Raw genomic sequence first — 213,207 nt, 5'->3', positions numbered from 1 at the left:
CTGGCTTGCGTAACGACCCGGTGATTTCCAAGCCGCGCGCGGCGCCTTCCCATTAATTTCTGCATTTTTTTCACACGGCCGTGTCGCGCCCGGCCGCTGCGTTAAACCAGACATCGGAGATACCAAGGTACGTTTTTTCGGAAATCTCGTGGCGCGCTGACGAAATTGAACCCACGCGGACTCGTTATATATTCATGAAAAGTGACTCGTGCATTACGCTATACGTTTTCAATCTAAATCGCCCTTATTTCGTGATTTTTTGATCGTTTCGCGGTGATTCAGAAGGCAGAAGATTTATCCTCGGCTCGTACAGTCACGTTTCGCTAATAGAACCGCGCTCCCGATGTTGCGTTAAAAAGAGGCAGTCTACGATGAGAATTTGTAATGCTTCGCGTACTACGCTACGAGAAATCTCTTATTTTTTTTTTCTTTTTTTTCTTCTTTTTACCTGCAGCTTTCATTATCAAGTCGTTTGTAGAAAACAATTATCGTACGCAGTACCCGGTGCGTTCGCGATGCGGCGGCGCACACAAATTACGTTCCTAATTTGTACGCGTTGTTAATTAGCCATTGACCTTTGTTATCTCGCCCGGGGCTAGCCGTTTTCCGGGCCGAAGTTTAATTGGCTTTGCATATAACTCCTTTCATTACAAACTGCGGCTGCCTGATTCGCGCGATACTGCTAACTGGCTGGGATTGCCGGTACTTCACTGTTACTGCAAGCGCACGCCAATCTCGGCGCGTATCCCGCGATTTACGCGCCTCCGTTTCCACTGCACCTGATACCCGCACGCTATGATTAAGTGTCATTTTTCCTCTGTTTCTCTCTCTCTCGCTCTCTGTATTTCTCTCTCGGCAGGATGACAGCGCGTCGCGTCACTGAAACAATCCGACGAGAGCGATGTGAATAGCAGGATGAGGCATTTCGTACGACCCAGTTAGCCATGTCAGACAATTTAAGACGCGTGAACGAACCGCAGACGAGTATCTCGCAACCCGTTTATCTAATGTAACGTCACTGCCATGGGAATCCGCAAAATCATTTGCCCGTCGAATGACTCGGCTCGGCTCGACTTGGCTCGAGCCGCATCTCGCAGAAGACAAGAGCCGTTGCGAAATCCACGCAACTATAAATCGCGAAACGATGATCGCACGTAGGCCCGCGCCGTGCATACGAATTTATGTAACCTCCCCCGGCGCGAACAATTTGAAATGACTAATTATAGTAATGAGGGGAAAGGGAAAGGCAATATGTAGTAACGTGTGTGTTGCCCGGCGTACAACGGGTTTCGGTAACCCGCGGGACCTGCGCTGAATAGCGGCAGCATCATTCTTGCAAAGGTGTTTCCTTTAATTCGCGCATAAAATATACATAATGGCATCCCACGTAGGAGTCTCAAACCATTGTTATAAAAATATAAGTATATGTATGTATATATATATATAATTATGTCATGCATTGCTTGCTTAACTATATGACGATAATACGCTCCTCGGAGAAAAAAAAAAATCGGACCCCTGTAGATTCATTACTTTTGGACCGCGTGGCAATTAATTAGGCTCTATTTTGTCGAAATGCTAATTGCGCTTCTATGAAGAACATAACGTAACATTAAAAGTTCTCGGTTGTAAAGTATTTAAAAATTATTTAAAATATTCTCGTGAAAAGTACACTTGTTACTTGTTTTATGTTTAATTTACTAATAACGCTATCCTACAAACAGAAACTTGCAGATTCGATTTTTTTATACTAATATAAAATGTGCCGCGTAGAACGTCGTTGAATTCGAGCCCTGTATATTTCGTGGTTACATCGTGTTTGATAAATACATTAATTGACTGCTAAAGGTGTTATTATATGACACTTCATAAGGCAAGAATGCCTTGAAACACAAAGCCGTGCATCTCGTTGCATTTTCACGTATTTGATTATATTTTAATCGGTACATTCTTATTTCTATGAAAATCTAAGTGTCGATACATGACGCCCGATTCACTTCTTTTGACGAATAAGATTGCGAGTGGTACAATTTACATTTTTATTAAAGCTGAATAAATAAATATGCTGCGTTTTAATAATTACAAGCTGTATATATTCCAACAACGTCTTTGTGCTTTTACATAGAAAATAATCGATAATATCGGTTACAATAATTTTAATATCTATTATATTGACAATCAGTATATCAATTATGTCAATAATGATAATTAATTTACGTGATTATATTTAATTAGACGATGGTGAATACATTCAGCTTAAGGTCTTAGTAATATTTACTCATAATTTCGTCATAAGGTTTCCGCGCTTTAACATAAAAAAAAATATCTTTTTATAATGTGTTAGTACTTATTAAATTTTAACGTATTTCATTATAATATCTGCATGCAGTATAAATAATAGTGCAATATATGTAAATGTACTTATGTATATGTATTATATAAATACTTTTTATTAGTAAAGCTAATTGAAATTAAGACGTATGAATATTAATACAAACTGCATTGATTACACGCGTGGAAACCTTAGAAAGGATGAGTAAACGGTTATGCGAAATAATCGAATTTCTTATGTATAAAAGTGAATGCAATACGAATAATCGATATCACTTAGATTACGCAAATAAAGAGGCTCGTATTTACACGTGTTGTCCGGCATTAACAATGGTGGGAGTCATCGTTAGACACCGATGAAAGTTTAGATGCTTTATATTTATTCCAGTCGCGGCGGCAAATACTCACGATCTGGTTTCGCAGGCCCTTGCGGGGGGAATGGCGAACCCGTGTCGGGTTTTCCGGGGATGCCATTTGGACCAGAAGGTCCACTCGGAAACGATGGGCCGCTCGGTCTACCGCTAGGATATCCGTTTATTCCGTTAGGTCCTTGTGGACGACCCGGGCCGCTTGGTCCTTGAGGACCAGATGGCCTTTCAGATTGACCTGTATATACAGAAGTTGTTGAATCTTCACCAGGAAGTTCAGGTCTTTTCATCGTTGGTATATAATTATCTTGAAAACCTGGTTGAAATCCGGACGGTCCTGACGATGGACTTAAATACCCGGGGCTTGGTCGGCCAGATGGAAATTGCGGTCCCGGTCCAGATGGAACTCCTGGTCGTCCAGGAAAACTGCTTGGGCCAGATGGTCCTTGAGAGCCGCTCGGATAACTTGGTCCCGATGGACCTTGAGAACCTGATGTACCCTGAGGACCTCCCGGATATCCATTTGATCCTGACGGACCTTGTGGTCCTCCTGGATATCCATTTGGTCCCGGCGGACCTTGTGGGCCCCCTGGATATCCAGTTGGTCCCGACGGACCTTGAGGTCCTTCTCCAGGATAACTCGGACCGCTAGGACGTTGTGAACCTCCTGGGTAACTTGAGCCGCTTGTTCCGCCAGGGCCACCTGGATAAGTACCAGCAGATCCCGAAGGTCCGGAAGGCCCTGAAGGTCTTGAAGGTCCCGAAGGTCCTTGAGATGATGCTCCCATTATAGTATAATCATAAATATTTTCATTTAAATAAAACAGGCTTGGTGCAGAGCTGCAATCGAATTGATTCCACCATACACAAACGAAAAATTGCTGATGGAAAATTGTTCCGTTCGGACAAAGAAAATCGAAAGTTCTATTATTGGCACATATGTGAAAAACTTGGCACTGAGCATCGACGTCGGCATAATAACCAGGAAATTGTTGCGCGTCGCAACGAAAACTGGTTTCTGGAATTTCACTATATATAGGATAATCGCGACCAGGCTCGCCAGGAATAGCTGAATAATCGCCTTCGTTATATGTTCCGTCATCTTCATGCGTGTATTCCCCAGGTCCGCCAGGACTTATCGCATGTCCAGTACCTCCTGGCCCTTGCGGTCCTGGTTCGCTTGGAAATCCTGGCCCTTGCGGGCCTGGCCCTCCTGGAAATCCTCCTGGTCCTTGCGGTCCTGGTCCGCTCGGAAATCCTGGCCCTTGCGGGCCTGGGCCACTTGGAATTGTTTCTGGTCCTCGAGGACCACTCGGATATCCTGGCCTTTGTGTTTCTGGTCCGCTTGGATAGCCTCCAGGTTTTTGTGTTTCTGGTCTAGTGCTAGGATAGCCGTTGGTAGATGTTCCACCTTGCTGACCTCCAGGAGCTCCGGGATATCCGCCAGGAGCTGAACCACCACCAGGTTTTTGAGTGCCTCCAGGATATCCACCTCCTGGTCTACTACTAGGATATCCACTTCCTGGACCGCTAGGCTTCTGTGTTTCACCGGGGTAACCGCCAGGAGCTTGTCCGCTAGGATATCTTCCATTTGATTCTTGTCCACTCGGTCGGCCGCTAGGATATCCTTCTGGTTTTCCTTGCTCGGGTCCGCTCGGATATCCGGGCCTTTGTGTACCTGGAAACCCGTTAGACGTTTGTCCACCAGGTCTGCTGCTGGGATATCCACCATTTGGCCCGGTTGGAAACTCTCCTGGGCGGCCGCTTGGTCCGCTTTGTCCATTTTTTCCTGGCCTTCCTGCTGGTTCACCGCCTGGAAACGGAACTGACGGCCGTTCTCTAGGATATCCATTAGAAGGTCCTTGGCTCGATGGAAAATTAGGCTGCGTTTCACCTGGAAAGCCGCCCGGGCGTCCTGGAAAACCTGACGGACCTGTTGGGTAACCATTCGGTCTTCCGGGTTGTCCACCCGGAGTTCCAGAACCTTGAGGACCTCCAGGGGCTGGATATCCACCAGTAGTACCTGGAAATCCTCCCGGTTTTGCACCTCCATTTGAAGTACCCGGAGTAAGTTGATTTGTCGGCCGAGGATAACTATATCCTTCCTCGTCAGCCTACAACATTAATTATTATATATAAAAAATTTTATAAGATAATAAAATCGTAATTAAATTGTAAGAAAATGAATTATAAGTTATTTTTTACATTATTTTATTTTTTATTTGTTGTATTATATATTTAAATTATAGTATAAATTTTTCGAAATGAATTAACGATTTTATTATCTATAACTTTAACGATAAAGTCAATTAATATTTTAATTTTTATTAACAGCTCAAATTATATTCACTTATGCACAGTTTGATTTAAATTTTATTTAAAGCGTTTAGTATTTATCTTAGCACCGGTACCGTTGAGATCGCGATACCCTTGAACGATTAATTATATCAGATTTATGGATTCTGACATCGTTAAAATCGTGCCCGTGGAAAACTTCGAGGGAGCGTCTTCGTATCCGCGATCATTGTAAAGTTACAACAGTCGTAGTCACGACCGATTAATATGAGAGCTTGTAAAGCAGTTGCACAACCAAAACACCGTTTCACAAGGTGGGAAAGACGGAGAGATGTATCGATCGTGAAAAAAAATTTAAATGGCTGCACCGCGTTGATTTATGCCGACTTTAACGCGCCGCTTTTTCAATAAAGATTAAAGAAAGTGGAAACAACTGCAGTTTACCAAAATTAATTGTAAAGCGTATAAGAAAATTACTCACCAAAGCCGTACGAGTGACAGCCAGCAGGACTGAAACAAACACAAGACTATATTATTTCTCATCGCGCGCCCTGACAAATTACGCGATCTTTATTCGACGCAACAACTGTCGCGGGCTCGTTATAAATTCATCACAAAAAGAGTTTTCATTATGACATCAATTATCCCGAGTGTTAACAACTTTGCGTCGTCGGCGTCGTTTCCAGTAACAGCCGCAATTCGTCGCGATGACGAGAGGTTGCGTGCGAGTCTCACAGAAGAGAAATGCGTCTTGAAAAATCTCTGACATAACTTCCCGTCTAATTAATTAAGCATTGTCGAGCGCGCTTAGGCACGGTGACGCTGCGGCTTCTTCGCACGCCTGGCCGCAGGTAAATCGCATAAAAAAAGAAAAAAAAATAAGGAAAAAAATGAAGAGGGATAAACGCAAAAGAAAGAAGAGAGAAAGAGAAGCCGGTGGTATGAACGAGCCGCAAGGAGTGCGTGTACCGTGTTACACGAAACTTAGCAAGACTCCCGTGCGCGTTTTCGCAATGACACCACCGTGCTGGCCCGCGGATCACGCAAGCTACTTGTTAGGCAGACACAGAACTCCGGTTCTTGAGCATGCGAGAAGATCCAGATGGTGATTTCTCTCAGGCTTCGTAGCGATGTCAAATAATAGTTATCTATTTCTATTATACGCGAAAAAAAATACGTGCAATTAAAAAGCGTAATTTAACAAAGTTGGCTAGTAAAATTTCACAGTAAAAGAAATAAAATAATTTTTGCTGAATATTTTTCTTTCATGTTCTTCATTTGTCGTTTATTTCGACATCTTGCATAATTGGGCTATTTTAAGCAATAATATCGCAGTGCTGTTACTCGTACAGCTTCCTGTTGTCGGTTGATAGCCTCGGTTTTGGTTACCTCGAAACAATGGGGCGGAGATCAAGATGCGGCCGAGCCTCGCGTGATCTACGAAGATAATCCGAGCACGATACTCGATGCATCGTTCGAGAGGATCTTTGAACGTTACGTGGGTTACATTAGTGTTGCACGATCGTCAGAGTATTGACGTAACTCGCCCAAAGCCGTGGCGGAAACGCCTAGCTCGTCTGCGGGCCTATTTCCTTGGACCACAAACTTTTCTTATCTGATGCTTTCACGCGATTTTAATAATTCTTCTTTAATCTTTACGGGTTATAATTCAATTATAATAAAATCGCGATATTTCGTAATTTGACCTTAAAATTAGAAAAGTTTAGCTTTGTTTCGAAATAACTTTTTTTTTTTCTTTTTTTCCTTAGCTCATCCAAGCGTTTACGTTCTCATAGATTCGCGATCTCGAGCGGCGCTCGTTTTTAAGATTAGCGGGCGGCAAAGTTGCGTTAACACGGTACGCTGCATACACTTGACCTTTATTTTAAGTGCGGATGATCGTAAGCGTAAAGGGTGACCCCGTAAAAGTGCGTTGGAACAATACCAGCTCACGGAGCGCTGGCTTATCTCTAATTTCTTTTAATTAGAGGATGTTACGAAAAAATGCCGCAGACCTTGCGTGAAGGTTCCATCGAAATTCAAAACTTGCTTAGAGTAATATCGCAACCGTATTGCGGAAGACTTGTTACGAGGTCTAATTTAATAAAGCGTCGTTTGATAAAAAATATCGTTTTTAAAAAGCGCACTTTCTTATATAAAAAAAAAATTAGCAATAACAGAAATTTGTTCTTGCGTATTCGGCACCGATTTTAATTACGACAATTACAACTCGCCTCCAATTTGTTTTTACGGCACAAAATAGCGCGTGCAAGGAGGAAATTTACTGAAAGTTAAATGTTATCCCTCGCTCACGTTAAAAACGGCCCCTTATTATTATTATGCAAAGCTGCCTGAAAAGGATACTTATTAGAAAATTTTCATTCTGTCACGTTCTGCGACGAACGCTCATGAAGTTTCCCTTTCTTTTTATGTACTTAGTTTTGCAGTCATGATTTGCAATCGTCACACGGGCGAGAATCAAGCATTGTCAAAGAATGCCGTGCCGATTGCGTGGCTCGTAATGGCGCGGGTGACAACTTATACGGCATGATAATTCGACGAACGGGGAGGCAAAGTTGGCGTGGAATTGCTTAACAATTGCTCGGGAGACTTTTCATCTCCTTCGATTATCGAGACGAAGGTTATACTTGGTGCTGGGACACGTCAATTGCGAACTTTCTTTTCTCCGTCCACGACACGGCAATCTTTGCTAATCTTTCCGTTTTCTCCGATGGAAAACCGACGGATATCGCCGCGCGGTTTCTTGCGCCGCTTTTTTTTTTTTTTTTTTTTTGTTAGGTCTCTCCATGTGCTTATTTGACGGCATGCAGACGTAACAGTCTGATTATTGCATTAGGTGATTATGTGAGGTAAATTTATGCTACGAGTTGAATACTTCAATATCACGTTTGTCTTACCGATCCATAGTAAGTGTAGCCGCATCTTCGCTGGCGCGAACACCCTCAAGAAGTGGGTGAGTCTGGAAAGATAACACAGTCATCGACGATCTTTTTCGTATATAGCTGGCACTTAAAGATGTTTTGAAAAAGCATTAAAGTGACTAAAGTTTAAAATTTCATTAAGTAAATTCGTTGATTACATTTATAAATTAAGTGAAATCTATTTTTATTTTTTACCGACGATTTTTAAAACTCTAAATGTATATAGAAATGTAGTGTTACAAGATTGTATTAATAACATAAAAAAAATTCTTTGTTTGATATTTTTTTTTTTAAATATTAATACTCGGTCAAACACTCGCGCGTGCTCCGCTTGTTCATCTCGGGGTACAAGGGGTCATTCTAGTAAACTTTAATTTGAAAGAAAATGAAATTCCGGGACACGCTCGAACGGAAATCACTGACCGTGCCGCTTTAATACACTGCGTGAGTTCGATTCCTGATCGTTGCGCGCGGAAGTTCGGGACCTTCGTCGAATCGTTCGTGCGTATTATTGGTGCCACGTTGGAATACGCGCACAGATGCGTTGAATAGAATAAAAAAAAGAAAAAAAAATGTAATAACGAGGCCCAGGGTGAACACTGGTCGGAACGAGAGAAAAGATTCGTGCGGACGCGAGGGCCCGAATTCGCTGCGAAGCAAAGACCGCGATCGTGAGTGCCATTAGGGGATGAAGTGTCGTGAACTCACCCGACCGATCCGTACGTACAAAACACACCGCAGTGCTGAGGTAAGTCGGGACAGTGACTGATGGTGGAAGTAACTTCATCGGCATATATATCCTTAAGTAACACCCCGAGTGCTGATACGCCCCCACCAGGGATGAGCCGCGGCGCTCATCCTTCGACCTCCTCCAGATCGAGCCCCCTTTTTTCCTCTGCTCCCCGGGATGCGGAGGTGGGGAAATACGCGAAACCGCGAGCAACGATGGATTGGATCCTTTCGCGTTCGCGGCTTCTGAAAATCGCAAAAGAGATGAGGACACTATCTCGATGTCGCTTTTTGTTCGCCGCACTTCGTAAGATACGTGTAGCTCATTTATCACGATCATAGTACAATTTATTGAGGATAATATCTGCTGAAATATTAATTATAACACCAGTTACATAAATTCGAGATGCTAAAAAATAATTATAAATATTTTCTCTTACGTTCGGTAATAATATACCTTGGTAAAATAATTTTTTTTATCATTTAATATATATTTTTTATATAACATTTTCTAAATTGTTCTCGTGCGTGGAACAGGAACCGCGTCTGAAAGTAAGAGTATCGGGCGGAAGATGGAGAAGGCCTGGGGACCTCTTCGACCCCGGGTGATTACCTAAATTAAATATCGACAGGTTGAGCCCAAAATAGCGGGAACGAATCTAGCACGGGTCCATTACTATCCATAAGCGGCGAGCTATCCACGGAACGACCTCACGACGTAAGTGACCCGCTGCGGGGCTCAAGGAGGCCTTCTTCATAAGGGGGGAGGAGGTCTTGACGAGGGATCTCGCGGAGATGAGCAGCTCGTGGGAGGCCGGGGTTAGTGAAAGTGAAATACTGCAAGTAGAGTAACGTCTACCGGAGTGCCGCGTATTTCGCGCCGCTCTGGTCGACGGTGAAGATCTCGAAGCGGGGAGATCGCGAGATTGTCTCTGCATCTTGATCCATCTGCGTTTAGGTAAAGAAGAGATTCGCGCGCTGCGGCAGTGATTATCTAGCTGCTCGTTAAAATACGCTCGGCACCAACATGTTACATCTTTTATTTTTTCATTAACAAAGATGAACGAGCGGGACAAGCAGGAGAAATCGTTAACGAAAGTATATCTCTTATTATTTTTCACGAATATTTTTGTACGTTATATTTTGCAAATTTTTAGTGAATTTATTTAATGGACTTTTCTTTATTATAATATACAAAATTAATCCGCAGTTTAAATGCTTTATTTTACTTTATTGTTTTTTGTAATTGATTGCGCAATTACTCTTGTAAAGGTACGGTATTGTTGCTTCTAACTCTGAACTTTTGTCTAAGATCGAAGAGAAGTGATTCCTAATAAATAATGCATGATATCGGAAGGCCGAGGAAAATAGCATCCTTCGACACGTACCGGAGGAGCGCAGAAACGCTTTTGAAACCCGAGGTCTTTCACTTCGTTTTCCTAACCGAGCTATTAAAGTTATCTAGAATGATTAAAAGCTCAGCAGGGTAATGTTAATTTTTTCGTTTGCAGTATATTATATTGCATATAAAATTGTATACAAAAATTACTGCAAAATGACGCAGCGATCCGTCGTCAAAGTGTTGCGTTCGCAATCGCTCGTTCTTTGATGGCATTCTTTGCTCATTCCGTTTCGGGTCCGCGTCATCGCACAATCATCGTCGGACGTAGTAACGACGTGACATGACGTGTCTTCGCACGTTCTCCTCGCTGCTTTCACCGTAAAGTGCGAGTTATTACATCGCGTGGGCGATATAAAGGCAATCGGCGCGTAACTCGATGGGACAAAAGCGGGCGCCGATATCGGCTTTTTGCCTGGCACGGTTGTGCCGCGTAATTTCCATACACGCGTCTCCTCTGCTCAATAGGAGCCTGAGCTCCCTTCACATGATGCCATTCGCGACCACGTGCACACGCCGGCACTAAGTCAGCGGCAATTAGAGCCGGTCGTAACAAGTCCCGGGGCGAGTATACCATCGATACAACTATTTGCCTAGTTACCGCGCCGATGGACAAACGAGATTTCAGTTTGCAAAACCTCGAGGGTACTAGACTCCTGAGCCCTAAGGCGACTGCGTCCTCGCTCTTTCAATGGAAAGGGATGCCGCACCGCCCTTGGCTGTGTCACGCGAAAATCAGTTAATTGCGTATCTCTCTCTGGCCGTTCTTAGCGTTAAAAAGTTCATCGATTAATTAATTTTATTATTACATTCACATGTATTCAATAATAATTCCATTTTTTTACTTATTATGCGATAATTATCGCCCGATAATTATTCGAGATAATGGAAATCTGTCAAGCGGGAGATCCGAAGGGTGTTTAAGGGAAATCAATATAAAAAAAGAGGCATTATACATTTTCATAAGGCGACAGGATGAGACTTGCCGATATCCATCAATGATCACGGCGTCTAGCGTAGAAAGGTTCCCGACTATAATCGTATTAGCGTTTCTGCTGAAATCCATCAGCGATTTAATACGATTGCGATAATCGTTTACGCATTGCAAAATCACCCGTTCCCGTAGAACTAATCGTTAATGAAGTCTAACGATCGGCTGTATTAGAATTCATCCGTTTTATGAACACTTGGAGGATTCTTTATAAAATCCGCGGCAATTAGAATAAACATGGAGGAAACATTGTAGAAGGAAAAAAGAAACTGATTGTGATTATAATAGCAATGTCCAATGCATTCGTCACACGCACCGGTATGACGAATAAGTTCTCACATCGCGATAAATGTATGAATACATGAAAATTAATCGGGATATATAATTTTTTTTTTTTTTTTTTTTTAATTATTTGCACGAACAAAGGACATAGTAATGATGTCGCGATATGTTTACGATCTGCGACATTTTACCTTTAAATAAGAAATTAATAAAAATAATAAAGTAACGAAATAATGAAATAACAAAAAAATTAAATAATTGAACAAAGAATTGAAATTATTTTTAAGTGATACCGTATGTGCCCGGGTAAAGAAGCTTATAAGTACGATTAGCACAATTTCCATATAACGCTTTTCCAAGGCGGAGTAATGCTTCCGCGATAATTACATCAAATTTGTTCTCACGAGCGCGAGACTTCATTCGTTCCCTCGTAAAACATGCCCGGAATCCACTTATATATTGTACTACATATAACATCGACAATTGTCTCACGATCCGCTGAAATCTGCCAAGTGAGAAGAAACGGTTAAGTCACTTTGTCCCGTCCGTAAAATAATTTCTGGTAATAAGAAAAAAGTAAAATAAAATAAAGAAAAGAAAAAAAGGAAGGTAATGGTTCTCCGTTACACAATCCCGAAGTGTACTGCAACAAATCGATCACATTGATGCTCGAAAGAATTATGATTGCAGCACGGTCGTGAGAAAAGTTCGATATGGCGAGTGCATAATTTAAATATATATCCACGTTGCGAATATACTTTAAAAAAAAAAAAAAAAAATTGGGGCGGACAGGACGAGAAGATTTGAATTATTAGCAATTCGTACAACAATCGCGTTACATCAGTGACAGATTATTCGAAAAGAAAGACAAGTCGTCCTTGCCATCTCTCGCGCGCTCCATTCTTTTTACAATTTCTTAATGTGCCGATCATCACGGCAGATTATGCTCATCAGATTATTATCTGAGACAGTAATTAGCTGTTGATTGAACTCCGTAATAATTTAACTTCTGCGAGAAGGGAAGATTCAGGTAATTGAAGTGCGTGATAATTGATAAACTTACGGGGATGCTTTCCGAAACATAAGGACTTAGAAAAGTGAGAAAATAAGAATTTTCTTTTTCATTTTTTAAATGTTTTCCTATAAAATAGAAATAGTGGAGAGACAATTGTTTGGAAGCGTTGTGCAGGCTTTGCTGCGTTATTATTTTAAATCAACTTTCTCTCGTCACTTTATCATCATTCATAAACAGTTACGAGAAAAGAGCAAACATATTCTAAACGCATGTCTTACTACGTTGGTTAATTATTACACGAGAAGCCATTAATAAAAAAAGCAGCATTTCTATAGTAATAATGAAGACCACTTCAATGAAGCCCCCAGCCATTGTTAGCTTATTTTACATTTCACAACTTTAGAAGTTGATATTGCCTCACACAGTTTGCGCAAATAAGAATCATCTTTAGCGGCTGTACGTTAAAAAAGTCAGCCGACATTACGAGTTCTCCTCGCAATGCAAATATCCTCCGCGCGTCTCGCTATTTTCTAATGAGATATTTTTCAAACTACTTTCCTCGCGAACGAGGGACGAGCGCCATTCCCCGCGAGAAGTTTTGCCCAAGGTCGCTAAAATCTGTCTCTGATCGATGGTCCCTCAGCTCGCGCGTACGACGAGCAGATCTTAGGCATCGGTACCTCGTGCAATCGGCGTGTCACAACTGACACACGTCCGTTTCACGTCTACATCTGGCCCGAGAGCCGCGAATAGGAGCACTCGGATCGCACGATCCGTGAGAATAAATATTAAGGCAAGGAGACCGCGCGCCCATCCTCGTGGATCACGATCGACCTTCACGCGAACGATCGTGACGGCGGAATCGGTACGCGATGTAGTGGACAGATATAATAAGACCTGTTCCTCTTCGCTGCACTTCTGAATTGGTGCACCCTAGGGCGATAAGTCAGAGTGAAAGAAAGCGTATTTGTTTCATCGTGGCTTATCGCACCGATTCAAAAGTGCAGCGAACGGATTTGTAGATCCAGAGAATCTAGGCGCCTCGCGGATCTCTCAGTTTTGCCCCTTTTTTTTTCCTGAGAAAACCGGGAAATATCAAGGAAAGAACCACGTCTGAGTTTGCGCCATCGCTTATTCATCGCACGTTTATCGACGACGAGGGCCCTTCCTTCGTCCATAAATCGTGATATTATAAACCGAAGTTGTCTTGAATGTAGCTCGGCTGTAAAAGTACGAGAGGATTAGATAAATTGCCCGCGTTGGAGAAATCCATTTAGCTGAACAAGGAGAAATCTAAGACGGGGAGCTCGGAGCTCAATATTAATTTTCCCAACTCATCGGGTTTTACGAAATTTTCCTGTTGCCTGCTGTGTTGAGCTTGCAAATTTTGTTTTTGCACGTGTATCTTGTACTCTGAATGATAGATTAAATTTTTTTTAAGAGTGATTATCTCTTTTCTAATAACAATTTATTTGCCTAAAATAATTTTTTAAAAAACTTATACATGTCAAACGTTTCAATCAATTAATAATTATTGATATTATATAAATTAATAATAAAATTCAATGAGAATTAATAATCAAATTAATTAATAATAAAAAAAATTCTTGAAAGTAGCTCAAAATTAGAATTACACGTTACCTTACTTCCTTTAATAATTGTTTTCGTTTAGTTGCTCGCATATCATACGGGCAGGTAAAACGTCGGTTGACGCTGCCAAGACAATTGTCTGCCAAACTCGGTGTCGTTTTTGTAATTTAGTCGCGAGGAATTATCGTAATGAGTCTTCGTGTTTGGTACGGATTTATCGGAAAACTTAGAACGCGCAGGTGTTTCAGAAGGAAATTGTTTAGGAAAACCCGAGCTTCTGTCTCGATCATAACGAATTTGAACGTTGCCTTTGTTCCATCCTCGTTGTTCATTCTGCCAATTCCAAGATCTGATCTCGTTGAATTTACGTTGGTAATTCCAGGACAGCTTCTGTTCCCCAGCTACCTTAATCCGTCTTTAATATAAAAGAATGAATAACGGTTAGTCGAGTGGTTCCAACGGCACAAAGTATAAAGTTTATCAAAGTAGATAGGCTTCTGTTCTGCAGTTACTTTAATCCGTCTTCATTGTAAAAGAATGAATAACAGCGCAGTAATTCTAATAGTCGATGAAGTTTAGAAAAATCGACGAATACTAGCGGAGTGCGAGAAAAAAATTTTTATTTCTACGCGCAAGGCAAATTGTACGTTACGTAGGTACAGAGAAATAAAATTGCTCAATGCAGATATAAAATTTACATCAGCGGTGGATCAGCGCGGTGTTAACGTATTGAATGTTACATCCGTCATTAGGCTTCGCCGCTCGATTGCGGCAAAAGCGAGGGAGTCTGATTGCCCTACTGCGCGAATGGAAAGTAGCTTGCCCATTATAATTAACGGGACGCGTGTCTTATTTACCGCTTTATTTTATTATGAGATAATTAAGCGAGAGCATTAAAAGAAACGGCGTTACTGCAACGGTCTTTCTTGAACCGCGGGAGATAAGGAGATGACGTTTATGCAATCGCATGCGAATGCTGCACGGCGGCATGGACGCACGGCACACGTATTTTGAACAATTCGTTACGTAATGCGTACTCACCTATCAGCTTCCTCCATTGCTTTTGCAACCGCCTCGTTAATGGAGTAGAAACTTGCCGCACGGGAGCAATCCACGGTGTGCCACCACGTGCAGACCAGTCGCTCCTGATTAAATAACGTGCCGTTCGGACAAAGAAACGAGTCCTTACGGCCACCACGCTGGCAGACGTGGTACGCTTGGCAGCCGGCTTCAGGGTCGGCGTAGTACCCTGGATACCTCCATTCGCACGCGAATCGCGTCCACGGGACTTGATGAAAATTCGGGTAATCTCTTCCAGCCAAGCCAGGAATCCCGCCTTCATCGGACCATTGGTCGTGTGAGTCCCGATAATACCATCGATCGTAGGAGAGCTGCTTGTCGGGACGCGTGTATGAATACCCTCTGTGCGCCTATAAATATAAACTAAGATTAATTAGAAAGTTTGAATCGGGTTAGATTGAGCCAAGATAATATCTATAATTAATTAATATATATGCTGGTTATAATTGTAATTAATAGTAGCTCTCATTCCTCGAAAAGCTATTTTTTTTTTATCTTTACACAGAAAAGTAATACGTACCACGCAGCCCGCAAGGGTGATCATCACGACGAGCCCTAACTTGAGCACCATGATCGAGTTCAATTTAGTGGTACCGGCAAAATCACGGGTCGCATTGGATCATGAATTGCGAATTCGAGTTTTATATAGTTCCCGAAACGAGTCCCAAAGTACACGCGCGGAATTATTCTACATTCAAGAACACGGCGCATCCTTCGATCGAAGATACGCGGGCGAAGGTGATCCGTATTTCGGCTTAATTAGAAGTCTATACAAAACAAGGACTTACCTTCTTTTCCCAGGGTATGCTAATTAAGCGACCAGCCATACAATTCCCGATTAGCGGCCGTTCGAAGCGATAGGAATAAAAGATAGTTCCAGCATATCAATCACTCGCGATGATTAATTTCGGCATCGCGTCGCTGCGGTCTGCGTTGTCGGTGCAACGTCTTAATAGCCTCGCCTTACACAGCTTCTTCCCTGTAATAATAAAATACATTAGAAAAAGAACTTCCATATACAAAGCGTTTCCTCCTTTCAGTCGCGACGAAATTGAAATCTCGCGCGTTTACTCAGTGTCCACTTGACGCATGGACCTTGGTGACTCGCAAACATGGCGAACGTCCTTCCCAGCTGCTCCACAGCTGTTCCTCGTTAGCCTTACGCGCGTCCGCGTGGTCTCCACGATGAGAATTTATCACGTTTAATAATTTCCTTTATTTTGCCGTGATGTAGAGATCGTTTGTTAACGGAATCATTGGCGAATTAACGTACATATATAAATAATTACTTTTGCGCACTTGGAAATCTATAATGCAGCGATAAAGTGCTTATGCGAAACACAAGTGTACCACACGTGGATCCGGTAACCTTTTTATTTATTACGGTTATGGAGCATTTTGCAGTTTAATACAGAAATTGATTGTAACACTGGCGCCTTTGTTTAGAATAACTAATTTACTTTTACTACGTCTGTTTCAGCCAATATTGCATGCTGATACAGTTTTCAAATAACTTAATGAAAATGCAAAACTTCGAGGCAGACGAGGGATTTTTCGACTTGTGTGTAAATATTCCGGACGGTGGAATGGACGAATTAAATAATATTTTGTCAAAGTTGTATGAAAGTAAGTTAATTATATAGAAATAAAAGATAATGGTAAATTTATTATTCTATAAATTTGTTTGATTTTTAGTGGGATATAGAACAGTGGCCTTAAATCAAACTCTACATGAAAGTGCTATGGATACTGAAAAGAAAAAGAAACAAAAAAATCAAACAATTAATATAGTACCAGATCCTGTAGACATTTCAAGATTGAATGAGAAGTGGAAAGGAAAGCTGTGTGTACTTAACAGAATAACATTTATCTGCTCAAGTTCTACAAAGGCCCACACATTGGTACAGTTTTGTATTAAATAATTATATTATTTAAAGCATTTACTTTGAAAGCAATGCAACTCAAACTTTGAATATTTATTATTACAGACTCAATGTGCAAATTTCAAAAAGTATGATATATTTGCTCTTGTTCCAACTAAGCAAGACATATTGGAGGTATATAAAAATACATATTTACTTTAAATCGCAATTATAATCTTAAATATTTTTTATGTATATGTTCTTGTCACATTACTCTTGTTTATTTTTTTTCAGTTTGCTTGTTCACAAATAAAAGCAGATCTCATCACGATAAAGCCAGAGATTTTTGGGATAAGAATAAATCGAAAAGTATATCGGCAAGCAATAGCAAGGGATTTGTATTTTGAAATACAGTATGCAGATCTTTTGAGACAAGATACGCGTGTAGCGGCACTTCATCATTCCTATCAGCTACAAATGTGTCGCATAAGCATGGTAAGTATATAGCATGTGTGTATATTTTAATAGTCAATTTTAAGTATCCTCATTTTATTAATATTTTATTAATTAAGATCGTTTATTTGCAGAATATGATTGTATCCAGTGGTGCAAATAACAAGAATTTAATCAGAAGTCCTTACGATATTATAAATCTGTATCCTTTAATATTACTTTCATAATTAATAATTAATTGTTATTGAATTACTTATCACATTGAATCACCTTATCACAATACATAGTGGATCTGTACTAGGTTTGCGACGAGATAGAGCGAGAGCAGTTATATTGAATGAATGTCAGCTTTGCCTTTTAAAAGCGAGTAAGTTATAATTATTTTACTAAATATTTTATAAAAGACTTAAAATTAGATTATTATTTTATTAATTTTGTTTTTTTAGGAAAACGAATAGCTGGTAAAGCAATATTTACAGTATGCCTTGCGAATGAACCAAAGATAGATAATGAAGAAACGGAAGCAACGCCAAAAAAAAGGTCTTTAAAATTAACATATTAGTTTTGAATCAAAATTTAACTGGAAGAGCCATCTGTTAGCTTACTCTGCACTTTTCTTACGATGTGCATGCAAGACCATGCTATTTATAGCAGTAAGACACATTAAATAATATAATCCAGAAACAGTATTATTTTATGCATTATAAATTACTTGCATATTTAAAATATTTTAAAATGAAAACAGTACTTAATTTTTATAAATGCGTTTTTCGCAATAAGAAATTAAATAACAACAGCTGATACAGCGGCTATGTTCATCTCGGTTAGATAAACGACTATCACTATGAATTAACGAAATATATATATATATATATATATATTTAATTTTTTTAATTAACGTTACCGTAACTTTATTACTTTTAATGTGATGCATTTTGGTTGCGATATACTTTATTACAACGGCATTATGGCTTTAGTCAAGTAAATAATTACATTTATACGAAGTTAAATACAATAAAACGTCAGCGCGAAGTTAATTTAATGAAGCGACAGAATTTGACGTATGAATGCGAAGGATGTAACCAATTGCATCCAAGATTTAAATTACTTACGATGTTAAATAACTTGAATAGTTAGGATACCGATAACACGGAAATTACAAATTCTGTCATCTTGTAGAAGCTGTTGATGTCAATTCAGAGACGCTGGAGGATTCAGATTTGATTCAAGGATTAACTAGATCATGCGTCCGACTGCTGCACGATCGAAACGATCGTCTGAAGATCATCTGAAATCATTCCCGATATTAAGCCCGTCAACAACGCCGTCCGTTTATCATCATCAGCAACAGCAGCAGCAAATTCTATTTGCCCCCGTTAGTAACTCAATGGTGACTCTTCAGCCGTGTGGAACAGCGCTTCGCCCTTCCTGCATTTATCCGAACATTCAGTCTCCCGTTGTTTCATCGAGCTCTGCCCATTTACATATCCAAGGTTTAAAAAATAGACTTTAATTTAAATTAATGTAGTAAACTAAACTCTTTTTTTTATTCATTTTTTCTTTTTAATTTTGTTTTGTAAAACAAAGTAATTAAAATATTTTATGTGAACGCAGGAAAGAATAATCAATGGCACGTTAAAACCAAGTCCCACGGCCAGCAGTGCTATCAGCAGCAGCAGCAGCTACCGTACAATACAAAACCTATGGTACTTTTTGATCAGTCACCCGTCAACATTGCGACAATCCCTCCGTCAACCGCATCTTTCATAGTATCTTCATCCACGTTTCATGCTGGACCATTGCACAACAAACCTTACAGTAATAATTCCGGAATGACTCATGTGTTACCGCAGCCTTTCAACTTCAAATCACCAGACGTGCAGACTCTCTGTCTCATCCAGGATCGACAAAACGTTCAGCCGCAGCAACACCATCAGCCATTACAGAGCTCCTACTATAATATCTCAACTACAAATACATGCAGTCTGCAAACTGTCAACGCTAACTCGTCCTTTCCGCGCGCCAGTTTCAATTATACGACACTGCCTAGCTTCAGCAGCAATCAATTTCCACTAATAGTGCCGTCTTCTCCATTTTTTTCGAACTCACCTGTTGGTTTAATCCTCGCACCATCGCGAGGAGAAAAATCTTCATCTCCGGCAGATTCCACATCGTTTAAACAAACAGACAAGATGCCGAACGTCCACGATTTCCAAGTTACTCCAGTCAGTCACAGCGAGAACGGTTGGCCTCCTCAGATCGAGTTTTCCAAAAACGAAGAGCGTTCTGCTGCAAGTAATAATAAAAATTTCGAGCCTACCGAGTGCGCTTTACAAAAATCTCAATCTGTCATTGCGAAGACGGACGAGGAGCATTATTCCGACGAATCTTCAAACAGTTTTGATTTTACGATTGAGGCCGAAAAGATGGTCTCTGCCTTATGCAACACCACGTCTTCAAACGATTTAGGGAAGGAGGAATCTAAGCCTAACAGCAAGACTGATACTGTAACGTTTAACAGAGCGAGTGATAACAAATCGAACTGGTTTGCCGATTTTTGCTTGGAGTACGAAAATAGTACTTCGATAGGTGTGCAAACAGATAATCCGTGCGTCGATAGATCGCAATATCCGGAATTGATTCGCAAGACAGCTTACTGGGGCTGCACGCAAGCTGAAAATATTCTCGACTCCGTTGATTCGCAAATTGACTCTAAACGGAAGTGGCTAACGTGCCTGTCGGCCGCCACCAAGACAGCGATTACCAAGTCTTCGACTTGCATTCCAGTTTTCGCAGGCGATCAAGTCTTTGCTAACGATCTCATAAATGCACTTTTGCGCATTAGCAACGGTTGGCTTAGTCTCGATAATTACTTAAACAAACAACACTTTCCTAATTTGCTGGACAGATTAGATCCCGAGTTAATCGTGCACTTTCAAACGTGGGAGGAGAGTACATGCGAGTTACTAAAGCAAATAGTGCAAACGTTTCAGAAGTTTGGAGGAAACAAAGAGGTAACGGATCACAAACGCAACGTGACGTCGTCGTTCCCAGGTGATGTGTCGCTTTATACAACTTATGATCTTTTTGCCCCTTTGTCACATCTTTCTTCCCAAGGAAGTACGATCGGAACGTCTTTATCAACGGAGAAAGCACGTAGCGTGACGTCGCTGGTAACGAGCAGTCTGCACAATTTCAACCACCAACAGGAACAGCGAATACATGCGAAGGAAAGCAAATTACGAAGCAAGTGGACAATTACAGACAACTTGTCTGTAATTAACAGCACGAAATCTGTGCCGAACGTTTCAATGTGCCAAGCCGACGGTCTGAATTATAAATTTCGTACCAAAGAATCATCTAAGAAGTCGGATCTCGCTCAAAAATCGTTGAATGCTGAGTTCTGTCAGTTGAGAGATAAAGTGATGGAAAGTACCGCAGACACAGCGAAGGCTCCGATAAATTACAGTGGATACACGCGAAACTGTCTGTCTTTTACGTGTCCTCTGCCTAATCGTTCGGATTCTTCCTACCTTGCATCTAATCCGGTAATCTCAACGTACGGTGCTCAACTTTACGTCGGCAAATCGGATCAACTAGAACTTCCGGCCGTACCTCGGAACAAAATAACTCTGCTCAGTCAGATTGAGCCGCGAATATTCGACAAAGAATCCGAGGAAATGGCGGCTAACCTGTCGGCCTGGTTTGCCAGCATGCGAAATGCGCAGCCTTCTGCACGCACGTTGACTTCAGAAGAGTCGGAAATGAACGAGAACGCGGCACAGCGACTGCTCGTCCAGGAAGCACCTAAGTACTCGATGAGCGTGGCCAAACAACCGTACACCGACACGAATAGACAATTTCAGGCATTGCAGAATTTGCCGAACATTCAAAGCACACCTTGGGCCGCTGGCAGCTTTTTTGGCAGTCGCGTTTACGTGCATCAAACACCTGAAGAGTACGACAGCTCCGAAGACGTGCGAGTGTACATGAAACCAGGCAGCTATAATGTACCGAAAAAGAGACATCAGAGAAGACTTAATCGTCGGTCGACGTCTCGCAGCGTTCATGCAAACGGTCGTCACAACGTGTGCAGTAATAATGGAAAAAATGTTTCAATCCCAGCGTCGTCAACGCCTCTTTCTAACGTAAACGGGCCAGTTTTATCTGCCAACGTTAGGAACAGCACGCTGATAAAGACCTCGTTCCCGCCGATATCGCAGCTACCAGCGCCCTTGTTTAATCTTGAGAACTCACCTAGGATTCTAAAGCGCACGGAATCCCTGTCTCAAAACGCGCATCAAGACGTCACCTGGAAAGCAGCGTGTGCTTCGGCCGAAATATTGCTCGAGGCGCTTAACGTAAAAAATTGCAGCAGCACGCTTAAAAGCGTCGAGCGGAACTACAGTGAAAAAGAAAATAAAGATGAAGAAAATATGAAGCTCTTAACAATTACGTCACAACGAAGCGATGCGAGATCGATGAAGAACAATGACGTTGATCGCGGATTTTTCTGTGAAGCCTCGGAGAATGATTTGACGTCCACTTGCAGGTTGTCGCTTAATACAAGCGTAGCGTCTCAATTGCGCGAGGATGAAAATGGTATGATAAGTATGAGACGTATATTTCACCATATTTTTTTTTAGATAAGAAACTGATTAACTTTATTAAAACAGCAATAAAAAAAAGATTAGATTGAAATAAACTTCTGCGCGGCTGTCACGCAGATTTATTAAAAAAAAATCATTAAACTTTTATCTTGCAATCTTTTTGCAGGTGGTACCTAGTAATAAACAAAACAAACCTTTTCTAAAAAGCATATTCAACAGCTCTCGATGTCAAGACCAACGTGAGAACGGATTCCTGGCTGATAAGGACTCTCAATAACGCGAGTGTCGCCGGCAAGCAGAGGCGACGCCAGGACGACGTCGGCCAACAAAGCTTGGAATCTTCGAACAACCTCGACATTGTAAAATCGAATCAACGTGCTTTATCGCCAGCTGCGAAGATTAGTGCGACAATCGTCGATAGCGAATATCCGGCGATTTTTTCTCACGAGCGTGTATCTGATTCTTTTGCAAAAAGAAACGACGAAACGAGAGAATCGGAAAGTCACGTAGCAAAAGCCACGTATTCCGAAACAGTACGAAAATCCATGAAAATGAACAACTCACATCTAGAGAAGAAGGAGTCGCTTAAATCAGGCGCGACCAATTCTTCGACGAACGTGATGGCAATTTCTAGCCACAAACACCAAAGAAAAGACCCCGAGCAATCCTACCAGCTTTTGCACAAATCGCGAAAATCAATCGACAAGAAAACAGCGAAAAATAGCGATAGCAATGAGTTTCAGTTGGAGGGACAATGGTGTGCAAAAGTCGACGTTAAATCGAACGAGGCGGCATCGAAGTCGCCAAGTTCCACAAAAACGAGTCACGATAAAAAAAAGGATCTGGAACCCTTGGAAGACAAGTGCACTAGCAAATCGAGCGAGAGTGGGTGGTCGGTGTGGTGCAGCTCCAAGAAGAAGCAGAATCTCAGCCCTTTGGCGTTCGATAAGTTGGAGATGATTCACCGAACGATCTGGCAAATGGACGAGGGGAACATTTTAAAATATTTGTTCTCGTGCGATAAGGTTGGTTAAGCTTCATCCGTATTAATTAATTTAAAAAGTAGAAAAAAAAGAGAGTGAAAAGAAAATATAAATTGGAAATGTAGAGTACATAAAAAGTAACTCTTTTTATTTTTCAGATGGAAGATTATTGCAAGGTTGTTAAAAGACCGATGTTTTTCGAGATCGTCGAGTACAAGTTAAAAAATCAAATTTACCATAAGGTCGAACACGCCGTAAAAGACTTCCGTCGTATTATTAACAACGCGAGATTATATTATCAGGTTTGCAACAAATTATATTTTTTATTTATTAATATTTTCTTAATTTTTTAATTACTTAAAAAGATTTTATTTAAAAAATTCCTTATGATTCAAACAAAATCGCGTGATAGAAATAAAAAACGATAAATATTCTCTCGCAGCACGATGAGGAACAAACGAGGAAGATTGAGACGCTCGCAAAGAAACTGGAAGACTTGCTCGAGGAACATTTCAGCAATTTGGATTTTGACAGTATTATCGGTAGTCCGAGAGAGGACTCATCCCAGGTGCGATTTAAAACATCCGGACAAAAATCGATCGCAGGTCGCTGCGACGGCGTAAAAAAAAATGTTGCTTCACCGATCATCACAGAGACTTCTTCACTCTACTGATTTCTCATTAACACAAAAACTTTAAATTAATTTATCGGAACGAAATTAACGTTCTTTACAGAGTATTGTATTAATAGCTTCTCGTAGTCACGAGTTATTTTGCATAACGATGTTGTAGATATTTCTTTCTGTTTTTGGAGATCGGTATCAGCTCGTAAAGCACCAGTCGAACTTTACCGTGTCAAAAGAATGAGATTTCGGTAATTTTATCAATTATAAAAAGCACACGCGTGTTTTGCCAACAAAAATCTCAATTTCCCAACGAATATTTCAATATTAAAATAAAAAGAAAAAAAGGGTAAAGCTGTATGAAATGCGAGTGATAGATAATGTCAAACGTTAGATAATGTCAAACTTTTTATACGAAAAAAAAGTAGTACGCGATAGCAAAGTATCGATAATATAATATGTAATTTTCGTGTTCGTTGTTATGACTATTGCTTGTGAAACACTTCAATCTTTTTATTTCGACGCTCCGTTGAGGTGTCGTTAGATTAAAACGATGTGAATCATGAAATATATTATGCTGATCAGTAATAAATATTAGCAGTTTGTTTTTTAGCCGCATATTATGATTACTAAAGTATGTTATACGAAAATATGTATATGCGTGCATGTGGAGATGAATCTGTGGATGTGCCTAGCGGAAGAAGCTCTTTACCAGCTGTTGGAGGCGAGTTAGCCGGCACGAATTATAGGAATATCAAACGTCGCGCCAGTCAGCCGGAGCTGCCGGAGATAGCGATAATCGTTTCGAGCGGGGTTAGCATCTAGCTTAGGTGGACGATATTTCTCACAACGGCTCCCTTCCCCGCGGGAGAGATGCGAGCGTCCGCGGTGCGCGGCCGCGCCGTGAAGCAGAGCGTGAAGTGAATTATATTCCGCGAGCGTGCGTGGCGCCAGGAGAGAAGGAGGCACGCGAGAGCGGCGGTGACGAACGCGGAGGCCCCCGGGGACGAGCCGTCGGCCGCCGCCAAGATGGACTGGGACCTGCTGACGATGCTGAGCCTGCATTTGACCGCGACCGAGCACCGCTACTACGGTGACATATTCATCTACTGCTGCGAGAACGCGGACAGCGACAGCGTGTCCGTGATCAAAGTTGCTGATCTGTTGCGTTCAGCCAACCTTCCGCGCGACGTCACGATCAAGGTGAGCCTCCGGCGAGCCGAGACCGACGGGTTTCCCACCCGCCAGCGTCTCCGCCGTATTAAAATCCGTCCCGAGCTTCTCGCAGCGAGATCATATACAACACGACAAAATGCTGGAATCCGTTTTTGAGGTTACATCGTAACACTGATTAATTTATCGACGGAACTAAGTCATTTCTTTCTAGCTTTTGTAACAATCGATAGCCTTGTTTTTTTAATGTTCTTTGTTAATGTTAAATATTTTTTTTTTATTAGATCCTGGACCTCTGCATGGGAACTAAAAACAATACGCATTTGGATAAAAAGCAATTCTACGCTGTGCTGAAGCTCATTGCAGTTCACCAGGCTGGCTTGGAGATCTCTAAAGATATGATAACTGCGTCTCTAGACGTGATCACCCTACCGAGATTTACGTGGCCAACATCTGGCGACGAGGAAGGCAGAAAAAGTCCGGACATAACTAGGGGAGCTAAGAGTAGACATCATGCTCCTGAGAGTACTACGGAAAGCGAAAGCGAGGCGGAATCTCCACGTGAAACTTGTGGTAGCACCGAGTCTCCCACACCGACGAACAGTGTGACTCAGGAGAGAAATGACGGTATACTGGGTGGAGAAACAATTCTAGACTCTGTTTCCGGTGGCTGGCAAGGCCTGTTGGTTTCCGAGGAGCAGAGACAGTTACTGGGCACCGAGGAAGAAAGCTCAGAGCGTCACAGTAGCGACGACGGTGACGGGGATGGTGATGGTTTGGGCTTCCCACCGGAAGAAGTGTGGACTATTAGCGACGAGCAGCGTGACTATTACGCTGCGCAGTTTGCGCAACTACAACCCGATCCGGACGGTCTCTTGGCCGGGCCCATGGCCAGAACATTTTTCGAAAAATCGCGACTTCCTGTTTCCGAGCTACGGCGAATTTGGCAACTCGCGGACGTAACGAGGGACGGGGCGCTAAGCTTACCAGAGTTTTATGTGGCTATGCACCTTGTCGTGCTAAGGAGAAACCATGTGCCTGTGCCCGACATTTTACCGTCGTCCCTAGCGATTCCGTTAATCATGCAAATAGCTGCGACGTCAAATACTGGATCGCGCAAGTCAACGCCGGCGACAACTGCTCAAAAATCATCGCCGAATTCTGCGACCGTTCGCGAGAAGAACAAGGAATGGACAAAATTTGTGGACTCGCCGACTGGGGCGAGTAGCTCTTCGGTTACCAGCCCGGGGCTGCAGCTAGTTAATTTCGATTTCCAAAAGTCAGCCGTTGAACGCGATCCGAAGATCCTGCATCCTGTGCCGTTGCGCCTTACACCCGAGGCTGCGATCCTCGCTTCAGGTGCCAACGGCAGCAGCAGCAGCTGCACAACTCTAGGCGAGGACGATTTGCAACATTCTACGGCGTCATTAGTGCAACGACCTCTTACAAAAAAATCTTCCGCGGCCCCCGAAGACGCCGTTATTGTAACGCCTAAGAAGGAACCACCACCTCCACCACCTCCCAGACCGTACAGAACACATGCACGCAGTTCTAGTCTCGATCTTAATAAATTAGGTTTATGTCACTACCGATATTTTAATACAATATTACATTTATGAAAGCGAAATTTTATATTACTAACTTGCATATTTTTGTAGGTAAAAATGGTCAAAGTTTTCTTGGTGCACCGCCACTTGTACCACCTAGAATCTCGCCAGGAATTGTAAGTTTTTTTTGTATATAATAAAACTTTCTAGTTTGTTTCTGGTAAAAAATGTTTTAGTTCATAAAGCTTGTGAAAATTATTACAATAAAATTTTCTAACTTTAAGACTACAATTCGCTCGCGAAACGGTATGCTGCCATCGCAATTTTTATTTATTTATTAATTTTTTTAACAAGGATTATAATGATTTAATTTTATGCTGCAGACTTCACCTCGCAAATTGGTTGGCCAAAAAAGTGAGGGCGAAGGGCAAAGAACGTTAAGCGAGAGTCAAGCTTTTATCGCTGACTTCTCTCACTTTTCTCCTAAGAACGAGTTGCCTGATAACACGATACCATCCATAGAAAATGTAGCGCCACAATCTCAGCAATTCAGTGGCGTCTGTGGAGCGTTTCACATTTATAGGAAACCGAGTCCAAGTAAGATACTATTTTATAATTTAATTTCTCAATTATTATTTATGCAATTATAATTCAAATAAATTAATACTTATTTCCGACAGAGCGAGACAGCGAAGAGGAGGGTAAGAATGAAACAGAAGACGAAAAAAAATTAACCCTACAAGAACTGAGAGAAAAGAATGCCGAGCTACGTTTAGTTTGCGAAGAACTGACACGTGAATTGGCTAGCGCGCTCCAAGAACGTATAAATCTGCGCGCGAAGTTGTTGCTCTTGACTTGATGTGATTACTATTCGCTATCATTCATTCGTTCGAAGTTACGAGGTATTATGTATCCTCGAATCATTGTAAACACATGTATTTAATACGTTAATGCTAGTCTAGGATTCCTCCTTTTCCCAATGAGAAGTATTCATCCACATTCATAACGATCAACGTAGACCGACAGACGCGGCAGGGGACATAATTTATAAAAAAAAAAAAAAAAATTATTACATAGATATTTTATACTTGAAAGAAGAGTGTCTATGATAAAAATATGAATCGTGTACATATAAAGCTGATTATACGAACTTTATATTGATATATAACAAATGTTTGCAAATTTGCTTTTGTCAAGTTTATGAGCCATTGTTCACATTTGTATATAAAAATGTTGAAAAATTCACTCAAGTTTAAAGTCTACGTTATCGAATTCCCCTGTGATTTATTGACTTGTACGTTACGTTTTGTATAAAAAGTTCTCTTTCCATTGCTTCAAATTTATATACGAATATTTTCATAAGCACGTCGCGTATACGAGTACACATCTGTCACGTTGTTATTCCATTTCAGATATTTGAAGCTTCGATTGTGATGTTTATTCGCAAAACTTTGTTAACTTTATGAGAATTATATAAGATATTTTATATTCTTTTGTTTATCAATGAATCTCCCGAAGAGCTTCGTTTACTATAAACCGAACCGTAATAATTGATTTAAGTTGTAAAAGACGAGTATTACTCGCAACAAAACTGTATTTTCGTATAAAACCTACCTACGAGGCAACATCAGTGGAGAATTGGGAATAATCAGGATTGTTATGACGTTACATTATATTGCGTGATAACAAGTGTACCTATGAAATACCTGTTACATTTTGATGAAAGATATACGAAAAGAGCGGAATCTGCAGGAACAGAATATTTCGAAAATAAATATAGATGTATAATGCTGATAATCAATGCACGTTGAATATGTCGATTTTGGTGTATCAATTCTTTAAAACGATTATATTGATTCATATTGTAGATCTTAAGAAATAGAAGCTGTGTAGTTGGCGCGAGGTATTTGAGGCCTGAGAAGAATATAGATTATTGAAGCCACATGCAAAAGGAATCGAATTAAGTAATCGATTTTCTTTCCAGCCAAGTTCACATATTTTTAATAGTAATAATTAATTAATAAATATAAGATTGCTTTAATAGAAAAAAAAATAATTCTAAATAAAACTTAAACTTCTTTTTTCATTAAAATTAATTCTTTGTGGATCAGAGCTCTATATAAGTCTCAGCGCTTTATTTATAAATTGCCATTTCTATCCAATTAAATATACATTGATTCATAATTAACGTTGTAAAATCTTTATCATATTTTCAAACTTTTACTCTTTTCCTACAGATAGCAGATGAATAAATTTGTCAAACGACCGTTGTTATGAATAACTCTGTGCCATAACGTGAACTTTTAAATATACATATATATATATATATATATATATATATATATATATATATATATATATATATATATATATATATGTTTAATATCGTCTATAGTGACAGTATTGTCAAATATCATGAGACTACTTAGACGTAAAAGCTTGGAAAATCAACGAGTTGTGTGACAAATGTGACAAAGATTTTTTGTAATTAAATAGAAATTGTGTAAAAATTATATAAAATTAATACTTACATCAGAATTATCTTTAATTTATTATCTGCAGTCCTATAAAGAAATATAATGATGTAAAATGAATTTACGATAATATCTGTCGATTATGAATAAAGGATTGCTTTAGTTTCATAACAATTTTTATTGGTGTCGTTGTGTGAATGGAAGAATAATGTTGATCACACAGAAGAGAAGAGATTACAAATACCTGCAACACATTCTTTAAAAATTATTAAATGAACGAAAGTTGAATATTATAGCAGTTATAATTCTATACAAGTATAATAAAATCTCCACATGCGTGATGATGATTCCTTATGACAAAGTTCGATGAGTAGATTTACGCTCAATTTGGTACGACATAATTGAACTGTAATTTCTATTGTCATACACTTCTGATTTTTATCATAATGCGTACCTCGTGATTACACAAGCTCTATCGTGTAACACCTAAGTTAGAACATTTTACTGTTTTATATCCGTTTAATTGGCAAATTGACTTTAACAAGACAAGTATGTAGATATTTAGATACTGGAATCAGTTTTTTATTTTAATCAGCGCGACAAGAGACGCTTTTTCTACAATTCTATTAACTGTGCAAGAAAGAACGTATGCTAATTGTCTCTTGATCTCATACTCTGGATAACTGCTAAAAATTAATAATGATGCCAATTAATACAGTGGTTTCTTACAGCTTTTTTTTTTTTTTTTTTAACAATGATATGCTCCGTACGACTTTACAGTACGGCGACAACGGAGCTAGGAGGACACTCGCGAGCAATCGGCTTCCAAAGACTACTCTTAGTTGTCCTTGCTTTGCATGAATTTGATCAAATCGATAACTCGGCTAGAGTAACCGAACTCGTTGTCATACCACGAGATTAGTTTTACGAAGTTATCGTTCAGAGGAATGCCAGCCTTGGCATCAAAGATACTGGAGTGGTTGTCGCCGATGAAGTCGGACGAGACAACATCGTCGTCGGTGTACCCTAAGATACCCTTCAAAGGACCATCGGCAGCCTCCTTCACTTTGGCTTTAATAGCATCGTAGGAAGCAGGCTTGGCGAGTCGTACCGTCAAGTCGACCACAGACACGTTGTGAACGGGTACGCGGAACGCCATGCCAGTCAACTTTCCGTTGAGGGCGGGAATGACTTTGCCAACTGCCTTGGCGGCTCCAGTTGCAGCGGGAATAATGTTCTGTGCTGCACCACGGCCGTCGCGCCAAAGCTGTTATCGAAAAAGCATAAATTTATGTTAAATAAAAAGTACACGGTAAATAGTCATGTATCATACGTACCTTGCCGGAAGGTCCGTCAACGGTCTTCTGAGTGGCCGTGATTGCGTGCACGGTCGTCATGAGGCCCTCGACGATCTCAAAATTGTCGTGGACCACTTTGGCGAGCGGCGCCAGGCAGTTAGTGGTGCACGAGGCGTTGGAAACGATCTTGAAGCTTGGATCGTAAGCATCCAAGTTTACACCGACAACGAACATCGGCGCGTCAGCTGACGGAGCGGAAATGATGACTTTCTTGGCGCCGCCTTCCAAGTGAGACTGCAAGCATAAAAATCACAGTGTAAGTGGAGGTGTTTAGTGAGAATTAAGTATGAAACTTGTTAAAATTTCGCATACGGATGCTTTCTCGATGGTCGTGAACACGCCGGTCGACTCGACGACGTACTCAGCACCAGCTTTCGCCCATGGAATCGCCTTCGGTTCACGCTCGCTGAAGACGGCGATCTTGTTGCCGTTCACGACAAGAAAATTGCCCTCTGCCTTGATTTCTCCCTTGAATTTACCGTGGGTGGAGTCATACTTGAACATGTAAACCATGTAATCGAGAGCAATGAAGGGGTCGTTGATGGCGACAACCTGGTGGACAGAAAACTTGAGTTAGTAAAGCTAGCGAGATTAAAATAATAGGCTAATTTTTTTTAACATACCTGGCCACCACGCTCCAGGGAAGCTCTCAGCACAAGACGACCGATACGGCCAAATCCGTTGATTCCGATCTTGCTCATCCTGTCGTTTTAATCACAGCTGGAAAATCAAGTAAGTTTATTATAAAATGCTGTGCTACTATTTTTTCAACGGGGTTAATGAAATAGACGTGATTACGTGAAACAGGTGCGAGAAAACGAGTTTCATAATAATAATTTTCACACAACGCTAATAAATTATAGATAAAATAAAATAATTTCAACAGAAAATATCGAAAATAGTTTTATAATAGAAAAATTTTTCTCGTAAATTTATTGTCAAAATTACGACGCTTATAAGTGCAACGAAGTTATCGGATAAAAGATACTTCGCTTATATAATTCTGAACACGATTTAAAGTACGTTATTTAGTTTTGGATTTATCTTTGGAGGCTGCGGTGGCGACAATCTTGGCTGTACGCCTCGGCGGCCCGGCACGCGATTAGACCACCGATGGAATTTTATAGGTCAGGCAAGGTTAAAAGGAGGTGTGTCAAGTTCTTTCTGGCGTTCGAGAAGATGATCATGACCTCGTGGGATTATCGAATCGGCGGCTCGATAAAGCTGACGTCAATCAGAAAATAACTCGCGTAAGCGGAGGCTTGAAATCACGAAGCGAACTATGCACCAATACAGTTCTGTCGGTATTGAAAACGGACGTTACTCGCGAAACACATATGTAATTGAAATTAATGACGTAAATTAACGAGCCCAAGAATTAATTGCCAAATTAGTTCGAACAAGCTCGATTGGGTTCCACCGAAAAATAATAACTTTCTAAAATCAATGTCTAGATGATAACCACAAAATCGGGCCAAGATACGAGTAGCCCTTAAGATATCCCGTACGATTCGTCTGGTTTTATCATTATTAATACGCTAATACAGCCGTCGAGCGGCAATATCGACCGCGCGAGGACCGTTAACGATCGCCATTCACGTCACAGGACTTGCATCTAACTATGCAGCGAAGGTCGAGCGGCTAGGCCGGCTGTTAAATCACTTTTTATATATTGCGTGCTTCTTAACGTTTCTCAGGAGCACGGCTAACTCGTCCAGCGGCTATCGCAACGGGAGATGCTGGTCCAAACGACGTCACAAGAATGGCCGGCACACGTCGCGGGATGGCAGCGTGATTCAGGGTTACGTGCCACACGTACGTACGCCCGGTGAGGAAAACGACAATCGAACGGACGATCAGCGACGAGCGGTGATAAGGGACTCGCTCGGGAGCGAGAAGAGACAGAAAATGGAAGGATAGCAATCAAGACAGGAAGTCACTTACCGCGCACCGAATAAACCAGCTCCGTCCACTGAGGATACTAGCGAAGTAGTGTCGTTTGAAGGGCACGCATGCAATGATATAAAAAGATGCTTCGTGCAATTCGTGCCTCGTCGCCGACATTCGGTATATTACGTGGCGTGATTATCGATCGCCGCCATCGTTGACCAGCGCGAAATTTCAAACTGAATGTGAATTTGCCTTGGCAAGTTTTAATTTAGTACAAGAGATTTTCCAAAGAATTGTAGAAAAATTTTCTACATTTAGGGAAGCATTATATTTCTAAGATATTATTTCACACATCAGAATTTAAAATATTTGTGGATTTAATAAATTTGAGCTAAAACGAATAACTTTAATTAATTGCAAAAACATTTTTCTTAAATATAAAATATATAAAATTGTGCAAACAATTTTCATTTTTATATAAAACGATAAAAACACTCAAGCGTGTTATCAATAATATTAATGATAAAACGATATCAATGATAAAACAATAAAAAAACGCTGTTGACGATATCATCTTTGTCATTTCTATTGTACTATTGAATGACTAATTGAAATTATATATAAGAAATTAGATATTAACGTCGAGTAGACTCGACAGTTTAATAAACAGCCAATAACGTCATTAGTGAAACTAATTATTCAATGTACATTGACAGATGATGTGATAACGTATTATTTTTATCTCGTCTTGTATTTTAACCAGTCCTGAAAGAAAGTAATATTTTTTAAATGCGATAATATTTTTATGATTACAATTATATTATACATTTTTATATTTCTCTCTTTTCCAAACCAATCCAGAATCCGCCAATGGGTGTCAGTGAAAATTCTTTTTTAGTGTATACAACCGGCTCGATAGTTTTCTCTATAGTCTTCAAAGTAAACTTTTGCAAAAGATGAGCTAATAGAATCTTGGCTTCCATCAGCACGAATCGGTTGCCGATGCATTTTCTAGGCCCGTGGCCAAACGGTAAATAGGTACAGGGCACAATCTTGTCCTTGTTCTCGTCGCTGAATCTTTCCGGGTCAAACTTCTCTGGATTTGGAAAATATTTCGGATCGTGTTGTAAGGAATAAACGGGCAAGGCTAGTATATGGTTGGGCTCGACGATGACACTTTTGCTACCCGGTTGGGCCGGCGGTAGTTCGTATTTCTTAACGCAAAGTCTGTCGAGCATGATTACTGGTGGATACTTTCTAAGAGTTTCGGATATCACCATGTCCATATAAATCATTTTTGACAGCGCCTCGTAAGAGATCTCACCGTTTCCTTCGGCGAGATGCTGTTCTACTTCCTTGCGCAGACGATCTTGTATATCTTGATTGACTGCCAATTCGTGAGCGGCAAAGCACATCAGGGTCGACGACGTATCGAATCCGGCGAAGAAGAAGGAGAACGCCTGCGAAACGATGTCGTCCAGTGTCATTTTATGCGAAGTGGTACCGTTCTCTTTGTCTTGAGCTTGCATCAATAAGTGTATCATGTCTGGTCTGACGATATTCTTCTCCTGCCGCGTTTTAATAGTCTCCTGCACGACGTTCTTGAAGAACTTTGCCGTGCCTGGTGGGAAGAAAGATAAATTCAATAATTTCGCGACCCGTGGATATTGGAACAGTACGAATTTAATCGTCGCGAACAGCCCGCTGCTAAATTTGCTAGCCTTTACTCCTCTTACATAAAACTCGTTGTCGCGATGTTTCATGGAATTGATACTTATGCCAAAGGCCGTTGTAGCGATTACGTCGTTGGTGTACCGCCTGAAAACCTCCTTCGTATCCATCTCGTGACAAAGCTCCGGATGCTCAACCAGATAGTTGATGAAGTTATGTGAGCATTTCGATACCAATTCAAACATGAATTTCATCTTGCTTGCGGTGAAAGTAGGGCTCAGAGTGTTTCTCATCTCTTTCCAACGATCACCGCGCAAGGAGAAGACGTTCTTACCGAACAACGGTTCTACAGTTTCGTCAACGAAGGCACGGTGATCTGGGAAGTACTCGAAGTCCTTCACCATGATGTCTTTGATCAGTTCCGGATCGCGTAGAAAAATGGAAGGAACGCCAAAGTCCAGGGTACCGACGTATCTTGCATTTGGAAATTTATAGTATTGGTAATCACTAAAATCGGTGAAAGAGATGTAGCCCAAGCTCAGTTTCCAATTGATCAGGAAAGACTCCAGTGAATTTGGCAGATAAGGCAAACCCTTTTTTTTCCAGTAGGTGTACAAATTGTAACAGCTACGAAGAAACGCGAGAACACCGAGGATGATGACAGTCGTTAATAGTAATACGAATGTCGCAGCCATTGTGATGTAATTGAACAACAAACTGCGAGATACTGCGCCGTGTATGCCGTGGAACGGTATAAATGTAGAGTCGTTCTAAGCTACATATATACTACATATATACATATATAACTACATATATACACGTGATATCATATCAGCGTTGTAAAGTGTGAGATAAAACGATCAATTTAATTTCGCGTTTGCTGTTGCGTTGTATTGCCGACTTTCAGCTCCTTTCTGTTGACTAATAAAAATAGTTACTAGACGTTTAGTCAATGTATATTTTAAATTAGTACAGTAAGTCTATATTAAATTAAAGTATTAATATATTGAAATATATTGAGATTAAAAAATAATTTTTTTAAAGTTTTATGTTGTACGGTCAAGAATTATAAATAGAATTAATGAACAAGTAAATATATAAAACAGAATGCAAGAGCGAAGTCAACCCTTTACGTACTTACTTAAATAGCTTGTTCTTAATCGTCGTTATGTGCAGGAACTTGCGCAGGAATATTATTGGAATCGGTTATACATGTATTGAAGTAAATCGCTTATGCGATAAGCATAACCATATTCATTGTCGTACCTGGAAAGATAAAAGATTTCAAGATAGAGTTTATGACTGCACGATTAAAGAAATTACATCTTTGACTCGTTTGATTATATATGGTAATAATTATAGGTATAAGCAACATGTTTTAAATTGTTTTTTTTTTTTTATAAATCAAGTTTCATGATAGGTATATTACCAAGCGACGATCTTGTTGAAAGTGCTAATCTGCGGAATGCCTGCTTTAGCGTCGAACACGCAAGAATAAGTCGTATGGTTAAAATCCGACGATACGCAATCGTCTTCCATGTATCCCAGAACATCTTTTAACTGTCCTTCGGCTGCTTCTCTCATTCTCTCTTTCACTTCATCGTACGTCGTCGGCTTATTGACCCTAAAACACCGTTTAAAAAATCAGAAATGCTTTCAGCGACATAAATGAGAATCGCACTTATTGTTAATATAATCAAATACAATAATTTAATTTTATATAAGTTGACAAGCGCGAAGGCACATTCTTCCTATTCTTCCAAATCCATTTATTTCTACAATTGCCATAATTTTATTCTGACTTTAGTCTTACTTAACAATTATCTATACAATCAATTTAAAAGTTAAAAAAGAGATAAAAAATTAGTAAATTTCTAATGAAATTTTATCAAATAATAATTGGCATAAAATTTGCCGCAAAACTTTATGTAATTCTTACCAGAGTGTTGCCGCTTTTTTGCGATGCCAATTAATTTTTTCGTTTAACTTACTTTATACCGCAAGAATAAATGTCAATTCAATCGTAATTTGTGACGCCTAATTCTTATAAATTCTATTATTTATTGTATAAAAAAACTTTCTGCTTATTACTATTGTATGTACATTTAATTCAGTAAACTTTGAATTACTATTAATAAATGCTAAATGAATTTTCGAATAATTGCGCAAGATCTTCTTCAGATTGTTCACGTGGAGCCAGTTTTGTGATACGATGCTTAAAAAAAAAAAGAAGAAATTTTTAACATACACTTTAAAAAAAATATATGTTAATTATTATTCTACATTTTATATTAGTTACATTATTCACCTTTTTATTTGAAAAGAAATAAATAGAGTGTTACAAACCTGAGGTAAAGTGCCTTGGACTAACGTAGGAATGTCTTCTTTCTTAAAACCGAGTTCTGTCAAGCCGTTTTCGACTCTCATAACACACATGTATTCTTTCACAGTATCAGCCAAAATTTTACCCGCGTCAGCTTTCTTGGCATTTTTGACATCCGCACCTAGAAGTTCTGCAGCTTCCAAGTGTCTCTCTGGACAGGCGCTTCCGGTAAAGGAAAACACAGCCGGCGCAGATATCACCACGGATAAACCGTGAGGAACTATAGGATGATCTTTGCTGTATCCCTTAAATAAAACAACGATTCCATAAAAACATCAAAGGGTTTCAAATAATTAATTTAATAAACAGCAAGAAGTAGTTAATGTAATTAAAAAAAATTAATAAAAAAAAAATATATAAACAGTTTGTAATTACTTTCGGTTGGAAACTTCGAACGTTCCCGCTGATAGGATACGAAAGTCCATGACAAAGATGCACACCAGCATTTCCGAAACCAACGCCTGCCATTGTGCTTGCTAAATGCATATGACTCCTCGCTTCTAGATCGTCTTGATTATAAACTGCTCGTTTGAAGTATCTAGAAAACATCAATTATTAATTTCAAGCACTATTTATTCATAATTTTCACAAAATAAATTTTAGAGAAAAAGTACATAAAATATATTTTTTTTTAATCGCGAGAATTGTACGCGAATATATATTGGAGAGACTTTTTATGTAAGAAACTGATTAATTAATTACTTGCGCATGACTTGAAGAGCATATCGTGCCCACACGTCGCTGATAGGGTTGCTGCCTTGGTAAGCCGGTCTCAGAATTGGATTCGGCGGGCATGGGGTTCTCTCCGTGTAAGGTATCGCCGTGAAAGATTCAAGAGCGTGGCAGAGCACGTCGAAACCGGAGTAGGCGCATACTCTCTCCGGTAAAGTTAGAGTATGCTCAGGGTCGATGATTCCCAACGTCGGACGTAAAGACCTACGAGAAATTAGAAGAATTAACGATACTATTTTTTTATCGAATAATATGTATAGCGTTACCTGTTTGCAATCCCGGTTTTAGCTTTAAGCGGCCGATAATCGAAGATGGACACTCCGGTTGTCTCGGAACCGGTACCGGAGGTTGTCGGTACGGCAACGAGCGGTTTTAAAGGCACCCGAATCGGTTTGCCTTTCCCGATTGGCGCGTTTACGTAATCCAAAAAGTCGGCGCCCGGATCGCAACTGTACAGATTTGCCGCTTTGCAGGTATCCATTACGGAACCACCGCCAACCTGTAAGAAGATCGCAGTTGTATTAACATTCTCTTTTTTTTTAATAACACTTATCTCATTTGTTGTTCACATACCGCTATAAAAGCGTCGAAATTTCCACGCTTGGCGAACTCGATCGAATCTTGCAAGCTTTGCTCAGTTGGCTCTACGCGTACTTTATCATATATTTCGAAATGAATCCCGTATTTGGACAGACTGTTAACGGCAGTTTTTACCGGGGCCAGATTCACCAAATTCGGATCTGTCATTAGACATGTTTTCTTCGCTCCCAAATTTTGTATGTCCATTCCCAACTCTCTCGTTACTCCTATTCCATATCGCACCGTAGAACAAGCCATCTAAAATTAACGTAACATAAATTCAACAGATTGTTACTATTATTGATTATTATTTCTTGCGATAGGAGATTTACATTCGGTATATTACCCGGCAAACATAGAATATTGCGGCACTATTTCGATCATAGGGCTGCAATGTCGTTGTAATTTTGTAATGTTTGCCGAGTGCAATGTAACATACCTCGAAAGCATAATCCTTGTCAGTTGTGACGTTTACTGCGGTGCTCCAAGCTTTCCCATGATCTCGTATGCTGCTTGCTCCCGGATTTCCATGTGCTGGACACCTGCATCTAAAAATTCATACAATTGAAATTTAAATATAAAGTTTATATGTGCATACAACACGCGGAATTAAAATAACTTTAAAATTTGTCTGCTTCAATCACTAACGTATTGTTTCTTTTTTTAAAGAAAAGTTTTACTTACGACTGGGACGAGATGACTTGCAAGAGATCAACAACTCGACGTCTGGGCAGCATTTTAAATGCCTTTAGCGACAATCGTGCGAAGAAAGTAGTAAAGTAGTGTTAGTTGGAGAAAATTTTGGTAGATCTCTCGATTAAAATGTGACGGAGTTACGTTCTTGACAAACTCTCGTGCTTCACTCCCAACTGATACCGCAACGACAACCAGTTCGTACTCCCTCTTTTTTACCACACATGTTTACCAGTTAGACTTTTGATGAGATGATTATATCATCCATGTGTTTGTGCACATACGTGAACAGGACTGTACCAATTGACTTTCCTAAGCTATGTCCAATGCTGCCTGTTGCTGCAAAAAAATAAATAAATATGTTTAAGCATTTATGTAATGTTCCAAGAAATCAATTTTAAGAACACCGTGCAAGACTTTTAGAATTTATTTAATTAAGTTTTTAAACCCGTTACAATTGTCTTATAATTTCTACAATCTTATAACAACAATTTAATATTTCTATTATTTTTAATATAGCGTAATGCAAAAAGTTGTTTGTTATACGATTTGTTACGCGATTTGATCTGATTTTAATCGACTTTATTTATTCCGTATACGTTTATTGCATCGGGTCTTGTTATGATAGAAGTTATATATTCAATCGAGTTGGCTCAGATTTACGTCACTTATCTTTATAAGCGTACTAACTGTTGCACATAATTTATTTCCACACTGAACCACGATTAGATATTAATCACTTGTAAAAATATAACAAACAAAGTATTATTTTCTTCAAGTCGCAGTGATCTTTTCCAATATTTCCTCTTGCGTTTCGTAAATGCTTCTCTCGTGGCACAATTGACAAGATCTCTATTTCAACTTATAATTCTAATTAAAGTTTTATTAAAACAATATTTATTATTTACAGCATATATATTTATGTATATATAATAGCATAATAGGGTCTACGCAGCGACACAACGTAATATTAACTTCGATGTAATTAAATTTTCGAATCTAACTGAAAGATGGCATTAATTAAAAATGATTATATATGTATCATTCGATTAAATATGTTTCCAAATAGAGTACTGTTTTCTGCTTGTATTACGCTTCCAAACACGCTGCCTAAAAATAAAGCTGTTACATAAGCTTCGGGCTTATAAATAATAAGTACTTTGTAATAATTTTCTGTGGTCTCTACTTTCTGTAAAAAATAACATAACTCTTCATTATTCCTTACAAAAACAGATATATGATTATATGTGGTTGTAACACAGTACTGCGATTTGTATATTTAATATATCGTAAGTATTCGTTATTTTACTTCTGTCAGGCGTCTTCGGGTTAATAGTAACAATAAACGCTTCTTCATCACGTGTTTTATGCAAACTTTGAGAACACGACAAAGCCTAGAAAAAAACATTTTTAATCAATCGTATCTGTTTGTAGAATGTTAATTTAAATATTATATTTTTTTAATAAAAATAATGTATATACAACGACTTGTCAAAAAAATTATGTATATCGCATTAGATTATATGTATGGATAAATTAACTGAAAGAGCTTAATTATCCTTAGCGGCTTCGTCGTTCACCCAATAACAGTCTAAAAAACTCTTTTTAATCCGCTAGAACGGAACAAGATGATCTTCGACAGCCCACTGTTCACGATCAATCGCATGGGCCAATCATCTCTTAATTGGTTATTTAATTAATCGTGAAACGATTCGGTTTATACACTCTCCGGTACGATTTTATCGTAATGGAAGGTGCTGCTCGAGTAGAAGCTGCCACGTTTCGGCATGTGAGGCGTGGCTATTTCCTCTTGTAGAGGTTTATATACTAAGCCGCAGTTCTTATTGTCCACCAGACCGGGACGAAGGATTAAAGGTGGCCTGATTACAGGACCCCGTCCGCGTTTATTCGCTAAACAGCAGGCGATACGCGCCACTAACAGGAAGACTACCAGCACGGACAAAACGGTGCCGGAAACCAGCCAGATTTTGAAGCCGGGTCTCAGATTGTACCAAGTGTGATATTCTGTTGTAATTGCGAAGTCTTCGTCGTACTCTTGATCTTCCATGAGTCTCGGCTCATCAATGTGTTGCATGCCGTGATCGACATTTAGTTTCTGTGAAAAGCATCCGACGTTAATTAAAACTTATTTAAAAAACCATTATTTATTACCGCCTTACCTCATCGTTATCAAGTTCGTTTTTCAACAGAGGATCAGCATCGTCTACTATATCAAGATCTAAAAGAATGTCTTTGTGATGCGAGCCTTTGCCAGGGAATTCTCTGGATGGCGGACCGTCGTTGAGTCCATCGCAAACTACCTTCGCCAAGTCCGTCCACTGGCCGACGTCCATCAAGTCCGTGTTATCGATATCTTCGATATCGTCAAACTTATCACTAGCAAGTCTATAAAAATTTCAAATATTTAAGAGATAGAATTTCTATGTAACATGTTTAGCTCGATTACTTACTCATGTACTTCCGTTGGTGCAACGCCATGATCGGTGAGCCATTGCACAGCTTCAGTGAATTCAGAGTCACAATTCAGAGGGTTGTGCGACATGTCTAGACTGACGAGATTTGGCGTGGCCTTCAGTTCCTCGACTGTAATCCGCCGTAGAAGATTACTATGAACCGACAAGTATCTAAACAAAAAATGTAACATATATTAATCGGTGAATTCGTTGATTATCGCAATATTTTGACGCTAGCTGTCAACGTTTCACTTTTAACACGTAACTTTGTGCATTAACAAAATCAGTTACCTTTAAAAAAAATTAATTAATTATTTATTAAGTAAATTAATCTTTGCAGATTTCTTACCCAAGACTTTTCAACGGGACTCTTGCTTCGCTCCAAACGCGCTCAAGGTTGCATTGACTTACATCCAGCTTGCGAAGCCCAGGAGTGCTTAAGAACGGCGTAACTTGCAATGTTCTCAACGGGTTACGAGCGAGATTGATTTTACTCAAAGAAACGGCACCGCGGAACATGTTCGGTGAGATAGAAGTAAAAATATTGTTGGATAAATCCAATTCTCGAAGAGATGAAAGATTATCTAGAAGTCCATCGGGCAAGCTAGTCAGACGGTTCTTTGCGAGCTTAAGCCGAGTCAACGCCGGCATTTCGTCGAACGTGCCGGGCTTGATGCTTTCCAGACCACAATTCGCGCACTCGAATCGGATGGTGCTGTCAAACAACGACGATTACAGAACATAATTTAATTTACTTGAACGACGAAAGCAAGAAGCAAAGTTAATCTATTTACCTGAATGTATTATGTTCCAGATCGTATGTTTTGAAAACCGGTAAAACTTGCAAAGCAGGATTGTCGTTCATTAGCAAAACCTGCAATCTTGGATTAGATTTGAAATGATGCTCGGTCAACGAAGACAACTTATTATCACTGATATCCAGGTACTGTAACTGATCGAGTTTACTAAAAGCGTGCTGGTGGATTCTCTTCATGTTGTTCGATTTGACGTATAACTGATCCAACAACGGAACGCCCTCAAGATCTTCTTTGCCGAGCGCTCTGATCTTGTTTCTGGAGGCGTTAAGCATCGTCAATTTCGAGGAACTTATGGTGGCTAATGTCGACAGGTTGTTTCCTAAAAAATGTATAGTAATCTTTCTTGTATCAAATCAAGAAACATATAATTATGCAATAATATCGCGGTAATATTCTATGTTTGCTGAGAATTAATTTCTAAACCGTAAAAATCGAATTTTCTAACCTAATTTTTAATTTATTTATTGGTGTGTTACTCTTACTATTTCTACTTTATTCTAGTTAGTATTAATCTTACCTGGAACACGAAGAATTTGCACGTATTTGTCGACAAACAAGTCAATTGGGATTTCGTTCAGCATATTGTCCGAGAGATCCACCTCCATAAGCTGGTCCAGCGAGTCGAAGATCGTGCTGTCGATCTCTCTCAGCCGGTTTCCGCGCAAATTGATAAAGTTGAGGCTGTGCATTTTGGAAAAGGCGGTGCGCTTCAGCCGCGATATCCCATTGTTTGAGAAGTCAAAATCAGTGATTGACGGCGCGTGCAGCAAGTAATGCTTTGTCGGCCTCGAGTCGTGCATGTGCTTAAGCGGATTACCAGCGATTGTCAACAGGCTGAGCTGCGTGTTGTTCTGGAAGGTGTTCGGGTGGATGTCCTGCAGACCGTTGCGTGTCAAGTTCACGGCAAACAGGTACGTGATACCATTGAAGGCTGTGCGATCCAGTTCGACTATGCGCGTGTCGACGATAGTGATGGATTCTAATTGCTGAAGACCGCGTGCCCGCAGGGCGTTCGGTCCTAATTGTATCTCGCCAGCATTTTCAATACGTAAGTGAGCGATACTGGACCCAAAGGACTGCTCGTTCGTCAATTTGGTGCACCTGTGAATAATATATTAAAAAAAAAAACTAACAATAATGAATGGTGAAAATTAATATAAAAAAGTAATTACGTTTTAAGACATAATTATTACAATTTACATATTTTTAAATTATTTTGTTTAAAAGCATATATCTTCGAAATTTACGCGTACAGCTCTACAATAAAAATTATTTGTTTTTTTCATTAATATTTTGAAAGTATGTTACATTATTACGTTCTAAGCAAGATGGGACCATTCGCGAGCTCTTTATCTATTTTTTAAAATCAATATCACGATATTATTCAGTTATATAATGATCTGATTAGAAACATACGTTGCAGTTGTTGCAGCCGCGTATTGCCCAGCGCATTTGCAATAATCAGGGCACTCTGTCATAACTTCTTCATCATCATCAACATCTGGCAACAAATCCTCATCCTCATATTCTTCATCACTGAAGTCGTCCTCGTCCTCGTTCTCGTTCTCGTTGTCATTTTCTTCGTCGCCGAGATTATCGTCGTCGTATGAGCCGAGTTTCTTCAACTTCTCATATTCGCTCAGAAGTGAATTTGACTTGAGAACTTTGTTCGGCTTCGAAGTCGTCTTTATTTGATTCATACCTCTCTGTGCCTCGGCTTTGAAAGTCTTCGCTACCTCTTCCTGAACCTGATTAATTTTTTTTTTAAGTAATTAGACGAAAATAAAAATTTTAATTATTTTTTTTTTACATATATATCGATGCAAGTAATAGAAAATGATTATCCGTAAATATTGAGGAGATATCATTATGCAGCTTTATAAATAAATAAATGCAATATAATTGTAAAAAAATTTGTACTTACCTTGGCATCGTCTTTGTCTAAAGTGTCTTTATCCAAAGTCTGGATTTCTTGCATCAGTATGTCCTTCATATTCGTGAAGGGTCTGGCATAATCTATGAAGTTGCCTTTCGAGGTCGTACTGGTTTCGACAATCGTTGCATTTTCAACTTCCGTGGTACGAGAAGTTGTTGGCGTAGGCACTGCGTCGATTGTAATGCCAGTAATTGCCAAGAAGATGGTCAGCAGCCAAGCTGCTGGAATCTCCATGTTGCGGCTTATTCTAAAAATAATAATTAGTCGTTAATAAATCGAAAAAGATACTTTACATGCGATGTTTTTCGTGTTACAGAAAGATTTTTGCGCTTTAAAATTAAAACTTATGAGAACTGTTAATTAATTTCTTTTGTTCCTTAAAAAATAAAGTGAATAAAGTTCTTCCTTAGCACGGTCTTTAAAATTTTTTGAATTATTCCAATGAAAGTGCATCTGAGATGCTCTCTGTAACATGAGACTTTTTCACGTCCGTTCTCAAATAACGTCTGCTGACCAATTTACTCCACAAAGCAAATATTGTTCTGTTGAACTTTTTAAAACGTATTTGCTATTAAAGTGGATAATTTAATAAATATATTTTCATATAAAAAATTATACGTATTTGCATTTTAATTCGTTAAATATTAAAAATGGAATTTTAATTTATTAAACATTAATAAAATATGATTTTTATCTCCACTGTTTTCTACGTTAATTATTTGATTTTTTATGCACGTCGGTTCGTAATACCGTCAACTGTCTCGTCATTAAGATTCGTTACAAATCTTTATCGAAGTTCTCAAGAGATCGGAATGTTCGTTAAGACGTTACGTTCGTGTTGGTGCAATCAAGTGCAAGAACGGAAACTCCTGCGGTCTGCAAAGAAACAAGAGCAAACTTCTTCCGGAGTACCTTCAACCGTTGCGCTAAGGTTTCTTCCATCCAACCGGATGTATTATTTTAAAACATCTTCGTAGACGCAAAAACCGAAACCTAACTGCGTTACTTTTTATTGACGCAAATGCCAATTTTTGTTTTACACATTGCGACTCGTTTTAAAACTTTTTCGATCTTCGGGACTTCATCGAATTTCCAAAGGTGTACTTTTATCTCGATGATGCTTAAGAACCTCGAAAAAAATCGTGTAACGAGCTGTTACGAATTATCGAAAGGCAATTTAAAGTCTTATTCCGCTAGCGAGGAAAATTAATTTTTAGAACAAAGAACGAGTAATGCGAGATGCAGTTGTAAATTGAAAATTTCTTACAAATAAACACGTACTAACAGCTAGGCAGTCACAAAAGCCAAGGAACGACTCAAACGAGGGTTTCAACAAATTAGGTTGCACTCGGTGCAACGTTGTTCACGTTACTGTGCTACGTTAGTGCCCCACCTAGAGAGGCTGACGTTAGATAACCGTGACGGTCCGCAGACTGGAGTGACTTCTGGTGCACATGTGACCGGTACGGACCTTTCGACAAATGGGGATGAAACAAAGGCACTGACTGCAGTTTAAATGCCAGAAACTAGAGACGTTAAAAGGTGAAAAGCACTTTTCGCGAAAAAATTATTAACGTACAGCATACGCATCGCGTATTGTTACGTAAAGTGGTAATCAGAAGCATAAGGAAGTTTTTTTTTTGTGTGTAAAACGTCATCAAACAAGAAGATATTGTGTCATTTTTTTTTTTTTTGTAACATGTTTTTACGATCTCGCTGTCTCGTGCTATTGAGTATTAATTAGGTGGATATAATCGTAAATAATTATTAACGGAATTATTAATAGAATTAATTTACGGGATTATTTCATCACGGCGATTCTTATAATGTTTGTACATAACGATGCTCAAATGTTACACAAACAACCAGGAAACCCGTTTGCACCGGTTGTGAACGTATTTGGCCGTAAACGTGGGACGAACAACTTCGTAACCGATGTGAAGGGAGATTATTGTCTCGAGAGTCGATTAGCTAGAATAAAATGTTATCGCGTACAATCGAAACGAGGAGACAATTGAGGAACTTTGAGTTTTCCTTTTTTAATAGCCCACGACAAGATTTCTAATCATAAAATATAAGTTTTTTTTTTTTTTCAGGCGCTGAAGCTCGAACGTCGTTACTTCTTTGTGTGGCGATTGCATAGCGACCGCTTACACTGTGTTATATTAAGCGTCCATCAGTGTACACATTTATCAGTCACGTATTCTTTATCGAGGGTTGTGTGACACGGGCTTAAGTACGAAGATCGATTTTTCGAGCGTTTTTATCAATCGTGATTTTAAACACTACTCTCTCGCCATGCGCGTTTTAAAATCAATTCTAAAATCGTTCACATATATTGAACGATTTTATTTGCGCTGCATTTCGTTCCCGAGCTAATCCACCTCGGCAGAAACGAATCGCGCGTTCGTTCTCAGAGCGAGATTTACGCGAATTATTTTGCGAAAATCGTGTGTCATTCTCGCGGTCTCTCGTGTAAACAATTTCCTGGCGCGGGCTTCGGCCGCGAGAAGCGAAAACAAAGAGCGCGGGGTATAGTTATCAACGACGCCTACCTCCGACGTAAAAAGCGCATCGGTATGCAGTAAAAATGCCGCGACGACTTGCAAATATTGAAATCGGCCAATTATTTTTGTACGTCAGAACGTAGGCTAATCCCGAGAAGCTCTCAACTGTTAAATAACGCTGGAATCTCAATCGAGGCAACAAACGAGATATTATTTTTATCTCAGCAGGAAGCGGATAATTAATATTATTAAGATTGTTAGTTAATTATATTTCCGGAAGAATCTGCAATCAACATGATCCCTTTGAAAACAGTCACGCGAAATGTTTTTCGCCATTTGATCCCGATGAAGTTATCTTGTCTGACGCCTTATTTATTTCGCGACAACATAAGCTACAACTAATCACGATAACTTATTAATACGCCTCGTAGAATTTTTTTTTTTTTTTTTTTTTTAAATTTTTAAATATCAAATTACGATTGAGTGGAGGACAGAACTGAAGTTTATCTTTGGAATGTCGTTCCAATTCGCCATCAGTCGCTCAAGTCGGTTCATCGCTTCTCGATAAATCAAGTGAATTAGGTTTGGGCTCTGACGTCCACCAACGGAGCGATTTCTCATCGTTTTGCTTACTTCGTGATGCGTTCCATTGAGACCGACTGAAAGGAGACTTTCAGAAAACGGTTCCAAGTCCCCATGGAAATTTTCGTTCCTTTCACTGTCACATAGGGGTTTCTTTGTTGGACTAAGGAAGCGTCTTGAAAGGATCGACGCGATCGTGGAATGTATCTGGAGGAAGGCCGAAATACGAGGTGAACAAATATACGCGTTTACGCGTGAATTTAAGAGACGGGAGCCAAATATAGGCCCCGCGAGTCTCCATCTGGAGTCTTTGTTCGATCTTTTAAAGATAACTCGCTTTGGGATTTCAGTCAGGTAGAATTGCCCTCTTCGTAACGGAGCAGGTGGCCGGCTGAGCCGGCTCCTCCCTGCAGTCCCAAATTGCCGTCGGATACGGGGAAGCGAGGAGCCAACCTGATTCGAAAGAGATCCGACTAATCTTGATATTTTCGAGTAACGCAGCGGGTCACCTCACTAGACCGATCTTGTAGACGTAATGTCAATGGGATCTACATGGTAAATTATGAGGGAGCATTCTCAAAACAAGAAGATGTTAAACTTTGATGAAAAAGGGATAAATAGCCCGTTCTAAAAGTGGCTGTTAACTGTAGGATAACAATACTTCATTTGACGAGTTCGAAGACACATCTACGGATTTAGTTTTTCAAACGACTTGCTTAAAAATTTTCATCTCTGAAAATATATATCGGCGCATGTCCGTGAGCGTTCCGCAGTCGAATATTTTTTTTTTTTTTTTTTTTTTTTTACCCTAATGTTCACGCCTTTAATCCAATACATTCCGTCGAACGTGCGTGAGCATGTACGATTGCGGCACGATGCAAACACGCGTCCTCGAGGAAACATACCTTGCTTTCCAAATGAGATTTACACTGTTCGTTCTGTCGTTCGTCTTGTCGTGGTGAACGCAGACCGCTCGGAATCTAACACGAGAACGAGAACTCTAATGCTATTCACAATTTCACGCGCTAATTAAATGATAAAATACTTCTCCTTCGCTCCGTTTGCAATTTCGATCATATATGCTTTCAAACAAATTTGTAGCGATCAATGATGTAACAGCAATTAGTTCCCGATTGCGGCCCGCATAGCTAAACGATTTTTTATTGACGGAGGAATTTGATTTCACGCCAGAAACTCTATACACTGATAAAATTCCAGCGTCGCAAGCGCCCATAGCCAGCGGTCGTGATAATTATTGCTGATTATTACGTACGGTTTCCATCATCAAACGTTCACGGATAAAATTGCTTTACTCGTTAGAGGAGATTGCCGAGCGAGTACTTTCCTTTCGCTCGCGACGTTTAAAACAATTTAATTTCACGTACCGAACGTTTCACTTAAATAAATCTTATTCTCCGACTTTTACCCGAGGCTCTTTGGTTCTTAAGAAAAGAGTTTGGCACTTCCCTTTTATCGCGAAAGATATTGTGTTTTATCTCACTACGTTATCGGTATATTTATCTCCCGTACTCTGCGCTCGACGAGTATATTTGTTTTGTCTCCGGCCGCGCCGCCCGTAATTTAGCGTACGGTTAACAAACGCGCCTGCAAGCGGCGAGGCGGTTGCGTATTTTAGACTTTTTTAAATTTCTCTTGAACTCCCCTGAACTCTCTCTAGAAAGCGACGTCGCGCACAAATCGCGCAAAGCTAACACCGTGTTCTTCTTTGTTTTTCTACGATTGTTCACGAGTTTCCGAGAATTTTGCGTGCAAGCAGTCGCCGCGAGAGGATCGTCTTCGTTCGATCCAGCTTGGATGAAACGATTCTAGGTACGCACAGCGACCAAGTTCGTCGAGGGTTCGAATCCGTGTCGTTCGATCGGCGTCGTTCGTTTCGCCCTGCGCGCATCTGGAGCTCGCTCGCTCGTATTGGGCTACGTAGAATCCACCACGGGAATCTTAATTCCTAGAAATCATCAGCCGTGACGATATCTCATCAGCGCCGAGGAAGTTCGCGGTAATGCTTTCCTTCGGCAGCCGTCCGCTCGCCGGAGGTCAATCCACATCGTTGACCCTAGAGATCCTCGTGATTCGGCAGAAAGGAGAAACGATCGACGATACCGCTGCACGTCGAAACCTCAATATGCCCGGCCGATACGCGGACGATTGTTCGCTTGTGAATAACGCTCGTCGACCAAGGCTGGGGGAACGCGCACGCATTTTATGCGATTGAAATGCGAAGACACCCACGTATGCCGCGCGGAACTCGAATGTTACTCGAAACGGCGCGATTTCATAAAGTATATCTAAAACTGCGCGCGTCTTTTTATTAAGCGAATCCTCGTCTGGCCGATTTGTATTGCGCTTCGATAAGAATCGAACGCGTTTATTTTTGTCACATTTTATAGTTGTATAATTTTAGGATGCAGTAACTCCCCGTCTGGTTATCTGCAGTTCGATCTGGTTATCTGTACTTACGTACTTTTCCAATTAGTACACCTTGATAACGAAATCCTATTATTTCCTATTATTTCTTCACTTACTAATATCGCCCCGAGTCACAAAATTTTTTTTTTTTTATCGAACAAAAGCGGCGCCTTCATGATTCCAGCATTATATATTATTTCGTGCTGCGTTTTGTTAGGAAAGAACTATTACGGATGTTTTTCTGCCGTAACGCGACGTTGCTCTCTTCACGGATCATTAGAGAACATAAAGAAGCTGGGTTTCGTGCCTTCAAAATATCGTCATTATCCTTATGCAGCCCGACTGCGTCACGATCACGTGCCATTGAGAAAATTGTCCTGATTCAATGGCGAACGGTTCATGGTGAATCGAAGGCACGTTCGTTGCCTTTTTAAGTTGCACCGTACGTGAACCGAGCCGAGATATCTTCCGGGAATATCGTCTAAGACCTTTGACATTAACTTCCGAGGACACCTCAACCACAGTGCGGTTGGATCGCGTCATTATTTTAATTAAAAAAAAATTATATTTAATATACCTATTTCAATACATTATAATATAAATAAAATAATATTAATATATATCCTTGCGTTTAGCGATTATAATAGCTATTCACATTATCGATAATAAGTAAACGAATGATGAGTTTATTATTTAATAAATCATGGATTAATTTTTAATATAACTTGATTAATATGTAAAAAATAGATATCGACGCGACATTAAGAAATCCGGAAACACATTTGCCCGTGTCGCGCCGTGTCACTTAATGAGTCGTTTCGTAACATCTTTAATTACATAAATTCGCGCTTCCTTCGAAATCGTCCGGTTCGAAGAACGTAACTACTCCACGCGCCGCGGAATTGCGCGATCGAAGGAAAGAAAAAAAAAAATAATAAAAAGCTGCACTTGAGTCATTCTTATTTCCGATTCCATCCTTCGGACGCGCGCCAACGTGACCTGGAAACTATACCGCCGGTCGAATGCAAATTCCGGTCGCGAAGATATCGCGTCGCCAGTACGCGCCGCGGAATTTCCCTGGTTGCCGCCTGCGTCGCGCATATTGCGTGTATATCATAGAAATTCGCATGTCACTCGGCTCGCACGTCTCGCTGCTCAGTTGTTGACTGCCAACGGAATGTCGCGTGTTACTATACGGCCTGACCTCACGCGTATTTTTAGGCGTTATGCACGATCGAGGGGCCCACGTCAATCGGCGAGCGGGATACAATTTCGGCCGACCGTTCAATGACTTTCACAAAAAAAAAAAAAAAAAAAAAAAAAAAACTTTCCACGGGTCTCGCGGCAGAGAGATGCGGTGGGAAAATCAATTCTTTGAAAATTGCGCCATTAGCTTAGCCATGTGATTGTTCGCGCGAACGAAACGCGCGTTAAAAGCGTCAAGTGGCTTTTTATCGCTCCGCTGCGTTATCTACCTAGATACGGAATATATTTTATTGCGAAAGAATTGTTAAACAAAGTATAATTTGCACATTATATTGCGCTTATTATTTTGTTTGGCTATTTATATACATATTAAATTGATGTGCAGTATATATATATACTCATCATTCGTTTATTTATCATCGATAATGTGAATAGCTATTATAATCGCCAAACGCAAAGAGATAAGAACGCGTCACTCTCTCCGTACGAGGAAACTTTTTAAAGTTTCACCAGCTAGTTTCGCCAATCTAGGTTTCAATCTTTTATCATGCTCGTCGTATTTTAATGTTTATAAATTTTTAAGCATTCTGAATACAAGAATCGCGATAGTCAGTCGTCGGATTTTTGTGCACCAAGAAACCATTCCGGAGAAAAACGCGGCGGATGACTTCAGGAATTCTTTGAACACGTATTTCATTCTATTGACGCACGCGTTAACGGCATGCAAGGAGACTTTAACGAACAAACAGCGATCGAGGGATCTATCTGAAGCGCTAACGATTGCGAATGAAGACGAAAAGGAAGGCACGAGTTTGCACCGAGTGGAAGCTTTGACGTTCCTAATAAGGAGAGAAGACCAGAGGAGTTTCCCGCAACGAAATGGACCACCGTCAACCAACAATTACTCCGCCAAACGTTTCCGGTGAGGAAATTGATGAGCGTCGATCACGCAGCGCAATTATATGACTCGCGACGATAAGATAACGTTCTCTGCACTCAGCAATCGCCGTCCAGAAACCTTCGGCGGAGTCGGAGCCATCTTGGGTGACCGATCGCGTTGCCGATCGCGTTGCTGATCAAGGCGCCGAGACCAGAAGGCGTGTCGCGTTATCGATGGTGAGCACTCACCTAGTCCACGGGGCTATTGCCGATGTCCCGAAGGAAACGCGATCCCCTGGCACGATCACGCGGCGCAGTACGCGCTAGCAGAACACAATCACGCTCGTTTATTGCGCGGAATTTCAGAACTAAGTTCGAGCTGAGCGAGTCAGCCGAGGCGTACCCCGCGTACCTTTGCTCGGGAGTTGGAGTAGAGCGTGGGGCCCCAGGGTCGAACACGCCGATTGGTCGGCTGGTCCCCGATCCGACGGAGGGTCGGCAGGTAAAAAATTACGCGCTGGCTGGCAGGTGAGCACCGGTACGCCACCTGGGACCAAGAGAGCTCGAGGCGAGCAAGCCGGGACCGCTGGCCGATCGTTGGAGAACGCGTTGCGGCTGTCGATCGACTGCGTGGGTGTCGACGTGAGAGACCAAAAGCCGAAAGGAAGTGCGTGGACGACGGAAATGAGCGTAAATGAACGGCGAACAGGTCGCGCGAGAATCTGTTTGCGGCACCGAACGACGCACGGCGACTGGTGTTTTAATTGGCAGATTTCGGAGGCAGCGAGATAGATAATTGGAGATATATATATAAATATATATATATACATATACGAGATGTATTTCGAAATTCTGGGGCGCGTTTTCTGGGAGATGTGAAATGAAATCGACAGGAAGAACATTAGTTGCGTGATTGAAGAAAATACGAAAATTAAATCACTCTGTTATTACAAGGCATTGATCGATTAGAAAATGTGGGTCAATGAACTTATTTTGAAATAAATGTCTCGTGAACGACGATTACGGGCATGATCGTGCATGGAAAAAAAAAAAAGTAGAATAATGCATCTTATATGGTTACAGAGTATAAAATTGGCGCAGATAACGCGATATTTTTAATACGTTGTAAAGATAAGATAGAGACAATAGAAGTTGCGACGTGCGCTTTATGCTGCTTATAATGCCCAATGAAAATCAAAGTGTAAGAAATACCGATAATTGCGTATTAAAAACGATAATAAAAATGTTATTCTCAAATAAAAAAAATTCACGTGCTTTCTTTTTTATTTATTAATTAAAGAAGCACACCGTATAATTGTGCGAAAAATATTGATTGCCATTTTTGCTCATTTACAAAACTTATAATTATTTGTAATTAAAAATTTATATATAAACCTAAGAATAAATAAATATTTAATATTTTATAAAATTATCTACTGAGAACGAACATCGCTATACGAAAAATTATTTGTTGATCTGCCATCTGTCGGCAGCTAATACAGTACACCGAAGTTATCTTAGAGAATCAAGAATAATCCAAGTTGAAAGCGTAGGCAAATATTCCGAAAGGTACAATATTGACATTAAACTAGGAAGCTCACGTTGCATCACGCAATTAGAATAAAGTTCTTCAAATAATTTATGAACGGCGTTTTTCTCTTTTTTTTTTTTTTCTTTTTTCGGAAGGCAAGACTCACCGAGGAAGATTCCCAAATCGAACATGCTGTTTGGGCGCAGCTAGCTTTATTTACGGTAACGTAAACTTAAAATAGGCCAGATAAGATAATAACTTCACAGTCATCGCAAATAAACTGATGCGCCGTTCAACAATATTAGTCAATGTGAAATTGTCGGAAAATTTTTTTAAAGGATTTTTATAAACGTTTTAAATAAGATAAAAGAAGATAACAGACGTGAATTTTCAAATATTGAAGAAATGATGGAAAATGATATAAAAATAGTGGAGTTACACGAGCGAGGTAGTTATTTATATTTTTATGTATTTTTAAATACATATCTGGTGTATAACATTTTTTTTTTTTTTTTAATTTTATATAAATTTTTTGAATTGATTTGAATAATTTATAAAAATTAATAAGTGGCGTGATTTATTAAGAAACATTGAAATAATTTTGTATAATGTTTTAACAGTGAAACATTTCAATAAAAATATTTTTATCATAAATTTTACTTAAATATTAAACATTTATCCGTCGACACGACAGACATCTGTAAACTTATTTCTTCAGAGAATGCTGTCCTCTACTGAACGCGAACAGAATTTGAAACAACAACTAAAAGCAGTCTTCAATATAACTTCACGACTATCATGCCTTGATAAAGCAGAGAAATGAACTAATTACTCCTTCCTATTTTCCGCTATTTTGTATACTCGCAGTAAAATAATCTTACGAATGCTTTACTGTCAGATAAAAAAGATGAAAAATGAATAATTACGAAGAGAAATTGAGAAACAAAATTTTTTCTTTAAGTGTAACGTTTAAAAACGTTACTTCCCAAAGAGTTTTCTTTGAAACTCTAATGTAAGTGTAGATTCTGTCTTGCATCAGCAACCAAAAAATGGTTTTATCTAGTTCAAACACGCTATCGCGAATCAACGGCTCTTATCAGATAAAAGATGTTATATTTGTGCATACCACTTTAGTCGACGATGATGTTCTTCGAGGTATATATAAAATGCCAAAAATTTATATATTCGTATAATTCAAATAACTTTTTTTTCAGAACTAGATTACAAAAACCAAAATAATTTCGATATTATTTATTTTTGATTGTAAAAAGCCCATAGTGTACTATTCAAAATCTTTAAAATAGTATAGTAAAAATTCAGAGGCATTTTTATTAATCTTTTAAAATTAGAAAATTATTTAAATGTTAATTAAATAGAATTGTTAAGTTTGTGCCTTTTCTTTATCTAATAAATTTGCTACTTTACTTCATTAATTAAACAGTTAAGATAAAAGAAAAAAAAGAATGTAAAGTAATTTTTGCACGCAACATTTAATGTTTGATAAAATACTGAAAATTGCAATGCATTATTGATTTCCCCTAGTCTTATGTCTGGTATGTGGAGAAAATTGCAAATTGATAGAGTTAAAAGCGGAGGAGTTATAAATTTTGCAAATTTGCTCGGAGAATTTCCACAGGCTCGAACATATATTCCTACGTATTTGCCGCAAAGAACATGATACGGAGATGTCTACATGAGCATGGTTTTGGATTCACAGTGCGTAAATTTCTTTCCACATGAGAGTCTACGCACGATATCTGCCATTAGCTTTTTCCTTCTGGCTCAAAACCACCAGCCACGCAGCGCTATGTACTCGCTCTCGTATTACGCAAATATTTAATGACCCCTTTTCTTAGCAAAAAAAAAAAAGAAAAAAAGGAGAAGCCAGCAATCGCATCCGGGGGGAGACTAAACTGTATTGTATCAGGAAAGTGCGACGAGGGCATCAGCGGTGACGTCGGAATAACGATCGATGACAGCATTTATTTATGATTCTGAGAAAATCGTTCTCTCCCGTACTTCCCCCTGTACCCGTGGAATAGTCCCGCGAGTTTGAAGTTCCAATATCACTGTTCCGAGAACCCCGACATCATTCCGACCTTGTCTCAAACCCTGCCATCCACGAAACGTCGTAAATCAAGAGCTCTGTTTTTATCATTTTTTTTTTTTTTTATATAATTAGAATTTTAAATAGAATTATTTGTCACCATAATTTGTTCTTTAGATGTTTTCCGCTATAAACTTGTGTTATTTTTGATCGCCGTATGAACTCTTAGCTTCGTTAAAATTTTACGACTATACATCGTCACGTTTCTAGCGTACATCATATCTCCTCGTTAGCCAATCAAAATGCGGCGCGTCGACCAGAACGACGGGATATATCACATACGCGAAGAGAAACTTGTCAATGAATCAGAGTGAAAGTGGTAATTTAATTATCACGAGGCCATATTCGTCAATATTGTCATCTCGATGATGGATGCGGCAGCGAGAACTTCGGTTTAATCTGTATTTTAAGAGCCGAACAGAGCGCATTTAAATCCCTATAAAGATCGTCGAGATATTCTTTTTTTTCGAATTTACGCGAATATGTGGCGAAAGTACGCGCTCGAGTGGCCGATTGCATAATTAACGTTGTGCAAGTGCGGTATATTTTACGTTAAGACATCCTTAGCGTTTTTCCCGATCGTAAATTTCACGACGTACCTACACTGAGAGAAAAATCTAGATACTTTCGGCTTCGACTATAAATTTATGACATTTATAATCACAAATATAGTCGATTAAAATGTTTTAATATGTAAATAATAAAATATTCTGATTACAGGATAAATTTATAGTTGGGACCAAAGATATATTTTTCACGTTGCAGTTTATGCGGAGTTTTTTTTCTCTCTCTCTTTTTTTTTTCCTTCTCTCGTTTTCTATCTTCCGTTTACTTTCACGGTTGCATTTCAGAGCGGCGCATTCTGGCCGGATCGCCACGAGACCAACACGATAAGGTCAGCGCGCAACGTATGCGGTAGAAAATCGCCGCGGTAACGATAATTCACGCTGCACACGTCTAAATTGCAAAACCATAGGTGGCGGAGAAGAGATAAGAGCGGATTACCGCCGGCTGCTGAGCGCACCGCGTGGACCGTTGATCGCGTGAGGTAGAGTCGACTGGAACCGTCTCGGTTTATAAACTCTGACAAATAACGATATGCCGCGCGTGCACGAGAGCACGTTTGTTAAGAGATTTGCCTGCCGCGTTTGGCGCCGATCGCCGAATTGGTTTGTTAAAACGTAGTGAAACGAAATATAGTACATGCATAATAGAAAACGCTGAAAGACGCTGAAAAGAAGACGTAATTTTTTTTTAACCAAGCCATAATTTTATGATACTTTAAACGATAAATATGGTTGAGTCAATTATAAATATTAATTATCAGTTATTAATACAACCGAGTTAATTATATTTATCGTTGGAAGTATCATAAAGTTATGATTGGGTTCGAAAGTAATTATTCTTTTTTTCGCGATGGGGGAGGGAATGCACCGCGTCCGCGACGCGACAGACGGCAATGTCATTGTCGGCTGACGATTTGCCGCGACCGTCGAAACTCGCCGTGTCCGGGAAGTCGGTTCATTAACGCATAACGTTCTCGTGTAAACGCCGCTCGTGCGTCGTAGGTGTGTCGTAATATCTTCGCGCAGTACCGCCACTTTATCGGTTCATTTGACGGCCCGCTCGGCGACGCGTACCTTGAGAGAAAAGTATAGTCACTTTTGGACTCTAACAATTTTTTCAATCCAACCACATTAAATATAATTGACTCGATTATATTATCGCTAGAAATGTCGCACAATCCCAATTGAATCCGAAAGTAGCTATAATTTTTTTTTTCTTTTTTTTTTCCAAGGTAGAAGTGGTTGATGCATCGTGGTTTCAGATTAAATGAACGCCGCATACGTTCTTCCCATTTCGAGAAACCGCATATGTGATGGACAAATCGCGGACGAGGTCGCTCTGACGTTGCAATTATGAGATATAAAGCTGAGTACTATTAAACTACTAAAAAAAAAGGATAATCTTAATGCACGTTGGCATACTCGACTTTTTACTGACCAATTAGGTTTTATTATGACACGCGCGGATATACATATAGCAAACGTCGTTGGCTTTGTGGAATTGTTTTCTCTTTGTTCTTACGTAAATTATTTCGCATTCGTTTTTTTTTCTTTTTTTTTGCGTTGCATTATTATACGACTTTGCAGATCTTTATTGCGATTTTTTTATTATTCTCGATCTAAAGAATTTACTGGTTAAATACATAACAATTATTCACCACGTTCAGAGCTTCGCTACCGTACGTGCGCTGAGAAGAAAAATACAAGAAATTGTTAGAATTATTGCTACTTTATGAACGCTCGCTAATTTATTAGAAGTTATTATCGCGATGACTTGTTAGGTCGAGTCGTCACGCATCGCTACACGTGACAACTGTAATAGTGGATTAATTGCAGATGTTTGACGATTAATCCCGTACGGAATTATTAAGTCGCAAGACTCGTTTCCAAGGTTCTTGATAGAATAACGCGGTATGCGGGGCATCTGGGCACCACCCGTGCCTTAAAAAAACGTTTAGAAGTCATCTACGAAACCTGTATAAACGTTCGAACGATTCGCGAATGACTTTTGGTGCTTTTTTACGGAAGAACCTTACGCTCTCTTCGTCACCGAGCTCGGTCGCGTGCGCGGGACAGCGAGAATCGAGAGCACACCATCCGAAGATTCCACTTCGGACCGTGACGCGCTACTTTCTCGCTGGCAAGTGATCGGAAATCCCTGAGGTGCGAATGACTCACGTATGAAATGTTGGCCAGGTGAGGCGTTAATGCGGTCAGCGCACATGACGTTGCGCCGAATGTGCGATCCAGTTGAAAAACCACGACGAACTCGACGGATCGGGATTAACCGAGCGCTGTTGTGCAGATTCGCGTGTCATTACGAAATGAATAATGACCGCTACTCTTCATCATTCACTCGAAAGAAGCTACTGATCCGAAACACTTTATATCGTAACACTGTTCCGCGTTCGTTTCGCAGCGAGTAGTCCGATCGCGGTGGTTTCTCCTTTTCGAATTTATCGCAGGTCCGTTTCCTTTTTCTTGGGATCGATTTACGGGGGGTCCTAACAAAAAAAATGACGCACGAAAGCATCGATCCAGACGTAACAATAATGAGAATTACAGGTGTGGGTATCGATGTCTGTCGCGTTGCGTTACAAGGGATATGGATAACGGAACTAATACCGCGAGCATATACGTGTATCGAGAGATCCGCAAATGTCATCGGCACATATGCGGCTTCCGCAAATTGCATTGATAATTAATGCATCAGGCGTTTTCGCTTTGAAATCGATGTGGCGGTGCGGGATGATCGGCCGCTCTCTGCCAGAGCGAAATGATTATTTATCGATATCCGAACGTGGATTCGCTCGATTCGATTGGTTGCCGTCGTCACCTCGCATTGCGACCTCCGGCTCATTTTTTTTTCTGCAACGCTCGCTGATACCGACCTCACTAACATTGATTAATCGGCGATCGCGACCAAACATAGTTCTTAGCCAATTGAAGGCCACTATCATTAAAAACAGGTGATTGTCTCAATCGTCGTCGGAGATTACCGGAGAATTTGGTCGAGATAAATCAAATTCGACACGATTAATAATTATTGAATAGCTTTAAAGCAAGCCGGACCACAGAAGAAGTTATAAAAGTATTATCAGCTCGTTTACAATTTTGTTTTAAATAAATATTTCGAATAATCACGGCACAGTAATTTATAAACTTTATTTTTCAGTTTCTATTGCGTTAATTACCAGCGAAGGTTTATCGCAAATAACGATAATTAGCGACACAAATATCAAAATCTGTTTCGCCTCTTTAAGCTTAAAGATTCTGCACGGTTGGATACATTTTAAATTATCCGGAGACCAAGCGTCAGATTAATTCAAGTTTATAAAGCGGAGACTTCCGGCGTGCTTTCGCGGCAAAAAAAAAAAAAAATTCTAACGATATCATCATCGTAATTACGTGATCACCTATTACACAATCTTATTGCAATTTGTTTCTTGAACAATTAAAGTAAACCTTTGTTTATGCAAGGTGTACACGTTCGCACATGCACGTTCTATTACCTTTTTTGCATATTCTTAAATCAATACAACTTCTTTTAGCGCTCGCAACAGTAAGAAACCTGTCAACGGAATGCAAATTTTTTTACAGATATCGATACATGATAAATTTCTCGCGTGTACAAAGCTGCACAACACTATCTTCTACTTGTTGTTTTTCTTTTTCTGTTAAATAAAAAAATAAAAAAAAAACAGTTGAAGTGTCCTATTACTCGCGGATACGCATGTTCTTCCCGACAGCGATTTTTGCGGATTTGAAATCGTTTTCTGATGTCATTAGTGCTCTTTCAGAACTTCTTCTGCCGTCCGATAACATCGCGGCGGATATCGTTATCGCACTTCGCGTATGTACATTGCAAATTGGATACGGCAAACCTGTACCGCAGTGAAAGCGTTGAAAATGGTTGCTATCTAAGCATTTATCGAAGACCGCAGTGCCAGTGGTAAATTTGTCAAGTCACTCTTACATAATATCCTTGCCATAAATTTCATATTTAAATTGAACGAATTCTCCCTCGTGAATATGGGATCGTGTGTAAATAATTAACAGCCTTAATTAAATATTTAAGGCAACGCGCACATTAATAAAACTGTATAGTAGATATTATGTTTTTTTTTTAAATTAAAATTTTTGATTTAAATCGCGCGACGTAGAAAAATAATCGTCAGAAAAAAAAATAACAGCGAGAAACGAGTGAAGATGTAACGAGACTAAGCAAGATTTCGTCTGCACCGGCAACGATATCTTCAAGGCTAACCGGAAATTTGGAAGATGCGGCCCGGTCTCGGGAATTAGCACTGACCTAGGGAAGGCCTCGAGGTCGCCGATGGCACACATTCCAAGTGCGTCTATATTAAGTTAACTGCTTCATAGCTGTCGATTGGACCGCCGCTCGGTTGCCGCCAATATATAGGTGGATGGGCACGCACCGAGCTGAACACAGCAGGGCATAGGCAATGCCAATTGCACGCATCCGCAAATTTGCCACCAACTGGCACGCTTATGTTATAGAGTTACTACGGTTCTATCTAAGTGGCTCATGTCTTTCCCTCAAGGATAAAGGTGCTTCCACACCGCGATCGGCCCGACTTGAAACTGTCCGACGCACAGCTTGCGTGCAGTTGGCCACCCTCCATATCGCGAATTAAATAATGAAGATTATCATTGGCCGCGTTCGGCAAAAGTGCTACTTTTGTTGAACGCATTCAGCCATTCATTCAGCTTCGCACACGTATGCTTTTTTATTCTCCCGTACTATTAATTCTTTTTTTAGTTCCTACACCCGTTCCATCCTTGTGCCTAAGCACATCTGAATTTCGCTTAACTCAGTGATAAAAAAAAAGAAAAAAAAAATAGTGGTTTCCACCCGCGTTAATCGAACGACAATATTTATTACTTGATTTACAATATTGGCTGGTCAACTTCACACAGCTGCAAAGCCCGCTCGCATGAGTTCGTTAATTGAGAGAAGCAAGAGACTAGTTCGAGAAATATAATCGCTATAAAACACAGCACGTCGACTGTGGTCACGCGCTTTCGACTTCTAAGCAAAGACTTTGCTGGAAAGGGAACGGGATTGAGCAGAAATTTGCGGAAGACGTCGCTGTGACTATTTACTAGCGTGAATTGACTATTAGTCGTGCCACTCATGGCGCTATTGACTGCAACAAGAAAAAAAAGGAAAGGAAAGAATAAAAGATGCAGTCGCACGATTAGCGACTAACGCACCTGCGTAGCTCGTTATCGGGCGCGCGAAGTTGTTGGCACGGACGATTGTACGCGGTAACCCTCGGTGATCCGTGACTAATGAGAATACAGCTATTATAAATCCCATCTATGCGTAAGAGAACGTTGTACGACAGATTGAGTCGTAACCTGACTCATTACGTTCCCCGAGTCCGTGGCTGTTTCCATATTTTACAAATATATTTTATTTTATATTAAAAAAAAAAAATATATATATATATATATATATATATATATACTAGATAACTAGATAACCGAATATTTTCTTTGTGGAAATCTCAGACGATCTATGGCTCACGGTTCTAATCGGCGCGCGGCGGTCCACAATGATTACGCTTATGTCGGCGACAACGTTCGCCGACCTATCATTTTAGCGGACTTGATCTAGTCTTCTTCGTTCTCTACATCCACGCCACGCTCGCCGAGTCTTTTTCTAGGTCAGAAAATATACGGCTACGCGACTGATTCATTGTAATACGTGTGACCGAGGGGTCCCACGTATCCACCTGTATCGCCTGAGAGACTTCAATCGGGGTCATTTTAAGGCGGCGCTCGGTAGATTCTTCGCGCTCTGTAACGTCCTCCGCCGCATTCGTTAAAAATACATTTATAAAATATATCTATTAGATAAAAATTCTGAGAATCGCCGACAGATATTAATGGCGTATCGAAAAAGGATTTCTAAAGAATTGATATTTTCTTTGACGACGCATGCTGCTTTAGATTTTTATTAAAAATAATTTTATGTAATACTTTAATAAATATATTTTTAGTTAATCTTTTTCATTCTTAAATTTTATTTTCAAAATTAATTTTCCCACATTTATACCTTATTTTCCTTTCTTTTCCTTTTTTTTTTTTAAATCCAATTATAGCATTTATATAATTAACACAGAATTACTTTTTTGTGGATGTAATTATAAATTTCCCGAGTATGGAAATCGAAGTCCAGCGGCACTGACCGTATCGTTACCGTTTTGCATTACGCGCTTATTAACATACATATTTTTCTCTATCAAAATGCAACGCCTACTTCCTACCGCTTGCACAACGTGAATCAGTGTCTTTATCTTCTCTAAGGACACTTCTTGATAGCCGGCGGAATCACCGGTTGCAACAGGGTCCTTACCGCAGGGTGAAAGATCCGTAATCCCGCGCAACCACGAGTCTTTGATTGCCGGACGAACGTACCGATGTCTTAAGTTTGAATTCTTCTATCGTGGGGTCAACGCATTTAAGTTTGCTGGGGAACGTAAATCGGTAAAGTGCCTCGTTTTTATGACTAATGAACGAGAGGAAAAAATGGGTAATTTAACAAAAAAAAAAATTAAAAAACCGTACTAACCATATTGAGCAGATTACGAAGTTTAAAGCGATTCCACGCAAATCTCTTTTGTATTTTTTAATGACCGAGGATTGAGTACACGGGAAAATTTTTTTTTCCTTTAAATTACTATAGTGTTGCAACAGTTATGGACCATCTGCAAGCCCTTTTATGGAAAAAAAAATTTAATAAGAAGAGGTTGAGATGCAACGGACGGTAGATCCTTCGTACCGCATCGATGCGCTTACGAGACAACGTCACGTTATGCTCCTGGAGATTATCTAAACGTTCCTTAAACGTTAACCTTACAGATAATTCAACCCCGATTCATTTCCGGAACTGCTATCGCAAATTCCTAAAGCGAGCCGGCTTTCCCGTAACGGGCGTCTCCTCGGATTGAAAGAAAAGATACCGAACGTACAATTTTCTACTTAAGAGGAATTTCACCTTTGATAAGGTACACCGGTTCTAGCGCGACTTATCACAATTTCGAGAATCCAGCTATCACAATATTACGCGAAGCGCAATTAGTATTTTTTAAGTATCACGTAGCAAATAATTGATGCAATATCAGCCTAGTATTATTGATTAATAACTCCAATTTAATTTCTTAAATCCCACAAATAAATTTCAAAATTATACATTTCGTTATAATAAATTACCTGTTCGCGAATTGCCTGCGAAAAGGTTCGCAGTAACATCTTGTCTTATTCAATTTATGTGTTCAATAAAATCATCTATGAATAAAGGCTGTTTCTGCAATTTTATGATTTACTCTCTTTCGATGTAAAGATTTCATGCCGCGAATGTGATGTAACAAGTAGTTGGCAATGAAGAAGCAATTAAATCTTCGCAGCCACCGTACGCGAATTGGTTGATCAAATTCAAGATAGTGAATAACACACTTTTCTTTTTTTTTTTCCTTTTTTTTTCTTCAAGACTAGAATATCGCAGGAAGCTGAGATCGAGCTCGATTGATATTTTTTATTACATCGCGGCAATTAGTTTGTTTTCATGTAATTCCGTGGGAATTTCTAGTAAGTGTTGAGTCTTCGAGAGGCAAGCGCGTGTTTGAGCAAAATCTGCATGCGATAGAATTTCTAATATACATATCGGAATAATTAAACTCGGTATGTGTCGATAAATATTACGTCGAATTACGAGTTAACGGGGGATCAATGTTCCGCGACACGCGTCGCTAATCGCATCTGCGATAATTCCGATCTGGAGATATATCCGCGTAAAATTGGAGATTTTATGAATATCATTATCGCAAACTCGGATTAATTAAATTCCTCTAAATATGTATCTCATTTATTCCTACTTTCCGTACAAGATACTGCGCGATATTTTACGCACGAGGTTACGCTGTGATTACATAACTGTACTTAATTTATAATTTGTAGAAGTATCAATTAACACTAAAATTGAGCTATAAAAATATACGTGCTGTGCGATGTCTCGAAATTTTGCGGCAGATATTTTAATTGTATTTAAATAAGTGTTGTAGTATTTAAATTGTAGCATTTAATTCGGGAAAAATATTAAATCGTCTTAGTTTGCAGCACTAGCTACCAGTTTCAATCGAGCATCAATTATGACTCTGGGCAGCGCTAAACTAATTGTCAAAAGTCTCATAAGCCTCGTACTCTCATCGTACTCGATACAGATCTCACTAAATTCCGCCTGGACTGGGTGAATGGCGTTCATCTACTCCGAAAACACCGGTTCCTCGCTCGGATCACCTGGCACCACCACACTCGCACCTGATTGAGTCGCGGGAGATGCGTTCGTCGGTTAGGTGGCACGGCGATTCCGCTTGCTCGCCAAGAGGAAAGCGTCGGTCCGGCGTGGCGCGGCGCGGAGAGGTCGCTCCTACCACGTCGTCTCGAGCGCTACCAGGCGTGCACCAGGAGCCAGGACGGTGGTGGGGTCATTGTCGCCGGTATCAGGAGGGAAGCGAGGCGGAGGAGCGCGAGTCGGTAGGCTTGGCCGTCGCGAGAGAGTGGAGTTGCGGCCTGTTAGAGTCCACAGTTCCAACTCGGCCTCGGGCTGCGGTAGATCGTATCTTTTGCGACACCGATCCCGCCGCGGAGCAACAGTCATTCAATCCTTGATCTATCGGGCCGATCGCAGGCCGCGCGCGAGTGACCAAACGACCTTCGATCAGTGCGAGAAGTCAGGTGACGCCGCCACCCCTGCGCAAGGGTGGGTTGCCGCGATCGCAGGAGAACGGGACACCGAGGTACTGTTAAGTACTGAGAGGTACTGAGAGGTAAGATATTTTTTTATTTTTTTTTCTCGTGAATTTAAAAAAAAAAAAAAGAGAGAGGGCAAGAGTCGAAAGAGGGGGAGTTTGCACGTGTGTCGGAAGCTGTGGGCGAGAGAATCGGTGGAATGTGTGCGGATCGCGATTTTAAGCCCGATGAGATTTAATAATTTTAATTTTTTTTTTCTGCAGTTTTATCACGCAAATTACACGTGTGCGTAAACGAGTATGTGTGTATGTATTGTACATGCATGAGCGAACCTTTATGTGCGAACGGGCGATGAATTACTTTTATGACGTAAGATCATACGTGACATATGTCATGGGAATTCGGGAGCCGTAGAAATCGGCAGATGTGCCGCGAACTTGTCATTACCGCATACGCGTTTCGTAAAGCCTACTATTGAGTCTTGGTGGGTTATGCTTTTACAAAAGTCGAGCGGACTTCTTTATGGACTTATAAAATTAAATAAAAATTGAAAGAAATTTAAATCGTATCTTTATATTTAATTGATTAATTAAATGCAATTTAAATAAATTATGGAACGTACGATGGCGTACATAAAATCGTTTACTTATCTAATTCACGAAACGTTTTCACGTAATAAATTACATCTCTCTCGCAGCAAGAAAATATATTCGTTCCACACGTTCCACTTTCCATGAATCTATATATTTTCGGCGTTAGTTGGTCGAAGAATGTTTTTCTAAGATTAGAACACGAAATGCTGAAAATGAAATAACACAACCTCACGGCAGTCAAGGTCGGGTCGCGAATGGTGACGGTCTTTGTTGTCCCCGGGGGCGTAACGAGTCCTCAATTTTAAAAAACTAGAACAACAATCGTCCCAAAAAACTTTTCGCGATGCTCACTTTCGGGACCTGACGCTCAAAATTTTTTCACGTCGGGCAAATAGCAGTGTCAATCACTTTTATTTCTCCAAACTTTAATTAACGATCCTGTCGGGCAGTCGAGTCGATTAATAATATCTTCCGAGACAAAATCAATCGTCTATCAAAATTATATCTTCCGAGGCAAAATCAATCGTCTATCGGCTCGCGTGCGGTATAATTTGCAGTGTGCAAATACTTGATTGTTGCGTTTGCCACGATTCGTTGCGTCGCGATCGCCGGACATAACTTTTCGCTGATTAACAAATAAACGACTTCGAGAGCCTCACGTCGCGGCGCGTTTCATAACTCGGCGCTCTCGTTCCTTCTGTTGCCGCATCTGATTATAGTACACGGCACGTGACTCAGATAAGACACGGATCAAAATTTTTAACTACTGACGATTCGCTCGAAACGACATCGGTTTCTCGGCGGGTATTTATCATCTCGTAACTTTTCAGAAACAGGCAATTATTTAAATTTTATGGTAAGCGAATTAGAAACGATTTAATTTTATGTCAAACAAGATCGACGTGGCGAAACAGATGTTTCGTCGTGTCGCAGAGAAATTCGCGCGAAAATTCTCCCTGTCGTTAATCGGACGAGTCACCGTTTTCGACAACTTCCATAAAACTTCATACACCGGAGAAAAAAAGTTATTTTTAGTAATAAATATTATTTCGCCAACCATATATAATTTGAATTTATCATATTCATAATTAGAAATATCGCAAAGTAATAGTCGAGTCGAAAACTATCTATATTCTTTTCGCAGAGTACGCGTGCACGCAACGCGCGTGCACGCTCGAGGGCTTCAAGGAACGGAGAGCTCGTTCGCTCGCTTGAGATTAAGTACACGAGATTATACCTGCGTTCTCGACCAAAGATATCTCCGCGGTCTGTCTGTGACGATGTCTATTACGTAACGACGTTAACCGAAGGTAGGCAAATCCCTCGGCACGGGACAATACATCGGATCCGACGTGGAAGTCGGTACGTCGGCGCGCAGGAGAATATTAAAAGTCTGAAACTGAATCCCCGACGGCCTTGGAAAGAACGTAACACCGCTGACGTCCGGCGACGAGTCAAAGTTACGCCGCGAGATTGACAATCGGCTGGCGGTTCGACAATTCAATTGACCGAGATCTGCACGGACTCTGAATGCGAATCTCGATGCGCGAAACGCGAGGAGCTACTCGCCACGGCGACTTCGCGATTTCGAACCACTTTCCGCGAGCAAGGATTAATCTCGAACTTAACCGTTACCTTGTTCCAATTTTTAGAATTCGATAGAGATAAAGAACCGATTAAAAATTAATTTTTATCGATAGAAATGACCTTTACCGAATCAATCGTGCGAGCGAACTCGCTCGGACGTGTCAGCTTCACCTTCGAAAAGTCGGGCGACTTCACTTTCTCGCGCGCGTTTTTTTCCCGCTGGACCCCTAGCTCCTCGCGACACTCCGGTCCCACGAATTCGCCGACATTGAAAGTGCGAGCAATCACGACATATTACATTTTCCCCTTGGACTGGTCGTGAGCGCGGCACGTGCATGCAAATGGCAAATAGAAAACACGCGCATCCGCCAGCGACGTTCGTAGCTCCGCTTTGCTCCGGAAAACTCATCGCGATTCATCAAGCCGCTCGGCGACGTAATGAAGCTGGGTGCTCAAAATTAATTCGCCTTTGGGTTTTCCGGTTGTCAAAACGGCTCGACATGTAATACTATTCTGAGCACGCAACGGAGAGCTCGTATCCGGTCAAGTGACGAGTCTCGAGTTAAAAAAAAAAAAAAAAAAGAAGAAGAAAAGAAACCCAAGTAAATTCCGCGATTAATGTCCGCAAATAAAGATAATTGATGGCAAATATTTTCCGATACAACTTATGTTAGAACGATGAAAATTTACGCGTCTCTCTAAAGGTGGCTGAATAACAGCGTATAATCGCGGATGAAGAAGAGCAGAGACAAGAAGACGGATCCCCTCGGGATTTCTGAACTTTAATACCGTGTCGCGAGAAATTCTCGGAATTCGGAAGGGGCTCGAGGTGCCGACAGCCCGACGAGATTTAATTTTCAAGGCTTCACGAGACGTCCTCCAGGCCCGCCGCGTTCGCGACGCGCGTCTTTCATCTCGAGAGAACTGCATCGGAATCGGTTCTCCACGCTGCTCGTCCGGCGCATCTCGTTCGACTCGAATATCGCGTCGCGGTAATGAGCCCCCAGGTGTTTACGACCGCGCGACGTCACCGAACCCATCTTTACCTTCCTGGCATTCATATGCATGCGCGGTGCGTTACGCCACGTTATACGTATGTACACTTAAGACTTCGCGGGCGACGCGACGTCGGGAATGAAGTGTAGTATTTCCTTCAAGCCGTTTTGAGAAAAAAAAAAAAGTATAATTACTTTTTGACCTCAAGTATAATTTATGTTTTATTTCTACCCACAAATATGGTTCATTTAACTATTCTTTCTTTCAATATAATTATTTTTCACATATTATTTCGATCCTAACTATAATTTTCTGATTTAATTTTAATGTAACTAATTTTTTTTTTTTTTATTTTAACTTTATATAACATTTGTCGTTCAAAATGATAAAATTATGGTCGAGACCGAAAGCAACTATATTCTTTTCTCGGCGCGTTTCCACCGATTCTCCACGGCACGGCCGCTTCTAACCGCGGATAATGATGCTTCACACGTGCGCGCCACGTTCTGAAGATTCCCTCCCTATGTGTGTAATTTATGCAGATGAAATGCAATAATATTGCAGCAATAATTTCAAGACGAGTAGTTTATATCCATACGAATAGGGTCGCCAGCGACTCGACACTGTTTCATTTTGTACTTAATGCGAAGCGCTCGCGAGAAGGCAGATGAGAAATAATTATTAAAACGCGACGTAACAGTTTTATTATGTCACCACCGCGGCTTTGATTTGTAAAAAGAAAATCATCAAATACGATTGTTCTAACATCAAGAGCGTCAATATTGACGCTAATTATTCCTCCCCTCCTTCTCAATATAGGAAAGAGGTAAGAAAAAATTTATCTCGCATTGTATTAGCCGAATCTATTAGTTATAAACCGATCCGGGAAATTTTTTTATTAACTTTGTTACGAGAAGACATAAATTTTATACTTATTAATTTTAAGCTGTCGCAAACACAGATAATCGCGGAATCGTTACGCGGTGCTAATGTCGAAATAATTTTTTATAAATCGCTGACGTCATTTACGAGGCGTTTGTACGAGCCTTTGAGTGAACTCTGAGTGACGTTTGATTTTATCTTGTCGAAAAAAAAACCCATTACGTTCATTGACACGAGTAGACGAATAAGCAACGGCTTTCACTTTTTCCTGGAGTAACTTTACGAAGTCGGCACGCAGAAAAATTCTACACATCGATGTAACATTTGTGTTAAAATTATGAAAATATTACAAAATTAATTTCTAATAAATTTTCTTTTCAAGCCGTAAACATTTTTCATAAAAAAGAAAAATTAATTTTGTGTTATTCGGTGTAATTGGCTTCAATGAGTGTAATAATTTTTATCGAGTCTATTATTTTTGGCATTTTATATTTTGTCAATTGACATATTCACTCTTGCACTTCCGAGCTATATTAATCACGACATGCGGAAAATACGTTAAGTTTTGCAATAACGATTTCGAGAACAGTGAAACGGTACGAGAACTTTTCATGAGAATTAACGTCATGTTGTATTGTAAGGAAAAAAAAAAAATCGTACTGTAAAGAAAGAAAAAAATATATAAATCGCGATAATGTATCACACCGTTCGTGATTTAAAAATCATACGACGCGTTTTACTGCCTCTTCCCGATATCTTATGTACTCTTTATCGCGCGCTTATCGATGCGCGATAACGCGACGAGCGTGGAAAATCAAACAGATCGCGCTTTATCAACTCGGCCGTCACTTTTTACGAGAATTTCGAACTCCGCCGGTGCGTTCTGCTAACGTTCCCGTTACGTGACGAAATCTGCATGTGCCAAAAGGTCGTCACGAGCGAGACGAGACGATATATTTTCGTTCATTGCGCAAATTTATTTAAATATCGTGGAAAGGAAGCGAGTGCCACTTGGAACCGCAGACTTCTCGAGTGCTTCACATTCATGAAATTCCAATTAACACCTTATTAATATTTATCTTGTGTTATAACTGATAGTCCGACATTATAATTAGTTAATATAATTTTTCAATCTAATTAGTATTAGTTATATATTTATAATAATAATGATAAATAATCTATCTGTTTTAAATAAATATTTGAAAGTAACAAAAACTTGTTAAAATTGAGCACGCGCTGAGATAAATTCTATTTTACGCTAATTAGAAAACAAGTATCTTTATCGCTTTGCTGTCTCGAGATTTCATCTATCGCGGCAACAGAAAAGTTTCAAAATTGGCTATCAATATCTTGACATTGAAGCAATCGGTCGGTCTTGACCTTTAATATCGCGCACTGGAGGAACGCCGGCCGGTTCGTACTTTTGATTATTAATATAACATTTCTGTACCCTATCAATCTATTATATAAATGTATTACATAAAATATGCGACACACTAGCGATTTACAAAGTTATAAAATAAAAGATGATTAATGGTATCATATCGCAACGCGTATATGTCAACGGGTATGTAGAAATCTTTCGAATATTATATTTCGCAATCTTGTAGATTGTAGATTAACAGTGGCACTTTAAATTATAGAAAAAAAAAAAAGAAAAAAAACGCGGGCCTCATTAAGAGCCGCGTTAATTTGCAAATTTCTAAAATATCTGATCTGGGTGTATATGAGGCCTTTGAGAGGTCACGCGTGTACATACTTCCCGAGAGCAGGACGGCAGGTATAGAAATTGATGGCGTGAAACGGACGGCAAGAAATATGGGGAAGTTAGTCGGGTCGTACGAGATCTTTCCTGGGCTCGAACGTGTGGCGAAGGTCGTCACTGACGGCTGTCATTAGCAATGCTGATGTTCCAGAGACGGCATAAGTGACTGCGACCCCCGTATATTTATTCTACCTTCTATCGTCCGTTCTATCGTCCATTCTATCGTCTGTTTTGTCGTTTATTTTATTTTATTTTATTTTTTTTTTCTTACACTCTCCATACTATTGTGGTATTTCCTATTTTTCTACTTTCGAACGCGCCTTCTTAAGATTTTGATCCTCTTTTATTCCTAACTTTACATTTCTTTTAGAATAACTTTGTGTGCAACACACAATAGAACGTGAAACGTCTCGTTCTGTTCCGTTGACGTTATGTAAAAGTCGAGTTTAATGAATTTATTGAGAAATGTATACTTTAGCTTAATTATTTAATTGTACGCATCGTTCTCGCGTAAATTTTTCGATTTTATAATTCCGTTTCGTTTTTATAATTTTTATAGATCACGTAAAACGGTGCATTCTCCTCTCGAAATTTTCTCAAGCCATTAATCTTTAATAGCCAGACTGATTCGTACTTGATTATCGCTCGACGGTTTTCTGGGACGTTACTGGGGATACTATTTTATGCGATTGAACTGATTCAGTACTGCTAGCTGCTTCTATTATGTCGCTTCGATAATGCCTTCTACGGAGTGTCTGATTCTCTCATGGCCGATTGTGAAAACACAACCGTGCCTACCAATTTACTTTTCTATTTTTTATTTTATATATATTCTTTACTTAAAAAAAAAAAAAAGTGTAAATTTTACTACTGCCCGATTGTCACCGCTTTTTCGCGATGCCTATTAATTCTGTTGCTCGACTCATTTCGTTTTCTCGCAAATTCTACTTTTTCTTAAAACGCATTAAAAAACTTTATTTCATAAAACAAATCAGAAAATTTTTTTATACAACGATCAACAACCCAATCTGCTCTGCAACCTGAACTATTTGACGAAAGACCATGTTGGGAGACTATCAACCAGAAGCGAAGCTCGTTCGAGGACTGGCGTTACTCGTTAGAAAACACGTTAGAAATGTAATTTCGTTTGGAGCACGGGTTTGGAACAACGACTGCGACGGCCGCGTTTGTCGTCGCGAAATGTATGTCAGCGTGGCGATATTGTTCCTAATTGCCTCCATTGGCAGGCAATGGATATTATTTCAGGCGACTGCCACATGTGCTCTTTGTACGATGCCGATCTTGAATCGCTCGCGTGACCGTCCTCGCTCCGTTAACGACAAGAACAGTTGCTAGCCGTAATAATAATCAGTCGAAATTTACAGCAGACGGCATACAACAACGAGAAGAAAGTATAGCTACTTCAAAACGATCCTAATTCGCGCGCGTCATTATATTTCGGGACATTAATTATAATAAATTCTTTACTCACATTTGTAGTTTTCGGTTAGGTTAGGGCAGATTATTTTTCGTCTGTTTGTCCGTCCTTCCTTCCTTCCTTCCTTCCCGTCTTTCGTCGTAGTATTCCGGATTATCCTGACATCTTGTAGCACTTTACATCACTTCACACTGTGTTACACTGCTCTGCTTTTTTTTTTATAATCACTGTCACTGACACTATCACTCGAGAGACGAACGCCCGAAAGAACGACGGTGGATTATCGCGGCGATTTTGTCCGATTAAATTAAGGAACGCGACGAACGTTTATTTCGTTGTAGAAATTTGCACCCCCGATTATTCCTGGCGTTGCTTACTTCCACTGGGTCTTCCACGTCGTCCTGACTGTGATGTAGAGCAAGGTCCAAGGTTCATTTGATTCTTCTGTTAATTCTCGGCGGAATGAACGAGTTCCCCGCGCGCTTTATCTTCCTAGAGATCCTCTATAATCGCTTGCTCGAAACGGGACGAGAGCCTCGGCCGCGATGAAGAAGACTGACTAGGTGCAGATCTCTTCCTGGTCCTCCTGCACTATGACGGTAGCCGGAACTTGTCGAATACAATTTTAATGGGAGCCGGTCTCGGAAATGTCCGAGGTGAAGGCTCACGTCGGACGCTTCGCGCGCTGCGGTCGCCATGTAACCTTGTCGTTTCGATGCCCTTTTTCGAGGCACGAAATAAAGCACTCATCGATGAGTAGAATAGCACAGGCGTACCGAAAATGATCGTTCGTTTCCGAGTCGACGACGTCGACACTAATTCGGGTGCGAAAACTTCCTATCCGCGGTCAAAAATACGCGTAATTGCGGAGCGGTCAGTAATACGTCCTCGCGCCCGGGTCGCCGCAACTAGACTGAAGTAGCCCGTTAGAGATTTCGGCCCTTGGAGAGAAAGAGAGAACCGCGGGAGGAAGCGAGACAGACGATGGCACCGATCGTCTACTGACCGTTGTCCTTCTCTCACCGAATTCTCGGAAATGACGAGCTCGACGCCGAGTTGATCTGTTTACAATTTTTTTATGCACTCGGTCAGCTCGAAACATCGAGCCTCCTCGAAGATAAAAAGCAAAGCGTTTGTTCACGATTAAATTTTTTAAGACATCACACAATAACGTGGACAGCTGACGATTACTCTTCACGAGTAACACTTTTTTTTCATAGAAATTTATATTTAATATTTAAAATTTATTTATCGTCAATAAAAAAAAAACTAAAGAGAAAGAGAGATGTATTCGGTTCAAAGGAACGAAAGGTCGTCGCAATTATTTACGCAATAGATTTACGTGGTCGTTAGAGATTTCGGCCCCCTGAGGGAAAGAAAGAACCGCGTGAGAAAGTGAGACAGACGACAAAGTTGACCGTCAACTGAACATTGTCCTTCTCGCTCTGAGCTTTCTCCAAAGCATAAAAAACGTTTATTTGCGATTCCGAGATCGATCGTCTTTTTCGAGCTCCTGAAATCGTCGCCGTTATAAAACTCCTGTTCGAGCCAGCCCCCATATAATCTAACAATCCGTATATTACCTGAGGAAAAGAACGAAATTATTCAATCGAAGCCAAGCGACTAGAAACGCAGATGTAAAAGCGCCTAGTTTCAAGATCAATGAATTCAAGTCTTGTTCCAGTATCTAGTTCCTGTCACTGGTGGCCGTTGCCCCGCCGAGGTCTGAATTTTCTCGTTCTTTTGCAATCGCTTCCTGGAGACTTACGCGAACTGACAGCGATCATGTCTCGCATCTATCAGCGCAATTCGTGCAGACCGATCGATCGACGCTAATTGAACCGGCCGCGGGGAGTCTAAGAACTTATTAGTCACGCGAATCTCGTCGCTGGCGATTACTCGAGTTGATTGACCTATCCCACCTCGGTGCATGCTTCTAACGTGATCCCTAGGCGAGCTGCGGCTCCGTAATCGTTTCGCACGAATGCGCGATACCCAATGCCTCGATATTATTTACACAAAAAGGATGAGATCCGCCTGGTGCGGTTTCCATCGCTGTCGCTACGTCGATTTATTATTCTCTCCGCGCTTCTTACTTAACGACGTTTGCGAAGATCGCGCGAGACGATTTGCAAGTAAAACAAACAGTTTAAATGAGGAAGGAAGGAAGTTCTCACAGCCTGTAATTAAAATTGAGATAACTTTCTCTCGCAATTCAAACGTTCTCTCTATAATGTTACGGTGAAATGTCATGTGCAAAACACGCGACTCGAAAGAGAGAAAAATTGTTCCCGGAAGGGGACGTGGTGTGCTTCCGAATATGTAACATATTTTAGATATCTGATTGACAGTGATAAGCCGTGAAGTATGCGCAGGAAAAGAGGTGTTTTTTAATTGAGAAGGTTGATCGCATATACAAGCAAAGCAATGATTGTGTTAATTCTTAATGTCAAATTTTTTCTAATACTAGAAAAAACCATGCACGCGCTACGCACGCGCTATTTTTTAAGAGACAATTACAAACCACAAAAACAAATTATATAACTTACCAATCTGCACTTCAGCGGAGTTGTAAAATTCTGCCGGTGACTGTAACATAAAAAGGAAAATATTAATGTAGACGTGCCGATATATTTATTAATAAAATTAATAAAAAGAAAGGTAAAAAATTTTTTTTTAATAAAGATTTTATCTAAAATATTTATACTTACTTAAAAGTTGCTCCGCCGATGTATGATGCCCCCCGGGCCTGCTCCTCCTCTCAGATGGGACGTGACGAGCCATCCTTCCGCGCACTGGAAACTCGCGAACGCGACCGGGTGAAGTTACAATCGCGAAAATGACTCAACACTTTCGCGCGTTATTTTTCGGCACTCCCGTGAAAAATGATCGTCAAAAAAAGCGCCCGATAACTATCGGCACCCCCGAAACGACCGACGAACCGGCTGCGATTCGTATAATTTAATATCGGCGTGCGGCACTATTTATCACTGAACGATGCGACGCAGCGGAGTTTCTCTTGATCTGTAACAGAAAAAGGAAAAACTTATTTTGTAGATGTTATATCTAATTAAATAAAATAATTTAAAAAATGTTATCATAAATCTAAAGCGTTTTATCTCGAAAAAAATTGATACTTACCCCGGGGTTGCTCCGCTGGGGCAGGATACCCTTCCTGGGCCTCCTCCTCCTCTCAGGATGTCTGCGGGATGTCGGGGTGGTCCTTCTTCAATGATAGAGTATTATCTGAAACAGAAAAATTACAGTTAATATTCTGTTCTGTTCAAGGGATTATTCAACGCGTATTGTTTTATTTTACCGCGCGCGTGTTTTGGTTGCAGGTGACCGGACGCACATTTCAGCGCTAGCACGCTAGCGCCCATCGTTCCCTCTACTCCCCGCGCTCCCCGCGCCCACAGCCATCGAGTCCCGAACCTACGCAATACGTATGAGAAACGAGCCGGCTGACTGCCGCTAGCGAGCACCCATCCCCTTTTCCCGTGCACTTGGGTGCTCCGCCGCGCGCGCGACCGACCGACCTTTACTCTCGATCACTACGCAGCCATAAAAATACGTTCACGAAAAGATTTTTCAAGCCTCGCATTTTTACACTTCGAATGAATATCTCCCGAATCTATTGCAAACTCGTCGATTAAAACTTTCTTCCCTCGAGCCCGATTGTACTCGTTCACACTTCGTTAAAGGCAAAGAGACGCGAATTTAATGTACACGTACACGTGGTTTTAACTTACCTTATATCGAAAAGATGTAGTCGCCGGTACGCACGATTGACCCAGGATGGTAATTCACGCCAGATTATGTCCCTCTGACTCGTCGAATGTGCGTAGATCTTTAATACGTACGAAGCACATGCTGCGTACGTACGTCTCGCTCGACCGCTGGAGAAAGAAAGAGCGTTGGTGGAAGTAATGGAAAAACGTAGCCGCGTACAGCATGTACGCCGCTCACCCTTATCTTTTTATTTAATTACTAGAACATATTTTGCGCACGCTTCATGTTTTTTTCACATATTTTTCAAAAGATCCCAGTTGCAAATTAATTAATTAACTAATCAGCATCGGTTTTAACAATTAACAGCTAATTTACGCGTCCCACCAATTTTTTAAGACACATGCTTCGATGCTGACAAACGTTTCATTTACACAAGTCGCGTTATCATCTACGCCAATCGTGCGTTTCTAGCCTCTTTAAAACCAGAGGTCCATTCGGTTCAGAAAGAATAGAAGATTTACGCATTAAAATATCTTTACGCTCTTACCGAGCATCTTCGTTTCTTTTGCGATGATTATTACTTTTGCCGGTGTAAATCAATATTTAACGGCGAGATTCCATCTGTTTATCGATCAACAAAGTTGCCGATTCAATCCGGCAAGGAAATTCTTGGCAGGCGCCGTCGAGGGTCAGTCTAAATGTAGTTTAACGCGGTTAAAAAGGTTTGGAAGTGCCAGGAACATAAACGTACCTTGTATCTGCGACGCACTGTTTCTCGTCTAAAGTAATGTTTGCGTTCTCACTATTTTCTACAAACTCGCGCGTTATTCTTGGATTTATCCAGTAGATTACGTCTTTTCTTTCCATCTTTTCTTTCTTTCTTTCTTTTTTTTTTTTTTTTTATACGTCACGAACGTCCGTAAGAACTTCTTCCCATTAATGTTGGTCTTCGTTCGAGCTTGATCGGCCGATCACTGAAAAACTACAGGCAAAAAATTTCTATAATCCGTAATTTAAAGATAAATGAAGATTACATCGCGGTCTCTCGAACTGGAACGGCGGAATCTCGCACTCGGGAACGGAATGTGCCACCAGCCTCGTGATCAAAGTTCAATTTATAATCGATCGATGACGTTCGTACTTACGCATGTCGGTCGTAAGTGATAGCGGAACAATTTCATGAATTAAACCGTGGCGAGAGGAACGTACGGACTGTGAAAGAAATGCCATGGGAAAACTCGTGGGAAAGCTGTAAATAAAGTCGCAGTTGCATTGGGATACGCGAATACTTGTGACTTTACCGCGTGTTCGAGTGATGATTTATTGAATGCGACTCTCTTTCTTTTGGAAACAAAATTAAATGCGGCTAATTGATCAACTTATTGAAATACGAAACGCCTCCGTCAGTCTGAATGAAATGTGCGCGAAATATCGTTTAAATTACGTAAATTTGTTGCAGCAGAGTTCGTTAACAGCGAGTGCATAATATTGAAAACATTCATTCATGCACGCATGATTAATTGCATTTTTATTCACGAGGAAGTAAAAATTGTTTTTAAATTATTTTCTTTCACTTATTATTAATTTATTATTATACAGATTATATGCCATTTTTGTTAGATTTGTTTTAAAATAAATCAATTTTCGTGACAAACTCATCAAAAAATTAAAAAATTAATGAATGATCGAAGCCTTAATAAATGTCAAATGTAAAATACAATAATTATCATACGACAGCGTCGAGCGTATAATCATGGGCCGATGTCCTTGAGCCGCAGCTTTGATTTTGCACGCAACGAGATGATGAAGCTAAATTAAAGTATACAAGGATCGCGCGATTGGGGTCAACAGACACACGCATTAAAATGCGAGCCGCAGGAATGCGCGAAGCTTCCGCTAGCTCTGTTTAATTCTCTCCTATGCAAGAAAGGTGCCTCTCATTTGGTGATTAATTAAAAAAAAAAAAAGAATTTAAAATATTAAATCGACGGCACAATAGCTAAAAAGTATTAAAATCTGTATTGTTACTATAGTTTTCTCGCGGGTGCTAATAGTATTGTAAAAAAATTATAAAACATTTTGAAAATAAGGTGCCAACTTCACAGAATCGGTGCGTACGACCTACTAGAATGATTCGCCAAACTGTTGGGCACTCGAAGAAACCACCTGGTGAACTGGACCACGAGAACACGTTGATACCGTTAAGAACGGAATCGGCAAAAAGCGAGCCGTGACCGAAGCGGGCATGCACGTTTAATGCTTCGCTCGTTATGAATTTTTCTGCTGAATCCGCGCGACACTTAGCGCGAAACACTTGCGTTCGCAGAGTATCCTTCAAAACTGGAATCGAGCCTGATTTGTGCTAATTATAATTATAACTCGAAGACGTCTAGTCTTGTTATATGTGATCTTAATGTTGCAACTCTGACTAATTTTTTTATGAATTTATTAATGTTTTAATTCAATTATTTATAATTTGCACGCGATGTGCTATTATTTACGCGCGAACGGTCAATTAAAACGAAGAAATTGTATTTTGCGATAGCGATAAGACTCATTAATGTACGTAATCCCGCGACGTTCGACGACGTAATCGACGTCGCCTGTTTGAACCCGAGAAACCCGGCGTATCAGATCTAGCACACGAGACATTTTGCAATGGCGAGATTACGAAACCATGAAGGATGCGGACCATAAAAGAAAAGTTTAAGATTGCGGGATGGGGAGGGAGAGGATGAAATAGGCACGTGTTGTAATAACGATAATTACAATTGCCGAGTAATAATACCGCGATAATTGAGCGGCGAAGAGTCCTGGATTAGAGATCCCGCGAAATTCTCAGACTAAGCTATGTAAAAAATATGAATTTTAATAATATTAATATTTAAAGTATACATCTTTTTAAATATAATATTATAAAGTATGATTTTTTTTTTAATATAAAATGTCGAAATATAAATTTATATGTCTTGCATTCATATTTTGAAAATAATTCAGTTAAGCAACTCTGATCGGTGAGTCAGCAACGGACGGGAAAAAAAATTCTGCGAGACAAATCTTACGTAACGTGGAGAGGAACGAGAATGAAAGTGTTGCCGGAGAAAAGTCCCAGTCGTGCTGTTTAACGCCTCAGCGAGCAAATCGACACGCGGGTGCCTCGCGAGCGGATTATCGCGGTGGGCAGATAGGTAGGTAGGCTGGACGGGAATGCGAGCACGTGAAATTCCTCGCAAAATGATACTACACCGCGAGTCACCGCGAGAATCGTTACAAACAACTTTCCACGGCTCACTTTCGCAACATTCGCGCGATAAGAACGATTACACCGGTCGTTCGCGGAACAAACGCAGAAAAGTGATAGACGCGATCAAAAATCTAAAAGAAAAAGAATTTAGAATATATTATAAAAAAAATTATGTTACTTTTTTAATTAAATCATCATTAATTTATACTTGAAATTTATTTTCCATTAAACGTTTGTTGAATTATTAATCTCATACAATGCACTATTTTTTTTTCTTTTTTTTTTTAATCTTATAATTAAGTCGCGATTAATTGTAAGGTAAACTTGGTAGAAAATGTTACTTACTTGGTCCATTTGTGTTGCAGATGCCCTGAAGATCACGGTGTTGCCGAAGCTACGTCTAAATAAATTACTTGTAAGTAACCGTCTAACATATGCCATCAATCGCATGACACTTGGAAGGATAGAGTAATTTCTCACGATGATAGCACTTTATCACGGTTATTATGATTGATATCGGATTAATGCCTATTTATCGGGAATTATTAATTAAGGGACATTAAACGAAGATTCGCTGTTGCATGCGAGATAAATCGACGTGTTGTCTTCTCTGCTGATTTTGTACAATCAATATGCTTACATTCGCAATTAGCGTCATCGGTGGTCTTTCGCAAAACGCGAACGTATTGACGTAACTCGCCAACAAAAGGACGTAACTTTTTATTCGCATTACACTGCCGATTTTCATGACAAACAGCGAGCAAGCCCACCTTTTCTCAAGGAGTCAGGGTCGTTAAATTTGAGAAAAGGTTTTCACGTCACTGCTCGTACTGTGGCACATCCGCGCACGACTCTCATGCGAACGCCTCGTTCACAGAATTACCGGAAATGGTTCTTCGCGAACCACGCATACGCGCGCATATGTAGATCAGTTACACAAAGCTGAATGTGCCTTTGAAGAGATCTCGAACCCATTGGCCGTGACCTGTCTCTATCCACTCGTTTGTAAAACATTCTTCTATCGCGCGGCGTAAAATTTAAACTTCGAGGGCGCCGCGTTTAATCGAATCTTGTGCGAAATGATCGCGTTGCATCGCGTTAACGTAAAAGAGCGCTCGATTAGGGCACAGCCCGACCGGTTACGCAACGAGAAATCGGTATCGGCTTATCGGTATCTCCGGCGCGCACAATGAAATCCATTATTTGTTTTATCTCGTTGATAGCGAGAGACATTTATTTCAATCCCGCGGAGTTATTAACGCGCAAGAGACGCGCCGCGTCGAATCTGCGAGCGCAGCCCCGTCCAATTAACACGATTACGATCAGCCATGCGAGTTCAATGCACGTCGTTACGCGATCCCGGTGCGCGAACCATCCGCTTTTCTTTCTTTCTTTTTCCCCGCTGTTTATAGACGGATGTGACGTCACGCCGTTACGCCGACACGGCGGACAGTATGCAAAATAATGCAAATGACATGCCGAAACCGGCCGCCCTGCGTCTTTTCTATGTATAGAACGTCGGAGCCGTAGCGGTTTAGCGCTTCAAAGCGGTATTTGAAACGGCAAAAAAGGTTTGCCTGACTGATAAATTTCCCTCGGCCTCTTTAGAATAGCCACCTCAGTATGCGCTGAGGAACTTTGACATTCACGTTTCTTTTTTTTTTTCCATTACTTGTACAGAAATATTTCACGTATTGACCGGCGGGAAATGTTTTTTATTAGTGTACGTAATTGGAAAAAATTTTATAGGCAAGTTTCTTACATTTCTTGCTTTAATTTTGGAATGTGTTGAATTTAAAATATAATTTCATGTAAGTATTTCACTTATTAATCTGAGGAAAATATTTCTAATTGCAATCTGTAATTAAAAGAAAAGTTTATGGATGATTCTCCTAGTTTTTTTTTTTATTCTTTCGAACTGTATCAATGTATTAAATGTAGAATAGAATAAAATTCCATGTAAATGTCAAATATTAATGACGCGCGACTTATCGCGTTGACCGATCGGAATATCACGCCCTTAGTAATCACGTCGCGCCTTTTTACGAGTAAAATTTTGTTTTATCTCACTATTTCAACTGCTCGCTATCTGTAGCGCCACACCGACGATTATCGAGGCAACGATAGTACTGATAAGGATTGCCTGGATGGTTCTGGATTTATCAACGCTCTGCCATCGCTTTTTACCTTAGTCGATGTAATTCAATTGTGAGCGCATCACGTGTGATCGGAATCAACCTGGACACTTTGCAAGTGCTGTAGCGGCAGTAATTACCGTCGGGCGGGGCACGTGCGCTAATTATAGACATTGGATAATCATAGCCGTGTTAAGCCAGCCGGGACGCTTTACTTTCATTATTTTCTTTCACGGTTCGCTTGAATAGACCGTGAAAATCACCTTCTTTCGCGCAATTACAGGGTATTACAAAGTACAACGTAATAGCAATGATTAGGCTTCGCCGTTACGAAACGCCATAACCGGCAAGCGCAATCGCTGGACACACTCCGTATCGCGCTTTTTGATAATCTCTTATCTTCGGCGTCTTCGCGACGCGTGCATTCAATTTGGCTCTTAAAAATCCGCCTCTTCACCCACCGCGCTGACCTCCTTTCGACAGTCACGTCAGCTATCTCGGTGTGCAACATTCACTTCGATTACACGGTGCGCAAAATTAACACTCGATAATATTAATAATTATCGTTACAAACGCCGCACGCGACGTGCTCGACCTCGACACGACGTGCCGGATAATTCGTCGAAGTGCGCGATGCATCTCGTTGCAGTTTTCGTTATGACACACCGTATTATCAATAATGTCGACATTTAATTTTTTTTTGTTTCAGGTAAATTAGATCGAAAGATGCAGGCGACACTGTTTCTGTCGGTTCTTCTGATTCTCTCGTACTATTCGGGATGGACTCTCGGGCACTGCAGAGTGGAGAACGGCACCTCGGCGTGGTGCAATCAATTGGAGGATATCAAACAAATCGAGACACAGAGTTTGGAGTCCCTGAGCGTCCCGATCGTCCGGGACGTCTTGGTCCCGAGCCTCTTCGATAATCTGACTAGCCTCAGGCATCTCGACCTATCCGATGGCGATCTGAAAGACATCAAACCAGGAAGCTTCCAGCCTCTGAGTAATCTGAAAAGCCTTAACCTCGGCGACAACCGTATTGAGTACCTGGAATTGGCCTCCCTGGAGGGCCTGACCCATCTACGGAGCCTAAACCTGCGCAAGAATGCCATCCAGCAACTGCCGCCCGCGCTGGCGCGCCTGAAGAATCTTAAGCATTTAGATATTCATGGTAATCCGCTCGAGTGCAACTGCGCCACTCTCAAAGTTCGAGATCTTATCACGCAGCGGGGGGTAACGATATCGAAGAAAGTCGTGTGCGCGGGTCCCGGAAACATGAAGGGCACGTCGTTAATGAAGCCCGTCGCGGCGATTATTTGCACGTTCGAAGAGCAGGACCGGGAGATGCAGAACGATCAAGCGGAGGGATCCGGAGAACCGGATTTAGGTTCCGGAGACGTGCTAGACGAGCTTAGCGAGGAGGATGAGAAGGATTACATGGAGGTGAATAACAGTACACTGGAAAAGACGAAAGAACCGGAAGTCGAGACGCCGTTTCCGACCGATTCTACGACGGAGTCTTCCGTCTCGAAAAAGGTGACCACCGACGCGACGACGAGTTCTTTGCAACACAGCGCCGAAGACGAAGAGATTTTTTTCGACAACGAAGATAAAAAAGAATTGACGTCGACGACTGAGATGCCGCGAAAAAAGGATATTAAAGACGCTCTGTTTTATCCGACTGGAGGGTCCGGCGACGGGGACGAAGGTTCCGGCGAAGGATCCGGCGCTGGAGCTCACTACGACGAAGAGACAGAAAAAACAGACACCAATGAAGAATCATCGTTTTTCACGGGAACCAGTTTATGGAATATGATTTTTGATGGCTTCACGGGAACTTCCGCGACTACGTCGAAAACTAAAGATCCAGATCTCGAAGAAGAGCAATTCATAGATGTGTCGACCTCTAAGTTAACCACAGAAGAGCCAATTGTGACAGGGAAAGGCCACTCGGTCGAATCTGACATTGGCAAGATTACCACCGAAGTTACCACGAAAATCATACCGCCTGATCCGAGAATCAACGACGTCCTAGTGATGGTATCTCCTAACACGAGTGACGATTCCAAGTCTGGAAATATTATGGATCGAGATAACAACGAGCAAGCCGTGTCTTCGCCTAAGCAATCTAAAAAGGGCATGGGTTCGTACGTCGTTCTGGCTATTTTACTCGTCATTGTGGCAGCGCTCATTGGCTTTGCCGCTTACAGAGGTGAGATTTGCAGAAAGCGGAAGCGCCCCGACGTAGAGACCGGCACTGAAATGAAGGAGATACAGAAGTCTCTTTTGGAGCACGGGGAAAACTCGACTCAGCCAAAGAAGGAGGACAATAACGCGCCCTACGTAACAGAAGTCGATCCTCTGGTGAAAGCCAAACCTGCCGACGACGACGCGAATATCGACGAGGTTCACGACGACGAGAATCAACCGCAGGAGGCACCGCGTCTCAACGGCACTGTCGATCATTCGGAACCTGTGAAACCGCCCAGAAAGCAGATATCGCAAGACGAAAACGCGATTTCACAAGATGAGGTGAAGGAGGATAGGCCTCGCGTGGACATAAATTCTTTGAGGAAAAATTTCCTGGAAGACCGAACTCCGCAGCCCTCGACTTCATCGATGCCGACGATCAACGGACCGACGAATCACGCTCTGGAGTCGAACGGGCCGCCGCTTAGCCCCGGGGCGCAGAGGGTGAAGATTACCATGCAGGAGATTCCCGAAAGTGTGCCAAAGACGCCCATACTCATCACGAGAACGATGGCTGGTGAGAATCTAGTCAAGACACCGTGAAGAAGCGTTCCGAGGAGGGAACATATTCGCGATAACGAACGATTGTGTGAGCCGATCGACATGCTCGTCCGTCGAACGTAATTGACAGACAGACACTTGGTGCCGGACTAAAGAAAGAGAGGGTACTTTTTTTTTTTTTACGAACGCGACATGTCTCAGATGTGATTTACCATAGCGCTGTTGTTCCTAGGATTACACGCAAACTGACTCCTTGCGATGGATTTTCGTGATAAAGAAAGATTATCGAGTCAAAGTCCACGCGCTCACAGTGACCGCGGGACTATTGTTTTCGGCAGGAAGCTGAAAGTGTGCGAAAGGTGACTGAGGAACAAATGTAATTTTCGAGCCGCTTCGTTGAACAATCGGGCGCACGAAATGTTATATGTATATACTGAAACTGTACGCCGCACAAGACATCCTTCGGTCGCGTACTCTTTTTTTTTTTTTTTTATTCATTATTTCATTTTACTTCATTGTGTCTTATGTCAAAGGTAAAACATTAAAAATGCACATCTCATTTAATCGCTGACTTTATCGAGGAAATTTTCAACTTCTGTCACTCATGATTTAAAAGCTATTATTACTGACTCTTTTTAATTTAACAAAATGAGAATGCGCGATTCTTTGGACATCCTGTGTCCACGTTGCACGTGTAAAAGTCCGCGGATGAGATAGCGTTCGAAGTTAACACTATAGTACGCTAGTCAGTCTTCCTAACGGGTCTCTCGCGTGTCCTGCGAGCGCCAGAGCAAGGACGTCGAGAATCGCGAGGGTCCTCGGACTAATAGAGGATCGACAAATTGTGCGTCAGGCGTCGACGAACATTCCAACTCTGCCATATTTCTTTAAGTACGTACGGACCGTCGAGGATTTATGTCCCACGGCGACCTTCGGTCAAAGTGCAGATTGTTTGCCAGCGAGTGCCTCGTAGTTTTTAGCGTGATATTTTTACGTATGATACGTTCAATCTGGACGTAAGAAATTTGTAATTCAACAAGCAGTAGAATTAGCCGATCACGAGCAACGACCTTTAAACTTGCTTTCAGGGTAGAGTCCAGAGAATACGAGAATGACTAAGTTTTTATCGAGAGTTCGAATCGTATATACGTAATATTCTGCTATCATGCTATTTTTATAGTGAACGCAATTTCTGCCACTTTAAGAAGGCTGTAGAGATTTAACGGGCTGCCTGCGTCTTTGTAATTTCCTCAAAGATGTTTCAAAAAGACAACGATCTGTATTTTCACGTGCATTAATGTATTTATTTATTGCGCACGGCACAGATGAAGAGATTTTCGTGTCTATGGTATCGCGTAATTATCAGCTTAACGGACGCGTCATGCAGCGGCATGACAAAGCGCCGCGATGCGTTATCATTTCACCCGTCGATTATTACTCCTCATTCTTGTAAGCCAGAATGTGATCGGCGTTCACAATTTAATTCTAAGGTAGCCGCGCATCCTGCTAGATCGAGGCCTTCTTCCGACGCATCGTTGGATTTTAAACTTAGCGACAAAGTAAAGAGCTCAGCGAGGATTATAAGACTTTATTTATATGTTCAGCCTTTGATCAATAAAAAAGAGTGTTATTTTGTTGATATCATCGTTTACCTCAATCGTGCGTCACCGGTAATCTTTGATCCCGCCTCGTTCTTACGAACACGTCACCAGCGTTACGCGTAATACTTCTTTTTTTTTGTACATCGTTAGATAATTATTTAATTAATTGTACCCTTTTCCCGAGAAAAGTCCGACTCGCATTATGAAGAAACAACCAAAAGAAGTAGCAGTTAATAAAGAAATGTAACATATAAATTTTTAATATTGGCATTTAAATATTTTTTTAATTTCTCGCCGCAAATTCAAATTTTACAGAATTAAATAAGAATGTTTTAAAATTTTTTTAATGCTTTTTTAGAAAATAAATATAATCGGTGTTATATCACAAGTAATTGATACGTAAATAGAACTTTAGTAGTTTAAATAGTTCACTTTACAATGTAATAAATTATTATTAGATATGATTGATATATTTAGTTACATAAACTAGTATTTAGAAGTTATTTAATCATTTACTTATTTAATTATTTGTAATATATGCATATCGCTACTTACCTTTTTTCTTGACGCAGCAAGTGATAAGTTAACGTGATGGATAATCAGTTTATAATTATAATATTAATTCTTCTAGATCGATAATTACTGTAATTTGAGGTCGGCGTCTCCACCACATTCAAACAGGTAATCCAACGTTATTATAATTGGACTCTCGACGGAGGAGACAGCATTCTGAGAAGCAGCTTGTACTTTTGCTCTTCTTCAGAGTAAATCTTTTGCTATTGGCTCCATCGTCTCATTTGTCATTTCCGCAATTACTAATCTTTCATGGGCGATATGTGTACTTAGTATGGGAGAAAAAACCAGTTTGACAAGATAAATCCGCCGTAACATTATCGCGTAAACTGTGCGTTATCTTAGATACTCACCATGTTTATTTAGTCTGGTGATTTAGATTGCAACATATAGACTTTCGTATCAGCGGAATAAAAATTTAACGGTGCTCCGGACTGAGAGCGCTCAATGAAACGCCGATAATTACCTTTCATTGTTACGTGAAAATTCTAAAAGCAATTTTTCGGTCTTTAAATTTTTATTAAAGCATTAAAAAAAGATTTGTTGCATCATCTCAGCAGTTCGCAAATAAAATAGTTCAACGCCTGTGGTCCACGAATGACTCTCTGCAGCCACCCTTGGGTTCCCGTTTGAGCTCCTTGATGACGACGGACCGGCCAGAACCCGTTACCTGAAAGTCCGAATCTTCGTCGTCTGTTACGTGCTCGTTTCGGAACACCTGTCTTCTCTTTCTTCTCCTCGAGGTGGGAGTCTGCGGCCTCGGCCTGTCCTTGCTGCTGCTGGACTCAATATCCTCGTCCACGACGCTGTGCCTTCTGGCTCTACGCACCGAGGACGTTCTTAGGTTCTTGGGGTTCGCGTTTTGCACCTGATCTGTGTCGCATATATTGCCGCTGGAGTTATTTCTTTCTCTTCTGATTCGTTCATGCCGACGTTCCTCTCGTCTCATGAGGTCGTCCTCGCTTTGGGTTCGTTTCCGAGGTCTTCTCGTTCGTCTTTTCTTCGTTCGTAAATTATCTACAGAGTTTATGGAGCGCAAAGTACCATTCTCCATGGCAATTTCGTTTAAAGCATCCATAGAGTGAACCAGCCTGGGCATGTGTACCGCTTCTTCATAACTAGGAGGACCGATCAGTTCCAGAGGATTTAGTCTTATTTCTTCTGGCGTTTCGAACTCTTCCATTTCTTCCTCGAATCGCCTACAACGATAAAAAATCAATATTAATTTATTGTTAATTAAATTTGATATACCTAAAAAAATATTATTGCAATGCAATTAAGAAATTAAAAGATAACTGCATTAAAAAAAATTTTATTTATAAATTTCTGCCAAATTTTGCATTACGTCGATAAATTACTCTAGCACTACTTTCAAAAATGAATAATGTACCAACTTGTGAAATTGTGATGTGAATCTGCAGTTCCAGACAGATATCTGTCTTATCTGTTACAGGTAGATCATTTATCTTCTCTAGCATTTTTAATTATTAATTTTCTTTGCGTTAAAAAAATACAACGCAGCTCAAATGTTAAATTACATAAATTACGGTGGTAGAATTCAATTGTGACATAAAACTTATTAAACTATAAATTGGACGCGGGATCGATTTTGTTCAAGCCACGCAGAATGGAATATCTTTAAACGTGTTGCACACATATAATTCTATCTCCAATTAAAAAAAAAAATTAGTGTTAAACCAGCTGTTTATTGTTACCGCTTTTCCGCGACGTTAATTGATTTTCTCGCTTGGCTCGCTTCATGCTAAGCGAGAGAAAACGTCAGTTATTAATGTTACTGTGTGTGATTTTTTGAGAATTATACATTTTTACGAAACAGAAAAACATTCGGATCATTAAATTATTTTTGATGCTGGCTCGAAAAGAAGTTTTATAACGGCGACGATCTGGGAGCTCGAAAGAGACGGTAGATCTCGCGACTAGGAATCGCGAAAAAACGTTTCGTTTTTTTATATTCTGCAGGAAGACGCCTCGAGCTCGCTAAATGCATTTAAAAAACGTAAATGAATCAACTCAGCATTGAGCGCGGCGCTTTCAAGAACTCCGCGCGAGAAGGACAGCGTACATTTAACGACCTATTGCTGTCTCACTTTTTTACGCGGTTGTCTCCTTCTATCTAATGGTCGAAATTTCTAGCGATTACTTCAGTTTGGTTGCGGAACTTCGGTCGCGAGGACGTGTCGCTAATCGCTCCGCAATTTCGCGTAATTTCGACCGCGGATAGGATAATCCCACATACGAATTAGTGTCGACGTCGTCGACCCGGAAACGAACGATCATTTTCTATACTCCTATGTTATTCCACTTATCGCTTTGTGCTTCGTTTTGTGGCTTAAAAAAATGCTCCGGATCGACAAGGTTACGTTGGAGGTGCAGCGCGCGGAGCGTCCGACGTGAACCTCCGCCTCGGACATTTCCGAGCTCCCATCACAATTTTCTTCGGCAGGTTCCGACAATCATCATTGTACGGGAAGAGCGAGAAAAGATCCGCACCTCGTCCGTCTTCTTCGTCGCGACCGTGACTCTCATCTCGTTTCGAACTAGTGATTTTTAAGGAACTCTAGAAAGATAAAGTGCGGGCGGAACATTTCGTGTCGCGGCCCGTCTCGTTCGCCGCTTGGCTCGGATTTTCGGTCTCGTTCATTAACAGAAGAATCAAAAGGACGTTGGACTTCGCTTTACATCGCGACCAGCTTCTTGCGCCGAGATCGAGGACGACGTGGAAGACCCGGTGGAAGTAAGCAACGCCAGGAATAATCGGGGGTGCAAATTTCTACAACGAAATGAACGTTCGTCGCGTTTCTTAAGTTAATCGGACAAAATCGCCGCGATAATCCACCGTCGTTCTTTCGGGCGTTCGTCTCTCGAGTGATAGTGTCAGTGGCAGTGATTATTAAAAAAAAAAAACAGAGCAGTGTAACACAGTGTGAAGTGATGTGAAGTGCTACAAGATGTCAGGATAATCCGGAATACTACGACGAAAGACGGGAAGGAAGGAAGGAAGGAAGGAAGGAAGGAAGGAAGGAAAGACGGACGAAAAATAACCTCTCCTAACCTAACCAAAAGCTGCAAATGTAAGTGAACCGACAACACGCAAATTATTTCTCTCGTGCAGCTCATTTCGTGCTTCAAAAATTAATAAAGCGCGTTAAACGCGCGTTGTGCAATATCAAGTATATAAAAAATTAAATAATTCGAAGTTAACATTCTTACCTTCTCTGCAAAAGTCGCAATCTTTCTCTCTCCTCCGCAATTTCCAGTTGTCGTCTCTGTTCGGTCATTCTCCTCTTTATTTTTAATGTGTGCTTGATCGATACGATGCTGCCGCACAGAACGACGAGGATGAGCAAGCTGATCATCACCATTCCCCAAGTTCTGTCTTTGGCGTAGTACAGGTCTGCATTCCACACGTCGAAGCACGCGGCTTCCCACGAGTAGCCGGATACGTTTACCGGACTTTGGCATATCAAAGTCGATGCTACAGTCTTCGGAGGAGTCTCCGTTAAATATTCGAAAGTGTCGTAAAGCTGCGCGCAATCGCACCTCCATGGATTATCTTCCAAACGAATTACAGTCAGGTCTCGATTGCTTAGAAATACGTCCGGATTCATCGCCTCGGTCAAGCGGTTTCCTATAAAGTAATTAGTTAATTGTAAAAAAAACACATTGGTGACGAGTTTTATCGAGGTACAAAAAAAATGCGTAAAAAATATTATTGATAGTCAATTTCCATTAAAATTAAAATTTGTTTTTTTTTTAAAATTAATTTTTTAAATTAATTAATTAGTACGCACCCGACAAATCGATCTTCTGCAATGCCGGCAGTTTAACAAAGGTGTCGTTATATAGCTCGACGAGTCTGTTTCTCTGTACGTCAAGTACTTTTAACGTCGTTGAGTCCAAGCGACGCGGTAGCGATTGAAGATGATTGTCTCTTAAATTTAAGATTCTGATTCTCGGCATATCTTCCAAAGAGTCCGCTCTGAAACCGTTGATTACGTTGAACGACAGATCGAGCGTCGTCGCGAGAGACGACAGATCCGGGAAGCGGCGTATAGAGTTGTACGAAAGATTCAAGACTCTGAGGTCAATAGTATCTTGAAAAGCCAGCCTGTGGACCTCCTCGAAATTATTCGCGGACAGATCCAGCACCTGGAGTTTCACCAGGCCCTCGAACGTGCTGGCGTTCACTCGGTCCAGGCTGTTCGAATTCAAGTATAAATGCGTCAGCTGTTTGTTCTTAACAAAGATGCGGTCTGGCAGCATGCGAATCGTGTTGCGAGAAAGGCGGGCCTGGGTCAACGACGGGAGACCGTGAAGTCCGGGTCGGTCGAGATTACATCTCGACACGTCCAGCTTTTTTAATTTCGAATGCTGCAGAGTCGAATGTCTGCAAATAATTGACAAATATTGCGTCATAATTCTCGTGTTAAGATTCAATTAAATTTAAATTCAAAGAGAAATATTAAAACTTAATAAGAGCTGCGATATTTCATTAATTATTATATATATATATATTCATTAATATATTTATTATTTAAGATCTTCGATTACGATTAATTACGATTATAATTTTAAGCAAGTAAAATCTTGTTACCGAGTGCTGTACACTAATGTAGGATTGTTAATCAGTCGCAGTTCTTCGAGTTCTGGAAATCCATTAAAAGTCTCGGGATAGAGGTAGTTTAAAACGCAATCAGACATGTCCAGCCATCGAAGTGTCTTACTGGCAGGCGTTTGAATGTTTTTCAGAGGATTTCCCGCGAGACTTAGAGTAGACAACGTCGATAATCCGTCCAATGACTCGTTGCCAAGTTCTTTTATAACTGAAACATGCAAAGCTATAGTTAATTTGATATAATTGTCTGCGTGCGTTATTTAATTATTAAAAAAAAAAATTTATATAAATATTTCTTAACCATAAAAAATATTTTACAGTATACATTAAACAATATTAATTTAGAATATAAATCAGAAGTAAATTTTTTTTTTTTTTTTTTTAAATTAAATATTCTAATATTAATATATTTCGTGAATAAATTGGCGTTTTCGTTTAAAATCGTTCCATAAATTCTTATGAGAGATATTTTATACGTATGACTATCTAGATACACACGGCAATGGCCGGCATCCAGTGCCTGAAGCACTTCGCTGGTTAGCCCTTTCAAGTCAGGTAATAGATTCCTTGAGATGTATAGAACTACTAGGGATGGTAGCTGGCTAATGGAAGCAATATCTGCCGTATTTACGATAAGGTTGTCTGATAGATCTAGTCTGCGAAGTTTCCTCAACCCCTTTAAATTATTTGGCAGGGCAGTGAGCTGATTTTTGGCCAGATTCAAGTACTGCAATTCAGTCAGCTGATTGACTGCACTGGTAACCTCGGTTAAAAGATTGTTCGACAGGTCCAGGTGCTCAGCCTGCGAAAAAAAAATTAATTAGTAATTAATTAAATTATATAATTTTAAAAGTTAATTATATTATTGTATTTTTTCTTTAAATAATAACTGGAAGAGTATATTTATCAAAATAAAAAATGTCCCGCTGAAATAATTAAATTATTTTAATTATAACTCTTTTATTATTCACATTAAGTGTACTCTTCTTATCAACGCGTTGCAACTTTATTTTATTTTAGATGATAAGACGTAACAAGTTTATTGTCACCTCACGTTCAATTATAGTTCGCGATAAAGAAAAAAATCGGTAAGAAAGGAGGCCATTACTCATCATCCCGTTACTCACCATGTCGCTAACGTTTTCGGGAAACGCTTGCAAACCTTGCTTCGAACATTCGACGGCTTTTATTTCCGTGAAGTGACACAGACATCTCGCAGGACAGGTACTCTGGCAGGTCGCGGCTGACAGAATCGCCAGCCACGTGATAGGTAAAAGAAGGAACACAGCGCGGTGTCTGATCGATCGTGCCTCCATGTTTTATTCGCATCACAAGGCTAGGTCGAGTGATCGCGCGTACATCGCTCTGATTTAATTCGCTCCCGTTGACGAGCCGATGATCGCTGGGTCACTCATCGTCAACACCGTTCGTCAGGCACGTTAAAAAGCAGCGCGGGGACCAAATCCGAAAGCTCGCGGCTCGAGCGTACCGGTTCTCCGCGTCGTGCCGAGAGCACTGAGCTAGTAGTTATCTTTGATAAGTAACGCAAGGTATGGCGCACGATATCTCCGTGAGATAACCGTGTCGAGGTGTTGAGCGCATTATTCCGTGTAAAAGAAACGAAAAAAAAAAAAGAAAAGAAGAAACTGGACAAAATTATCTGAAGTGAAAAGTCCACCTGTAGCCACGTGAACCGTTTCATATGCGGGATACCCAGCGATCTAAGATATTATTAATTTATTAGTTTATTTTATTCGACGACTGCGAGTCAATCCCATTGAAAGTCGTCTCGTTTATCACTTCACCTGCGTTTTGTCGTTCCATTAATATTTTTAGTGACGATTTTATTTTACTTACATCGACATTAATGTGTTTCTTCTCGTTTTTTTTTTTCTTACGTTTTTACAAAATTTTTTGTGACCGCTATTCGTACGAGTTTTGATACCGTCGGTTTTTTTCAATATCAGTGTTAACGTCGCTAAGTTGTTGAGACGCGGATACTTTAACGAGCTCGGATGCAAGCTCGAGATCAAGAGAAACTGGTTTTTCGCGACGCAGACTCGGACGGAAATCTGAATGGGCACTGCCGCGGAAAATGTAAGACATTAGATAAATATCTCAAGTATCCCGAAAGCCGATATTGAGGCGGACATCTCCGTGGTCTAAGCTCCTCTTGGCTGACCCATGCGGATATTTTCCCCCGTCACCCCCTCGCGACGTCGCATTACGATCTCTTTTTATCGCTTTCTTTTTTATCCGGCGGTATATCGTATCTGCGGCTTCTTTCCTCCGCGCGGCATCTGATGCGGGAAAGTAGGTAGATTAAATAAATAATAAATAAATTTAATAGTATTAAAAATCAGCAATAAATAATAATTAATCATAAATTATCTTAGGTTCAAATAATTTAAATGGCTTTGCTGAGCAGCCAAGCTAGTTTCTTTGAAAAAAATTAAGTCATTTGTAGTTATTCGCGCGGTTTGCGGCGAGAAGCCTTCGAGAAGGGCTCCACCCCTCACCGAGAGGGATTTAAAAAAGGCCTTATCCGCGCAGGACAGACTCGTTCTCTTTTTCACACGTCCGGTCGAGCCAATGGCGAGGATAGGTCACACCCTCGGGAGGGTGCGAGAGGTTTAGCTAGCGCCGGCGCTTAGCCTTGGGTTTATCCGGTGGGGAAGAGAACGTGCTCTACCTGTTGATACTAAACCAACCCCTTCGCCGTGATTTCGCAAATCCGGAGTTTCATCGTTGCATCCCCGGGCACGCCCTTCGACTCAACAGATATCTGTGGGCTCGCGCGAGCGAGCCTTTCCTCGCGCAATTTTAGTATCTGTCAAAAATGATCGCAACATTTCGCGCCACCCGCGGAATCAGACTTGCTGCAAAATTGAAATTTGAACAAACTTAATTTTCTATAGAAATTAATTTCTTATTCGAAGATGAGTTGCACTAGTCGCTGTTTAATTATTCGACGTTTAAACAAAATTAAAAAAAAAAAAAAAAAAAAAAAAAACAATCGACGCATAACATGCAACGATAATGCGTCTAATAAAGTGCGGTCTGACGGTCGCGTAAATACGATAATTGAAAGTCGATTCCCCGCATATCGATTTCCCGCGATTATATATTTCCCAGCGAGAATGCCGGGGTCGCCTTTGACTGCGCCACGCGCACTTTAATCTATACAATTGGGTTCGCGATAGCGGTTGTGAATATTCACGCAATATCGAATTCGTGTTAGACGCGGTAACCGCTGCGAAGTGAAGATTCCAGCCGCGAGAATGGCTTCGGAATCGATCATCTCGCCGCTCGCTGATTCCGCGCCTTCGCGCATCGAGCGCCAGCAAACCAGGTAGCAGATAGCTATAATTAAAAGTCGATCAGACCAGGCTCCCGCAGATAAAAGAGCGAACGTACAGTACGCGCCAATAATCATTCGACTGACCGTAAACTCGCAATCAACCAAGTAGACGAGATAACGCTTTTTTCTGTAAATGACAAGAAAGTTCTGCATCAGCAATTGCGCGGCTGAATTAATTTTCTTTTCGCACGGAGACCGAAAGATGTATTCTCTACATTTCGCACCGGGAAAAAAATTTTAGATCAAGAGTTGCTATAATGTCGCAGAAATTGTGAACCATCTCGGAACGATAAGCTTAAATGCTGTCGCAGATGATGGCTCTAGCTATAAATGGTGCACAATTACAGCAACGTTATGGTAGTTCTTGTTGTTAGTACAAAATTCTCTCTGTGCATAATCGGACTGGGTGGTTGAAGTCGTTTACTCACCCGAGTTTTCTTTCATCCCTCTGGCTGGCAGAGCTTCTTGGCCACGGTAGCGCGTCGCGAGGCGTCTCTTCGCCGGCTCCTCCGTCACTATTGAGGGCACCTGTACCGCGCAGGATATAATACGGGCGCGCGCTATCTGGAGTATATTTTTAACGCCTTCATTTCCGGCCGCGCTGGGACACCGGAAATAGCGGGACGATACCTCGCGGTGTTTCAGGTATTGATCAGTTCGAGGAGCCACACCACCGTCGACCCACCCACCCCCGGCGGAGGGAGGCTGCACGGTTCTGCAGACTTCGACCCCCGTCACCCCCGCCGGGCTGCCGCCACCCCCGCCAGCGACGGCGTCCCGCTGGCGACGCCCCTGTCCGCCACCCCCATCCGCCGGCAGCGGCGTAACGTCGAAGACGGATCTTTAGGTATCTCCGCCGTCTGCGCTCGGATCTTCGGACTACGCTTCGCTGGCTCGGAGCGAAGGAAAAGGGTGGCTGAGTGGGCGAACCGATCGCTTCGTGGGGCGCGTTTTTAGGGATGAAGCGAGAGCGACGGAATAAACTCCGCGGCGCACACCCCCGGAGGGTGGTGGTATCGATGGCCGCGTCGATGACCGGAATATGGCTCGCTGGTAGCGAAATTGCTGCAAGCGGTGAACGGAGACGGCGGGTGAACGTACCAGAGAGATCGAGCGGATTTGGTTGAAATTTTTGAGAGAGATCGGCGAAACTGTGCGCTTCTGGCAAATTGCATTAAATGAGAGGGAATACGTAAGAAGATTTACGTGTATGTAGAAATAAAGAGTGAATAACATTTCTCGCTTATTATTCCATTCGCAGGTGGATAAGAACATGTGAAGCGCACGATTTCGCAACTCTCTGATTTTATTTTCCCTAAACTCGTTCTCGTCTCTCGGCTCTTAAGCCGGGTTATAAATAACGGCTTATCTTTTGTCGGCTTCAACACCGTCGCGATCCCGCACAAAGCCAAACTCCATCCCGCGCGGCGAGGCCCCCTTCGACACCTTTTATGCCTCGTAAGGGGTCGCGCGCGAGAAGACGACTCTTGAAACGTGCACTCGTAATTGCTTTGGCGTGTCCCTAACTCAAACCCCGCGGTTTTTCCGCGCCGGAGAGCATCTACGTGTATTTCGCGGGGAAATAAAGCCGTAGCCACAATAAACGTTCATTCCCGACGTCGGGGCGAATTAAAGTTGAATAAAGTTGAAACGAGCGACGAAGGGTTGATCGAGATCAGTTCTTGCACGATATAATATTCATACGATAATATTCCCGGAGGAGCAGATAGAGACGCTTCGGTTCGGCGCCTGTAAGCAGTCAGACCTTTATGATGCCGCGCATTTAGGCGCGATTAAATGCTTACTTGTTCAAAAGGTTTCGCCGGTTTCGCGTGCGGAGCTGGTGATTTCGAATAATTAGAGACGATGTAGCGCTGGAGCTTCTATAATAAACTCGACTACGTTGGCGCATTTTACGCTGGAAAATCGGGCAGGCATTTATCGAGTTGTCGTTTAAGCGGGTTGCCGGCTGACGGCTGCGCGGTGTGGAAGTAGCTTAAGTAGCTGGATTTCTCGCTGATATTTGAATGGATGTCGGCTATTTGTGGTTCACTGCGTCCTTAACAAGATCAGGGACATTGAGGCGCGACACCCCCTGAGGATGAGATGCACGGGCCCCGCACAACGGTGTGCCTCCGTGTGTATGTGCGCCCGCACATCTGTTGGCGCTCCCAAACCTCGGAAGAGAAGGTCCTCACCAGACCTCCGCATCCTCACTGTTCCCGTCGCATTGTCTAATCGCCTCCCGATTCTACCGTCCTGCTTTGTCCCCCCTCCCCCCGTTTCTCTTTTCTTCCTCTATCGTTCATTGTCGCACGTCTATCTTTATTCTTCTTGATATGCAGATTAATATTCTTTCTTCTGCGTCACTGGGTGACACTTACAAATTAACGTTTGTAATTTAAAGATTTATTAATTAATACTTTAAATTTGATGTTTAAAATTAAAAATTTTATTACTTAATAAAAAGAAAAATGTCTTTTTAAATTTAGAAGAAATATTTTCGCAGAAGCGGTGAATCTTCTTTTTTTCTTTCCTCTCTTCGGTGAATTGATATCTTTTCTCATTCACATTGAAGGAGCGATTCCTCGCTCTCAGACAGATTCGCATTCGAATTCACTGCTAAGTTTGTCGATAAGTACATGGATTGTGATTCACTCATCTAATACGCGGGGGTTGGTTTCCGCCAACTACGAGGATCGCGAGGGAGAGAAACTCGTGCTCGATTAAGAACAAGTGATTCGCGAAGCTGCGACAGGATTAACCGTACTCGCTCACGTTCGATCTCTCGCCCGTCGTTTATTAAATATTTTATAATGATATTTATTAAATAATTATTTTTAATTATTATTATTCTATATACAAATATTAGTAGCTTAATAAATATTATATCGATATAATATTTATTAAGTAAATTGAGTAAATCTTTGGATATCGAGCGTCGCTCTTACACCTGACGAGTATCTTATTGCCAGCGCGGCAGCGTCGAAGGTTGCTCGCGGATAGAATGTATTTCACGAGCCGTGCTCGTTATCTGAAGACGTACAGGCCAACATCCACGCCTGTAGAAAGCAGAAACACGGCGGTGCTGTACGACGGGCAACATGCCAATCTTGCACGATGCCTTTTATTGTCGCGATAAGCGGCCGCGCTGTCCTCCCCCATCTCGACCCCCAAGATCGGCGAAATGTTACGAATGTAATCTTTACTTCTGCGCCTTAATGGACATTTTCTTGCTCGGCGGTCCTCACACTCGCGGCGTTTGACAGACGGTGCTTTCTTTATGGCAGCGGCGGAAAAGGCACGCGATAAGCTTCTGTCGACGGCCCACAAGCCTGTATCACGAGAAACGATGACGATGGCGAGCAAGATAAACGCCTCTTAGCATTTTGCTCGCGATAAATTCACGGATAATTCCACCGTTTAGTCACACCAAACGATTTATTCGACCGTAACTTTCGTTAAGACAAATCTCATTGCTGTTTAATAACTTAACCCTGCCAAAAAAGATATTAATTGAATTATTATTTTCTAACAATTTTTTTTTATAATCTATTATTATTATTTTATAATAGCACTTGAAATAATTAATTTTCTTAAACGAATTAAATTAACCATTTAAATTAAATTTAAGATATATTTATCGATTCAATATTCTCGATATTCGGAGATGCCATTCGGAGATTTTGATGCGCCGCGTTTGTTACTTCTGATTATATTACGGTTGATTTCTTGATGTTGTAACAGGATGTTCGAGGAACGTGGCGCAGCGAGGCTTGAATTACGCCAAGTCCCGCCAGTTCAGGAAGACTTAAAAACTTTGATCCACCTCTACCTATAAACCCCGTTCCAGGCGGGACTTCGAGTTCTTCCTCAGATAAAGCGCGGCTTGGCCCATCGCCGGGCAAAGAATTTAACGAGATTACTAGTCAATCTTACTCAAAATAAAGTCCGCCTTTGTGTTAAGCAAAATTACTTACAAAGTGCTGAGATAACGCGGGTATATTATAAAACGCTGGCGTTAAAACAGTTTTATGACGAAACGAATCGAGAAACGGCGCGTTTTTATTTGCTATCAGAGCGTTTAACGCGGTATGAAAATCTTTAACGAACACGTCGATTAACAAAATTAATTGAAATACCGTTTGTTTCCGGACCACGGTACATTTCTGCAAATGAACGGGAATTTCTGGTCCCTCTATCGACGGCGGGCGGTTTAAGTTATGGATGCAAATTAAAACGCTCATTTATCTTATGGTAATTACACGGGCGGGATTTGCAAATCCCTCGAACTTTCTTCCAACTTTCTCTCCCCCGCCCTCGCTTTTGGCGAGCTTACACGTCGTTATAACGTATCAATGTAAATTAAGGAGTCCGTTGCATCTAGTGTTTATCGCAAAATAACGCAGCGTGAGTTCTCATTTACACAAAAAATAAGTAAAGCTACTTGCAATTTCTTTAAAAAAATGTTGCCTAAAATTTCTAATACAATTAATAGCTAAAAAGAAAAAGTTTTAAAAAAGCGAGCTACCTTCGCAACTGCATTATTTTGATTGCACTTCGATTGTTCGAAAGTTTGCATTTATAAATGCGCTATGAAACCGGAAGTCCGCAAGATGATCCCGCAGGTTTATCTTAGTTAGAATAGAAGGGATTAGGTGCCAGCTTTGCGCAGGCGGCAGTTATTTTCAATTATCCTTCCGCCCCCTTCAGTGCCGCGGCTTTTCTCACTCCCGTCGCTCCTAGCCGCTTCCCGGTCCGCTCTCGGGGGTGTGTAATGTATGCGAGATAAAGGCCGAAGAGGCGCCGTCGTAGACTAAGATATTACAGGGAAATGGTATAAGGTGCGGAACGTCGCGGGCGGAGGTGGTGGCTGGCAGGTTCCCCGACCGGTGGAGAGGGCAAAGGGGTGCCCATAACTTATCGCAGATTTAAGGCTCTTAGACTTAAGGGACTCTAATAATAATATAGCGCCATTCCGACACCGTTATAAGGAATTGCGCGTATAGCCGGAATTGTGTACTTCGCCGGAGTCCCGGAGATCGTGGGACGTGCGCGTGTGTTTCCGGACATTGTAATATCGACCGTCGCGGGAACGGATATGATTTTTGTAACCATCGCCATCGAAACGTTATTTCATTTTTTTTTTTTTTTTTATAAAGCGCGTATTATTAATTTTTACTTCTTCTATGTTAAAGCAAGTTGTTTTATATTTTAATAATTTTTTTCAACGAACCACGGAATGTGTATCTTGCGTAGTCGTTACCGGCAAATCAAGGTAGCGATAGATACCTCAAAAATTTAAGTTTTCTGATGAATCGCGTCCGAAAGTCGGCATCGCCTAGCTGCTGGTCGCGACAACGAAAGGTACCGCGACCAGACGACGTAAAAAAAGCAAAGGGGGTGCTGGTGGGCAGCGGGGGGATGAGATTTAAGATGACGCGGCGGTAAACAAAAGCCGCGATAAATTTCGTAAGTCGCCGAATTAATAAAAGATTACACCGCGGTTACTGCGGGCACCCGCGAGATAAGAAGACTCTCTTGGCGGAGCCTCGAGACCGCAGCTAAATCATCGGATATCTTGCCCTGCGATACATAAACCACCCTTCAGACTTACCGCGTATACGTTGTATACAACCCCTGCGCGTTATCTTCGCCGGGACGATGGTACCCTGGCCCCGCGTGTAGTCGATTCTCGAAAAGAAATCCGGATGTGCTTCTCGCGCGACGTTCTCGCGAGAAATTGTGACGGTGAGGTAAAAAAGTTCTAGCAATTTTAATTAATAATACAAAAATATTAAATAAATTGATAATATTACTTAAAATAAGTTATTATATAAAATTATTATTGCTATATAAATTTTTGCAAGCAACGTGAGAGATAATTATTACGGAGTAGCATAAATTGGTTGGTTTCTACGCAACGCACACGGCGGGATCTCTATATTTACTTTCTATTACGGGATAAGACGTCGCAGGAACTGATGGACAAATATATAGGTCCTTTATTAATTGGCAAGCAGGACACTTTGACAGACAGCTGGGACCGGGCGGAAGACCAAAAGCTTCGCTTTGATGTTCGAGGACCGCGGTCCATTTCATATTGCGAGGCTCAATTAATTAATTGGCGGAAGAGCCCGGGTGCGCTTACAAGTCCGACAGTTCCAAGACAATGTTAAATCTTTCCCCCGGCGAACGATCAGTGATTTTACGGCGCTCGCTCGCGGCACGACGCGCAATAAAACTTCAAATAATCCGCGAGCCACGGCACCGCGTCTCGATCTCTCGACACGATAAGATCCTAATCTTCTCCTGACCCACGCTGGAAAACGCTGGAACGCAAAACGGGGATCCAGCCGTACTCGTTTATGCGACTAACTCACGATGATAAATTATTAAGGAAATCAGGAAGAGAGAAACTCCAGACTCAGCAAAGTGAGTGATATATGTGAAGTTTGCACTTCAACGGTTATCTCTTCTCGAACCAACACCGCGGTAATTAGATACGCTAAATCCAGACATTTTCGCGATTTTGTTTTTTTTCCCCTCTGATTTTTTTCCCGACTCATCAATTTAATCTCGCGGTCCAGTTTCGTGGCGCCGACCGGCGCGATTTTGAACGATTTTTCCGATCTGCGTCCCGAAAACGTTCGCTAAGTCCGCGGAATTAAAACGATGGACGGTGAGCGAAAGGAGGAAGCCGCGAAGAAACGATGGAGAACGCGCGGGGAAACGCGTGGGAGCGGGTTGAAGGAGGAAGAAGACGAAGAAACGGGCTGAAGGCGGCCACCAGAGGCGGTGATCTATGGCGGGATTACCGGTGGCGGTATTTCTTCATAACCGTTTCTCCGGGTCGCCTCTCTCTTTTCTCTTCTTCTTCCCCGGCCGTCTTCTTTGCCCCAGCGGCGACGTTCTCTCCCGGGTTCTCACCGCGAGAAGCTCCACGGGCGCTTCTTCGGCACTGCCTATATCTCCCTACGTCGGTTACGTGCGCGCGTTCAGCTCGCGGGGGGTTGTATCTTAATAACATTCATGAGCTCAGATATACCCGCCAGATTTATTGCCCCGGCACCCGCGGATTCTGCGAAGACCTGCGAACGAACCGGGCCCTTCGTCCTTCCTCCCCTCGCGCGACTCCTTTCTTGCGGTCCTCCTCCCTCGTTTTTCTGTCCTCGAGACCACCCCCTGGCTTCGCGATCTCGTCCTTGTATGTGGACGTAATTTGACCACTGAAACTTGCGCCTCGTATGATTTAATGAGAAAAAGAATTGCGAGTCGAAAAAAAGATTTAATAAAAGATTAAAAAAGAAAACTGATAAGAATTGTGACATATGTCGGTAATTACATCTTTTCTAATGATCGGTATGAGTTAATTTTGTTTCCATAACGCTCTCAAACACTTCTGCAAATGCCCTTCCATTATAAAGCTAAATCACGTTGTAAACCTCAAGTCGCGACGAATGATTTAGCGACGGTTTTCGCGAATGAGTCCTCGATATCGGTTTTAAATGCCGGGTTTAATTGGGTCAAACGCGCCAGTGGAAGACCACGTCGTCTCCGCGTGATACGAAACCACTGTGGCTCCGCTTTTATCCGTTTATCAATTGAGTCTCCCCCATGAGATACCCCGATGCCCACCCTCCGTGCCGTGCCAGGCGCCGTCGACGGCTCCGCGTTTTGATATTTATGGCTTGCTGTATATTACACATGAATCTTCACGTTTCCGTTGAGAATTCGGCATTAAACGCGTAGTGTTAACCGTTGTCAATCCGATCGACTCGGTAATCTTTGATGAAAAAAGCAACAAAATTTAAAAAAAATCAAACAAGTGCTCGTTAGCGCTTATTACATTTTTTAAATATTTCTATAATTTTTACAATTAAATAAGAATGTTAAAGAGTGGAAAAAAATAAATTTTTAGTTTTTCAGAAAAATGGGGATAATTCTATTGTTTTGACTAAGTCGCTGTATTGAAATGTTGCTAAGAGAACGTGATGTCTGAAGTAATAAATTATTTCCGAATCGCGTAACCCGACAAAGAGAATCAGCGTTTTCTTCGTCGGGTTACATTTGCGCGTGCTTCCGTTCGACGTGTGTGTTTACGTGGATGTAGCGTAAGCTCCTCTCCTTGCTGCGCGAGGCAATACAGATTTATGTAAGTATTTAGCACGGGCTCTTTGCTTTATCGCGAGTCGTCCAGCCAAGACGTTCTCGGTCGCCAAGGTACCACCGTTTCACCCCCGGTCTGACCGTCCGAAAATTTTCAATTATTTTTTTTTCTCCTCTCTTTCTCTTTCTCTCTCTTTCGTGGTCTCATGGGACACCCGAGATACCCGACCGCTGATCATCCGGCCGTCTGGACCGTGAAAGAAGCCTAAACCGCGCCGTTCTTACGACTGCACGATAATCGGTTGCGGAAAAATAACCAACTTATTTTGAAAAAGAAAAAAAAATAGAGAATGCGTCAATAAAAAAAAAATAAAAATAAATTTCTTGACAGGCAAATTTAATTATATAAAACTATTTAATTAAAGAGTTGTAAATATTATAAACATGATTATTAAGTAAAACTTTCAAAGTATAGTGTCTCTGCGGGGTTCACGAAAATATACTCGGATATTACACGTGTAACGTTAAACCCCGGCAATAAATAAACACGGGGGTAAGAAAGATCGCTCGGAGTCGACCGCCGTGGAAATATATGTGCGCAATATCCTGATCCCTCCACAGTTAGCTCCAGCCGTGGCTTCTGTACGAAGGATACGAACGCCGGATCAAAAGGACGCGCGCGCCCGTGCACCGGCACGAAGGATTCTGTTTGGCCAGCCATGAAAAGGCTAAAAGCCATCGGTATCGTATCAAGCAACCCCTCCGCTCGCGGATTCTGATCTCCTTCAGGAAACGAAACTTAAGCCGCACGGTATTCCTCTCGATCCCCGTAAAAGAAGAACTAATCAGTGTTCTCGAATTTATCGAAAGCCTCGATACACACGTGACATTGATCCGCGTGCACTTTTTATTTCTAAATATCTTACAATAACGCGGAAAACAATTTTTAACTTAAAAAAAAAGAAAAATTTTTTTTGCCGTGCCTAAATGTTACAATTTCTATTTTTTATCAGTCTGCATTCCGCTTCTCCCCCATGGCGCGCTTTCGTAACCCCGCGCGACGCGTTCACGATGTAATACAGCAGCTCGGAGCTTTAACATCCATCCGGCGATCTATCCGCCTGCGAAGCGAGCTAATCGCCGGGGCCTCCGCGTAAGCGCTTTCTTACCCACGTGCAAATAACGGTCATGCGGATGCAGGGCACCGGTAGATCCTGTAGAAGAGCACGAGGTAAGGGAGGGCAGGGACGGATGTGAAGGAGATGTTGGTGCTCGGTCGATCTTAATGCTGTCTTAAGCCCACCGGAGCGCGACATAAATTATGTATCGTCCGGGCGTAAGATGCCGCCAAGATCCCAGGAGCACCTGGTATTCCTGGTTCGGCTCACGGTTTCTCTCCAAGACTACCCGCCGCTCGCACCCCCGTTCCCCGTTGGTTTATGTACGCGCATACCTGCCCCTGTTCCTACATCACCGGGGGTCCCTAAATTTTCTCGAAGTCTATAAGGGTTAAGGAATTAACTGCGGCTGCCGGCTGGACCGACCGCTCGGGCCTACGAGCTCCTGATACGCCGGGGTGGCTGCCTGCGGGACTTAATAACCGGGGTGAGGATCGCTCGTCGACGGGAGAGAGGGTGAAGACCGGGAGGATCTTCGGTGAAGACCATTACAAGGATTTCTTTTATTTACGGTCGCGAAAGAAGCTCCGGCGTCAAGCGAGCTAAGTGGTATGATCTCCTCTCCTCGGGCTTTATTTTTGCGATAGATCTTGGCCAATGGCCGCTAAGCGTCCACTCTCCGAGGCTTAATACCCCCCGTCCAATCGTGTAACATTCGGCAGTAGATCAATTAAGACGTCGTCGTTAGGTTGGACCGAAATCACGGCGTTACTACTACTGCGATTTCTGCTCCTCGAAGCTTTCGTGAATTAAGGTCGATATTGTGTCTATTGTCATGCAGTTCCCTTCAGTTTTCGAGCCGCGGGTAGATAGTATTTTACAAGAGCTTTTTTTGCTCTTTTTATCTCGAAGATATTTAAATTTTATTGAAAAATCTCTCTTTTTTTTCTTTTTTTTTTTGAGTTTACAAAATATATTTAAAAAGTATGAAAAATAATTAATATTAAAAATATTTTTAACTATTTTTTTAGATACTTTCTTTAATTTTCTTTCGTTAACCATAAAATACACTGCGCCGATGTAACGAGCTTGTAGATATCTTCATTTGGTCAGTAAATGTCCGAGCGAACGTCACGGCGATATTTTACCTCTCGTAAATAGAAGAAACCGGGAGAATGGTTTTTCTTTCTTCACACGCACGGCCGCGTTGCCGGGGGCGTCGATAAATTAACGGGATTAATTATCCGGCCATCGGATTACTCGCGGAGGAGAATACGGCCTACCCCCGGGTGATTTTCCCTCTACGGCTCATTACTTTCAATCGTGAGCCCTCAGCCGATCGTCCTCTTCGCTACTCGTGATTTTTAGTATAGCCGCGCAAAAGCGGGATTAAAGAACGCGAAGGGGAGAGCGAAGTTCGTTTATGTGACCTCATCAGCTACCCCCGCGAGCGAGAGGAGAGAAATAATAAGAGGAAGAAACGAGAATGGGACAAGAAGATGGAAGCCGCGTCGCCGACCGTAGCATCCCTCAAGGATTATGAGGCCAATCCTGCGGCTAATTTGCGAGCTCTCGAATTCTCAAGCCCCTCCGCTATCTCGTGACTTCATCTAGACCGTTCTCCGGTCTCCCTTCTAACTATTTTACCGCTGTTTCTTTTGCCTAATTCTCGGGAAGGAATTAATCTCTTTCTTTTATCCTCTCTTTATCTCTCTCTTTCTCTCTCGTAAATTTAGAAAATTTATCACGCGAGTTATGCACATCTGAAACGTATAAAGCAATGAGTTATCATCCCGCTTTGACGTTCGCTACGCGTGTTTTAGCGGCTACTTTTGCGAGAGAAGTTATGCGAGACATCGCTCGCGGTCGCGAATGAATGAATAATTAATGCCGCGAGCGACGTTCTTGCGCGCCACGCGCGTTCGTTACAATCCGATTCAGCGGCGGAGGGCATTTTCGGTTCTTATCAATCGCATCCAACAATCTAACCATCCCAGGCAACATTATCTACGGCGAAACGTCCGGCAGCCGCATGGAAACAGAATAGTTAGGCATATCCTAGCTGCGGCTGATAGGAGAACCGCGTGGCTCTCCCTTTCGCCGTCTCTCTCGTTGCCTCTGGCTTTCTCTCTTCTTCCTTCCTCTCTCGGTCTCTTTCTCCTTCTCTCGCCTCCGCGAGCTCTCCGTTATTATTCAGGAACTTTGCTGACAGCTCCCCGGATAGGAAGATAAGAACGTCCTCTGAATGCCAAAGCATACACAATGCGCCTTTGAAGCGACGTGTACCCACGTCTCGCGGATACTTTTCGTGTATGCGATCGCGCATGAGAATGCAAAGGGCAACGTCTAGCTGCATCTAGTTGCATCGCAACTGTGCTCCCTAGCTCCGAGTGATCCCGAATTTCCCTTCGATCGCTTGTAATTTGTCGGAAGCCACGCGTTCACTCGCGGCAACATGTATTTCCGTCTGTTTTTTATTAAATTGTGAGTCACATGTGATCACAATTTTTATTAAATTGTGATCACATTCCGAGTGGAAATTTTATCGAGCTAATCTTATTTTGCAGCAAGTAATTAGATCGCGCAGATTAAATATATTTCTTAACTAGTGAGTAGCTTGGTATTAGCTATAAATTATAAGAAAGTATTTATTATCTTTGTTTATTTTGTTCACACATTATGTCTACTGTTGTGGGTTGACCTACGCAACGTTCGCTCGACTGCCGAATTCGCAGGGTAAACCAATTCTTGCTGTCCGCTGCCCGCGCGTCCTCCACCATGCAAACTTGAAGCGCGAGGTCTGCTGGCCAGATGTCAACACACGCACGTATTCACACTACCGGGCCCGGCGACCAGCAGTCTGGGCAGTCGAGCGCGCGTTAGATAGGTCAGGATGCGCAATAAACTAGTCCGCGGTGAAAAACGTTTAGATATTTAGCTTTTCTAGCTCGTTTTGAATGTTACATTTATGGTTCAGTGTTGGACAATTTTGCGAGACAGCCATGAGATAAACTACGAATTGCCTAGCTAATTATTAGGTAACGGCGGGAATCAATTTCCACTCGGAGATAATCCAACGTTTTATCGTGACTTTTAAAAATACAAGAAACTTTCTGAGATTTTCTTTAGGACATTTTTAAAATAAATTATTTTCAATTATTATCTGCTTTAGCGAAATTAAGTTAGATTACTTGTAATTAGATGTATAGTATTGTTATTATAAATATTAATGCAAAATAAGATTTTATTCATTATTTTTAAGAAATTGTTAAATATTTTTATGTATAGTAATAATTAATATTATGATTCTATATTTATAAATTAAGACACTTCAAGAATTAGTAAAAGATATTTTGATACGATATTATAGATTAGGTTACATTACCGTGGACGCGTCCTTTATGATAGTAATTTTGTCGCAATGTTCATGATGGTAAAAAGCTAATTTTAGTAAAACCAGTCATTTTTCATAAAGATTTAGTGCAAACGGTGCGGTCTAAATTGTCTGCGCGCGACCTGACAAATTAAGATCAGATAGAGGGATGATCCCCCGGGCTGCTGACTTTCAGATTTTCAAAAGGCGTTCTTCTCTTTGCTCCTTCGCTGCCATTTCACTGTTCCCTCTTGACTCTTCATACGCTTCGGGCCAGTGGCAATTTTCTTATCTGATCGACCGATCTACTCTTTTTTTCACTTCTTTCCAATTGAAGATCCTTGGCAGTTGTACAAAGAAACTGCCAAGGAATTGGCAAAGGAAACAATGATAAAAATGTTTCGTTGTTTTTCATGTTAGTTTTCATTAATAAAATAATTTAAAAATATTTTATTAGTAATATTTTATTAGTAAATTTAAAATTTAATGAACTTTATTTAAATACTTTATTATAGATATAATTATGAAAAAAAATTCGTTGCAAATAATATATTAAAAATATACTAAAAAAAATTCTAATATTTTATTTTAATTTAATTTATAGAATTAAAGTCCGTATACTTGCACAAATTAAAATAAGTATTTTATTTTTTCTTGTTTAGTATGGGGGAAAATGCATATTACGTTTACACGGAGGTCGTTCTCTCGGGTAATGTGGGACTCGCCGAGGTGGCTATACTCACCACATTTAAATAAAAACCTTCCCCATTCATTGATAGACATAGGGTTAGGCGTCATGGCTTCTCCGTATATCCTTGCGGAAACCTTGGGGAAACCATGGCGGCCCACTCCACTCACCTTCGGCTACGTGTTTCGCCGATGACGATGACGCGGTAGAATCTGTACGACATTCGCGGATTCCGTCGGCATGCTCGAAACAAGTTCTATAAATCCCTGTCTACTCCGTTGCTGTCTCCCGGAGTCGCGCTCGGAAAGGAGAAACCCGATAACGATAACGAGAGGGATAACAGCAGGTAGATACCTATATAGCGCGGGGATAAGAAGAGGCTGCCGCGGCAAAGTCTAGATTCGATGTTTTGCGAATGAGTGCCGACCCGGATGGATCCTTGTAAGACGTTTTAATTGGACAAATCCGCCTATCCTCATTAAATCCGGGACGACCCCCGGCAGGCCCGCCAGGACGACAGGTCCTGCGCGCGTGTCGCAGATGACAGCAATATCCCCTCGGTATCGTCTTTGCGCAGCGCTACTTAAACGCGAAAGTCACCGTTCGCGAATCAGAGAACTCGTCTCGAAAATTCGCGTGCTAGTATGGATCCGAGCCCGGTGATCCTCAGCTTCTCAAGTCCGTGAAGTTATCATTATAATATAATTATATAAAATTATAAACGGAAGTTGATAGCACGAAACGCGTTACTCTTCGTCGAGAAGCGTGAAAGATAAAAGGACTAGTAACGAAAGAGATTGGATGTCTCGGGATATTTGTCACCGTGCGTCAATACGCCGCGCTTCCATCCGGCCTCATTGTCTTTCTCCGCAGCATCCGCGGTCCCGGTATCCCTGAAACTCTCTCGCGAGCGAGCGCGAACAGCGCCGTAGACAGATACGCCGCTTTTAGAGAAGGACTCATTGACTATTGTGACGTTTGAGTTAGGGTTGACTCGATGACAGCTCGGCTGTCTTATCTTAGCTACGAGATTTCGGTCGGGGCGGCCGCTTTGTGCCTTCGTAGACTTGGAGACAGTATCGTCGCTTCAATTGCACGCGCGCGAATACAGTACTACCGTCCATTTAGATATGTACTCATTGCAAACTTCGCGAGTTTCGCGAAGCCACCGTTTGCCGATTTATTGTGCTCGTCCTTCGCGAGACGAATGAGCCGTCGTTCTTACCTCTTTAACGTTATCCCTCGACTCCTCCTCTTGAGATGACGAGCTGCAAAATTCACAGCGACTCCTGAAGAAAAAAAATTCGTTGTTCGTCGTATATCCCTGGAAATTTATTAAAAAATAATAAAGTAATTAATTTCGTTAATTATAAACATAATAATAAATTAAAAAAAAAGAAAATAAACTTTAATAGAAAAGAAATTCTGAATTGATATAATGTGTATGGGTTTCTAGACGATCCACATTTATTTCTATCAGTATTGCTTTTATATCGAGGTGTTATGAGTACATAAATTAACTATTAATATTCGTCGTCCGGGAACGTCGTCGATTTTTATATTGTCGCGCGAACTCGTGCTCGGCGCAAAGGGCTTAATAACATTCCTTCGTCGTGACGTATACCTTTTATTCGACATCATCTCGTATTTACACTCACGAAGGTCCATAATAATTATATTAATTGTTAAGTGATAATTACAATGAATGTGCGGCCGAAGTAAACGTAGTGCCGCGTGTCAACGATAGTAAGGAGTAACAAGTTCGATTAACGATTTTCTTTCATCTCCGCGGCGCGAGGGAATAGCCCTCCGCCGCGCCCTCGTGCCTAGCCAAACGCTATTTAAAGTAATTAAACTAGTCGGCGTGATATGGATGCTGCTGCGGCGACTCGCCCTCAAACAGTGCCATCTTCAGCCGCTTGTTCTTAGCCCTGCGGTTCTTGAACCAGAACTGCACGTTCTTCGGCTCCAGACGCGGGAACTTCTGGCGGTAGGGCATCTTGTTCAGCTCCTCCGTGTACGACAGAATTAACTACGAACCGATCGTAAAGTTGTTTTCATCGAATTACCCGTAAAAATTAAACTACATCTCAATGGTTTTTGATTTTTTAAATATTAAAAGAAAAGAAAAAAAATATCTGCATCAGATTTCTTAATTCGTGAAGTCTCGTTGACGTAAAACGGCATGTGACTGTTTAAATGCACAATAGTATTCCGCGTAATCGCGTCTATGAGCATGCCACATGCTGCAGATTACAGAATCCGCGGAAATTTTTCGCAATACGTCAGCATTGTTATCTAAAGAAAGACAAATTAGCGCGATAACAACGCGTAATCGATTGATACTTACCGCGTGGCTTGGATGAGTGCTCCGCTTGAACCAATACTCTAATCTCGGCACTTCCGTCACGGGATCGATGAACGTCCGGTTTCTCTTCCTTCTCTCGTCGGCCAGCATGCTGGTCGGGCAGCCGGGCGGGCCGCGCGGCGGCAAATAATGCGACATGTACATTATACCGTGGCCGAACATAGAGCTGGGTACCAGGGAAAACCCCTGCGGGATGTGGCCCGCGTGTCTGGTCTCGTCGTCTTCGGAGCCGGAGGACACCCTCGCGTCCTCTTGCTTGACTGAGGAAGGGGTCGACGCCGGGGGCTGCTGCTGATCCTCCGGTCTCGTGGTCAAAGACAGCGGGCCGACAGGCGGGCTGCTTGGCGGACAGGGCGATCCCGACGTCGACTAAAAGCAACAATAAAACGTTTCACCTCTTTAAGATTTTTTTTACCTTTATGTCCAATTACTTGCTCACGCAGAATATTTCCAAACGCTAATCTTTATTTATTTTTTATTGATTTTTATTTTACTTCAATTTATTATTTTTTAAATTCTTTTTTAGGTAAAGATATTTCTTTTGACATAATTTTTAATTATTTTTAAGCTTCTTAGATCTTTAACATTGCCATTACAGTTTTAATTTTTATTCGCGAAACGTACCTGATGCCTAGTGTCCTCCTCTTCGTCCGTACAGTCCTCGCTGACAATGCTAGCGCCTCTCGGGCTGAGTCCCGGCGGGCTGCAGCCGTTCATGCTGGCTCTCTTTTGCGCCGCCCTGGCATTCTTGAACCAGTACACGACATTGTTTGCGTCCAGCGGCTTCCTACCGCGGCGCGATTCCAGGGAGTTCAACTCCGCGACGTAGTGTTGTATCTGCTCGCGCGACGGATGCTGATTCTCGGCAAACCAGCGTTGGAGCCGCGGTAGCTCGAGTTCGGAGTCGAAACTGGTCCTCATTCGAGTTTTGTGCGAATACTGAAGAAGGGCTGGATGCGGGGGACCGATCGGACCGCTAGTAGGTGCAATCGCGCCTCCGCTGTCGGGCTGTGGACTTTGCGTGTGGTGATGGTGGTTGGAAGTAGGCGGTATCGGGTTCATGCCGAGGCCTATTTGCTGCTGTTGCAACCACGTCTCAAAGTTCCTTTTCGTTTCTTCCGAGAGATCGTTCCCGCCCCGGCAAAGCGACAGCAGGGTCATCTGCAAAAGAAAATCACCGTGATCCCCTTTTAAAAATCTGCGAAAAAATTAATAAGTTACAATGACTGTAAAAAAATTAAAAAAAAATTTTTATCGCGAGATACACGACTCGCGGTTGCGTAATCGTCAGCAAGCGCGGCACACGCAGTCCTTCGCGTCATCTTGTTTTTCGCAGATTCGCTCTCTCGCGATAAGGCGAGAGAAAACACACCGCGAATCGAAATAAACCCCGTCGGGATGGATTTATTACGTGAACTCGAATTCTTTCGGGGATCGATTCGGCTGCCTGTTGACGCAGACGGGCGACATCGTTTAGCGTCGCGGCATTGAGACGACGCAGATTATGGAAAATTTCGCGTCTCAGGAAGCGGGCGCCTTATCTGCTCGATGATTTACAAGAACAAATACATCGCCGGGCCGGAGGATCAGGCGCTCGACGCCACCTTAATAACGCGGTAATCCGTCGCGTATCCCAGGCACCTTGGTAGCGCCAGATACCGAGGCGACAATCATCCGGGTCTCGCGCTAGCCGACCTCCTCGAATTCTCATCCGCCGCGGGATTTTACGACACCGCACTTAATCATTCCAGGTAGGCAGGCGAGGCGCGAAATCTTGACAGGCGTTTTCAAGATTTCAGAAATCGTTCGGTAAATAGTGGCACGCCGACGTAAACGGGGCGGCCGGCTTATCTGTCGACATCGCGCCGCGATTCGAAGAGCCTGATTTACACGTATTTATTATTTAAGCGTGATTGCTGGCGGCAATCGGCTGATCCAGTGATAAATCAATCGCGGTCACGGGACTGTGGTTAAACAGCGAGAATCGCAACAAGCTCGCGAAATTCGCGACGCGCCGCTCGGAAACTCGTTGTCGCAATTTTTTTTATATGATTCTCCTGTACGTCAATTTTATTTTGGGGATATCTATTAAAATAAAAATTGACCTACTTTTAAATTGTTTTCCTTTTTAAGTAATTGATATAGCGGTCGTAAAATATTTATTAAAATTGGCGTATTAAAAAAAAAAAATTATTATACATAAAAATGTAAACCAGATTTTCGAAATAAACGCAAAGAATTTTGCAAAAATGTATATGGTAAATAAATCAAATGCCGTTGCCGCGCTATAAATATGGTTAAGCCCTAATCCTGATATATCAGACACGTCTGTTAACATCACTGCTCTACATTTCAAGCTAAATGGGATTCAAAACAGATTTCGTTACTTTTTATTGTCTGAAATCGCGCTGACATTGATGATTTATGTTTGCCGATTAATGTGAACTTTACCCGAGCCCCTCGCGAAAAGTATTTATTACCTTTCCGAATCTTTCCGCTATTCTGAAAGAAATACGAGCGTCGCACTTTTGTACAGTCACGCGTGCCTTAATGCTCCTCGTCTGTATGACTGTGCATATTTAAAATTCTAATTGCTCTTCACTGACAATGATTTTGTTGTATCCGAATATCGCAGATTTTGCGTTTCGCCCGAGTCACAAAGACCAGAAATAACCGATGGTAATCTTTGATAAATACTTACATAAAAACCGCTAGATAAAAATAAATAAAATTTACAGATTGTAAAAAATGGTAAAATAAAAAAAAAAATTAATAAATATACCAGCCAGGGAAAAAAACAGGGAAAAAAAGAGGACTTTCGAGTTCTTTTGCAGATAAAACGAGCAGAAAAATACGATAATTCAATCTTTACAGAACGGGGTCGTAGAATGCGTAAAGAGAGAAGCGAGGGATCGCGTGGCACGTCTTCGTGCATCATTGTCAGATTAAGCCAGATCTACGCAAGAGACGTCGGTTCTCCATCACGGCGGTTCGCCATTAGCCGTCGGGCTACGAAATTCAAGCAGGAAACGTTTGCCAGGGAAAATTGGTAATCATAGACCACCGTGAGCGGCATTAAAGTTCGGGGATAGACGGGCGGCGGGATCTTCAAAGAGAGTGCACTTAGATAATGCCGGCTCGGAGGAGGCGGCGGGGCGCCCCGCCTCGTCCCTCTCAATACCGATATCGAGGGGGCTTTTGATGAAGGCTGCGAATTTGGTTGAGTAAAGGGTAATCCTATCACACGCCACGAGATCTTCCGCTATCGGAAGGGCACCCGGCTGCGTGTGCGGGCCGATCTGAAAAATCGCGCGTCCATTTCAATCTTCGAGGAACGACGCTCGTCGGGGAGAAAGAAGCTCGCGTAACTGGGATAAGCCTCGTCGCGAAAAAAAATTTGACGTTAGCTGGAATGGTCTGAGATTACTCGGCCTCGTCGTTGGGTCGCGCGGCGTTAATAAACTTTTGTTGAATCAGCGCTGCGAAGCCGTCAAATCGTCAGCGAAATGTTGACATTATGATAAAGCTCTCTTTGCGGTTAATAAAGCGTCGTCTGTTTTTTTGCTAACTTATTGATTAAAATATAGCTTAAAAAAATTTCTAGTCGTTTTTTTTAGAGAAGCAGATAAATAATAATAAATGTGAATTGCAAGGATTGATAAGAAAAATTAGCAAAAGTGGATGAACAATATAAATGCACGTAAAATACGAGAAAATAAAGTAAGAGACGTCTTAAGATTGGGGCGCGAGCTTCATTATTCGAACGTTTCGCGCGGGAGCGAAAGCCGCCGAAAGCGCGGCGACTTCTCAACCGGCGATTTGAAACCAAGAAAGCATTTATTCAAGGTGAGGATCAGCGAGCCGCGAGCAAGAATCTACCGAAGATTACCACTTGCCGTTCTTACGGGCGCCGCCGAGTACAAGGGAACCGAGCCGGAGGACTTCTTAATGAGATTAAGTGCCCCGACGACAAACACTCTCCGGCTAGATTTACATTTTATACATTTTTAAGCGGCCGCCTTACCGCGAATATTCCCTATTCTGATCTCGCCGGAGATCGAGTGGCCCTTAAATTTTCTTGGTGTACCTCGTTCTTCAAATAAACGCACCTTTACATACAGATTACGCGTTTTTCTCCCGCGAGTTTCTTCTCTTTCGATTAACGCCGATTTTCATGCAAATGTAAAATTGAAAAAATAAAAATTTCGTTTACTTAAAAACGACTTACCTCGTCCAATGGGCAGCCAGCGGAGACGAGAAGCGTATGGCTGTGCAAAAGAAGCAGCCTGAGCAGTTTGTTTCTAACTTCGGCTGCTGGACTAGGAGGCGGTGGTCTGGACCTGTACACCTGGATCTTCAGAGTCGCCACAGACGTTAACTCGGCCAGGATGTCTCCCACTGTCAACAGCGGCCCGTCGGCAACCTTTTCCATCGGTAGAGGTTTCCAGTTGCGTATGACGATGCTCCCTCTAGCACTGGGAATCAGATCGCTGGAGTATCCCAAGCGAACGAGTGCTTCGCCCACCAAATCCTATCGGCAAAAAGAAAAATATTGTTTGTCATCGCTTAAATATTTTTGTATTTAAATTAAATAAAAAAAAAAAAAATTTTAATTAAATTTTTTTTTAATTTATATACATTGATAAATATAATTGTACTAGACGTATAATAAAAAATAATTCTCACCTGAAAGGGCATAGCTATCGGAATGATAACGTAAGAGTCCGTCTCCACTTGGGGACTTCGCCATTTTTCACGGCTGTTGCTCACATGAGTTTCCACAATATTGTGAATCGTCTCCACCACACAATGCACCGGCAAATTTTTTGCTGCAACAGACAAAAGAGTTACATTAAATAATGCGCTTGCAGTTTACTCTCATTACAAATAACAGTGGATTAAAATATTAGTTAACATTAAACTATATTTTTTTTTTTCTGAAAATGAGAGATTTATTACGGCAGATTTAATTATTTTAATTCGAAAAGCAAAGACTTCGCGAAAGCCTCGTTGTCAGGCCGTCTCGCAGTTTCCGCTGAAGCACCAGTACATTCGACCGACAATAGGCACAGTCTTCGACGGTTCGGCATCCGAATTCGAGGGGCAGGATGATTCGCGGGGTGCGCATTGAAGACCGCCAGGAGAAGACAGTGGGAAAAGGCGAGGGCGATGCGAGACGCCGGCGGACGAGAGAGAAGTTTAACTCCGGCGCTAAGCATATGCAGATCCACTCGTCTATCCCGAGACAATGGGACCTGCGCGACGGCACAATAGCTGCGATCCTTGTGTAACCCTGACTTAAGTCCGGGAGTCTATCCCACTCCAGGTCATAATCCCAGACTTCTGCGAAACCGAGGAAATGGAGTGCGAGAAGGAGGAGAGAGAGACGGCGAAAGAAAGACCGGCGCGGGGGATGAAAGCGGGGGAGTTCCACAATTCCCGGCTGTACCTGCACTTATCCCCTTAAAGAGCATCGCCAAATTTTCAACGAGATTATTGAATGCGCTGTTTACCGGCGCACCTCGTGCGTTTTCGCATTGTCTGGAATGCGCTCTCGCATTTTGATCCCGCGAGAATCGGCTGATTAGCTACTAACGCGAGATAGTCACGTGCGTCGAAACGCAGCTCGGGATGCAAATATTGAAATATAACGCACGAAGTAATAAATTAATTTTTGTTTAACGGGAGAAAAGGGGATATTCCGCATTTATGTTCCGTGGTAATAAACTTATGTCAAAGATGCGCGAACGCGATGAGTGCAATATTGGATTGCGCCCGGATTGACAGATAGGTCGAATGTCTCTTGATGCAGGGCGTTAAGTCCCCGTCAAAGATGACCAACAAAGGATTTACTGCCGGCAGCACGATATTAGGTATTAATGGCCGAAACTTCCATCTAATACGCCGGGCATCATAGAGCCCGGTCCCTAGGTTGCATAAGACAGGTCGTATCTGGCGAGTCCGGAGGCTGACCGGTGTCCACCTTAATCTAGGTACGTATAGTTTTCATTAAGGCGGCCCCGTCCTTGCGTCGTCTTTGTACCGGGATCAGCTGGTTTAAGGTGGGCTTTTACGCCGCAGGACTTAATCGCGGGGACGTCGTATTACGCGCTCTGTTTATTGCCGACGTCTCGTCTCGGCGAAAATCTGCGACACGGTCAGCCGATTGCGAAAGTGTCCCTTTATGAAATTTGTTAGTCAACTTAAGATTAATTTCTCAAAAACTAATACAAAGCTAATTCACAGAATAAATTAATTATAAAAAAAGAAACAAGTTTTTTTATAACTAATTTATTCTGTGAAACAATAAAAAAAGAAACAAGTTTCTTTTTTTATTGTTTAATTAATTTTTATATATTGCGATAAAATACTGTTTATAAAAATCAATCGAGGAACGCGAAGAAACGAAAGCGATGGCAGCTACTCATCCGCGAAATCTTTAATCTCCACAACCGCAAAGACATTTCTCATTTCTGGTGCAGAACCTATCAGGCTTCCGGTTATCTTCCTGCACGACGGAAGTGTCATGCCGCTTCGTCTTTGACAGCTCTCATCGAGAGATAAGATTCATCCGAAAGGCAACTCTGGAAGAAGTGAAACCAGTTTCTCTCGATGGTCCTTTTTCATTACGGCGGCTTCGTCTCGCGTTAACGGTTTTTCGTATTGTTAAATCTGTCGCGATCTATATTTGTCGTCTATGTTTGATTTATTTTTAAATATAATATTATAAAAAATTAAAGAGTCCAGATTAATTTGTTTAAACCGGAAATAAAATTAGTTATTAATTCCATTAATTATAAAAAAAATCCATGATATTGTTATATAAAAATTAATAACCTTTTTAAACTACAAAAAAAATTTATAAGAAATTAATTGAATCAAATGTAATTGTTTTTTCTTTGCAAAATTATTTTTGTAGCCGACGCGTCGGAGCGTCAGCATTCTGGAAGTCTCAACTTCACAAATTAACAGAACGCTTCTGTGCCGAGGCGGTGGTGCAGATACAAGATAAAAAGTTAGAACATATTTTTTCGGCACCCCGCTATCGCCCATAGCCGCGATAATGGCCGCGTTCGGCACGGAAGGCGCGATTTGAAGGGGGTGCGGCCAAAGAATCACCGGCGAATATTTCTTTCCGCGTCTCTTCGCGACCCTCGCTTTCCGCGAGCGAGATGATTACCAGCCCGCTCCGAGATTACCAAGGATCTTTCTAAATCACTGACGGGAAAAGCGTGCGCCATTTAGATCCGCCGACAGTGAAGTTTCTGCTACCGTATCGGTGCGTTCAAATACGATTTAAAAGCAACGAAGAGCCGGAGAAAAAAAAAAAAAAATAAATAAATCTCGGTTTTCAAAACGGGAGTTTAACTTTTTAATTTAGAGATAAATTCCAGCATTTGACGCTCGAACTTAAGTCCGCAGTTGAAGAAGAAAAAGAAACCAACTCGAGTCGTACTCGCGCTTATCGAAGTAACAAACAAGTTAAAAAACATGAGAAACTTATTGTTTGTCTGGCATCTTTATCTGAAATGCCACGAGCAAAGAGCGCAAACTCGCGCATCCAGGAACCGTTGTCTTAAGGTTTCTTCTTCGTCTTGATGACTCGGTAATCCAAGACGACTCGGCTTAATCTCTCGAAATCGAATCAGGCTACGAAGCCACGTTCAAATCGTTTAAGCAATACTGTTTTTCCCGGCTCTCCGACGGACCGTTTCGAACGCGATTGAGGAACCCGATTTGCAGCTCGCACGTACCCGGAGAACGGAATTCGTGCCGCCGGGATATCTGCGCCAGTTGCGGAATTCGAGATCTCTGGAAGTCGGCTGCTTCCGTCCTCGGAACTTAGTCCTAAGCGCGCGCGGCAGAAGGAAAGTGTGGGTGGGTTCGGTATCTGGGGCTGATCCGGCGGATGTCGGTCTTTACAGATAAGCGACCGGCTCTTTCGAAGTCTTTATCTGCGACACCCGTCCCCTCCTGCCCTCCTCGTGCTTCTCCTGCCGCGTCGCTTTTATTTTCCTCTCGCTAACGAGCCTTTCGGTCCATCCCAGTCGTCCAGCGCTCCGCAAAAATTCTCGAATGATTCTTTGGTGCGGTTTAATTTATTATTTTTATTATTGCTCATTCTATTTAATGCGTTGATTTTGATTAATGAAACCGAGAGCTATCGGTCGGTCGTTTATAATTAATCAATTAAAAAAAATGGCTAGATTTGTCTGGCACTTTCGTCCGCGAAGAATGCTATTGTCCCTGAGCTCGCGTGCAGTTTAAGCTCTTTCGGTGTTACTAAGCTTACGTTGAAAACAACGGATAAGGCATAATGAGATAAACTTTCAGATGGTGCTTATGAGATCATCGAACACGCGACGAAACCTTCTAAATCTAAATGTTGTCCGATTCGTAGTGCACTGTCTACACTGAAAGATAATCTCGCTGTAAGTCTAGCGTACGCGCCGTGAAATAATTTTCTAATAAACAAACTAATTAAAAAGTTGGAATAAATCCGCCCTCGAGTATTCAACCACTGAAAAAGTTATCGGCACTTAATTTTTTTTTCTGGATATCGAGGGTATATACTGGTCGGAATAACAATGTCTATACTATTGCTCGAAGGATTACTTCCAAAAAAAAGTGGACGTCGGGAGTGGATTCGGGCGATCCCTTCGCCGACGAGGACGCGATCGCCGTGATCGCCGTACCGTCGTTCGCTGGAGGCAAGGGTGAAAACTTGCCCTAAGATGCTTAGAGAATAAGCTCTTATACAACGTAGAGAATAAGAGAAGGGTGTAGTTCTCCGATACTTCGCGTTCCCCGTCTCTTCACACATACGCGTGCACACGCATGATCAACCTCCACCCCTACTTCTCCCCCGCGTGCGTTTCGCGTGTGCGCGAGCACACGCACCGCCGTGTGCCCCGCGGAAGATTAAAATTACTTGGGTAAACTGCCTCGCGGGACGAAAGGGGTGGGCCCCGAAGAGGGCGAGCGTCTCGTAAATTTCTCGGCTAAGGAGCTTAATTTGGATTTTCGGTAACGAGTTATTGTGAACGCCAACTCATTGGGGGATGATTTAGGTGGCACCAAGGACAGGTTCCGGTCGTCTATTACCGGCGCGCGATAGACGGATTATTCCACGGATTCTGAAGAGTAATATCTAGAAACTTCTTATCGGCGGCGCGTAACCGCCTGTCACTCCGGTAAGTTTTCCCGAGAACGGGGCGGAAGCCGGCGGGGGAGCCGCCAGTTTCCCAAATATTAACGCCTGAATCGGGAAAGACCTATCTCTTTGTATTAGCATATTTATTGCAGTCAACTTAAGAACTCATATCACATTCCGCCGTGGAAAAGGGAAGGAATTTATACAGTTATATACACATATATTTAGTCGGGGAAACTTTAGGACTTTAAGACTCAAACCTAATTTTCCAACGTTCCAAGAAGAGCCTGTCTACGCTTAATCAAACGCGATCGCGACGTTATATTAATAAAATAAAATATTAAATCTTGTGTTTGGAAACAAAAAATTTTTTCTTTTTCTCGGAATTAAATAAACCGACAATTTAGATGCATCGATTAAAATGAGACAGATTCAGAATTAATATACAGACGTATTAGATCGCTTCAGATTAACGTGATTCCGTTGGTACGTACCAACGTTCCTGTAATATCCTAAACGCAATAATGACAGGCGCAAACGAAATAAGAACGGCGCGGCGTGCAATGACTCGTTCTGACAAGCTGATTTAGGAACAGGATGGAGTCCTGCGCGAAATCCTCAGAAGGAAGAGAGCTGATCCTTCCGGCGACCGGAGGAGTCCTGCAGAATGACGTAGTAATCCCGGGGGAGAGCCTCGGCCTTAGCCTTAGCTTAAGCCGTGAGGGTTTGCATATACGTGGCGTGGGGCCGACACTAAGACATCGGGTACATCCACGGCGGCGTGCACGCGTCCTTAAAACACGGATATGCGCGCAACGAGCCACCGGCGCCACCTAATCCACGAGGGTCCCAGGCAAAACCCGAATTCCCATTGGCTGAGGAATACTAACGGATTTGGCTATTCCAGTCGCTCTGGCCGATTTGAAATATTTAGCTAGATCGACGTGGCCGGGGACAGGTCGAGAAGTGAGATCAAACGAGCTTTGCGAGCGCGCTCACGTCAAGAGATTATCCTGCGCCGAGGAGTGACTCGCGTAACTCGCGCTTTCCGCGGCGATCTGATTGAAGTACAAACGTCAAACGACTGCTCAACGATCGTTCATTTATCAACATCAACTAATTGTAAATTTAATTAATCGAAAGCTTTTTAGCGTAGATAATAATAATGCGGCGGGTATCAGCTGCGGTTTCAATCTTCGACCGACGGCGCGCAGCGGTTAATTGAAACACGGTTCTTTTAAACAATGATGCTTTAGCGACATTGTGCTAAGATACGTAATCCTCGACAGTTTCTTCAGGGAGTGACTAAGATCGAAGTGAGGAAGCGAGTGGGAGAGGCGGAGGAAACGGCAGCCACTAGAGCAGAGGATTCGTGATAGAAGGGTGAAGCCCGGGGAAGGGTAAAAGGGGAGGGTTAAAGGGCTCCTTAGCGGAGATCTTAGGCAAATCCAGCGTGAAATCGCATCAGAACATCCCCTTGCCAAAACCACCACTTACTCCTACCATCTTCGCCGGTATCTGCGGTGTATCCGCCTAAGGAAATTCTTACTCTCGTTTCTTCGGCCGTGGTCACGAAGGTCGCGGCTAAAATTCGACGACGTCATCTCGACAAGCTTGAATCTCGTAACCCCTTCGCGGTGAAGTATTTCCGAACTCGCGTCGTGACGTTCCTTCTTGACAACCGAGCTAGCTAAACCTGCCGTTCGAAATCGATTCCGAAAATGTTTCGCGACAATTTTCGCGCCGATTCCGCTAATTTCGCCACTTTGCTTTTTAAAAAAATTTAATTTTTTTTTAGATTTACTCATTATGACGAGTTTAACGCGGACTTATCTCGATCTCCGTTTTCCCGAAGGTTGTCAGCCTCCGACGATCTGACAGTTACAAGCGGACAATTACTCAAAGCGCGCCCTTTCCCTCTTTTCTTCTCTGTCGTATCTCGTTTCTCTGTATATCTTTCTCTCTTTCTCGTTTTCTTTGTCCCTCTTGACGCGATCGCGAGACATATCCCGGGCTCCGTTCTCTTAATCAAAACACGGAGAGAGAAAAGACATTAAAAGCCGCCGTCGAGACTCGCGTATCTCGCCTCGAAATAGAGTTCTAGCCGACCAGGGAAGATAAGACTCCCCCTCGGAGCCGCTCTCTTTTCCGGCGCTCTTATAGGATCGCTCTATATGCGCGCTCTATTATTACAATACATTCAGCCGCGCCCGTGAGGACCGCGCGATTTCCACGCCCGGTGAGGAGATTATGTCAGACCCCGGCGAAACGGAAAAATGTTTCGGCCCGTGTGATAAACTGTGACAGATCGGAGCTGGGGTCGCGAGGCGCGGCGCCCTTTTGCGCAATTTCCGTGCGAGCAAACCCGTGCAACAATAACGTAACGCTTTGACGAGCGAGCGTCGTTAAATGTAATCCGAAATACCTAGCTTCTTTGTGTCATCGATTAGTTTAAATATAGAAAATGCACATTTTTTTTACCGAAATATACGCTGCTGGAAAATTTGATTCAAGTACGCGACATTCGCGGATCGTCATTCAATTCACTCTACACATCGGGGCTCCGGAAATCTCGCAAAAGTCAAGAACAAAGGAAGGGAAGTTAAAGGGATGCGAAATTTGAAAGGGCGATGTTTCACCATCTCACGATCTCGCGATTTAATGATTATACCCGTAAAAGTCTTTGGCTCGCGTTACCCGATAAAATCGCGCGAACTCGAGGCAACAAATCGCTCATGTCGTGGCACGGTGAGACGCAATCCTGGGCACTCACACGCGCGATCCCGACTTACGCTTTCTTACACGCATGACGGGGAGAACTCGAACTAGATCTCCGCTCGAATACATCCAGGTGAATACATAATGTGTAATCCCCGGTGTATGCGGACTCGCCGTCTTAGGCTAATCTTGTTAGGCCTTGTAAGCCTCCGGCTGACCCTATAGAGTAGACTTTTAATCCCTTAACACGCTACGCACACGGAGATTTTGCATAAGAAAGAAATAGGATTGTCCTGCCCTCGTCGAAGGCGACGAGGCGCGTCTTCCGCTCGGTTTTCTGCGTCTCGCGCTGCTTTCCGTTCGCTTTTCTGTCTGTCGGAGTTCAGTTGCACCAGTTTAGATTTCTAATTAGCTTCCCATCTTACAAATTTATTATTTCGCATTTTTTAAAAATATTCTTTACTTTTTATTTTTCTATTTACTGCTATCCTCAATCACATCTTTGCTTCGAGTGATATATCAGCGATTTTGGTTGGCGTTAGAAAACCACGGGACGTTCGAACAATAATCGCTCTGAAAGAGTGCTAATGCTTTTCGTTGATCCGCATCGGCTAACGTATGCAGCGATGCAGCTCCGCGAAAACGCGCGTGATGTTTCAGCAAGTGATTAATGCGTGCCCCCGCCGCTCTTCTCCTCGTTCCCTCTCCCTCGCTCTCTATATCGTGATACGCGGAATTGAAAAAGAAAGTAGCAAAAATCGGCCACGCAGCTGTTGCGAGCGGAAGACAAATGGATTCCCGGAGTACCAATCGTCGCCGCGGCGAAACTTTAAATAATAATTAATGATGATTACGGCGTAATGCGCTCTCGCCGCAAACAATGCCGATAAATAGCGGTCATTGTCAATATCATTTTAACAGTTGCGCTTCACGAAATCGCGGGCACGTGTCTTCGCGTTATGTGTCACGTCAAAAATAGAACTCGCGTAAATGCACACCGAGAAAAAAGTATAGTCACCTCTGGACCCGACCGCAATCTTGCGATATCTCTAACGATATGCAAATTAATTCAATCCCGTTTATCGTTTAAAATATCACAAAAATCACAGTCGGAAATCTAGAAGCAACTATATTTTCTTCTTAGCATTGCACGCGACGCATCATCCCGCCGAGATCGATCTCCAACGCGACGTTGATCGTTCGTGGGTATAAGAGATAATAGAGAATAAATAAGTAACGGCACCGACGTTGTCCCAAGCCGCGAGAGGCCGGACGATCCGATTAACCGGACAAGACGACAGCGTCCGAATTTCCGCGCGAGTGACTTTCCGCGAGCTTTGTAAGCGTTGCTATCTACGTAAAATTCGGCGTTTGTACGCGGCGGCGATGGTTGATAAATCTTATTAAAAATAAATGCCGAGCGGAACAAAGCCGAGAGGGAGGCTCCGCGCGGCGGCACGAAGACGCCGCTTCCGAGATACCGCCGTATATTTATATTTATAAGAGCCTTAGAACATTAAGGTACTCCGCCGGCCATTATGAATGCACAATGGAGTCCAGCGAGTCGCGGCTTCGTCCCCGCGAACCTCGCTGAGATAATTAAAAAGGGAGCCAACTCGGCGGTTTGGCTTACAAGGCCGCCTTTCGCGACTTCCTTGCTTTTCTTGCAAGCTTTGATAACGTATCGCGCGACGTCGCGTCCTTAAATTGCGAGGAGCCCTCACGTTCAACAACGAAAGAAATTCCACTCGTTCATCTCCCAACTTGCGTTTATGGGAATGATTAATTGCGCGAACTGTCCTGATTGCCGCCTCGTCATTAATTCGTGAAATTTGATTATCCACTTCGCGTTGGATTTTTATTACGGCATTGTATCGGAAATATTTAAAAATATCTCAGGGATTACGTTTAATAATTGCAACGTTGTAATTAAAATAACGTCGATGTTCACATCACCCGTTAATCGTGCAAAATTAGTAAATGTTGTTTAATTACCAGTATATACTTAATAAATTAATAAAGTAATCTCGCTAATGATATAAATACAATTAGCGCTGTACTCTTTTCGAAGCGCGATCAGTAGTCCTATTAACGGGCTAGAAAAGGCTCTAGCAGATCCTGAGAAGTCAGACGTTTCAACCTAAGCTAAACAATACACGTCACTTCAAACCTAATTAATCGCAATGTTCATTTTTATTATGATTTTATTTCGATTCAGTGACCCTCGGTGAATTAATTCTAGCCGAACCAATTTCAATTTAAATTTCGTAATCTGCAGATATGGCTTTGAACTGTTTGTCGCCGCTATCGATGCTTTAGCGATTATTACCGGTCCTCCGGGCGACGTCACCTGCCCCGGAGTCTGAAAGAGGAGAAAGATAAATCGAAGGCAGGATGCAGAGGCGTGGATTTTCGCGGAGGCTGGTGAGCGAACGCACACCGGCCCCGCGTACCTACACGTACGCCGTAACGGGAGGAAAGGGGGGGGGGTTCGCGGGGGAACACGGTGGAGAAAGGGAGACGAGGTGAGGTTGACGGGGGCTAGCGGGGTGAGAGGAAAGGTGAGGTCGATGGGATCGCCATATACCTGCACGCATCGCGATATAACACGTCGGCGTTAATGCCACCAACACACCGCCACCATCTTCGGGGATTATCCTACGGGGGATATTTTTGATCGTGCAATAATCCCTAATACGATTTACACAGCTCGTGCTCGCAGGGACGCACGCAACGGCCCGGCCGGCCGGCAACGATTCGGCCCGCTCGTACCTGATCGTTAATTCCGGCTGCGTTTTAATCATTAGAAGCGCCAGCGTTAAAAATGCGCGCGGCGACATTCGTTTGACGGACCGCGGTGATTAATTTCCGAAGAACCGAAAGAAAAGACGCCGGCCGCTTCGCACGAAACGTCGAAAGAAAGAGGAGAGAAAGCTTCGGTCCTGCTAAAAGGTACGGCCGTGCGTTCGAAATTCTTCCCATTTATGGAAAATGTTACGAAAATGTTGGCGTCAGATGAAAACGCGCGAAATCATTAATCGGGGCCGCAAAGATCAATAAACGCGGGGATATCAGTTCGGAGTTTTTGCTTCTGCGGACAAAGCGTCGAAGAAAAAAATCGAAATAGTTCCTAAGGGTAAATTAGAATTATTAATCGCGCTGTCAAATTAATGAAGCGATAGTATTTAACAAAGCTAATCCGAGAGAGACTCTATGCGGATTGCTAAATCAAATTATAGTGATCGCGTCAGCTCGACTTTAAAGCAGATAAACTTGAATTATTGCGAACTGCCGTTTGCGCTTTCAATCGCACGCGAGTTATCTGTTCCAGCTGCCGCATTCTTATGATTTACAAGATTATTCGTGCGACTCCGCGCGACGCGATAACGGCCGACAGCTGTAACGCGCGTTTCTTACCGAGAAGTTCTCGGGAACCAAGAAGTACGATTGTTTCATCCCGACATGTCTCAGCGTAAATCAGTTCGACGCTGCAGAGAAGTATTCCGCGTTAATTATGCGCTCACGATAGTTTCTCGTTAATGATGCCATTAGCAGCGCATTATCCCGTCATTCAGCGCAAAAATTAATTTTGTCTCTTAATTTCGCACGAATTTAGAAACGCCAATCGGATTTGCGATTTTTAAAGCAGCTGTAAATCAGCTTTTTTCATTAACGCGCGCTATTTACACGTGCCGAGGAACATTTACGGGCCAAACCGAGAAAACGGAACGAAGAAGGGGATCGTCCATCGCCTTATCGGTGATTAATACACGCTAATCGTGTTGCCGCTCTATGTCGACTTGTAGACGAGCCGACGACGCTTCTCGCACGGTCGTTAAGAACGCCGGATAAAGATAAGTGTCGACCCTTTGCTCTGCGGCGTCCCTCCTCGTCCTGGGCGAAGATTAAGCTGGCACCCGTGGGCGCTGACCCGCGAAGATAACCGTCATGTGCGCCTTCCGAAGCCGCCGATCGCGCATACGTGCGTAAGTCGCCGTCTTTTTTATCAACCCCCGCTCGCTGCATTGCCTTTCGGATTTCCAGGCGTCGCCGTCGTTCGTTGCACTTTGATCCCCACAGCGGCGTCCCGTCTTCTGTGACGCGAGAGGAATCACGCCGCCCCGATAACGCGCGTCGCGCGGCGAGCCGGCGGCGGAAGATCGACGGGTGACGGATCGCTTCTTACGACCGGCGCACAACAGATTTTCTCCTTATCGCGGAGAGATTGCTCATCCGCTGAGAAAAGGCACGTGCACGTGGATTATTTTGCCGCAGTCTCAGTCACGGTCGATCGCGATCACCGATTTCACGGATCTCGCGTCTTCTTGCCAGCATTTTTAGCGAAGACGATCGAACGACGCAGTTCCAGCAATCGAGGCATCGAGGACGTTAAATATTAAATTTACAACGCTCTATGACCTGCGACTACACAGGGAGAGAAGGATTTAGTTACTTTTGGACGTGACCATATTTTTCATGACAAATACGATTATAAATATAATTATAATATATAATGATATAATATATTCAATTAAAACAATAGCGATTGATTATATATATTTTTTCGCTGTTGTTATATTATTCTTCTGTAAAATCGCAAGCGTATCTTTTCGTATTAAACGCGGCGTTAACTTATTCGTAAGTTCCACCGCGGTTTTACAACTCACGCTGGGAATTATCAAGACAAACAGAAATTACGTTCGGGATCCGATAAGGCGGCGTGAAAACACGAGTGCGATAAAGAGAGAGATTTAAAGAAAGAGAAAAGTGGAATTCCACCGTCGAACAGGCGTCAACCAGGTTACAGGCATTACAGAGCGCGCGGCAGATTTGTATTATCGCGACTAGCTGCGCCAAGGACGACAGAAATTCTCCTCTCGCGTCGCGAAGAGCGCGAAATTAATTTTGCTCGCGCCGCTTTCGGCACATTCGGCATGCCAATCGATGACAATCACGCACCACAACGCAACGTTGCCCGTGTGCGCGAAACGCGACGGTATAGTGTTACGAGGAAGTGCGCTTTTAATCCCCCTCGAGCTAAAAATCAATAGCGTGCCCCCTTGATGGTTAAAACCTCCCCCGGGATAAGCCCGGGCTGGGACCGTAGTTAAATAAATCCTGGATCAAAGGATAAGTCCTACCTACCGATCTCTCTCTCTCTCTCTCTTTTTTTCCGTTCGCATATACTTTCTCGCCCCTTTTCGCGTTCCCAGCCCCTTCTTTCCCGCGCTTTTCCATCCGCGGATTATTGCCAAGATCATAAATTATGAATCTTAACCAGTTCGGCCGAGTGAAATTATTCCTCGTCCCTTCGGCTCCGGCCCTCCCCAGGCCCGGTCCTTTATTCGGCCGGCTACGACGGCTAAGCAGGAAGATCGAGATTTGTGACGGTCCCCATTCGACGGAATTAAGATCATGTTCCGTCCTTTTTTGCGTCCGGGCTCCTTTCTCCCGGCCGGTCCCGGCGTTCGTTCGCGCGCAGCGTCTCTTTCATCGCCGTCATCGCTCGCGGCGGCCGTCGCGCGGGCTTTAATCTCGGATTATTTCAAGCCGCCTCCAGGATCGGGGATTAATTCGAGGAAGAGTTGACTTATTTGCAAACGACGGTGACGACAACGACGGCGCCTTCCTGACGACGCGATCGCTGACATCGAGCTTATCGGGCCGCGTGATAAAAATTACCGGCTACTTTCGCCGGAGTCGATTAGCGGCGGTTCGTCTCGCTCTTTATCCTCGTCGAGTTTTTATCCCGCGATCGGATGAAGAATTAGCCAGGGATCAAAGTTAACCGGCGACGGCGCGGTCGCGTTACAGAGATCCCTGATTAATGAACCCTCGCGCCGTGCGCGAATTTCCGAAGGAGTAGAAGCTTCCTTCTCCCCCGTCGACGCGAATCGTTTGAATACGCGGCAGAAAACGGGCGGAAAAGGACACTGGGACTTTCTAGCGAGCTTTCTAAGGATACTCGAGTCCTTAAGTCAGCAGGGAAACATAAAAGGAATCGAAAGTTTGTACTACGCGCCGCAGGATCGCCGGTCGCCCCCGAGATTTCCGTTGAATTCGAAGGGCTTTTTATACTAGGATCTTATAAAACGAGCCGACGGGCCGCGGAAGAAACACGCGCCAGGATAACTGCCGGGAAGACCTTGCTGATCCCGGATTTAGACGGAGTTTAGGGCGTTTTCATATCAGGAGTCTATGATCACGCATCGACGCCCGCTTGCGCCTTTGTTCCCGGCGGCAGGATCACCCCAGGACTCCCCGATACCTGCCGACTTTCGAGCTGAACGGAACGGAATAATTTTGTGACGATCAAAGATTTCTTAATGGCAAGATTACGCTGGTGAAAACGAAGGATCAGACTTGACTTTCACATTCAGGTGAAATAAAACCGCGTCGATAAAAAAGTAAAATATATTATACACATATAATATTAATTAAAAAGTTATATGTAAATAAATTTATAATCCATCGCGTTCTGCAACATCTCGATTTTTCTATTTAACATATATTTCTTTTTAATTTTCATAAACCCGCATTCTTGGGCTCTTATTTATTTTAAACGCGATATTCTTCTTAAAATGACCGGCTACAGATTAACATTCGACCCATCGTGGGTAATTAATACTTTTCCTAAAAAGGCTCCAGGATTTACGAGATCGTATGACGTAGCTCTGTTTCACAAACGCCGAGTAAATGCGAAATATCGATACATGTAATAAAAAGGCCTACATCGCAGTTCAATATCATCCCTACGTCGCGCCGCGTACACAAACCGCTCGAGAGCCGTTCGTTGTAGTGCGCAGGAACCGCGCCTTCGGCTTCCCGACCCGCCAGATTAGCGAGTCCCTCCACTTCCGTCCGACGGATTTGTCTAGATTTACCGGAGGTTTTGCCACCAGGGCACCATGACGTAAATTTTCCGATCCGTTCGCGCGCGCCGAGGACACCGCCGCGAAATTCTGCGCGTCCTGCCACCCTGGTACCGCCCTAACTGTATATCCACTCAAAATCGTCCACGGCCTGCCTACGCAAGCCCCGGATTTTGTCTCCCGCGCCTGTTGCTGGATGACGACGGGTCATCATCCCTGTTAACTCCCCACGATATCCCATGAGAATGTGGGTAAGGCCACCGTGTGACCTCTCCGTGCCAGGGGAGTATAACCCGGGGAAAGGACCGGGAAGGAAACGACGCGTTGCGACGGGGGTGTCAAAGAAACATTCGGGGGTTGACCGCCTGTTCGACGCCGTCGAGTGTACGAGAGAAAGTTGGGTGTTTAAAGTGGCACAGGAAAGAAGAGACTTCGAGAGCATCAACGCCGACGGATGAGCTAGGAATCAAGTGTCTCGAAATGTACAGCGTTTTAAGATTCACAAGATGGTAAGAGTTTATATCAGGAATTTAGAAAAAAAAAAAAAAAAAAGAAAAGCTAAGATAAGTATAATTATAGTTGTGTACAAGACATTCGAAATTTTTAAGAATAAAAAAGAAAGTAAATTTTTTGTTTTTTAATATAAAGAATATTTTGATTAGAAACATTAATATCAAGTGACCGAGCTTTGATAAATGAAGGGTTGTTTACCAAGGGATCAAGACAGCAATACTATTATTTGTCTAATACCGTCTGAACGCGGCGGCGACCAAATGGCGTCGATATTCTCAATGACTTCGTCGCAATGATCAGGATTTCATTTTTGGTACTAGAAGTATAAGTTTGTCCGAGGTTTTCAGAAAGAGCGAGGAGGAAAGACACATGCGTCTGATTTACGCATCTCTATCGCTTTCCCGTTTCTTAACTTTTTGTTTAAACAGAATTAAATCGAAATCGACACAGAAGCAAAAAAACAAAAATGTACAATATTAACTTAAACAGCGCAATATTTTACATCAAAAAATTATTTTCAATTTTTTAAAATAATTAAATTAAAATATTAAATTAAATAACTTTTAAGTCTTAATTGATAGATTTAATTAAAAAAAATTTTTTCTCTATTACGCATATTCATTTATAATGTTAATGTATTGATTAATTAAGAGTGAGTGAAGGGTTAACAAGTAATAATCTAACGCTCGAAAAAGTACGACACGTCAAACGCATAGAGATACGTTCACCGGTGTCACGTTTCAAACTGTCTCTGTTGTAATCCATAATGAATTAACCAATCTCCGAGATTATATAACCCTGGCGTTTTGTTTGGCGAGGCTGCTTTGAGGATTAGTAAGTCTAAGTCCTAAATGACGGGATTATATAATCCGGCGGATTGCTTACATTGGGCTTACTCGAAAGATAGAAACGCGGCAATTAATTTGTCGTCAATACGAATTCCATATCGAGAAACGCACTTACATCTATTAATTAGTCCCTGCTGCAAAATCTAGTTGTGCCTGTTTATTTCTATCATAAAAAAAAATATGCGATATTTGTCAGAAAACTTTTCGAAGTTCTTACATTAAATCACCGCGTCGAGATTCGCGAGTAATGAACGCTGAACGCACAGTTCGTAATTTAACCGCAACTTATTTTTTACACGCACGACGCCAATATATCATTCTCGCCGCGTTAACCGCATTGCCCCCCATTTTTCTCTTCACAGAAGTCGAACATCACTTATTCGATTTGCCTTATAAAACAATTAGGCCAAGATAATAACGTGGAGCTCTCAAGTGACGTTCGAACGGGAATAGAGACATAATTAAAACAGTTGACGGCTGGGATGCTAAATTCGTTCTCTTTGCGCTATTATTCTTCATTCTTTCTTAAATTTCCTTAGCGTAACTTCCTTCACAAAGACGTTCAACTTGCAATACCGGAGAAGTACGTGGCAAGACGACGTAATCACGTGAAGACAAAACGAAAGTCGAGTCGACAGATTCGCAGGCGTCGGCTTCGGATACCAAGTTCGAGCTTCTAAAATTGATCCGCGGGACTTGGAACGTAAACCGTGGCTCCGCTCGACAGCTAATTACTGCGCAGGTTCATCCGCGTAATTATCTCTTCCCTCCTCGACCCACCCCCCCGTCCGATCACCCACCAGTTGCTAGGATTTTTTTCACGACTCTCGTGCGTAAACAACTAGCAGGGTAGCATACGCACCCTGTTGGATACCGCGGTCCTTCGGGAGCCACAATTCGGCCGGCTGGCAAAGGGAGACAAACGGCGAGGGAGTGAACGGAACGGACGTAAAGCCTGGGAGAAGAAGAAGCGCATCGACGCGAGAGCGGTGAGAGAGCACGAGGGATGGAGGGGAGGGCGAAAGGGTGCGTGCGCGGTATATGCGTAAGAATATCACGTCCTGGCGTCCTGCTCTCCTGGTCGCTGGGGTCCTACAAAAGCCCTTATTTGGGTCACGGGGCATTTCGAGGGTCCGGGATGGGACGCGGGACACCTTCCTGCCGCTCCTGCTGGCCGGTCAGCGAAAATAAGGCGACAGGTATCGGACAAAGGACCTCATTTGCATATTTTTCGGCAAGAGCCGCGACAAGCCGAGTCGCCGACCGAGGAATAGGCGCACCGGAACCGAGAAACGGCGCGAGACGCGGCCACTTGGCACCGGGATATGCACTCCTGGTACGAGAGACGTCTATTAGGCCTATAAATTATCAGGTATCGATCGTGCGGCCGATCGCGCGCTTGGCTCATGCGTACAAGGCGAGCCCGAGAAAAGAAAAGACGGTATCAGGTGTAAACAGCGTCACCGAAATACGCCTGAGTGATAAGAAGTGTCGCGCAAATGAGGGGTTGCTAATTAAAATCAAAAGCATTTTGATTCGGCGAAAGATAAACTTTGGACGTAGAACCGCCGACACTATCTCGACATCGACATCTTTCGTGTCTTTCGGCCTATAAATCTGGATAAAAACTACGTGTATTACAAGATTTATGTATTTTATTTGAGAGGAAGTTCCCTGTTTATCGAAATCCTCGTATAATTTTTATTTTTTATATTTCAGATTTATAAGAAATTATTTCGCAAATATTTTGTGCACTGTAACAAGACAAACTTGAAAATTTAACTCCGCGAATTAATACTTTGTAAATATCAAAATTTCTAATAAGTTATATTGATTTATGTTCAACTACATCAGACAAACGTCGTTTCGTAAGACTTTTCACAACTATGAATTATTGTTATCGCAAAACGGCTTCCTATTTTTCAAAATATGTAATAAAATTATATTTCACAATTTTAACATTGTTTGTCATATTTAATATTATCGCAGAAATCAATGTCGTACGTTTAGCTGCTGGCCGATAAGAAAACGGGCGTCTAGGAAGATAAAAAAGGGTAGCGAGTGACCCTTGAGAAACAGGAATCCAGGATCTGGTCAAGGGAGTACGCAGGCGGGGGGTGAGCGGCGGGTTCACGTTTTAGGAACCGGCAAAACCGGGAAGCCCAAAAATTCACGAGTAACAGGCCGTCATATCTCGCGCGTAGCGCTTTCGCGCCTTCTGCAAGCCTGATTGCCGCTACGGCTCCTTATCCCAATTTCCTTGCGCGGGATAACACGGAATCCGCGGCGCGCGATATCCGGCCGCGTCCTTGAACGGGCAGGGACCCGAAGAGGGGGGTCACGCGTGGCCTCCTCTTCTTCTTCTTTCGCGTTCTCGAACGTAGAGCAACAGGCGCTTCTTCGACGGCACGCACGAAGGATCTACACGTGGCGCGAGCTTCCTCGACGCCTCCTACTACCCTCATCCGCGAAACTCGCTGCAATAATCTCCTGGGAAGTTTCTATCCCGATCAAGGGGATAAACGTCGGCGGGGTCGCGAGACACGGTAATCCTCTTTATTCGAAGGACGAAGGAGGCCGAACTCGGTGCGCGTACACGTGCGAGCGTTTGATCTAATTTTGCTTCTAAATAATGGCAGTATAATGACGACCGGGAGAGAGCGGACGAGAGAACTGGATTTATTTTTTCAATCAGCGTCAAGAAATATTCTTGGTCGTGAATAAGATTTTTTTCCTAAAAATTATCCAGAAAAATTTCTTAACGAATATCTTTAGCAAATACTTAACGTAGTAGTTATTCGGCGCTATTATTATATCTACGAGGCATATAAAAAATTCACATACGTAGCATTATGATCAAGCGTTCCCGAAAAATATCTCCGCGCGGAGCTTTCAAAACGCTCGCAGCCTCCAAAGCGGAGGATTATTAATTAACGTCGTTTCGCGGCGGTCTCATTGATACGCGAGTCGTTAATCCTGACTAACCCGTTATTTCCACGTTCCCCGTGAATTTTCGGCTCGTCGTTACATATAATTTATTTGCCGTCGCGGCGTTGTACGCGTAATCCAGGATTAAGCGACAGCGGCGGCGGTGATAATCAGAATTTTGTTAATAGTACTGCGAAAGGCCGGCGGGCCTTGATATTACTTGGCGGTGATAAAGCGGCGCCCGGTTTCGCTGTATCTTTATTATCCAAGGATACCCGGCCGGGAAATGCTGAAAAGTCAGGTGACACACGGCGAAGACGTTAAATCTCTTTTATGAATCATTTATCACCGCGCATTCGGCATTGCGTAATCCAAGGTCGCAATCCGCAGATTTATCGCCGGAGACGCCGCGAGGCTCTAGACTCTTTAATCCCAAGGTGCGCCGCGGAGACAAAATAGCGGGATTATACAAATCCTCCCCTTTCCCTCCCCCCCGCGCCGCCTAATCCGGGATTAAGATTATGGTCATGGACCGGCGACCCCTCGCGCCTTTTGGAATTTTTCCCCCGTGAAAGGGAACGCCGGTAGAAAATTGCGCGGAGCGCCGTATGCGCTCGGAATTTTTAAGATGATATATACACGCGAGAGTACAAAAAACAAAAGTGCACCAGATGAATTATACGGAGAGTACGAATAAAAATTAATTCACCGTCGCTAAGTGCCTGATAGATGGCTAATATCGTATCTACAAGCAAATATCGAAATCAAACGGTGACTCGCGATTTTCGTCCTCTCGATTTGCATTGTCGTTCGCATTCGTCAAATTGGAGATTTTTATTTCGCAACTTCGACGTGTCATCTTGCGATCGTCTTCGTCTACGGACCAACTTCGCCGAAATATCGCCGCGTTTTCTCATCGCTCCCCGTTTCGTCATTTGCGCGACAAAGAGCGCCTTGTTCCAGATCTCTTTCACGCCGACCAATATCTCGCCGATGCAGCTCGACGTTACCCGCGAGCGTGCACATACGCAGAAAAAAAATATACACGGACATGCACACGTATATACACACGTGGTAACACACGGGCACAATATCTTTCGAATCGTTCGTAGAATTCCCGTCGTATCAGGACGGGATGTAAAGCTTCCTGGGGGATGAGCCGCTTAGCCTCTAAACCTTGTGTGCTCTGCCATAGTCCTCCCGCCGCCACCCCCGGCCCCCTCCCCCCGGCAGCCTCTCGACCGCCCTTTTGTACGAACCATCATCCATGGTGCGCGTATGAGTGAGCGCGTACGTGTGCACGCATACGGGACAGAAAGCGGGCCGTATACGCGGCCCTGCACGGGGATTATCCGGGCTCTGTATTCGTGGGGATTATCTTTGGGCGCCGCGCGTACGTGTGCAGGCCACGTTGCATGTGTACGTGGCCAAATCCTTTAGTGGCTCCGGTCTGATTCTCTCTCTCTCACTTACTCTCTCTCTCTCTCTTTCTCTCTCGCTCTCTCACTCTCGTCCTTTCTCTTTCGCACGTATGTATATGTGTGTTTCACCCTTGTACCCAACACACACACACGTCCACGTCTACTTGCGTCACCGAGGTTGATCGGCCTGCACGTATGCGCCCAGTTTCCGCGCGCGCCCGTGCACGTGTGTGAGCGTGAGCGCGTTCACGTGAGTCTGGGATTAATCCGGGATTATTGGTCGTGTGTGCGCCGCCCGCCGTCCAAATCCAAAATCCAACGCACACAACTCAGCTAATCCTAACCCACCCCCTTTTCACCCTCTCTCGCCTGCACCTCGTCGTCCTCACCTCTCGCCGCCCTCCCTTGCGCGTCCTATGTGTTCTCCACCGACGGTTCGGAACGTTGTCTACAGGGTGGGTCGGAAAATGCGCGCACGTTAGCGCGCCCTATTTTTCCCTATCCGCTTAAAGGGTCGATTTTCGTCGCCGATCGACGCCGGCGCGACTCCGGCGTCGATTGAGAGTTCCGCGATCTCGTCTCTGCCGGAAGTGAAAATGGATCCTTTTTAAATTGACGACAAACTCGAAAAACGTTTAATCGCGACAGTCCAATTTTTTTGAAACTTCGTAAACGTTTCGCTACGTCGATCGATGTTTCCCATATCGCGCATTGCGTTGTTTAAAATAAATAGCCCGAATATTTTTAAACCTATCGTGTGTTTTTAATGAAAAATGTTAATGGAGCATGTGGAATATATAAATAACGATAAACACCGAGATTGCAAAACGACGGGATAAAACTGACGTTACACACGGGATACGCCTATTGTTCGAGTGCCGATGACATCACGGATAATGCGCGACTGAGACACCGAGGAGATTTAAGTGATTTTTAAGTGAGGCTTGAAGCTCCGTTGCGCCCGCAATTACATTACAATCTTCATTATTCGGGCTACGTCACCGCAAACGGTCAGCGAAACGTTTCGCTGTTATATCGATACAAATTACAAAGCAAAAATTTCCACATTTTTTAATTACAATCTCAACCAACAAATCACTGAAACTCAACAAAAAAAAAAAATTACTAAAAAAAAAATTGTACTTTAAATCAATAAAAGCGCCGCAGTCGTTAAATAAATCTGTATATCCTTTAAAAATATCCTTCAAAAAATATGAATAGAAAGTTTGATAAAAAAAAAAAAAAATAGGAAGCCCATTTTGCAATGTTACCGAATAAAGCTTACAATTCGAAGACACGCAAACATTTCGTGATATTATGCGAGCTGTTTGCTTTGTCAGTAATCTTTGCGAGAGCAAGACTTTGCAAGATCACGTAAGAACTTCCTCGAAGAGCTAAATGTAGAACAGAATTCGAACGTAAGAGCACCATGGAGCGCACTACACGCACGCACTACCGTACATGTGAGAAATATCCATTCGCAATATGGTCCACGATTGCTCTTCGCGAGTTATGATATCGATTTTGCCTTTGGCTTAACGCGTGGTCAGGCTGAAAGCTAGAACGTATACAGGGCGGCTAGCAAGAGAATCATTCCGAGGGAAGACGGAAAAGCGGCGGTTTTCCGCGACTCGCGCCCCCTGTATTGTCGCAACATACATAATTTAATTAATTGATGCGTTTCCGCTGTAATCTAAAGAGCTCTCTCGTATCTTTTTTCCCGCGCTGTTTACATTTCGCTAAATGTTAAATGCATGCAACTTTAATGCACACGCGCGTTTCATAAACGAAACGCGCCTCTAAGCCTTTGTAATCAAACACGCTCTGAAATATTCCCGTAATTTGTTAATGCAGACCACGCCGCGAGAAATATAAGAATCGCTGAAACGTTGCTCATTGTCGCGTCATTAATACTTTGCAATATTCTAGCTCGCGCGTTGATTTGTTATCGCGAGTCCCGTCCGAGAGTTCCTGTCGATCAGGCTTTAAATCGCGAGTCGTGGAATTACCGAATAAGAACTTTCTTCTTTTATCGCCCTGCCTATTGACGCGGGGGAACGTAAGTGGCGGGAACTCAAAGGCAGCTCGCCACAAAAGGTGGCTGGTCTCCCGGGAGGGAGGGTAGTATCGTAGGGTTAAATGGCGTAACGAGCCCGATCGTATGGCGCAAGACGCCACGGTAGATGTTCGCAGGTCGCCTAGCCGCATAGCCAGGGATTCGAATTTAATCCGGATTAGTTCGTAAGGGTCACAATATCCTCCCCTCTGGCCGCGCCGCCGTCCGCCCTTCGGGCCGTGCACACGGATGCGCGCATATAGACGTCCAGGTAAATCCGGACGGAACACACGCGGACGATTATCCTAATTCCGAGCTGACGCTTACGCCCCGTGGACTAAAAGGGGACAAACGATCTCATCTTTCCAGCTCATCTTTGATGCACGCCGACGCGAAATCACTTTACAAAAAGACAGATAACTCACTTTTTTCGAACGTATTTTCTCCTCTAACCCTTTGCGTAAGAAATTCTTATTTAAAAGGAAGTCGTAGAGACTTTACTGTTGCCCAATTGCCAACGCTTTTTTGCGTGCGATATCGATTGATTCTCTCGTTTAGCTCACGTCGCTGAGAGTGGATGTCAGCTTAATTTTTATTATTTTGTAAACTTTAATTATAATTATTTTTCCACGCGTAACGCTCCGTAAATACTCTCCGCGCAACAATTATTAATCGTACAAGATAATTCGCGGTAATAACCGACAGTTTAATTTATTAAATGTCGAGAATCAGTTTTTAAAGTTTAATCACGCGATTGGATATAAAGAAATAAATTTATTTATTATCGATATTATCACCGCGTTATGCATTTTATTAGACGTTTTATCATCGGTGAAAAATAAGTGGGTCACGCTCGATTCGAAGAGTTTAAAAACCCGTACCGTCGGCTAAGAGGAAAGGTAAAGATAAGACCTGAAAGGAGCGAAAAAAAAAAAAAATCCGCCGACACGGGGAGGGAGGAGAGGGATTAACCGTGACGCACGGGGATTTGAGGAGGATCCTTGAAATCCGTAGATTTAGGAAGTGCGTGCTTCTATCCACCCGCATCCCCTATCGTGCCACCCTTTTCTGCGCGCCTAGGTCGGGGCTGGAAAAGCAAATATGTACTCTCGCCCTTTGCATTCCTGCACGCCTTCGAAATGCCGAACTACGAAATACCCCTCTGTCCCCCCTCGAGAATGCTTAAACCGATTTATCTCCGAAAAGTTAGCTGGAAAGAAGAATCGACTGAGTACACAGTTTAGCAACTCAAAGTAACACGTAATTTTTTTCTCTCTCTCTCTCTCTCTCTCTCTCTCTCTCTCTCTCTCTCTCTCTCTCTCTCTCTCTTTTTGTCTCCTTTATATTCTTTTTCGTGGTAATAAATTTAATTTACAAAAGTATTTTTAAGAAAACTTATTGTGCTACTGTATTAATTATTAAATTTGCAACGCGTACATGCAATTTTTCCTCCAGCATTTAAAAATACTCGGACGTTTTCAGAAAAAGAGATAACTCAAGAATAATTCCAGATTGTGAAGTTTTAGGAAATATAATTTAATTTATTTACCGATTTTATTCGTTTCTTAGACATTTTGCGCGAATTTTAATGTCACTTGAAGTTAAAGTGCTAACCATTACGTCTTTTCGTTCGTGTAGTATTTAATTCTCATTACAAACGGATGCGTGCAAATTGTTTCCACCGCATTATCGAGGATCAAGGAAATTCCGCCGATAGTCTATCTCGTTTACGAGCTTTAACGACCCCTCTCGCGTAACCTCCATCGAATGCATACGTCTTCGTCATTCTTGCCGGAAGTGGACTTTATGACGCGACATGGTAACTGAGTTTCTGCTGCTTAGTCGCGAATAAAACATTTTAGCCTATTTTTTATTTATATAATAATAATAAAAATTATTTATTTATTAAATTAAAATCTTTTTGCAATAGATAGATTAAAAAATGATAATAAATTTTATTTTTAATTTTAATTTCAATTAAATCAACAGAAAACCATGTTAAACTTAAGTATGCAAAACTACTTAAATTTAAAACGTATCATTTTTCCTTTTTCTTTCTTATGCATTACACAAAAACTACCTGTACTGGCCTTCACCGGACGCGAGACAGTGACGGCGATTAACACCGCTTCCTTTCGCTAGAACGCATTAATGGACACGACACCGGCGCATCGTTGCTCGCCGTCGAGTTACGTGTCGTAAGGACGCTGAAGCTGTTTTCGCGCGATTCGGTCACTCGCAAAAAGATGGTCGTCACTCATCCGACAAATCGATAATTTACGGTTGCGAAAATTGTCCAGGATGGAACTTTTAAGAGTGATTCCAAATGCAAACTTTTAAGCGCAAGGCGGCAGGGAAAAAAAAGGGACTTACCTGTGCTGGAAGTGGACTTGCTGAGATCGAACCCCTCCTGCTTCGGGCTGACGTTGAGTTCCTGCTTCGGATGCTGGTTGTGCGCGGCAAACGGCGTTTGCGGCGTGCCGAGAGGCGTCTGCGACTGCAGCGGATGTACCGGCGGGTGCTGGGGCGCGTTCTGCGGCTGAGACTGTTGGGACTGGTGACTCTGAGGGCTCCTCGGTAACGAGGACACGCTGCTCGGTCTTGACGGTGGCGAGGCCTTGTGCGTCAACGCCAGCGCTTGACTCTGCAATCACAAAAATTGGCCCATGAAGCGCGTACATTTTCCCTTCAAGCTCTCTTTTTTTTTCTTTTTAAATAAGTAACACGATTTCGGTATTAAATAATACTTAAATATAAAGCGATGTATATTCCGTTAAAAATAAAAAAAAGCGATTTCTGTTTGAAAAGAAAACATCATGGGAAAAATTCGATGAGCTTGATGATCGTAAAGTATGAGGATCCCTTTGTGTTCCGAAAAGACGCACGCGAAAGAAAGTTAATATCAGCAAGCATGATTTGTACATTTTTACGCTTGTTATTGGGGCAACGAGTTCTTTCTCCGACATTGTCCCCGGCGCAGTTATCGCAGCGAAAATACCCTCGGCGTATGAGAGCACGTTATGTAAATTATTGTGATGTTTATTTCATCGCTCGTTTGTGTATAATCCAACGAGAGTGCGGTAATCGCCGCGGGGTAACATAAATTCTTTGCCGTCCTTAATCTCCGAAGACAAAATTCTCCGACACTTCTAACGGTCGCGTGACTCTTTTGCAGAAACGATTATTTTCGACGTTCCCGTAAAAATGTACCTTTTAATATTTATATAATAAACATTATCACAAGGCAATTGTACGTATATCTTAATTATCCTTTTTTTTCATTTCTTAAAGGAAATTTTATTTTATTGTCACGACAAATAAAATAAAAAAAAAAAAAACTAAAGTCTCGACTGTATCTTATCGAAATCGCGCCAACCGACGTAATAAATTATCGGCTAGAATCTGCCTCCGAGAGAGAAAAAAAAAGAGAAGAAGCCGACTCGCGAATTAACTATGCGCGATTGGAAGCAATCTAGCGATTAAAAAAGCCTTCGGCGGCAATTCACGGTGGGAGCGTCGCCTAAACGCGGTCAAATCTACGACGTTTCGGTCGGCCCGAGCGCCGGATGATCTAAGCGTCGTCCGCTCGATGAAATCTGAGCACGTGCTCAATTCCGAGCGGCGGCCAGGCTAAGGCATAAGCGCGGACTTAGATTTATGTATGAGTGAACTGAACTTAACACCAACGGCTAAGCCGTCCACGGTGTCAACTGGGGTCAACTGGGCCCAGAATGCGACGATCCTACACCGCCGCGGCATCGCAGCCGATCTGCGAAATGCATCGCGATGGTCTTCGCCTAGAAACTGGATCGCCGGTGACGCCGCGGTGGAACACGCGGCGGAAGCGAGCCGACGTTCCGACTCCCTTCGCGGACCTCTCCCGACTTCCTGCCGCGTTCACGTTTCCGCAATTAGCGATTTTCGCGGCCGCTTAGTCTCGTTTGATTGCGGAATTCAATCAGACGCTGCGCGAGCCAGCCTCGAATAATCGACGGCGACGAGTGATTGTATTAATTGCTCAACAGTCTCAATTCTAAACAAAGTTTCATATTAATTGCACCCAGCCACGAATAAACTTCAGATTTTATTTTTTCTTAACAAAATGGACTTCTTACTCAGACAGTTCAATTATAAAAAAATACTAAGACAAAAGTAAATAACGAATGGAAAGACAAAGAGATTCCTATCGCAAATGTATATTTCTCTTTCCGTTTGGCATCTTGATACGCAGCTTCCCATCGATCTAGCGATCGGCTGAGAGGATCAATCTGCGATTTTTTCGCTTGCCCGGACTGTACCGGGGTACGAGCTACTGTTTCGGGAGCTCTTCGAGGTATGCACTCGCAAAAAACACGTCAGACCGCTGAAGACCCGGGCCGCCTCCCTGGAACGGGAACGAGCGAGAGAACGATGACGAAGAAGAGGAAAAAGGAAGAGAAAGAGAGAGAGAGAGAGAGTGGGATGCCTGAAGGTGCCGAAGAGGAGCGAGGATGAGAGGCTCCGACACAAGGGAGAAGAACGCCGACGGGCCCCGAGGGTCTAGGTGGATCGGAAGAGGATGCCGAAAGTCCTCGGCCTGTTTGCACGCGAGGAATGAAGACGAACGCGAGACCGAAAGCGGGAGCGCGTAAGAAGGGGCAACAGGTGGATGGAGTTAGCGGCTTATCCGGCTAACGCCCCAAGTGATATCGCGGTAACTCCGCCGTGACGCGCGAGGGGTTACGACGCTGTTGTCGTAAAATCAGGAATTTCGGCGCGCCCATCGATGCACTCGAGAAATTCCCGCGGCCGCCCGAAAATTGCGCCGGAGACCGCGAAAAACACGGCGAACTGGCGAGATCGCACGACAAAAATTGCTCCTTATCGGACGCCAAGTCAATTAATTCGACGATAGCCACGCTCGTGAAACGAATCGACGGGACGCTCGATAGATAGATAGATACATAGTCAGATAAAAATAAAATGTTTTTCCGCGTCGTTCCGTCGTGCTCGATTTATTAATTTTAACGAAACAAGAGGAATGATGCTGGAATAAAATAATTGAGTCAAATACAATATTTTTTAATAAAACGCACCAGTAATAATAAACCGCGCTTGTTTGTCGGTATATTGCGGCACAAAAGGCGAACGGATTCCAGCAATTTGGACGGCCGGGTACGAATTTGCGCTAACGTGTCCTTCTCTCGCGTGAAAACGCGCATGGACCGTGACGGCTGTAAAAATGGAGTGGTAAATAATTAACCGAGCGATATCGTGGACGACCGACAGTTCGGCAAGGCGTTTATCAGCGGATCAGTTTATCTACCGGGTGTTACGAAGATACGCAGCGACGGCGTTTCCTGCTGGTGTGTTTCCCGTTAATGCGATAACGTTAATCGCTGACCGGGATCCCTGCGAACCTGGAGAGGCGGCGAGAAGAGCGTCTGATGAAATTAGCCGCGACGGAACGGCGGCCAGTCGCTTCTGTACCCAACCATAATTTTTTGATGCTTATAAGGATAAATACGATCGCGTCAATTACTATATACGGTTAAATTTATTGCGTTTATTGTTGGAAATATCCTAAAAATATATCTCGGTCCGAAACGAACTATGTTTTTCTCTCAGTTTAGCCAAACAAGCTTATGTAAGACCGAATTCGCGATGACAGTCTTTAATGTCCGACCAATTGTGATCTTTTTCGGCGTACGTCTTACGTCAGCGGCATCGCTTCTCGCGCAGTCAATTCTGTCCGTCGAAAAAAAAAAAAGAAAAGAAAAGAAAAAAAAAAAGCCTCACGATACACTCCGCCTCTCCGTGTTCCTTTCTTGTCGTAGAGAGCGGATTCTGCGACGACGCTCAGCGCAAATTATCGAACGCTCGTCTCGCTCGCCTCTTTATTAATTCTTCGAATGCTGCATTAACCCAGAGAGCACGCGTCATGTAAAATCGCGCGGCTCGCGCTGCGAGCGATGCTCTGCAGCTGGTTCAACGCAAATTTCTAGTTAAAAAAATTATAAATAGCGACAGACTAATTTTGATTGTACGCAGAAAAAAAATTATAAAATAAAAAATGTTTTATTAACAATAAAAGTTAACAAATTTTTTTCCTAATCGAGAAAAACTAGTTCAAATTAAAACTTACATACTCAAATTAACGCGCCGATTGTTTTGTTCATGTGAGATTAATCCTTCAATTAAAAAATATCCTTTTTTTTTCTGCGTAGAGTTAAAATTAACACAAATTTTTGAAAATTGGAAACGGAATATTTAATCACAAATTTATAGAAGTTCAATGATGATACAACTGTTTGGTATTGATTAAACTTTAACGATCGAGATAAGTGTTCCGATACACTTTTATAAAACACCGGAAAGCACTCGCTAGCGTCTGATCTTCATCGATATAATAACGTGCAGGGTATCGTGTCCTAATAATAATTCGTGAATCTACTTAGGAAAATTTGCAACGACTCGCTATCTATTTTAGCACGCGTGATAATTTCGCGCTATCTTTCGGTGGTCATCGCATGAAGCGGAATTAAATGTGGCGCGACCCACATTAATCTGCAACATTCTAATCACGCTTATCGAAATATCGAACCGGCGATATCCCCGGACGATAATTGGCTGCCTCTTTGTGACAGATAATCCGCGGATTGATGCGTTTGCGATCGCGTTACGTAAACTGTTGCCGACCGTGGTGTCAGATACCTCGTTTCTAAATGCAAAACACGGCGCGGCTGAAGATTAGAAAGCAATAGACGGAATCTGGCGGCGATCGCGGATTTTGAGGGCGCACCAGAGAAAGCAGCGGAAGCGCAATATTTCAAAATTGTAGTTAAACTTAGGCCACGTATAAATTTATAAATACATTTTAAGTTTACCTAACGCAAAGCTTCTGCAATATTAATGCCTTAAAGTATATATATATATTTTTTTTTTACGACGCGGAATAAATAATGCGATATTTCATCATTTCTGAAATCTTTCCCCTTTTTCCTTCTCGTTTTCTCTTAAAAATAGACCTCTTTATTATGCAAATCTCACATTGCTGTTGCGCATTTTGATGTAAAAAAAATTAGCACGATAAAATACAAGAATGGGTGCTCTAATAAAGTTACGACACGAGACCGCTCTCATATTGCCGTAACCGATTTTTCCCTCGCAAAATACTCGCCGGGACGAGACAAAAGGTCCGCAGCGTAAAAAGGTAACGCAAGAGGCCTTACGAGAGAGGACCGCGAACCTCTACCTGCGTTTGATATATCGGCTTCGGCGGCCGGATAGATGGATTACAATCATTCCGGGAGCTGGGGTGGTCAAATACCGTGACCATGCGTGTTTCAAACGTATCCTCGTGCACACGCACACGTACGCGAGCGACGCACTTTCGAGTCCACACGTGGCGGCCCGTGCGTGCACGGGCAGTCCTGCGTGCAACACGGTGCAAGGACGCATTTTCAAGCGCCAGAATGCAGAAGGTGCGTCGCAGCAGCGTGAAATTTTTCCTGCGGTAAGCTGCATTTATTAACTGTACGCATTTGTTGAGCGTCGTAAGAAGCCCGGCTGTAATATTGGCATTTAGCAGAAAATGGAAGCAACTGTTACAAAAATCGCGAGTCTGATTGGCGTTTGCGTCTAATTTTGAACACTGAAACCGAAAGCACAAAAGCTAGCCGGAATTGAAACTTTTACAAGAGTTGCGAAAGTAGGACTTCTTGCCGAACGCAGTTATTGATAGCAACGGAAAAATTAATTTTAACTACGTTACTTATTTTTCTTTTTTTTTTTTTACGGGTTTTTGCGGGTTTTATTTTTGTTTTGCATAATATTTTTATATTTGAGTCTTGCAATTGCTTCAGCATTTTGTTCTACGTCTACGATTACCGTTGTTTACGATGTGATGATTTATTTCTTTGATAGTGCGAGTCGCAAGAACTGAATTTTCATATATGTATTTTATAATTTGTTAATGCGTTGTTCTTACGTTTTTACAAAAGCAAAATAAGTCAGTGTTTATATGTAAAAACGAGGCTTGTATTTCGGATTAACGACATATGAGACTACCTTTGACTGCTTTACTGAAATACACCTGAATACATTTCGCGAGATAGTTTCATGTATAAATTAAACATGAATATTTTTTAAACGTTTTTCCTTCAGAAAAAATGTTTTATTCGTATCTGGCTGCAATAATTTTCGAAAAGAAACTTATTCCTTTCGATAAAATAACCCGATTCACGTGTAATAAATCAGCAATATTCCAAAACAAATTACGTATGCGGCATAATCTTTTAGCATTATCATTTCTCTTCTAATGAATTTACGATTTACAAACGTTTCCTCTGTTTATTTCAATATTTTTCCGCAACGGCTGAGACGTAAACGGGACTCGAGGTTGATTTTAAAACGGAACCGTATTACTTTGACGTGATAATTTTACATCACGCTAATCTGTTTAAACAATTTTTTTTTTATGCTAGCATGTTTATCGAATTTTTTTCAACGTTAAATCTCCGACGTTAATTATTCGGTGTTAGGTTTTTGACGGTAATTTTTCGACGGCAAGGCGATCGAGAGATCGGCGCGGTCAATGGAGACATGCGGTCTTATTCCGTTGAATGCCAGAACATGAACATGGTCGTGGCACAGGAAGAAGGCAGGGGCACATCCGTATCGTGGTCAGAACCCGTGACCCCCCGATACGTACATACACGTGTAAACGTACGCGCGTACGTCCGTACGGCACACACGCGAGCCGCGGCTTTACCAAGGATTATCCCCCGCCCTGCGCTGCCCTGCGCGCTGTCCGTTTCCATTGTGAGATCGCGTCGAATGTACGTCCGTCGGGTTTGAATTTCGTCCGCGATTTTTGAGACGCGTAGAATCGAGTCCGAATCCGCGCGAGAGCGCGTTTAAACGGATAATTATTCCCTTCTCGAGCGATTATACGACCGATAAGCGACGCGTTCTTTTTCTCCTTCACAGATGTTGCGCAGATTACGTAAATGCTTACCTAAAAGTATAAATCTACACGCTCTATTTCTTTTTATTTTAAATCAAACGCATATCGAAAGATGAGACGAGATAATTTTGGGATAAAAAGTCTTATCTGCCGGAAAGCGCAGGTTTCTCTGAGAATTTATCGCAAGTTTTTTTCGCATTCCTTTGTGGAACGTTTTCAACGTTTATTGTCTTTTTAATGCAACGAAAAATTGACGCCTCGTCCGCCTATTTTAGGCGCCGAGATAATCGCGCGGAGCGATCAATCGCTTTGAGATGCAAAAGAATGTGCCAAATTGATGACGAGGAATTAATCTGAAAGCGCGTCCAGAAAGAGAGAGAAAGAAAGAGAGAGCGAAAGAAGAGATGGGGTGGCCAATTGGCTGTGTAATGTCAGAAAGGGGTTGCTTTTCGCCCCTCGCTAGTATAGACGCTGCGTTATTTTTATAAGTTCGGCAGACCGAGCGCCGAAAACGACGCCTGCACGCTAATCCACGAACGTAAACCGTTTTATCGGAATTTTTTATTCCTCGTCAAATTAAGGTCACGTATTCTCAGCGTGGCCGGTAATTTTTCATCGGTTTCCCGAATATTAGACGTATTTCTATAAATTTTATACAGTGTGATTTATAATTATTCTAGCTCCAATCAATATTATTCTTAAAAAAATTATTAAATAATTGCTGATTAAAAAATTATCGATATCTTAAATTATTTATTATTCTATAAATTCTGAAAATTAAACTGACTTTAATGTTACATTAATATGTGATTTTAATTGATATTTTTCTTTTTAAATACGTTATTGTTGATCAACTGATTAAAAGTGAATGATTTTTAATTACTTATTATTTAAGTTGATTTAGAAAAAATATTTTTTACCCTCCCGTGAATCATTGAAGTAATAAAGTCTTATATTCTTTCTACAATTTTATGCTAGACTTTTCTAGACAAGATTAATATAGTATTATATATTGTTGTAATATTTTGTCCAGTCTGAAATAATAATGAATGATCACCTGTACTTGATCTGTCTTCGTATTAGCAGCCATCCATGCCTCTACAAAGGTGTCCATTGCGCTCTGAAAATCCATTCCCTTCTGGGGCCTCAATAATTCTCCTGGGCCTCGGTAGTCGCCGCCATTCGTGACATATCGCGTTATACTTTCACAGATTCATAACGTCAATTCAGCTCTGGGCACTTATGAATTAAGAGTCAAACGCAATCGAAAGAATATTGCCGTCTAAACCGAAGATCAGTTTCTTGTCCCTAAACGCCACTTCGGACACCGGTGCTTACATTTAAAAGTCGAACAAACGACGCGAAACTTACTTATCGAGATCACAGACGCATCGAGACGTTCATGAAATGGTGTCCGCTTACTTACGTGGGTGATTCTTATTGTTACAAGTTCTTAATCTCTAGCTACTGTATGCTAATGATTAACGTGGGTGATCGGTCCTTTTTCTTATCAACGAGACGACTTACGCATCTACCGTCACTACAAGGCTGTCTTAAATGTTTTGGTACTAGCGTGGGGTATTAAATAAGCGATCGAAATGTGCGCATTTCTGACTAGACTGCGGAAAATCACACACGTGCTTGCAACTCATTACGATAAGTACTGTCCGGAGTCGCGGCAAATAGAGCGGTTGATCGGCAGTCCCGTCCCGGTTCCCGGATTCCCAATCGGCACGACGTTCGTCCGTTCGAAACGTACACAGGTCCGGAGTCCCTCGATCGACGATCACAGGATCGGTCAGCATGCGGTCTTCTCGGAAAAAGTCGCAAGACGCACTGTTCCGCGTGGGCCGTCACAAACCGCCAGCACCAGACATGTGCGTGGCTTCGAAAAACCCGATCGATCTCTTCGGACGTTCCTGGTCGGAAAGGCAGCCTCTTCGCAACGACTTAAGATCACGGCCGCGTCATCGGGTTGTCTCTCCCTCGTCTCAGGTGTGCCTCTGAATGCCGCCGAGCACCAACAGAATGTCATTCGCGCCGCCGGAGACGAGCGCACGGTCCGCGAGGACGACACGTTCGCTGAGAACGGCGTTCGGGCCGCAACTGTGCGCGTCGAGGCGTCGCGGCGCTCGATCTGCTGCCCCTACGACGCCCTACCCGCGAGCACGCCACCACTATCAACCCCACCACCAGATCGCGCCGCTACCACTACCATCGCCTCTGTCACCGCCACCTCCACCGGCCACTGCGATATCGCCGCGTCTACCGATATCGCGGCCGAGTGCCTCCTCTGGTCCTCGCTCGGCTGCTGGTTCACCCTCTCGCTCGCTGACTCCTCCGAAACCCACCTTCGTACCCCGCGACCTGAAATCCCGCCGTTTCGCCCCGCGCCCTCTTATCCTACCCGATTCCGTCGCGAAACCTTCTCGCTCTGGATAAGGCATCGTCTCACCGCCGCTCTGTTCTCTTTTGTTCACGTCAAGTTTTTTTTTTTTTTTTTTTACTCACAATCTCACCTGTTTCCTCTTTATGGCTTTTATATTTTTAAATTTATCTTTTAATCTCCAACTGCTACTTTAAATGCTCATTAAAATTTTTTTTTTTATTTTTGACCCAATTTTTGTTTTATTTTTTTTTTTTTTAAAGTTATTTCTATTTTTTTTTTTAATTTAAGGGGGTTATTGTTTCTCCTCTGTTCGTTCAACTTTTTACGCGGCGCAAGGAATTTGCTTTCTCATCTCGCCTTTTTTTTTTTTTTTTAATCTTTCTCCGTTGATTTCGATTCTCGCTCGCTCGCTTCTCGGTCTTTCGTACTTTTGTGCCTCTACCGAAAACCGGGGTGTGTCTAAAGTAATATGTCTATACACCTGTTCGTTTAGCAACACGTTCTCAATGAGCTGCATCGAACCTAAGTGTGAAAAAGCCTGATATCTGTGCTGCCGTATCATTTTATGACGGCCGTAATTGTAAAACGTTGAATTAATCAAGCTTTTATTTTTCGCGGAAAATTATGTGAAATAAGTTTCCCAACAGATTTTATTTTGAAACATTTCGAACTCGACGAAGCGTTTAAAGCACGTTGCATGATAAAAAAATTATCGCACGTGTAATAACAACATAATACGCCGCGGTAAATGATTAAATAAAATGTTTTAATTAACGGACTTAATGTCGCACGATAAGTAGAGACAGATACGTACTTGGATTAAAAATTGATTGAATCACTTTCTGTCCTTCGCAATAAAAATGACCGAGATCCGATCAATCTCATCCATCGATAAGCGGGCAGATTAATCTGACAAAAACTTATATCTCGCGATATGTAGGTAAAAGTATAATTTGCGATTCAACTAAATTAAAAAAAAAACATCTATAAATTTTTACTTCCGATATCCGCGAATTTGCGGTGCTTTGCGAGGAAAGTCCTATCGGGCAAATAATTTGAAGCACTTCTCTCTCCAATTTTTTTTTTTGGTAAAAAAACAATTTTAATTAAAAAAAAAAGAGAAGAGAAATACTTTGAATCATGTGTAATGAGACTTTAACCGCATCTCCTGAAAGCGCATTTGTAACTTTGACTTTGTTAGATGCGACGCATTATCGTCACTTGATAATCCACCGGAATTAGACGAGTTAGCGACTACGATTGGGCTGGTTTTATCGCCGGATTAGCGACCGAAATAAAGTATTTGTCGCGGGGAATCTCTACGTGTATCGGCAGATAATACAGTGGTTACGTAATCGCCAAGCGAAGCTTATCCGATATCGCGCTTTATCGTAGGGGTTACCTAATTCGTCGTCGCGACAAAAATCCGCCCAACAGAATGCACTTTTGTTCGGTCTTCCTGACAGTTTGTCGAGAGCGACGCAATAAGAAAATAACGGCGACGATTGTGGTATCATGGATTTTCGTTTCCGGCTTCCGACGGATATTCTAGAAATATTTCAACTGCGTGTTTCGGTAATTTTATCATTTAAAAGAAACAATTTTGCAAATTTAACGCAACTTCAGTTACGCCGAGTTAATACAGCTGAATAAAATCGATCCTGTACTACTCACGTTGATTTAGCAAAATAAAAAAAAATAAAAAGTGCCGACTATCGCGGCGCATTCGCTTTAATTTCAGCTTCAATAACGTTCGATTGGAATACTGGATAATCCCGGGATTAAAGCGAGTGCACGGGAGATAATGCCTTATTCATCTGTTGTATGTCAATCGATATTGCTCTCGCGTAACGAACCGTCTGCGTTAATTTTTTCGCGAAAATTATTTAATTATAATTGCAGCGACACAAAGAATGGTTTATCGCCGTTAAAATGCTAAACAAAGCCGCGACGGCAGTTTGAACAACAGGGCTAACGTTTTCATTGAACAATTAAATTAAAATCTACAAGTTTTTAATTGAACTTCATTAATCAGATTCTGCTGTTTAATTAAAAAATATTTTTTTTAATTTAATGACAATAATAATATAATTTTTTTTAAGCATAGCAGATTGTGGAAAGTAATTTACAATTATTTCAGCTTTCAAATACAGATTTTTTATTTTACTCATTAAAGTACTTTTTATTTTATTAATTATTCTTCGAAAACGTATTTGTTGTATTCCTACCGCGTATGCTTCCGTACATATCATCGAACATCACGCGTGTAAATCGTCAGACAAAATTTGTCCCGACAGACTAAGAGACTAGCGAAATTTCATTCGCCGATACATCGTTTTACACTTGCCACATCCAAACTTCTTATTCCGCGGGGATAAACGGTAACCAGACGCGTCACGAACGCATCTGCACCTTATCCTACTACCTTAATCCGCTCTGATCCGCCTGATTATATTCGAGCCCGATTAAATATTTAATTATACGGCGATCTTCGAGGGACTTAATATTTTATTTTAACGTCCGAGAGTTCACAAATAATTTTATTATTTAAACAAATAAAGACATTATCCCTTTCGTGGTTTCCCGATACTTTTGCATCTAGTTATCGAACGAGAATGTGACATAAAATAATTATAACTCGTTGATCTTCATTTCTAAGATCAAATAGACTTAACTTAACTAAGAAAAAAAAAAAAAAACACGAGTTTATATTTCCTACTCGCGCATATTCAACACTTCGCGAATTAAAATTGCAATTTTCTCTAAACGATTATTAGCCTACGTATCCAGCGTTCAAGCCCCGCGTCGCCGATCACAACGTCCGAGCCAATAAAGCGCCGTAATCAAGAGCTTCATCTGGAACTTCTCCGTCGTGCTTCTCTCCCCAATGAAACCGGCGTCAGCTATTCCTCCGTCGTACACGAAACACTCGCGCGCGCACATATATACGAGTACCAGCCGCTTGCGAGGGAGAAAGGCGACGGGGGTAGAAACATGACAGTGGGGTAACGATTGCATCCGCGGATGGCTCTGATGCAATCTGTGTGCAAAGCGGTCTAAAGTTGCAACTCCTACGACGGAGGGCCGTGGGTGGGTACGAGCAGGGAGGAAGGGAAGAGGAAGCGGAGGGGTGCAGGGCACTGAGAGGATCGAAGGGGGCTACGGGTGGAAGAAGGACCGCGACGTCCTAGGTCGCGTCTCAGGGCGAGAGAAGCGCGCGGAGAGGAGACCAACGTTATCGGGCGCGGTGGCCCTTGGCAGGGTGGTTTTGCCAGGGTCGACAAAGCACCGGATGGCAAAGCCCTGCTGCCTGGGCGTACACCCCCGAGCTTTCGGGCGGAGCTAGTACGGCACGCCTACCACGGAAGCTTTCGCGCTGAAGACCGGCGCGTTCGTTCTACGTTCAGGACGATGCATCCTCCACCCTCTCGTCCTGGGATCTCTCTCTTTCTATCCGGAGCTTTTTCGAGGTAAAGACGAGCTTCGCCACCTTACGACGAGCACACGGACGTCTAACACTTTCGCGAGCTTGCACGCTTATCCGCGGCGCGTGGGAGAGAACTGGAGGGAATGGGCGAGAAGCGCGAAGGAGAAGCGGCCGAGGCGGGCCGGCCTCGGTACGAGAAAAGCCAGGGTTTTCTGCGAGAGGGGCGATAAAGGGGAGCAGCGAGAGAGAAGACTAAGAAGCGCGGGGGTGGGACAACTAAGGCGAGAGTAACGTATGCCCGGAGCTAATTTGCCGGAGCTTACCCGGGAAATTACGAGCATCTCACGCGATGCATCCGAATATCCTCGCCGTCCAATGGACGAGCCCGGCCGGAATTAAAGGAAGCTCGCAGGAAGCCCCGGACTTGGAGCCCACGACGTGACTTTTAACGCGTTCATCTCGCAAGACAATACTTACACGATGTAACTGAAATAATTTATAGCGCAATCTCACGAAACCGCAATTTCTCTTCGATTGATTAGCCTGTGCAATAAAATAAATAATAAATACGCGTCTACTCCGAATTTCAATTTCTCGGTTCCGGCAAGGCTCGTGGTAATAAGCGCAATGATAAAGAGGCGTTTCATACGAATCGCGGAATAAGATATGAAGTCCCGCGAGGTGCGCCAGAGATATCTCGCCGCAGCGAATCTGTGCCGAGCATGTGGTCGCGCGGCGTTAAGATACAAATTGAAAACCATTTAGCAAATCTCCCCCGTCATTCCAAGTGTTAATAAATTCAGGTTTACGAGGGTCGCAGGGCCACGTTATGGATCCGCGCGCAGGGTGGGTCGCGGGGCTTTAACTTGCATAAAAGCGACCGCGGGTATATACGCGCGAGAAGAGAATCTTTCCCCCTTTTTTCTCCCCCTCCCCCCGCGAAATATTTCGTGGCATCGGAACGGATCTTTTTATCGCTCGATCGAGCGGAAGCCCGCGCGCGGAATGTACGGCCGTATAATTTGTTGAACCGAAGGTAACGTGTGCGCGAACGTTAATAAAGACCGGAAAAGAGATGGAAATTCGACGTAGGGATAGACGTGTTTTATACGCGTCTGCGTTACGTTATTTATATCCCGAATCAACGGGAACGTGCGCCGAGGTAGAAGAAATTGCGATACAAGCGAGAACGTAGATAAATATTCTATGAAGTACGGGAATTTTTTCGTTTCTTCGGGAAATTTATTTAATAAAAATTAAATTGTGATGCATATTTTTTCCGCGGCACGATTCTGTGGTCGTGTACTACCGAGTGGAAATTGATTCCCACTGTTACCTAATAATTAGCTAGCCAATTCGTGGTTTATCTCGTAGCTATCTAGCAAAACTGCCCAGCACTGAGCCAAAAATGTAACACTCAAAATGTACTAAATACTAGATAATTATTACTAGCTAATAACGAGCTAGAAAAGCTTTCCGACCGACCGACTGCCTTCCGGCCGGGGCCGCGAGCGATACAGAATTTAATACAGCTTCAGCGTTCAATAAACTCCGACGTGTGTTCCGTGTACGTCATATCGCGTCACGCTAAAATCTAACTCGTCGTGGAAGACTTGTGCGCGGTAATCCCCCGACTACTGCCTCGGCGCGAGTCCTTTGAGGGTGGAAACGTTACCGAGAGTAAAGAGAAGGCCGGCCGCGCGGAGCGAGACGAAGAAGAAGGCTATCGAGGCACGGTCGTAGTTTGCGGGAAATCTGTACATATAATACGATGTAATAGGAAAGAGGAGATTTCAGTTGATACGGGCGGAGAGGTGGGGACTCGAATGGGGGCGAGCGAGGGAGGTATTATCTGCACGATGGGGACACGTATAAGCGAGCGCACGAGAAGAGCCAAGTGGAGGACGACGGGAGGATAGGCGAGCGAGTCAAAGGCAAATATGAGGTTTGGAAATTTGGATTAGGACCTTCGCAACGACGAGACGCGGTCCGCCGATGTCCCTTTTAGAGTTCTCGCGGGGCGAGCGTGTGTGGACGTAGCGAGTAAGGACTTTCCACATAGCGACCGACATCAAACTGCTTAGACAACAAGCGGAACTCAAGCTAACTCGCGAGGTTTGCCCGGATCGTATGTATATCAGGCTGGTCGACCGTAAATTGCAGGAGAGACGAATATTCATTTGCCGAATTTTGATTCGTGCCCAATTTAAAAATATTGATTTGCACTTTTTTGTAATATAATCGAGAAAGTTATTTTTGAAATTTAATAGATTTTATGATTTTTATAGAATCTATCTTGTTTTATTTAAACAGAAATTATTTATATATTTTATAGATACTAGAACAAACCATTAACACGCTTTGCGTTCAAAAGATCCGATTACAAACGAGTCTCATTACAAAAAAACATTACGAAAAAAAAATTATGTGACTTACCAATCTGCATTCAGCGGAGTTGTAATATTCTGCTGGTGACTGTAACATAAAAAGAAAAATATTAATCTGACGTGCCAGTAAATAAATAAGATTAATAAAAAAAAAGGTAAAAAATTTTTTTTAATAAAGATTTAATTTTAAAAAATTTATGCTTACCTAAAAGTTGCTCCGCTGATACATGATGCCCCCCGGGCCTGCTCCTCCTCTCAGGATGTCTGCGGGATGTCGGGTTGGTCCTTTTCCAATGGTTGAATATTATCTGTAACACAAAAATTGCAATTGATATTCTGTTCCGTTCAATGTTCTGTTCAATGTCTTATTGAGCGCGTAATGTTTATCGCCCCGCGCGCGTGTTTTGCTGCCGGGTGACCGGACGCACATTCCAACACTAGCGCAGCTAAGTCGTACCGTCCTCCCTTCTCCCCGCGCTCCCCGCGCCCACAGTCCTTTTTACGATTAAAATTAGGAACCGCGACGAACGATAACTCGTATAAATTTACGTACTCAATATTCGTGGCGTTGCTTACTTTTATCGGGTCTCCTCCGCGCACGGTTTTCCCCGAGTTCCTCAAAAATCGCTCGAAACGGGACGAGAATCTCGGCCGCGACGAAAAAGACGGGCGAGGTGCAGACCTCGTGCTCTCAACTTTGATCTAAAATTCGAGTTTATATAACACTTCGACCGCGAATATTGCAGCTCGCGTATCGTCGCCCGATTAAAAGTACGCGAAACTATCATCGCGGAACAAAGAATGTGATGATTCACCTTCATGTGTTCGGTCGAACGACGGTGAATGGGAATCGGCGGTGTCCTGTGCAAGACACTTCGGTTCACGGGGCTTCAGGGCGAGACGAGACATAAGTACACGACAATAAACCATGCTAGAAAACACTCAGATGCCTCGATATCCGTCTCACAAATCTCTCCGCGTGGACCGCGTGGCCGGCGTATATTCACTACTACGCACGGGTCGTGTAGATCGTTCGCGATCAGGCGATCGATAGAGCGCTGTGATTGGTCGGCCCGCTAGGGACTCCTATCACCCCCCTGTCCGGCTCGACGATGTTTACCCAATTCATGCGTCACATCAATTTTTTTAAATATGATTTAATAAATGCAATATATTGTATAATCATATAATTTGGTGGTTGCGAGTGAGGCGCGAGAAAATCGCGAAGACTGTTTGCCCGGATAAATAGGATAATTCCCTTTTGTTATACTTCGTAGAATTTACGACATTATCATAATGAAAAGTTATTATAAATTATTCGCTTTTTATCTTATCTGTAAATGCAGCAATATAACTTACAGTTGTAACTGCAAAGGTACTTTCACAGAATGCATATAAAATATAAGAACCTCTTAATTAGTATTTCTAAAGCGAAAGAATCTGCGCAAGAGAAACGTCGAGTTTCCGCTGTCTAAAAATCCATTGGAAAGACTAAGTTATTTTCGCAATTTGCAAACAATTAATAAATAAAAATAAATTGCGAGTAAATTGCGCTAAGAATATTTCCGAGAAACGATCTATCTTCTCCGCGGGTTGGTTCAAATTCGAAAAGATAATGTGCCGACGCTTCACCGCAGATATACCATCCCTCGTGTAGTTACGCAAGTTGGAGCAGCCGCCCCCGGTCTTTTCACCCCTTTCAGCTCGCAGTGGACGTGTAGGCGGTGTAGACGTGGCTTCGCGCGCGCTCACGTTCCTATACACCACTAGACAGTGGGATGCGTTATATATCACGGGAGAAAACTTCCAGCATAGATAACCTACTTGAGGAGTTAGCCCGCGTACATGCAAATTTCTGAATTATTATGCCGCGCCGAGTACATTATGCGAGCCGCCCTCCCCCCCCGCCGTCTCGTCTCCCTTCGCCAACCCCGTCTCGGCTCTTGGCGAGATGCTGCAGTTATCTGCTTCTCCCGCCTATCCTCGCCAATTGCACTTTGCAATTAATCTCCGATACCGCACGTGCGACAGAATAAGGAGCCCGGGGACCGGCGAACTTTCGGAAGTTGGCGAACGCGGCTTGCGTCGTTACCCCGTAGACAATTTCGAAAGAAAATGTTGTTAGAGAGGTCGCTAAATTTTTGCCGGGAACAAAATAATTAATTAAGCGTCTGATATTACGAACAATATTAACGAAATTGTAAAGTAGCAGCGTAGTAGTTATGCAATCGAAAAGTAACTATATTTTCTACGATCTTAATTAATTCTCTCGTTTTTCTCGCTCCGAGTATTGTAATTAATATTTAATATATAAACTGCAGTTTTAATGCCTCGCGCAATATATCAATTAATTCGTTTATCAAGCCATGAACAGGGCTCGTTCGATCCACCGCACTTTGTCGAATGTGCAACTCAATTACAATATGATAGAGCGCGTATCACGAAGGGGGAAAAAAAATCTTGTTCAGTTGGTGCGAAGTTAATCAAATTCGCCGGACAGTTTCAAGCGTCGCGATGCAGAAGGGCACGCCGTCGCGATCGAGGGCGCGCATTCGAGAAAAAGTTGGAGGCACTAAGCAGCTCGGAGGAAAAGACTCCTCTGCGTCACACTTTCGCCGATTAATTGCGTTAATTGTCTCGGGGCAATATCAGGTGGCAATTAAGGCTGCGACGGCTAATTAAGTTCGAAGCGGAGGCATCGGTCCGAGCACTAACTCCCTGCACCCTCTAACCCTTCACCCTTTGTCCTTCTATCTAGGTACGTACCGTTCTATCGCTCCTCGTCGCTCGCGATGGCGCACAAAGCTGCGGACTAACTGAATTTTCTTGAGCAGTCAGGCGTCCATCAAAGATCCCGACGATGGAAGGGCCTTCGTAAGGGCCCTCCTAGGGCGCATCATAACCCGCTCGCATCCTTTCCGCGACAATTAGGCAGGGCTGTAATCGATTCTTCGCAGGCTACACGTGAGTCTTCTCTCGAATTCTGAAAAAAAAAAAAAAAAAAGAGAAATAGGTCAGCGGCTAATTCATTAATTTATTTAATCAAAAAACGCGCGGCAACACGGAACTTCTTTCACACAAATAAGTCGGTCTGCCACGAGCACCGGCGTGCGTTTACGCAACGTTTCGAGCGGTCGCCGTAATGTGACATCAAAAGACTTTAATGCAATTGTCGGAGACGCGCGCGCCGCAAAACGAACGTGGATGAAAAAGGGCGACGAGATGGACGAGAGGTGGCGAAGGGTGGACAACGCTCATCGGCAGGGCGTAGGATCGGCCCTGAGTATCCACCTCACCTATAGCTAAACGCATCTAGTCTGTATACTGGGTGTACGCGATAAGTAATTCACTTAGACCTCTATTGAGTTAACCCTTGCTTCTGCAGTACCTCCATTTAGCCTCTGAAACCCGCCGTTCCGGCGGCACTCCCGCCGCCGCGTCTTCCGCCGTGGGTTGCTGTCGTTGGACAATATTAAAATCAACGAGAACACGCGCATACTTTGTGCACCCATTGTACACCGATCCAGGTAGAACGAGCGACCGCGTCTCTCGACGCCGGTGACTGGCGCGGCGAAAAGACGTCGCTCTTGATTACAATTAAAATTATTTTCCAATCGATAATGAAATTAAAAAAATTTTAAACGTTTAATTAACTTAAAAACTTATTCAAATTTAAGCAAAACTCACGCGATTCAGAAATCAATGATCGTAATAGAAAAATATTCCTTGTGACTAATGACTTTTTAAATTAAACGTCATTATTTTTTTAATTGCAATTTTTATCGAGGTTTAGTTTAAGAACATTTACAGACTTTGGAAGGAAACTCTTCGCGCGACCGCAATGGCCGAGACGGGCAATTGATATCCGCTCGATTACGTAGAGTGGTAGCCAGACCGACCGTGGGGGAGGAGGTCAGAGTGGAGAGGGGCAAAAGGTCAGGTCATATTGCGGATAGGCAAAGTAAGTATCTACCTCGTCGAAACGTCGGCGTAAGACCACTTAGAGCAAGGGTTCGTCTCTTTGGGAAAGCTTATGGTGGGCCCTCAAAGTGGCCATTACCAGCCGATGGTTGGCTCGTAGATGGTCAGTAAAATCGACGGCTAGCTCTTCCGCGCTTCGTCTCGCCCCGCGCCCTCGTTCCGCGCTCTTACTCACTTCCGGTTAGCATTTCCCCGACGAACTTGTCCAATTAGGTGTGTCAAGGGGTATTGAATAATTATGGCGGTTTACTACGGCGGTTGCATCTTCCGGCGCGCGATCGGTATTTCGGAAATTGTCTATTTTCTCCGTTTTCGGCAGGAGACGTCGAGACACACGATACAGTTACACTCGATTACAATCGGCGAGCGTATAAAGTATATACATATATATTAATGACTGCGTTAAGCAGAAAATCTGCGTTGCAATTATACAAATTTAATTAATTAATTAAAATTAAGAGCGTGCGTCAATCAGATTCACGACTTTTAGAAACCGTTGCAAAGAGATTTTTTTTCCCCGCGGCTATTGTTCGCGCCTATCTCGGTTTCCTTCTGTCGCACTTCAGTGAGATGCAGGCTGACTTCCCGCGGTCCTTCGAATCCGCGCCGCGACAGATGCGTTCAATGGACAACGCGTGTCACGCCTGTCATAGGGTCTAGGTCACAACTCCGTTAGCATACGCGAAGGGTTTGATAATTGACCCGCTACCTACGTGCGCGCCAACATTTGACAGTTATTCGATAGTTCTCGCCCGCTACTAACGTCCTTCCGGTAAGCCTTCGGGTGTTACAGTTGCCTCGTAGTCGTCGCGGTAATAATGTCGTAGTCGCCCGGCTCTGTCATTGTTGTCAGAGTTTTGATACTATTGTAAAATTGATGTCGCGGAATTACACCGCCATCTGTTCATTTCTACAATTCGACGTAACTTTGCGTGCACGTTGAACTAACAACTTTTGATAATTAAAACCCGTAACCTACACAATTATTTAGTAGCGAAGCGATTAAGAGAAATAAATGCAGCGCCAATTAATCGAGCACGAAAACTAGCATTGTTACAACTTTTTTTTTCTTCCTCACTCCGCGGTATAAAATATTAATTAATACAACGTGCAAAGGCCGCACCGTTCGAGCGACGCATCGAGCTTTTTCCTTCGTCCGTTTTCAATTACGAGGCCGCGGGGAAGTATCGCGCAGTAGAATTAATGCTGCAGGCTCATCGGGCTCGAGTTTTAAAAAGACGTCCCTTAACGAGGAAGGGTATCGTTCGCATCGCAACAGGACACGTTTAAAGAATTAAAGTATCTAATGCGAAAGAAAGGTCTTCGAAGCCGCCGTTTGAAAGCGAAGCATTGTCTGCTTAAGCCCGGCATTCAGTGATCTGCCTCTCTCGCTCGCCCGCCTTTCTTCCTTCTCGGATATAAATTGCGAAAGATAGGATACCGCGGGGGCGGCGCGGGGCGCAGGGAGAAATAAGAAATTAAGAGAGAGTCTTAGGAGAGAATAAAGCTAAGAATTAAGGCGGCGCAGAGAGGCTCGCGGGAGAGGAAAGCAGGCGGGAGGGACGCGGACGAGGCAGAGAGAACGAAATGAACTGAAACCACTACCGGCGCTCGCTTTGGAGCTTAAGTCCTCCGAGGGATTCTTACTCGCGCGTCATTTAACAAAACAATTAGAAGTTAACCCCTTCCCGCGCCCGTCCATTCTTTTCCCGCGAGTCCGCGTCCGAAAACTAAGGGGATTTTTAACTTACCGCTTTTGTTCGCTCGGAGCTCGCGATCTCGGGTGATAACAATACGTCGCACTTTTCTCACGAGTTAATCCGGGGGCTGCGCGACGTGGGAACTTTCGGGCGCAATATGGCAAAGTTTTACGCGAACTTTGTGCAAACGATTCGGGACCGATAGCGTACCAAGTTGCGCAGAAGTAAACTTTACGCGAGCGTCGAGGGAAGCCGTGTATTATTGATAAGATATAATAGGCCTTTTCTAATTTTGGGATTTAATCCAGTCCTTAAAAACTACACAAAAAAAATTCATGCTTTTGAAAATAAATTAACCCGATAGATCAACAGTCTTCTCGGAATATTAATTAGCAGGGAACAAAAAATCTTTTTATGCCGACAAGCGTCTCCTTCGTGAGTTTCGCTTCTTTCAAATAGACAAATAAAAATATAGCGACGTAAAGACATCCGGCGCTCCTGCGTGAGACCGCGCGAATGGAAACCACCCTCAATCTCATCCCGTCGTTCTCTTCCCCGTCGGTCGCCGTTCATCCTTGTTCGTCTGCGGAAGCGCGCTGAGCGCCGAAGAGACAAAATAAATATGCCATTCGTGCCTCCCTGCCGCGGCCACCGTGAAATGTGCATAATCCTCAAACGGAGATGCGAAAGGACGCCTGAGATCGAGCAAAAGACCGGCGGTATCTTCCGTAGGGGTGGAAGTGGGCGAAAAGATTTCTGCCAATTATCGACGGCGTGCCTTTTGATCTGCGCGCACCACCGTGACGCGTATGTTGATTCTTAAAACTCTTATTTCTATTTGAAAAACCCGCAGAGAAGCAAATTCCGACCGCTCCATCCCCGCGCAATCTGTCTTCCCTCCGCCGCGACTTCCGATTCGCGGCTGATATTTTACCGAAGAGTGGTTATTTTCAGAGTAAAGAAAGGACGCCGACATGCCGTAGCATAAAATCCTCCGAAAAGTTCTTTCGTACACACATAAAAATAAAATTAAAGACGCTTTTATTATAAATTAAATTATTTTTCTCATTTTTAAAAATCCACAAAATTAAAAAATGTAATTTATTATTTTGTTACAATAAATAAATAGATTTAAATGAAACAGGTTACTTTGCATTTACGCAATCGACGGAAATGATGATTGGAGATAAATACAGCTCGTGAGAAGTCGCGGCGTAGCCTCTTTTAATAATCGAAATAAATTCGCGTGGAAATCTTAGAAGTCGCAAAGGCGATTGGTGACGGAAGGCAACGCGGAGGGAACGATTCATCAAGATCTGCGATTCATAAAAGACTTCTAATCCCGAATCGCGACGGCACCGCGCCGGGTTGGGGTCGCGACAACCTCGAGTGGCCATTGTAATGTTAAGCATCCCACCCCCTTCGGTTTCTACCCCCGTTCTTCTTGCAGCTCCAGGTCCGCTATCTCAACGACGCCTTCGCAGTGAAGGCATCACTCGCGTCTCATTCTACGCGAACGGGTGAAACAATGACGAAGAAACGTAAAGATCGCGCTATTGTTGTTGCTACTATTAGCAAATGAATAATTCGCGCGAGCCCATTATCGTCTATTAAGGTCGAATTATTATTGGCGGCGTTCCGCGCGGCCGCAACTTGGTGTATCCTCTTACAAACGTAATTAGTAATAATCCTATTGAAGAATAACCGGGCATGCAACGGCAAAAGTCGAAATTCGATCATTACTATTTGAACGGCGGCGCATAAGCCTGTTGATCAGGGATTTTTATTAAAATTTTATTAAAATATCAAAGTAATTGACGTAATATTTTCTAAACGTTAAATGGATCAGAAATAGTAGCGCATATTTTCAAACTTTTTTTTTTTAATTTAAAAAGTAAACATGTAGATTGCACAAAAATATAACTAATTAATTGCGTGCAAAAGAGCATAGCATAAAATTTTCTTTCATGTAATTTATTTTATTTAATTCAACCGTGGCAATAAATTTTTTTTTTACTTTTGAGCTTAGACAATAAACGAACTATTGTTCTGTTGACAGCGACCACGAAAGGGAAAAACGCGCATCGTTGGAGATATAGCGAAAGGCTCGAAATTAATGAAGAGGAGACAAACCCCACGCGAATGTCCATGCGAAAGTTACTGGGCTTTTTAATCGATGTCACCCCGTCCCTTCGTCTGGTCCAGATTAATTTCATCATGAATGTTAGCCCAACACTTGAAATCCAGCCGCAAGTAAACACCCTCCACGCACTCTATTAACAGTTTAAAGCGTATTACAGTCGCATCCCCGGTCGCGCGGTTTGCACGCACGATCAACACCGCCAGGCACTGATTTGCTCGTGAAAATAATGACTTTACCTTCGTTCAAAGAAATTTTGGAACCGAAATGTTTGCGCTTTCAAGTTGATCCGTTCGCTTCGAGCTCGTCGATATAATTTCAGCAAATTTAATTGGCGTGCGCGATAAAAATATATGCAAGTATTGCACGCAAATACTCTTCAAACATTTTATATTACCAATTTGATATTGGCAGAAGCTAGCTGGCCTGTTTCCGCAAGTGAAATTGTCGCGTGTGCGCTCAACGGCAGTAGAACAAACCGGAACCGAGTCGGACGGGGGAAGAACGGGGGTTGACGAAGACACCGAAAGACAAGAAGGAAAATACGAGACAAAATCCCTCCCGTCTTCGTCTTTTTCGGTGGAGAAATAAAACTGTTGTATCTACTAATAAAGGCGGAGTCTTACTTTTAAAAGCGCGCATTTTGCTTTCCTTTTCCCTCCGACTCGCCGTTTCTCTCTTTCTTTCTCTTCGTCCTGCGTTAAAATAGGAGGGATTAGTTCCTATGGTAGCGCCGGGGCTTAAGCATTGATGAGGTTTTTAAATGGGTTCTCCTTTGACGGTGGTAAGAGAACGCGAAAGGCGAGCTGGGTCGGCCGGGTAGGAAGCGGGCGAGCGGGCGGACGATATTTACCGGGAGATTAAAAAATCGAGGGAAAAATTAAGTGTTACGGGGGCACGCCCCTGTCCTGGACTTAATTCTACGTAATCCTCTGCTAAGATCGCCGAACCTTCCACCCTCCACCCATCTCGTTCAACTAGTCCTTCCTCGCTCTTTCGCCCCGAGCAAGATCGATTGAGATTTTCATCCCTCTCTACGCGGAGATATGCATCTTGCCTGCTAATCATCCGGGATTACGTTCGTGTAAGAAAATGAATGAATTTGACGAGTCTGTTAACTCGATCTTGAAAGTCAAACGGAATCGAGGTTGTTCCTTTCGCTCGATTTCGACTGATAAGCAGAAACTGATTGCGCCTTTACGACGGAACTGCGCGAATTGAGTTTCGATTGAACGACAGGGAATGACCAGCGAGAGGACTTTTTCCCGACCGGTCGCCCTCAAATAATAATGAAACTTAATTACATGAGACTAAGTCGATATGTTGGTGGTACAAATATTTAGAGGACGAGCGCACGGTGGTCGCGAAGCGATGTTATTAGTAAATTAACTGACATCAAAGAAAACGCGAGCGCCGGTCACTTACTCTGCTAATGGAAAGCCTGCATCCTTCTATAAGAGACACGCATACGTATATATAGAAATTTTTTTTGCATCGGTATTTACAGATTTATTATTTATTACGTGCACCTTTAATTTTGTAAATGTATATTTTTAGTGGATTAAGTAAAATTTTTATTCATGCCGTAATCTATAAATTTCAACGTCACGTTGCAAATTAATGTGTAGTTTACTTTCCACCTTTATCTCACGTGCTTCTTTAATATTGACTTTCAAAGCATTCGTTTTTCAAAGCGATGTTTCGTCATCGTTAACAAATGAACGTTTTAATTGTTAATGAAAATCCCGAAGGTTGTCAACGTTTAAAGAGATAACGCGTACTTTGTCTTAAGAGCCGTAAGATCGACCTCTCCGCGTCATCTCTAGGGCCGACTTTACCGGGTGTCCGTTGCAAAGGTCTTAAGGGTGATTTTTTCTCGTTCCTCAGTCTCGCCGGACAAAATTTCGCGCGCTAAGCCCTCGCCGTAATCCTGCCCTTAATATTCAAAAACGTGATCGCCCTACCAAGAGTACCGGAACTGGTTCGCAGCTTGCCCAGCGAAGAGACGCCACCTCCAGATGGGGAAGGAGCTTTTCATATGCTAATTGGCATTCGTCATTTTCTTACGACGCCGACTTAAGTGTGCTTAAGGCTGCTAACTCCTTCCCCGGCGTTAGAGAGCCGCCCTGTACCTCGACCTCGTAATTGGACCCTTCGACCCGCGCTCACATGCGGGTGAACGCGAATTCGTCACTCTAGAAATCGAGCCTCTTTAGTTCGACAAGAATTACCCAATCGATAACGCGAAATCTCTTATCAAGCTTTCCCGAACTGTCGATTTTACTAGCACACGATTTATAAAAAGACAAAGCCTAAATCAACCAGCTTAAAAATTAATAAACTCTACATCGATGCGTTGATAAGTGTATTGCGACAAAAAAAATTGTCGTTGCGCAATCTCGATATCCCTTTAATGGCGTGAATAACACCTGCAAACCTACACGTCTTGGCGTCACGTTAGTGTCGGTAATGTTATCCCCATCACGGCACATATTACACTCTAACTTTATCGGAAGATATCTCGACGGCATATCTGTAAGAAGATAACGCGCGTATTCATCGAATAGTGCCGCGCCTGTGCGCTCACGTTGAACGCTTACAATTTTTTTTCTGCAACGACAAAGGCGAAAAGGTGGAAAACAAGCTTACCAGAGTGTGAAAATTTACGCGGAATGTGATCGCCATGTGAACTTACACCACGACAGTAAATTATTAACGCGAGAAACATAACTTTCTTTATCGCTGGTGCAAATCTGGATAAACGTAAGTGAATGCATGTACAACGTGTCATCACGTTGTGACTATATTGGCTCTAAATAATTTTACGAACGTATTTCCCGTCATTTAATCGCGTTAAAAATTTATAATTAACGTTGGAATTAATTATTAATAAAATATTTGCATATGTATTAACGCAATGACTCACGATGACACATAGATTGATATCACATATACGTATTAATTAAAATAACTTATTTTCAAAAAGTTTAATAATTGAAGATTTTTTTACGCTTAAAATTGCGATGTTAATTCTTAATAAATACAATTAATAACTTTAATAACTTTAAATATTTGTATTCTACTCAAAATTCGTCTGATCAGACCTTCTATTTCTTTAACAATTTAAATAATTTTTCAAATAATCACACAAGTGCAAGTTATAATTAGACAAAACGAAATTAATCAGTTATATCAAAGTTTAATTAATTTCTTTAAAAAGCAGATGCAAATATTTCATTGACATAAACAAATTTATTATAGACTCACCGATTCCATGTACAGCAGTGTAGTTATTCAGCTTAAACGATCCTGTAATATAAAATATAAAATATAAGTTCTAGACACGTTCCAAATGTCCATTGGTAAATTATTGTACTTATTCTATGTACAATAATCACTTCACAAATGATCTATACGAATCAATAATTAAAAAGGCTAATTCGCGTGAACTAACAGTTCTATTGAGCAAATTTTATTACCTTTCGGCGCTTCAAATGGTAGGAATTCCACTTCCTCCGTAATGCGTGGCGGCATGGCTTAAAAGACGTGATCTCTGGTTGCAGGATGTTCAGCTTGCGTGCCCGTTCCGTAAAAATATGTACGCACTTCCGTAATTCATTGCTGAAAAAATTATTTTTAAATTAATAAATGTAAAAGTTTTCTTCAACGTAAAGCATGCATGTAAACGACGCCGGTAAAATGTGTGACGTACAAGTTAAAAAAATAATCTAATTATTTTCGCGCCAAAGAGATTAAAATTGCATGTAATTAACGAACAAATGTTTCGCCGCTTAATGAACTCAACGATTTCGTGAAACAAAGCTAGTTGCCATTGACACCGGCTTATTTAACCAAGTATTTTTTCGCGTGTAGTGTGGAGATCCACTCGCGGTGCTGGATAATGTAGTCGACTATCATGCGCAAGTAAAATAACCTGAGCACCGTGCAAACATGTACGCAGCCTGTAAGTCGCGCCACAGACTGAATGTAATTCGCGCATAAATAGGGATAAAACTTACTTGAGAGAGAAGACAAGTGATGTTAGATGATATCCGCACATAGATCTTGGATGGGAGAATGTGATTCGCGCCCGGAATTGTGCTTTTGCTCATTAAATATCTGCAGAACCTTCGACGTCTCTTTAATATGTAATGCTCGGTCGACGGTCGGCGGGAGAAAGCTAGGAAAGACCGCTCGCTCCTGCAAGTACACGAACACTTGACGCCTTAGTTTTATTATGCACGTACATAATTTTAATTCGGAATTAATTTTTTGTTTGATTTGAATGATTTTGAGATTTGATTTAACTTACAATTAGGATCTTTTTCCGAAACCATGACAGTCCGTGCCAGCCAGCCGGCCAAGAATCTGCGCGCAACGAATGCGTATTAATTTTCTCAAGAGTAAAGTGAGTCTCGTCAGTTCGGCACAGTTGCCAAAGCTCGTACCGGTTCGTAACGGTTCGTAACGGTCCGTACCATCCCGTACCAGGCCGTACCAGCCAGCCGATCGGTCGGTCGCTAGGTGTCGCAGATGCATAGTTCTTTCTCGCAAGTCAAGTGCATTTCACAAATTATATAAGGGATACGGTTAAATAATGTCCGTTTTCAATTGCTGAAATATAATGCAATAAACTCTAAGTAAAAAAAAGTATAGTTTGTTTTACTACTTTTAACTTATTGCATTATAGTTCAGCAATTGAGAACGGACTTATAACAAACTATTGTTTAATCGTAATAAAATATATCAAAAAATATTTGTATTTAATACATATTTTTTTCTTGATTAAAAGACATTCTTCTTCTTTTAGAAAAATGACAGTTCGTTTTCCGGAAGTGTTAAGAAGCGGGTCTGAGGTGGAAGGCGAATTTTCAGGACCAGCCAATCCGATACCCAGTACGTCGATCGATTGCGGATGCAGCCAGTTACAATGCCCGAAATTAGCGAAATTCGCGACTCGAAAGCTCTTTGTGGGACTAGTCTGCTGGATCGGTGTGATACAGACGGCGTCGTACGCTTACTTTCAAGTGACGGGCTCCACGATAGCCAGGAGATTTCAAATCGATCCTTACCTCATGGGTGCGTGCGATTTCCGTGATAACGCAATAATAATAACTTAGAGATTTATTTATCAAAGAAATTAGTTTCATTAAATTAAACTTTTATAGGTTGGATTCTTGTCGCAGCAGAGTTGACACCATTTCTATTTGGATTAATGATCGCGTACTTGGGCGACAAAATACACAGAGCTTCGTGGATAGGAGCTTTAACTCTTCTACAGAGTGCTGCGCTTTTCATTTTAATAATACCACAGTTGACACACCGTACTCGCGTGATTGAGGAAACGCAAAATGTCACTCATATGTCGTTATACGCAGGTTAGTGCTCGAAACATGTAATAAGACTTTACAATATTTTTTTACTTTAATTCTAATAATAATAATAATAATTTATTTTTAATTAAAGATATAAAAATATATTAATTCTTTTTAATTTTAGATGATAGTCCAGAACTGTGCGTTTCTGGACCGTTGAAGATTATCGCGGAGGAGGATGAGCCTTGCTACTTGACCATGGTTATTTTAATTTTAGTTTTAATCATGTGCGGAATTGCAAACATTGCGTACTATGCGCTGGGAATTTCTTACTTAGACGATAATACGAAAAAAAGAAACGTAACCGGTTTTATTGGCGTATTGATCGCTGTAAGGGTAATCGGAATTCTTCTCGGATACTTCTTGGCTTGGGGATGCCTTTCGTGAGTACCATCTGCTTTACGAATTATTATGAATATTTATTATTTACAGTTTCTAAAAATTAATTATTATTATTTAATTTTAATGAACATTTATTTAAAAGGAAAAAGATTTTATTTATACTTTTTATTAAACTCCGACTCGCCGTGTAGGATAGATGCAGAAAATTTCAGCGCTATAAAATCCTATCAGGACCAAATCGGTGCGTGGTGGCTCGGATTTCCGATTCTTTCCGTGTTACTGATAATTCCCGGCTTGCTGCTTTCGTGGTTCCCACGAAGATTACCATCAGAGGTATTATATTGTACATAAACGTAAATTTTTAAATTAATTAACATTTTATTAGAATTTATGTGATGCAACCGCATTTGAACTTTGATTTATCTTTTCTTTTTTTTTTTTTAATAATATCAAGTTTTTTACTATATTTTTTTTTTTAGGTCGTTGAGCAAGCTGCAGCCTCACTTCTTAATGGAAGTTCAATGCGCAACCGAGCACCTCACAGACTCTATGAAAAGGTCGGCAGTCCCGACTTTTGCCCGTCATTATACAGATTGATTACCAACAAAGTTTTAATGTGTAATATTCTGGCAACGATACTCACCGCTGTGGCACTGGTGAATTTTATGATGCATGAAGACATCCTCTTGGAATCTAGATTTCACATAGCTAGGCCGACAGGAATGTTTCGTGGATTCAGCGATCCTCTGCCTTTCAGACTAGTCATCAGTAAGATTAATTGATATCTCGGCTAACAAACATGTAGATAAAAGAAAAGAAAAAAAAAGATAAATTATAGCGATATCAGTTTAAATAGATCGTGGAATATAAATAATTATAAATAATTATTTCTTATACAAAAACAAAAAAAAAACTAAAATTAATTTATAACACATATAATTCTTAAATTTAAATGGTAATAAAGCGTAAAGAAAATTAAGTTTTATATAAAAATTGAAACAACTTTTTTCTAAAATAAATGCAATATTTACACTTTGTTTTAGTCATCGTGAGACCCATTTTAATTGGACTGATCATAATTATCAGTGGTCTGGTGCTGGCCAAGGCAAAACCACGAGCGAGATATATTATTGGCTACAATTCCATTATCGTGCTTACGACAATAGCGATTATCGTCGCCCTAATCTTTGCCACTTGCGACAAGCTGTCCGTCGTCGGTTTAGAAAAAGGCTCGTAAGTGCTCTGATAATTAGAATTAATCTTCATTAAATAATTTATTTATTATTTTCTTATTTTGTGACATTTTATATATTTTATTTCGTGGCCATATAGCCAAGTAACATTTATTTATTGACACGTTTATAGTTATTCGTTGCTGGATTACTGCAACAAAGATTGCCACTGCTCCAAGGACGCCGATTTTCGGCCGATCCACGACAACTTGAAAAAATTAACGTACTACAGTCCTTGTTACGCCGGGTGCTCCACGATCATTTACGTCGACAATGTGAAGATTTATAGCGACTGCAGGTGTGTGGAAAAAATGACAGAATGGAGTAATGATCAGGCGAAAGATGGCCCCGATTCAACCAAATGCCAAGCCAGCTGGATGCTTTTTGAGGTAATTACAATTATAATTGATTGTATTTTAATTGCATTGTATGTTAAGCTTACATTTTTTAATTTAATTTTAAATTAAAATTTAAATAACCATAAATAAAAATTTATTTTACCTTGTATTTTAGTTTGGATCTCTATTGGCGTACACGCTAATCGCTTCCACTTTCGTCGGAGATTTGCTGATAAATATAAGATCCGTTTTTAAGCAAGACAAAGCTATCAGTATCGGTTTCTGGATGATGTGGATCTCTTTATTTGTCTACGTTTTTGGCAAAGTTCTCTACGAATTTGTTTCGCGTCAAACATGCCAATACTGGGGCAATCAGAGGATAATTTGTCATTTGCACGATTCCGAAAAACTTGGCAATTACTTGTGCTATTTGACAATTTTATTTTTACTGCTTTCTTTCTCGGTTAAAATAATGATTTGGTTTTTCTGTAAAAATTTACAACTGTACGGAGAAATTGAATATGATAAAAACGAAGAACATGTTATACTGCGAGAACTGATAGAACTACCATCAACAACCGAACAACCTGAAACACCAAACAACAATAGTAAGATTTTTTAAATAATTAATTTTATTTTATTAAAAAATTAAAATGTTTTTCTAATAAAATACTTTTTTTTAATAAAATTGTAAAATGTAAAATATGATAATATTTACAGACGAAATGAGACAAACAGAGCTAACTGCCGAACTGGAATCGAGAACAATCGCCGAAGTGGCAAAACCGATAGATAACTCATCGAAGGACGAAGAAGTTACCCAAATGAGCGGAGCTCTGAAATACGGTCCGTTGGGTCCAGGCAATCGTCGCTCGGACCCTCCGACGAATCAGAATTCGCGGTCAACGATCCAAAATCTCGACTCCGAAGACGAGCTCGACAGCTCCAGCGACGAAAGCAAGAAACGATCTAACACACAAGTTGCTTATACGCCGCTGGAGCTCGACTCCGACGTCGAGAGCGATCTCAGCAGCGTCGGACCTAGATCGCGAAGGCGTGTTCCTAGCAAAGACTACGATGTTCCTCACGACGAAATTGATCGCACCTCGTCTAGAAACTCGTCCCTGAAACGCCGATTTCCAAATCCCGATCACTACGAGGATCCGAGAAACCGAAGTTCCGAAGTCGAGAGTCCTAACGGTTATCAGGACGCTTTCTCGAAGACAGGCGGCTCTGAATTGGCAAAGAGGGGTCAAGAGAGCGATGTAGTCAAACAAGGTGACTTCAATGAAGTTGGCATTCCGATAGTGGATCCCTTTCTAGATAGCAAGAGCAACTCGGCCACTACCAACACGGCGCACTTGAAGGACGTGAAGTCGTTGATCGATCGATACGAGCAGACCGCTAGTCAAGAAAGTTTGGACGAAGATCGGTTGTCGATGAAATCGACGGAGGATACGAGAAGTCGATCGGAAAACAAGATGGGTATACCTCTGGTGGCTATGGTTCCTGGTAGGTCATCTTCTCGAGGACGATCTTCTTCAGGTTTTGGCAGCTTGCCGGATGTGCAAGACAAGAGCGTCGACCCAGATTCGAAAAGCTCAAGCACCCCCAGTCCAAATAGCGTCGCTAGGGCCAACAAAGTATCGCGACAGACCGATCTCTAGGATTATGATCAATCTTACATAACAGGCGACGTGAAGACAGCGCGTAACTCAGCACATATTTATAGAGAGCATAATCTGCATTAATAGAATAGAAGCACTATCGCGATAAATTTATATCTGCAAGCGATAAGAGGCTTGCGAAGGTACACATTGCCACAATACTATCTCTGACACCTGTCACGTTTAAAATATAAACCCCGGATTTGACTTTGCGTTTTGATAGGTGAGAATTTGACGCGCGCTTTCTTCAAGTACGAGTCGCAGTATTAGTGTGCAACAATTGCTCCAAATATCATGCAGAATCGATAGCTCGCTATCGGTAAGGATACTTTCGTCTAGGAGCACTTTACGTGTCTCTAACAAAAGGGAGCAGGCTAATAAAATGCTTGCTATATTACGCATCATACTTATGACGCATTTCAATGCTTGTAATTATCCTATGAAACAAAAGATGTGTGTAACAATGTCGCTATGATCTTTTTAATATTTATTACATAATTAAAATTCATTATATTTAAATTTCATGGATTATTTACTTGTTAGTGACTTCTTGTTGCTTTTCAGAATCACCTAAACAAAAATTTCTTTTAGTGCGATAACAGCAGCAAATATATTCACTGGGTAGATAAATTACGGCGTTTTTTTTTCTATTTTAAAGTATAATTATTGTATGTACAATTGTTTAACGTTATAGGCGATCCACGTTAGCGCGAATCGTGTTTTCACTATCGACAAGCGATGCATATGACGTATAGATATATTTCATATATGTATTAATTTGGCACCCGTCGTTTTCTGTTCGAACGTGAATCCGAAGTGAAGCAAACGTTCATATAATACGTATAACAAATTATAAATTCATCTGTTACGACAATAGAGATAATTGATTGCAGTAAATTAGTACGTTGATAACAGATTCGGTAGTCGCTCTTCTCTCCCTGGCGAACACCACGGCTAATCTGATCGGCCATCGATGCTATCTAGGTTTCTACGAGCTTTAAATAGCTAAGAAGGTGCTTAAGGTACTTGTAAAGTCTTTATTTGTCGGTTTCCGCACGGTTGTCGCCCGGACCTCTTGAAGATCTCCAATCAAAGTCTCTTTTCACGCGCGTAACAAATACGCCGAAAAAGTGATTGCGTTTAATCATTAACTGTTCTCTAAAGTGTCTCACCGGGCTCCTCCGCTATGTCTTTCAGCTCGATTTCCTCGTCAAAGATCTTCACATCTTTGACGAAATACCAGACGCCTACATCGAACAGCGTGCCAATCGTTACAAAACCTAACAATAATAGAAAGATTTTAGTACAACCGCATCTCCGACCCGACCGTTTTGCGAGATACTTACTGGCCGCGGTGAAATTCAGCAAATACCTCAGGGCCTCACCGTTGTACAGCCAACAATTTCCCGTTCCCGAGCAAGTTTTTCCCCATACGAGGCAAGTATTGTCTGCAAGATAAAGTATAAATTAATCTTCAAACAAAGAGCGCGTAATCGGATATATAAATACGGAGATATACGAGGTACACGTTCAATAATGACTTAAAGTCGCGGAATATTACTGAAAATAAAAAATAAATACAGACGTCGGAAGCCTTATTTGTCGTTTGATAATAACAATTTACTAATGTTAGGCAATCCGTCTCTGTCGATATTATTAACCGTGTGTGCAAGTCTCGTTTATCACTGACCCAATATAAATCCAAACAAAATAGGCGACGGTATGAAGGCGAAGAGACTCATTATCATCAACCCGAAGCCCATGGCAACAGCCTTGTCCTTCTCGTCGACGCATCTTACAGAGACCAGGAAATTTGACGCTCTTCCAGTTGCGCCGCTAAACTTCAATAGACACACCACCGCCAAAAAGATATAAAACTTTTGCATGCAATCGACTGGACACGAGCCCGGGACGGCCGTGCCTAACGGCTCCACCGTGGGCTCGGTCGTTTCCAACAGAATTTCGGTGGAGAACGGGAAAGATGTAACGTTGGCAAACGAATGCGTCAGAGAGCGGGCCAGTTTCGGTTTCACGCAACTGCAGTCCGTGTAAACTTTGCTGCCATTACTGTGAAGCTGGTGAGAAAAAAAAAACATAATTAATTAACGAAAATTAGAACAAATTTTGTCTTTGAATATTACAAAAATTTCAGAATCTTTAAAAAAAAATCGCGTCTCAGAGTAATTGCGCAAATTGTATCAAACCTTCATGCTGCGGCAGCCGGCGTGGCACGCGGATATAAACGTTTGTCCGTGCTCGGAGCACACGGGATTGTAGGTAACGTAGTCGCAATTACACTGCTCATTGCAGGGTAGCTGTGTCTTCAGGGCGCCATTAGGCTGAATAGCGATCTGGTTGTCGTTTGCTGAGCAACCGAGAAACGCGTAAGAGATCATCCCCAGAATCGATATCACGCCGATCATGACGTTCCACGCGGCAAGATATCTAGCTTTCGGCTTGTACTTGGAGATAATCAAACCAGATAGCAGAATTCCGAAGGCGCTGAATACCAAGCCGACCGTGCCGGTGATCAGCGACGAGACGGACGCTGACTGCTTGTACTGAGTCTCAATATATTTTGGCATGAAGATCCAATAAGGCATGTAGCCCATAAAGTAGAAGACCGTCGCCAGATTATTGCACATTAGAGTCGTGTTTGTCAGCAAGCGCTTGAATGTCCTCAGCATGTCCGAGATGGATGCTGGGAGCTCCGATTCTTGCTCGCCTTTAATGCTCGCGGCCGATTTATTGCGCTCTAGTGCGAGAACTTTGCGGGCGGCGGCTCTCGGCAGGGTCTTGGGGAAGAGAGCGATCACGCTGGCAAAAATAAAGAGAAGAATGGCTAAAATAATCCATCCTAGCCACCAAGCGCCAAGCCATCTGAAATACCATTAATATAAATTATAAATTACTATAAAATATTAATATACATTTTCTAAAAAAATATTTACATCGCATAACTGATTAATTTTCATTAATAATAATATTTTTATTAATAATAAAATAAAATAAAATAAAATAAAATAAAATAAAATAAAATAAATCACTGTTTAATGGCAAAATACTCTCGTGCTAGATCTACGTACCTCGGATCTTGCATTGTGATAGTGGGAGTTAAAGTCGGGCTTATGTAGAATTTTAAAGAGAACGAGGCCAGCCCGTAGCCGATTGCGGGTCCCAGCATTCGTAGAAAGTATGAGAAGCTAATCAGCGCCGGCGTTTTCGATTTCTGTATATTGTCATCCATGTACGACACGCCGAGAGTGTAATAAAGCGATCCACCCACCCCGGACACCAATTGCGCTATGAAGAGGAGCACCTGCGGCGCGAAGTTTCCGTCTTCGACCTCGCAATCTAATCCACGATTTTCTTTGCCCAAGCAAAGAAACTTCCGGTGTTTCTCAGATATTACGCTCGCGTTCTGCAGGGAATTCCGCGGCTTTCCTCCGTACTCTTTCGTCAAGGACAAGGCGTCCTCACCGGGTCCGTAGAGAAAATGCGGCAGCATCGTAAGGCAGCAGAAAAGCACCACCTAACGAAATCGATAACGACATATTATTTCATTAAACATCAAGAATAACTCATGCCTTCGCGCTGCGAGCATCAAACAGTGCCTGTAATAATTTTCTACTAAATTTATTACTGCTTATTTTCGTCATTGTTTCGAAAGATTTATTATCTCGACGGTCGTAGCATGCTCGGGCTATCTGCACTACATCTAGAGCATTCCGCAAGCGCCTCTGTTACTGTTACTGTTCGAAGAATGGAGCGCTTAGCTAAGCACGACGGGAGTACGGTGGCAAGAGGCATGAATGAGCGTAGCTACGATTCTAACGCTTCCTAATTTAATTAAGAACCGACCAATCGGTGAGTTATGACGTCCACCGGCTCGTTCCTCGGGGCGTGTGCCGACAGCTGATTTTATATCTCGCCGACGCGAAAGTACGGCGCGCGAATAACACGCGGTGCTCGTGGCATTAATCCCAAATCGCCTCGATAATACCCCCGGGGATGCATATGACAAAACTTACGGTGTAAATGCCGAAAGCGATCCATCGAGGCCTGTGACCCCGGCCTGCGTAATACGACAGGGCGACGGATACGAAAAGCTGCGAGATGTCGTTACCCACTGTGATGAGGCCTGCACGAGAAGAAAGCGCATACGTGGCGTAAATTGTGCCGCAGCAATTCGTTTAATGATGCTCCTTGAAACGGAGGCTAATTCCGTTTTTTTTTTTTTTTTTTAAGTACGAAACTTGATTGCAAGCTTAATAAATTTACATTTTAAATTTAAATCTAATAAATTTTAAAAATAAAATAAAAAAAATAGTAGCTGCTTTTTGCAAGATGCATTAAATTATTAATAAAAAATATAACCATAAAATTTTAATAAAACTAGCAAAATATTATTCTAATCAATTGTAGTATTAGCTTGATTACAATTATAATAAATAAAATTATTATCTCGCTCTGCTTTAATTTTCTGCAAGTTTGCTTTTAAAACCGTACATACCTGTCGTTTTCGAAGGTATTTTAAATCTTTTCTCAATGGTGGTGATGGTCCCGTTGAAGTAGGCATAGCTGGCGGAGAATATGCAGCCGAGCACGCCGTAGAGAAACACGTACGCCTTCTTGTTGGCAAACTTTTGCAAAGTCGGGCCTTTCAGGCACCATATACCGCACGAGGTGTCGTCGGTGATCGGTAGCTCCTTGAAGACATCATCGAGACCTCTAGTCGGCGTCGTCGGTGACGGTGTCGCAGGAGGCGTTTTCGGCACCTGCAATAGCTTCAGGTTCTCTGGCCCGTTCTTCTCGTGATTCGAGTTGCTGGAGTTGTTCTTCATCTTCGCCTGATCGTCACGACTGCCCCGCAACTGGTACACAAGCGCCTAACGCCGGTGGCTTCGAGCGAATTCAGTGACCTCAATCGCGGGTCGCACGGTACCGATGTGATCTGATCGTCCTCGCGGCTCTTGGCATCGCTTTTTCGTTCGGCCGAAACTTGCCCCCGCGCTCACTCGCGGAATCTCCTCTCCTTCCTCTTTGCACTGTGTCCTCGTGTCCCGCCACTTTATCACGCGGTCACATGTTCTCCATGTTTCGACCTGGTCTTGCTCGGATAACACCTATGCCGAGAAATCGAAGGGGTGACTGTCACGCGCGTGCAGCTCGGAGATTCACGCAAAGAGGGTGAATAATGGATAGAAACTAAACTAAAGATGATTAATAGAAAGAAACTAAAAGAATTAAAATAAAACTAATGTATTTGTGCGACAATCTTCGCACCAGATATAAAAGATAATACTATGAAAGATAATACTATCGAACTATGTCGAAACAGATTTATTAAAATAATATTTAAATAATATTTCTATAAAAAAAATAATAAGAATGTAGAAATGAGGCCTCAATATAAATTTTCATTTAAATAACAGCGTTATAGCAAATTGTTAATTAGTATCAGTTGTGAATGATAATGTGAGAACAAAAAAAAAAAATCTGCGGTTATTGCCGCCGATGCGGAATAAATGCAAATGAGGCAAGATTGAATGATCGACCGCAATCACCGTAGCTACCAATACCACGACGGAGACTTTTTTTTTAAATATAATTCGCCGGTTTGATTACCGATCTCCCTGCGGCCGCGAGTCAGCGTGGTCCCCTTTGTGCGATACAAACTCGCGTCCGAAAACGAGCGATATTCTTCCGCAACTGAAGCGCCTAGACGCAACAGAGTGCAAGCCGCGTTCTATGCCTACTGAAGATCCCCACCTTCTAGATGCCGATCGTACGAGAGAGAGCCACGGTCTCCTTGCACGCACCTACTATCCACCGTGTCGTTATCAGGCGGGTAAATTCTGCCTCTCGCAATCGGTCTATTCCTCCCCTCCTCGCCGTCGCTCTCTCTCTTCTCCGATCATCTCTCTTCTCTTCCTCGCTGAACCGGCGATTCTTTCAATTCCTCCTCCTACGACTAAGAATTGACCGTCCTCGTCGTCCACGAATACCGTCGGCTCGATCTATCTTGGGCTATCTGATAATGTACCTGTACGCGGTCGCGAAAGAGTAGGGATGATGCAGTCGACTCCTACGCAGAAAAAGGGCAATTAACGGGGTAGGCGCTCGGCGCCCCGCGCGGTTGCGAAATAAGATGTACGAATCGGATGGCGAAGCCGTGGAACACGTCTTACCATCTACTGCTGCTACTGCGAACTGACGGCTTAATTCCGAGCGCCTCTTATAATCATTACCTGTGAGTTACTAATGAATTAAGTGCCGCAACATGGAATCGCAAGCTACGCTCCAGAATTCGTTCTTGACAAAACTTTTTTTTCGAGTCACCGACTGCGAGACGTAACATTCGATTGTACCACTAATTACAACGCACCTTGCAATGACTCAATGTGTCAGTTTTATTTATTTTTACGGAATGTGGGACAAGTTCGAAGATTACTTGAATGTTAATTCATACGACGATGATGTTTAGTCTTCGAGTTGCGCTCTGTCTCTGTCCGGTCTTTTACAACGCGATAAAAAAATTGCCGGGACGGAAAGGAAGCCGTGTATGCATGTACGACGGCATGTGTGTGTCGGAAGGCACCTTTTGAAAGCGTAGTTCCACCCCCGCGGGCCAACAGCGCTTAAATCCTGACGGTGAAACGGAACATCCCTCGAGTGGTATTCGCGACGCACGGACTACGGCGGCGTGCACGAGGTCTTGGCTTTCAGTACGGTGTTGTCTAAGCTCGTTTCTAGTCAACCTCCGGGAGCAAAGGCTCACATTGTGGACCCATTATGATTTAATAGAGCAGACGTGATGTACACACGCGCGCACACATAGGCACTCGGTAAACTCTTCCGTCTATTCCCGCGCATTGCTAATGGCATACATCAAATAGCTATGTCGCTAATAGCTGACGGGTAATTGCCGAAGTTTAATTTTTCCACTCCCGGGCCGACTTCTGCCAGCGCTTCAACATTTCGGCCACGTTATTAAATTCACAATCGTCCCGTTTCGATATATATATTTTTTTTATTTTTTCTAATTATCAATAATTATTAACAAACAATTTTCATATTTAATGTTCGTCTCCTCGTATCAGTAGCATTGGCTCGCTCTAAGTAAAATATTGTTATCTCTTGGTGAACGTTTAATTAAAGAAAAAAAAAAGAGAGAGAGAGAGAGAGAGCAGAGCTTTTATTATTCAAAATAATCTTAAATAAATACCTAGCTATCATTTCGTGCGCCTTGACGAGAAGCGAAAGTACAAAATAACGTTTTACTCAAATTTTCTTATCATACCGGTAATCTGTATGCTGAAATGACTGCCCGAATTTTGGTATACGCGAGTCTCAACTGGAACGAATGACTATACGATTAAAGGATCTCGAAAGTGTTTGCGTTGGCTCTTCAGATATTTATAATAAAATAAGAAGCTCAGAAATTTATCGCGATTGATTTATGGGTTCGAAGGCGAGCAGGGAGCTGAATGATTAGTTGAATTAGCCATGATTCCGTTTTGCGAGCCGACACTTGTCGTGATTTGCAAGAAATGTCTTGCCATCGCTATTTGCTCGCTCGCAAACCTGCCGAGACAAATGAAAATTTACGTCTACGATAAGAACATCATAAATACACCGCTGAGTACACCGTGTATACACAAATTTCTTGAAAACTTCGATCCGCCGTTTGACGCACGCAAATAAAACTTGAGAAAGGCACTCGATACTCAATTTACCGACACGTTAAAAGCCATTACTGTAAAAGATTTATTTTCTACTTTATTAATCTTTTTATAACTCGTAGTTTTGCATATAAATTTATGATAAATTAATCATAAAATTGTGAAGTACGTTTGCATTTATCTAATTACAGATTTCTTGATCAAATCTATCGAATCAACGAACAAGTTCAATTACTTCTCCCGATTTTTTTTTAATGCATTTTTATTAATGTTTTTATTAAATATTATTAAAAATGTAAAATCTAATACGTAGAATTTAGGATCGCGTTCTTCACAATGTACTCAACGTTAAATTTATAACGTTTTGAAGAACGTGACGTTGACCAGGTTTAAGATTGGCGAGACACCTTCCGTTGCTGAAAAAAAATCCGAAATCCACCGTGATTTATAAACTCTGTATTTGCGTGATTCTCGGCGAGAGTGTTTACGCAACATGAACGCGTATATCATTCTAAAGCTGCCACCTTTTTGGATCAAGACGAGTTCGAGGGAACTCTTTTCCGCGAGAGACTTCGAATATTTTTTACGCGCCCAAACGATATCGCCTATCAATCCTATCACAATTTTACTTTGCGTAGCCTTCTGTTAGATCACATATGACAAAGTGCTAACTTGCAAAGTACAAGGTTACTTCGCCAACACATAGACAAATTTCGTCAGGCGCTTTAAATGGCACAGCCCACTTGCGTTTGTAAATTACGCAGCATTTGTAGAATGGCAGAAGGAACGCCGGATGAGCTGCATTAGTATCATTATTATTACCTCAGAAGTAATGGCCAAGAACATTTTTCCCAAGTCGAACTCAAAGACCTCAACTTGCGATTTGTTTTTAACGTTACCTGCTCGGTTTGTGTCGTTGCATGTTGCTGACGCGCAGTTGGCTACTTTTCACAAAAAAAAAAGTAGTTTCTCTTTATTAGCAAATAAATGCTATTGAATTGAAAATTAGCTTAACCCGTGTTCTTCTAAAAAAAAAAAACTCTTTGAAGTGGATCAAGCATGATCGATAATAAAAGTGGCGCGATTCTTAAGCTTGGAAGTGGTGGAAGGTGAGTAAACCGATTGCTTCCGGTCATCTATATCACACGCTTCTATCCTTCTTTATCGGACAGTCTTGCTGCTGGTCTGATCGGACTGTACCTCGACTTAGAAGACGTTGATGAGGTCTATATGAAAGATGGGTCAGGGTCATGCACAATGCAACCGTGTACACACAATAACAAAACTTCCCGATATCAGGTCGAAGCGCGAAGTGGCAGCTACATTTCTTTAATTTTCTTTAAATACTTTGATAAAAACACGTTTACAAGTGTGTTAAATATATATTTAAATACCTTGTATATTTAAATGTTAAAAAAAAAAAATGTTTAGAAATAAATCTATTTGCCTTAAAATAAAAAAAATAAAAAAAAAATTAGTAATGAGTTGTGAATGTATTAAACAATTATTGCGTATCAGACTTTTTCATAAAATTATTTGTACGCTGCGAGAAAAGAATCTTTATCTTTGCCAGCGAGGCAGACGTTGTCAGTCTCACAGACCTCATTTTTCCTCATTTGCGACGGAGTAAGGTGGAACGCATAATCGCAATGCCGAAGCGCATCCTCTAATGGTGTTCTAAAGGATGCGATCAATAGGAAGGATCTGACGTCACGGGAACGTCGCGGAATTCATTACACAAGCCGAACCGCCCGCCTCGGTTGGGTGGGCTTAAAAATTAAAAGGCTCTCAAACAAAAACTCCCTTTTTACCTTCAGCCTCGTGGGATGTAATCTTTCCGTCCAGTGGTGTGCTCCCGACGAATCCCCGAATTTCGGGGGCTCGAAGACAAGCCGTAAGACTTCGCCTCCGCCTTCCAGCATCTCGGATCTCCTCTTCTTATTACCGAGGGGCGACTCGCCAATGCAGTTTTTTTTCTGAATAAACCCTTTCGTCCCACAGCACTTTGTATTCCGCTTGCAGAGGATTTGGCGGGCGATAAAGCAATAAAGGGTGAAGAGCGATTCGTCCGATTTCACCTGGACGAACATTTCGGAAATGGAAAAAGCAGTTTATGTACAAGCACAAATTTGACATTTTTGTGAAAAAGGAATTCCGGTAAAAGCTTTACTAATTTACTAATAAAAATGGAAGTTTTAAATGTGAAAGCAAATTTGAATGCATCGCGAGGGTAATAACGCGTTAATAAAAAATAAGCATAATTTATTTACAAAGAAGTAGGAATAAGCATGACTCGGAAATAAAGGTTTAGCAACAAAACCGTAATAACGATGTCAGCGTCCGAGCGTTTGGAATCATGAAAGATTAACAATTAAGGAGCATTGTTTTAATTTACATGATTAAATCGTATCGCTAATAAAAACGTAGGATTATCTACAAATTATCGGAATATTGAGCGTCAGTCACGAAAGCTCTGGAATTTCAGGTACCTAGAGCAATTCCACAAATCTTATTGGATTTGTCTATTATCGGGTAGCAGCAGCATCATAGACGGCTGTGCTCTGTCCTCAGATTTAAATTTCCGTTAACTTCCTTCCTTTTGTCTATATCATCAATCTCAGCGTTCTCCTTCACGAACTCACGTCTTTTGTCACTGTCCATGGCGCCGTACAGATCCAAATTTTTTCCGAGATAACAAACTGCACCATCGAAAAATACTCCTACTAAGGTAAACCCTGTAACATGAAAAAATGCCGTTTCTTCATTGCAAAACTAACGAAATTGAGTGACAAATAATAAATTAAAATAAGCGATTAATAAAATTATTATGTCCGATAACTTATTGCTATCTGCCGCGATCTTTTTGTCGCCCCGTATCTAATCAGTTGGCGAGCAAACAGCTAGTGAAATATAGGTCGTTAAACTCGAAGCGATACTCACCAGCCGACGAGATGTTCACCAAGTATCGGAAATTATCCCTGTGGTAGAACCAGCAGTTGCCTCTAGTCCCGCAGGACTCCTCCCATATCAGGCAGGTCGAGTCGATGATGGCCCCGTAAATGATCGGCCCCGGGATCAGAGCCAGCAGCGAGACGATCATCAGCGTAATGCCCTGGGCAAAACTCTTGTCCCTCTTCTCGACGCATCTATAGTTCACCAGAACGTTGCCGATTTTCCCGGAGCAGCCTAACGTTTGGATAATGCAGGTAAGCACCATGAAGAGCAGGTACGACCGACTGCATTCGCTGATGCAGGGACCGGCGCGGACCGTGTCGAAGATCGGTGGCAGCGCCTGTGAATCGGGCAGGTACTTCTGTCGCTCTGAAATAAAGATCCTGCTAGAGTTGAAGTCGCTTTCGATACGACTCGACTCGCTTAACGGCAGACAACTGCAGTTCGTAAACTGCTTGTCGTCTAAGATCGCTTGACAGCCCGCGTGACAAGCGGAAAAGAAAGTTGTCTTCGATGCTTCGTGGCAGACGGGCGCATACTTGACGCCTAAACAGTTGCAATCGGCGTTGCAATCGGCTGTCAAATTCATTCTACAAACGAATAAACATTTTTTTTATCAAGTTATAAGTTAGACATTGATATGTAAATTCTTAAGAAATCAAATTTTAAGTGCTCACTGCATAGTTTCTAAGTTTACGCCGCGGATTCCGGAGTCTGTGCAGCCTAGAAATATGAAGAGTATTTGGCCCAAGACAAAGCAGATACCGACGAGCACGTTCCACGCGAGTAGCGGCCTGGGGCCCGGTTTAAATTTGCTAATTACTAATCCCGATAGTAGGAACCCTAGTACCATACCGATCAGCGATATGGGACCTGCAAATAAAATTTAAAGTAGCATTAAAAGCGTATTAATATTTTTAATATCTCAAAAACACTTTATCATAAGAAATTTTGGAAAGTCCTATGACGATTTATTTAACACCAATAATTATCTTGAAGCGAGCTTCAGAAGTTTCTGATAGCAGTCGGACGTTATCTCGTAAAATATTTTGGAAGTAACGCACGAATAATACGCATAATTAATATATATGTACCCGCTATCACGGTGCCACCAGCCGTAGACGTACTGTACTGAACTTCAAGATACTTCGCCAAGAACGTGATATAAGCAGAAGCGCCAAGTATGTAAAATACAGCGCTTAAATTGTTGCAGGTCAGTAGCCAGTTTGTTAACAGTCGCTTCATGGCTTTTGGAAATTCACGGATCGTCGGTATATGCTCGGGTTCTATAGGCATCGGATTGGCAGGCTCCATTTGTATCGGAGGCTTTTGTTGCAGCACTAAATCTAACTTCAAAGGAACTTCGCCATCCTGAAATAATGTTTTCGTTAATTAATTTATAGCTGTTCTTCGTAATAATCTACGTTCTTAATTATTTTATAAATTAATTCTTTTATCCAAAATTTATATTAATTGGGCTTTCCATAGATTTATTTGTGTAATTTATTTTAATTAATACTTTAAATTTATCAAAGACGTTCTTTGTGCTTTTTACATCACATCTGAAATAAAAATTCTTTTTTACTTTTATAACATTGTGATGTTTGATGTAAATTACCTGTTTGGAAGTATCGTTTATTGTAGGAAGTTCACGTGGGAACGTAGCGATCAAAACGGCGAACATACCCATCGTGACGCCAAGAATGATCCAGCCGAGCCACCACGCACCTAACCATCGTGGATCCTTCTTCGTAATAACAGGATGAAGCTTTGGGTCTATATACAAACTTAGGCAACCATAGCCCAGTAGAAATCCGATCGCTGGGCCGACAGTACGCAAGGCGAATGTAATACCTTACAAATAAAATTTATTCTTAAATCTATTCATAAAAATCGCATTAGCAATTACATATTTCAATTGCAATCAGAAAATTTATCGTTAAAAATGTAATTAAAACGTTCACAATAAGCGCATAATTTGTGCAAAGAATCAGATAAAATTATCAAAATATTCCATTCCAAGTATAACCAGACTTCAGCTAGATCTTATCTTAACTTCGTTCTTGAGATACCGCAATATTTATCAAACTCGCGAAGAGAAACGATATTATTTTAATGCACAAGTAAGAAGGCACATGTGCCTTTATTTCTTATTATAAACAACAGTAAGTTTAAATTACAATCCAGGTTAAATTTTAATAATTAAAATTCGTCAAAGTAACATTAAGTTGAGTAATCGATGCTTACTTAAAAGCATAGGTGAATTTTTCTTTTTTGTGTTGTCGTCCAAGTATGTCTGCCCCAGACCGTAATATAGAGTAGTTCCGATGCCGAGAATAAATTGAGATATAAAAACCAGCAGTCGAGGAAGATAGCTAATGCTCTGCTTGGCGTCGGCGTCGCAGAGTTCCGGCTCGTCTGTGCGCGGGCAAATCGCGAGATCGCTTGAGGCGGTTGTCACGTTTAGCAGAGTATGATCCAGGTACTCTTTCGTCAACGCTAGGGCATCTTTGCCGGGACCGTATATAAAGTGCGGAAGCGCCAGAACGAGACAAGACAGGGCGCTCAAACCCACTCCAACAGCGATCCATCTTGGCCGGTGGCTAGATCCGCCATAATAGGTTAAGATTAAAGACAGGATCTGCGAAATCTCGTTACCCGAAAGAATTATCCCTGCAATAACGAGAAAGTTATATAGACTCGTGACAAATTAGCCCTTCGACGCAATCAGTTTTTCGCACTTCAGTATTCTTGTAAATCGAGCAAAAATAATATTTGAGCGACGTAATGGCTTGGTTAACACAAGTAGCTCGTTTATTTCTGTTTATCATGCATGATACTGCAAACAAAAGATTACCTTATCGTTTCGACACACGAGCATTACTTGTAATCAATTTATTTTGGCTTATTAATTCCTTAAATTTTTTTATTAAAAATTATTCTACCGTTGTGCATGCGTATAAGTGTCAGAACGTGCGTGTTAATATCCCGAATATCGCGGCCGGCTGCGTAATTGTGTAATGCATCATCCGCGTGTCTTCGCTCTCCAATGTATGTACGTGCAGTACTAGTTGTACGACAGATTTGTCACTTCTGTGATTGCGACACACTACTTACCTACTAGACGCACGCACACGAAAGCGCTGGTCGTGCGTGTACGTACACTAAAAAGCAGATATGGTATTTGCTTCGGCGACGACGGTTAACGTACATGATCTTAGCGTAGTGTGCGTCGTCATACACGAAGCGCCGTACATGATGCCGCGGAGATGTAGTGGAGCGCGTTCCCCCTTCAGTCCTCAGCAACCGGCGCACCCACGACGCACCACGGCACACGTATGTACGCACATACTTCGTGAGAGACTCGACGCACACCACGGCAAAGTCCACGTACGCTAACCGCCGTCGCTGTAGCACATGCCTGAAGTATACACTGAAAGGCAAGTATGGCATGTGTGCTCCGGCGATGGCGGTTAGAGTACGTGAACTTGTCGTGGTGTGCGTGAGTCTCACCAGAAGCACGTACGTACATGTACCGTGGTGCGTCGGCGCACTGGTCTGCCTGTGGAGGGGGACGCCACTACCGCCGCTTCCGCAGGCCTCTGCGGCACACGTGCAATGGCTCTTCGTGTAGACGACGCACACCACGCTAACCTTAGCGTGACCTCACCTACGCTACCGTCGCCGTCGCCGAAGCAAATACCATATCTGCTTTTCAGTGTACACGAGAACACGAGTATCCCGGCGACTGGTCTACCGGCTCGGCTTCGCCGGCAATGGGATCCGAGGTTGAAGGTGATTAAGTTAAGTTCTACCACGTCGAGTTTATCTCGCATGTCGCGCGCGAATAATTTATGTCGGAATTTTTGTTAAATAGACTATTACGTCACACCGAAAGCAGTTGATCGCCACGCAGAGTTCCGGTCGCAAAACGGATATCACGCCCGCACAGCGAATACCTTTGTCAATATTTGCAAAGTAACATCGCATCGCCTTAATGCCTTATTACGTGTGATTACGAGAATGAGACTCACCCGTCGTGCGACTAGGTATCTTGAATCTCTTCTCCAAAGTTGTCAGGGTAACGATGATGTAGATAAATGCCATTGCTTGAACAGTGCCCAGTAAACCGTATACCGCGATGAAACTCTTCACAGTGGCTCGATTTTGCAGCCATCTGGGATAAATGCCACAAATCCCACAATTTCTACTCATACTTCTGGCTGTCTCTAAAAAAATTGATTTTAACATTTTTCTTTTTTTAATTGAAATCAACGGTTATTATTAAATTTTATTAAAATAATTTACAAGACCAGTTTTACTTGCTAACCTTCAGATATATCTCGTTTATATCTTTCTACGTTTATTATTTTTATTTTAACTGATATCTTCAGGTTTCAAGCTTGATTTAATAAATTTAAATTTCAATCTTAGAAAATTAACCATTGCAACTATAAAGAATATAATAATCTATGCAAAGTACAATGTAAACAAGTATAATAAAAAAAAAAAAACTCTTGATAATTTATTCTAAACGATTTCTGTTGACTTTGTTGCAGTCTTTGGTATCTACATCGACGGGAGCGTTCCGCAGAATTAAATCCTGAGATAAGTGCGTCTTGACGATACTAATTAAATGAATGCACTATGTTAAATATACCGCTTATACGGAAAATAATGCGTCGTCATTATGATAGCGGGAGTCGATGACGATGACTTGCACTCTCACGATCACGAATAGTCTAGACAACTACATGTCGTACAACTTAACGGGGGAAAAAGGGATTACGGGGTCGCAAACGTGGTCCTAGAGCTGCTCGTAGTTCGATGACTCCAAGTGCATTCAGTTTTTAATGTTCTTGCGACAAGAATTCGGTGAGCATGAGACACGTACGTGCAAAACGGACTCTGATAAGACCATTATCTTTCATCATAAGTCGCGTAATTATTAATACGTTAATAGAGATAATAAATCTAACACGCTGCTTACACTTGGCAGGTACCTCGGCGTAACGACAGCAACAATGACGTCTTCTAAATACACGTGAATGCATCCGTTACGCAACTCGCTTTTCGAACGAGAATACACCGATTTGATCTGACTAGCGCTTACGATACGAGAATCCGTAAACCGAAAGCACATGAATGACTGAACAAGACGAGTCTTGATTAATTTCGCTAAGTAGAAAATAATATATCTATTAATTTTTTGCAAATTTATGAAGGTATAATTTTAATAAATAGCTCGTTATACTTGCTGATCATTTATTAACTCAATTAAGCTTGAAAAATTAAGTTGGAGTTCTTTACACTCGCAATAACACAGACTTGAATGTTATTTACAATAAGCAACAATCTAATCTACAAATCTATTTAGGCTTATCATATCAATAAATCATTCTAACAAATATGACATATAACTCTTCTGTATGAACATTAATTAAATATTTGTCATTAGCTTTTAATTCAATAAAATTAATATATGTTAAGAGTTTTCAAAATGCTTCTAGCATTATAAAATATAAAATAGGATTGTAAATAATTTATTCAATATTTCTGTATTTGTGAAAAAAATGAAAATGTAAAAAATTAAAGATTATTGTTTCTAAAGAACGTTATAAACGTTTGATTAAGTATCTTAAAATTAAATTGTAAGCTGCTAGATTATAAAGCTATAAATATATAATTATTATATTAATTAAATACTTTTAACTATAAATCTTATATTTCACTATCCATCAGTTGAGATTTACTTATCAACGTTGTTACTCTCAATTTACCTGAGCTAAGCTTACATAATTTTAATTAATCTTAATCACAGTCAGAGATGCTACTTTAATGTCTTAATTGATTAGTACTTCCGTTTGAGCGCATCTTGTAAGGAAAAGTCTTTTAAGATTGTGCATTATATTTCATAGAACTTTACAGTTTATTCATCTAAGAAGCCAAGTTGTTTATTCATATAATCAAACTTTAATTACTCAAATATATTAAAATTTAAAGATTACGTTGCTATTTACATCACAGACATTAAATTATTAACACTTTTATAAAATCATTTCTGGTTTCCTTAAAATATGACAATGTATATTATCGTTTGCTTATAATGCACAAGTTTCTTATTTAAATTCCTGTTATCGCCAATTTAAGGAACGAATTAAAATTCTTCAGTTTCCATATTACCGTTACTTTACATGCTAAAGTTATGCAAAATTAAATTAAATTTTAACTTTTATTATCCTCTTTCCCAAAGTACCTTTTTCAAAATCCATTTTTTCCGGCAAGTTTTTCTTGAAAATAAACTTGTGAAATATGCGTAAAAATGTGTTTCTGACCTCGGAGAAAAACAGGATGCGAACTGGAAATGATTTTTCACACTGATCTCAGACACGTGGACGCAGAGGGGACTTTCGGGCCGCGATTTCTATCGGATCGCGATCCTCGAGTCTCGTCTACCGTCAATTTGGAAGTCACCACGCGCCGTGAGCGCTCTACTTAGCACGGATAAACGCGGGATAACTGAGCTTATTCGTATGTCAATGGCAACGCTCCCCTACTATTTCTCTATCAAATCGAATGATAAGCGGCACGTCATTCAAAGGATATCACGGAGTGAGACACTGGTGCTGACATCTTATTACTCGGACCCAAGCGATCCGATGCATCGGCGTCCGTAAGATAGCAAGCACATCTCCTGGTTGCGGTCCATGCTAAAGTGCACGAGACGAACAGCATCTTCGCTTGTCCTTTTCGACCAAGTACTAGCAATCTGGTAAAGACAGGAAAATTAACGTACATTGCAAATAATTATTTATTACCGTCTGGAATAATTAATCAAATAGATAATATATAGTTTAATGACATAATTAGCAGTTAGCTAAAAATTAATAAGTCCAAATATATAGAAAATATAACGAAAACGATGGTTGAAGTCGATTTGAAAGATGTAAAGAAAACGAGAGAAAAAATAATTATTCTTAAAGCGATAGATCAAAATAAGAAACTTTAATAATTATTAAATTACGAATTAAACAGTCATTTTAAGACACGAGCAACGTCAAAAGTTCCAAACAGTTAGAATTTTCGAGTTTCAAGAGTTATCGCTTCGATTTTCTCGTATTTTTCCTTATCAGAGAGAAATTAAATATCAGTCTATCTTTAAGCGCATTAAAGGTCATATCTGCTTTAATCCTTCTCGTTCGCTGCTGCCATCTTCGAGGTAATGTGGCAGTCAGTAAATCATCAATTCGCGTAATATTAAAATACTTAAAAAACAAAAGAAATAAATGCGTATTAACAGATAAAAAATTTCATGAATTGTATAAAGTTATAAATACGTGCGAGTCCAATTTTATTCACATCGTTTGTCGCTTGCGCTCAATACGGTATGCACTTGACTAGGAAGTACGAGGGATGAGGGAGCTCAGTTTCGCAATCGTCGGCGAAAGACTTGCAAGTGCGGAGTTTTGCACCGACCCGGCGCGACGTTCCGATGCTTCTCGTATCGTAAGTATAGTCGCGATTAGATGCGTCTCGTATTTTGCGTGTTCTGCGACGCAAGACTGTATATGGGCGACTCAAGGAAACGCGCGCGACGCGAGATATCCGCGGTTAAAGATTCGAGCTCGCGACGCCGAGCGAAAAGGTGCCGCGGCGCGTACAATTTCGGTATCGGTTTTAAGTTTTCCGCTGATCTACATCAATAGACCTACATCGATAGATAGATATCGCCGTGTATAATCGCGAGACAAAGAGACAGTCGTCGGGAAACGCGAGTTTTTTAGAAAATTGTCGAAATGAACGAGCAACGGGCGAAGGTACAGGCAGAGCAACAGGTACAGTCCCGGTGCGAACGGTGGCGTCGGTATGAAATTGGTTGAGCTTTCTATTAATTTCAATCGTTGCCATTTCGCGCTTGACCGTTCGTGAGTGTTGGCGCAGAAGCCATGGAATCGGATAAGAAGTTCGCGAGCGTGCCAGATGGATTGACAAGGAGCCGATTATAATTGACAGTCATGTGCGATCGTCGGAAACATCATGAAGAGTATGTGCAGTAGCGGTACCGTTCGTGGAGACAGCTTTCTTCCTTTGTGTAGTGTGTGTGCGTCAATGTGCGTTCAATACCAGAGTCCAAAAACGGAAGCACCGGGGAAATTCGAGAGGAGGAGGAGGTCCGGGGTGACATCAGGCTTTGGCGGGGGCAACCGTGGGTGAGTATTTAGTAATTAAAAAATAGATTGGCAAGATAATTTCATTGAGCTCAGATTTGAGTACCAGTAGCATGCAATAATGAGTCTTATGGTTGCATTAGAAGGAAAGTAGTAGGCAATTTGATTTAAACATGATTTGTGGTCAAAACCTTTCTCTATAACAACATTCGAGACTGAGTTCAATGATATTACTACAATATTCTATCAAGTTTTGTCTCGTCACATGATATCTAACATTTCAATGTTTCTGATTTACAGATTACATCATCAACCCCCCCGCCACTGCACATCAGACTGGTGAGTTGATGTTTTTACTTCTAGACAGTGGATTTGTGAGAAAGGTTTATGTTCATTATATTTTTTTAAAAACATATACAGTAATTTGCATTTTTTAATTTGAGTTGGATTCTGAATTAAACATTTAAATGTATTTTGAATGTCAGTCCTGTGTAAGTCAGAGTATTTTTTTCTTCAATTGCAATTTATCTGAAATGTTTAAAGTTAAAATTGGAAATATTATAAAAATAATATCTCGCAAATCCATTGCCATGGCAACTTTCATGCCATACATTAATATTATTATTTTATTTGAAAATATTTCTACGTTATTGATTTTCTTATATATCTATTTAAAAAGTTAACATCACACTCGCATAAAATAAGACAAATTAACCAGACAGAGAGATAGGAAAGGAAGTAATCACATAAACAAGTTATCTATTACAATAAGCATTCTACTGGACTGTATTCAGTTTGATAGGCAAACGGGTGGGAATAATTAACATAAAATACCCATAGACCCTTTCTCTTAATGATAATATATTTGTTTTCGGTTTTCGTGAACCTGTAGAGCGCATATTAATATTATTGAGGATAACAGGCAATATATATTACAACCTATTTGTATAATTAAGTTTATATATACAGCTGGAGTACAGAATATTCCAAAGATGTATATTCATGATAATACATTTCTCCGTGTCAGATTTTCTATCATCGTCCTCTGCACTTTCGACGGAAATCCTAGCGCGTTTTTTAACAAATACTTTCAATCACGTATACATCCGTCCATTCGTTAAGTACATGAACAATGCCATATAATTAATAGTGACGATAATAATAATAAAACGTAATATCAATAATGAAATAATATAATAATAATAATAATAATTTATTTTTCTATTACGTTATATAATAATACTTAACTCTAAATTCTCCTAACGTCTCCTCCCTCTAACTTTTTACAAAAAGTTTCGCTTTTGGTTTTTCTTCCGTGTTCATTAACTTCTACTTACAAATCTAACAAACCGAGTTCACCTCGTTTAAGGTTTGAAAGGGTTTGGGACTAGACAACGACGTTCCTCATAACCCGATCTTGGTTGATTACGTTCTTTTTGATATTCCCTCAGCTCTCCTCACCCTTTCGTTTGAGCGTCACTCTTGTACACGAGTTAGCGCGCCGAACGTTGCACTAACGTATCGCTGACTAGTTTCTAATTGTTACGGCTACTCGACGGTGCTAATTAAGGCACTGAATCACTAAGAATAGACAAATGTACAGATTCTTCCATCAGTTTTAAGAAAAGCTTAGAATTATATGCCGAAATATCGTCACCGACAATCGGGCAATACAATGTTCGAAACTTATACACTCACGTTTGAAGCAGGCGCTTCCTCATACTATAGTTACAAAAATTTATTTTTTTAACGTCATTAAGTTAGATTCGCTCTTTATCAATGATTTACTCCTCGAGCTTCTGTATTCGTATTGTAAAATTGGTCGGTGTCGTTTTAGGATCTAGTTACTTAATTAACACAACAAGGCCTCGGAAGTAAGACACTTCGTTGTTCGCCGATATGCGACTTAAGGCCATCACGGCTAGATAAGACGGTTTTCGATAATCGCGCGTGTTCTCCTATTCACAAACGAGATACGTTTATTGTGATTTCATTAAAATAAATTCGGCTGACACCTCAACTAGCAAAAATCATACTTCGTAGCTTGCAATAAATATCGGAGTAGCTATACGTGTAGGAGTAGATGTTTCAACTTTTAAATAAGCTTGTTTATCAAGTAATCATACGATGACTATCTTTATACTTCTTTTTAAATAGAAATGAAGGGAAGCAACGTATGTTTATCTGACAGACAAAGTTATGTGAAAGTTGGAATAATCGGTCCTAAGTAAAATTAAAAAAAAAAAAAAAAGGACATTCTGATAAGTAACAAAAAACCGAAACGAGCAGAGCTTGCAAGTTAACGTATCGGTAAACAAGTACTTTGGAAGATATTATTAGAATGTATTCTACGCATAAACATATTATAAACGGCGTCTCTATAATCGATCCTTGAAGAAAGAGAATAGTTAGATTAAATTATGAGAATATATAATACCTACATATTACAATCATAATTACACGCGTGTGCGCATGTGCCGACATACATACATACATTGAATTCTTCTTCGTCAAGGAACTTATAAACTCCGTTTCGTGCTTTCCTAAACGTTACCCTAAGCCTCGATCCGTTATAGACGAACGCGAGATGTTTCTTCGCCGGGAAAACACGCGAAGATGTAACTTAACACTTACAGCGCTAGAGAATTTCGTTTATCATTAAGTTTTTACGGTACACTTAAAATTTAACTAAAATTTAGAACGCGTTCTCGCCGAAAGCGCGCGTTTGTAACCGATTCTAAAACTATTACAAACTCACATTACTTTTCGTCGGTATTACAATTGATTAACATGGTCCAAGACGTACCGTCGTAGCTGCGAGTAGTGTCTCTCGAGGAGGCTTATCAAACGGCATCGTTAACATTATTAAAACGACGTTCGATTTAAGATCTACCGACGAAAATATGGAGCGAAGAATTACAGTATCCGACCGGTTTAAAAATTAAATTACGTTTTAAAAAGTACAGCGTGCAGTTACAGCTCAACACACCGCTCTAGTGTAACATTTTTAGAGTACAAATTAAATATTAAAATAGCGTTACACGTTCGAAAGTTAACGGGCAGGCCAATCGGTTCTTGAGTACGACCAAAGTACGTTCGTTCAAGTCTTTTTGGACTCTCGTGATCGTTCGCACGTCGAGAATCGTATATTCCCGAGTGAATGGTCCGTCATAAATAATTGTAACTCTAAGAATCGCCGCGTCTTTTTCTAAAGTACCGCGATATGTTTGTCGAGCGTGTCAGCGGGTAGGCTTCACGGGGGGAGGGGGGAGGGGAAAGGGGAGGAAGATTAGATCGGGGAGACGAAAAGGGCGGAGTGCAAGCTCTCGTTCTCTTCGCCTCTTGCGGGACTCGCGGATGATACTTCGATATATTCGCGAGACGTGGTCAGGAACATATAGAAATCTCGAAAAATAACTAATAACGAGGAAGATGATGAGCTGATCCCCAAGGACGACGATCGGGGATCGAGGGATTCGCGCAGCTCCGTCGCCCGCGTCCGTCTTGAAGACTCGGCTCTGCTGCTAGGTCGTGACGATTTAATGTTAAAGCTTTATTGCAATCTGGCCTCCTGAGGTGTTGTCTGATACGGTAAGCCCGGGAAAGCCGCTCCAGCTGCCGTTGCCGCTGCCGCTGCCGCCGCTGGCAATCCCGCGGCACCTGGCAAAGTCGCATACGCTGTGTAGGGTGCTACGTAACCAGCCGCGGCCGCATTAGCTGCAAATAAATTGTTTTAATTAAAATTAAAAGCAAACAATACGGCAATATAGTAATATCTTGCAATTATTTTTTATGGAAATTTCTATCACAAAAATCCAAATTTTTATTTAAAATTTTGATTCTAGATTCTGATTTTAAATTCGTTCAATTTTACATGATAAGTAACAGATTTACTGTACGTGCGCGACGTATCAAATCGTTCCTCGACACATAACAGATCGTAGAAAAGGCATGCGCAAGCAACTTGTGCGCGCTGCAAATCTCACTGTGCGCTTTTTTCGTTGGTATTCATTTGTAAAGCGAATAGTGCCTCTTTTCGTTGACCACCATCATTCATTACGAGAACACCGCCACCATCACCACAGACAGCGCAGGCAGACTGACAATATTATATTACGGCATCAGTTTTAAAGTTCATGAAGCGCATGCAGGATTTTGTCGCGAGCCTATTTTCGGTATTCAAACAGTAAAAAGATTTCGTGCGCGAACATAAAAGCTAATGTAAAAAATATACTGTTAAAAAAAAAAAAAAGTAACAAAAGAGAATAGGATTCTATTTCGTACCTGAGACCTTTCGGAAGGGTTATCGCTTAACTCGCGTGAGAATCGCAAAACTATTCGTTGATCAAGTTTGAAAGAAAGCGAAAATGTACATTTCAATTATCGACATATACATATATATGTATGCGAGCACAAAAGACGTGGCGGAATTCCCACAGCGGGTCGTCCGGAAACGCGGTGAGGCTTTTGGAAAACGTAAAAGGCGTGCGTACAGAATAAGCTATACTTCATTGCATCCGTCTTGTGACGACATACATCCCCGGCGTCGGAATTATTATTCCCCTAACCATGCATAATTCGGTGCGTGGCAAAAGCTGCACACATCAGGTTACGCGTTTCCCCGATTCAATTCCCTCCGCATTATCCCACGTGTATCCCTCCCCTTTCGTGAAAACGAGAACCAGATTCTGTGAGAACCCCGCTTCGCTAAGCACCACGGCCAGCCCCGAGAAAAGTGCAACCCCTCCCTGCCCTATCTTTTAAGATCTTCTACCGTAATCACGGAGCACGGACGGCAGAAACTGCGGCAGGAGAGCTTTCTCCAGCCGCTGTTGATGCGCCAGCGTCGCGCCGGGTCCGCTTTGCTGTTGCTGTTGGTGGTGTTGGTGGTGTATCGGGTAGTTGCTACCCTTGCTCTGGGCACTATTCAAACACGTACCAGCCGCAGCCGCGGTTGTGTACGGGTACGCCTCGGCGAAGGTGTTGTACGATGTTCCCGGGTAGGTCGCGGCGGCTGCCGCCGCGTTTTGGTACTCGTAGAATTGTGACGCCGCGGCGACGGCGGCCGCGTGGCTCAGCTGCGTCGTCGGGAGTGGTACCAAGCCACCTGGCGCTGCGGCTGCTAGATAGGGCGACTGGTATACGTAGCCCGGTGGTACCCTGCAAAATTACAAAGGCCGTTAGTCCTGAATGCCGGTGGAACTTAGAGCGCAACGACACTCAAAGATCTAAGGCGGTGGACGCTTGTGAATTAAGCGCGATCAGACGGCGAAGTAACTTTTCACGAAAAAGAAAGAAAGAAATTGGGAAAAAGCCAAAGCTTTTGTTATACATATAAATCTTATTAGAAACAAGAATTATTTGCTATAAATAATTTATTTTATTTTGCTATTAATGTCAACGCCGTCCGTGGTACAATAATTCACAAACGAGTACACCTACTTTGAAGCGGCCGAAAGCCATCGGACGATGCTGGATGCCCCGAAGTTTTAAGAAAGATGCAACGAATAAGTCCGATAACTTTCGCTCACTTCAGTTACATACTTCTTTCGTTTGATAGGATATAAGGGAGCTAGGAAGGGAAGATAACGTCCAGCAACGCATGTTATTCGTGTCACGATTAGGCGAAGACGCGGGTAAAAAAGTTTTCCTCGTGTTCTAGCGCGCGATTCGCGATGTAGATCGGATGATAAATATTTGAAAGCTTATCTGTCTCGATCATAAGAAGATAAAGACCAGCGGTTGTCGAACGATCCGGGAATCGGTAAAGAATTCTGCACGAACTTGTTTCCACACCGTCGGTTCGTGAACACGAAGAACACACGCGACGAAAAAAAAAAAAAAAAAAGAAAAAATACGTAAACTTTCTTTATTTAATGCATTTCGCGTTGCAAGAAGAATCTCGGCTCGACGGTCTTTCGCTCTCGAGCAGCTTTCTACCAACACCAAAAGCACGCAACACCAAACGGCAAAGTGAGCGAGGGACCGAGTTCTCTTCGACCGATCTTCGCGCATGTATAACATACGAACGATTGGATCAAAATGCGCTTCTGTTTCAATATTAATTAATACGCGCGCGTGTGTTTATGAGAGAATGTATAGCGTGTACAGGATGTTTCGTTGCATGTTCCAAAATAGCATATCTTTGAATTATTTAATTACTCAAACTCATTAAGTTTCTAATTTTCGTTAACAATTTTTACATCAAAAATTAAAATTCTCTTCAAATAAATTCTATTTAAGATCAATTGAGAAATTTCTATAAATAAAAATCTATTAATTTTTAATAATGCAAAATTCTTTTAAATCGGTTTTCCAATAAATTTTTATTATAAACAAAATTAATTTTGTTCAATTAGCAAATTTATTAAAAATTGAGAAGTGATATTTTTTAACATGCTATGTAACGTATATGTATGTATGTATGCGTATATGCACGTTTCATGCATTTTGATGATACATTAGTTGCAATGTTTACACAAAGCTGCAACTATTAAATTAAATAAAAAATACATTTTTTAATTATTATGAATTAAGATTTAAATATAATTAAATTCAGAAAATTAAAAAAAATTTTTATGTAACTTATAATATATATATCTTTATAAAAAAAAACTATATTTTTATAAAAGAATGAATTAAATTAACATCAAAATGCATAGCAAATGCGTAAGTATGTGCGTGCGTGCTTACGTTCGATGGACATTTCGTCTGGATTAGGATAGGGAAACGGGAACAGCTGAAGGAAGTAGGATGATGTAAAAACGGTAACGTTGCTCTTACTGTGGTATCAATAAGGCGGAAAACGTACGCAACAATCCAAGAAAAAATCTTTCACGTGTTGGCAAAACAACAACAAACCAACGACAAACGTGTATGTAGGTGACTGCACGAAATATAAATACTTCTCGGCACACGGCACACGATTATCTAACACCAACGTTAGTACCTAAATTCACAGATCTAAGGAAACGTCTCGAGTTCACTACTCTCCGATTTTTAACAATTTTGAATATCCAGATAGAGTAGTTTAAAATAAGGTACACGTATATTTTTACAAACACTTGGTGGTCTTTTCGCAGATTTAAGAGGCAAGCTCGATATTTTTACTTTATCATTTAAAATATTTTTAATTAATTATTATGAATATTAATATTATTAAATATTAAATTATGACTTTAAACTTATAAAATAATATGCATAATTCGTACAATAATAAAAAAGAAGGAAATTAAATTAAGTTATTTCAAATTGTAAATATCTTTCATCTTTCAAAAAAATATATGTTTATGTGCTATTTAATAAATTTTTGCGTTAAAATTTCGTCGTTGCAACGAGCACAAACGTTGTTGACTGCTTGCACTCATGTATACATCGCGTTCGTTACGCATTTATTTAATTTTTTTTAATCAGTTACATTCTGAACATATAGTTGCCGAAATTGCATCACTATCGATTACCGTGACTCCCAAATCTGTGACAAAATACATTTGAAAAAATATAAGACACTTAATTTAGAATACTCCTGGGGATATTCAAATTAAAAATAAAATCAGCGGCAGACATCTCGAAGCATATCCTTGCATGAAAGGAAGAAAAAAGAAAGTACATCTCACGGCAGTGCCTCCGTCTCCCTTACACTTCGTCTTTTACTCTTTGCGTTTCTTTACTCTCCTCAAATAATAACGCGCGGGAGATCCCGACTGGCAAGCGTTCTTCGATCACCCGCGAAAATTGTTCACCGATTCGCAATTGTTTCTTATCGATCGACGTGTACTCTGCGAATACATAAAAATACATAAGATAGATCAGTTCGTTTTCCAGATTTGCGTGTTACCACCGTTGCGCTTTGCTCAAACGCTTAATTTTTAAAGCTCGATTTGCTAAATTAATTTCACTAATTGCAAAGATAAATAAAGAATAAAATACTAAACAAAAAGTTTTCATACGTATATTAATAAAAAGTTGAAATTTATTTTTGGTTTACGAAATACGAAAATGGCCGAGTTTCGAAATCTCCGGTAAAAAATCAATCGTGGCGATTATAATTTTATTCCGTGCGGTCTGATTGCCATCGATACCGAGCCGAGCCTGGTTTCGGCACGCGATCTCAATAAGCCGCGCTGATAAACACATGTCATACGCGGTCAATTATGAATCGCGGGGGCCGCGGTAGATATTCGACGATGAAGAGCGACGCCGTGGTTTCGAGACACCGGAGGAGGCCGGCCTCTTTCCCGGAGACAGCCCTGAACTTTTTAGCGGATCGATAATAGCCAGTGTCCAGTCCGCGAAGGAAATCAATATGTCGTCCTGCGGCTCCGCGCGCGGCCGCGGCTCCTCCGCAGCGTCGGATTGGTGCCCAGTGACCATTATCACACAATCGCAAACAATCGAGAGCGCTTCGACACGCGTGTCGTTTAATTTGAACGAGCATGTCGGGTCGCGTGCTATAGCAGGGGGATAACAGCAAAGAATCGCAATGGCCGTAGAACCGACGACCTTGAATCGGTGCTGTCATCCAGGATGGATGACCACGCGGTCGATGGACACTACGTGACGTGGGGAGAGCGAAATTATAGTAAAATAAAGGGAAAAGGTAACGATGTCGTTGTTAATGTCGCATTGCGGACGAGCGGCGTTTCTGGTCGAAAAGGGACTCGAGCGAGAATTCGATTCGCGTCGATTGGCATGCAAATTATCCGCGACACGTTGAGGTGTAAGAAAAATGTGTAACGAAAATATTCGCTCTAGATAAACAATTCTTAGATAAGAAAAACGTCGCCTAGATGTTGTTCTCCAACAGATATAATCTCCCTTTTTCTGTCACTCGGTTATAAATTATAACTTTTTTTTTTTACAACGCAGGAATTGTTTGCGTAAAGTTTAAGAGAGAGCTGCGCGAGTGGCTACCGAGTAAGTCGTGTGCATTTGTGAAAAATAATAGATAAAATCGGCGACCTTGAAGAGCAGCAGATCGCGGAGCGTAGAAATAGAAAATTTATGCACCGCGTTTCTTTTATCTCATTTCCGGTTCGAAGTGTTCACTCAGTTAAAAATGGCTTATAAATTGTAATACTGTTAAAAACGTTGACATTGTCTATAGCTGTGGTGAGCAGATTTGCGTAAAACCGAAAAATAGAAATAAACAGCTCGACAAGAAGCGATCGATTTATCTGTACGAACTAGCTTGCGAAAATTAATAGAAGTCTGTCAATTTTACTGATACCGAAGACCGTTAGCCACCTGCTGGATTTTTCAGTGACACACACGCACACAGATAAACAGAATACTAAAGATTAATTAGCGTTCAATCGTTACAAAAATATCTCGTATATTCTTTCACTTCGTTTCGTTCATTTTAAACTTTTCATTAACTCGCACTCGGTTCTCGTTAACTTCAAGAGTTTCGAGCGGGCGTAAGAAACGTGATTTTTTTGGCTAACAAATGCCGAAAAGAAAATAAAAGTTCCTAAGCGTATTTATTATTTATCATCTCAAAGTACCAGACCAAAGTTTTTTATTTTACTAGAGCAGCTATTTCGTTATCACGTATTTACGTTAGAATGTCTACAAACACGGGAAAGAAATATAAAACTGCACGTTGGCTCTAGAAAAAAATTAATTGCATTATTGAGTACGTAATTATGAAATTGCGTTCGATAATTTTCGTCTGAAAACGAAGTCGTGGCACAAAGAACCGGTGGCGTTCCCTTCTTCGCAGTCCCGCTTTTCCATTGCTTTTTTGCCTCTATATTTTCCATCGAATTTATCTGTCGGTCGCATCTCAGCCGAGGTACGTGCATTATGGATAGCTCGCGTGTCCTCAGCCCCTCTTTCCCCATTCTACGTGTTTCATTCGGCTCTCCTCGTTCCACGTATGTTTCCAGACCGGCGCGTCCGTCCCCGTCTAAATGGCAATTTCCAATCCCAATTGCCCCCGTCACTGTTTCCTTCGCGCTGAGTGACAAGCGCAAGGAAATCCCACCGGATACAGAATCGTTGAAAAATTATTGCGGGGAACGATAAAAGCCAAGACGCGAATTATACCAATTCTTAGTGTTAAATTTCCTTTGTGATCTAAAATAATTTTCTGAAGTAAGAAATGTAGTTCGAGAAAACAAGATTTTTTTTTTTTTATATATATATTTGCGGCATTTCGTTAGATTTCTCGACGATACCGTGACATCGTACGAATCGAAATTACTCCGATGAATTTCATCGGAACCCATATACGTCTTTATAGGCTTGATAATAAAAGATAAACCGCTAATTGATCGCGAGAAACGCATCGATCGATCTCATCACATCAACGATAAGGAAAACAATGGAGGCGTAACGGGCACACTAATTGCATTCATGCTACCGGTTTATATTGTGCATAATGACGCGGATGGATTACAAACGTACGTTACAAATGGAATTAACTAAATGCTGATGGCTTTAAAAATGTACGCTTGGCTTCCGATAATTATTAATGCCGAGAGCTAGTAACGTCAAATTGTTTCTTACGGTTGTAAATTAAATGAAAGAAAACACGTCCCACTTAGGGCAAATTAAATTTTTTCGTAAGAAAAATTCAAGTCTAATGCATTAAAGCATTTAATATTGAAAAGTATAAATGATACAAACTTCTATTAAATTTTTTTTAATGACGTTCGCACAACGTGGAAGTGAAATAGTATTGTAAAACGTTATCCTTCGTACTTTTTTGTCCTTGAAACCTTCGTGTGGAAATAGGGCGGTCGGTTTTAACAGACGCATAATTTCTACAATGAAGAACCGCGATAGACGACCTTTTACACGATCGATGTAACACATGAGCAGACAAAAAATGGATAGCATTATGGCGATTCCCGCGAGAATGGATGCGCTTGTCGCTTGGCAATTTAAAAAAAAAAATAATAAAAAACTAACGACAGGATCGATAAAAGCAATGGCGTTTCCGGAAAAAAATTTCATCGATGTTAAAGAATAATTCGAGCGCTCTATAATTAAATATTTCCAGAATAATGTTAAAAATAATTAGCGCATTTAATTATACAAAACTATATTGCCATATAAAGCATCAGGTTTTTTTTTTGTAATTTTCCACGTTTGGAAGTACACTTTTTAGTAATAATTTTTGCCGTGATTGCCGATAAAGCCGCGCTGTATCCTGGAATTTCCGTGTCTTTGTAAAACATTCAACAGAAGGGCCGGCGAGGTGAGGGACACAAAATCGTGCGGCGGTCACGAAGAGGGCCCGTATCGTCCCTTCGTGACGGATCTAAGTGACCACCCTCGATTTCCGACGCAAAGTGGCAGCGTACCGCGATTAGGATCTCCCAACTTTTCCCTACGTGCATTACCACGCAACTTACTGACGTAGCATACGACGAGGGAGTGAATTGTAGCGACAGGGGCTGTTCAATCAACCCCATTAATTCGCGCGTACGGGCCACTGCGACCCCCATGACTACCGGGCGATCATTAACGGCGCGAACGATAAAACGGAAATACGCGTTAGTAAAGCGGAAATTCTCGCAACACTTTGCACGATACGGAGACTTTGTGATCCGGTAACCGATATTCGTCTTTTTTTTTTTTTCTATTCATGAAAGTGTTAATCAATTATCGAAGAAATCTGTGAATTTAATGCTATTTTTACTTAAAAAAAGGCAAGGAAAACTGTAACAATTAGATCTTCATTAAAAATAGAAATTTTTGATAGTTATAGATCTTGCGAGTTCGAGATTAAAAATAAATTCTAATCGTTTCAATGTTAATGCGGCTCCGGAACGAGAGGCATCGTCGCGATCATCTTCCGCGTGCGCTCGCGATTAAGTATGTCACGAAGTGCGGTCGATTTCGCGTTGAGACGCGGGGGCTCCCTCGCGTTTCCCCGTCGCGATGCCGGTGCAAGCGAATTCGCGTTGTAAATTTGCGCTAGGTGCGTATACGGCAAAGATCAGCCACGCCACCTGCGTACTCCGCACGCGCATGTGTGTATGGGCGCAAATGTATATATGCATGACGGGCCGATTGCGCAGTGCACGGATTGTGCGGGCGCCGGCGCCGTGGATAATCCAATGGGATGATCTGCCAATCCTTGGAAAGCAGGCCGGACCAATGATGACCGCGTAGGGTGGTGCCTTGGCGACTTAATTGTTCTCGGTACGCGCAGATCCGTCAGGAATGCGACTCGTTAAAATTTAAGAAACAAAGAGAAATTTTATCTGACGGACTTGGTTAAGAATTGATAAAATAATACAATTTTTTACCTGAGATTTACGTTATTTTTTCTTAAACTGTCTTTTTTTTTTTAATTATTATAATGAGCTAATGCGGTAAATCAGTTCGAAAAGCCGCGAGTCCGCAGTTTAAACTACATGCATGGCCGATGGAGATATATTGCTTGCACCGGGCTTCTATTCGCGCGCGGCAAAATAGAAACGACAGGGCAGACGCCGGTAGACGGAAGAAATTTATTTCCCGGGCGTTTATTCGAAACTATAATTTACGACCGTTTCGACGTACGTGACAGTTCTAAAATTTCGTGAGTTCATCCGGAATCGCGCGGCTCTAAAACTCGAGATGCAGGGCTTGAACGCGGCCTCAATGTATTTATGTAAATGCGATACAGAAACGAACACGCTCGCTCGACTGTCTCGCGCGGTGCGATGTTACGGCTTGCGTCAGAAGAGCGACGACGACAGGTGGATGAGAGCCGCGGCAGTGAAAATAGAAATGGATCCTTAACGCCCCGCGTCGTTTCATCTTCCCCAAAAGAAATGAGCGTAGGTCTTGGTGCGCGAGACGGAAACGAAACGGACATTAGGATCGACTGTTTCGAAAGGACGTGAGTCAATGTTTTTACGAATGACTCAGAAAATACACTTTCCCCTAAGACAGCGTTGTATATCGCGCGAAAGACACTTACTTAGCGGCGCGGTGACATTTTTGAAGCGTCCCACGTTTGCTTTGATGTACCGATATCGAATACGGGTAGATTAAATTAGACGGAAGCGCCGTAAAAAACCAGCAAATGCGGCTGTACGTTTTAAAATTTGCATCATTCTTTTCCCCGAAATAATTAATATCGAAGCGGGAAGCGTTTGTCTTGGATTTAAGTCACTTCGTTGAACTCGGTCTCGGCTTTCGGCGGGTTAACGGATAGCGAGCGGAAATGATGCGTGCGAGCATAAATAAGCGTGGATTTTTTCACTCGGCGCGGTATCGTCGGTCTTAAATCGCGGTAGAATCCTCTCGATAGGGCCTTCGAGCGGTGGCTGCCTCACAGTTAGAGAGCGGCTGACATGAGGGACAGGTGGTGCTAAATAAAGACTGGACCGTCGCCAGCGCGGCACCAAGATGGCCGGCCGAGACGCTCGGCGTCGTCGTCGTCGTCGTTGTCGTCGTCGCTTACGACACAAATTCACCGTCGGACGGAACCGTCTCTGACGTCCGCCGCGACGTCCGGACTGGTGTTGAATTTCACTTGCCCACCTACGTTTCGCTAATTCGAGGACGCGCGCGTCCACGCCTATGCGTGACGCCGACAACGACGTTTTTGCCAATAACGCGTGTCGACGTGTTAAATGAGGAGCTTTCGGACCGACGGTCTGCAAATATTCCCCCCCGTGACGAAAAACCGCGGCGCTTATTCACGACAACGGTGCCGCGTTGCAGCGACTCGTTGGCGTGACGTCATTAAATTTTTGCCAACAGAGTTAATTTTATAATTAAAAAAAAAAAAAAAGAAAAAATATATTTGTCTCATATATGTATTTTCTCGCGAAGAAGATAATCGGTAATTTCGGGAAGACTTTCACTGCGTAATCGTCTCTACAATTGGTACATGCTGCATTCAATAATCAATACTGGCGTAAAAAAATTAAAAAAGACGTCCGACAGCGCCGTGATCTGTTTCGCGATCTCATACGCCGTGTTATTTGAAAGTCCAAAAATCACCCATGTATAACACCAAAAAAAAGTAAAGGAAAAAAAAAAAAAAAGAAAAAGTACAACACCAATAGCGACACCAAGTGTAGTGTAAGCCTTTACCACACACACAAGGTTATTAATATTATAATGGTTAGCGAGTCCTATACAGCTTTGACGGGCGTCCGTCTCGCGAAAGGCACTTCGATCCATCTTATCGCATTCCGAAGAATATACCTATCTCTCGTTGGCCCCATTGCGATTCCTAAATTGACGTGTTAGCTTTGCGGAAATAATTTTACCGATTCTCTCGTCCATTTCGAATCCTGCACGAATTTTTTTCTGATTATACAGCGCATTTCAATATTTCTATTTCTACTCTACTTAATTGACTTTTATTTCTGTCTTAAATAAAATTAATGAAAATTAATTATCTAGTAAGAAACGACGTGTTATTAAATATTTTTTTTTTTTTTTTTTACAAAAGCATTTAGATTCTCGACAAAATTATCTTGTTTCCCAATTTCAATGAAATTCTCCTGCGCCACTGAGCAACCCGCCGGGCCAAACGAGGTGAACCGCGATAGAATCGATCGTCGCGCTTTCAAAAATTAATATATGCCGCTCGTGTCTCAGAAGTGCCGGTCGATTTCCGTACTCGAAAGAGGAAAATCTCACCGCGGCCGTGTTCTCTTTGTTTCCATTCGGATTCGAACGTTTCTGCATCTCCCCGGTTTCCGTGCTCGGCAGCCCATCTAATTCGCCTCGCGATTCTCGCGGAATCGCGGGAGGCGTTTGCAGCGCGAGTGAACGAGGCGCGAGGCGAGATCTGCGCGGTCTACGTATACCGAAAGACTAAATATTTATAAGCAATGACCGGACGGTTCGTCGGCGGATCAGATACGCTTCTTCCTCGGCTCGCGTTAATTTAACGAAGAAACCTATTTCATAATTTATGCCGCTCTTCACGCAGTTCACATTTCGCGCCGTGGTTCTTTAATTCCGAGGCGGAAACAGTGCAGCCGAATTGACGAAATACATTTTAGAGGCGGCTTAGTTGCGAGACTCGTTAAAGCGTCTAACAAAGTACCTCGTTCGTTGCGAGCTAAAATAACAAATAACCCAGCGCGAAAAGAAACATTGCGAAAATCCGTGTCTAAAATTGGAAGATGCTCTACCCTCGTTTACCTTCGTCTCGGTGTTCCCGCCACCATAGGCAAACCAAGAGAATAATTAGAATAAACGGGGTACAATGTACTCGGAATAAAAACAAAAAATTAAATCGCCGAGAGGCAATAATTTTGAAAAATAATCTAAAATGAAAAAAATAGTACCTTTGAAAGATTGCCTAAAAGCGAATCACTCGTCGAATAAATTAATTGAACTTTACTTGCTAGTTTCTAATTGCGAACTATTAGTATCCAATTATGAGATTAATCGATCGAGAAATTAATTACGTCGAAAAACAGATTTAATTATTTTTATTTCGATTTAATTTATATAAGACAGATCATATCCTGAATTTTTCTCAACACTGATGGAAAAAAAGAATCGAATAATTGTAGAAAACTTATTGTAACGTGGAATTAAAAGGAGTAACCGCTACCTGCGCTGCAATTATTGCTACGATTATTAATATTATACTTATTAGGGAAGAGTGTGAAGAGTGTAAAGATATAATATTAAAAAAAAGAAAAAACTAACACCAAATAACAAACAATCGCAAATCTCTCAGCAACCGCAATCACTATCACCACGTCAGTTTCACCAAGAAAGAAACACGAGAAAAAAAAAACCACAGTCCAAAAAAAGTACGTTAGGAGAAGAAGAACAGGCCGAATCCCTTGGAAGATCTTCGCTATGTACTTGATGGAAAGAAATTCGTAGGTACTCATACGTGTAGATTTCTGATACGTGTGCGTGTGCCGCTTTCTCTCTCATTCCCTTTCTCTCTCTCTCTCGCTCTTTCTCTCTCTTTCACCGATTGCTAATACATTTGTCGTCTTTTCTTTTTTCGTGTCTTTGTCTCTCTTTCGCGCTAATATGGAGCCCTTAGAATGGCCCTTGGCCGTCTCAAGGATCTCGGAAAGAGAACTCTCCACCCGTCTCCTTACGCGCGCGCGTCAGGATGCTGAAACGTCATATATATGGTGTCTTTAAAACAGCTCGTAAAACTACTCGTCCGTGCGACTCCGCTGAGCGAGCGGCTCCCTGGCTCTCAAGCTTTGCGCTACCAATTAATAATCGCCGGCCCCGATATTCCCGAGCAACTCTCGCGCAAAATACATTGACTTGTGCGCTCGCTGCAAGGATGAATTTCAAAAACTTTACTTCCATAGACAACTCGCGATAAACTCTCGGTGCTGTTTTGCAAAACGTGGATAGGCAAACTTGCGCAACCGTCGCCGCAAGTAACAATTATTTTGACCGTATCACTATGAAATAAGTGCCCGAGAGAGCGAAAAATCTCGCGGTAAGATCTCGTGACTTGCAGCGAATAATTTTGGTAGTTGTCGATTGTAATAAATATTTATGGGGCACTCGTAGGCCACTTTGAGCTAGCTACAGTTATAACATATAACGTTCTTAATATTCGTTGACAAAACACATTAATGTGGACTCACCCGTACTGTCCGGGAAGCACTGCTGGGTAACCGGCCCGAATGCCTGCAGCGAACGGGAATGCTAGAAATCACAAACATCGATGAATCTCGGTTTAATACTAACTTGACGTGACAAATAAATTTTTTAGTAAAAAATTAAAATAAGGACAGTCACCCGAAACTCTCGCTAGACGTTCAATAATTTATAGCCTATTTATAATTCCACTCGTATTACTTCACACATAATTAACGGGGGGAAAAAAAAAATAAGCGAACATAATTCATATTTTTAGCTGGAAATCTGGGCCACGTGTGTTATATTCTCTAGTAATGTCATACTTCATTCATTGATATAATCAATATAAAACTAATAATTCTTTCGAATCGCCGAATCGATATGCGATATAAAAGTATCGTTGCAAAAATAGCGAGTGTGATAAACTCTTGGGATAATCAAGTAAACGAAAATTTTCCTTTTTTATTATTTAGAAAGCACAACCACGCTTTTCGCGTTGATTGAATAAATAAAGATTTGCAACTGGTTCGTAAACATTTTAATTTTTTTATATGTTACTAAAGCTCTGATAATGATTGTTCAATAATTATTATGTCTCGCATAGGGCTATTATTCCTCATTTATTTATTCTTCATGCAAGAATAAATACGTGTGTGGAAGCAGATATATATTTTTGAAACGTGTGCACGAGTCCGTGTCTTGATGTTTTAACAGCACGCTCGCTATCTGAGAGTGCATTATAGCGTAATAAACTTGAAATGGCCATGTAACCGAATATATCACGATTACCGACCTATCGAGAATATATTTTGTTCTTTCTATTGTAGCACAGCGCGATATAAAATTTCTACTTCGAGCTAAGCTGGAGACAATTCTCGCATTAGAAAAAAAAATAAAAAATAAAAATAGGAAAAACAAGACCGGTACTCGGGTTAACGCAAATTTAGACCTTAAGTCGCGAAGCGCCAAGCTATGCTGGCTTGAAGCCACCGAGTGAATTCGAGTGAATGACTCAGGGGACACTTCACTATTTGATCCGATCGTCACGCCGCGTTTTTTTGTTTTACATTTGCGTCGTGTATAAATTTACTCGTGTACAAAATTACCATTGCGTCTTCTTCTAACTATTAGACGAAACCTTAAAGTGGGCCGGGTTATTTTAAACTTATAATATTTCTTATTGTTGCAATTAACGTCGAAAATAAATCATGCTAGTTAAATGTCTCCGCGGATTTGGGCGGGTATAATTACTAAATAATACGACAGATTTCTTATCCTAACGTGTCCGAGATGTGCGTTGCCGCAACGAAGTTTCAGATTTGGCAAGCTATCAACGGCGTAAAACTCGTGACCGTGCGCAAACATCGAAATACGCAAGTGTCCAAAATACGAAATTGAAACGGAAGTGCAAGAGCGAGTCCAAACAAAAATCGTATTACCGTGATCTTTAAGCAACTCAAAACGTATAAATACGATCTCGGCAACAAATATTAATTTCAATTAGCAAGTTTGTATAAATGTGAATACTTACTCGTTTGCAAGTTACCCCTGGGCTTAGCTCCGAGAATGGCCAGGTTTACGTTTGCCTTGCGACCATCGATAATAGGGTTGGGATCTTTGCATGCCCTCTCCGCTGCCGGCCTATCTCCCATAATTACCTGAGTAGATTAGATTCATCCTTCGATTAATCGCGAATTAGCCCGGATACGAACTCTCTACATGTTACACAAATCATGTTATAACAAGGTCTCTCGAGCAGATAAAAATTATGCGCATATATAAAAACGGATTAAAAATTTACACAAAGCCATCGTAATTAACTCGATTAAACGTAATAGCTAATTGTATCAATTAATTGAATTCTTTTTAGCATCAATTTGACAAAATATTAATTAATTACTTACGAAGCCATAGCCCCTGCTCTTCCCGGTTTGTCTATCCGTAATAACGACCGCCTCCTCGATATCTCCGTAAACGTTGAAGTGCTCTCTGAGGCTCTTATCGGTAGTGTGGTAGGGTAGTCCGCCGACGAACAGCTTTGTCCATGTCGTGTCTTTTTGCTGTGGCGTAGTGCCGGCTAGGGCCCCCAATCCTTGCACCAGCTCGTCGGGTGCTGGAGCGCTGACGGCACCCACCGCGCCGACTGCGCCCACACCGAGACCCGCGGCACCCGGCATCAGCATTCTCCAAATTTTGGCGAGATCACCGCCAGACGGGACAACGACTTGCTCAATCTTGATACGTTCTTTGGTACCTCGGTCAACGTTAATTACGCCACAAGCCGTGCAGCATTTAGACACGTTCTCTATTCTGGAAGCAGAAAGCTATCTCCATCAAAATCGGAAAGATAATTTAGAGAGATAACGATAATTTATTTTTAAGTAAAACTTTGGAAACTAAACGTTTCGAATTTATTTGCCACTAGAAGTGACATCGAGCTTATTTTTACCTTTATAGGATTAAATGGCTATTGTTGTTTCATGAACCGGTAAAAACTCGTTTTAAAGGGAGCAAAATATTTTTAATGAAATCGATACGTGCATTTTCGTCCGATTTAAATATTGCACGAGAACGATAATACGTGAAACCTACAAACAGCTTTGCAATTTTTATAGTAAGCAGCTTCACGATATATTGATATCAATTAAATATAAATTCATATTTATCGATCAAAGAATTAATTTTTTGAAATGTTTTTCCAACGCAGAATAGGTGGTATAATTGTGTATGTTACACGATGCATTTTAGGCCTTTTAAAATCGGTAATAATAAAATACGAACGATCAGGCACTCTCATTCGTTTTAATGACACCCGGTTCACATTGTGCTCTCAGGTCGGTGTATTTGTTACGGGAGGATTAATTTGTGTGTCGCGTTACTGTCTAATTCAGCCGCGTCCAATTAAGGGAGCCGCACGCGTGCGGTTTGGACGCTCTGAAAAGATCCAATTCCACACCCCTGCGAGGGTGAAAGAGCCATCGCACCTCGTCGTACAAACCCGATGCGGTAATTAAGGTCTAAGTGCAGCCGAACCGACATGCCTGTAACGTAACAATGTCCGTGTTTTGATATGTACGCGTCGGCAGTGCGATTGTAACGATGCGGCGGAGCTGTTCACTTTTCTCTGGAAGAATTTTATTTCGCTGATTTATTAAAGTGCTCGCGGCTGGTTTCTAGTGAAAGGGGAATCGTAATTGAGTGAAATGGACGCGGAAATTCTGGCACGATAAAGAGATATCGCCCCCACTTTGGCGCGAAGCAAAACTTCGAAAAGCAATCGCCGCAACGACGTACAGTTAATTAGATTAGATAAAAAATATAGATAAGTCACATAATATACGTTTATTTAATTCTTTTTTACATCTGATAAATGACAAAGTTTTTTATTCGGATTTATAAATATAAAACTGCGCGCGCAAGTACAGAAAATAAATAATTACGACGTAGGTTTAACGATAGAACGACAACGAATAAAATAAAAAGTAATCAAATAAAATAAACATAAAATTACTGTAAAAATAGGTTTTATTGCAAGGCGTAATGACGCAATGGTAGGCACACGTGCGCGGATACATCTGCACACGGCAACTTCCTGCAGTTCGAGTGGCACGGGAGCCGAAGGGTGACGAAACCGAATCGTCCTCCAGCTTTATCTGACGCGCGCGTTATCTCCGTCTTGCTCTAGCACGGCCGAATCGATGACTCCTTCGGGCACAAAGAGAACAGATAAAGGCTCCCTTTTGCGTAGAAACTGAACCCCTGCATCGAGGAAAATCCGACGGGTCGACGAGAAAGCGAGATAGCTCCGGCTCACGGGACAAAGAGGGCCGCACGGGCGGAGAAGAAAGGGCAAGGAGGAAGGACCCTGACCTCTATCGGAGGCTCTTTTTCTCTTCTCTAAAGAAACCTGAAAAGAGCCAGTTCTGCTCTTCGCGTAGAGAACGAAACGGTCGACGGGCACCAGGTAGTAGGGCATTTTTCGTACGGCTCGTCTTTCGAGTTTCTGCAACGCGCGCCTCCTCGGATAGACGAGGAGAGAGAAAGGGCCCTTTTCTCCCCCGTTCCGTTCTTTTCTCTCTCGCTCGAAATTTCCAGCACTACACACTTTCGTCTCTCTTTGCCCGAGCATATTGTGCGCGCTCGGGCCCTACGGCGAGGGCAAGAGGGGCCCTCCACTCCTGCCCGTTCTCCTTGCCCATCCCTCCCTCCGCCCTACCGGTACTTCGACAGAACGACCGTCGGTTCCCGGTCGAGATCCCCCAAAACGACGGCAGCTGCTGCAGAAAACCGGTGCAGCACGCCGTATAATCATATTGTTGTACCGCCGCCCTCTCCTCCTTCACCGTCTTTTACTCGGCCCTAGACGTCCTAGCTGAACTCGTGTGAAACACGAAAAACCTTTTTTTTTTTTTTTTTTTTAACTCCACAAACTTTCCGCGACAATACGTGAGTTCTAAATACGGTACGGCATAAAGCGGTAACGTACAGATTTACGTCTTACAATTTACAAGTTAACGTTCCTGAATTCTTTTTTTAATCGCTGTTCGTATCAATGAATGTCTCTTTATTGCGCACAAACGATAGAAGAGAAAGTACATACCAAAGCTCCGCCGTGGAAACGCGCTGTCGATCGGTACTTAGCTAAAGCGGTTTCAACCCTTTAGGTAATAAGAGGCATGACTTGCGGAGGGTAGAAACAATAGCCATGCACGCCGGCTGGCGGAAGCATACGGCGCGCGATCGAAATTCCTGGCGATCGTGAAACGCGAGGATCCCAAAGGATTTCTAGCTGCATTCGCGAAACGTCGTTTCCGGGACGCGTCATTTTACGATAGGATTCGTTCTCGTCGAAACAGTTAGACCGGGATGCTGCGAAAAGCGAATCTCAGATACGCCAAGTGTGAAACGGACGTCGCCATCGGATTATATTAATTTATCCAACTCCTAATGCGATCTGATTGACGGTGTCCGTTTTGCACTGACCATCTGAGATTTGCTCTTCGCGGCATCCCGTTGCGAAATGGTTTAAAGAGCACTCGCGTTGAGAGGCACTGGTTTTTAATAGCTCACACGTGGACCGCGCAGACACCCCGTGGTGCACGAGAAGAATGCACTCGAACGTACTCGGGACGGGCTCCCATCGCGACGCAATTAACGTCGGGACGTCATTGTCTTTTGGTGCATTTGGCGCTGGCCAATTGCCACGCGCGACCAGCCGCGGGAATATCTCCTCTCGGCCAAAATCCCCGTGCCTTTCGAAAAACACGTGCGAAGCGCGGCTTTCGCCGGGTCTCGCAAAAAGGTGTCGGATACGCTGGTTAATTGTGCGATCATGAATGAGAAACGCGTTAACCCAAAAACACAGCCGGGACTTTGCGCGTTGTCGTTGAGTCTCCACGATGCATTCATTTTCTGTAGCATTGTTACGATTAGATTTTAGAAAAAAAAAAAAAAAAAGATTTGCTATTTTTAAATTTATTTGTTGACGATGGAAAAATATTCTGGATTATTTTTTTCGCATATACATTTTCTATTTTTTTTTCATTTTATCTAATTGATTTTAAGACAAATTTTTATATCATGAATTTCCGTCATGCGACGTCGCGACGATCAAATAACTTTTACAACAACTTCTCTCCTTCGAGATTAATTGACATCTTTTTTTAAGACTCGCCGCGAGAAGTTTACGCGTTCGTATATGGCAGGGCCTCGCCACACAGGCGATAACGTCATTATCAAATTGTTTGCATCTCGTGCGGGAACACTTGTTGAAGCACGATTGACAATAAGCGTTGCACGTCTGCTGAAAGTCACACGTCGACGATTCGTGGGCCGTCCGAAGAAACGTTACGCGCTACTTGCCCGTCGATGGCGTGAAAACTGCGCGGCTTATATTTTTCTCTACTAGAAATGTCCCGGCTATAGAAAATAAAATGTTTTTTACTCGCTCCGAAAGAAATACCCTCGTTTTTTAATTTATATTTTTATTACATAAAGATTTAACGCGATTTTAGTCCGAGCTCGAAATCTATACTATTTTTAATATTATTAAAATAGAGACAAAGTAGAAAGATTTATGTAGACACGCGAAACCGACTTCTGCATCCGGCTTCTGCGTTTCACAAAATATAGAAAACTTAGCGAGCTTCCGAAGGAACGACAAAACTCGATTCAGACCATTCCCGTTACTCCTCGAGACGAGACGAGTGGAAAAAGTTTCTTTTACGCGCTTTCCACGGGAAAGGAAAACAGATGTGATTCCGATCGAAACGCTTTCAGAGCATCACCGTGGTTTATTCTTTAATCTCGGCTAATAATATACGTCCCCAAAAATTACAGATATACATTAATTTTTATATCAATATCCAACTTTAAATTGAAAGTCGTACTGCTCGTACGGATTTTTAACTACATTAGTACAGCAATTTATTTAAATATCCAAATATTAAGTAGGTGTATCCAATAGCAAAATGATAGATTGCCCGTCAGTCACGAGTGTCATTCGAAGCGGTTTTTTTCAGCCAGTAGCGCTATCACCTGCGTCCGCTTCCAGACGTACTAGCTTGGCAAAATTGTCGGGCACGGCCGTCGGGGTTTATTAATAAACATCGGGGAACACGTGCCCGGCCGCCCTTTGTCGCGACGGCCGGGCCGTTGAACGGGGGTTGAGAGGGGACAGCTGAGAGAAGAAGCAGAGACCATTTTACTAACGCACAAGATGGCCACGCGCGGTTTTGCAGACGAGTAAACAGAGTTTCCTGGCCACGCAATTTCGCCGCACGATCTCACGCGCCGTGTGCTGCAAAATCGGACTCGTTTTCGTGTAGGTCGATCGATACAGGTCGTGCTAATTACTCGAGTCCTGAGAGCCGATTATTCGCGAATACATTCAATTTTATCGATGCATCTCAATACCGCGAAGGCCGAGCGAGTTATATTTATTGAAAAAAGCTTCTTTGCAATTGTCGGAAAAATCGTAAACCCGATTGACGTATTCTCTTAAATTTTGGTTGAATTTAGGTGCGTACATCAGTAGCACGATTTTTTAAACAGCTGCAAAGCAGGTTTTTCCTCTATCAGTAGTTTCCCTCGTAACTGGCAGCGTTTCATATTTTGCGAGGATAAAGTGGCAGTGTAGATTAGCTGCGTTGCTCGTCATTCATTCAAATGATTGATTATTTTCACTCCCCCTCCGTCCGCTTTCTTCTACTTTTTATCTCTTACTCAATAATCTATTCCGATAAATTATTAAAAAGTTTCTTGCGAATGTAGAATTTAAAGAAAATAGAATTTTATGTAGAAGATATAAAAAAATCTTAATTACAAAAAAAATAATAATTAATAATATGAAGAAATTTGTTTATGCATATTTGGTAATTAAAAACCAACTCGCTATCCATCTTGTGTTTTACGATGATGATTTCCGCCAGGGAATAAAAATGCGTAAAGCCTACAATGTTAACAATTAACTTAACGATAGCTTTCGTTTTTAATAAGCCGCGCGTGTCCAAAATTCAACAGGCACGACGAGCGATCTTCATACGGAATAACAATTGAATACGACGTGTGCAAAGTCGACGGTGACTTTTTTACGAGTTATCACGCGGCCAAGTGTGCTATTTTGAAAAGAAACAGCGGACGGAACGCCGATCGAAAATAGATTGATCGAAGAAGAGCGGGCGGCGGTTCAATCGCGCCTTCCCAAGGCAATTAGAAAATCGATCCGCGTTGTCGATGCCATCCACCTTTCACGTGCCCGAGTATTTTCGTTCCTGTTACGGCAGCGTGCTTCAATTTTTTCAAGCGTTCGCTCCCCCACCAAAACACTCCTCGCTATCAGATATAAAAATCCCACTTACGTTTACGTTACCCACTGCGTGTGTTCGTCCGTCGCACTACAGCCACCGCCGATAATCCCAATGCGACGATACACAAACAACAGTACACGAAGGTTAGGAGGAGCCTTTCGTCGTTGTAGCGATATATATTGATGCACTTTCGGGAAATACCTCGGTCTGCTCAGAGAAATCCTCACAGCGTACCGTCTTTCTTCCTGTATCGGGAGCGAGTTGTGGCTCGGTTAGGACACCGGTATCACCACGCGGCCGATGGAAACGAGTGCTGCCCTTTTTGCGATCGCGTGCGAAAGATCGACCGACACCGACGGAGGCCCACGTGCGAGTGCCGACTGCGCCGAGTCTTCCGTTTGAGTTACCGCCGCTGCTGCACTTGAGCTCGCCAGTTTCCTTGCCAGTAAGTCGCAGTCGGTCCTCCGTATTGGCCGCCACCCGTTCCCACTCTTATAAGCGAATATATGCGCACGCAGAGTAGCCTAGTGCCCAGGAAACCAGCGGGCGCTGAAATTCAAAAGGCGACGATAGACGATTGAGAAACGCCGCGCTTCCGCGGGCGAGATGCTTCTCGCGGGTACGGCGGGGTAAATGACTTGTTGCCGGGTGATCGATTGTCCCGGGAAGCACGTGTGCGCAACGGGGACCCTGCATAATCGCGGGCAAGTTGCCGATCCTTTCTCCCTTCGAACGATTGTATAGGTTTCCTTCTTAAGACTTCACCGAGGCCTGACGATCATTGCCTAAAACGTGATAATCAGG

At 42.0% G+C, this 213,207-nt stretch overlaps 16 protein-coding genes and 1 long non-coding RNA gene across 32 annotated transcripts; 5 read left to right on the top strand and 12 right to left on the bottom strand.

Annotated features, from left to right (window-relative positions):
* Positions 1-1,669: 1,669 nt before the first annotated feature.
* Positions 1,670-7,937, bottom strand: LOC139102185 (collagen alpha-1(III) chain-like). The gene is made up of 3 exons (XM_070655910.1): positions 7,913-7,937; positions 5,476-5,504; positions 1,670-4,813 (listed from the first exon to the last, which is right to left on the bottom strand). The coding sequence occupies exons 1-3, from the start codon at positions 7,935-7,937 to the stop codon at positions 2,711-2,713; spliced, it is 2,157 nt and encodes a 718-aa protein (XP_070512011.1). The 3' UTR covers positions 1,670-2,710.
* Positions 7,938-11,017: 3,080 nt separating this feature from the next.
* LOC139101847 (uncharacterized) lies at positions 11,018-15,812 on the bottom strand. Its single transcript, XM_070655311.1, has 3 exons — positions 15,543-15,812; positions 14,984-15,372; positions 11,018-14,357 (listed from the first exon to the last, which is right to left on the bottom strand). Exons 1-3 carry the CDS (start codon positions 15,591-15,593, stop codon positions 14,036-14,038), a joined length of 762 nt encoding a protein of 253 aa, XP_070511412.1. The 5' UTR covers positions 15,594-15,812; the 3' UTR covers positions 11,018-14,035.
* Rpp30 (ribonuclease P protein subunit Rpp30) lies at positions 15,592-17,899 on the top strand. Its single transcript, XM_070655909.1, has 8 exons — positions 15,592-15,824; positions 16,503-16,648; positions 16,718-16,923; positions 17,011-17,079; positions 17,179-17,379; positions 17,472-17,539; positions 17,625-17,704; positions 17,784-17,899. Exons 1-8 carry the CDS (start codon positions 15,592-15,594, stop codon positions 17,897-17,899), a joined length of 1,119 nt encoding a protein of 372 aa, XP_070512010.1.
* Positions 17,784-24,144, top strand: LOC139101836 (uncharacterized). Its single transcript, XM_070655283.1, has 6 exons — positions 17,784-17,877; positions 18,517-18,830; positions 18,952-21,939; positions 22,167-22,972; positions 23,089-23,232; positions 23,373-24,144. Exons 2-6 carry the CDS (start codon positions 18,581-18,583, stop codon positions 23,601-23,603), a joined length of 4,419 nt encoding a protein of 1,472 aa, XP_070511384.1. The 5' UTR covers positions 17,784-17,877; positions 18,517-18,580; the 3' UTR covers positions 23,604-24,144.
* Positions 24,145-24,251: 107 nt separating this feature from the next.
* On the top strand, positions 24,252-29,011 carry Reps (RALBP1 associated Eps domain containing). The gene is made up of 5 exons (XM_070655304.1): positions 24,252-24,755; positions 25,010-26,300; positions 26,384-26,448; positions 26,656-26,869; positions 26,953-29,011. Exons 1-5 carry the CDS (start codon positions 24,582-24,584, stop codon positions 27,129-27,131), a joined length of 1,923 nt encoding a protein of 640 aa, XP_070511405.1. The 5' UTR covers positions 24,252-24,581; the 3' UTR covers positions 27,132-29,011.
* Positions 28,905-32,188, bottom strand: LOC139101846 (glyceraldehyde-3-phosphate dehydrogenase 2). Its single transcript, XM_070655310.1, has 5 exons — positions 32,049-32,188; positions 30,728-30,824; positions 30,417-30,656; positions 30,084-30,338; positions 28,905-30,013 (listed from the first exon to the last, which is right to left on the bottom strand). Exons 2-5 carry the CDS (start codon positions 30,803-30,805, stop codon positions 29,585-29,587), a joined length of 1,002 nt encoding a protein of 333 aa, XP_070511411.1. The 5' UTR covers positions 30,806-30,824; positions 32,049-32,188; the 3' UTR covers positions 28,905-29,584.
* Positions 32,189-32,379: 191 nt separating this feature from the next.
* LOC139101844 (cytochrome P450 9e2-like) lies at positions 32,380-35,283 on the bottom strand. 3 transcript variants are annotated; one of them, XM_070655308.1, is made up of 3 exons: positions 35,095-35,283; positions 32,821-34,931; positions 32,380-32,759 (listed from the first exon to the last, which is right to left on the bottom strand). In XM_070655308.1, the coding sequence occupies exon 2, from the start codon at positions 34,358-34,360 to the stop codon at positions 32,825-32,827; it is 1,536 nt and encodes a 511-aa protein (XP_070511409.1). In that variant the 5' UTR covers positions 34,361-34,931; positions 35,095-35,283; the 3' UTR covers positions 32,380-32,759; positions 32,821-32,824. The 3 variants fall into 3 exon arrangements, with proteins under 3 accessions (XP_070511409.1, XP_070511408.1, XP_070511407.1); XM_070655307.1 differs by having other exon boundaries at positions 32,380-34,586; positions 34,807-34,931; XM_070655306.1 differs by having other exon boundaries at positions 32,380-34,931.
* A 423-nt stretch (positions 35,284-35,706) lies between these two features.
* Positions 35,707-38,368, bottom strand: LOC139101845 (probable hydroxyacid-oxoacid transhydrogenase, mitochondrial). Its single transcript, XM_070655309.1, has 8 exons — positions 38,044-38,368; positions 37,799-37,907; positions 37,354-37,617; positions 37,047-37,279; positions 36,751-36,984; positions 36,424-36,586; positions 36,012-36,293; positions 35,707-35,880 (listed from the first exon to the last, which is right to left on the bottom strand). The coding sequence occupies exons 1-8, from the start codon at positions 38,094-38,096 to the stop codon at positions 35,797-35,799; spliced, it is 1,422 nt and encodes a 473-aa protein (XP_070511410.1). The 5' UTR covers positions 38,097-38,368; the 3' UTR covers positions 35,707-35,796.
* A 539-nt stretch (positions 38,369-38,907) lies between these two features.
* On the bottom strand, positions 38,908-51,562 carry Gp150 (glycoprotein 150). 3 transcript variants are annotated; one of them, XM_070655290.1, is made up of 9 exons: positions 51,294-51,562; positions 43,269-43,527; positions 42,761-43,092; positions 41,862-42,445; positions 41,321-41,663; positions 40,876-41,241; positions 40,524-40,697; positions 40,233-40,458; positions 38,908-40,168 (listed from the first exon to the last, which is right to left on the bottom strand). In XM_070655290.1, the coding sequence occupies exons 2-9, from the start codon at positions 43,512-43,514 to the stop codon at positions 39,770-39,772; spliced, it is 2,670 nt and encodes an 889-aa protein (XP_070511391.1). In that variant the 5' UTR covers positions 43,515-43,527; positions 51,294-51,562; the 3' UTR covers positions 38,908-39,769. The 3 variants fall into 3 exon arrangements, with proteins under 3 accessions (XP_070511391.1, XP_070511389.1, XP_070511390.1); XM_070655288.1 differs by lacking the exon at positions 51,294-51,562 and adding an exon at positions 51,131-51,284; XM_070655289.1 differs by lacking the exon at positions 51,294-51,562 and adding an exon at positions 44,548-44,620.
* Positions 51,563-63,663: 12,101 nt separating this feature from the next.
* Positions 63,664-84,625, top strand: Wdp (Leucine rich repeat protein windpipe). Of its 3 annotated transcripts, XM_070655302.1 has the most exons (4): positions 63,664-63,940; positions 77,854-78,044; positions 78,466-78,515; positions 80,945-84,625. In XM_070655302.1, the coding sequence occupies exon 4, from the start codon at positions 80,962-80,964 to the stop codon at positions 83,026-83,028; it is 2,067 nt and encodes a 688-aa protein (XP_070511403.1). In that variant the 5' UTR covers positions 63,664-63,940; positions 77,854-78,044; positions 78,466-78,515; positions 80,945-80,961; the 3' UTR covers positions 83,029-84,625. The 3 variants fall into 3 exon arrangements, with proteins under 3 accessions (XP_070511403.1, XP_070511402.1, XP_070511404.1); XM_070655301.1 differs by lacking the exon at positions 77,854-78,044; XM_070655303.1 differs by lacking the exons at positions 63,664-63,940; positions 77,854-78,044; positions 78,466-78,515 and adding an exon at positions 79,835-80,762.
* A 1,033-nt stretch (positions 84,626-85,658) lies between these two features.
* On the bottom strand, positions 85,659-91,436 carry LOC139101839 (insulin-like growth factor-binding protein complex acid labile subunit). Its single transcript, XM_070655291.1, has 6 exons — positions 90,924-91,436; positions 90,295-90,598; positions 89,776-90,004; positions 88,973-89,568; positions 88,392-88,809; positions 85,659-86,359 (listed from the first exon to the last, which is right to left on the bottom strand). Exons 1-6 carry the CDS (start codon positions 91,110-91,112, stop codon positions 85,738-85,740), a joined length of 2,358 nt encoding a protein of 785 aa, XP_070511392.1. The 5' UTR covers positions 91,113-91,436; the 3' UTR covers positions 85,659-85,737.
* Positions 88,158-169,767, top strand: LOC139101837 (solute carrier organic anion transporter family member 1A5). Of its 3 annotated transcripts, none has more exons than XM_070655287.1 (10): positions 88,158-88,252; positions 165,105-165,373; positions 165,463-165,672; positions 165,794-166,052; positions 166,203-166,344; positions 166,491-166,779; positions 167,055-167,244; positions 167,377-167,632; positions 167,757-168,189; positions 168,302-169,767. In XM_070655287.1, the coding sequence occupies exons 2-10, from the start codon at positions 165,109-165,111 to the stop codon at positions 169,246-169,248; spliced, it is 2,991 nt and encodes a 996-aa protein (XP_070511388.1). In that variant the 5' UTR covers positions 88,158-88,252; positions 165,105-165,108; the 3' UTR covers positions 169,249-169,767. The 3 variants fall into 3 exon arrangements, with proteins under 3 accessions (XP_070511388.1, XP_070511385.1, XP_070511386.1); XM_070655284.1 differs by lacking the exon at positions 88,158-88,252 and adding an exon at positions 162,787-163,057; XM_070655285.1 differs by lacking the exon at positions 88,158-88,252 and adding an exon at positions 164,895-165,027.
* Positions 107,891-146,466, bottom strand: Dve (SATB1_N and homeodomain domain-containing protein dve). Its single transcript, XM_070654610.1, has 7 exons — positions 145,328-146,466; positions 137,697-137,967; positions 113,500-113,642; positions 113,042-113,344; positions 109,438-109,974; positions 108,796-109,182; positions 107,891-108,477 (listed from the first exon to the last, which is right to left on the bottom strand). The coding sequence occupies exons 1-7, from the start codon at positions 145,400-145,402 to the stop codon at positions 108,301-108,303; spliced, it is 1,893 nt and encodes a 630-aa protein (XP_070510711.1). The 5' UTR covers positions 145,403-146,466; the 3' UTR covers positions 107,891-108,300.
* On the bottom strand, positions 151,755-155,446 carry LOC139101814 (uncharacterized). The gene is made up of 3 exons (XR_011545632.1): positions 155,240-155,446; positions 152,679-152,781; positions 151,755-152,561 (listed from the first exon to the last, which is right to left on the bottom strand). It is a non-coding gene; the product is annotated as an uncharacterized lncRNA (long non-coding RNA).
* Oatp58dc (Organic anion transporting polypeptide 58Dc) lies at positions 169,713-179,001 on the bottom strand. 6 transcript variants are annotated; one of them, XM_070655298.1, is made up of 8 exons: positions 178,745-179,001; positions 173,762-174,374; positions 173,280-173,389; positions 172,335-172,780; positions 171,453-172,128; positions 170,939-171,323; positions 170,595-170,696; positions 169,713-170,528 (listed from the first exon to the last, which is right to left on the bottom strand). In XM_070655298.1, exons 2-8 carry the CDS (start codon positions 174,090-174,092, stop codon positions 170,407-170,409), a joined length of 2,172 nt encoding a protein of 723 aa, XP_070511399.1. In that variant the 5' UTR covers positions 174,093-174,374; positions 178,745-179,001; the 3' UTR covers positions 169,713-170,406. The 6 variants fall into 6 exon arrangements, with proteins under 6 accessions (XP_070511399.1, XP_070511396.1, XP_070511398.1 ...); XM_070655295.1 differs by lacking the exon at positions 178,745-179,001 and adding an exon at positions 175,021-175,449; XM_070655297.1 differs by lacking the exon at positions 178,745-179,001 and adding an exon at positions 175,071-175,449.
* Positions 179,002-179,304: 303 nt separating this feature from the next.
* Oatp33ea (Organic anion transporting polypeptide 33Ea) lies at positions 179,305-186,441 on the bottom strand. 2 transcript variants are annotated; one of them, XM_070655299.1, is made up of 8 exons: positions 186,142-186,441; positions 183,920-184,114; positions 182,133-182,558; positions 181,504-181,739; positions 180,980-181,256; positions 180,563-180,758; positions 179,874-180,475; positions 179,305-179,668 (listed from the first exon to the last, which is right to left on the bottom strand). In XM_070655299.1, exons 1-8 carry the CDS (start codon positions 186,155-186,157, stop codon positions 179,478-179,480), a joined length of 2,139 nt encoding a protein of 712 aa, XP_070511400.1. In that variant the 5' UTR covers positions 186,158-186,441; the 3' UTR covers positions 179,305-179,477. The 2 variants fall into 2 exon arrangements, with proteins under 2 accessions (XP_070511400.1, XP_070511401.1); XM_070655300.1 differs by having other exon boundaries at positions 186,221-186,441.
* A 2,453-nt stretch (positions 186,442-188,894) lies between these two features.
* On the bottom strand, positions 188,895-212,806 carry LOC139102363 (RNA-binding protein 24). 2 transcript variants are annotated; one of them, XM_070656233.1, is made up of 6 exons: positions 212,455-212,806; positions 206,500-206,905; positions 206,127-206,253; positions 204,601-204,661; positions 192,828-193,213; positions 188,895-191,770 (listed from the first exon to the last, which is right to left on the bottom strand). In XM_070656233.1, exons 2-6 carry the CDS (start codon positions 206,776-206,778, stop codon positions 191,607-191,609), a joined length of 1,017 nt encoding a protein of 338 aa, XP_070512334.1. In that variant the 5' UTR covers positions 206,779-206,905; positions 212,455-212,806; the 3' UTR covers positions 188,895-191,606. The 2 variants fall into 2 exon arrangements, with proteins under 2 accessions (XP_070512334.1, XP_070512335.1); XM_070656234.1 differs by having other exon boundaries at positions 192,993-193,213; positions 212,455-212,802.
* Between the last annotated feature and the right edge of the window lie 401 nt (positions 212,807-213,207).

The sequence above is a fragment of the Cardiocondyla obscurior genome, linkage group LG04 (assembly GCF_019399895.1).
Source record: "Cardiocondyla obscurior isolate alpha-2009 linkage group LG04, Cobs3.1, whole genome shotgun sequence".
Taxonomy (NCBI): Eukaryota; Metazoa; Arthropoda; class Insecta; order Hymenoptera; family Formicidae; genus Cardiocondyla; species Cardiocondyla obscurior.
Note: the sequence above shows the minus strand (reverse complement) of the source record. Positions and strands in the feature narration are given on the sequence as shown.

Coding starts and splice junctions, on each gene's coding strand:
- LOC139102363 (XM_070656233.1), bottom strand. CDS start 206,778: ATGCTGATGCCGGGTGCCGCGGGTCTCGGTGTGGGCGCAGTCGGCGCG. Junction 206,254..206,499: donor AGAGCAGGGGCTATGGCTTC/GTAAGTAATTAA, acceptor TAATCTACTCAG/GTAATTATGGGAGATAGGCC. Junction 193,214..204,600: donor GTGCTTCCCGGACAGTACGG/GTGAGTCCACAT, acceptor GTAATTTTGCAG/GGTACCACCGGGCTACGTAT.
- LOC139101839 (XM_070655291.1), bottom strand. CDS start 91,112: ATGGAGGCACGATCGATCAGACACCGCGCTGTGTTCCTTCTTTTACCT. Junction 90,599..90,923: donor CCGAAAACGTTAGCGACATG/GTGAGTAACGGG, acceptor TTTTTTTCGCAG/GCTGAGCACCTGGACCTGTC. Junction 88,810..88,972: donor GCAGAAGATCGATTTGTCGG/GTGCGTACTAAT, acceptor ATTACTTTATAG/GAAACCGCTTGACCGAGGCG.
- Oatp33ea (XM_070655299.1), bottom strand. Junction 181,257..181,503: donor TAAACGATACTTCCAAACAG/GTAATTTACATC, acceptor ACATTATTTCAG/GATGGCGAAGTTCCTTTGAA. Junction 180,759..180,979: donor TGGTGGCACCGTGATAGCGG/GTACATATATAT, acceptor TTTTATTTGCAG/GTCCCATATCGCTGATCGGT.
- LOC139101846 (XM_070655310.1), bottom strand. CDS start 30,805: ATGAGCAAGATCGGAATCAACGGATTTGGCCGTATCGGTCGTCTTGTG. Junction 30,657..30,727: donor CCCTGGAGCGTGGTGGCCAG/GTATGTTAAAAA, acceptor TCTGTCCACCAG/GTTGTCGCCATCAACGACCC. Junction 30,339..30,416: donor CGACCATCGAGAAAGCATCC/GTATGCGAAATT, acceptor TTATGCTTGCAG/TCTCACTTGGAAGGCGGCGC.
- Oatp58dc (XM_070655298.1), bottom strand. CDS start 174,092: ATGAAGAACAACTCCAGCAACTCGAATCACGAGAAGAACGGGCCAGAG. Junction 172,129..172,334: donor ATCACAATGCAAGATCCGAG/GTACGTAGATCT, acceptor ATGGTATTTCAG/ATGGCTTGGCGCTTGGTGGC. Junction 170,529..170,594: donor GCTGAATTTCACCGCGGCCA/GTAAGTATCTCG, acceptor TATTATTGTTAG/GTTTTGTAACGATTGGCACG.
- LOC139101836 (XM_070655283.1), top strand. CDS start 18,581: ATGCGTCCGACTGCTGCACGATCGAAACGATCGTCTGAAGATCATCTG. Junction 21,940..22,166: donor ATTGCGCGAGGATGAAAATG/GTATGATAAGTA, acceptor CATATTCAACAG/CTCTCGATGTCAAGACCAAC. Junction 22,973..23,088: donor ATTTGTTCTCGTGCGATAAG/GTTGGTTAAGCT, acceptor TTTATTTTTCAG/ATGGAAGATTATTGCAAGGT.
- LOC139102185 (XM_070655910.1), bottom strand. CDS start 7,937: ATGCGGCTACACTTACTATGGATCG. Junction 5,505..7,912: donor GCTACACTTACTATGGATCG/GTAAGACAAACG, acceptor TGTTTGTTTCAG/TCCTGCTGGCTGTCACTCGT. Junction 4,814..5,475: donor CTGTCACTCGTACGGCTTTG/GTGAGTAATTTT, acceptor TTAATGTTGTAG/GCTGACGAGGAAGGATATAG.
- Gp150 (XM_070655290.1), bottom strand. CDS start 43,514: ATGGAGATTCCAGCAGCTTGGCTGCTGACCATCTTCTTGGCAATTACT. Junction 43,093..43,268: donor TAGACAAAGACGATGCCAAG/GTAAGTACAAAT, acceptor AAAATTAATCAG/GTTCAGGAAGAGGTAGCGAA. Junction 41,664..41,861: donor GCAAATTCTTCGTGTTCCAG/GTAAGATTAATA, acceptor TACATTTTTTAG/GAAACAACCTGTCGACATTA.
- Rpp30 (XM_070655909.1), top strand. CDS start 15,592: ATGATCGAGTTCAATTTAGTGGTACCGGCAAAATCACGGGTCGCATTG. Junction 15,825..16,502: donor ACTTACCTTCTTTTCCCAGG/GTATGCTAATTA, acceptor CGTCTGTTTCAG/CCAATATTGCATGCTGATAC. Junction 17,540..17,624: donor CCTTACGATATTATAAATCT/GTATCCTTTAAT, acceptor CACAATACATAG/TGGATCTGTACTAGGTTTGC.
- LOC139101847 (XM_070655311.1), bottom strand. CDS start 15,593: ATGGTGCTCAAGTTAGGGCTCGTCGTGATGATCACCCTTGCGGGCTGC. Junction 15,373..15,542: donor TCACCCTTGCGGGCTGCGTG/GTACGTATTACT, acceptor TTATATTTATAG/GCGCACAGAGGGTATTCATA. Junction 14,358..14,983: donor GCAATGGAGGAAGCTGATAG/GTGAGTACGCAT, acceptor TTTATATTAAAG/ACGGATTAAGGTAGCTGGGG.
- LOC139101837 (XM_070655287.1), top strand. CDS start 165,109: ATGACAGTTCGTTTTCCGGAAGTGTTAAGAAGCGGGTCTGAGGTGGAA. Junction 165,374..165,462: donor AATCGATCCTTACCTCATGG/GTGCGTGCGATT, acceptor AAACTTTTATAG/GTTGGATTCTTGTCGCAGCA. Junction 167,245..167,376: donor GTCGGTTTAGAAAAAGGCTC/GTAAGTGCTCTG, acceptor ACACGTTTATAG/TTATTCGTTGCTGGATTACT.
- Dve (XM_070654610.1), bottom strand. CDS start 145,402: ATGGATTTTCAGAGCGCAATGGACACCTTTGTAGAGGCATGGATGGCT. Junction 113,345..113,499: donor CGATAGCTATGCCCTTTCAG/GTGAGAATTATT, acceptor TTTTGCCGATAG/GATTTGGTGGGCGAAGCACT. Junction 109,183..109,437: donor AGGAGGACACTAGGCATCAG/GTACGTTTCGCG, acceptor TGTTGCTTTTAG/TCGACGTCGGGATCGCCCTG.
- LOC139101845 (XM_070655309.1), bottom strand. CDS start 38,096: ATGCTGCCCAGACGTCGAGTTGTTGATCTCTTGCAAGTCATCTCGTCC. Junction 37,908..38,043: donor CAAGTCATCTCGTCCCAGTC/GTAAGTAAAACT, acceptor ATGAATTTTTAG/ATGCAGGTGTCCAGCACATG. Junction 35,881..36,011: donor TCCAAGGCACTTTACCTCAG/GTTTGTAACACT, acceptor TTTTTTTTTAAG/CATCGTATCACAAAACTGGC.
- LOC139101844 (XM_070655306.1), bottom strand. CDS start 34,360: ATGGCTGCGACATTCGTATTACTATTAACGACTGTCATCATCCTCGGT.
- Wdp (XM_070655301.1), top strand. CDS start 80,962: ATGCAGGCGACACTGTTTCTGTCGGTTCTTCTGATTCTCTCGTACTAT.
- Reps (XM_070655304.1), top strand. CDS start 24,582: ATGGACTGGGACCTGCTGACGATGCTGAGCCTGCATTTGACCGCGACC. Junction 24,756..25,009: donor CGCGCGACGTCACGATCAAG/GTGAGCCTCCGG, acceptor TTTTTTTATTAG/ATCCTGGACCTCTGCATGGG. Junction 26,449..26,655: donor CTAGAATCTCGCCAGGAATT/GTAAGTTTTTTT, acceptor TTTATGCTGCAG/ACTTCACCTCGCAAATTGGT.